This window comes from Colius striatus, chromosome Z (assembly GCF_028858725.1).
Source record: "Colius striatus isolate bColStr4 chromosome Z, bColStr4.1.hap1, whole genome shotgun sequence".
In the NCBI taxonomy this organism is placed as follows: domain Eukaryota; kingdom Metazoa; phylum Chordata; class Aves; order Coliiformes; family Coliidae; genus Colius; species Colius striatus.
In genome coordinates this window covers 63,705,811-63,965,543 of record NC_084790.1, presented here as the reverse complement: position 1 = coordinate 63,965,543, position 259,733 = coordinate 63,705,811, and the positions used below count along the sequence as shown (strand labels likewise).

General features: G+C 39.5%; 3 protein-coding genes across 4 annotated transcripts; 2 read left to right on the top strand and 1 right to left on the bottom strand.

The window, feature by feature from the left end:
* Window positions 1–26,730: 26,730 nt before the first annotated feature.
* On the top strand, window positions 26,731–167,827 carry PRUNE2 (prune homolog 2 with BCH domain). Of its 2 annotated transcripts, none has more exons than XM_062017851.1 (19): window positions 26,731–26,811; window positions 59,411–59,515; window positions 59,980–60,182; window positions 61,469–61,632; window positions 69,946–70,098; window positions 72,190–72,284; window positions 107,039–107,197; window positions 108,193–114,700; window positions 115,167–115,983; window positions 139,778–139,857; window positions 140,771–140,971; window positions 146,159–146,335; window positions 153,248–153,350; window positions 156,950–157,081; window positions 157,226–157,312; window positions 161,171–161,269; window positions 163,179–163,214; window positions 165,280–165,327; window positions 167,508–167,827. In XM_062017851.1, the coding sequence occupies exons 1-19, from the start codon at window positions 26,776–26,778 to the stop codon at window positions 167,527–167,529; spliced, it is 9,225 nt and encodes a 3,074-aa protein (XP_061873835.1). In that variant the 5' UTR covers window positions 26,731–26,775; the 3' UTR covers window positions 167,530–167,827. The 2 variants fall into 2 exon arrangements, with proteins under 2 accessions (XP_061873835.1, XP_061873836.1); XM_062017852.1 differs by lacking the exons at window positions 26,731–26,811; window positions 59,411–59,515 and adding an exon at window positions 163,733–163,771 and having other exon boundaries at window positions 60,037–60,182; window positions 115,167–115,749; window positions 115,858–115,983.
* A 39,080-nt stretch (window positions 167,828–206,907) lies between these two features.
* Window positions 206,908–217,424, bottom strand: GCNT1 (glucosaminyl (N-acetyl) transferase 1). Its single transcript, XM_062018582.1, has 2 exons — window positions 217,347–217,424; window positions 206,908–208,701 (listed from the first exon to the last, which is right to left on the bottom strand). The coding sequence occupies exon 2, from the start codon at window positions 208,558–208,560 to the stop codon at window positions 207,283–207,285; it is 1,278 nt and encodes a 425-aa protein (XP_061874566.1). The 5' UTR covers window positions 208,561–208,701; window positions 217,347–217,424; the 3' UTR covers window positions 206,908–207,282.
* Window positions 217,425–240,950: 23,526 nt separating this feature from the next.
* RFK (riboflavin kinase) lies at window positions 240,951–248,289 on the top strand. The gene is made up of 4 exons (XM_062019138.1): window positions 240,951–241,194; window positions 242,722–242,873; window positions 244,178–244,280; window positions 244,891–248,289. The coding sequence occupies exons 1-4, from the start codon at window positions 241,113–241,115 to the stop codon at window positions 245,019–245,021; spliced, it is 468 nt and encodes a 155-aa protein (XP_061875122.1). The 5' UTR covers window positions 240,951–241,112; the 3' UTR covers window positions 245,022–248,289.
* Window positions 248,290–259,733: the final 11,444 nt, after the last annotated feature.

Genomic DNA, 259,733 nt, shown 5'->3' with positions numbered 1-259,733 from the left:
ACGTGTGGCATCATTATTGCAGAAGACTGAAAAATTCTATATTTATCTTTTTTTTTTTTTGCTTTGGTTACTGTTTGTAGGTGACATTTCCTCAGATATATGTACCTAAGTTTATCTCGTGTCTCTTCATTTTTATTTTTGCACAAATAATTCATGAGGAATACGGGATCAAAAGGAAAGAAATCTTGGCCTGCCTTAAGTCAAGTTATTTCTTGGTTGTGTGTCTTACTTTTATTAATAAGGACAAAAGAAAAGCTGAGAAATAAGAAACTAGAAAAGGCTGTCTTTTCCTTCTTATTTTAGAAAACATACTGAGATAAGAAGTAGTCTACAGGTGGTATGGTCATAGGTGAGTCTATGATGCCCTGCAGGCCTGGAAGGCTTATTTTGGTCAGTGTTTTAATCCAAAGAACATGAGTGCAGCCTCTGGGTAGGAAGTCCCACTTGTTTTTCTAGTGTACCTCCATAGGCACTGTCTGCTTGCAGGTAGTTTAAAGGCTGTTTCTGACAACGATGGAAAGAAAGTAGCAACTGAGGAAGTGATAAATATACCAAGGTTTTGAAGTGATGCTGTCATCCCCAAAGAACCCTTGATTCTGTCAGTGTACTCTATCTTATTTTATGTCTAGTGGTTCTAGACAATGAAGGTTTTTTAGCCAAAAGATACACAGTAATATGTTCCTCTGCACAGCTTAACATTAGCTTTACGTCAGTCCATCAGCTTGCCTGTATTGCATCATATAGTACTCAGCTTGGACAAAAACAATAGCTACTTAAACTCTTGACTTGAGCTCCCATGTGTTTTACATCCAAACACGGGAGATAATACAAATTACAGCCAAAAAGACATAGTGGGTTCATTGCCAAACCAAAGCAGACCCTTCCCCAAAGGGCATTTCTGTGTGCTCTCTGCATTGTAGATTAAATGAACTGAACAACAGATCTCCCTGTTAAGAAAGCTGTTTCAGTCTTGTACAAATTTCATGGTCAAGAAGCTTTTCCCTTTTTGCTTACAGTAATTCCACTATTGTTAATTATACTCTGTATGTAATATTAAATAATTATTTAAATTTTTTACTTCACGGCTTTCAAATATTTGAAGATGTTTTTCAGGTCCCATCTTCAGGCCAGGATAGCTAAATGTACAAGCATGCTATATCTTTTTATGTCACATTATTCTGCTGATTAGTTTTACTGCCAGTCTTCCCCCGCCCCCCCCCCTTTTTTTTTTTGTGTAACTGTAATTCTACTAATAAGTAATCAAATGAACAGTGTTACATATCTAAATGGTTTCAGAAAAAAGAATTTATATCTTTTTAGTAAGAACAGGCTGCCCAGGGAGGTTGTGGAGGCTTCTTCCTCGGAGGTCTTCACCCCACCTGGACATGTTCCTATGTGGCCTGAGCATAGGAATTCCTATGCGTTCCTAAGCAGGCAAACCTGATTCTGCAGGGGGGTTGGACTAGATGATCTCTAAAGGTCCCTTCCAACTCTACCATTCTATGATTCTATGACTCTTCCACCTTTATGGATGATATTAATTTCTACTTTATTACCCTAACTCACTCTTACTGCCTTTGACATTTGTCTGAGAACAGGTTTAGGAGAGACTAGCTTGTCATTACTGTTGATGCAGCTTTTGAAGAAATACAGCAATGAATTTGTACTGGAGGCTCACTTAAAAAGAAACTTTAAATAAAAATAATTTTTCAAACCCTCACACCCTTAAAATATTTTATAAATATATATAAAAATGTTTTTACCAATTAAAGAAAAAAAATTCCTTTCAATGATCTGGTATTTTGTAGGAAGATAGAAGAATCTTGCCTCTTTAAAGTGCCCGCTTATTTTGAGTCATAGTCCTTTCCAGGACAGCTGAGGAAACAGAAGTTGGATAGTAGTCATTGTTCCTTTAGGTTCAGTCCTGGTAGTTGAATAATGTTTATGGTGCAATCTTGTTTGAAATTTCAGTGCTGCATCAACGCAGAGTGCTAAATCCTTGATTCTTAGTGTCGGAAAGTACTACATACATACAAATATGAACATATAGGTATGTATACATGCACATGTGTGTACATTCATATGTAATTAATAGTGCTTGTATATATTCTCAGAAAGCAAAAGGTGTTTGACGCTGTATTACATTTAGTAGAGGCTGTATTTCATTTGGGATAGTATATTTATGAGATTTTTACTTATTGCTGAAAACTGAATGTAACTTTTTTTCATAGAAAGGTGAAAATGCAAGAAATTGTTATGTTTGTAGAATCTTGGGAGTGTTTCTTGTTTTGAAAATTTGCAAACCATGGCACATATATTATTATCATCACTATGAAGAATATCTCAAAAATCTATCCAGCCACATTATGTGTGTGTAACAGGAAAAGCCAAAGAACAGAACAAAAAAGCTTTGCCCACTCTTACTGTAATAATTCTTACTGTGGTGGTTGTTGCTATGCAGGCTCAGAGAAGTGTTTACTGGGATTGTCAGGTCAGCTCATGGCCAGAATATCAAAACAATTGCAAAAAGTGTCTGTGATCTGTGACTATCCATGAATAGCCCTGGTGGCTGATGGCATGAACATACCATTACTGGTTGAAAATTAAGAATAATGTGGAATTACTCTGAAATAAACATTGATGTTTTTATATATGCACTATAACAACCTTGGTCAGGCACATTGTGAAGACCTTGTGTAGTTACCAATTCCTTCCTTCTCAAAAGAAATTAATTTCTAACCAGAGAGGATGGGGAATTCCTGAGATGACTCTTAAATATGTTGTCCTTTTCTGACATTCTCCATGTGTTTCTCATAAAACTGTAAGCTTTCCTGTTTCTAAACAAAATAGAATAAACTTCTGTGTACCAAATTATGCATATCTGCCATTCTTATTTTGAAAATGAAAGTTTCTGTTTTATTTTTGAATTGCTGAAACTTGTAACTTCTTTTCTGAGAAATTCTGGGCTTATTGGTAAAGATCTGAAAGTTTTTGGAGAACGTTGGCTCATGCTGTATCAGGGAGAGTGAAATTCTCTTGTAGATATTTTCTTTCGCAGTTTCTCTCAACTAATATAGACCCTTGTGATTTAATAGTCTGTGTTTTAACCTGACTTTCTGTATGTTTCTCTAGATGGAAAATTAGTACTTTCCCTCTGGACCATATGTTTCTGCAGACTGCAAGTATGGCTTTGGGAAAGGAGGAAAATTCAAATTAATATCTGTCAGAAAAAAAGAGTTCGTTAAAGGGAAGAAATGTGTTTGCTTTTCCATACTGAGGCCAGGTGAGGCAAAACGTTAGTGTCAGAAATATTTGCTTGAGGGACAATCACTTTTTTTCCCAGTGTTTGAGTTTACACCATGCTTAGGAGCTCCTTGCAAGACAGGACAATGCTAAGTACTGCCAAAGACAAATCAGAAAAGATCATGTCTTCCTGAGGTTCATAATTTTTTATACCTTTTAATCAGACCTTGAGTTGATATTTTAAGATGCCATACAACCAAATAAGCTGTTATTAGAGAAACAAAAATTACCCTGCTGTGACTATCCTCAGACTTTCTGTCTACTTACGTGATCAGCTAAATAATGAAGAGAAAAAAAGTCAGGAAAAAATATGAGTATTTGATACTGGAGGTACTAATTGCTGACTGTTAAAAACTTCAGAAATTTCTCTTTTACTTTAAGAAAATACTGAGTTTCTTTAGGAACAAATGTGATATAAAACAGAATCAGACCTGAGGTAAGCTTTCTAGAGCAGCATTCATGAGTCCCTTTCTTCTCTGTTAGTGTAAAATAAATCAGTACACGTCTCTGCTGGGTTTTTTGACAACACTTTGGAGAACTTCTGTGTGGTAGCATGTTGCAAAAACTGCATGCTGTAAATGTTATTTTTGTTAGGTGTAAGAATTTCAGGTGGTTGTTTTTCAAAGCAAAACTGTTGTAGACAAACTACCTATGTATGCTTCTGAAGGAGACTGCATGGAGTAATGAGGGCTGTGAGCGTGTTTAATTTGATAAAAGGCAGCAGAGATATACAATTCAAAGGAAATGCATGCCAAAAATGAAAGTAACAACATCAGCCATTTAAAAATCAATGTTCTCAAGGAAACATTCAGCTTGATTTTATAGTATTTTTTTTAGAGTGAGGCATTTGTGGTCATGCTACGCAGATGTATCACAAAAAATGAACGTTACAGCAGACAGAAATTATTCTTTCAAAGAAAATTTGGTTTTATTTATGCAGTTTATATCTTCTAGTTGGAGAGATAATGCACAAGAAAGGTTGTTATTATTTTAAAAAGCTATTAATTTATTTATTTTTCAAAGACCTCAGTCCGTATGTAACCTGTCCTGAGCCGCCGTTCCTTTTGCTATGGTGCAGCTCTGTAGGTAAGCAGTAGAGGGCATTCTGTCTTTAGGAGACAGCACTAGTTCCTTTAAAAGACTAGTGTTGTTATTTAGCAGGTTGCTGTTCCTGTGACCTTTTTGTCCTTAAATATAGCTCATTCACATGTAGGTACTGGAGAAAGGATAAAGAGATAAATTCTTACCTCAAATGTGCGTTTTTCTGCTTAACATTGAGTAAATAGTTACTAAAATTGTATATATATTGTTAATTACTTCAATAGGATTTTGATAAATGACAGATTATATATTTGTTATTCAAATCTGTTCTGCAGTATCTTTCATAAACTCAGTTATCTCAAAACCTGAGTTATTTCAGTTGGCTGTGATCCGTCAATAATCCTAACAGAAGCTTTTTCAATTGTACTTAACAGCAAACTGCTCATGTTGACAGCAACACCCGAGTAGGTATTGTGAGAGCATGTTCAGTTACAGTTGTTTGGGACTGTATTAAAATTCCAACCACTATATTTGTTTTTTATAGGTTTTGACATTGTCTTAACTCATCCCTGTTCAAAATCAAGTTTAGTGTGGTGTCTTCCTCTCTCACCTGAAAAATGCTGTCTCATCTGGAGGAAATGAGTACTGGGGGCTAGACCCCTCCCTTGTAAAACTGGCAACTTCCTTCCTCCATTGAGTTGTCTAGGGACCATCCAGTGTTGGAGAGCGGTGGTGGGGATGCATCCCCAGAAAGCTAATTGTCAGTGGTATGAATTACTTTTATTGTGCTCTTGAGTGCTGCTCTCTCCTTAAAAAAAGACTGCATGCTGGGTACTTTGACAGTTTGTTTTTAAATGTTCCTCTGTTGCAGGGAAATTGAGATTTTTTTTTTTCCTTCTTTTTAAATGGAGGTGAAACCAGGGTTACTAAGTGGCTTCTGAGTGGGGATATTAGCCATAGGCAGATCTGGTATAGATTCAACATAGGCATAGGCAGGTCCATTATCTTCCTGATTTCTTTTCACATGTCTGCCTCAGCGAGCCCAATGCCTTCTGTGCAGCTGGGTTGTGCAGAATTACAGGTGAGGTGTAAAGTAATACAAACAACAAAACTTTTCTGCATATGTGCACTTTGTTAACATCAGAAAAACAAAAAAGACCTGATACCAGAGATGAAAATATTTGCATTTTAATTTTTAGGCTGTGCATTGCAGTTTGGTTTTTTTTTTGCTATGTTGCACCTGAACATACGAAAATAAAAGTTCTTCTCACAACATTGGCCTGCAGATTCACATCTGCTCTTTTACAATCTTTAGCTGGTGTTGCTCAGTATCAACAGTGCATAACGTATTACCAAAAAACACCACGGGAGAACTTAAAATTGAGACATGTAGGAAGAAGCTTGAAGAGGCAAACATCAGAATGTGATCTGATAAACCACTGCTCTGCTTCTGATTTAATTCTGTGTCTTGTAAGTTATTGTTTTGTACTAATTTTGCTTCAGAAACAAATGATCTGTTTTAGTTTTGTATAGTACTCCTTTTAGCCACTTCTTAGAATATAGTTTTTTTCTCTATTTGGGGAGTTTTTCCAGCTTGGTAAAAGTTTTACTGTGATATTTGTTTGCTTAAAACAAAAAAAAAAAGTGTGTAATTTGTACAAAACAGCAATCAATTATGAAAGAGAGACAAACTTTTGTTCCCTGGAAAAGAGAGAGTTTGGCAGGTAGCAGCTCTTCATTTGGCTGATACTTCTTGGTATTAGAATATTTTGAAATATTTAGTTAACATAATATCTGCAAATAAATCTCAAGTCACTGAACTACCGATTCACATAACATTTCCTAGGTACTTTGATTTTAAACAACATCTGCTTGCATGACCTTGAAACACTGAATCTGACTTTGCAAAATAACACATTATTTCTGAGGATGACTGTGAGCAGGAGACACAAGAATGTGGGCACACTCAGACTCTAATTATGTGTAAAAGAATAAAATAATTCTGATAAGTAAATATCACAGCTTGAGGCTGGAACCTTTATTGCCTGTTGCTTAGCTGGAATATCTGCCCAATGTTTTCTCTTTGATATGAATGGGTTTACAAAGGGAGTATCATGGAAGGGTCATCTTAGCGTTACAAATAATATGACCAAAAGTTATTCACATCTGAAATCTGGCATTTATGGAGAGGGTTTACAGATTTGGGATGAAAAAAAGTATTTCTGTGGAAATTTAACCTGAAAAAAAGCCCTAATCCAGGTTTATGTTTCGTTTTGTTTTTAACGGGACAGGTAAATTATGCTTAGAATTAGTTCAGTGAAAAGTCCAATAAGCACTTGTGCAAAGAAAGGTGATGGGACTGCTGAGCAAGGAGCATTGATGACACAAGAGAAATCAGTATTTCTTTGCAAAGCAGAGTTATGTGGTCGGTCAACTGACTAATCCTCCGCTATATGGATTGGCAGGCTCCATCCTGTGGCTTCTGTCCCATGTAATAGAATAACAGAATCACTTCAGCTGGAAAACATCTTTAGGATCATTGAGTCTAGCCTCTGTCCCAGCCCTATCAACCACTAGACCATTTCCCTAAGTGCAACATCCGACCATCTCTTAAATACGTCCAGGGACAGTGACTTCACCATCTCCCTGGGCAGCCTGTTTCAATGCCTGACAGACATTTCAGTAAAGAAATTCTTCCTAATATCCATCCTGAACCTCTCTTGGTGCAACTTGAGGCCATTTCCTCTTGCTCTATTGCTTGTTACAGACCAAATGAGAAAGTTTGAAAAGCCGAAGGGGCATGGAAATGTCTTTAGACCAGCTGCTGGATTAGGTGAGATACACGTGTGTTAGATTAAGGGATGCAATGTTTCTGGGAAGTTCTGATGCTTCATTGTTCAGCTCTGGCACTTCTGTATTTGAATAAAAACAGTCTGTAGGCAGTTTTCCCAGTGTAAGTAGTTTTTGCTTTAAAGTAGGAATATTGAATTATCGACCATGCTTTTGATTGCTTCACTAGTGAGCTTGGCAGTTTATAGACACAAAGTGCTGGGTAGAACGTGTTTAGCAGATTAATTAGGAAATGGGAAATTCTCTGAATAAAATACTCTGAAGTGTAACAACATTCCTTTCCCCCCAGCAGTGCAGGGGATCGGGGTTGTGGTCAGTTCATTACAGATGGACTTTGCTGCTGCTGCTTCTCAGGGGGAGGCCTCATCACACTTCCCACTGCTACACTGTGGGGTCTCTCCCCACAAGAGACAGTCCTTCACAAACTCCTCCAATGTGAGTCCTTCCCATGGGACTGCAGTTCCTCACAAACTGCTCCAGCATGGGGCCTCCCACGGGGGCAGCTCCTCACACCCTGCCTCAGCATGGGTCACCCACCCGGACAACAGTCCTTCAGGTACTGACTGCAGCAGCCTGAGTCCCTCACAGGATCACAAGTCCTGCTAGTAAACCTGGTCCAGCACGTGCTCTTCTCTCCTAGATTCCCAGGTCCTGCCACGAACTTGCTCCAGGGTGAGCTTCCCACAGAGTCTCAGCCTCCTTCAGGCATCCACCTGCTCCAGTGTGGGGTCCTCCATGAGCTTTGAGTGGATATCTGCTTCCTCATGGCCTCCATTGAGTGCAGTGGCAGGGCCTGCCTCACTATGGGCTGCATCACAATCCACAGGGGAATCTCTTCCAGTGCCTGGGCAACTCTTACACTGCCTTCCTCACTGACCCTGGTGTCTGCAGAGATGTTGTTCACACATTCTCACTCTCTTCTGCTGCTGCTGCAGTTTAGCATCTGCGCAGCAACTTCTTCCCCTGTTCAAATATGTTAATCACAGAGGCATTACCTCCATCACTAATTGTCCAGGCCTTGGTCAGTGGTGGGTACATCTCAGAGCGAGCTGACACTGGCCTTGTTAGATACAGTGGAAGATTCTAGCATTTCTTTTTAAAAGAAGCCAACCCTGACGCCCCTCACTATAAAAAACTGGCCACACAAACTACTACAGTAGGACAGTGATAAATACAATTTAAATCTTAAAACACCTTCCCTGAGCTGAATTTTACTCCCAGCTTCTCTGCCCCCTCTCCTCCAGTGGTGCAGATGGATGAGGAATAGGGGATGCAGTCAGCTCATTATGCATTGTCTCTGCTACTCCTTCCTCCTCACTCTCATCCTATGCTCCAACATGGGTCCTTCACATGGGCTGCAGCTCTTCACAAGCCTCTACAGCATGGGTCCCTCACATGCAGTGCAGTCTTTCAGGAACAGATTTCTACAGCATGGGTCACTCAGGCCACAGCTCCTGGCAGAAATCCTGCTCCCATGTGGGCTTTTTATAGGATCACAGCCTCTTCTGGTCATCCTCTTGCTCCAGCGTTGGGTCCTCCCTGTGCTGTGTGTGGATCTCTGCTTCCTCATGGCCTCCAAGGCCACAGGGGCACGGCCTGCCCCACTATGAGCTGTACCACGGGATGGAGGGGAACCTCTGCTCAGGCGCCTGCAGCACCTCCTCTCCCACCTTCACTGACTTCAGTGTTTGCAGAGTTGTTTCTCTCAGATATTGTCACTCATGTCTCCAGCTACAATATGCAGTTGTTTGGTCTTTTTTCTCCCTTCAGAAATATATTATCACAGAGATGCTATCACCATCTTGCAGCTGCCTGGCATTGACTCTGTTGGACTTGCGGGAAGTTTCTGGCATCTTCTCACAGAAGTCATCCCTGTAGCCCTCCTCGCTACCACAACCTTGCTACACAAACCCAATACAATTACATGACATCAGAAGTCCTGAGAATAAACCCATTGCATTGAATTGCATTACAATAACATAATACATCAAGGTCTACTGTCTTGAGACTCAAAAGGTAGCATAATCTTAAACGTTTAAAAATGTATACTAATGCTGAAGTAATGATGCTATTTACCCTGTATGTTAACCCACAATAAAATACCTGACATTATCCTGAAAAGCATTGCATTCTCTATTATATTAGATTTTTTTTTTCAGGAAAAAAAGGCACTGCCAAATATTAGAGTTGTGTTTAAATATTAAACATCAGAGTGCCCATCAATTTTTAATATGCCAATTAACAAAGAATATCTCTGTTTGTAAGGCTAGCACAAAGAGTTCAACAGTGAGAATGTCAATTGCAATGAAAAGATAGCATTATAAAGCAAAACTGCAGCTACCAGAAGCCATGTTATTAAACCCAAATAATACTCTGAAGAAAGAAAAGACCTGGGGTTTTAAAAAACATCCGAATTTTTATAAATGCTTGAATGATATAATCTTTAAATATTTCAAGATTTGTTAAAAGGAGACTAGTGCTCAAATCTGTAAGTGACATGATTTACCTGTAACATTGAGGAGTTGAGCGTTTCAGAAAAGCAGAACACAAAGTTGTATAGCTGCAGCTTTTCACAAATAGGAGGGTATTTTCATCGGGAAATATTTCTTCAAGATGTTATTGCGAACTCCTGTTGCCAATACTCTGAGGCAAATTTGTATGAGAGTTTTTTTATTTCAAGGCTATTTCCAAAATACAGACCCTTCTCCACTTGACAGAGTAACAGGAGGTTCTGCCTCTGCAAAGCCATGAATGTAAATGGGAGCTCATTTATAAGTGGTATTTTTTTCTCATTTGACAATGTTAACATGGAAATGCATTGCCTGTAGCTATCTTTGAGGCTCAAATGAGCATTTGTGAAAGATTTAGACATTTAATAAGGAGAACATGAAGTTTATGAGGTGAGAAAAAATTTGAAACAGCCTTATTTCTTGGCAAAGGCCACCTGGTTGAGTTGCATGGCAATGTGGGCATGTGGCGTCATTCCAGGAATGTGTGGTTTCAGAGTTGAAGTACTATAGCAAGTGAAGGCTAACATAAAGGTCTTAACTTGTAAGAATAAGTCTCTCTTTCTCATATACCTGTAACTCATAAAACACATTGAGAAAATAGGGAATTTCCGATTTTGGAGTTTTTTTGAGGTGTTGTTAATTTGCTTTTTTCAAAAAACAAGTTGCAAAATTTGAGGGCTAGGAATACATTTCATGTGTGTAATGACTATTTTCATCATCAGTGCAGGTTTTCACAGCTTCTAGTGAAGCACTTGGTGCTTTTCATCGTCTAAGATGAAATGTGAGACTTAATACAACCTGAGTTTCCCCATTTCTTGCATTGATTGTTTTCTACTGCAGAGGAAAGAAAAATATATTCACAGAATCTTAAGGGTTGGAAGGGACTTCGAAAGATCATCTAGTCCAACCTGCCTGCCAGTTCCAGTTCAAGAACAACCATTACAGTCACTATTATTTTGCTTACTGGGAGTATAAGACTACATTTTTTCCTAGTGCCAAAACATGGTTGCTATGGATTATAACCATTTTTGTTCCCAGCACCTTTTGAACTTCTAAAAATCTGCTGGATTAAGCTTCATCTATTCTTAACTTCGAACAAGGGGGGCAGGGAATGGGGGTTTCAGTCAGTTTATTCTCAACGGTTTCTGCTGTTTGTCTCTCCTCAGGGCAGGTGGGCTCCACACCAGTCCTCCCTGCTCCTCCATGGGGTACTTCACACACGGCAGCCTTGCATGGGCTGCTCTGATGTGCGTTCATCCCAAAGGCTGCAGCTCCTCTCTGCCTCTCGTGTGGAGCTGCTCTGTGGCCCACAGGCTCTCCAGCACGGCCTGCGCCATGGCCGCTTCTCACACAGTCTCTCGCCCGTCTGGGTGCACTCACCCAGAGCTGCTGGTGGCTCTCAGTCCTGCCATTGCCCAGCATGGGTTGCAGGGGTACAGCTGCATTCTCGCCACAGGTTGCAGAGGGGTCTCTGGTCTAGTGCTCCTCCTTCCTTTCTCCTTCTCTGACTGTACAGTCCACGTGGTCGCCTCCATCTTGTACCACTCCTACACCTCCTACCAGCACTTCAATTCCCATCCCTAAATAGTGATCACAGAGGCACCAGATTGGCCCAGCCAGGCCAGAGTTGGTTCTGAACCCAAGAGCCAGGGAAAAGTCCAAGAACTCTTTACCGGGACTTCACTGCAGCCCCCTCCCCCTGTTACCACACAAAAGCTGCTCCTTGCTAAATCATGACAAAAACAGACAGGAATTACTAGCACAGGCTTCTGTTATAAAAATTTGCAGGACCTAAATAGGTGATATTCTTTCCTCTTTTTTTCATGCTGTGCTTATGAGCAGAGTGAGCTTTTCATTTGTTACTTCCTTTTAGTTCTTGCTACTGAAATACAAATAGAACTGAGCTCATGGAAAGAAAGATTGTAGAACAGACAATGTGGTTTAAAGAGTCTGGGCATATAATTTCCTATTGGGTTGATGATTATGGCTGTGTGATGGGTTGATTCTGGCTGCTCAGGTGTCCACCAAGCTGCTCTACCACTCCCCTCTTCAACTGGACAGAAGGAGAAAAAATACAATGAAAGTACTGTGTGTTGAGAGATAAGGATTGCTAACCAGTTACTGTCATGGGCAAAACAGACTCAAGTCAGGGAAACTTCATGGCTGCAAGGGCAGTGACTCACCATGGGCTGCACCATGGGCTGAAGGGGAACCTCTCCTCCAGCACCTGCAGCACCTCTTGCCTTCCTTCTTTACCGACCTAGGTGTCTGCAGAGATGTTGCTCTCACTTACTCTCTTCTGCAATTCTGCATCAGATTTTTCTCTTCTTAAATACATTATCCAAGAGGTGCTGCCACTGGCACCAATTGGCTTGGCCTTGGCCAGTGGATGAGTCAGTCTCGGAGCCGGCTGGCATTGGCTCTGTTGGACATGGGAGAAGCTTCAGGCATCTTCTCACAGAAGTCACCCTTGTAGCTCTCTCACTACCAAAACCTTGACACACAAACCCAAGACAAGATGGAAGGCATTCTGGCAGAAATCAGTGATACAGTTCCTGTTAGCAACCCATTGTAAACCACAGCTGAATCTTCAACATAACTACTAGTACAATTACTGAGACACACAACTGGAACACAAAGAAGGCATTCTGTAATCAAACAAATACTCTTATTGTAGTTTTCTGTGTGTCTTTAAGTGTATATGAGCTGATTATGGTTTTCTCAGGTTCTTTCATTTAAATTTACCTAAATATCTTAGGATTTAATTTTATTTAGTTTTCTTGTTATTCATGAAATAGGCTTCCTATCAGGGTTTATTTGCAACAGCTGCTGGGAATCAAACTGAGGAACTGATTGTGTTCTAGCACAGGTTACTAAATAAAACTTTCATCAGAGAAGTCCAAGCTAATTCACTCCAAAAGTTGGAATAATTAATACAGGGAACTGCCTTTTCTTTCTTTTTTTCTTTTTTTTTTGTCCCTCCATCACAATCTCAGTCATTCTTTTAGGCCTTGGAGCGGAATTTTATGTTTGTTAAAATTAACAATGCTCTTCAGGATAACATCACTTTTGTTAATTAATCCACTGGTGGCCACAGCAGAATCCCATGAAACAATCTTTATGTCTCAAATATCTGTGATGTGTGCCAGCAGAGTGGGAAGCTGTAGAGAAGCAGTATGTCCTTCAGCTGAGGAGACAATGATTCCTTCAGTCTATTGCTTGTAATTCATCCACTGAAAAATTATTTCACTGTTATCATTTGGCAAATGTAGGACACAAATATGCTTCTCACTTATTTTACGTGGTCTTGTGTTACATAGGACATTGCTATTTCTACAGCTTTTGGAAATCTTGAGACCAAAACATGGGTATTGTATGAATCATTCTGAAATATCAACATGGTTGTTTTTCTTGTATTTGAAAGGAAGGAAAATCACAGTCAAATTACATGCCTGACTTAGAAAAGTATAATATGGTTTGTATATGGTAGAAATTATAATTATCACTGTTACTGTTGTTATTATTTTATTATGTCAAAACCAAAAGGAAAATACCTTAGCTGGGTGTTCTGATAAAATTTCCCATAATGGATGAAACTTTTTAAATAAATGAGGTAGGTTTACTTCATTAAACAGACAACTGGAAATTAAGGCATTTTAAAAAAACAGCTTACAAGGATATGCTTCACTTAACACACATCGTCATTGGATTTACTCAGAAAAGTGTTCATGTATTTGTATGGTTGTGACATCTGAGCCATGCAAAGGGCTTGAGATAGTATTGGTACTTAGGTGTTACAGACAATGGAAAGACAGGAGATACACTTCTCTCAGAGTGCAGTTCAAGGAAGGGAAAAAAGGATGACATTTTTTATTGCTGGACTACTGTTATCTATGATACCAAAAAGAGAGGCAAGTTACTATATGTTAAGATTGGTTATTGATTATTAAATCCAAAGTATTTCTGCATAGCTACAATTTACAGAAACGACATCTGTCCTATTTAACTCAAAATTTTTGTTATTAAAAAAGTGGATTAGGATATGGAATAAGATGTTAGCTTTGGAGTTCTAAACACACTTAAAAGCCCTAGGCAGTTTATGTTTAATTAGCTCTCCAAGGTAGAAAACAATTCTATATGGACAGATCCCTTAATATATTATCCTTCATCCCTACCTTGGACTTAATCATCTGAAGGAGAGCTAGAGGAGAAGAAAAAGTACAGTCTATCTAGAAAAGTGGATAGGTCAGTTTCCCACCAAGCAAATAATTCCTGGGTGTCTTGAGAACTTGCTATAAAAATCAACAATGTATTCTTTGTACTATATTATGTCCTATTTGAAGCAATCACTGCTAATTCAGTAATTGCTCTTGAGAAAAACAATTGTTGAGATTGTTGAAAAGTTGAACAACTTCAAAGGAATTCTGCCCTTCATAAAATGATTAATTTGACTAATAGTTTACTATTAGTCAGGTTACAGTTGATTGTCTTCCTATAAGAAGTTTCTGGTCTGAATGCAATCAGAAGGCATGAAAGTGGGTCTACAGATGTTTAGCTTCCTGAATGCTGTCTTCCAAGAATTACATGCCTGTGATTCTGCTCACAGAAGCTTTGGGTTATAAAACAAAATACTATTTTTCTGCTTGTAACAACATAGTTCAAGTATCTCTGTTCCTTAATGATTCCATACGTCCTGGACAGACACAAGCTCTTTAAGAAGTAAAGCAAATATACCAATGTACAACTAGATAAGCTCTGTACTGCCAAAAGAGAAAATTCCAAAGGATAGCATAGGACTTCAAGACCTATAATTGCAATAAATATAAAGGAGGCAATTTTTAGTTTTACTTTAATAGTGTCACACAAATCTAAGACCGTGAACATGAGCTGATAGAATAGTGCTAACAAAGGAAATCAGTGTGAGTAACTGTAAATTTTGGGCAGTATGAGAAAGGTACAACTAATCTCCAATACCAAGTTTTAGTTTAATTCCAAACACAAGAATTGTGGCTGTCATGAAGAACTATTATACTCAGTTGAAATAATGTCAGTTGAAAATGAGTGTTTGTTTTTTCCTGTATTCTTTTCCTCATTGCAGCACTTGTTGATTGGACAATTTTTAAAGTTGAAGAGGAAATTAAGGTAAGTAAGAAGGTGGAAATCTTGACCTCACTGATTTCGGTGGAGAATCTTCTTGTTGACCTTAGCTGATGTAGTCTTTCATCTTTTATTAAAAAAGTCACCATTAAGGAAGCACTGCCATTCAGGTTTAGTGAGTTAATTTACCTTCAAGTGATACGATGAAATTCTCCCCTGTTCAAGGGAGAAAAGAAGCATAACATAAAACTTCATTTACCCTTTTTAGATATTTATAGAATATCTATGCAGAAGAGAATTGACTGCCATATTCAGGGAGTCTTGATAAAAGGATATGTTTATTCTCCTTATGCTTCTTATTCTAAAGGTTAATTAGTTCTGATATCCTCATTTGTTGATTGGTCTATTCCTCCCATACATTTCACTCTCAGTGGTTATTTATTCTATATCAGTGCAATTTGCTGACAAGATTCTTTTTAGGCTTAGTCTTGGTTTCACTAGTTAACTGTATGTATTACTGGGTTTTAATGTGCTTTACTTGCATTTTACAGTTTTCTCCAGGCTGTAAATCTTCCTCACAAAAGAGAAATCCTTCATTTTGAAATATCATTTTTTCTTGTGGGTGATTTAGAAGTGATAAAGATTTGTTTGTTTGTTTAAAATGTTTTGGTTTTGTTTTTTAATACTGATACATTGCTTTGAAGGCAGAAGCTTGAAGAGAGTGTTTTGGGGTTTTTTTCACCTATCACAGTTCTCAGTCACTTCTCTGCTTCTGCAATTCTTATCCTTAATACAACTTCATTCATCTAATACCACAGCAATTGCCTTGCAGTGTGAAGTTTCATGTTTATTCTTTTTTCCTTTAAGATTAGGAATGTCCTTAGTTGTAAGAAAAAGTCATTTCCAGAGCTGCACAGGGCAGTTTCTACAACAGCTGCCTGCACTGTATTTGTACTGTGTGTAAGTAGGAGAGCATGAATAAATATTGTAATTAGGAACATAATAGCATATTTTGATTGCTTTAATAAATAACACCAACATGAATCTTTTCTTAGTGATGACACTAATGATCATTAATGGCCAAGCCTGTTCTCTTTACAGTATGAATTCTTAGCTGAAAAGCCTAAGCCTTGAATTCAAAACATGCTGTTACTGGAAGAGAAAATAAATGCAAACCCTTGACATTAATCTCATTTGTTTATGATAATACTCAAAAATATAAACCAGAAATAACAGAAAAAAAATCAAATCAGGATAGCAGGTCAACCCCCAACCATTGCATGCTACTGATAAGAACACTTGCAGGCCTTAACAACACTTTTTTCAGAATGCTGTCTATTTTGGATAGCTTTCCTTTGGAAATCTTAACCAACTTGAAAGTTGAGTGGAGGGGAACCTCATGAGGTTCAACATGGACAAGTGCAGAGTCTTGCACCTGGGGAGGAACAACTCCATGCACCAGTACAGGCTGGGGATTGACCTGCTGGAGAGCAACTCTGCAGAGAGAGGCCTGGGAGGCCTGGGAGTCTTGATTGATAACTAACTAACCATGAGCCAGCAATGTGCCCTCGTGGCCAAGAAGGCCAACGGCATCCTGGGATGCATCAAGAAGAGTATGGCCAGCAGATTGAGGGAGGTTCTCCTTCCCCTCTACTCTGCCCTGGTGAGGCCTCACCTGGAGTCCTGTGTCCAGTTCTGGGCTTCTCAGCTCAAGAGGGACAGAGAACTCCTGGAGAGAGTCCAGTGCAGGGCCACCAAGGTGATCAGGGGACTGGAACATCTTCCTTATGAGGTAAGGCTGCTGGAACTGGGGCTGTTTAGTCTGGAGGAGACTGTGGGGGGACCTCATTAATATTTACAAATATCTAAAGGGTGAAAGTCAGAAGGTTGGGGCATCCTCTTTTCTCTGCTGTATCCAATGACAGGATAACTGGTAATGGAAAGAAGCTGGAATACAAAAAGCTCCACTTAAACATAAGGAAAAATTGTTGTACTGTGAGGGTGAAGGAGCCTTGGCACAGGCTGCCCAGGGAGGTGGTGAAGGCTCCTTCTCTGTAGGTTTTCAAAACTTGCCTGGATGCCTTCCTGTGTGACCTGATCTTGGTGGACCTGCTTTAGCAGGGGCTTGGACTACAAGATCTCTAAAGGTCCCTTCAACCCCCTAACATTCTGTGATTCTGTGATTCTGTGAAATGATTCCTTGCATTTCTGTCACTGTTTTCCAGCAATAATTTTAAAGCATTGATCAGTTTCAATCAGGTTTGAAAGAATTTTCCACATACTTAACTTGGGTAATTAAAGGCCAAAGATTAATTTCTCTTTTTTACATGCCAGATTATCCATCAAGAAAGTCACACAAACATTATTGCAACCATCAAAAGTCTCCAGACTTTCAATTTAGGCACCAGAAAGTCCTCCAAATGAATTAGAAGACACTTTGTTGATCTGCTCCTCTGTGCTCCTCATGGAATGATTTTTTTTTTGTCCATATACATCCCCTTGGCTATAAAAAGACTTTTTAATGACATAAATGTCAGTAAATACACAGCATTTTTATACAATGTTTATTTTTATTTTGTTTTATACACAGCATATATAGCATTTGACAAATGAAATCTTGTTACCAAAGATTCTCTTTGGATAATATATTAGAGATACTTCATGAAAACATGTGAAAAACTGTGTTTTCTGGCTTGTCTTCAACAATGAAATCACCCAGCTGTGGAGTACCGGACTCATACTTGAAGTGTCTTGTAGGAACAGGGATGCACAATGCACTGGTGGCATTATGCAACAATGACTGTGCTTTGTTTCATGAGAAGTATCCATAATGCATAATGCTCCATAGAGCTTCTGAAAGCTTTCCTGTGTATTTGCCAGAACACATTGCTATCTCTGGTACCTCATGTTAAAGGGAAAATCACAGGCCCTCATGAAGAAACATAACCATTTCCAGGTTTATTACCTTCTGTCAACCTATCAGTCCACCATTGATAGGGCTATAGTAAATCTGGATAGTGATCTCAATTTCTATCATGTAAAACACCTTCTGCCAGCTCATAGGAAGGCAGTACATTTGCAATTGTATGTTGTATGACTTACTCTCAGTTATAATTTTAAATATTTTCTAGAATACATGAATAAAACTTTTCCCTAAGAAAGGATAAGAAGGTGACAGGGCATATTTGAGACTATTTCTCTCTGTAAACAACCAAAACTCTTCAGAAGTTTTCTGAATTCCACAGTGACTTGAAATCTATTCAGGAATTCTGTTCTTCAATAATTGAGGAGACTATTTTCAACATCTACACTGAGTTACAGTCATACAGAAGATAACCCATTTAGAACATGAATCTGTGGATTCAAGAGTCTCCTTTGGTATTATCTGTGAAAAATGGCAGTCATGCTTTTTTAATGATCTGCATATATTCCATATGTGCTTTAATTTACTAATCCTTTTTTTCAACTAACAACCACATATATTGTAAGCAAAACATGTTGTAGTTAGGTGTTGCCAAAGTCTTCTGTTTACTCCCAGTTTATTTGATGATATTGAAGCTCCCTGCAGTTTTTAGCAGGGAGCTAAAATCTTACCAGTGACATGTTGAAGTTTAGTACAAATTTTAAGGTTAATTAAACTTAGTATGTATATCTTTATTTGCCTGCCACACAGTGGTTATTCCCTTAAACTCTTCCAAACTGTCAATGTTATAATTTTACCCAATATAGTCAGACAGAAACAGTTGAGTTACTGTTTCATTTTGTCTGTAAAAGTAGAAATGTGCTGCAGTGTTTTAGGAAGGAGTTAGTAGCTACAGTCTTCTGCTGCAGAGAGAAGCAAATGATAAATTTTACCTTCTACTATGATTAATAAAATTTCCACCTTGAAATGAGCTATTTTAACACCACTGTACACTGTTATAGCCTGTTGATGTAAACAGGCCAGACATTAGCTAATCTGTTGAGAACATTCGCTTTGCCAACATGGAAGGTTTTAGCTACTTTTCAAAGCATCAAATTGAATATTTCAGTCTTTTCTTTCCAATAGCTGAAAAACCGTACTCAGTTTCACTTTCCTGGCTTTGTTTGGGTTATACCTTTTCATTGTGTACCTAAAGTAAAAGAGTTGTCTAAATACCAGTGGTTGCTTATTTTGGTATTTATTCTGAAGCTATACACAGAGTACATAACACAGCAAAGCTGAGGCTAACTGTTTCAGAATAATTGACTGTAAAATATAGTTGTATCAGACAATTTTTGTGGTATACAGAGACAGCAAGTTTTGTTCAAAGGAAGGACTGTGTGTTGCAAATTCTACCTTTTTTTGGTTTTTTTTCTGGCAGGACCTTCTTTTATCCAAAGCAAGATTACCTATGCATGAACTTTCCCCACTTGCATCTTCAGATCACTGTAGCTTTTGTAATTCTACTGTTGTATTCATATGCATCACTAAAAGAACCATGTTTCCTTTTTAAGTAAAATGGATGTCAGAATAGGTGTTTTCCCCCATAAATTTTAACTATGAAATGTTGTTTATTGAACTTTATTAATCATATAAAACACTTTTACTGATATTTGGGATCTTCACAGCAAATGTTCCTCTACTTCCAGATAAAGAAACTCTTCGTCTTCCTCACACGGTTACACAAGCTTTAATTTTAGCCTTGATGTAGAGCTTTATAATAACATGTGCTAATAAACCTTATACTAACTTATCGCAATAGTATAAAGCTTATTTTTCAGACAGGACAAAATTCACACACAAGCTGTAAAAGGTCACGCTTATCTCCTCACACAGTACCTCCGGGGTCCTCCAACTTCCTTGAGGGCAGAAACCGGTTCTGCGACGGGCCAAGCGATATCTGAAGATCAGGGGTGAGAAAGCCTCAGGACTTATCAGCCTTCATCTCCCAAGGCCCCAAAGGCCATCACCGGCCATCACCGGGAGACACCACGCAAATGAAAGGAAGAAAAGACCTAATTTACATGCGAAATCGGGGACAGGTTGTGTCTTTGTCTAGGCGATAATGTCATCATATGATTTTGTAACTTTGTAACAAATATAAGTCAAGCAAGTTGCCGAGTCGGGTGCGCACGTTTGTGGTGGAGCGATCCCCCGTGCGCCCTGCGCCGAATAAACATACCTTCTTTATAACTCTTTGAGTTATAGAGTCTGATTCCGCAAGTCAGCCTCAGCATAAGTACTAAACATTCAATATTGTCCCCAAGGCAAGAGGTCCTACAAACTTGTTGAGTACATATGAATTCCAAAGTGAAATGTAAGAATTATACTGGCTTTATAGTATTCATTTTAGGAAAGTAATTGTAGTTAGCTATGATACTTGTTTGTGGAATGAGAAGACTTGGCTACAGATTATTATATGATACTCTACTAATTAAGTAGTTTAAAACTTAAAAATTACTTTTAGCTGACCTGTGATGGCATACTTGCATACTTTTGCCAGCTTGAGAAATAAGAAGTACTTGTATTACTCTTTGGATTTCAATAAGTAACCAATATAATATTCAGTGTAATACACTTAAAAATTAGGTTTATAGTCACAGGGCCAATATTCTTCTAACATTATATTCTCTGATTTGAAATTTGGAGAACATTATTTCCTTTTTGTATGTATTCAGGCTAACGCTTGTAAGAATGTTCTCTTGTGTACTTTTGCTAAACAACTTAAAACTGAAAAATAATAAAGTTACTATATGCAATTGATTAATAGTAATCTGTGAAGTGATAGAAGTTTTATGTTCTGTTTAATTTTCTTACACCTAACTTGGAAATACCTTGTGCTCACTGCAGGATAAAACCTTATTGTCAAAGGCATAAGACTAGATATTGTTGAGAAAGGAGATCTGTCTTCAAGGACTTTGATCCATGTGCATGACAAGCAAATAGTGTGAATGATTTAAGTCAAATGGTTTAAGCCCTTTTCCCCTATTTTGACTGCAATTACTGTCTCTTGTAAACATACTTTCTGTCAGTGCAATGGGAAATTTCCTTAAATTAACTTAGAAGTGAGGGCTAGATGGATAGGAATTTTCATAACAGCTTTAATTTGCAAAGCTAACCACATCTAGCAGAATTACTTTGACTTTAAACTAGTTTAGAACTAGTAGCCTGTATTCAGGTTGTGCAAATGAAGTAGGATGATCATTTGAACAGTTAGGGCTGCATTCATATGGGGCACTTAATATGCCAAATTTTAAATGATGTAAGCAAGAGGCAACAACCCGTCAGTACCGAGTTGCAATTGAAATGTGATAAACAACCTGGGAGATTGCTTTCAATGGACTTGGTGCTAATGGTAGATGAATCTGGACTTTTTGTGGAGTTTGGAAGGAGGCTAAACCTGCAGTTCTATTGTCTGTGACTCTCAGCCTGTATTTTCTCAAAAAGCAAGCCATTCAACCAGCCATTGTTTGGGATACCTCCAAGTACTTTTGGTATTGATTCACTGGTGCTTTTTGGCTTTGAATTAGTAGCCAGCCTTGGCTCAAAACTGTGCACTCTTGTATCTTACTCAGTTTCACACAGAGGAACAGAACTGACAATTATTTTAACACAAGAGTTATGTGCTATTCCCAGCTAAAATGAGATTAATGCATTCAGTCTTTGAAAACCTCAACAGATATTTGTGTCGATCTTTAGGAGTCATCTCCTAGCCAGGCATGGTTTCTCCTTTCTCTTCCTGCATCCCTCAGGAAAAGCAACAGCAATTTCATTTTTACCATATCTAATATTTCATAGGAGCAATAGGGATTGTTACAAAGCTTTCACCTTGAAATTTGTGGTTGGGAATAAAGTAATCAAATAAACAACAGTGTTTCTCTCTTACAGAACATATTTCTTATTAGTACTTGGTTTACATTGGGTAAACTGGCAGTCCAAAAGGGACACTGAGTTCATGCACTTCATTTTCATGCCCAGTTTCTCTAAAGAAAGATGGGACACATTCACAGTGTTGAGGTTTTACACATTGTTGACAGATAGCCTTCATGTTTGGAGAAGAGTCATCTATATTGAAATTGTTTCTTTCTGTCTGTCTTCATAGGCTGTCCAGTGTAACTGAAACATTAAAACATGTGAAGATAAGTGACATGGAAAGGATTGCTTCCCAATGGGAAGTGAACATGCCCAATACAGAACACTATATGGAGACTCCGAAAATAAAAAGGCTAGAGTGACAGTGCCATTGCCTGTCAATTTACTGCTGCTATATGCAGTTCTGGTCTTTCTTGTTTCTGGAGAATGTGGTTGTCTGGAGAATTGTTAATTCAGTAGTTTGTGAAATCCGCCTTTTCCTTTCAAATTCTTTAATGACATCCTCACACAATACCTAACAGTGGCATATTGGACTGTTGTTTGTTTGTTTGTTTGTTTTCATTTATTAAATGATTATGTAACATTTTTATCCCACGGGGCAGAAACTATTTGTGCCTACTGTGGTAGTACAGCAACTCTTTTAGTGGGAACTTCAGCCTTATTTATCATGAAAACTATTGCTAACATACTATTGAAGAAGTGCTAGATAGAAGTGCTTTGATAGAAGTGCTAAATCTCTGGATAGTTGTACCATGACAGTTCTTAAAATTTCTTGCTAAATTGTGAAGATGAGCTACAGAGTTTTGATCTGAGTTTTTCTGAGACGTGGGTCATTCCTGATTTTGCTTCTCCAACATATGGGACAAAACTACCTTCTTTATCATATGAGACAAACCCAATCTCAGCTGTATGCCTGTAGAATGAACAAAATGGATATGAACCATGGGAACTACAGAGGATCACAAAACAGTACATCATTTGGTGTTGCATAGCCTGTATGGGGATATAGGGTTTTAGAAAGATACTTTGAATATGATGCAAATGACCGTTCTCTGGATGGTTACAGTGAAGATAAGAGTTTTAGAAGACCTTGTAGTTTAAGGCATTCTCTTTCCTCAAAATCACTAGAGCTACATCTTTTTAAAGACACAATAAAAAAAGGATACAGCAGAGTTAGTATGTATTTCTGCATATTTGAATAATGGCTGAAACAAACAAAAAAGAAACTTCTCTGTCATGTGAATAGAAAAACATGCACTTCCTAATCATGCTCTCTCGGAATAATGACAGTGAGTGGACTTTCCATTTTCAAAGCCACAGAAAAATCCAAAGCAGAACTCATAGTTCACATGCTAAATCTCTTAAACGTAACAAGAGGTACTGCAAATGTGCTTATTAACGGGCAAACCTTCATCAAGGGGAGAACATGGCTTAGGAAGAGCTTCTGGATGATTGTGATTGGCTTTGTTAGTTACTTCAGAAAGATGAATTAAAAAAATAATATAGATCCCGATTCATCTCTAATTTAAACTTCAGTAAAGCAGGAGTGGTTTTGCGGCTGCCAAGCGAGTTAGAAAAAAAGAGAATCAAGCTGAAGAACTTCTACAAAGTATTAATCAGATACAGAGACTAATTCTTCCTGAGAGTAATTTATTATACGATATCTAATTCAATAATTAGGGAGGCAAACTAGTGGTTTAAAAAACAGTTTTAAAGATACATTTTAAAAATAATTTCAGGGAGCTCAGGCACACTCTGTTTTGTTTTCAATACAGTTGTACTGAGGCCATCTCTGGATTGCCGGCATGAGAGTCACAAAGAATCCACATAATTCTTTGAAGCTCAGTGGAAGTCTACTCAGATGTTACAGTGCGAAAGTAAATTTACTGAATCTGTCCATAGCCACATGCAGAGACCTATTAGTCAAAGCCACTTTATTTGCAATACATGGGAGTAAGTGTGCTTATTGGCATAAGGTGTTAAGAACACAACTTTGCTGTCTGTTTAGCAAATTCAGCTTTGTATTCTCCAAGTATTTGCTGTTCAGTCTGTGTCTTGACATAATTTCTTTTGAATATGTATGTAGCAAAAGCAACCTCTTTAAGAGCAGTTCTGCAGAGAGAGACCTGGGAGTCCTGATTGATAATAAACTAACCATGAGCCAGCAATGAGCCCAATGGTTGAGAAGGCCAATGGCATCCTGGGATGCATCAAGAAGAGTGTGGCCAGCAGGTCAAGGGAGGTTCTTCTCCCCCTCTACTCTGCCCTGGTGAGGCCTCATCTAGAGTACTGTGTCCAGTTCTGGGCTCCTCAGCTCAAGAGGGACAGGGAAGTGCTGGAGAGAGTCCAGCTCAGGGCCACCAAGATGAGCAGGGTACTGGAACATCTTTCATATGAGGAAAGGCTGCGGGAACTGGGGCTGTTTAGTCTGGAGAAGAGGAGACTGAGGGGAGATCTTATTAACATTTACAAATATCTAAATGGTGGATGTCAGAAGGTTGGGACATCCCTTTTTTCTATAGTAGCTAGCAACAGGACAAGGGGTAATGGGATGAAGCTGAAACACAAAAAGTTCCACTTAAATATAAGGAAAAACTGTTTTACTGTTCAGGTGACAGAGCAGTGGCACAGGCTGCCCAGGGAGGGTGTGGAGTCACCTTTCTTGGAGGTCTTCAAGACCCGCCTGGACATGTTCCTATGTGACCTGATCTAGGTGAACCTGCTTCTGCAGGGGAGTTGGACTAGATGATCTTTAAAGGTCCCTTCCAACCCCTACCATTCTTTGATTCTACGATTCTAAGCATCGGTTTCCTAAACTTCAGTTTAGCTGTTGTAGCAACCTGGACTCTGTTTTTTTACCTTGCTTTGCAGGCTTTGTTAAAGGGAAGTATATACTTTACTCCTTTTTTTTGCAGGATCATATTGATTTCTTACTTGGCCAAACATTTTCAGTAGACCTCAACTCTGTATCTCAAATTGCACAGCAATTACTGTATTGAAATACTTCAGTTTCCATTTTTAAGTTACTAGTATGAGAATATGTTGTGCAAAACTTGTGAGCTTTCAAGAAGCCTGCTTTTCCATAGAAAAATGGAAAAATTCAGATTCAGATAAAATTCTGAAACATGCTAATGAATTTCAGAAGAAATGTTCCAGTAAATGTAGCAGGATTTTAATTTTTTTTTTAGAACACTGTCATTTACAATACTTTGCTTCATGTCATTTGCGTGGTTCTTCAGTCCAATCAAATATTTTAACGAAGATTTACCTTTCAGTTTTAAATGGTCCTGAGGCAGATCAGTGTTTCTGTTTCTGTTTGCCAGAACACTTTGGAACAGGAACAAATGACTAGGTTGAGCAGATTGATCATGGCAGGCAACTCAGTAATAGGATCTGCAAAACATCATGAAAGAATTAACAAATCAAATTAGAGCAATTTACACTCATAAGAAAAAGTTTGTTAATAAGGAAGCAAGAGCTTTTAGCTTTTTTCAGTAAATATTCAATGAGCTGTAAAATAATGCAAAAGAGAAAAAAATCACAGGTCCCATAGCACTGAATTTATAACTCCTCAGTGAGGCATGATTTGACTGGAATAATAAACCTGTACTATTCAGGTTAGTTATAGTGGGCAAAGGAAACACACTGGTGAATGCTAGTGGTGTGAGAGCACTGGAGAAGCTATGAATCCTGTGGTTTGTTTCCTGTCTACTCTGCACTCACTGCACGACCTTCCGTTGAGTCCTTGAGTCTTGGGAAGGGGCCTCAGTGCTTCAACATTTTACTCCAGTTCTCTATGAAGCAGAAGCTCCTCTGTGAGTGCAAGGTCCTGCACCTGGACCAAAACAACCTCACACAATTCTACAGGCCTGGGGGAAGAGGGTCTGGAAAGCAGTCTGGCACAAAAGGACCTGAGGGTCTTTATTGACAGCCACCTGAACATGAGCCAGCAGTGTGCCCAGGTATGCTAGTAAGGCCAATGGCATCCTGGCTTGTATCAGAAACAGCGTGGCCAGTAGGGCCAAGGAAGTGATTGTCCCCCTGTACTTGGCACTGGTGAGGCCTTACCTCGAATGCTGTGTTCAGTTCTCGGTCCCTCCTCACTACAAGAAGGACACTGAGGTGCCAGATTGTATCCAGAGACAGGCAATGAAACCAGTGAAGGGTCTGGAGAACAAATATATTAGGGAGCTGCTGAGGGAGCTGGGGTTGTTGCCTGGAAGATAAGACTCTGAAGGGAAACACGATCATTCTCTACAACTATGTGACATGAGGTGGTAGTGAGGTGGTGGTCAATCACTTCTGCAAAGTAAGGAGTGATAGGACAAGAGGAAATGGTGCTCCAGTTGCATCAGGGGAGGTTTACATTGCAGATTACAAAGAACATTTTCAGTGAGTGGGTTAAGACACTGGCACAGGTTACCCAGGGAGGTACTGGATTCACCATCCCTGGAGATACTTGAAAGATCCACAGGTGAGGTGCTGAAGGATATGGTTTAGTGGTGAGCTTGGCAGAGTGAGGTTAGTAGTTGGGTTCAATGATCTTAAAGGTCTTTCCAAACAAAACAATCCCACGATTCTAGGAGATGCAAGCTGTGACTGTGGATTCAAGGGGATTCTAGGTCTGAAGCAGAGGGCAAGGTTTCTGGAGCCTAGATTATGTCTGCTTGGGTGCCCTCTGACCCACTGTGTTAAGGGATGGTTGTAGCCTCCGACCCAATGCCCTTGAGCCTTCCATGGTTGAGTTTTGCTGCCTGTGAAATGGAACACTGAGGACCCGCACCTGCCTCCAACCAATTCGCACCTGTTGCTCTGAGACCCCGCGAAGGGTCTCACACTGCCCTCGCTCCCGCCACGCACGACGTAAACGGAACGGCCTTCAAGTGTCTGGAGGAGGAGGAGGGACGGGCGCGCAGCCCCCGCCGTGTGTCTAAAGGGCCCTCGCCTCCGCGGCCCGCGGCGGGGCGCGGCCCTGTGGCACGGCCTGACGTCACTGCCCGCGGCGGGCGGGCGGAGCGGCGCGGGGCGGGGCGCGGGGCCGTGCTCCGCAGCGGACAGCGCGGGGACAGTGCGGGGACGGCTACGCGCCCGGCGGGACGCGTGGACGCCTCTCCCGCGGCGGTCTGTCCGTCCGGCGCCATGGAGGAGTTCCTGCAGCGCGTCCAGTCCAAGCTGGTGAGTCACGGCGGGCTGCCGCCGGGGGCAGCGGGCGCGAAACTTCGTCCGACTTGCTGGTTATTGCGGGAATCGGCCTCTTCCTGCGCAGCCCCAGGTGCAGCCCCTGCGGATGGTCCCGAAAACTTCTCCGAGCGTTTCAGCAGCGCTCTGGTCCCCGGGGTTGGGGGGAGGATGGAGCTTGTGACCTTTGCGTCGCCTGGGGGATGTTTTGGGGGTGCATTTTCCTCTCACACCGTTACTGCTGAATAACGCTCTACTTTGCGAGTAGACGAACCTGTCTGTGACAGACAAACTGGGGATGGCAGCATGCCGTTTTGGGATTCTTTGCACATTTGTAGAGACTTTCAGATGCATCAAGTTGCCTAGTTCAACGGGTGAATAAATGTACCAGAAGTTGCTCGAAAAACTCTGATCTAAACGTCACAAGGAGTAGGTGATAAGTTTGGATGAGCACGCCTTAAAACAACCAAGGAATATGCAAGGGTGATCAAGGACCAGCCCCACAATTCCGTCACGTCAGCTGTAGGTAGTTAATATTGTGTGAGGAATCAAATGATTCTGCTGGTGGGGTTGTGCTTGAAGATGCAGTGCATTAATTTTGTTTACAGTGACCAATAATCTGGCCTCAAACAGTGAGCGCTTTTTCCCCCCGTACGTGCAGTGCAAAAGCAGGATGTTTCTAAGCCTGAGATGGTCTTAGGCCGGCTAGTTTCCAATTGTGAGGGTTGACTTTCTATGCAAAACTTGGTTTTATAGTTGTTACCTTTCATGGGCAGCCCACATTCCTGCTAGCCACCTCAACTCTAAGACACATGTTCAATTATACAGTTAATTGTGGGTTAGTAAAAAAAAAAATCCTGTGTCTACTAGTTTTGCCCTGGATTTTTGGGCACTTGGGACCTGTATGCTTGCAGGATTCCCTTGCTACCCTCTGGACAGCTGCTGTAGATAGCTATACTTAATTGCTAAGAATTGGAAGCATAGGATCTTCTCAGTTTCATAGACCTGTTATGAATTTTTAGCCAGTGACCAGTAATAAATCTAAGGTCCTCTTTCTCTGATGGCCACCATTCTCTCTATGTAATGATTTGTAAAAGATGGCTTGTTATACCATCATTTGTTGTCATCTATATTTTGGACATCAGAGAATTAAGGCACTTTTTTAGAGGACTGGAAAGAGAGAAGACTAAATACATCGCTTGGGGAGCTCCCTAAATATTTAATTCTGTTGGCAGATGTTAAGGATAAAGATGAGATGTGTCATCTTGGTCACATGCCAGCCAGATTCTTTTGCTTTGTATGTTTGGGAGTTTGCAAAGTGTTTCCCTTACATTTTCATGTAAACATTCTAAACTTTGGTGGCCCTGTTGAAAGGTGCTGCATAGCGCAGTTACAGACACTTAAAATATTTTAACATCAGCGTTTAATATATTGCAACATTTGAACTGGAGATTTGGTTCCCTGCTGAAGTGTATTAAAGGTGGTCTGTCTTAATAGACATGAATTATCTTATGATGGAGGTCCCCTCTGCACCATTAGTAAATGGCAAGCAGTAAGAACAACTTGATTTTGCTACTAAAACCAAATACTGCATTAATCTTTCTGAACAGCAGTTGATAATCAGAAAGGAATTATCTGGAAAACTATGATCTGAAGAGGCCCATGAATAATAGATAACATTGTTTCTTTGATTTAGATGAGACATAGGGCACACCAATGAACACTAGCCCCTTTTATTCCTTCAATGTGAGTTTCAAAAGAAATGCAGACTTATCTTTGTACCTGCTGGACTGTGGTAGGAAAAAATGATTGTTTTGGAGTTGATCTCCTCTACAGGAGGGGTACTGGGGGCAGGTATCTTTCTGGCTGTGATATTCCATTGCATAGTCGTGTCATCTCAGCACGGCTGGGAAATGAACATTTGAGCACAAGCATGTTCAGTTCAGAACAAATTTATAAATCTTACAGATTCAGCTTTGATTTGCCAGTTTATTTTCTGCTACCGTAGCCTGAAAAAGGTAATCTAGAGTAATTGTAGATTTGCATTCTGCAGCACAGAGGCCGATGATGTATTTTACTCTGTGCTGGGTCAAACCTTTTGTGAGGGAGCTTTATCTGCTAATACACGGCAGCAGTAGACAGAGTTGAGGGCAAACAAGGGACTATGTTTGGTTTGCCACCATGGAAGGTAAAGCTGCCCAGGGAAACAGGTGAATGGCTCAGAACTTGTAGTGTGTTGCTGTGCCACTGCAGATGTATCCGTGAAAGATACTAAGGACCTACTGTTGCATCTCAGAGGCCCTATGATCTAGTATTTCATACCATAGGTAATATTGATATGTTAAACTGATTACAGTGCGCTGACTGCATAAGTACTATTCAGCATGAGAAACTGAAAATTTTCTTTACTCACAAACAATAGCACAAGAAGAACAACTATTCCAGACTGCAAGAGAACCTATAACCGCAAGTGCTTCATCATTCGAGTCTGGAAGTATACTACACAAAGGACTTGAGCGTTTTTTGTTTTCCAAGATACTTATATTCCGTACCTTCATTGATTGAGAGCAAAATTCCAAACATATCTATTAATAGAAAAGTCTCCATCAGACTATTTTTCTTTTAAGAGCAATATGTTTTGCTTTTGTGACTTGACATAGAATTTTTAGTAATGTTCAGTACCAGTTTTTAAAATTCTTATGTATAATCTATGTAAAACCAAGGAGGAGCAATGTTAGAAGGCAAAAGGTGACAATATAAGAGATGTTGTACTGACATTTTTGGGCATTTATGGTTCAGTATTGTAGATTTTTCTCCAATTTCTCCTAAGTCTAGTAATAATGAAAGACTAGGTGAGACCAAATGTCCTTCTAAACCAGTGTTCTGTCTTAGCTAAGGGAGGATTGTAAGCAGGAGAATATACAGGTGTGCTGATCAGGTATTTAAAACTTAGATCAAAATGTTTATATGAACTACCGTGTTAGCCACAGCAAGATCTGTCTTCCATTCATTTGGCTATGTTTTAGGTTTGGTTTGAGGTTTTTTTTTTTTTTAATCAATTTGTGCTTTGGTTTCCATAAAATCCCAGAAGCAGTGAGTTGTACAGTTTTACGATGTGTGGGTGGGGCAGTATCATTGTTTGTTTTGCTTTAAACCATCTGCCCAATGTTCCATGGTTCTTATGCCTCAAATGAGTATTTTTGTCCACTTTCTGCATGGAGTTTAGTTAGGTATTGCCTTGTACCCTTTCTCTTCTTCCAAATATTTCCAAGCTAAAGTTTTCTTTTGCCTCTTCTTACACACACTGTTTTATCAGCTCATTCTTGTGGCATCTCTCAGAAGATTTTATAGTTTTATTAACTTCTAAAATGTTATGAAGTCCAGAATTGCCAACCGTTTTTAAGATGTAAGTGCATAAATATTTCAGGGGCTTTTTTTTCAATTTTCTTAAGAGTTCATGGTGTTCTACTTATTTATTCTATTCTTTCATGTTCTGTTTTACTGTCAGAAAGCATATTTTCAGATGCTTTTGGAGTATCATTTAAGGAGATCACCTGATTGGTTTTCTCTGCATAGTAATACCCATTTTAAAGCCTGTCTGACTGTGTCTGGTACTGAAATGTAGCTAAAAAATGATAGTGGACTGTTTCCCTACTCAGAACTCCTTTGCACTCTTTTTCAATTTACTATTTTGTTACCCAGTCCCTCACTGCAATGAGTCTTTTCTAGAGCTCATGTAGCCAGTTTCAGATTTGACTCTCATGAATAATCTGGTGTTGTCTTCAGCTTTTGTCAGTTCCTTATTTGCCTGCCTGTCCTACTGGAATTAATATTATTTATTATTGATGGATATGAAGAACAGCACATATCCCAGCACATATCCTTGTGGAGAAACTATTTGTTCTTGTCCTTTTTTTCCTTGACTTTTAGTTCTTTATTATGCTATAAGAGGATTACACTCCCTTTTTTCTTTGGTGATTTAATTTTTTCACTATCCTCTAGGATAGTGAAACTTTTCAACAGTATTTTTGGAGACTCAAATCTAGCTTGTCCTTTTCTACATGCTTATTGAATTTCAAAGACGTTTAAAAGATTCTGTATAAAAGTGTAATACTTAACGAAACCTTGCTGTCTCTTCTTAAGTCTATTGTGTTACTGATACTTTTGGTGGCAATTCAATCTATCTCCTTCTGGGTTAGGCTCAGGCACAGGTAATTCTCAAGTGAGAGAAGAGTGACTGATCAGTCAATAGACAATTTTAAATAATTTAATTTTAAAAATAAATTAAAAAAATTAAGGCTTCAGTGATGCAACTTCAAAATGATTATTAAAATATTAAAGACAGTTAAATAGAGAAACAAAAATTCAGAAGTTATTTCTTTAGCAATTCTCTCATGTGGAATAATGCCCAGTGTAAAGTAGTTAAGTTTGGTGTTTTTCAAGTAACTTCATGTACTTCAGATGATTTGTAGTGAAACTGCATGACTGTAAGATGTTAAATCAAGGGAAACTGTCAAGAAAGAAGATGTAAGACTTAAAAAAAAAATTAAAAACTTGACAATTCTGCCTGAGAGATGCTGAGACAATTGCTGCCAGCCAGTACATTTTCCCTGGCCTTAGGTTTGTGCTTAATGGAGAGCCTAATGCTTCATATACTGGCTTTAGTCAGAAGACAGAGTGAGCCCTGGAAAGAGTTTCATGCACAGATGATACTGAGATATCCTTGTACTGCAGCAAACTGCTTCAAACTAGCAATTGAGGGATGGTTCTCCCTCTGCAGACAATAGCAGATTAGCTAGGGAAGGAATCTTTCTAAATGCTGTGTCATCTTCAGCAATTGACAGCATTTGAAAAAAAACCGACTAAAACCCACTACAACTTGGAGTTCTTTTAATCCCTTGCAGGTGTAAGAAAGGAGACTATATAATGCTTAACCAGTGTTACACCTGTGTGCTGGGAAAATGGGAAGTTATGTCCTTGACAGTTGTGCCCAGAGAAAAATTGGACTGTGTGACTGGACATTTTCTACAGCAAAGGCCAGGCGCATGACCAGGAAAATGCCCTTGAGAGCAGTGAAAAAGACTTCCAAGACATTACTTTGATAGATAGAAAAAATGAATGTTGTGCTTGTTTCTGAGGGAAAGAAGTTCAAAGAACAGTTAGTGATGACGGCATGACAAACAGATTTATGTGACTGCAGTTTAAAAGCAAGCTGAGTCACTTAAATGTTTAATTGTATTGTTTTTTGTTTGCCTATCTGGAGTTTTGTTATCAATGATAGACAGTGGTTACTTTGAAAACAGTATTTGATTTAGCTGTAATAAAGGGATGGCTTTATGGGAACTGAAGGACATTATAGAACTGAAGGAGAGGTTGTTTTCCCAGAAATTGCTGAACTTATCCAAGCAGAGAGGTAAAAAAGCTTTCAAACATTAAGATAAGGAATCAAGCCTGACCCTCTCAAGCGTCTTCTTTGCATTAATCCAGCAGCACACAGGGGATTTGACTCCTTTTAGCAGGGCACTTAGAGTATGTACAGAATTAAGAGTATGAGTAATGATATTGACTTCAGTCAGAAAACTCACATGAATATGTTGTACATAAATATGAAAATGTTGCAGAATCTCAGTTACAGGTGATTAACCTTTTGTTCCTTAAATCAGTCAGAACAAAACATGTACTCTGCACCAGGAACTTCAGACTCAGGGTTCATTAGTAATGTAGAAAAAAGAGTAAGCATTGCCCTAACATAGTTCTGAGCTAAATGTTTAAACAAAGAATAGTTGTGAGCCATGCTGAGCAGACACAGTAATATTAAAAGGCCTCCAGAGATGGGTGCAATGATTGGAAAAATATTTTGGGAAATTCTGTTGATAAGTAATAAAAAATATGTGCTCAATATGAGAAGAAAAACCTGAGAGCATGAAAATAGAAAGGTGGAGACAGGAGTGTCACTGTAATGAGAGTAAAACATGCTTGTAGAGCAATATAAGTGTTAAAAAATAAAATTTTGGGATACAGTCTTCATATCCCAGGCAGTAATAGACCTTTGTACATTTTTACACATACATCTGCATATTTATTAGATATCCTGTAGCCTTAGTCTGTATATTTTTTGTCATCAATATAGAATTTCAAGTGGAGAATTTCCTTCTGATTTGGGTACAATATAACCAAAAATATTTCTTAACTGGAGGAAGAATTCAGGAAATCATAACAAAATGATTTTAAAAATTTACTTCCAAGGAAATAAAAATGAACAGAACATAAAAACTTGATTAAATTACTGCTGAGCTGAGACGTGGGAGCAGTCTGGATCTATGGGGTAGTTAAAGCAATGCAAGGAAGGAATAATTCATCCTTGTACACAGATAGAAATAAGAAATTGTGAAACAGTCAACAGAGGCTTAATAACAAGAAACTTTCCTGAAAATGAGGTCTTTTAGCTAGGAGGCCAGTCTCCCAGAGAAGGGACAGGAAGCCCCTCCGTAAAAGCAAAAGCAAACCAAAATAAAGCTTGAATTGGGTGAATATACATAAAACAACATGAAGTTGTAAGGGAATGATATTGTGTGATATAATAGCCTACTGTTCTAAAGCCATAGAGATTACAAACACGTAGTAGAAGCTCAGACTTAAAAAGAGCTCTTCCCCCGTGGATTTTATTGCTTCTGTAGGACAGAAATAAATTTTTAAATGACAACTTACATACCTTGTCTTTCATCAGTCTTTGGTGCAGTGATATTTGCTTCTTTTTTCAAAAAAGAAAAAAAGAAGTGGAAATGGAAGAATAAAACATATCAGGGTGAATTTTCTATTGGAGGAGGTGAAGTTTGTTAGATTTGTGATGACTGAGCCATTTTTTATCCTGAGTAACTTTTTGGATATTGAATCATTGCATTGATAACTTACATAATTTTTTCATTGTTCTACATGGAAGTAAATTCCAAAGTCATTTGGGTGCAGTATACCTAAATATATTAGGGTATTGTGCTGCCCATACAATTATTTAAGTGTAGTACTGTGATATTGACCAGGATCCTGTTGTGCTAGATGCTATGCAAATACTTTGTAAAGAACCTGTTAAATCCCTATCCTAAAGAGCTTGTTAAGTGAATTGTAAAACATAGAAGAAGATAGGAAGCAGATGAATCCTAAGTCATAGTATGGTGGTAATAGGTAGGTCTGGTAATGTTTATGTATCCTAGCTTATTTGTTAGCATTTTGGCAAGAGGTAGCTTTGAGTCAGAAAAAAGAAGATGAGGAGGTTTGGAAGCATGTCTTTAAGCACAGAAACAACGTTGGAGGCAATGAGAAGGTCTGATGACTCTTCTCATTCCTCTTCTATTGACCACATAAGTTAACATTTCATTATTGAATAGGAGATGATAGGTGAAGCAGAGAGACTTTTGAAAAGATTTCAAAAAGTAGTTTAGGGATTTTATTTAATATGTTGGAGCAAGGAGAGCCACAGACTAGGGTAATGTTTTCCACATTCTGGAAGTTGCTAAGTTACCTCTGTTGAGTAATGTTTATTTGATTAAACCACTGGGTAATGATAACCAGAGTGTTAAATCTGGGGATAGATGGGGGATGCTGATGAAATAAAAACCCTGTGGGATTTTGTGATAGGCAGTATGTGTATGTCTAAACTGAACATAATGCCAAGATTATTGGCTGGACTGATGGGTAGAATAGTTTTAATCTCTGTTAATCCCTATATATCTGATATATAAGTTCCTGTGAGAGCGAAGGGCAGTAAAAAAAGAGAGTAAAAGCTCAGCTTTAGTGTGCTGAGTTGGAGTGTTTGGTGAGACGATATCACTGAGGTGGGGAGAAAGTATGGGATTTTAGTGTGAAAGGGGCAGGACTCTAGCAGCATTGAAGTCCCATTTACCAGCCTTGAGTTCTGAGGAACATCAGGCACAGAGTTCAAATGATGTGATAACATTAATTTACATTATTTTTCTCTAAAGGAGAGACCCTGGTGCCAGCCACAGTCAGGCCCTCAAAAACTGGAATGATATCAATTTTTCTTATGAGATACAAATAGATTTCAGCACAGGAAGGACAGAGGATGAATGGTGAAAAAGTTAGGAACATTTTAGAAAATGATGACATCTGGATGATGTCAGATAGTTCCCTTTCAATGTTTACTGTGTCATTTGACAGTGAATAATGTGTAATAGAATTGAATAATGTGTAATAGACCTAATAGATGTAATGCACTGGCCCAGTTCCATCTTGCACAGTCATACCCTACTTTTGTACATTTCCCTCTAGCCTCAATTTATTACTCTTAAGCCTCCTTACGTCGGCTTCTGTCTAGAGCACACTGAGATTTTGCAGTATATCTGGCATGATTTACCTAGTTTGAACTAATTAGGAATTTTTGATTTTGCTGTATTTTGATAGCAGTAATTGCGTTTAGGTCTTTTTGTAATTGACACAGTTTGATTCTGGTTTAGGTTTTGTGTGGAAGTGTCTCTGTACATAGCGCTCAACACTAGTTTCCTAAGATTAGCCACTGAACCAGCCTCTGGTTAAGTGATGGACTGTCATACTGTAGTGACCTTTTCTCTAATGGTTAATGTTACTGACCACATTGTGATATAGAACACAAGAATTGTTATGCTTAGTAAGTACTTTCTTACTCTTGTACAGTAGTGCTTAAAAAATCCTGAGCAAAGATGCCTTGGTAGGGAAGAAGAAAACTCTGAATTGTTTCTTCAGATACAATGATACTTTTGTAACTCATGGAAATAAGGGGAGACATAAAGTTGCTGGTGTGCTGACAGAGAAAGGCATACTCTGCTTGGTGAACCTGATATGCTATTCTGTAGTCAGTGGCACTTGAGGAGAGAAAGAAACATTTTTTCTGAATTTGATGTTTTGATTTCCTTTTTTTGTTTTGCTTTGCTTTGCTTTGGGTTGAGGATTTTTTGGTGTTTTGGTTTTGGTTTGGTTGTTTTTTTTGAATGAGAAACAGAATTGAACCGTTTCGAATATATTTGATTCTTTGTGAAGCACTGATAAATGGTAAAATTTTAAGCTCTAGGGACAGTCCTAAATATAGACAATTGACAAGTGATCAGTTGACTGATTCAGCAGCCTTTCTTTTACTTAACAAAGGTTTTAACAGTCAAAGTCATTTGCAGGCATGACTGTATTACAGCTGAATCAGATGGAGTGCAGTGATAGGTGAACTTGCTGGAAAAGTATACTATTATTTTTTGACAATATACATACGCAGTTCAGAGAAGTTTTGTGCATATTTATCTGGCTTTCTTATAGATAAATTTGTTTGAAACTGTATCTTAAGCATGAACATTACCCAGAAGACCAAGTGGCTTTATGTGATGTAACTCTGTATTGCATGTTTAAAAGGTTTAGGTTCACATGAAATCTTGGAAAGGTTAGCCTGCCAGCTATTCCAGCATGGTTTTTTTATACATGCTTAAAATGGGTAGCCTTATCAAGTTAAAAGAACAGATGTGATTTTAAAACTTGTATTTTTTGTCTCTCTGGTTTTGTGTTTATTTCTGTGTTTTTGGAGTTTTTGGTCTTTTAATTCAGCAAGCATAAAAATCACAATTACTCGTTAAGCTGGGATAACTTTAGTGCAGAAAGCAAACAAATTTCCCCCTTTTATCCAAAGATGGGCATAGCTGTCCTTTGCCATGACTTATTTGAGATAGTAGCTGTGGTAATTTTTTCACTAGCAAAAATACTGTACCTGAAGTTTACCTGAATTACAGATTTTATTTTTTTCTTGTTCAAAATGAATTATTCAATTTGTGAGGGGTTTTGTGGTAGTTTAGCTCTGCCCATCAAGTCATTCCATTACTCTCCCTTCCTAAACCGAACAGAAATATAATGAGTGGTTTGTGAGTTGAGATAAGGATGGGGATAAGGACTCAGCAATTAGCGTCACGGGCAAAACAGGTTCAACTTGTGGAGAAAAATTTTGATTTATCAGTGAACCATCAAAGCAGAGCAGGGAAATAAGAAATAAAAACTGCATGTTAAAGCATCTCCCCCCACCCCTCCCTCTTCCCAGGACTCTCCTTCCTTCCCCCTCAGCAGCACAAGGGATGGGGTCAGTTCATTACGGATGGACTTTGTTGCTGCTTCTTCTCAGGATGAGGCCTCATCACACTTTCCACTGCTACACCGTGGAGTCTCTCCCCACGGGAGACAGTCCCTCACGAGCTTCTCCAGTGTGGGTCCTTCCCATGGGCTACAGTTCTTCACCTACTGCTCCAGCATGGGGCCTCCCACAGGGGCAGCTCCTTACACCCTGCCTCAGCATGGGTCACCCACCAGGAGAATAGTCCTTTGGGTACCAAGTACTCCATCCTGAGTCCCTCACAGGATCACAAGTCCTGACAGCAAACCTGCTCTGGCGTGAGTTCCTCTCTCTCTACAGGTTCCCAGGTACTGGCAGGAACTTGCTCCAGGGTGAGCTTCCCACAGAGTCACAGCCTCCTTCAGGCATCCACCCGCTCTGGCGTGGGGTCCTCCATGGGCCGTGAGTGGATCTCTGCTCCCCGGTGGCCTCCGTGGACTGCAGGCGCACAGCTGCCTCACCATGGTCTGCACCACAGGTCACAGGGGTGGCCTAAGCACCCTCCTCCACCTCCTTCTCCACTGACCATGATGTCTGCAGAGATGTTCTCATATTCTCACTCCTTGTTGCTTCTGCAGTTTAGCAACTGTGCGAAACTTCTTCCCCTTCTCAAATATGTTATTTATGGAGGTGCTACCTCAGTCACTAATTGGCCAGGCCTTGGTCAGCTGTCATACCATCTTAGAATTGACTGGCCCTAGCTCTATCAGCTACAGGGGAAGTTTGTGGCAGCAATTTGTTTAAAGAAGCCACCCCTGTAGCCCCCTACTACCAAAGCCTGGCCCAGGCAAAACCACTACAGTTTTTTAGGCTGAATCATCTCACTAAGGCATAGTCTGCAGTAGGAGATCATATACTTCCTCTCTGCCACCCCTCAGGGAAATGTGTGCATTTATGTCTTTGTGATATGATAGTATCGTGGTGGCTAGGGATAATTAAACTGTTCAGTTGCTGCAGCCAGCTTTAAAAGCATGTAGCTTGGCAATTTTTAACATAAAAGCTGTTTTCTGTATGAAAAGAGGAGTTGTGGGATGGCTTTGTTTCTTTGCTTTCTGTGTGTTCTGAGAGGCTGACTACATGTAAAACCAATTCCATGCTACTCTGTGGAATTTGTTCTCTCCCCTGAAAATTTGACATGCACTAAAGCTTCAGCATTGGCAGTCTTAGGAAGAATAAGCAAAGTCAGTGACTTCACTTATTCTTTGGAAGGGTGGAGTAACTGCACATTAAAGAATTCATTCCAGTGATGAGTGGTGTAGACTGGAGTTCTAGCCTTTCATCTCCAGAGACGTGGACTCATACCCTGTTTCAGATGACATATGAAAATGAGTTAAGTGATCTAATCTTAGCAGCTATTTGTTTACCTCTCAAAATCATTGCACAGTTTGCAACTGGCAGCTTTTGCATATTGGAAGCAGAATTTCTAGGGCAAAATCTGTGCAATAGTTGTTAGTGTGAGCCTGTCTCAGTATCAGTGTTAACCAACCCAAATCAAAACAGTCATCAATTCTGCCACCCCCCTCCTTCCTCGCCACACCATGTGATTATTGGCCCTGTTACAATCTCAGGGTCTGAAAAGATAATTTATTTACAGATTCTAAATAAAACACAGATTACTGTTGATAGAGAAGATCTGATCTAAAAGAAGTCTTTTTAGTTAGGTTTAGGTAAGTATGAAGTCTTTGAAGTCTGCTTGACCGAAAATGCTGAGATCAAGTTAACTTACTGTCTTGCAGAGAGCAAGTTAAAACATATGTCTTACTTGCTATTGAAAAAAAATCTATGCTATTTCTGTGCTATCTGTCCCCAATTAAAATAATTTGAATGTGTCTCTACCAAATTGTCTATGGAGGCAGAAGCCACTACTTTGAGAAAAGTTTCAGGCTTTCTTGACTTCTTTTTCCCCAGCCACCTTGTAGAACTCAGCAGAGATTATCTTGTTGCTGTCAAATGCCTTGCAACTTTTCTCTTAGGTTGGGAAATCAAGTTCTGCTCTGCATTACAGAGGTAAAAATATAGAGTAATGCCAGTTCTGGTAGCATTAATTTATGTTTATACTGACAAAAACATAAGATAATAGTTTCAAAGCACAAAAATGGAACACTAAATATAAAAATGCTCTCTATGGTGCAGACCAATGGGCAGGTAAACTTAACTTGATTCCTTTGCTCCTCAACTTTCTAGATTCCAAAGAGGAGAAAGGAATGAGGTCTTTCCTTACATATTGTCAGTATTTAGGCCCATCAGGGAACAGAAGACCACAGATTAGCCTCAAGTACTAAAGCCTTGAGAATTGCCAAAGGGCAGGGAGGGCTTAATTGTTGCTTATAGTCCCAAACAAAACAGACCAGGCTACTCAGCTTTAACTGCCTTGCAAAATTTAGGATATGTAAGCATTTTAGCATATGATTGTTTATAGAACCATATAATGGTAGGGTTGGAAGAGACCTTTAGAGATCATCTAGTCCAACTCCCCTGCAGAAGCAGGTTCACCTAGATCAGGTTGCATAGGAACATGTCCAGGCAGGTCTTGAAGACCTCCAAGGAAGGAGACTCCATACGCTCCCTGGGCAGTTTCCAAAGTGACTGTATAGATATTTTGGGTAGGGAACATCCATGTTAGCAAAAGACAAGAAGCCAAGATATAGGAATCTGGAAGGAAGGTATTAAACACTGAATGTGCCTGTTTGACCTGACATCCCAGCCTTACCAGTTAAGCTACCATTAAACTACTGTTAAACTACCATTTTCATCTAGTTCACTTGATTGCATATTTGCACTGTCTGCCACTCAAACACACAGTGAGAAACACAAATCCTGTCTCTTTGCAAGTGGGATAATGGACTAGGGGGCCCTTAAGCAGAATTCTCTGCCTTAAATGTCTGAGCTTGACTACAGTGAAAGTCTAAGGACTATTTCTGAAATCCCACTGAGCCAAATGAGTGTTTGTATCTGTGTTTAGTTCACGCACATGCATGTGTGTGCCCTCATATGTTGTAGTGCATCTCCCAACCGGTATAATTGGTGTCAAGCTCAGCTGATGCAAAGGCATGCAGTCAGTTGTATTTCCCTCTCATGTCTATGGATGTTTCTTCTAGAAATTGTTGAAATGTGCAAGAAAATTCCTGAGGTGACAAGGATGGTGATCTTACTGAGTAAGACTGGTCAAGTTGATGCCTTTCATAGCTATTAGGAATACTGAATACCGACTTCATAGGTCAATTTGCACCTCTAAAGAAAGGGGAATCTAGACTTTCCTTAAGCCACTATTGTGTGTTACAGCTTTTGCCTTTCTGACAAAAAACGTTTAAGAAAGAAAATATTCTTATTGCTCTCTTTTCACATTTGAAGTGACCTCAGTCACAATCTACAGCTTCCTCAAAGAAGGAAGCAGAGGAGGACATGCTGATCTCCTCATTCTGATGACCAGTAACAGGACATAAGGAACTGGAATGAAGCTGCATTAGGGGAAGTTTAGACAAGACAGTAGGAAAAGGTTCTTCACCTAGAGGGTTGTCAGTCCCTGGAACTGGCTCCCCAGGGAAGCAGTCACAGCACCGGGCCTGTCAGAGTTCAAGGAGTGTCTGGATGACTCTCTGAGTTATATGGTTTAGTATTAGTTCTGCCAGAAACAGGAAGTTGGACTTGATGATCCTTACAGGTCTTTTCCATCTTGTGGTATTCGAGGATTCTATGATTCTATAAAATATGAAAAGCTCTTAGTTCTTCCTTTGAAACTAAAAGAAATACAGTAATTAAGTTTTTTTCAAGCTTTTCTACAAACCACAAAAATTGTTCTTCCATGCAGCCATAATTTAACATGCTCTTATTTGTATTTTCAAGACTGGATATTAATAAGTTTGTCTTTAACAGATACATTCAGAGCATCAGATACATGTAAGTTCTTGAGAAAGCATTTCAAGTCAACTGACTGTCATTTTTAACAGGAGAGACAAAGCTTTGTCCACTAGAGATCCCAGCAGAAACCACAGCTGCATTAAAAAGAACAAGTGTCTAGACGTTACCAACACTGTACACAGCTATAACTGAAAGATCATTTATTTTCAGGTTAAAAGATTGGGCCCTTACAATAGGCTATTCATCTATGGCAGTTCAGAGAAGATAAGGAGATATGTGCTTTCTAGTCCAAGTGTGTCCTTTTTATGGAAGAGTAACACACGAATGTTTTTTTTTCTTTTGAGGACCTCTTAATACGTTTCTGAATGTTTAGGAAGTAACTGCTTTCTGTGATAGTTTGATAATGAGTTTGATAGATGGTAGACAGAAGAGCATGTTGTTGCACTGAGAGATGGAAGACACTGCTGTAGTAAGAAAAAATAACCAAAATAAGTGTGTTAGAACAGGTAACAGGCAGGGCAAGGGTATTTTCCTGCACTTTCTGTAACTATACAGAATACTTGCGTACTTGTAAGCCCCATTCTATTCCTGTGTATTAACACTGAGTATAATTTTAAACAGTAAAGTTAGGAATGGCTTGCTGGAAATCATGAAACTTTATGAGACAAGGTCAAGGCCAGAGTGTGAAAACCACAGAGAAAACCCAAAAGAGAGAGAGAAAAGTGGAAAGTAGATTGATAAAATGAAAGATAGTATTTATTGAATGCAGAAATTTACGATTTGGTTCCTGGTTCTGTCAAGAATCTAAATAATCTTGAGAATTTGACATAAGTCTTGAAAAATTCCTTTTCTCCCTATGCTTATATTCTCTGTCTGCAATTTATAGTTACTATTGTTAGAGAGATATTAATTTCAAGGACCCAGCTTTTCATAATTGCAAATGTTTCTGAGGGCATTTAATTAATGTAAATCAACATCCATAAAGTTTAAAATAGCTCAAACCCACTGAACTTTAGTAATTAGGTCTTTTTCCTGGCAAGCCCTTATAAAAACACCTATATACATTTGATAGTTGTATTGGAAGGCCAGAGAGCGGTGTAAATCAAGGGAACAAAATGTCTGTTGGAAATAGTGGGCTATTTCCAGTCACATAGAGATGGATTTTTCCCTCCCTCTCCTCTTTGGAGCTCCTGGCTTCTGTTGCTGAATGGTCCATGGGAAGAAAGGTTTTTCTGTTCATTTTGAAGGCAGCCATGGCGAGCCACAGTGTTACTTCTATTTTTGACATGGTGGTCTTTCATCCAGTACCCAATACAAAATCTGTCTAGTCTGTGTCTGAAAACACATCTCTTAAAACACAAAAGATGCTTAAAAAGATGCATCTTTTGAAGTGCTCCTGGAAGTAAGAATCAACAAGTCAGATTTTGTCTCTTTATCATGTGCTGTCAATTCAGAGATTAGTGGCAAATCCTTGAATTCGACTTGCTATCAGCTGGGAGAAAGAAACAGGACATCAGTGCAATATATTATTTTTAGCTAATGATAGTCCGTAAGGTAAATATACTCAGTCAGATGCGATAACTTTTTTGTCCCTGTTCTCAGACTTGCATAGCTGCCGTACCAGGAAACCAATGGAAGGATGAGAATAGGTGTAATTAGGCGTGCATTTGCAGTGCTGGTGGTGAGGAGAACAGGGACAAACTATGCAAAGGTCTGAGTATACATTCTTTGAGATGGGAATGGAAAAAGGAATCTCTCTGTGTTTGTACAAAACTTTTGTGTGGAGCATTAATTCCTAAGCAGGTATTCCTCATATTTAAAGTCTTACAGATTTATATAGAATTATTTGCTTTATATTCCATGTTATTAGGTAGGAGGATGTGCAGATACTCTGTCCTACTGAACATAGCCAGCATGTCTACATCAATATGTACTTGCACACACCAACCCCTGACATGTAAATTGTCCAAAGTTCATATCTGTGCACACTTCTGTATCTGTAATTTAAGAGTCATAGCTTTTGATATTAAAATGAAACTCTGCTCCATAGAGGTTATTCCAACCTCATCCCACCACAGACAACTAAATTTAGGTTCTTTTCTTCATAGAAACGTGTAAATCTTCAAAACAAAAAAAAGTAGGAACATATTAAAATAGAGAAAGACAATTGGGAGTGAAAAGTAATTTCTTTCAGTAGTGGGAGCTTGTCTAAATTCTAATTTGTAAAGTCTGAAGAAGGAACATGATATCTTTACTGAGATCAATAGTGAGAATTCAAGTAAGTGATGCTAGCACAGCTCAGCACTCTGTGGCAAGACCAAAGATATTTTGGAGGAAATAGGAGAAGTGTACTAATACTGTTCCAAAAAGCTGCGAAGCTTCATGCTCTTCCTGTAACGTTAATTAGGGTCTTAGTTTGAGCTGTAATTGGTATTATTGTCAAATCTGTGGTGTTTGGGGAATCAGTTGCACTTACATGAAAAAGGCACTTTTGTAACTGAGAATAATAATTTTTCATATCTGGGAGCAATACCATACTGCTATGTTTGCTTTGGACAGAATTTCTGAAATGTCCTGCCTTTTTCCTTTTTTCTGCTTCTTTGCCTTTCAGAATGTTTATGCTGAGTCTGTGCTAGATTAATTGTCAAGTATGGGCTGTCATGTTGATATCATTTAGCCACAATGGATGAAGGAAGTGCTTAGGTAGGGATGGTATCTGTGTCCTGCTATTTGTAAGGTATTCAAACTTCTAAATTGGATAGTATTGTTTTTTTTCTGAGGAGATGCATATCAGTTAAAAGATTTTGCCCTTCAAGTATTTTCTACTATGTTCTCTGAATGTTGTTTTTTATACTGAAGCATTCCTGAAGAGTTCTGTCCAAGAGGAGGAGTTAGGTATAAATTTCATTTAACTGTGTTACATTTTAAAATGGTGGTTTTAGTTTCCTGTTGTTATTAAGCACAGCTATTACTTTGTGTGACATTAATTGATTTCACAGGCTAAATGTCAATGGAGTAAAAACTTCAGTTTTTCTCACTCACGTTAATTTAAGCATGTTTAAGCATGTACACAGCCAAAATGCTTCACAGTGCACCCTTCATAACAAAACAGATATTTTTTGTCATGCTCTTGTTAAAACATGTATATATGTTACTATCTGTGTATCTTATGTGCTGTTTTAAAAGAAAATCTGAAACACAAATTAAACATTCTATTTTGATGCCAATTGTGACACTAACTACTGTATCCAGGTTCCTCAAATGAATAGAAATGATTACAGTGTATTTTTAAGTCTGGTTTTAAAGTCACTGGAATGTAGTATTCATGTGACTTCAGCAAGGGAACATGTGTCTCCTCTGATACCCGTTAACAGTCTATTTTTGTAAGCAGACCTCATTCTCAAAATTTGCCTCTCTTATATTGCTGTGCCTGTAACAGAAGACTCAAATCACAAAGCCTCTGCATGTTGTTCATTGTATAAATTTAAACATATTTCTACTCTGAGTAATCAGTTATGCAGTGCTTCAAATCACTTTCAAGTCAAGTGCTTTAAGATCTGATGTGCTTTTTTAATCGGGAATGGTGTGTATTGGTCTTTATATACATGAACATCACCAGAGATTAGTGTTCAAATATCACTACATATAAAAATGTTGCCATTCTACCTTATCTTCTTTGGCTGATTCTGATTAAAAAATATTACTCAACTGGTAAAATAAAGGAGTTATGCCATCTTTGCATTTAACATACTTTCCTATTTCCACTAATGCTGAACAGATACCCTTTCAACGGCAATACAAGGCCAGCACATGCTTCCCTTATTCCGCTTGTTCTTTCAGTGTAAAATGCTTGTATTACATGAAGATCTGTGTAATAGTCCTCTGATCTGCTGAGATTTATGCAATTAATGAGAAGAAATAATATGCTAAACATCCATGTGATGGAGAGTGTTGTGTTGCTAGTCACCGAGTTTTGTTACAAGCAAAATGCCCTATCAGTGTTCTTGGACTTCAACAGTAGAGAAGTGTAGGTCTGGCTGCTGCTGTCTTGTGCATCAGATATTTTGTCTTGCCTGAGTCTCTTTCATGTACTTACGTTTGGGATTTTTTGGTGTCCTGTAGTTATTGGTTGATTGTGTTTTTTTCTCCCACTGCTCCCAGAGATTTAAGGTCTTATCTCTGTGCAAGAAGTGACTTAGGAGGGATTGATACTCTTCAGAATTACTTTAAGCAAGTTTATAGCTCTGTGATTTGATGGAAGTAAGATATTAGCCTGAGAGGATGCAGATTGTTCTCTGATAGCTTACATTTCTCTCATTACCTTTGGACCATTTGTTCTTTACTACATCAGACACAGAAATTGGTGGATACTGCTTTTCCTGTCAGTATACTCTTCAACTGAAAACCAAGAGCTTGACTGTTGAGGAAAAGCAAGCAAGTCCCTGCAAGGGAGAGGATGAAATTATCAGCATTTTCTGTAGATTAAAATGTATCAGAGTGTGTTAAATATAAAACTAGAATACATTATTTATCTACCAATTGAAAGGTAAAGTTGAAATATTGTAAATTATTTTTTGTTGTTACCTTATTTTTTTCCTGAAATATTTGTTGTCTTTTGAATTAGCTAGGGCAGCAGAATTGCCAGGGATGATGAATTGCCCATTTTGCTGTTAACGGAGAGGATTCAGCAAAACTGTCATTGAAGAGGATGTCTTACTTAATCAGTCATTAGTGTTTCTGCATATGTGAATTTGTCAATATATATTTACTGTTTCCTCCTGCTTAAGAAATTCTGAAATAATACATAGGGTAGACCTTAATAAAAAAAGATGAGATTGAGCCAAATCTTAAACAAAAAATAATTCCTTCTAGATGTATTCCTTGTTCTCATATTCTGTTAATGCATACCAAATGTTTTAATAGAAATGGATGGCATAACATAGTTTTAAGTAAATTGTTTTATAGCTTTATAACAGAAACAGTGCTTCAAGGTACTTTGTAATTACACTTTAAATTGTTTTGTCTATTATTTTCCATATTTCTAAAGCAACAGTTCATGTGCATATGTAATGTTATTTATCATTACAGAAGCTCTCACCTCTGTTCCAGGTGAGATTTTTGGTAGCTACAGTGACAACTGGCCTATAGTTATATATGAGAAAGATGTATTTATTGCAATTTTTGATAGATCTTGGCTGTACTGAAATGTTAGTGTGATGACCAGCAGAATTAACATAATTTGTTCATTTTTTTTCTATACCAGTTGTCTCCGTGCATTAAATTTAAAAGATAGATCATGTTCATTTGTGTTCTATGTCAAGACAAAATAATGTGAAAGGGTATGTGGTTCACAGGGACAATAATAATCACCACTGTAACTATGGTTTGCAGTATCATCTTCTGTATGTCAGTTCAAGCTGTCATTGGCATTACACACGAGTAAGAGGGAATGAGTCTTACCCAAAATATGTGTCCCGTGCATTCTTACTTTTTTGGTGAATCTTTGTAGTGGGCACTGTGGTGCTCTGTGGGACCTTGACTACTGAAGTGCTGAACTCTGAAGTTCAGGAAGGAATGGGAACTGCATATTTGAGCATATTTCCTGCTGTCCCAGGAACAGGAATTATTTCACAGCTTGTCCCAGGCATAGGAGATAATCATGATTCTACCTCCTGATAACCTTTCTCTTCCTCTGGAGGATATTTTTCAAAGTGACTGTTATTTGTTCCAGTTCTTTTGCCATTTTTCTGTTGTCTTTTGCACTGGACAAATACAAGGATTAGATTCAGTGTTTTCCCTGATGCACTGCATTTTCATAAAAAGATATTTAAGAAATAAGCCCCTCCTCAAGCCTATTTTTTCCTGAAAAACCTGGTATCATTACCAATATTAAAAAGTTTCCCTGAAACCCAAAGACCCTATTTCAGTTTCCTACCCTTTTCTCATTGAATGTTAAAAGAGATGTTTTTTGGTTTTTTTTTTTCTATAAATTGCATTTATTCAAATAGGACTATTTGGGTTTTTTTGTTTTTACAGGAGTGTATTTTACCTGTTCTGGCTCAATAGAAGGAAAACTAACATCGACTAACTAACTAAAACTAATGTTTTAGATTTTTATTGTATGTTGCCTTTCAGCACACTTTAATTAAAGTGGCATTTGTTTGTCCTATGATATCACCATTCCCTAATCGATGTACTGAGCAAGCACCATGGTGACAAGATAAGTTGCTTTGTTTTGTTCCATATGTCTGTGTTCCAAATTTTCCATAGTTTTAATTGGTTCCCTGCAGAATAACATTTACAAGCATATGGTATGGAAAATGCTGACTGCATTTGTTATCATATATTTTTGTACATTGGTGGCACTAGATCACCAAGCCTTTAAATGTGATTATGAGGTTATTTAATGCAGTCAATAGTGTGCTTAAAACACAGCAAAAATCTGCAGTTAACTCAATGGTATCAAGGAAATATATTTGAATGCCTTATTAATGCTTCAAGGATAGACAGGGAAGTCTAATCCAGGAAAGATTTTGGGTAATGTTTATGCTGAAATGTGCTCTGTCACCTAAGAGCAATTTAGAAAGGTCTGTGGAGGCTGCTCGGCAACACAAGAGAAAGGTATGTAGGAATGTGGAATGCAGAAAAGGCAAAATACATGGTATGCTGAAGATTATTGACTTCTGAAGAAATGCACTGTCATTAGCTGATGAAATGGAATGCAAAATCAGCCCTTCAATCTCATGTGTCTGACTTCTGAGACATCAGCACAACATTTTTACACTGGTTTTGCTTTGCTAGGGGGCAGTCAATCTGAAAGAGAGCACGACTGACTGAAAAGATCCCACTCAGCATATAACTCAAGGTCTGAGTTCAACAATATTGACAGAAGTGTTGGGTTATGCCTGTTTGATTGTGCTGAAGTGGAGAGTGTGTCATGGTGGAGAACAGCTGAACTGAATTTCTTGCTGAGACAAATTGACCAAGGTGGTTTCAGACAGTTACAAGTGCTTGCTGGGTCATTGTATTAATGACCTCCTTAGATTTCACGAGCAAACTGGAAACTCAGACACAGCCCAAATGATCAGAGAAAGAAGATCACTCCATACATGGAGATTTCTGATGTCTTGATTCCATTCTTTTCATGTGGATTCAAGAGGTACCATATCCCTTCAGGCTCTAGCCTCAACCCAGTCTAACTTGCTGTATAAATTACTTCCAAATTTCTACTGGTTTAATATCATGTATGTAAAAAAGAGTAACAGACATTAAAGCAGCACAAGTTCTAAATTTATTAGTGACTAGACAATAGCTGAGAAGAATATGAATACTGAAAATAATACAAGAATGTGATTGTTCATTTTTTCTTGCTCATATGCAATACATATATGGCTCTGATATTGTCATTATGGTGAGACCGATTCAGGGATCTAAAACGTATAGATGTAACAAATTACTGTATGAGTAAGAAGACAGTCTCTTCTCATATTGGAGCATGTTTCTCTTCTTACAACATCCAAAATAAAAAAGTAGATTGTTTTAATAAAATTAAATTTCATTTTGGGTATTAATTTCTTAGTGCATTGTCATTTTCCTAGTGAGCACAGTGTTGCAAGGTAGCTTTTAATCCATTTTCAGATTCTGCAGCAAATCAACTCAACATCTGTCACTCACAAAGGGACTTAGGCATGTTACAGTACTAAAATTTCCTCATGGAAAAAAAAGCTGCCAATAATATGAAAGAGCTTTTGGGAAAAGTCTTTTGGGGAATGATGTTTGCAGAAGGCATAAAGGACAGAAGAGGAATACTTGTTAATTGTTTTCTGATTTTCTGTGTGGAAAAAGAAATATTGACTAAAATAATATTAAAATGAAAAAACCCCATGCTACTTCTGTTGCAATCTTACCAGAGAGTGAATAAAATACCAAAGACATTTTAGCGTGATAAAAACCTGTTGAACAAGAAAGGTAAATTGGCCTCCTGATCATCTCGTCCAGCTATGATTTTGTCTCTCAGCTGAAGATGTCTCAAATATTTTAGGACAAATTGCTGATAGGAAGATGGTGGCTATGATTTTATTGTTAGCATGGACTACTTCTTTGTCTTGAATCACTTAAAATGTAGTTTGTGATGGAGAGGATACAGAAGTTTACATGGAAGCTCTGAAAGAAAAATAAAATTTGAAAATATAGCTATGCACAATGTTTGCATTTGAGTGCAGTATAGTCACAAATATCTATAGCACATTGATAAAAACTTACATGAAACATTGCGATTGCAAGATGATACATTTTTTTTTAAAATGAAAGCATGGCATGAAACCTGCTTCTGTCTCATCCATGTAACCATACAATTTCAGTTTGATTATATGATCACTAATAGTATTTCTGCTGGGCTGTTGGCTCGCTTCAGGGCATGGTTCAACTTGGTGCATATCATCTAAGGGCTACACTGACTTAATCATGAAGCTCAACTACAAAGGCTCCTGTATAGCACAGTGTTCAAGTGCCTTCTAACTCCTAGCAAATTTATTTTCAGTTGCAAAGTTTCTTCTACAGTTTTAGAGAAAGTCAGCTTCTTAAATACACTGAGGCCAGAGGCTGTCTGTCACAGACGCAGGTAAATTGACTGCCTTGTTTGAGTTGAATTCTCTTGCCTTCACCAAAACCCAAAAATATAACATTTTAATTTCTCTAGTATGCTTTCTCTTTACTCTGTATAATGCATCCAGCCTCTGCAGTGTATGATATAGGGGATTATTGGTACCAGTCACCTCCTGCCACACCACTGAATGGATCCAGTGACAAGGGCACTCTGCTCCTCAGATAGATGTGCTCCCTACTCATTTGTTTTTAATATCTCAAGGGATATCTTCCTTCTGTAGTAAGCCAAACAGTTCCTATAGGAGATGAATATAATCAAGTCTTGTAAACTGATAGGCATCCCAGTTCACCTTTGCATGTTAAATGACAAGTGGGGAAGGAGAGGGAAGAAGAGTTGTGTAACTTGAGCTGAGCATTCAAAGGTATGCTGTGACAGGATTTAGTCACAAAAGATAACCTGGAATAGGAATATAATTTGTTTTGGGTTTCTTGCAGAGCTGAATTACTGGTAGTTACTGGCTAGGAGCGCTCATCCTGCATAGGACATATTAATTTGATCAACAAACAAGTTAATGCAGCATAAAAGGAAGAGGAGAACTTTGATTTTTACTTTAGTAACTTCTATGATATAGACTCCTATTGACAGAATGTTGAAGTATTGCTGATTCAAGCTTTAATAATCATTCTGCTGAGAACATTTTCCTTTTTCAGCTATAGGAGAGTACATCCTGTTTTGTCTTGGCAGGAGGAGCAATGTGATATCTTTATTGACTCTAAAGTGATTTAAATAAGTTTTTTAACCTTCTCCTTTTGTTGCTCTTGAATCATAAAAACTTAGGTTTCTTTAATTCCCTAAGACAAAGCATATTTAATACATTGTCTGATTTAATGGCAGTATCTCAAAAGTTGGACTGAAGGTGGAAATTTGGAGAAGCAAGAGAGTGTGAACATGGAAAGCTTATAAAACATATTTGAAAATCGGTGCCAAACCGATTGATGCAATAGACCAAATTTTAAAAGGAGGCAACAAGATACTGATTGTTTTTTAATATTGTGGTGCTTTGTCTGGTATTTAAATGGCATCTCCGCATTATTTGATTACTCCAGCTATTCTTTTTAAAATAAAAACTGCATGTAGAAGGCAATGCTAATTTTAATTTTCCTCAATGTGAATAAATGTATGTGCTAAGTTGGAGAGAAGATATCTCGTGAACAAGCAGAGCAGACATGCATGCAGTATATTCTGTAAAATTAATTAAAAGTGAAATAAGAGTAGATGTTTGCAGTTGGTAGGAATTCATTCTTGAACAACATTAACTTTATCTGTCTGCAGAATGCCAAATCAGAACCTGTTGGTACCAGAAGTATTGAACTGAATTCTCAGCAGCAATAGCTGACCGTGCCAGTTCTTGATTAGAAATGACTGGAAAAGAGAGCTCCTGCCGTGTGGAAATTCCAGGAACAATCTAAGGGCAGGGCCTCCACCTGACTGGCATGCAAGATAGTTAACCTTTCTCATTTCTGTTATTAATTTTGAAGGATTAGCGTGCTTGAATGGAGGCCTTCAAGCTGTGATTTTGGGAAACAACATTTAAAAGATCTCTCTTTGGAAAGCTCTTGACTCTTAAGTATGGCCTTTAAAGTATTAACTTTAGAAGATATCACAGTTTATGCCCCTCAGGGAACAAAAGACCGTGATTAGCCTCAAGTACCAAAGACCTGAGGATTGCCAAAGGGCAGGGAGAGCTTAATTGCTGCTTGGGGAAGAAAATAGAAAATAATTTAAAACAACATCAACTAAAACATAACCTTAAAACTCCAAAACATAACCAAACTAAAACAACACAGAGTGGTACGATAACGAAGAGTCTGACCAGCCCTTTAAGACCACCTTCTCCCCACTCCTCCCCTCTTCCCCGGCTCAGAGCCTTGATCCCAGTGTTTTTACCTCCTCCCCCCTTGAATGGCGCAGGGGGGCAGGGATTGGGGGTTTCAGTCTATTCCTGATAGCTTCTGCTGTTTGCCTCTTCTCAGGGCAGGTGGGCTCCACAACAGTCCTCCCTCCAAGTCCATGGGGTACTTCACACACACGGCAGCCTTGCATGGGCTGCTCTGATATGCGTTCATCCCAAAGGCTGCAGCTCCTTTCTGCCTCTCATGTGGGTCTGCTCACACACGTGTGCAGGCTCTCCAGCATGGCCTGCGCCATGGACAACTCCCCACACAGTCTCTCACCCATCCAGGTGCACTCACCCAGAGCTGCTGGTGGCTCTCAGTCCTGCCATGGCCCTGCATGGGTTGCAGGGGTATAGCCTGCGTTCTTGCCATGGGTTGCAGAGGGGTATCTGGTCTAGTGCTCCTTCTTACTCCTCTGACTGTAGGGTCTGTATGGTTGCCTCCATCTTGTATCACTCATACACCTCCTGCCAGCACTTCAAATTTCTGTCCCTAAATAGTGATGGCAGAGGCGCCAGATTGGCCCAGCTGGGCCAGAGGTGGGCCTGAACCCAGGAGCCGGGGGAGAGTCCGCAAACTCTTTACCGGGTCCTCACTGCAACCCGCTCCTCCTGTTACTAAGCCAAAAGCTGCTAAACCAGGACATAAGAACAATCATGCTTGTTCAACAAGGCTGTGTTTAGCCTCCTGTGTCAAGTGCAGTCACTATGAGAGAGGGGACTGTGGACCAAGTAAAATATATCAACTAGCTAAATTCTATATGAATCACAGAATGGTAGAGGTTGGAAGGATCCTCTAAAGATCATATAGTCCAATTCCCCTGCTAAAGCAGGTCTACCTAGATCACGTCACACAGGAAAGTGTCCAGGCAGGCATGCGTGATAACTAAGGTGTTAAGATCTTTTTCTAGATGTTGTTGTAGTCTTTGTCATCAGATCTTATTCAACACAAAATATCAGGTGATATTTTATGGCTATCCAACCATTTCTGGAAGCGGCATTGAATTTTTTTGGCCCACTTTTGTTTATATTTTTTGTAATGCTGTGTCTCCCATACAAAAGCAGATGGCATGGATTTAGAAAATTTCTCTGGTGGGTTGTAGGATTGATGTTTACTGTAAAAGCTTTTTTCAGATCCATAAATAAAGCAACATTGTACAATATAGATTCAACAGATAATGATTAAAATATGGCACATGTGATTCCTTAGGGAAGAGTCCATTATGTAAACATGTAGTTTACATCTCTTACAGTAGGATAATATCTGTGTTACATACTGTACCTGGTAAATGTGATTCTGCAAGGGCAAAGAAACACAGTTTTTCTTCTGTCCTCAAAAATAAAAGAAAACAAAGATTATTAGGTTAAGAAAACACCCCTTTTATTTTCCAGGCTAGTATAAAGCTTTTTAGTGAAAAGACTTATGAAATATTAAGCTAACTTGAACTTTGAATAAAATATTAAATTAACTTTGCCGTGGCTTAGAGCCATTTCTTTGTCAACAGAGAAGGATAATCAACTTAAAAGCCTTCAGGCTGACGGAAGCATAATACTATAAGACAAATACAGGATGCACTCCAAAATAGCAACTCAATAAATTTTAACTCAGGGTTGGAGGTACAATTCCAGAGGTACTGAGCAGGTACAAAATCCTCTCCCATCTAAGAAACTGAATTAGAATCTCGGTTGCAGTATTTTTTATTATCTTGTCTTTGGTCTGGGTACTTCAACTTTTATCCATGAATCTCCAGAAAAACAAAGTATGTCTCTGCAGCCATGCTTCCTTGTTAATACTTTGGGTACAAGACTGGAAAAGCTTTCAGTGTTTTTATCTGACACTATATTGTTGTGTGACTTGGCAGCTTCTTCTTTATTAATATGCTTTGTTGAGCCATATAGCTTCTTCATTCAAAGAACTGCTGTCCTTGACAATTATTGTGCCATCCCATGCAGCAAAATACAGAGATTTCATTGCAGCTGAAGGACAGAAGATCCAGTAAGATTTGAGGCAAAAAAGAAAATAGTGGCTCAAAAAGCAATACTGTGTGTGTCTGCTTGTGTGTGTGTGATGTGCATCAGTGTATGATGGAGAGGGAAAAGAACAAAATTTTTTGCCTTGAGACAGTGAGCATTTTGTAAGAGGTCATGTTTATAGTAGAAAAAGTCTTCAGTATTTTTTATCCTGCAAGACTGTTTTAGCTTCTTTATTAATAGAAGAAAAAAAGAAGAGACAATGTCATTTTCATCTGGAGTATTGTCATTTGATTAATCACTGTAATAATATGTCCTAAACTATGTTTTAGCATACTTGATTGCTGTTATATTTAGTATGTTTGCATGAATCAGCCGTTTCATGCAGGAAAGGATCAGTAAAAGGTATTTCTGACTGCAGTTACATAAAGTTACAGTTGTTGTAATAATGCTTTTATGTGATTAAAGATGACAAAACTAGGCAAATATGAGAGTTTCTTCACTGTAAAGTATCAGAGTATCAGAAGAGATCTCGTACAAGACTGCAGAAGTAGCTTAACATACAAAACTTTTTTTTGATATGATAAGTGAATACTGGTCTGTGCAGGTCTGACCTGGGTTGTGTTACCCTGACTGATGCCATCTGTGAATGACACATTATGTCTTTAACTAATTCTATCCCAGGCAGCCAGCATGAATACATTTTACAACTTACCTTCAATCTAGCTAAACAAAAAGCCATCAACACAAAGATAGATCAGAGGTCTGTTATTTAATTTGTGTGTTCCAGTGTCATCACTGATCTCTTCAATTTTTTAATTCTTAGAAATATTGAGGTTTCATGGTTGCTGTCAGGTTTAGCAGAGGGTAACTGTAGGAGTTAATAATTGTAGTCCCGTTACAGCTAAGTCTCACAGAGTTTATGGATCTAAATGTTTGTCTTCCTGATGGTGGGTTTTTCTGCTGGGGTCTTTGCTTGAAAACAGCTGCAATAGGAAGCCTCACATCCATGTGCCTACTTTTCACTTAGCTGGCTGATAGTCTAACTGTCCTAGCACTAGGCTATGCATACTTAATTGTATCTGATAATGAGGAAGCAGTCTCAGACCTCTAAGATAAGTAATAAGCTTGGATGGACCTGGAAGGGCAGACTTCAGAATTGCTTTTATGGAGAGTGTAATTTTTGAAAGGTTGTTATTACTAAATTATAGTAAGAAAGTAAAAAAACTCTTCAGGGATCTAGATGTGGGGAAAGGACGTGCTGGTGAATTCATGTATCTTGGACCTGCAAGAAGGGACGGAGAAAAGAATAAAGTAATGTTTAGCAGATGGAAGAGTAGAGATCAGGAAAGGTGAAAAAAAGATACCTTTAAAACAGCGTGTGAGGGCTGTGAGTGGACCTTGTGCTTTGATCTTTCCAAAGAATAGATAAAAAATCAAGTCATAGTAATAGTGAGTAGCTTGTGCTTTGTGTTGGCTTACGAACCACAACCAGCCATAGAAACTGAGAAGACAATTTCCCCAGCCTCAGAAGAGGTGATACCAACTTACCAGAGGAAATTCCATGTAAGTCTGTCAGAGCTGAAGATGTCACCTGTGCTACAGAATACCATTTCTTTTATTGAAAACTATAATCTGATATGGGAGTTGAGGGACAGAGTATTCTTGTTCCAAGTACACAAAAAAGGCAGCCCATCACAGGGTACACTTGTTTTGTGCAATGTTCTGTTTATTTTGTTATGGATAACTTTGGATTTAAACCCTGGAAGATGAAAACAAATGTTGTTTTGAGGATTACAGTGCTATTAAAATATGTTAATCAATATGAAAATTGCTTTGTAACAATTTATACAGTTATTCTTCTTAACATAACTTCAGATCTATCAGAACCCTCCTTGACAGCTTTCAGTTGCTTTGAAAGTTTTAGTAAGCAACATTGTGGTTATAGACTACATGACCTGGTTGGTTGGTTGTTTTTTATAAATGTGAATTTTTCTTTTCCTTTTAAACAGCTGTTAAGATAAAGAGGGGTTTCCATCTTTGGTAGTTATCCTCCCGCTTGATTTTCTACAGATTTACAACTGCAATATACCTGTGTAACAGGGCTACAGCTAGCATGTGAGTTGTAAAAACAGCTGATTTTGTGTGCAGATTTTAGTACTTGAGAGAATGATTTCTAATGACACCACAAAAAACCTCTTAGTTTTTTCTAAAGAAAACACTCATATAGCTGATGACATAAACAAGTCTGACATTTATCATTGAAACTCAGATGACTATTGGGGATCCTTACTAGCTCTAGATGGGGTTGTTTTGTGGAATAAGGAAGCAAATTGTTTTATAGGTACAAAATATGTAGACATAGAACAGCATGAAATGTCTTGAAATTTTTATGTTGTTTTCACTGGATTCCTAGGTTTGTCAGTTCATTCAGTTTCCTTATTTTTCCAGGTTGAGTCATTTGCTATGCAGTTACAATGAAGTTGAAGGAAGAGACTTCTATACACTGACTAATGCTAAAGAGGAAACACTCATTAACTTTATTTTCATTCTTTAGGGGGGCAGGTCAGAGATGTACGCTGCAGAAGAACAGTATGATAGGGAAGATGAGAAGAGGCTGTTGTCCTCTATGTCCATGACCAGCTGGTGTGCCATGGAGCTCTGCCTGGGGATGGATGAGGAGCTGGTGGAGAGTTTATGGGTCTGGATAAAAGGGAGGACAGGGACAAGTGGCTTTATAGTGTGCCATAGGCTGCCTGGCCAGGGAGGCTAATGAGTGACAGCCTTTATAGACAGACAGGATTAGCCTCACATTCACAAGCCCTGGTCCTCGTGGGAGACTTCAACCACTGCAAGGATTTTGTCTTTAAAGCTCAGGAGTGATGCACCCCAACAAAGATGCACCCCAGCAAAGGGACTCCTGGACAAACTCAAACACAAAAAGGAAGCCTGCAGATGGCAGAAGGAAGGACATTCGGGGGAGTACAGAGGAATTGCCTGAGCAGCCAGGGATCAGGTTAGGCAAGCTAAAGCCCTAGTAGAATTGAAGCTGGCCAGGGGCATCAAGGACAACAAGAAAAGCTTCTATAGGTGTGTTGGTGACAAAAGGAAGAGTAGGGAAAATGTCGGTTCTCTTTGGAAAGAAATGGGAGGTCTGGTTACTCAGGATATCACAAAATCACAGAATGGTTGTGGTTGGAAGGGGCCTTTAGAGATCATCTAGGCCAACCCCCTTGCTAAAGCAGGTCAACATAGATAGGTAACACAGGAATGTGTCCAAGTGGGTTTTGAAAACTTGCAGAGAAGGAGACTCCACACCCTCCCTGGGCAGCCTGTGCCAGGGCTCCCTCACCCTCACAGTAAAGTAGCTTTTTCTTAAGTGGACCTTTTTGTGTTCCAGCTTTAGTCCATTACCCCTAGTCCTATCTGTGGACACTACAGAAAAGTGAGCCACCTTATCCTCTTGACATACACCTTGACATACACAAGTATTAACGAGATTCTCCTCAGTCTCCTTTGAAGAAGGCTGTGGTATCGAATGGGATTTTTTTGCTTCAGTCTCCATCAGTAAGTGCTCCAGCCACACCACTCAAATCACAGAAGGCAAAAGCAGGGACCGAGAGAATGAAGAACTGCAAGTGTACAGGAAGATAAGGTTCAAGACCATCTAAGGAACCTCAAGGTGCACAAGTCCATTTGACCTGATGAGATACATCCGAGGGTCCTGAGGGAGCTTTCAGATGAAGTTGCTAAGCCACTATCCTTCATATTTAAGAATTTGTGTCTGGTGAGGTTCCCACTGATGGGAAAAGGCAAAACATAACCCTCATTTTTGAAAAAAGAAAGGAAGAAGATTGGGGAACTACAGTCTCACCTCTGTCCCCAAGCAAGGTCATGGAGCAGATCCTCCTGGAAACTATGCTAAAACACATAGAAAATTAAGAGAGGTGACTGATGACAGATGACATGGCTTCACTAAAGGCAAATTGTGCCTGGTAGATTTGATGGCCTTCTGCAACAAGGTTACAGCACTGGTGGATAAGGAAAGAGTTACTAACATCATTTACCTGGACTTGTGCAAAGCATTTGACACTGTCCAGCATGACATCCTTGTTTCTAAATTGGAGAGCCGTGGATTTGATAGATGGACCACTTGGTGGACGAGGAGTTGGCTGAATGGTTACACTCAGAGCTGTGGCCAATGACTTGATGCCCATGTGGAGACCAGTGACAAATGGTGTTCCTCCGGGATTAGTGTTGAGACCGGTGCTGTTTAACACCTTTGTCAGTGAAATGGATAGTGGGATTGAGTGCACCCTCAGTAGGTTTGCTGATGACACCAAGCTGTGTGGTTGACATGCTGGAGGGAAGGCATGGCATCCAGAAGGAACTTGACAGGCTTGAGAGCTGGGCTGATGCAAACGTTGAGAAGTTCAGCACAGCCAAGAGCAAGGTTCTGCAAATGGATTGGGGCAATCCCAAGCACAAATATAGGATGGGTGATGAGTGGATTGAAAGCAGCCCTGTAGAGAAGGACCAAGGGATGCTTTTTGATGAGAAGCTGAACATAACCCAACAATGTGTGTTTGTAGTCTAGAAAGCCAACTGTATCCTGGGCTGCATCAAAAGAAGCATGGCCAGCAGGTCAAGGGAGGTGATTTTCCCCTCTACTCTACTCTCCTAAGATCCCACATGGAGTGCTGCATTCAACTCTGGGGCCTCCAACCTAAGACAACTGTTGAGCTGTTGGAGCAGGTCCAGAGGAAGGCCTCCATGGAAGCACCTTTCTTGTGAAGACAGCCTGCAGGACTTGAGGTTGTTCAGTGTGGAGAAGAAAAATGTCTCAGGAGACTTTATATCAGCCTTCAAGTGCCTTATGGGTCCCTACAGGAAAGTAGGAGGTCTTTTTAAAAAGTAATTGAAGTGATAGAACAAGGAATAATGGCTCCAAACGAAAAAAGAGTAGATTTAAATTAGATATAAGAAAGAAATTCTTCACTGTGAGAGTGGTTGCCCAGAGAGGTTGTGGATGCCCCATATTTGAAAGAGTTCAAAGTCAAGTTGGATGGGGCTTTGAGCAACATGGTCTAGTGGAAAGTGTCCCTGCCTGTGGCAGAGATGTTGGAACTAGATAAGTGATTCTTTGAAAAAATATCATGAAAAAAGAAAGTTTATTGTCGGTGCAGACCTACAACTTATGTGAACATACCTGTTCCAGACACTCTACTATTCAGAAGGCTAGCTTCCCCAGTACGTAGGGAATGGAGAATAGTTGTCCTGGCTTTATTACCCAAAGGTACTTTGGTGGCTGTGTTCCATGTAAAGGAAAGACAACTAAATATCTTCTTGATGCCCAGATAGCAGTAAGATTAAACATAGAGAAAAAAGGTTAGTTGAAAAAAGCTATATATTTATAATTATTGAGTATAATGTAATAATTATATACTTCTGTTGAAAGATTAAAATTTTACTTGATGTCCAGAATCCTAATTAAAGGTAACAAAAAGTACATCAAGCTGTATATGACACAAAAGAAGTGCTCAGTTGGTTATATTTGATTCTGAAACAGCTGCAGTATAGACTCAGTTCTCTTTACAAGTGAGAGTAACTGAAAGCACTCAGTGCTTCACTGGCCATGTTCAGCTTCAAAAGAGTGAAGGTGAAGGCTACTTACTTTCTCTAGTACTGATTTCAGCTGAACAAAGTCTGCTGTGTGTATTTCCATGGTCTTTGGTACTACTTTTCCTTACTGGATTTGTGAGGTGTTTTCAAAGCTTTTTTTCCACATATATGTGAAACTGCTTATCTTTTACTTTGCTGTTAAAGTGACTTCTGTCAGGTTAGATCTTGTTGAGGTTCTAAATAGGGGTTTCTTATGAAATGCAGATTTCTTGGGAGCTATGAAGCCAAGGAAACATGTCTTATCCCAGAGTAAATGTGTTCCTTCAGCCAGTGGTGAAAAGTGCTACAACTGAGTACAAAGCGTGTTATTTAACTTATCTTTTGGAGTGTCTGGGTGATTGGACTTTGATTTTTCTCATCATGGTCACTGATGCAATTGTCTTCTAATGTGTTACAGAACAGGAGTAAACACCTGGAGAAAGTCCATGTTGTTCTTGGGAATAAATCCTGTGATTTGGATTCGCTCATTTCTACTCTGGCCTATGCCTACTTTCTAGACAAGGTATGGACTGAGTGGTCTTAACTAATTTTTTTCCAGGTTGATAAAGATGTCTGTTAATTAAAATATACTGTAAAAACACTGTTCTGGACAATTGTTATGATCAAAGCTGAGCATTTTAAATAAAAACAATCTGCATTTCTCTCTATACAAAACATTAATGAGTGGGTGTTAGGTAGCTTAGTCAAGAGCAGCAAAAAAAATCACCCGTGTACATCATTCTTCCTACTTTCTCGTTTGTGGTTTTCCAGTAATTCTGTAGGAGGCAAGCAAGAGACGGAAGAATGAGGAAAAAAGCAAAAAGTGTTTTCTAAAAAATTATGTAAAAAGGGAAAAAAATCAAACAGAAAATTAAGACAGTTTCTAATTGTTTACTTTGTAAAATATTTTGTAAAATATTTGCATATCCCTGACTGAACACAGGTTTTATTTTATGCAACTCCGACAAATGCACACCTACATTACAGGTCAGTCCTCCTGACATCCTTTGCTTACCCGTGTTGAACATACGGAGAAGAGATTTTAGCTACTTCACAGAGATGAGATATATTTTGGAGGAGCTGAATATCCCGGAGTCGTTCCATATCTTCCGAGATGAAATCAATTTGCACCAGCTGAATGCTGAAGGGAAATTGTCTTTGACACTTGTAAACAGCAACACGCTGATAAGGTATTGCTTTGTATGTACAAGATGGTTTATGTGGATTTGAACTGTTTTAAAAATTACGTTCTGCATTTTTTCTGTGTTAATATTGATATTGCTACAATACAGACCAAAAAAAAGGGAGTAAGTTACAGTGTGTTTTGTCTCCTGTTACATCCAATACATGTAACTAAATAGTCATATTTCCATCCCTTCTAAAGGAACTCCCTTTTTAATGGACCTTGTGTTTTCACACAGATTAGATTAGATAGCTTAGTATAATTAGTATGGAAGTTTCCTCTTACCAGTACATAGGAGATTAGATTTTTTTTTTACTGCTTCTTAGTTACCTTTCACTAAAGGCATTAAAACTGTTACATTGACTTAGAGATGACCAGCACACTTGTGTTATGTACTGTTAAGATGGCTGCTAGATTATTTCACTCCTTACGAACTGCAGCATTTTTCTCAGCATTTTTCAGAGTTGTAGAGGCTCAGAGTTACTCTGTAAAGGACCATAATCCATATACCCATCCTTAAGAGGGATATTTACAAGCCCATAGTGAATCTTCTTGCCCAGAGTGAAGGATGCTATTTACTTCTGTCTTTACAACTGATTTTAAGAGAAGTACCATCCTATTGTTCTATGGCCACATCCTACTCTGAGGGGTTTGTAGATTAGAACAGAAGTAGGAGAAATCTAAAATGAAAAATATGCATAAATGTTGTAGCTATTTTTTCTTTAACTTCAGTCAGCTGAGTATTTGAGTCACGTTTTCAAATGTAAAAATTTACTAAAAATTTATCCATAAGATTTACTTTTTGTTTATGACTGTCTCTTCCTGTGTTTCTTCCTTCTTAAGAATCATGATTAATATTTTATATTATTCAATGCAGTTTGGCTTTCTTATTGCTATTATAAGCAGAAACATAAAATGTCTAAATGTGAAAGAAGAGATTTTTTATAAGCTTTCAAAATATTCAGTGGGGAAAATCCTAAATTTCCCTATGTAAAGAGTGATATTTTCAGTACATGTAGAAGTACTTTTTCAAATTACTATTTTTTAAAGTTTTTTTGCAATGGAAATGTAAACATTTAAATCATAGTGCTTGGTTATATCTCATGCAGTAAAAGCACTCTGAACACTTGATTTAAAAAGTAGGTTTAGAACTTCATTGTGGGATTCTTTGGATTTATAGCAGACTTAGCAATAACAAGTTTTATAGTTCAGAATGTTTAAAAAAAATTGCACCGTGTTACAGGGTTATTTAAGCAGCTAGAAAGAAAAATAATGTTTAAATTTGCTTGATAGTGAGGATGAAACTTTGGAATCAGCTGTCGTCAAAGTCATCAATCCAGAGGAGCAACGTGATGGCAGCCTGGAGTTACAAACATCTTCTTCCTCTTTAGTAGTAAAAGAGATTCTTCAAGAGGCACCAGAGTTAATCACTCAGCAACTGGCTTATCTCCTCAGAGGTGAGAGATTACTCTTTATATTAAATACTGAAAGGTTTAATGGAGTGTTTCTGAATCTGCTCATGCAGAAAGAGTGTGATCCATTCTTTGGTTAACAATCCCTTTAAAGACCACAGGAAGCTTCATAAAAGAAGCAGGGAGTAAAGAGTTTGTTAAAGAGTAACATTATATTGAATATTAAAAATGTGCATTTAAAAATAGGCATGAGAGGTCTTTGCTGTATCAGTAGACAAGAATATTAAATGGAGCTGTCGACACACCAGCTGGGTAGCTGGAAAAGCTGTGCAGTTCGTCAATTCCAGGGGCACTGTGGACAACAATATGGGTTGGAATCTAATATTTACATGTTAAAGCTTCTCCCGATGGCAGTACTTTTTTATGGAATGATGTTTTGATGACATGATATTACACTTCTACTGTTTAAAAAAGCTGGAACCAAACCTTCATTGTGCTCTCTCTTTGTATCGTATGCCTGGTAGAGTAAAAAAATGAGGCTTCAACACAAAGATGTTTTCATTTCTGTCTTCGTAGTTCCTTGTTTGTACTAGTTTTGTCAGTTCATTTGCTGCAACAGAGCTCTTCAATTAGAAACAAAACTGGGGTTCAAAAAATTCATTGCTGCTTTTAGGTTATTTACTGAATTTTAGCAGTGCTTAATGAATTTTAAATGTTTTAGATTTTAATTGATGTGCAGCTGTTAAATGCCCTTTTTAGAAATTAATGTGGACGTGTTTAATGAGGATTTTGAAGACTTCCCTGTACTTAGATTTGAGATGCTACTGGAGTCTTGGCTTGTCTTTGTACGCTGTGATAACTGGTGTAATAAGCATGTTATGAGGCATTAGAAAAGGTATTTTTTTAAAAAAGATTTCCATAAAGGAAGCGTTGACAATCACACAGCATTTAGCTGGCTTTTTTTTTTTTTTTTTTGTTATCTCTCTATGGCAATAGGCTCTAGTAAACCTGCCCGGAGGTATTTTTGCAAGCTCCAAGTTTCTGTTGAGTAGCTATCCAGGAATCTAGGCAAGTGACCAAACATCATAATTGATTTTGGAGGCAGAACCACTGAAAGGCTTTTGGGGATCTCTCAGGGTACATAGTTGGTGGTGGAAAGTGTCAGGACGCGGTGGTCTGAATAATAAACATGTTCAAATACTGTACATGGTTGTAAGTGTCTGCATGTTTTGGCTCTCTAGGCTGTATCCAAATTAAAATAAAGTGCTTTTATTGAAGATAGGACTTCCAGTTTTGAGGGAGATAGTAGCTACTTGTCTTTTTTTCAAATAATAACTTCATTTTAATTATTGTATTTGGTACCATGTATTTGAGGAACTTACTGGATATAAGAGTCTTTGCATACCTTCTCTTGGCATGACATGAGAAGTGATTGGCAAAGCCTAAATAGCCAAATACAGCTCCACTTGTGACTTGGCGTTTTTTCTGCTTCTGCCAGCAATGCAGTTTGTACATATAGAAGGCTAAGAAATGCAGGGAGTCACCCCCATTGTGGGTCTCCTAAAGTAGAAAAGAGTCTTGATAAGTACCTTCCACTGCAAATTCAGAGAAATCAGTGAATCCCAATTCTGGTTTTGATAAGATGAAAAAAAAAAAAATCCTAGATAGAAATGTGTCTAGATAGCAGATCAAACTATAATCAGTTTGAAAATAGAAGATCAAATACAGCTTGCTTGAGTCTAGCTTTTGTGTTTCTCTGTATATATTGTGGCCTTTTGTCAAAGACCTTGCCCATAATGTATAACTTTTCAAATTCATGTCACTTGTGAATATAAGAAATACAAGGATCACATATCATGGTCTGGAAGGAGCGGTGACTGCTCCATTCTCTTCTGACTGCACAATTCACTACTGGTGAATGTTTGCTTATGGGCTTGCAGGATGATCCCTCTCTACTCTCTGTGGCACTCCATGGGTGCAGAGACCATGAAAAGGTGCTTTTTTTTCACCTGCTTTGTTATGTTCCTTATGTTATGTGTAAATCTGTATATTGTTAGGATGCATAAATTTCAGGGGAAGCTCAGAACAGAAGGCCAAAGTGATAAGAATTAGGATTTTGTTTTCTTAAAACAGCTGAGAGATCCCAACATCCAAGACTATGAGTTGGAAATTTATCCTTCATTTTCTGTCTTTCCAGTAGTATTTTGCTAAAAGATTTGTAAGATAATACACATATCTCATGTCAAAATAATTGTTGTGTAGTGACTGTGACAGCTTCATTTGTTACTTCTTTTTCAAACTTTTTTTTTTCTCACAGTCTGTTAACAATTTTTAAAAATTTTAATATCAAAGACAGATATTTATAACCTGCCAGATTTCAACTTGGAACAAACTTTACTTGCACTTCTGTGTTAAAAAAAAAAAAAAGAACAAGAGAAAAGACTTTTCCTGTGACACTGAGCTTTATTGATTTAGGCAGTTTAATATTTAAGGACTTTTTTTCAGCTGAATGCTTTCCTGGTATCTTTGTCTCGCCATCAGACGTGCTATAAGTTAATTCTACCCTTGGGCTTTGAATAGAGCCTGCTTGGAGAGTAATGTACAGCCATATTTGCCTTAAGTTAAAGCTTGTGCTGTCCCTGGATTTCTGCCAGAAGCAAACAATTATAGAACCTGCCAGAATCTTGGGCCTGTATTATTTTATTTCCCAAGAGATGTTTACAAGGGGACTGTTGCCAAACTCAAGATCCATTAAACTGCTGAATCATTACATTGTCTGTTGCAGCCAGCTGGCAAGGGTGTGATTCCAAGCACTGACTGTCAGGTACCTTGGGTCAGTGCACTCTCAAAAATGCCTCCTTATGTTTATTTGTATAAGGCCTTGAAGGATGACACAAGGTGCAGACTGCAACGTGTAAATAGAGACAGACTTACAGCAAGAGCATCAGCTTTTTTTTTTTTTTTTCCTTTAATGGGAATCTGCTTTTCCTAGTATGAGTTGCATAGTTGAGGACTTTTCATGCCCTGCTGCGGCAGCCTGACTTTCAGTAGAGATGATTAGTTTGTTATTCTAGCAACATAGACAAACCTTAAGAAATGCCCTTTTAAGGACTTTGGGAATTCTGCCAAATTTTTCTTTTTTTTGGTCTGTCTTGTACATCAATCAGATGATTCACATGTTCCCTAGTTGACGCATCCTTCATACATACTCCAGAAAGAAAGGAGCATTTTGAACTGCTCCATGCTCTCTACTTATTTGCTGTGAAACTTTCGTTTTTATGTATGGAAGCAGTTGGAGGCAATGCTTTGTGGTTTTCTTGTTAATTAAAATGAGGATTGCTTGCTTGGGTCTGTTTGACAGTGTTGTGGGGTTTTTTTGGGTGTAGGGAGAGTTAAAGTATACATTCCTTGAGGGACTGTTCTTTTCCCCTTTTTTTCTGTATATTGAATCTTGTATTACCTATTATATACTTTTTTTTTTCCTGTGCTTGTCAGCAGAGAGAGCAGCCTCTATTATGCTTTCAGAAACCCTGGGGGAGTTGCACCACCACTCAGTAAAATCTGCAGGAGGTATCTGAGCCCATGTATCTCTTTTACAGCAGGTACTTACAAGAGAGCATGTCTAAATGGACTACTGACCCTTGGCCAAGCAAAAGTACCTTGAATTAACTGGTTTCACAGACTAAAAGGAATCTTAACCCTCACAGACATGATGAGACAGAAAATGTGTGCCTTTCTTTCCTGATGATGAGCCATGGTATTAAAGAATGAAGGAAGAATAAGTATTAAATTTACAGCTTGCTGACACCCTATTAACTTGAGAAGGATTCTTTCCTCCCTCCATCCTGGTGCAAAAGTTAGCAGTTGCAAGCACTGCAGTACTGCTGTGACAAGGACGAAAACCAGCCTTTTAAAAACCTTTCTAAGATGTCTGCCTGTGTTGAGGCATTATTTCAGACTGACTAGATTAAGTAATAAATCCTAAAATTTGATTGTTGGAGATGTCATACCTGATGAAAATATGCAAAGGGATTGACCCTGACACAAAACAAGCAATGAAAGGTGAAGGCTTCCAGTTAGATGTTGCAGTACAGTGTATGTCTAGACACATTTGGATTTTACAGTAATGTCCGTGTCCTGCCAAAGGTGAGATCAAATTCAGGATGGCCTTACTATTGAAGAAACCACAAATTTGTCACAAATGTGAAAGCAAGAGACAAATGCACACTAATAGCTGCATAAGTGAGGAACTCAGGCTGTTTAGATAAGAGGAGATTGAGAGTGGATCTCATTAATATTTACAAATATCTAAATGGTGGATGTCAGGAGGTTGGGACATCCCTTTTTTCTGTTGTATCTAGTGCCATGACAAGGAGTAATGGAAAGAAGCTGGAACATAAAAAGTTCCATTTAAACATAAGGAAGCACTATTTCACTGTGAGGGTGAGGGAGCCCTGGCACAGGCTGCCCAGGGAGGTTGTGGAGTCTCCTTCCATGGAGGTCTTCAAGACCCACCTGGATGTGTTCCTGTGTGACTTGATCTAGGTGGACCTGCCTTAGCAGGGGGGTTGGACTAGATGATCTCTAACGGTCCCTTCCAACCCCTACCATTCTGTGATTCTGTGATTTGTCTAACAGCTCAATTGAAATCCAGGACTGACTGTATGAAAAGTGCGGTGTAGTTACTGCTTAATTCACAAACAGTCCTGTAATTAGACTGGAATTATTTGTGTTATATGGAGGTAAAATGAATCAGAAGTTGCTGGCCTGACACCAAACCTACTGCATAGTAGTTGTTTCTGTATAATTAGGCAGACAATTAAGCTTATGTCATGTTGACTTTGAGCCCAATGAGCCCGATCGGTTACACAATTCACGCCTCTCCTTTTACTGCATTTTCCATGTATGTTGGTGTTAAAATTTTCTCTTCTTGCTCTTCCCCAAATATTGCTCCCTGAAGCACACACAACTGTGGTAAAAGTTTGACACATTGGATATCTGAAGACCTGTGCAGGTAGACAGACTGCCTAACTCTAGTGCGGCTGGGAGGCTGTATAGATGCGCTACAGCCTTCCTCCAGTGAGTAATTGTATGATGAATTTGAGCATGCATTGTAGGTCTAGTACTTTCTGCTGGTGTCTCCATTTCCTTTGCGTGTGCATGAACAATTTTCCTGTCTGCTCCTGGAGGAAATAAAAAAGGGTGCTGAAAAAGCAGAAGATTGTGATTGCTAAAATAATTCATGCAACCTGGTCCCTGAGCTGCTAGTTATCCAGGTGCAGCTCTGTGCTGACTGTGAGTGTGTTGTGGGCCCTCTAACGCATTCTGGTCATCGCCCTTCCCAAAGTATCGACAAGGATATGTAGCACAGACACTGTTATCTGGTTAGAGATGGGAACAGCAAAAGGGTATCAAATAAATTATCCGGTAGACTGCTGAGTGGGAACCTTGCTTCATATAAAGGACCTGAAAAATAGTCCTTGTTAATGTATATCTTTGGTGCTTTATATGTCAGTTACTTACCTGGAGACATTTGAAATCTCCTTGCTGTGGAGCATTGTTTTCTGTACCTAAATTTATAAATGTCTGTCTGGGTCAGAATATATGATTTCCATGCAATCTGTATTTCTTTAGTATTTTTAATACCATCAAATAAGGCAGGAGCATTGTCTTAAAGTAATGATAAGACTGAAACAAAGAAGGGGATGCTGAGAATTAAAATAATATTGGCAGTTAGCATATCTGTAACAGAAACACAGAATGGAATTTCATATATCTGAATTTCCAGAAATTAGTATCTGGTGGGGAACTGCTTCTGGCTTGTTTAGCACTGTTTGTTATTTAATCTACTTAGGATTTTTACTTAGCATGGCAAAATTGGTTTGTATTGCAGGCGCTTTATGAATTTTGAAGAAATACTTTTTGTTATTTTATGTGATGACAGTGTAGGAAAAAAATTATTAAATAGTAGATGTTTTGGTCCTATTCAGTCTAGTGAGACTGTTTTTCTTTTCCTCTCTTGGCTCTGCGGTAAAGCTTAAACATTTTGACTTGCAGTAACTGTGCTATTGTACTCATTGATCTAGGATCATGAAATGCAGTCATACACTTGTTTGAAATCCTTGTGTCTGGTACAGTAATAAATAATTCCAAAGCTGAAGTATAAGATTATATTATCCTTAATTTAATTGGAGTAACTGGAGGCAAAGGCTATCTTTGAGTTTATTAATAAATGAGATCCCAGTCTTCAGGGAATGCAAGGGCGACTTTACAGCTTGAAATGTCAGGCATGTTTCACATCCAGGATAAGATATATGCATCACGTAGTTGCCTGAAAAGACATCAAACTCACCTCTATATTGCAAGAGCATACTAATTGTGGTCAAGCTGTTTATTAGATTACGTTTCCTTTAAGATGGAATACATTGTTTTATTTGGCTGTATGTGCTGTACTTTTCTCGTATGTTCATTGGCACGAAATTATGGGGAGTCAGTTGCACGAGAATGACCAATGACTTCATCCAGACCCTCTGCCACATGCAACTGCCACATGCCACAGCTCTGCCCAACCTGACCTTGAACACTTACAAGAATGAGACACTCTGAACTCTTCTGGGCAACTTGTGCCAGTGTCTCACCACTCTCATCGTAAAGAATTTCTACCTTATGTCCATTATAGCAGTTCAATGACATGTCTGGAAAGGAAGGTTAGCAATATTGATTTACTGTTTGCAAGCATACCAACATTTGGTGTAATGCTTAGGAAGAGGAACAAGCCCTGGTGTCCCACTGCTTACTTGTGACCATGCCACAGTGCTGCATTAGATGCACAGAAGTACACTGCACACCCATGCTTGTTTGCACTAGGGCCAGACAGTTTTCTAGCATAGGCCCTGACAAGCCACCTAGTTAAGGTTTTAGAAACTACCTTCATGTTAGGAGAATGTTTCTATGTGAAAAGCATTCACTTTTACCATGGGTTTTATGGAGCTGTTTCTAATAATGGGGAAGGGACTGTAAAGATGGCTCCTGTAAGAAGTTGCTCGAAACTCTCCCCAGCTCAAAGTCAGATCACCTCTGGGGCTGAGACAGTTGAGTGCCTCCATGATCATGTTTTAAGAAGAAGAAGCTGGAAGAGGAAGATTCTTTCTGTTCCTTCACAGAATCACAAAATCTTAAGGACTGGAAGATCATCTAGTCCAACTCCCCTGCCAGAGCAAGACCACCTAGCAGGTCACAGAGGAAGTCGTCCAGGTGGGTTTTGAATGTCCCCATAGAAGGAGACTCAGCAACTCATCTGGGCAGCCTTTTCCATTCAAGTCCTTGCTATTCTTCCTTCTTTTCCGGCTGGTGGTGGTGCAAGAAGTTGGGAGAGAGAGAAAAGTGACCATGTGGACCCCAAGGTCAGTGAGGGAGGTGAGGAGGTGTGCTAGAGCAGAGACCTTGCTGCGTCCTGTGGAGAGGAGTCGTGAAGCAGTGATTTGTTGGAAGTTCATAGAGGACCCCACACCAGGGGCAGTGACTGTTCCCAGAGGAGGCTGTGAATTCATGGGAGGGTGGCATTGCAGCAGAAGGTGCCCAGAATGCTGCTGGTTATGGAGGAGTCCCAGGCTGGAGGAATTTGTGAGCAGAAGCCGTATCTGTTGGGAAGAACCCACGCCAGAGAGGTTTGTTAAGGACTATGTTTCTTAGCATGGACTGTGTTCCATGGAGGGACCTTGTGTTGGAGCAGAGGAATAATGCAAGGAGTCCTCCTCTTCTGAGAAGAGAGAAGTGGCAGAGACCATCTGCGAGACACTGACCACATCCCCCATTCCCTGCCCCCCTGTGCTATTGAGGTGGGAAGAGGTAGAGATATTGGGAGCAGTGAGCTGAGCCGGGGAAAAAGGGAGAGGTGGGGGAAGATCTTAAAGTGCTGGTTGTATTTTTTCTCATCATCTTGCTCTGTGTCTTGCTTTCTGTCTGTTCTGTTTCTTGTAGGTAGCAGAATAAACTTTCCTTACTTTCCTCTCTAAGTCGAGTACTGGAGTCTGTTTTGCCTAGAACTGTAATTGGCAGCGAGCCCTCCCTGCCCTTGTCTCGATCCACAAGGTCCTTGGTTATCTGTTTTCCTCCCATTTCTCTGGGGCCTCCACCATCCGAAGGAGGGTGGGGGATGAATAGGGGGCAGTGAGCAAGAGACTGTCATAGTTTGTTGCTGGCTAGGCCGAAACCACAACAGTGGTTCAGTGAACTTGTCAGTGGAAAGAACCTCCAAGAAGGAAAGGGCCTGGATGGTAATACAGTAAATATTCTTGTTTCTGTAGTACCTGTTTTCTGTTTACAGGATGTATTGATTTTTGCCTTTCAATATTTCAGGAAGCATTCTCTTCAAGTGTATGTCTTTGGAGGCTGACAGAATTACAGAACAGCAGGAGAAAGTACTGTCAATCCTAGAAGAGAAGTTTCCAGATCTTCCCCCACGAGCAGAAATTATCTCAGTTCTCCAGGAGACACAGTTTAATCTGCAAGGTAGTGCAACTTGCTTCCATTTTTCTGACCTTTTACAAATTTTGTTGGTTAACTGTATATATCAGCTCATTGTATGCAGTGAAAACAGTTGCAGTATGCCATCTTCACATGGCATGTTTGAACCCAGAGTTTGGTATCAAGCTTTTGAAAGGACACTCTGTTGCAAAAACATTTTTCACTTGGCCATCAAGTTGTTACCAAACTGAGTACTGAATTACTGAAGTCTTTCATTGTTAAAAGTATCAGGTATGTACAGGGTCCATGCAGAATCATGTTTCTTTTTTAACCTTCTCAATCAGCCTATCTGCAGGGTCTTCTCATCTGAATTCAGACCATCAGCCTGTGATGGCTGCCCTGGGTGGTAGTTAAGGACAGAATTTGAGGTGCTGCTTCCTTTGCATGCTCCTTCAGTGAGGTTGCTAGCTAAATTAATTCAGGGCTATAAATCTTCACATAGTTCCCTGAAGTTCCTCTAGACATTGGTCAAGGAATCATAGTTCAGAAATGAATGGACGCAGCTGGATTGGAAAGAACCAGTGAAAGTGGCTTTTATGGAGCTCAATTCTGCCATTTGCCTGGGAAGATGGTATAGTAATATTTGTCATATGCTTGACCTGTGAAGTTTATCCTAATATCCAGTGCAAAACTTGAACAGCTAGGTATAACAGATTCAGTCTGCATGGCATTGTGTGTCAGTACTTTTTATATGCCACATGAGGAGGGCAATATCATACACTCTTTTTTTGTCTCATAATTGCTGTCTGCTGTGCATTACAAGGTGCATATTTAGCACTGCATATGTTCATGTGACATTTGTATTAGTAAGGTGCCATTAAGTTTCTGAGGTCCTTTCAATGCATTAGCCTCTGCTGAATATTTTGACTTACCTATTATTTCAGACAGGATTAGGACAATTCAGCAAAACCGTTCTGATTTTCATGCAGAGATAATGACTTAGTGGCCTGAATCTAGGAATTCATTATTAGAGGCACAGTGGACTGTAGCCCACCAGAAAGTCTACAGGTTACTTATAAATATTTTCAAAAGGACAGACACATAAATACAATAAATGTGTGAACATTAGCCAGTTCATCTTGACACTAGATTGAATGCAGTAGCTGGACTTTGTACAGGAAGTGTAGTGAAAGGATTCATTTCTTTGACTTAATTTTGTATTTCACTATCTTTTAAAAATCAGTCATGCAAACACATTTTGGATGTTACACTGCTAAACTTTAGAAGTCTGTGCACATTGTAGTTGCCACCCACCACTTCAGTTGCCACTGAAGTAAGTGGCTTGCAGCTTTCTTTATGTAGACATTTGTCTGTTATGCCAGTGTTTTTTGTTCATGTGGTATAAGCATGTTCCTATACATGATATATATTCATTTAGAGAATCTTTACAGCAATTTAGACAGACATCTCCCATTAGAGAAACTTATTCATATGGATTTTCAATACATTGTACTTAAACATATCAACGTGTCTGGTTGCAATACGAAGCAATTCCAATTTTACACTATTTCTGATGATTATTTGTACTCTAATTCTATGGTATATAAACATCTAATTGATTCATTCACCATTTGATGCATGAAAGGAAAACCCATTGGTGTTGGTATCATTTTCTGAGGAGGCTCAGGCAGGTTGGCTAACTTTATGCTTATGGAATGTCTTAAGTGCTTTCCTTCTGAATATTTTATAAATACTATAGTATTCCACATGTGATTTGCAATGTATTACTCATTGCAGAAGTGTTTCATATTGTTGATTTCATATTAGACCATGTGAATAGTCTATCTATAAATTTATCATCAACTGGTATTCGATTACTTAAAGAATGTAAATATTCACGCAACTGTATTGTATGAGATTAATTCTTCATCCTTTCCTTCCCCTTCCCATCCTCTTCCTTGCTTTAAAAAACCTCTAGGAACATTAAACATTGAAATATTAATTCTGGTTTTAGTTTTCTGATTGGATGTCCTAAAATACAAAAGTCTCATTAAGCTGTGTTTATCATTTACGTTGCTGCTTCTGATCATCTGCAGATGCTTTTATGTACTGAAATTCCTTTTTCTTCTCAAACAGATGTAAGTATTGAGGAGGCTATGCTGAAGGATCTGAAGGAGATTTCAGATGGAGAAATCAAAGTAGCAATTAGCACTATTTACATGTCTCTGGAGGTAAGAAGAAACATAAACAATATTGCTGGCAAACAGCCCTATGGAGATGGTTCTTTAACAAAGATTTTGAGGCAGTTGTTTTCTGAAGATCATGTACGAGCAAAATTTTCAGTGATTTTATTAACTTTGAGAAAAGCGGTAACTGTTTCCTTCCTGGTAGTCTGTACCATGGTGTGTTAAAACAATGGCATCAGCAAATTACAGTCTTTGAGTGAACTGAAGGTGTGAGCTTTCTGTCATGCTTCAGTAGGTAGTTACTGACGTGGACTTTGTCCTACCTTTCACTTACAGTTATGCATACAATTAATAAATCCACTCTACATTCTCTCAGCTTTTTAAGATGAGAGGATATTCTTTTCTGCTTTCTATAAACGTGTCTTGAAACTGTAATGGAGCATGTCCATTGCCTAAATGAAAATGTTGGTAAAAACAAAAGGACCTCAGCGGGGCAGATGTTCCTAGAATTTTCACCTTTTGGAATGAGACTGTATATCTGTCCTTATGAGTATTCCTGAAAATGACTACTTGGATTTTTTTTCTCGTTGAGTCCCAGACATTTTGTATTGCTTAGGGAAAATTCTTGTTTAGTATGTTTTGTGTCATATCTCAAGAAGATTTGTGTTTTGGATGTCAGTAGCTATTTACCTTGACTTGAAGTAGAAGTAAATGTTACTGGCTATTACGTAAAAACATTATCATAGAATCATAGAATGCCTTATCATAGAATGGTAGGAGTTGGAAGGGACCTTTGGAGAACATCTAGTCCAACCCCTTGCAGAAGCAGGTTCACCGAGATCAGGTCGCATAGGAACGTGTCCAGGCGGGTCCTGAAGATCTCCAAGGAAGGAGACTCCACAACCCCTCTGGGCAGCCTGTGCCACTGCTCCGTCACCCTCACAGTGAAATAGTTTTTTCTTATGTTTAAATGGAACTTTTTGTGTTCCAGCTTCAACCTATTACCCCTTGTTCCTGTTTCTAGTTACAATAGAAAAAAGGGATGTCCCAACCTCCTGACACCCACCCTTTAGGTATTTATAAATGTTAATAAGATCACCCCTCAATCTCCTCTTCTTCAGACTAAACAGCCCCAGTTCCCACAGCCTTTCCTCTTGAGAAAGATGTTCCATACCCCTCATCATCTTGGTGGCCCTGCGCTGAACTCTCTCCAGCACTTCCCTGTCCCTCTTGAGCTGAGGAGCCCAGAACTGGACACAGGACTCCAGATGAGGCCTCATCAAGTAAAAAACATAAATGTTTAGATTACAGAACAAGTGTGACATGGTGGTATTACATCTGACAGAATGCATACTGATATACTGATTAATAATAAAGCTAACTAGATTGAAGAAAATCTCAACAACAAAGAGACACTTCACATAGTATATATTTGCAATTTGCTGTCTCACCATTTGCCTCAAGGTTAGACCTTGAGGCAAAAAATATTCAACACAAAAAGAAGTTGCCACCTTTTGCATTTTACTTTTATCAAAACTTAATTTGGCCTTGGATGGTCCCAAAAAAAAAAATCATCTGAATAGTTCTTCATGTGTATTCTGTGAGATTTCTTACAACATATTTTTGACAAGGCATTTTACAAAAATTACGATGCTTCTGTGATTGAAGAAGTTTGTGGTGCATTCCACCTAATAATTATCCATAAATTTCTACTTGTATACTAAAATATACAGAGCAAATTGGGTAGCAAAGATTGAAAAAACTTTTTTAGCATCAAGCAATCTTTACCAGCCACTAAACCTGCACTACTTTATGAACCATAAATTTACACCTGAAAATTATACCAAGACTGGGATGAGAGGAGATGGTGAAACAGTATTGTAAGGTAAATCCCCAAAAGAAGAAATGGGATTAAAAAAAAAACAAGATTAAATTCTTCCTCTTTTTGTGTTTTTAATCTTTCTCTTTTGTTCTATCAGTTTCTGTGAATGGTACACATAGAGGTCTATAAATCAGGAGCTAGATTTAGTGTCGTGTTTTCTTTTTATTTACTTTCCTTTTAATCTTTTTTATTAGATGATGTAGAATGCAGGCCTTGCACTCTACAGATCTAAGCTCCAGCTAAGTGTGTCCAAACTCATCTTTACTACTCCACAAACTCAGCTGAATCATAACCCAAAACTTGTCTTTCTGTTGACTTCAACTCAAAAATTGAATTTGGCATAGTCCTAAAAGCTGGCAAATTTTCAAACTTTTTCCAGTGATTGTGTAACATACTTTGACAATACTTTGGTTTAAGGAGTGTCAAGATCTGGTGGTAAGCAATACATGTTTTGTAATTCTTTTCTATATACATATATATATATATATAAATACATATATAAGAATTATATAGTCATATATAGTGGCTATTGTGGAAGAAAAAGAAGATTCACTTGCATGTAAAGAGAACAAAATGATCAGTGCTTTGTTGATGTTAGGTGGTTTTTAACCCCAGTATGTTAAGTAATGTCATTACTAGCATTTTGGTATTTTTCTGGAAGTTACTGTTACCATTTTTCACATTTTGCTCTCTGATATTCTGTTGAGAATAGTTTGCTTCAGAAGGAGCAGGTTGATGAAGAACTAATGATGGTAACTAAAAAGTCATCAATTGTTAGATAATACTCATAATTACTTATAATACTGTTGTATAGAAGTACTCAGAAATGTGAGATACATGTAGAAACACTCCTGCTCTCTAGTTTCTCCTGAAGAAAGACCTGAATTACAAAACAGTGCAGTTGATCTGAATGCTTTGTTTGGATGAACTTACTGGTATCAGTCAGTGGTTTACAGTAATCCATTGACTGTTGGCTTACTAGTTGTCAACTGACTGATTTTTAAGTGTCTTGACAAAAGTGAATCTTCTAGATATTAAAAGAACAGATAGTGTTGTATTTAGTGACAAAGGCAGGGAAGGCATTCTGTGTGTATATATTTGAATCTGTATGCAGCTTTGCATCTCTTGTGGTCTGGGCTTCCTGGATTCGAGAGACATTGAATCTGTTAAATTGAAATCAGACCCGTGTCTCTAGTGACTGGCTACCAGAGCAAATGCTACTTGGATTTCAGATGCGTAGCAGCATTTTTTCCAGAAAGTGACAAAATAAAAGTGACAGCACATAGGTCATAGTTTTTTTTGTTGCCTTTGCCAGAAACTTTCCCCAAGAAAAAATAATAATTTCCCATGGGATATTGTAGCAAAATTTAGTGCATGTGTTACAGTTAATTTCTGTTACATTATGTTATACCCTGAGAGTATATTTGCTGCTTCTCTGCTCGAATTCTCTTGGAAATGGAAAAGATCTTCTCAATGTGAATTTCTGTGAAAGTTTGTTTGGGTTTTTTTTTCTGATAACGGAATACTTCCTTTGTAAACTGAACTCTATTCTGTGCTTTCTGAAGTCTAGTGCACCAGAAGAACAATCAAAGTTTCATGAGTGTTTGGTTTAGTTGAAAAGGCTCTTGGTATAGTATCATAATAACATATTTGTTGGACTAGTCCTGAATCTTTTGGTTCATTAAAATTTATTCTAACTTCTCACAGAAGCTGCAGTCACTTTGGAATATGGAAAATAAAGTTTCACGAGGGTAGTCAGTTGAAAACAAGGCAGATGGTCTATGATTGTCTGCTATTTACTATTACAGACAAAGGAATGCATGTGTTCTGAAGGGTGGCCAGCCTATTGAGGTTCTTGTTCATGTTTCTGGCCTTGGTATCTGAATACTTCATGAAGACAGCTTCCAGGTTGTAGAGGTTATCTGCTCTTTAGTGTTGTAAGGTTGTGTCCACTTTTATGGCTGTGCCAGTGCAGAGATTTAGAGAAAATGTCAGAGCCTCAATGGAGGCTACTGTCACAGGTGGTGGTGTCCCATTAAAGTGACCTGCGAGTCAGAGCAAAAGCAGGTTCACCTAGATCAGGTCGCATAGGAACATGTCCAGGCGGGTCCTGAAGACCTCCAAGGAAGGAGACTCCGCAACCCCTCTGGGCAGCCTGTGCCACTGCTCCTGCAACCTCACAGTGAAATAACTTTTTCTTATGTTTAAGTGGAACTTTTTGTGTTCCAGCTTCAACCTATTACCCCTTGTCCTGTTGCTAGCTACAATAGAAAAAAGGGATGTCCCAACCTCCTGACACCTACCCTTTAGATATTTGTAAATATTCATAAGATCTCCCCTCAGTCTCCTCTTTTCTAGACTAAACAGCCCCAATTCCCGCAGCCTTTCCTCATATGAAAGATGTTCCAGTCCCCTGATCATCTTGGTGGCCCTGCACTGGACTCTCTCCAGAAGTTCTCTGTCCCTCCTGACCTAAGGAGCCCAGAAGTGGACACAGATGAGGCCTCATCAGGGCAGAGTAGAGAGGGAGAAGAACCTCCCTTGACCTGCTGGCCACACTCTTCTTGATGCATCCCAGGATACCATTGGCCTTCTTGACCATGAAAGCACATTGCTGGCTCATGGTTAGTTTGTTATCAACCAGCACTCCCAGGTGTCTCTCTACAGAGCTGCTCTCCAGCAGGTCGACCTGCAGCCTGTACTGGTGCCTGGGGTTGTTCCTTCCCAGATGTAGGATTCTGCATTTGTCCTTGTTGAACCTCATGACTTTCCTCTCTGCCCAACTCTCAAACCAGTTGAGATCCCACTGAATGGCAGCACAGCCTTCTGGAGAATCAGCCAGTCCTCCCAGTTTGGTGTCATCAGCCAACTTGCTGAGGGTACACTCTGTCCCCTCATCCAGGTTGTTGATGAAGATGTTGAACAACACTGTCCCCAGAATCGAGTCTTGTGGAACTCCACTGGCCACAGGCCTCCAACTCGATTCTGTGCCATTCATCACCACCCTGTCCTTAGGTGGTGTCTAGTAGTCTAAATGAGTCCAGGCTGGTACCAAGAGAAAGTTCTGACTCTTGCTGCAACTGTCCTTTTTGTGGCTTTTCAGTCATAGTGGCTGTTCCAGCAACGATAACTTAGGAAGTTGAGAAATATTTGGGCACACAGTGGATCTGCTTCCTAAAGAATTAAGAGCATAATCTCAGAGACAGGGTTTCATTTACAAACAGGTTTGTGGTAATATTATGGCATGCAACTATGTTACTAATTTGGGCAATTTTGGTTTTTATGAAAAGTGATGCTTTAATACTTTTGTAAAGCGAAACATGGATCTCTGTCTCAGTTGGAGCGTGTCAAACAAGTGCAAGGTAGACTATTGCATGCAGTTAAGTGATGTTGCAACCTGTTTGAATATTTGAACTTTTGTTTTCTGTCTGTAATGATTGAACCATAGTTACATGTTTAGGAACTTTTTTCTTGCAGTATAAACATACTTTAAATGACATCAGATTGGTTCATGAATTTGTTTTTAATGCTAAAAGCAAAACAAGAAGAAAACCCCAAGTAAACATGTTAGCATTTAATCTTCCAGTAATGGAATTGGAAACAAAATTCTCAGTAACTTGCAATAGCAATGCTGTTCGGAAGTATTTTTCTGATGCCTGTTGTGAGAAGTTAGGGTATGTGAAATAAATGATGTATGGAGCTGTAGGAATGCGACTTTTGCAGACTACCTTATGTCTAAGGAACATTAAACATAGGGTTCTCGTTTAGCAAATAAATAACCATTCATTTCAATGACTGCATAGTCTGGACTTTTGTGCATATTTTTGCAAAGATGAGAAGAGGCCATTAGGGATTTAATATAAAATAAATCGCCAAGGGGTCTTCTTGTAGTCCTAGTCTTTCTGCCACATGGTGTGTCACTAATGTGCATAAATGGGCTTAAATGAATTTGTTATCTGTATTACATTTGCAGTATGTATATATTTATATATTATTTTTTAATTGTGTTTAAAAATAAAACATTAAATACATCATTTCTGAAAGCTGAAAGCATACTATTTGTAAATAAATCAACCTTAATTAAGGTCTTAAAATGTCAGTATGTGAGATCTGCATGTAGCAAAAATGTGTAACATACATAGCACACAAAGCTTGAACATACTTTGATTTGCTTTTTTGGAAGTATTAGGAGGCTTAAGTCGGCACCTTATGGAACTGACTAATGCAGACAAACATGCATTAATGTAAATACCGTACTCATGTTTAAACATCAGACTGTCAGTGTTCTGGAGGATGGTAGCTATTCTGTTGATGCCTCAGGACAGCTGAAGTACCCCAGCTGTAATGCCTATAATCTGAGGTGCAGAGAGCTGAGCCAGACCTGCTGAATCTTCTGTTGTAGTTAGTTATGTGTTTCTAAAGGTGCAAATGGAAACGAGTGGGGAGAATCTCGGACTCCCCACTTCCTAATTAACCGTGCTTCCTAATTAACTATGTGAAATCAAATGGCAGCAAAACTGGCATTGATTACAGTGATTACTGGGATGGCTTTATTGCTTTACAGTCAAGACCAGATCCCCTATGAGCTAAAGTTCCTGTACCCTGTTAGATGTTTCTGCATGAAGTCATGTAGGATGTCAGGGAGGATACTCGTTATGGTCCCTTGTGATGTGAGAAAAATACAAACTTATAAAACTGTCCAAGACAATTGTATTTATCAATCTGTCCAATTCAGCCTGTGCACGAATCATTAAATAAGGCTTTGTTCAGCTGTCAGTTTTGCAAGGTGTATTTGGTTTTCTTATTCTATGCTGCTGTCATAACTTTTAGTAAACCAGAAGCACTGGAAATTTTGTACTTGCAGTATCTCTTCAAGAATGTACAAGAAATACAGTGACACCAGGTCTGCAGTGATATCTATGTAAGATTTCTAAATAAATTGGATAGACTTAAGCTGTTATAATTTGTGTAATATCTAGTCTAAATTTGGCCCACACTATTGTTTATTATTTTTCTTTTACTGATTTTTTTCATTCTTGCTTCAAAAGTTAATAAGCAAAGTAAAAAATGCAAGAGAATTATTGAAGGAATAAGCATAGACATTAGATTAATCTACTAACATTACTGCAAAAATGTGCTTGTGTTTACAAGATCATTGTTCAAGAAGATAAACAATATTTTCTTTTGTATCATTTATGAAATGTGTTTAAATGAACTAAGTTTCTTTGTGAAATACAGATTTATAATATGCACTATCTCTCAGCTAAATAAAAAGATATAATCTACAGTATCATTATTGAACTGCATTCCTGACTTCTACAAACTGACTAATTTATCATTTGCGTACTCTTCTTGTCAGTAGCATCTCGACTCAGCTACTCATGGGGCATAGACATTGACAGCGGGAGGTGCTGTTTTGAGAAATGTTCAGCATAAAAAGAGTATTTTTCTGTGAAATGCAGTGCACTTTTAAAAAATTTCAATGTAAAAGCTAACTTGGACATTTATTATTTTAAGGTCTGGCCATAATGCATGAGAATGTAGGAACCAATAATAGTTAGGGATAACAACAATATGAATATTACAGAAAAGTTAAGAGGTTTTTTTGCAATTTAGTTTAAGTTTTTTTCTTTGCTGCTGTGTGGGAAACAACTTAATTAGAGTATTGAACTGTTGATCCAAGGTTACAGTATAAATTAGAAATTTACAAAAATCCTAAACCAACCTGCATTTAAAATTGTGCAATATTTATTTAGAATAGTGATACTGATGCAGAAAAACAACAAAATAGATCTGCTGTCTTGAAGTACTCATTTTTGTTCCATTTATTTAGCAAAGCTTGTACCTAAAATGTCTTCTGAACCAGAACGTAAGTGAATACTTAACACTTGTAAACATTGCAGTAGCCTGTATATTTAGTGTACACCATTGAATTTTATGTGCTCTGCTACATATCAGGAACCTAGTCTCAAAGCTAGCAGTTATTTTCAGATATGGAAACATTTTTTGAATTTTGAATTGGTCAGATCTAGTGCTTTGTAAGATTTTTCAGTATTTATGTTCCCTGGTTAGATGATGACATGGAAGATACTTCATCTAATTGTATAACTGGGCACATTCTCAGATTTGCTTGAAATCAAGTGCTTTGTCTGACTGGAAACTTTAAAGGTTTATTTAATTTTATACACATTTTAATGTATTTTATTTCAAATACAGGGATCCAAAATACAGAATTATTCAATCTCCTTTCCTTCTGAACATGAGATAAACACAGTACTTATACTGATATAAAACAGAAAAAGAATTATTGAGGCCACTAAGTTTATGACAAATAAAAACTATGGCAGATCATTATTTTATCTTTCCCAAATAAGAAAAATCACAGTATTTGCGCTGTAGAAATGAGAAGTTCAGATGTGTGTACAACCCTTTCACACTTTGGAGAATGTTATCATCAGTTCTGTAAGCAGGAAATAATGACTGAATATGGAGTACTTGGTTCTTTGGCTCAGGTCAAACAGGACTATGGAGTTAGTAGTAAAATCAAAGAGAGAACCTGTCAGAAGTACCTATGTTTATTGCCAGATAATTTTTCTTCATCTTTTGCATAGGCAATGAAACCAGTTGAAGAAAATCTTTCCTACCTTGGGTTCTACCTTCGCCACAAAAGACGTTAGCTGGTATCTGTTTATTGCCAGTTCTGTTTCTTTTTACAGAAGGACAAATTTCACTACTAGGTATTTTGCAACCTAACTGCATTTCAGCATTTCTTGTTGTTCTTCTTGTCGTTTTCTTAGTCACATTTTCAATGAGTATTCATGAAACATAACATTTTCTCCCTCCCCAGTCTTCTGGGAAAAAAGAAAAAAGACTTACAGAAAGAGTCCACAGGGAATCTTCTTGCAGTCCAATCTTTTTTTTTACCCCCACCGCACTGTTTCCAGAGATATAGCCAGCAGTCTGTGCCTGGATTCCACACCCAGAAATGGATCTTTTTTTTTTTTTTTACGTTTCATGGATGCCAGACATTGGTTTATACTAGTTTATTCTCTTAGTAGTTTTTACAGACTGGACAGGAAAAAGGATGGAACACATTAATTTTTTACTCAAAATGGGAACCATTGGTCAACTCTTTAATTGGTAGAATACCATGGGCTTGCAGTAGTTATGGATTGTTTTAGCTGAAAAAGGATTTGGGATTGAGTTTGAATAAATGACAATTATACAACCAAGAACTCCCATAATTGTATTTTAAAACCAAAAGTCTTCACTGAGAACTGAGTTATGAGGCTGTGGTTTTTGTCAGGTTTCATCAGTTATTGAATCATATTCTACTGAAAACTTGTTGTTTTAGTCTAAACAGTTTATTGTCTCTTCTTGATATAAATAGCATTAGAAGGGTTGTTTCTCAGTGTTTGCTATTAAACAAGACTTTCTAAATAAAGGGACTAGAGATAAATTCAGAAAGAAAACAAAAGTGATTTTCCTTTCACATCTCTCAGTTGAGTGTTTGCCATATGGGTTGCTCAGCATCTCACTCTCAGCAGGTCTAATTTATGGTAAACACACAGTGAGTGAACAGGAAAAAAAAAAGGCAATGAAAATATTAATATTCTGCCACCTCCCCATTTTTTTAAACTGAACTAAATATATTCAAGTTCAGCCCATGTAGTTGTGGCATTTAGTTGTACATGTATGTATTTGCCACTCTGTTGGGAGTTTGTGAAGACAGAAATGCTGTGCTTTTCTTGCCGTGAGACTGATTTGCTGGAGCTTGCATGGCAGTGTGTAAATGATACCTTCCCTGCTCTGATCTGGCGTGCTGCCAGTCCCCCCCAGGGCTGTGTTTGCTCCATGAAGGGCAGTTGCTGCTCTCGCTATGGCATGGGGTGCTTTAGCTTTTCAGTGGGCCTCCACAGGAGGATCACCAACTGAGTGAATGTGTTGATGCTCTGGTCCACTGCTAGGATTTGGAATAGGCAAAGAAAAAGACACAGAATTAATAATGGTATGGATTTTTCTTGAGACTCACCACCATTGAAATCCACAGCATCAATATTTTGAAAACCTCCTATCTCTCACAAATTCCTGGGACTTTCTCTTACTATTGCATATGTGCTGTCTTTGTGGGTTATCTTCTCTCTCTAAGGACTTTGCTGCCATAACAGTCCTTCAAGAACTCTTTAAAACTTGGACAACCTCACTCCTTGGCTTGCCTGTCTGGAAAGTCACTGGAGGGCAATACAAAATACTATGCATGTAACAGTAGCCCAGGTGAGCATTCTTTCATCAGTGCTTCCACTTCTGGGAATTAGTTTTTTCACAGGAGGGTCCATGGGCTACATTAGTTAAAAAAAAAAAAAAAAAAAAAAATTAGTCTGTTTTATAGTTAGGAGCAGACATATCTGAGTGAAAGAAACTCTATTGCACAAATCCATAGCTCTGAAAGCAGAAATTGCTGCCATTGCACACTAGATACTGTAATTACAATCAGGAAATAGCTGCAAAAGAAAATGTTTTTAAAAAGCTGTGATTTGAGTCCCGCCCTCTGCCTTATGGTCATTCCGTGGCCCTTAGTAACGCACACATTTTCTTTCTATCTGGATACCTTCTGTTGCAGCAAGAAACCAGTAGTCCTGTTAAGAACTGAGGATTCTGACAAATAGTTGACAATGACGTGTGGTTCAGATTTAGAAGAAAGTGCAGTAGTCCTGCATTAAACAATCATACCATTTCCTTTAGGCAACATTTTTTATAAGTCTTCAAGAAGAAATACTTCATTTACAGTACCTGCAGATATTGAGTTCAAATAAATACAGAATTCTTTCTTTGGATCCTGCTATATGTTTTTCTCAGTGTGGTCTCCACAGGTTGACAGTAGGATCCTCTGGTTGCATATTTAACTTGTGTATTAATATTTGGAATTGTGTTTGATTTCCTGATGTTCAGTCTTTTGAATAGGGATTAATTGGAATGACCAGTTCTGTTTCTCTGCTTATTATTGGGTATTTTGGACTCCTATAGTGTGCTGCATCTTGTTGATCCTCTCTGTGATCTAATCTGTAAATACTTGTAGATGAGTAAATAGAAAATATTGGTTGTTTTATCATCTCGTATGAATTCTTCCTTCATGTATATCATTAGCCTAATTGTTTACAGTGTTCCAGTCAGTTACACTTACACAGATCCTCTGAGGTAATGGAGTTGTGTTTTGTAGTATAAACCAATATTTACTCAGAAGTCAAACCTCAGCCTCACTTCCTGTGGACTTGTATTGCTGTCAGTGTAGCAGTAAAGTGAGATTTTCAAGATGCCTGGGTAGACAAAACCGTGAAAGCAGTAATTTTACTAATTCCACTTTATGCATTTAAATTTATATGAATAATAGCCAGCTGAAGGCAGGTGTCACTGGAGACTATTTTGGACTCTGAATTTTATCCTTTAACCATTTTAGAAAAACATTACTTTACAGTGTCTTCTGTCAGCTGGATGGTTGAGAGATTAAAGTAAATTAAGTGATGAGGGATCTTTTGTGTACTGTGCAGTCACTCATTGTGAAGTCACATTCTGAATACATTTCAAATGACATTGAGTTTGGCTATATTTTTGGTCCATTATTAAAGACTCAGAAAACAAGCATATTTTCAAATAGCGTTCTGCACAGTGATGTATCTGTGCTTGATGCCACGGTTCTTTACATAATATGATAATAATGTTATCTGTTAACGTAAAAACAGAGTTTGACTCCACGGAAGTAGCTGGAAATGGATAACTACAATATGCTTGAATCTCTTAGGAACATACCGTTTGACATATAAAGCTAAAAGTTCCTTATGTTTAGGAATTCTTTTAAGCGAAATGCTTGTAGTGAGTCTCAGCTGGTGTGCATGAAGAAGTATTCATCTCCCAGTAGTAAAATTGAATTTTATTTTTTTACATTTTTTATATGTCTTCAATGGATTGAAACACTTTGAAGGAAAAAAATGCATGCATTTCTGGTCCTAATCTATTTCAAAGAGGTTTTATGGTTTTGATTTCAGTCTGGTCTCATGTTTTATGTATAGGAAAATCAGAAGGTTATGCCTTGTCCAAGCTAGCAGGGAGCAGAAATGGTCCTCTGTGTCATGATTTTGCCCAGCCAGCAATGAAGCACCAAGATAATCTCTTGCTTGGTGCACCCCATCCACCCCCATCCTTGTTAGGATGGCAGAGGCCCCAGCGAAATGCAAGGAAAAAAGATAACCAAGGTTGTTGTGGATTGGTTGTTGTGGACAAGGGCAGAGAGAGGTCACTGTCAATTACAGTTTCTGGCAAAACAGACTCCAGTACTCGACTTGGAAAGTAAGGAAAATTTATTCTGCTACCTGCAAGACACAGAACAGATCAAAAAGCAAAAAGAGAGTAGGATGATAAGAAAATTAGAGCCAGCACTTCAAGATCTCCCTCCCCCATCCCTCCTTTCTTCCCAAGCTCAGCTCACTGCTCCCCATATTTCTACCTTCTCAGTCAACAGCTCAGGGGGGGCAGGGAATGGGGGATGTGGTCAGTCCTTCACAGATGATCTCTGCTGCTTCTCTTTTCTCAGAGGACTGCTCCTTGCATTCTTCCCCTGTTCCAACATAGGATCCGTCCAATGGGACAGAGCCTCTTCTGAGCATAATTTTAATGAACTTCTCTGATGTGGGTTCTTCCCCACAGTTACAGCTTCTGTGAATATGGGGTCCCTCCCTTGATACATGACCCCCTCTTGCCATAGTCACTGCCCCTGACATGGGGTCTTTAATGAAGAGAATCACTGCCCCTGATGTGGGTCTTTCACAAAATACAAACAAATCACTGCTTCATCAGTCCTCTCTGCAGGATGCAGCATCCTCCTGCTCCAGCACACCTCTTCCTCTTTTCCCTCACTGATCTTGGAGTCTACATGGTTGCTTCTCTCTCACTTCTCACTCCTTGCACCACCACCAGCTGGAAAAGAGGAAGGGACAGAATAAAGAAGGAACGGGAAGAAGCCTCTTCTTCTGGTTTCTTAAAAAGTGATCGTGCAGGTGTCTAATTGGCTCAGCCCCAGAAGTGGGTCTGGCTCAGAGCTGGGGAGAGTTTTTAGCAACTACTTACAGGAGCCATCTTTACAGCCCTTTCCCTATTACCAGAAATGGCTGTCATGTCAAACCATGATGATAAATGAGAAGGTTATGCCTTGTCCAATCTAGCAGGGAGCAGAAACATTCCTTCTCTGGGACATTTAGGAAGATGATCAGCCAGTCCATGGCAAATGGATGTTTAGTGAGTGGATACTGCAGATGATTTAAACAGGGATTGTCTGCAGCTTGGCAAGAGGGTTGTGTTAACAGCAGTGTGTGCTAAAACTTCTTTGTAGTTGCAAGTTGACAGAGAGGGATATGTGAACCTCAGGAGATATGCTGGGGGTTTCATGCCTTTAACTCCATTATTTTAAAACTTTATAAGTGTGGTTATTACATTGCAGTATTCTGTGCTGAGAATCAGGCAAAGTTTCTGTGGTAGAGCTTGGTGGTAGAAGCAAGTGAAAAGAGAAGAGCTCTCAGGGATTCGATGTCTGGTCAGAAGGGACATTCTGGGAGTCATTCCAGGAGAATGAGCTATTATGGCACAGAACATGAAGACATAAACCAGCATGAGGTGTGATATAAACCAACGTGAAGCTTCACCAATTTGTGGGTGAAGAATTAGAGATGAAGCCACTAATTTGTGGCACTGCATGCCACATAAAAGCATGCCATGCATTTATGTGTCTGTGCATATATATGTGTTTACCACATATCTATGAGGAACATGTGAGCTGTGAGATATATGAGTTCACTTACTGTCTAATGTGAAGTTTTAGCTACATGGAAAATGAATTGAGCTCACTCTGTTTTATCTTCACTTACCCATTTTATTTACTCTAATGCCATTTGGTGCTTAATTTTTTCTGTGAGGGTGCATCTAGGTTTCTGACTTGGATCCTGAGAAGTAACTTTCTAACATACCAAAGTTCAAACTTTTTCTGAGAAAGCACCTTGCCAAAGTTTCTTTTATCAAAGAAATAGAGAGAGTCCAGAGTCTCTGCTGACATAACTGTTACCAACTAGGAGTGTAATTTCTCTCTTAAGTTTGTCCACATAAAAACAGTAAAATTGACTGAGTTATGCTCAGTAATAAAATCCTTTTCCAGAATATCTTACTCTTGTGTATGATTTGGCTTAAGCTTTACTATTGACAAAGCAGACTTCAGAGCTGGAAGAAGTATTTGTGGTGAACGAAAGGGGTTTTCAGGTGCAGAGAGAATTTAACACCGTCCACTGGATATTCAAGAGGTAGGATACAGTGCAGTTTCCATTGAGGGAAGGTATAATTGTAAGTAGATGCATAGCTGTTATATACTGCAGACACAGCCAAAGACAGCATCTTGGATGGTGCCTACAGTAAAATAGATTACTATTTGGGCAAAGCAGAATGAAGATCAAAATTATATGATATGTGGAAATAACTGTGATCAAAGAAAACTAGAAACAAAAATCTTATGGAGATGTAGAGGATGCCTCATATTTGGTCTTATTTAATAGTGTTTTTTAATCATAGGCAGTAAAGATGAAGCTCTTTGCTTGGCATTTCAGTTACAATGGGTAAATGCAGATTTTAGGAGAAAAGAGCTTGGTTTTGAGTCAGATGATAGAAGCTTTACTTTCCTGAAGAAAAAATTGCAATAGTTGTGCAGTTATCTGTATAATGCTGGTTTTCTTGATAGTGTTAAAGATACCCTACTGGTAAAGCTTGTAAAAAAATAATCTCTTGACCTCATGAAAAAGTTAAGTTATTTGGAATGTTAAATGCAATTATATTGACATATGGTGATAATGTGATAAAGCAGAAGGGTTAAAGGTTGGAGGAACCATGGCTTGGCAATTAGCAATGTAAATGAAACATTCATTATCCAGCATGCTGAGAAGTTGATGAACTGTACAATAAATCTGAGCCCAAGTCACTACTGAGATAACTCATTTCAGACATAACGGTGTTTATTAGTATCCTGGACATTGTTTTGCATTTTCTGATGAAATATCTATTGCTATATAGAAATATTTTATCCATTAATTTATGTGAAATAAGTCAATAGTAAAAATTCATAAGGCGTTAAGCAATTCTCCAAATAATATAGGATAAAAAGTAGAGAAACATAAAAGATGTTGAAAATCATCCTGTCTAGAACAATGTTTGATTAGATGCATTGGTATCTCCTCAGTGCATTGGTATTGGTATTTCTCCAATGTAAATTGTCTCCAGTGACTTACATATGTTTGAAGCCATTTTTCATCTTATAAGATACAGTTCAAATCAGGATCTTGGCCCAGTAAGTAGAGAGACAGTAATTAGAGAGTAATTAGTCAGTGTTGTAATTCTATTTATACATAAAAGACAACATTTTTTGGTGAGAATACAGGATGCAGACTTGTTCCAGAGATGGTGCAGAATATGTTTACTTGGTATTTGCAAGTTCCATCAAGATTAGAATTAAGTGTTTTCAGGCATTGTTACAGTAAACTGTACTTCTGTCTCACTCAGAATAATGCTGAGTACCAAGAAAACCACAGCTAAATGTGCAAACTTGGTGATACCAGCAGTAGATTACCTCTCATGCATTAGACAGCTCTACAAACAACTTACAAAGAGTTCTGAATAAATAATTAGTGCATAGCTTGTTCAGTCACAGTAACTTAAGGAGAAGACACACAAATATGCACTAGCTTTCTTGTCAGTGAGACAAAAAAAAAAATTACATTCAGTTGATTAGTGGAAACATAGTATACATTTGGTTTGTGTTAAAAAGTGTTGAAGATTTTTCTTACATTTAAAGGCTACCAGTTTATCATGGCCACAGCAAGTGATATATTATATTTTCCACTCCAACTTTGCATCCATTGGAAATTTTGCATTGCATTTTATTTTACATAGATTTCCTACTGTGGAATAGACGAATTTCTTACTATTGAGACAAAACATTTGAATCAGTATGTATTAATGACATATAAACTTTGAGGAAGTTCCACATCTTATGTAGCTTTCATGCGACTTCTGTGAAAGTTATTCTTTTGGATCACTATGAGTCTTGACAGATCACATAATGATTTAAGAATTGAGCCAAAAAAAGTTAGGACTCTCTTAATGTCCTCATCTATGAGTATCTGCTGCACATAATTCTCACTTTTCCTACAGTGTCAGCACAGAATACAGTATTTGTTCAGTATTTCAAGGTACTGTAATGCACTGTTAAAAAAAAGAGATTGCATTCCTGTACTTATATAGTGTGGTATATTTGGATACTTTTCTGTACTACCCTGAAAGTACAAGGAAGATGTATGGAAAACTAAAGTGTTGTCTCCTTCCTTCCTCTGCATCACTTACTGTACAGAAAACTATTGAGAGTTTAAGTTTACATGGTATACATATTGATGTATATGATGAAAATTGCTTTTGAGTAGGCATTTGTATCATACTTTGTATCAGCAGTTTCTTTTTGGAATCTATCTAGCTTTATCATTTGACTTGAAAGTTCCTTGGGTCAGCATGGTACACAAGGTGGAGGATGCAGGCTGTGTCGGAGATTCTATGGGAAGTCTATAACAGCAGCAAGAATTAAATTCAGTCCTCTGAATTGTTTAGGTACCAATTTTAACTCAAAGAAGTCTTGTGACCTTCTTGGAGTAATTGAGATGTCTGAGTATTATATATCTTCCCAAAACAGGTGGCAAAACAGCTTTAATTGCCGGCACTAGTTGGTTTCTGCTGCAGTTCTGTTTAAACGTGGCTGTACTTCAAACTGTAAACTATGTTACCTCAAGAGTGGATTTAGCACATCGGCCAGAAAACACATGCAAGTGCTGTGTTCAGAACAGCTCTGTCAGAACTGAGAATGTGGCTAAGCTCTTACAAAACTGTGAGGAAAACACTGTGAAGAAAATAATAACTCTTAAGCCATATTTATAGAAAGAGTCATGCTTAAGTACCATTGGATTTCTCTGGATGTCTGCATAGCTTTTACTTCTGTGACTGTCATTGTGCATTCCTGTAACAGTGATATCAGTTAGGAGAGTTTGATATATTACACTCTAAAGTATATAACAAGTCATACTTTAACCAAACTTTTCAAAGTAAAAATTGCCACGTATAAATTAGTATGTTCTGTTGCTTAGCTTTTCTTTTAGAGTCTTTCACTGCAAAATCTCTAATCTAAATAGACTTGCTGACTCACAGGTTATCTGTACTATCTGGATAAACAGATAGTCTTCTGACTGAGTGCTTTCTGATTGACTATGCTGAATCAACTTGAACTGAAATGCATAATGCATATATGTCTGTTTACATACTTAGAAATATTTTTATTGACAATGTATATATGCTCATGGACACTGCTGAAATATGAAATATTCAGTATATATATAGGTTATGTAAAGTACATATAATATATTCAGTACATATTCAGTACAAAATACATTAGATCTGTTTAAACAAGTTTTTGTAAACAAAAGTTTAGACCTCAAAGTCTGAGTGTTGCCTTTACAAATTTTTATAAGATTGCTTTAACTACTGTGCTTTCAGTTTCTCACTGTTGTTTAAAAAGCTATTAGTGTTTTAAAGGAAAGCTTGGTGATGAAGATTGGTCATCTTTCATCTCCCATTGAAGCCTTCTTTTAGATTTCTTTTTTTTTTTTTTTTTTGCCATATATTAGCTGAGCTTGTCACTTCCTTTCAGACAAAGGTGGAAAATCCACTAGTCATTGTGGTGTCATGACAATCCAAGACAAGCCAGAAGACTCTATAGTCTTTCATAACTTTCTAATGGAGAGACCACCTATGAAGATACCTCAGAATATGTCTAACTTATTCCAAAGCCCTTTAACAAACCTTCTGGAAAGACCGTATGTGAGATGAAAGAAAAAGAAGGCACTGTAAAATTTTTTGCATGCTAATGTGAAGGTACCTAGACATGCACACTGTGCACTTTTCAGAGAAGTTAAAGTAATGGCATCCAACAAAAATAATACTGTGACATATGGCACAGTAGCTCAAATCCAAGCAGTTCCTCAGAGTTCCAAACTAACTTTCTGCTATGTATTTGTGAATTTCTCAGCTGAAACCAAAGTTATTCAAGGGACCTGTTGATAGGCATGAGGTTCTCATGTAAGAATGGAGGGTCCACCTGTAAACAGTAAAAATATCAGTCTTGACTAAGTACTTTCTTCATATGTTGTTCTAGATAGACCACTCAAAAGTATCACTGATTGTTCTCAGAAACTCCCCCATCGACAAAATGGGCTCTTTCCAATATGATGCTAGTGACTTACTAGTAATCAGTACGAGTCAAGCTTGAGCTCATTTTGTCTATTTTTTTTGTTCCAGCTGCTTTATAAATATCCATTGGGGATTCCATCAGTGGATTTCTTTTAAACCTAACTCTTCTATAGCTGGTTAGAGATAGAAAATACTTGTGTTTTACTTGATCACATTTAGAGTGTTTCCAATTGCTTTCCTCTTAACAACTGCAAGGCCAGAATTCTGACCATAATTCTTTTGCTAAATTGAGAGGGAGACAAAAGACCATGTGTCTTGGGAGAAACGATATTTTTGTTAACTTTTCAGTACTGACAACTGCTGCTAATAACTCTGATTTGCAGAATGGATATGAAAAAACAGAGAACACCAAGTAATAACGGTGAGTGATAGTATGCAATTTAAAGGACCAGGAAGAGAAGGTGGTGGCTTTCCATGTAAATCTCTGTGAGTGTCAAGGAACTTCATGAAAAAAAATGAAAGTTTCTTCTTTTATTAAGTTTCCTCATTACTTGAGACAGCTAAATGCTTATCAAATCAAGGAGATTTGCAAGTACAGAGGTAGAGGGTCAATCTACAGAGCCTATCTGTAGTATAAGCTAATTAGCCAGGAGAACATTTATAGCATGTGTGAAAGGTGTCCTTTTGTAAGGCGGCTGCCTTAATGCTATTCACAAACATGTAACATCTTGTTTGTTATTGTCCTGCTTACTGCATATCAATTCTTCTATTCCTGTAGAGTGGAAATGACAGTCTTGGCTGGGGATTTTAGTGGTAGCTTTCTTCTGTGGGAAATTGCAGCCATCTACTGTCCAAAGAAAGCACAGTTTGAAGTGTGTGATTTTTCTGTCTGGTATCTTCAAAAATTCTTCAGGGTTTGTTCCCAGTAGGATGTTTGCTAACAACATGGGGGCAAAATTACTTAGATCTAGATGTTTCTTGGAAAATATTATCCATTAGTATGTATATTAAAAGGCATTCATCCAGACTTCAGCATTAACTGCTGTTTCAAAATTTATATTACATGAGCAGCTGGAGAATCAAGAACAAAACTGGACAAAGAGCCATCTGCAAGAGTGCAACATCTAGAAAAAAAAAGATAAAATTAGCAGATTTTTCTGCTCAGCTCATAGTTAGGTACCATTCCTAGTAATCTTCTCAATACTTTAAAAAAAAGAATTAATTTGGTAAAGTACAGTTCAATTTTTAGCATGATTCGATGGAAAGAGCTTGCCACAGTCCTATTTCTTCCTGATTTTGGATCTAATAAATATATTTTTTAAATTGATAATTTATTCAGAACAGCCAAAAATCCTGGAAGAAGTCACAGGAGGGTTTTTTTTTTTTGTCTCTGTGGATCTTCCAGTTTAGATAAAACTTTGGAAGCCCGGCTGAATCTTTTTCCTCTAATGCTCCTCCACGATTTCTGCAGACCACATCATCCCATTGTCTGCTAGCCAGTTGCCTCAGTTACGCCCTTAAAACACTTCGCACTATGTTTCAAAGTCTTAAATAGGTGTAACTGCATGGAACTAAACAAGTAATTGTTTGTCAGTTTTAGACATAAAACAGGCAATAATCCAGACAGCTGTTTCTGGGTTGCATTGAGCCATTCAAGAATTGGAAGATAGTATAAGGATATAAAACACTTACTTTATATTAAAGTCAGAAGAAACATGCTAACTAGTTCAGTTTATAAGGTTTGCCATCATTTTCCTTGCTGTGGTGGTTACTTGTGTCTCATACACGTGTTACAAACACACCCAGTGTGGGTAAGACAGCATTTATGTGTAGGTTGAACCAAATGATTATAAATAAATTGAGGGATGTCTCCTGGGATTGGACATAAAGGTCTTGTAAACTGAAAATTTTATAAACAAACAGCTGTTGGGAAAATACCATTATGCTGTAATAGCTGCTATTAAAATCCATTAACAATCTTGATGGCCTGTTTGAATTTGATGCATCATTTGCTCTGACAGCGTTTCTTTCTGAAGAGTTTCGTGAAGTATATGTAGATTATGAAAATCGTAACAGACTAGGAGATTAACGCTGATTACACATATCACTTCGGTGTGCCAGTCAGGCTTTGAAGAATGCTGCGTATCCTCCACTTCTAACGTTTGTCAGCCGACAAACACGAGCGCGTTAACCTGAACAGCTGCAAGCTGAAAGCTTTGTCCATCGCTGCGGGAGAAGTACGTGGCTCTAGAGTTGAAGTATTTCCAGGTTCAAAAAGAGGTTTCAGGCAACAGAATAAATCTCCAGTGTTTTCTACGAGGTTGTGCGCCTCCCTAATTGCTGCGGAACTGTCAGTCTTCCCCCCCCGCGCCCCCGCTCGCAGATCCGGGTGCCACCGCGGCGGACGCCAGCTGCCGTAGTGGTCGGCACGGCCTGCAGACCACGGTGCCGCCGAAATCAGTCAGACATCTAATGAGATTTTGAAAAATCTGCATGCCAAGAACTACTCGAAACAGTTCAAGTGTCAGTGTCGTACGACGGCCGGCCCCCGCTCCCCGGCAGCGGGTGTGTGGGCCCGGAGCGGGCGGCGGCGCGCTCGGCCTGTGCGCGGACGCGGCAAGGGCGCCATCTGCCGCACGGACGCTTGGCCGAGTGGCCGCTCTTAACACTTCTGGCAGCAGGGCTTCTTGAAGGCTCCTTTTTTTACACGTAACGCTCGGATGTTCCCTTTCTTCCTGTACCTTGTGTTTTCCAGTGTTTCATTCAATGAACTCAATATAACTCACGTGTCAATTTTATGGATACTCACTTTTAGTCTCTCCTTCTGCCTGTTCTCAGTTTCTTTGCCACATTCTCTTTCTCCTGTGAGTTAACTGGACGTAGCTTTTTGCCAATAGAAGTAGCAAAGAATGCCGCATTTTCTATTCTTGTCACTTCTGCTTTCCTTCCTGGTGGGAGCGCATTACCGGAGGTAAACCACACATTGTATACAGGCATGTTGTTCTCCTGAAGTGTACAGAAGAGCCGTGCTTAATTCCTTTCATAAGAGAGAGGACTGGAAGGGTTTCTACTTTAGTGTAAAGAGAACTAAGTCAGTACCTTTATGTCCTCCTAGCTCTGGACCATTCTGTCTTTTTTTTTTTTTTTTTTTTTCAGATTTGGGATTTAAAATCTTTCTTTTGTGAAGGATTATGCTACTAGTGTCTTCATCAAAAGAGCTGTAGGTCTGTGATACCACTGTTTATTCTGGTGTCCTAACGGAGTTGCTAAAAGTAGAGTAATAGATTAGTTACACCATTTAACGTGCAAGTTGTTTAAAGAGCCTTTGTTACTTATCAGCTACTACATGGTTGTGATACTATATTATGCGTTCCATAATATGCCTCTCTGAAGCACTCAGCCAGAGATGGCTTTGCAAAGCATGAAGCAGTGAAGGGGGTCATTCCACATGGAGTTTTTTCATGGTTTGAAAGAAGATTGGGTGCTATTTGGAGCTACTTTTCTCAGCTACATGTTAACACTTTTAATAATGTTTTCAGAAAATAAATGACACCCTCAGATACTTATATATGTGCTGTCAACTTACTAAATATTTGGTTTTTATTTTGTTGTTTGTTGTCACAGAATCATAGAATGGTAGGGGTTGGAAGGGACCTTTAGAGATCATCTAGTCTAACCCTCCTGCAGAAGCAGGTTCACCTAGATCAGGTCGCATAGGAACGCATCCAGGTGGGTCTTGAAGACCTCCAAGGAAGGAGACTCAGCACCCTCCCTGGGCAGCCTGTGCCACTGCTCCGTCACCCTCACAGTAAAATAGTTTTTTATTCAGTTTATGTAGAAATACATGTATTTATTTTATTAACAGTCTTATTATACAGTTTACTTGAGAGATGAAGCTTGGCTTAAGATTTAAATGCTTGCAAGAAGGCTGTAGTGTCACAAGGAGAGTCAGTTGTACTAGGTACGATCAATACTGCACATGGTGGAATTACCAACAATTGGTGAGTTCTAAAATTGCCCTAGACTGCAGTGGTAGTAATGACCTAATGTGGTCAGCACCATCAAAAGTTCTTGGAAACTAATTTGCCTGGCTGCTGAACATAATGGAAAAGAAATATTTTGAATGCCACTCACTCTTGCTGTAATGTTAAAAGTTAGAGCACTTTTTTGTTTACCAATCTCAATCATAACTTCTTTTAAACATTGAGGGTTCCATATAAGTATCAAGTAAAATTAGAACTATATTAAATGTATTCCAGCTGCCTTGGGCCCCGAGGGACCATGGGTATTAAACTAGATTTACATGCTGGTGCCATCTCTTGAGTGGAATACATGGTGCTGTCTTGCTTTGCAACTCATTTTTCACTTGTAGTTATCTAGCAAAAAAGCTAAGCACAACTTTCTCAATAAAGCATGTGTGCTGGAGAACGTGATCCTGCCAGCTGTAATCCAAAATCTACAGCTTGTATTTTGTTCTCAGAAGCTTGAACCATCTCAATGATGCTGTCCCAGCTATTGTAAATGTAAAATGGAGGCAAAAGATGGCACACCAGAGTGTTTGTCCTCTGACAGGAATCTGCAAAGAACTTTGGTTTATCCTGTTTTCCATTGTGTTGGTAATGACTCCTTTTATCTCTTCTGAAGGAACTGACTGTTTAACAAATGAGTTGCTACAGGCATTTTGCTTGCATAACTGTAAGTGCTTATTAGAGGAATCCTTAGGAAAACTTAAGTGGCCTACAAGAAACTGAATTGCTGTTCTTACTTGTAAAAGGGCTGGGATTTTTTTTTGGTGGCAAGATTTGGTGCACAGTGTTTGATCGTCTCTGTCCAATTCCTGGTTCCTGTTCAGAAGCAGCCAGTGTAGTTACTGTTTTGACTCCAGTTGTATTCCAGATGAGAGATACTCCGTATTGACTAGGCAGCATGGGCAGCCAAAGTGCCAGTGATTTAGCATACAGTGCAAAACTTTTGATTGTTTCTTTTGATTCTGAATTGATCCATTCATTCAGGCTTCAAAAATGAACACCTAAAATTAATAATTATTGTTTGTGTTTTTTAATATGCAGAGACCCCCATTAGAGCAGGGCATTTCAAAGACAGGTATGAATGCTGCTGAAAGCAAAACATTCATTGTGAATGAGAGTGCAAAAGTATAGTAAAGACTGAGGTACAATCAAAGACCATTTTGCCTCAACAAGAATCTGTATTTGCAAAGAGGTAGGTGGGTAAATTATGACAAGCTAAAATTAGGTTCTTAAAGTGTCATTAGTGGTTCTTGCTGAAAATTCAATTGCTATAGGAAGGAAATTAGTAGAAATGGAAACAATATCCTTAAATTAGCAAAGTAAATGTGACATTAAAAAAAAGTAAGAAATTCAAAAGCCATCAACCTGGAATTTAAAACTGCCATTTATCCTTTAAACAACTTAAATAGATTTAGGGGATTATAAATTGCTAAAAATTTTGGTAACTGAACTAGAAAAGGAAATGTGAGTGCATCTCCATGGCTGCAGTGCTGTGTGAGGCTCACTTAGACAGATAGTGTCCCCAGGAGATTTTGTTGGGTTTTTTTGTGTGGTGATTTCTTTGTTGTTTTTTTTTTTTTAATTGCCAATAAGCTAATCATTTCATATTAAATACCATTACCTTTTAGAAGGAATTAATGCTGAGAGATAATATCATCTCACAAAATATTTTCAAAGTTTCTTCTCTTGACTGCTTTATCTGCAAGTTTTTGAGTTCCATCTAAAAGGTTTTTTGTGATTTTTCTAGTCTGTATTAAGAATGTTGATCAAGACTGGTATTGGTTATTAAGTAAATTGACTGACTTGAGAGTTGGGCAGAGAGGAACTTCGTGAGGTTCAACAAGGGCAAGTGCAGAGTCCTACATCTGGGAAGGAACAACCCCAGGCACCAGGACAGGCTGGGGATTGACCTGCTGGAGAGCAGCTCTGCAGAGAGATACCTGGGAGTCCTGATTGATAATAAACTAACAATGAGCCAGCAAAGGCCAACGGCATCCTGGGATGCATCAAGAAGAGTGTGGCCAGCAGGTCAAAGGAGATTCTTCTCCCCCTCTACTCTGCCCTGGTGAGGCCTCATCTGGAGTTGTGTGTCCAGTTCTGGGCTCCTCAGCTCAAGAGGGACAGGGAACATCTGGAGAGAGTCCAGCACAGGGCCACCAATATGATCAAGGAACTGGAACATCTTTCATACAAGGAAAGGCTGCAGGAACTGGGGCTGTCTAGAGAAGAGGAGATTGAGGAGGAATCTTATGAATATTTACAAATATCTAAATAATGGATGTCAGGAGGTTGGGGCATCCATTTTTTTTATAGTATCTAGCAACAGGACAAGGGGTAAAGATATGGATCTGGAACACAAAAAGTTCTATTTAAACATAAGAAATTACTATTTTACTGTGAGGGTGAGGGAACAGTGGAACAGGCTGCACAGAGGGGTTGTGGGGTGTCCTTCCTTGGCGGTTTTCAAGACCCTCCTGGACATGTTCCTATGTGACCTGATCTAGGTGGACCTGCTTCTGCAGGGGAGTTGGACTAGATGATCTCTAAAAGTCCCTTCCAACCCTACCATTCTGTGATTCTATGAATTATTCAGAGTCTTATACTGGAGAAGAAACCTCTGGTTTCCTTCTACTTCCTGTGCACAAATGTGTTTTCCCCCTCAGCATAGTGGTGTTAAGAAACAAGGATGCTGGCAGTGATACAGTGCAATGGAACTTTGCTAGTCCATAGCCCAGCAACATCAGGTAGAGATGTCGACCGACTGTTCTCTTGGCTACAGTAGGAAATCTGTCAGAATTTTTCTCCCCTTTACCAAAGAGAGGACAGATTTGTCTTCTGCTATATCAAAAAAAACCCTCCAAAAAGCAAAACCAAAAAGCCTTCAGAACTAACACAGCTATGTTATTTCTATATATGCTCTTGTCTGGAGACTGATGATTTATTAGCTGGAGTGAAAGTAATTTTCAGAGGTTAGGAGGAAGTTATTTCCTTTTGTATGCATGGAGGATATGTATGATTTGTGTTATATAGAAGACACAAATATGCATGTAATTTTTCAGACTGTCTGTGATGGTATGCATTTACAAAGTTCCTACCTTCTTGCTATTGAAAATACTTTCAGTGGTACATCTAATCTTGCTGTCTCCAAACAAAAAATGTGAAGTATTCCTGAAAGTAGGAGAGAAAGCACTGTTTCATCTCTCTGTAGCACATTTTGTCTGACAAAACTACATGTTTATGGAAAAATATCAATACTGTATTGTTGACATTGTTACGGTAAAACAAGTCTCTCATTTCTTACTTAAGCTAAAAGCATTACAAGTGCACATAAGAATAGCTCACCATCTTGCCTTAACATTTAGTTTTCTTCCTTGTTTATATCTTCAGGAAGAATTAACATTTTGATACAACATTTGTTCATGGATTTGCAGTGGTTAAATCAACAGTTAATGAGGTTCGTCATATAATTTGAGCTTGTAGTTTGTTTATGCTAGACCAACTTTATCCATACTCCAAACAAATTATCTTTTATAATCACCAGCCTGAAGATAAATCTCTAAATGTTTTTCTGATGATAGTGCTGTGGTTGGCAGGTGTTAGAAGTGCCTCCCAGGGACAAAGATTGAAGATGGGCTTGTTCTCACAAATCCTTCAGGCGAGGTTGTTTAGCTTTGTATCCTGTCATCTGCAGAGGAGCCTTGTATGGTGCCCTGCTAATGGAATCTAATAGGCAAAGGTCATATATCTTTATGAAGAAAAATGCAAAGCTGGTGAGTGATAAATGTGCTCCATGGGGTTCAATGGACGATGCTTAGTGATAAAAGCCATGTTTAAACATTGTTTCAAATGGCTTGGCATAGCTCTGTTTTTTTATGCCTTAACTACTTTTTATAACAATTCTCATTACTAGTGATGGAATCAGATCAATACAAAAATATTTGAATATGTGTGCAAAGTTGTCTGTGTAATTAAAGAAATAGGTGGAGACTTGAAGTGGGTAATTATTTTTCAGTGGTGATAGCACAATGAGTAAGAAGGCTCACATAAAAGTACATAGCAGTAATGTATTTAAATTTGAAAGTTCCATTGACTAGCAGTAGAAGCATATTATCTAGTGTGATGATGTGAAGATTTAAGTAGGTTACAGCATCAGTTATGATTAAAAAATGCCTGTGTCAAATGTCAAAATATTAAAGAAAAGTAAACAAAACATGCCAGCATAAAATTGCATACAGAACTTCTAAAGAATGCAGGACAGTGTCTTTAAGTAATTGCTAATCTGAAGTTAGAAGGAATTAAATAAACCAGATATTGTTGAATCGCTGCTGTTTTTTGAGAAGTTACCAGTTCATTTGCTATAGTTATACTGCTGAGCTAAGAGACAGTTCAATAAATCAACTCAGGCTTGATGGATTCTACAAACCATTGAAATGAGTGTGTGGAAGAGGAAAGAAATCTCTTAGTATTCCGTCTTTGACAAAAGGGTATGCAAAGAGCCTGAATGGATGAATGGTTGATTAATTTTGGCAGAAATTTTCTTGACAGCCAGAAATGTGTTTTTTCATTACCATGTTTGCATGGGAATTACTTTGTAAGGTATGAATTATTACATATAAACTTACACCTGAGACTTAACTGGCTAAAATAGACAGTTTATGGTCACTATCTATAGGATTGTGATGTTCCTTATGTTTTAATTCATCAGTCTTCCAAGTCAGCCCTTTGCTTGTTTCCCCTTGCTAATCAGTCAACAGTGAAATCAAATATTGTATGTGATTAAATGAACCTTGTAACTGAAGTGGTAGGTTCTACTTTTTTCTATATTTTGTAATTGATTTACAAGCTGTGGAGAAATCAGATGGAAGTTCTTTACCTAGGATCAGAAAGCTGAGTAATATAAAGGAGAATGAAAAGAGTGTATCATATACTATGTCCATGTGACCTATTGACTAGTAAGACACAAAAATAGTAGGTTTTTTTTCTCCTCTAAGTTTCTGAGGTAAATAATGCATTAGATTGTATATATTATCCTGTACTTCAGTTTGGAGATTTTCCTTTTCATCTTTTAGACATTTTGTGCATATTTTTTACAGGTGATACTTGCTTATAAATGTGTTGTGGAAGCAGATCTTTGAGTTCTTTTACTTTTAGGCTTTGGATACTCATACCAAGGAGACTTTCCATGCAATTTGCTCCAGAAAATATGTACATAGGTTTTTTAGCCTTTAAAACGACCTGGAGGGATTGCATTTTACATTTCAACATAGTGCAAAAATGTTTCCCTGTACAGTTCCGTACTTAGAGCAAATCATGCTATTAGGATAGCAAGTTTTCTAGTTTGTCTCTTCGATTGTTTTACAGAGGTGGAGTTTTAAAAACACACTTGGAAAAGGAGGTAGCATTTAAACCTTTATGCTTGACAGTTACATCTATATGTTTTGCTATATTCTGTGTTTTTAACAACAGCAAACTACTTGTCCTTCAACTGTAAAAAATGCTGAAAAATGACAGCTTTATCTTTACATTCACGATTTTCTTATTACAGGAAACATCCAAAAACAATGTGACAAATTACAGGTGTTTTGAATTTCTTCCCTTGAAGGTATAAATAAGTAAGCACTTTCACCTTCATGTCCTTAGACTAGATCACGTAGATCCTTTCTTTCAGTCCCATGCCACTGCAAAACATTTTTTTCTTCTGATTTTGTGGTCACAGCCATCTAATATTGTCATGTTATTCCAGTGCAGACCACAACAGTTTGCACACCATTGCCTGCATTTATGTCTCCAGGCTACATGCTTAATTTTATCTCATGCAGTAATGGCAACGCCTTAAGAGGATTTCAGTCCTCCAGTGCTTTCTTTGAGTGTGTATGCAGAGACCCCACCAACACCAGGGAGCATTTTTGATTGTTATATTTCAGGCAGGTAGCTACACACCTCAGTGGTCAGAGGAGGCTGCTTTGCTTATGGATAAGAATTTGTGTTGCTTCACGTGGGTGGCAGTGATGGCTGCTGAAGGCAGGTATTCCAGCTGGATGGAGAATGTTCTAAGCCAAATGGGCCATTATGATGTTGTTACATTATGTAGATATCTTAAGATACATGGAGATACTGTATCGTAGCTGCTAAATAGAAATCTGTCTCGACTAGCTCTGAAAATGCAGAATAATGGAACTGAAGTTTGGCTGTTTACCTGAGCATCTTTTTTACAGTTATTATTTTTATGAATGAATTGAGACTTTCCAGTCTTTCCTCAAAATTGTATACTGTGCTAAATAGATTTAAAGTGTGGACATCTTCGTAAGGTCTGGTTAAAAGAACAGATTAAAGCGGAGAAGGCTGAATTTGAATACCCCGTACTTGTAGGAAGTGGCAATAAAACTTGTTTAGCTGTAATCTCAATTAATGGAGAGTGGATTGTTGTTAAGACACAATGTCTTAAAATGCACCAGTGTTCTAGAAAAGGCACTGTTTCCAGTGTGTATCTGGCTAAACACATTTTCATTGAGACAGCATGGTGTTTTATGTTGTTATAGATTAGTAATTCCTTCCTCTTTACTTTTTTCTTTTTAGTTATTCTATATTTAATGAAAATAATAGACTGCAAAAACACAACTGTCACCTATAGTAAATGATAAACAAGCATTCATCACTTCATTCTATATGCACTGTTCCATGGTGGTATAGAATTTCCTGCTTAAATTTGTAGGTAAGTTAAGCTCAGGATGCTGCCTGAGTTAAGGTCTGGCTGGGATCTCTGTAGAGCTGGGTAGCACAAGCTCTCAGATGCCCATTCTCTTGCTCTTGGGTTTAGGCCCTAATGCTTGTTTCTCCTTGGAAACTTTAAACAGCAACACAAAAACCGCAGAATTAGCTGCTATTCTTTTCAGAAGTCTGGTAAATACTGGTAGAGCAGAGCTGCTATTGGTAGATTGAAATGCACAACAGAAAAATTAAATCTTTCCTTACACAAAAGATGGTGAATTTTGAATGGAGTGTTTTCACTAGTGGTGTTGATAGAAAAAAGAAATAAAATAGTGAATATACTTTTCCATGTTTCTGGAGTTTTACAAACATTATACTATTTATATTGGTTTTTCCATTTTTAGTGACCTTACCTGAAAACTTTTACAAAAAATTGAACCTTTTCTGCCTTTTTTCCCTTTTTTTTTTTTTTTAAGGAGGGGGTTCTAGTAATTAGCTGGATTTACAACAAATGGCACACAGACTGTTAGCTCTGCATGTGTGCTATAACATTGGTGTTTACCCTATTATATTGCAATTTAAGTATGTCATAAAGTTTTATCAGTGATCACATAGAAATAAACTGGAATGCAGAAGTACTGACCATGAAATAGTAAGAGAATACAGGGTGAAGCAGTATGTATTAACTTCTGTATTGTCATAATTGATTTGGTTGTGAAAATTGTAATGGAATACAGTGATATTCCTCATTTATATTTTGTGATGGTAGGGTATTTTTAGCAAATGAGTTGTCAGCAGAAAGGCTTCATTAGACCCATCAGGGTATCTGCCCATGAATAACAAATCCCAAACTGTACTGACAGTTTCCTTGAGCCAAAATGATGGAGCACTTCTGACAAAAGCCATATTGTGCTCTCTATGTGAGGAGTATGAAGAACAAAAGAGACAGTTTGTTCTTAATTTGGTCAGGTTAATATTGACACAGTTAGCTTAGAAGAATCAGAAGTGTGTGTAATGTACATTTACAGTGATCACTTGAGTAATTTGCTGTTGTCTTCATGAATCAGAAAGTGTTGCTAGAGATAAACCATTCTATGATTCTATAAAGTTACAAATTGTTTTTGGGTATTTCTTGGAAATTTTGCTTATTTTAAAAGCTCACCCATGTTTGTAGTCATGTTAACTATTCAATTTAAAAAAGAGATTCCTATTAAAAAACTGAGTTTCAGAGAAAGAAGTTTCACGACTGTATACAGCCTATGTAAAATGGTATTTCTCAATAGAAATCCATAATAACTGAAAAAATAATTTTCAAAAATCCTTCAGGAGTCTGTTAATATCTTAAACTTCCTCATTCTATTTACCTGGATGATAAAAAAATACTTGTCATTTCAGAATGTTCACCATATTGTTATGTTGTAGCATTGTTTAAACTATTTCCATGTATTAGACAAAGCAAATACACAATTTTATTACAAAGCTAAGACACTAAATTTCTGCAGTATTTGCAAAATATATTTACTACTCTATTGTGTTTATTTCAAATGTCGTACACTTCAGGGATACATGCAGTCAATTCTTCTTTTTGGTTATAGGTTACTTAGAGGGTATTATGACAACTAATAGTGTTTACATATGCTGCCTACCTGCTGTACACTGTGCAAATACTAATTAATATTTAAGCCAGCACATGCTAATAAAGTAAGGGAGAGGAGTAGAAAAGTGAATAGCTGACTGACCTTTGTCATGGTGTACCTGTATGTCAATGTATTTCCTGCTATACTAATTCATCAACAGCATGTTTTACAGTGCTTGTAATTAATTTGGGATGTAGTAGCTTAACTATTGAAATGATGAACATTTTTTCATTTCTGAAGGAAATGCTTTCTTTTCTGTTAGTATTTACAATATATGCAACATTCTTGTTGCTTACTTAGGTTAGGAAGTTTGTGGAAAAGTCCATATGTCTGGCATATCATTCAGTGTATCTTTGGTAGTTTATACGAGTTCCTTGTTTGCAACTGTATTTATCTGAATGTTTGAATGCTTGTGAAGGGAAAATCTAGATCGTGTTATTGGTACTAGTTTGAAAGAGTAAATTTTATGAACATTTGCAGGGAGAGATGGAATTAAAGTAAGTTTTAGAAAAAATGATCACTTAAGTTAGTAATATTTATTAATGTGATGAAACTACCTTTGCTTATTTAAAAATCAATAATTAATTTTACATTTTGATTAATAGTCCAATCAACAAAAAAAAATGATGAGTAGAGTCATGATGCTGTAAAACATGATGATGTAAAATCTAATATTTCTTTTTATTCAGTAGCTTAGTCAACAGCATTTTCCAGTGAATTTACTCTTTGACTTATTATTTTAACAGTGCCTATTTGCCTTGAGTTTAATTTCTGGACGCACTTTGTGAAAGAATACCGTGTGAAAAACATTTATTGTTCATTATGAAAGTAACTGTTTATGGGAAAACTGGATAGTACCATCGGATTTTTTTTTTTTAATATTAGTTGTTGCTTAGTACTAGTAGGTGAGAAGCTTGTGTCTTGTATCTGATATCACGGAATGAATAAGGTCTTGGGTTTTATACCTTTGATGAATAATAACCTTTTTTTGTCAGAAAAAAATCTTGTTGATAGGCTCTGGGGTAAAGTAATAAATGGGATGTGATCAGGATCATTTTGCTTAACTTGGACTGTGTTCTGACCATGCCTTAATGACTTCCTCAGTATTATTGTTGATCAGATATACCATAATACATCTTTTGCCCTCTTGTACCTGTAAATCCTCAAAGAACTTGTGTGTTTTTTTTTAAAGGTATATTCTTTCATTGTGATGTGTGCTGCTGGCACACATGCTGCTCTGAGATGTCTCCCTTCAGCTGATAGTGTTTGCATCAGGTGATGGCGGTCCAGTATGATCCCAGTAAAAAAAGAATGCAGATTCTGTGAAGTAACTTTTAAAACAGTTTATTAGAAGTAACATTATAAGGAGAAAACCCTATAGACAGTCCTTCCTCCCGTTAGGTGATGGGAACCCTGAGGGGTGGAGCATTGAATCAGCATGCAATCCAATCCATGCAAAACGTACTGGAGACAGCCTATTCATAGCAGAGATTTCCATCTTTTGGTCATTCTAGCTATTACAGGATTTTCTTACAGGGCAGCAACTCCATTCCTTATTGATGCTGTAACACAGAAAGGATGCTTGCATGAGAAGTTACTCTTTTTTTACTCTACTTTACAGATAAATGCAAGTACACACAGTAGTACACAGCTGATTTTCTTCTGCAGCTTGTACCCAGTAGGGGAGGACGTGTGGCTGGCTCAGAGTTAATCTTTGTGCTTCTATCAGTCATCAACATGCTGAGAATCTCAAGAATAAAAAAATACACAACCCAAATAACATTGGGTTTGGCAGCATGGTAGAAATAGGGAGAACCTCAACTAGCTGCATTAGATAATTACAGAGGTAGTACATGTCCACTGTGGTTTATGTTAATATGTCCCAGTGTGAAGATCTCCATTCCAATTGATCCATCAGGGAAACATACTTGTCAGCTTCTCTGCTTACAGCAGCGGGCTACTGCATCATCTGCTGCTGCATTACTTCCTCAGTATTGCTCTTGATCATATGACATAAGTTAGCAAAAAAAAAAGCACAAGGCAAATTCAGATTTTAGCACCTTCATAACCATTTACATCTTTAATTCCTGCTCTGACTGGTAGAACTCACCATTCATTTTTTTGGCATTTGATGCCACATCCTTACTGTGGCAACCGTTCTCAGCAACAAAGAGCTGCTAGCTGATCTTTTTATCTTGTTCTATTCTATTCATAGTCTTAGTCTGTGATGCTGTAGTAGTCCTTGGCCTTAAACTCTAGAAAAATATCTCCAGTCATTCTACATGCACATACTGGCTCTCCAGCTGGTTATGGTTGCGACAGAGGACTTTTTGCTACACATGTAGGCAGGTTAACAGGTTTCTACCTCAAAATTCTGCAGAAAGCAAGATTTTTGGCACCCCACAATGTACCACTTTGTGAGTGCCAAATGCAGACTGGGATGGTGGCAGATATTATTGTAGTCAATGTCAGTTCCATGAGGCTTCCAGATCCGTCACATGATTTTATCTGAAAAATCTGATTTCCTTCCATTTGCCAGCTGACAAAACAGTATAGAAGATAAAGCATCATGAGGCTTGCATGCTCGACATTTATTAGAAAGATGATTTGTTTACCTTATGAGCAGCCATAAAACACCTTGCATATTAGATTCTTGATTCGTCCATATCCTTCCCTGTGACCTCCTGGTCTACTTGAATTGTCTGTAAGTGAGTAACTGAGATAAGGAGTTATTAAGAGTTTTCAGATAGTTTTGAATCTGCTCTAGTTCAAATTTTTTATTCAGATAGATTTTAATTATCCTAACTGCAATTAGGAATGGGGTAACTGAAATAAATTTACCATGCTTAAGCATGTTTTAGTTCTCCTTCTAATATACTAAATACTTCAGAAAATTCTTCAGAAAAATGTTACTGGTTTGGACATTCAAGCCTTATTCACCATACTTCATCACCATAACCCCTATTCAGATTTCATTTCTGTAAAATGACAGCTGGCTTGTGTGTGTGCATTAATCTCACAGTAAACTTCATTTTTGGTGCCATGCAAATGTCAAAGTGGAACTTCATCTCTAATCTTGGAAAAAGAATCTGCTTCTAAAGCATTTGACAAACAGATTTTTTGTTTTGTTTTGTTTTAGGTTTAATTTACAGGGAGGGAGACACATTTTGTGGACACATTTGAGTAGATTAATAAATAATATTTGTATATATGTAACCAAAACAGTAATTTATTAGGTAGGAGACAGATGCAGGGGAATAACATGCCAGTCTGCATATACAGTTGTGTTTGTGATGAACTGCTGTTTATTCAAGGCCAGTGTAGCTTAGCAGCATCAGAACTGCTAGCTAGAAGATAACAAAAAATTATCTCAAGTACAAATAGCAGAATCATAAAGGAGAAAACAAAATTTATTAGGCTTTGTTCACTAGCAGTTATCAGAACTGATGACTCAAGGCAGACATTTCTACTTTGTGTGTTGTGTCCGGAGGTGCAAAACAGGGATGTATGGTTTATGTTGCAAAATCTGGATAATTCATTATTGGGCTTGTCTAATAGGAATAGGAATAACAAAAGCAGCGTTTCCCTCCTCTGACTTTGGTAGGTGTGTTTGTGAAAACAAGTGAGTTTTTGACTGAAAAACTAGTTTGCCTTGCTCTGTCAATATTTTGGGAGGTTATTGTTTTGAAGATTTGCACAGCATTCAAAGATGAGGAGTAAAGGAATCTAAAAGAGTAATCCATGGTAAAATTGTATATAATCATGTAACGTGAATGGATACATGTAAAGGGTAGCACGTACAGTTTGAGTGCCTGATTTTGTACTTCCAATACTATTATTTTAATATTGATCTGAAAAAATTAATACCTTTTTTTTCCCCTAACAAACGGGGGTTTTAATCGAGAAATAGCAGTAGCTCAATACTTCTAAGCAACCTTGCAAAAGCAAGTTGCAAAAACAAGTAAGAACTCTGTTCCAGCAGTAGTTTCAAGGAGACGAAACCTACTTTTAGTACTTTAACATTCTACATAAATAAAAGTCTGTTATACTGTGAGCCAGGTTCTTGTTTTTTTTCAAGCACATAGTTGTTTTGACAAATGGAATGGAATTTTGTTTATCCAGCACTGAGGCTTATGAACAGTTCTGGCTATTTTCACCACAGATTTGCATGGAAAAATCAAAGAAAATATGCTGACCTTTTTTTTTTTTTTTTTTTTTTTAATCACATTTCAGGACTGTGTGTTACACAGGAGTCTTGTTGGAGATCTGAAAGCATTCATCGATAAATATGGATGTGATGCACTTGTAATTTTGGCCAACTGTTTGCCAGATGAGAAGCAAACAAAACGACAAATAGCAGTATACTCAGAAAACTTAGAGCTTGGCAATCAGGTAAGTACCTGGAAATAGAACCAAATAATGTCTTTCCTGAATAATTTTTTTTTTTAAAGGAGTGTATACAAAAATGTTGAATAATTCAGTGGGGTCAAAAAGTAGCAACAGTTGACCGGCAACTCGGTAGCTATTTGAAATGGCTACATTATTTATATTATGCAAAATGAAGGACTATGATATTTCTGATTGTTTGAGACCAGCTTAATATAAGATGTGTATAATTACAAGAAATACAGAAATAGACAAGATTTTTCAATTTCTTTTTTTTTTACTTTTTTACTTTCACTTTTTACAAGTTTTGGCTTGGTTTTGTATTGTGATCAGCACAAATGAGTCTTTAGCAGTGAGGGATGAGCAATCACATTGTAAATAGTAATGACCAGATCTCATCTACGTGTATGTTAGCACTAAAGCATTTAAGGTCTGAAATGAAGGCAAGTTATTACTAAAATATTCATTTATCCAAAGCCAGGTGCTATCTGGTTTTTTTCTATATTTATCTGCAAGTGGAAGAAATTATCTCAGTAGCAAATATTTGAACCTTTTTATCAGTCTTAAAAATGTCTGGTTTTAGGGACAGGTGGCTAAATGACTCTGTTGCTTTCAAGATCAAGATAAGTGTATTCATTTTATAATATAACTATCTCATTCCAGAAGTACTTTTATCATGTACTGTTACATATTTTCCTCAGATTTTTTAAGGCAACAACAAAACATTTATTTGAATTTTCTTTTATGAATTAAAGGTAAAGTAGAAAGTCAAGTGGTATAATCTTGAGTAAATATTCTGACCAATTATATAATACATATTTTGCATTGGTCTTTTATTTTAATACTTAACCTCTGTGTCTATGATAATACTGTTAGAGTGGAACATCCAAGGAATAGATTAATAGGAAGAGATATGTATGGCTCTGTTACACAGTGAAGTAGTTATTATGTGCCCCTATGCCCCTGATTACAATGTCTTGAAATGTCCTATTTTTCTGCAGATCTGCTGTGAATTAGAAGAATGTCAGACTCCTTGTTTGGAGCTGGATCCTCTAGAATGTGGATGCGATCAAATTCTGATTTATCGTCAAGAAAATTCTTTGGTCACCTGTGATAAAATTTTTCTTCTGGTTAAGGAAGTTATAAATAGAAGACAGCCAGAAATGGTATCAAACAGTAGAACTTCTTCTACTGAAGCTGTTGCTGGAAGTGCTCCACTTTCACAAGGATCTTCTGGTATTGTGGAGTTATATGGTTCTGATGTAGAACCACAGCCCAGTTCTGCCAATTTTATAGAAAATCCTCAGGATCTAAATGGATCCATGCAGGCCCAAGTTGATGTTAATGTAGATCTTGTGAGTCCAGACAGTGGATTGGCTACCATTAGAAGCAGCCGGTCTTCCAAGGAGAGTTCTGTTTTCCTTAGTGATGATAGCCCTGTTGCAGAAGGTGCTGCTTCCCATCACAGTCTTCTGCCTGGCTTTGACTCCTATAGCCCTATTCCTGAAGGAGCAATAGCTGAAGAACAAAACCATCAGTCTAGAGATAATAGTGATAACTTTGATCTTTTCAATTTTGATCTAGCACCCATGGTAACAGCTCCGTCTGAATCATCTTCTCGTTCTGTTGATTGTTCACCAGCAGATGACTATTTCCTTAATAGTGACTCATCAGAAGGACAACAACTGACTCTGCAGAAAGAACTTGATGAGGCAAACCTGCTAGAAAATGATACAGCAAATTATTCAACTGACTTACTTATGGCAACAAATGAGGAAGACAATTTAGCTGAATTTGATGAAAGTTCCGGAGACCTGTGTGAGAAAACATCAAGTTTGATCAATTTAGTTGAAGGTGATTCTTCTTCACCAGAAATGTTGAAATCTGCTGATTCAAAAATTCCACCAACTCCTATGAACAGTCTAGTAGAAACTTCACCATTAGATAATGGGGAGCCTTTATTTTTCTCGCAAGATGTCATTAAAAAAATTAATGAAATAGATGGCACAAATTATTCTCAGTCTCGTGTTAGGTATGGGAGCTGGTGGGATGGCTTTGACCTAGAGTCCAGACATGCTGATACATGGAGTTCAAGTGAGCAGGAATCTGTATTTCAGAGCCCCGTCTTATGGAAAGACTGTAAAGAAAGTCCTTTGCTACGAGAACATGTTGATAGAAGAGCCTCAGATTCTGTTTTCCTCCAAAAACAGCCAAAGCAAATGGAATACATAAGAGCAGGTCTGTGGGATAGTAATTTTAAACAAGATAATTGGAACCATAAGAATCAAGAGAAAAACAGTGAGCATTTGCCACATTTTCAGACTGCTTCTTTAGAGGAGACAAAACAAGAACCGGAGAGCTTTATTGACCCATGGAAGGTCAGTCAGCTGACACCTGTGAAGTCAGATGACGTGTGGCATAGCATTGAAGGGAACAGTAGTCCACTAGCTGGAGACTGCTATGAAGTCTGGACTAAGTTTGATGCAGAACGTGTTGCTAGATCCTCAGAAAATGTATGGAACATGCCCAAACTGGATAGAGAAAAAAAATCAGTGAATGGGCCTGAGGAATGGGCCATGTCAAAAAGTAGCTTATCAGATTCTTCAGAAATTGTAGCCGACAATGAGACTGAAAATCCACCTATCCAGGTATCTCCAGAAGACTGGGATAAAGAAAGATCTTGTTCAGTAGAGGAACATATAAAATATGAAAATACAAATTCTTTTTTCAACAATATGCAAAATAATTCCAAGCTGAAAACAGAGGAAAAAAATGTGTTTGGTCATGCTAAATATAGACTAAAGCATTTTGAAAATCTAGAGACCGGGAAAACGTACGATAAAAATATCAAGAAAGAAGTAACAGAAGTAGTCGTGCCATGGGAGGATACCTTCTTGTCTAAACCCTCAGACCTTAGTTCATCAAACATAGGTGAAGATATGGCTGTTTCTCCACCAGACACCAATTATTCAACATCTGATTCATATCTATCACCTACATATGTAGAAGATGAAAGAGAAAATAAGGACAAAGATTTTGATGAAGAAACAGTTATTGGCAAATCATTAAACCCAGATTTGACTGAGCCAAAATTATTTGAGAAAGCAGATAAGAAACCATCATCTCCTAGAAATATGCCTTTTTCAAGTGCCAGAAATGAAGACATCTGGAACACTCCCCTAAATAATGTCACCCAGTTACAAGAAAGAAATTCTGAAGTTAGTGCTCTTTCTGCCTCTGCTAAACCCGTCCTTAATTCAGAACCAGCAAGTGATCAGTCTTTTTCAACAGACATACATGCAAATGAAAATGTTTCTTCTGTATCTGAAAACAGAAGAATAACACCGGTATGCAGTCAAACAGTGAATGACTTATCACCACCACAAAATGAAATAAATTCTAGTGAGGCTGCAGCTGAAAATGTAGGAGCAGCAAGCAGTGTTAGTGTAAAAGACACAGATGCCTCTATGCTGACTTCAGACCCTGGGAATGGTTTGGATATGAAAATACATGACTTGGGGAGTAAGATACTTAGTAAGAAGGAAGCACAAAACACTGCCAATGTTGATGAAAAGCTGAGTAGCCAGGATTCAATGCAGCAGGCAAACTCAGGGAGTTTGATGAGTGAGCAAGGTTCTGAGGAAGGCTGGGACAATGCCATTGAAATATCTTGGGAGGGAAAAGAGGAATATGAGAGGACATATGATACAAGTGGACATCAGATAATTAGTGACATTTGTAATAAACCAATGCAAGAAGACAGTGAATCCTCATCTAATGTAGATTTTGAAGAGAACAGACCAATAACTGAGTTTCCGAGCTCCCCAGTAAAAAAGGCAAATAGTATTAGTTTGGAAGCATTACTCATAGAGAATGAGTCTTTTTCCAATCAAATTAATCCAGTTAGTCAGGAAGAGAGCAGAGACTTGTCACAGAATCATGTAGAATCTTCAAGTGCTTCTGAGGAAGGCAGAAATTATTACTCCTTTGATGACTCTAGACAACAAAATTACAGTGAAGCATCACAGCTGCTTTCTGAGAAAGCTGAAGAGGAGACTGCAGTGATAGAAGATGCAACAAGTCCAGAGATAGAAAATATCTCTGCAAGTTCTGGTAAAAGTAGTGATAATCCAGAAAATAATTCTTCTAAAATGCCCAGAAGTTCAGGCATCTGGAATGACTCTGGAAAGAGTAGTTGTCTTCTAGCCACATCAATTCCTTTGACGAATGAACAGCAAGAAATGATGGGAGAAATAAAAGAGGGCTTACATGAAGTGGTTCCAAGTCATTCAGACATTTGTAATTCTGAGTTAGTATCTTGCAAAAATAGCTCAGAACTAAACAGGACTCCTGAAAAGTCTCTCATGGATGAGTTTAAAAGTCCATCTTCTGGGTTTGGCAGTATTCCTAACATTACAGATATGTCTGTGGTGAAAAATTCACTTTCATGTGAAATAGATCCAGGGAGAAATAAAAACTCTGAAAATATAGAACCTGCCAATAATCTTTGTAGAGAGCCATGTGTAATGCTTAATGACAGTTTTCACCAAACTTCTTGGAATTCACGGCAGTGTGAAGATCTGCAGTCTCCTGGAGCAAGTCCTGAGGCAAGTGAAGCCCTTGAAATGGCGAACACCACAAGCAGCCTTTCAAAGGATATACAGATCAGGAGTTATTTAGAAGAAGATAATGTGTGGAGTGATTCAATAAATGATTATGCACACTCAAGTGGAACAAGTCCTGATTTAAGTGACACATCTGTGAATGTGTGGGGAGACCTTCCAGTTGACAGTCACCACAAGAGACATATGGAGGACATTAAAAATAATAAAAATCTTGAAGATGCTTGTGAAAGGAATGAATTTGGGAGTGAATATGAAGAAGGATTTGAAGCAAGTGCTGAACATAACAAAGTTCCTAAAAGCTTAGATTTTTGGAATGCCCATGTAGATGATGATACTATGTCATCTTTATCAAGTCCTGATGTAATTGAGGATTCAGAGAATTCAGAAGCATGTCCAGAAATGTCCCATGAAGATTCCACGTATGAAAACAAACAGCACAAAGCGTCTGAAATAGGAGACGATTATGCTCGATCTAATGCAACAAGTCCTGAAGCAAATGAAGACGATTCAGATGCAAAACAAAAGATTGGAGAGGAGATTCATGTAAGCATCTTCAATGAAAATCTTGAAACAATTAAAGCTAGGAAAGTATTGCAGGAAGACTTGAACATAATGGAACATAACGAGACTTCTGAATGTTTAGGTCAATGGGAAACACTTCAGAAGAAAACTCAGGTGAGCATTTCCAGTGAAGAATCAGGTGGTGGAGAAGATTCATATTTGTGTCAAATGAATAAAAATACTACTCCGACTTTGGCTTTAGATGATAAAAAAGAGTCTCCTTCAAAAGCTGTAGATACGTGGAATATGTTGTTGGGAAGTAATTTAAGAACTAATCCAAAATTCACAGTAGGAACATTCAGTTTTCCAGATGATGGTTCAGAATGGTGGAATTCACAACCTTGGGAAGAAAAGCAATTGGAAGATCAGTATTCTGTTTCAAGTCATTCAGCAACAAACCAATCTAATAGTAAGGAGGACTTCTGGGGATCACCTTCGCAAGAAGAACCATCAGAAATACATTTCATTCATGCAAGTGATTATGGAAATCAGCCTTCTTCCCTGTGCAGTGATGAAAAAGAAAATGAAAGGCTCCTACATCCTGTGAGTATTCCCGATAGTCAGATAAATCAAGTACAGTTCAAACAACTTGATCCTTTCATGCTAGACAAAGAAGAAATGAGCTTGAAAGAGCAGTTCTTTCCCAAGGAAGAAGAAAATCAACTGACTCCACAGAATCCTTCAGATGAGGAACGAGATATGACAAATACACCAGTTAAAGACATCAGTGAACTGGATCTACCAAAAGTCATTGAGGGAAATGCAAGTCTCATTCCTCAAGAACAACAGTGTGACCCCTGTGACAAATTAGAAGTGCACAACTGCCTGCCAGGTGCTTTCACTGTAGAAGACTTGTCTTTTGAAATGACAGAGAAGTCAAGTCCAGGATGGAGTATATTAGTTCCCCAAACTGAACTTATCCCAGATATTATACAAGATAACACAGAAGAACGTAATCAGCTATTTTCAGTGAAACCTGACCTGTGGACTAATGCTGAGCAGATTGTCACTTTGAAGTCAGATGGCAAAAATCCTGATATATTAAGTCACTGTGACCAAGAGAATAGTTCAGAGGCATCAAGTAGTCCTGATGTGTGCCAGGAGTATGAAGCTAAGTATGCTTCTATCATGTCTTCTCAGATTGGAGTGGCACCTGAAGACAGTCAGCTTGTTCATACATGGTCAAATATAAGAAAAGAGGCATATTTTGATTCACAGTGTCAATCAGTAATGCAGAAAGCAGAGACACAGTCTCAAAGGGGTAGCCTCCGGGACTATGAACAGGGAAAGGTCAATGAATCCTATCAGCTAATCTCTTCTAATACTCAAGAGTCTCCTGAACTTGCAATTTTAGAAGAATATGGTCTAGAACATAAACTTGCCACTGACCCAATTGAGTTGAATGAAATTACCAATGAAGTTTTAGAAGTGGTAACCTTAGATCTGAAAGGCACACTCTGTGAAAGTCTCACTTCTGTGAGCCATCAGGGAGCACGAACTGAAACAGCTCAAACAGTGACCTCTGAAATGCAATTAATTCCCGTAGATTTGACTCTTCGTGATATGGCAGGACAAAGCTTAAAAGAAATAAGTGCCTTGACTGAAGTTGGAAAATATTCTAAAATTGACCATACATCAGTAACTCTTCACAAGCTAGACATGTCAGAAGAACTTAGGGATGAATCTGAGACAGCAGTGGAACATAACATCAAGAACACATTGGTGACTAATGTCCCAGCAAGGACATATGGTGCAATAAACATAATGACAGCAGTATCCAGTGAAGCAGTAGTAGGGAAAACAAAAGATAAACAGATACTCTCTGTGAAATCCGTTTTGCGTGGTGGTGATGAGGGCCCTGAATCTGATGCAGGTAATCAACTGGTTGCTGACGTTGGAAAAGAATCTGATGATGTAATTAAAAACCCGGTTCCTGTGTTTAAGGAAATGCCCAGTGACCACTCACCAGTGTTATATACTCCACCGTCCTATACATCTTTTGATGCTGAAACTTCTGGAAGCAGAGACTGTGCAAAAGATGAGCTCATGTTACAGCAGTCATTTTGTGACAGTATTTCTCTGGAAAAACCTTTGCCACTGCCAGTGCCTTTGGAAGGTGCAGAAAACATCCTGATGACCAAAAGAAGCAGCATTAAAGATGAGATGTCTGAAACATCTACAGAGTGCTTTTGGGAAAATCACACATCAATACCTTCACTCTCCCAGTCTGAAGCAACTCCAATAGTTTCAGAGACCGGAAAATCTGAAGCAGAAGCAACTCATCTCGACTCACCAGTAGGTGGAGATAGAAGATCACCTGATGGTAAGAAAACTTGCCTTCCAGGGCACGTTCACAGGGCAAAAGGAGAAGGGAGTGTCAGCAGGATTATTACTGTTGAATGATGAGGCTTTTGAAGTGAATTGCTGAGTGAATTTTGAAGTTCATGTGTCTACCTGACGTAGAAGACACAGTACTTGAGGAAGACCTTCTATCACCCTTCTAGACAGATACAAAGCTTTTAAATTTTGAAGTAGAAACATTATTTCTGTTGTTTGCACAAGGCCCAGCTTATGTGACACAGAATCATTTGTTCCTTAGGAATTATTGCGATGTTAATGTATAATCTTTAACGGTAATGATGATGATGATGATGTTATAAAATTCAAGTATACATTAACAGAACAGGGTAAACTGAGACAAGCTTTGTCTCACAGTACTGACTTAAATCATGGTGACTGAAGTAGCACTTGAAAAACTAAATGGAGTTTCTATTTGCTTGTTTTTTTAGAAACTGGCATTGACTCCCTACTTAATAGACAGAATAAGCCAAGAAATTCCTCTGAGAGCTGTGGACTGAAAAGTACAGAGAGTAAAGAAGATGTGAAGATGCAGGTTCATGGAGATCCAGATTCAGTCCTTGTTACAGAGGAAGAAAATATACCTTTGACAAAGGACAAGCTTGAAAGAAACAAAAGTGATTTTGCATTTCAAGAAGATACTGTAGCTGAACAAACAGAATCTCAGGAAGGCTTTTCACCGGGCTCCTTGGATACCTTTCAGCCAATCTCCATTACAAATGAGAGGGAAGGGCACTTTGTTTGTGGGACTGAATGGGACTCTGTTCACTTAGAAGAGAAAAGTTCTTCTATTGTGCCTCAAAAACTGGATGATGAAAGAAGACCACAGGAAAAATGTAGGCAAGATGAGGGTTGGATTATATTGGGCGAAAATGAAGTCAGTGATATATCAACTGAAGAAATTTCTGTGGAATCAGAGATGCCAAAATCAGGGTCTGGACATTCTTGTGAAGAACCAGCAACTGATGTGTCACAGAAATTGATTCTTGACACTCAAGCAGAATTTCAGGGAGAAACTCCGCTTCAGAAATCTTTTGAACATGCAGGTGGTTCTCCTTCAAACAGCTTGATTTCCAAGGATGAGCGTTCAGGCATTGCAGGAACACGCGTGTTGCCTGTGGTTGGTGATGACGATGCATTGGAAGAAAATTCTCAACGGAGAGTTGTAAATAGTGCTGCAACAGAACAAGAAATGGAGGGAGAAACACTGCTTCTCAACAGTGAAAGAAAACTGAGTCAAAAAGCAGGGTAAGAAAAAAACAACCTGTTTCCTTTCAAGAGTTTTCTCTTGGGTTTCTGTTGTCAATGTCATTGAAGTATATGACATTGTGAATAGATGTCAGCACTTTCAAGTCTGAAGTACTAATTATACTTACATTTTTGAAGTATCATTGTATTCCTTCTTTTCTAAAATATTGGTTCTTGGTTGCTTGATGTGAGACAAAGTGGGATCATTTTGTAATGCAGGAAGCTTGTAAGGCCACTTCTTCATAGGAATAAGTCCATCTTCCTTCTGTGAAGTTCCATAGACCTTATAACCTACTTTAAAATCTGAAACAGGTGTGGCCAGGGAATACACGCCAAAGCCAGATACTGATGGTGTTGCCAGTCCAGGTACAAGAGCGCCACTGAGCTTGTGGAGGCATGGAAGTACTATTTCTGCCTAATGCAAAACTACTCAGAGATTGAAGGTAGTAGATGCCCAGAATCAGAGAAGGGAAAGAAACGGATCATGGAAAATTATGGTCTTTGTGGTAGCTTCCAAGCTGTAGTCGGGTCAGATCAGCATTTCTCTCTCTTCAAGCTGGACTGATACCTAAGGCAGTTTGAATATATTTGCACCTGCCTTTGGGAGGAAATGTAGCCTCTGCGCTGACAGCATTACTACTGCCTGCTGTCTCTCTGCTGTGCCACTAGGTGGAGGGAGAGATGACCCTCTTGACTTTACTGTGGCTTTTTGGAGAGAGTGCTTCTGTTGTTGACTCTTTTTACAACCAGGAAGCTGTAACTGCAACAGTGGACTTCTAGGACAACCCCAGAGATGCAAATGTGGAAGTCTGACTCTATTTCTCCTGGGCATCTGCAACTGACATGCAGCCATTTTTCAAAGAGGAACCTGGCACTGTGTTTGTTCAGTGACATTCTTGTGAGCAGTAAAAGAAACGTCCTAGTATAAATAAACCTAGGGAGTGTAACTGGTTTGTACTTGTCACACCTTTTGAACTGCACTTAGCCAAAAGGGCACATGTGTTATGAAATGTGTGGAAACATACTGTTCATGTGAAATGCAAGACTGCTGTCTTCCTTTTTTTCAAGTACTTTTTGGTTCAGTGTAGAATACACATTGTATTCACAACTTCTATTATCAGGTTTTATTTGGCTTGGAATTGATTTTAGACTTTGCTTTTTGATATTTTCACTAACAATTTTGCAGTTTTAGCAGTAAGCTAAAATGGCTTAAAGGTAACATTCTGTGTACGATACTATAAACCTGGCAATACTATGTACAAATAATCTTTGACGTAAGAGCACAGCTTTTTGCTAGTTGCCTCCTCACCCCAAACAATTAACATTTTATTAAGATTTCAGAAACAAGTAATTCAACAGCTGTGATTTATCTTCTCTCAGATGTTAAAGTACTTCCCCTCTGAACATTTTCACACTTTTTTCAGAGAGTTTGTCATTACTGCAAGATCAGACCATGTTACAGCTGAGCTATTTTTAATACATGGTGAGTGCTGGCTGCATCCTAAACAACTTACCCCAGTCTCAGAAACTCTGAAATATAGTGATATTACTTGCAGGCTTAAACTTATGTACTTTATGTATAGAACTTTAAGTAAGTTTTCTCAATGCACAAGACTTTTAGTAGTATACAGAGCATACTTTGCCCTCACTTGCTGCCCCTGGCTTAAAATTGCTTTATTCTAACTAAACAGACAGCACTGAGTAGAATATGAGGTGAGAGGGGCTCCATTTTGGTGAAAGCTTTTCTTGGTGCAGGTTAAGATTTACTGTCTTAAGAAAAGAGGCAACTCTTCAGAAGGGTTGGCAGATGATAAACTCTCCATCTGAAGTAAACCAAATGTTGTCTGTTTGATCTTGAAGATATTAAAAGCAGAGGTGGCCGGTACAACGTTTCTCTTGCACCTAGTCCTCCAAACTTGTAACTTCCATTCCAGAATCACGGAAGCTTAAGGGTTGGAAGAGACCTCGAAAGGTCATCTAGTCCAGCCCCCCTGTCAGAGCAGGACCACCTAGAGTAGGTCACACAGGAACTCGTCCAGGTGGGTTTTGAATGTCTCCAGAGAAAGAGACTCCACAGCCCATCTGGGCAGCCTGTTCCAGTGCTCTGTCATCCTCATAGTGAAGAAATTTTTACTTATATTTCTTTGGAACTTCTAACCTGTTGCCCCTTGTCCTATAAGTGGACGTTATTGAGAAAATCCTGACTCCATCCTCCTGACACCCACCCTTTATGTATTTATTAATGAGATCACCCCTCAGTCTCCTTTTCTCCAAGCTGAAGAGCCCCAACTCCCTCAGCCTTTCATCATAAAGGAGATGCTCCACTCCCTTCATCATCTTTGTGGCCCTGCACTGGACTCTCTCCATCAGCTCCCTGTCCTTGAACTGAGGGGCCCAGAACTGGACACAGTATTGTAGATGTGGTCTCCTGAGGGCAGTAGAGGGGAAAGAGAACTTCTCTCTGCCTACTGCCTACAGCCCTTCTAATACACCCCAGGATGCTGTTGGCCTTCTTAGCCACGAGGGCACATTGCTGGCTCATGTTCATTCTGCTGTCGACCAAGACCCCCAGGTCCCTTTCCCCTACACTACTCTCTAACAGTTCATTCACCAACCTATACTGGTGCATGGGGTTATTCTTAACCAGATGCAAGACTCTGCACTTGCCCTTGTTGAATTTCATTAGATTTCTCCTCACCCAACCCTCCAGCCTGTCCAGGTCTCGTTGGATGGCAGCACAGCCTTCTGGTGTGTCAGTCACTCCCCCCAGTTTAGTATCCTCAGCAACTTGCTGACAGTGCCCTCTGTTCTCTTATCAAGGTCATTAATGAATATACTGAACAGTACTGGTCCCAGCACTAACCCCTGAAGGACTCCACTAGTTACAAGCCCCCAACTAGACCCTGCCCCATTGACACTTTCTCAGTTTTGCTGCCAGGATGCTGTGGGAGACAGTGTCAAATGCTTTCCTGAAATCAAGGTAAACCACATCCATGGCACTACCAGCATCTATCCACCCGATTACATCTTCATAAAAGGCTGTCAGATTGGTCAAACATGACTTTCCTTTGGTAAAGCCATGTTGACTGCTCCTAATGACCCTCTTGTCCTTTAAATGCCTGGAGACAGCCCCCAGGAGAAGTTGTTCCATCACCTTTCCAAGGATGGAGATGAGGCTGACCGGTCTGTAGTTTCCTGGGTCCTTCTTCTTGCCCTTTTTGAAGACTGGAGTAACATTTGCTTTCCTCCAGTCCTCAGGCACATCTCCTGGCCTCCATGACTTACTGGAGATGATGGAGAGTGGTCTAGCAATGACTTCTGCCAGCTCCCTCAGCACCTACAAGTGCATTCCATCAGCGCCCATAGATTTATGTACATCCAGATTGCTCAACTGATCCTTAACCCAGACCTCATCAGCCAAACAAAACTCCTCCTTTAACTCAACTTCCTCTGGAGTGTGGAACTCTTAAAGACAGTCTCCGGCAGTATAGACAGAGGCAGAGAAGACATTCAGTAACTCTGCCTTCTCTGTAGCCTCTATCACCAGGGCACCTGCCTCATTCAACTGTAGGCCTGCATTGCCTCTAGTGTTAATGTCAATTCCATTGAACCTTTTGCATGAACAGCTGAAGAAACAACAACTCATACAGCAGATGTGTCTAATTACAAATGTTTTCTAATGCACTTCATTGACAGTTTTAAAAACACAAGTTCCTTCTTAAAATATGTCTCATTGTGCAGCTTTTAAGTCTGAAATTAACTGCTGGTTTTGGCCAGTAAAGTTTAAAGCACTGTGATACAGCAGAACTACCAGCCTGTGGGAGGTTAGCAGGGAAATACTGGTGTCATCACATAAGAAATTAAGGCTTTTCTTGTGTTGTTATTGCAATAGAAATTCTGGATGACTTGCGGGTGCTAATCATTGGGCTCTGAGTCAGACAAAGATGCATGTCTTTGGAGTATGCTTTGGTAGAACTGGAACAGTTGAAGTAACTGATACTCAGTTCATAGATGTTTCCTTTTGATGCATTCTTATACTTCTGAAAGGTCATAATTTTGACTCAGGAGGGTTTATTGGCTTCTTCACTAAATGTGACTCTTGCCTTGACTGAAAGGCCTTATTTTGTAGTTTATGCTTAGTTAAGACTGCTTGGTGTTGGAAAATCAAAGATTCTCAATCAGAAGGTCTGGCTGGATACCTGGGTCCTTAGCATGGATTATGTCCTCTGCTTGTTCTTTTGTTTTGTCAAATACTTTTGTGTTAGGAAGTTTTCATTCTGAGCATGTAACACCTGCCTCTCTGACAGTGGTTTTAGAAGTGGCTCCTGAATCCAGGACTTTCTCTAGTGCAGCCTTTGCTTCCCACAAGGAAGCTTTCCTTATTGCCTGCTGGTGGTTGTTTCATATACCCCTTGACAGCAAATGGAAATTAGGTTTCTTATTTTTAGGTATACACATAGAACCACAGAATCATAGAATGGTAGGGGTTGGAAGGGACCTTTAGAGATCATCTAGTCCAACCCCTCTGCAGAAGCAGGTCTATCTAGATCAGGTCACATAGGAACATATCCAGGAGGGTCTTGGAGACCGCCAAGGAAGGAGACTCCGAACTCTCCCTGGGCAGCCTGTGCCAGGGCTCCCTCACCTGAACAGTAGAATAGTTTTTGTTATATTGAAATGGAACTTTTTGTGATCCAGCTTCATGACATTACCCCTTGTCCTGTTGCTAGCTAGATACTATCAAAAAAAGGGATGCCCCAACCTCCTGACACCTACCCTTTAGATATTTGTAAATATTCGTAAGATCCCCCCTCACTCTCCTCTTCTCCAGACTAAACAACCAGAGTTCCTGCAGCCTTTCTCGTATGAAAGATGTTCCAGTCCCCTGATTATCTTGGTGGCCCTGCACTGGACTCTCTCCAGAAGTTCTCTGTCCCTCTTGAGCTAAGGAGCCCAGAACTGGACACAGATGAGGCCTGACCAAGGCAGAGTAGAAGGAAAGAAGAACCTCCTTTGACCTGCTGGCCACACGGTTCTTGATGCATCCCAGGATGCCATTGGCCTTCTTGGCCATGAGGGCACATTGCTGGCTCATGGTTAGTTTACTATCAACCAGGACTCCCAGGTCTCTCTCTGTGCAGAGCTGCTCTCCAACAAGTCGACCCCCAGCCTGTACTGGTGCATGGGATTGTTCCTTCCCAGATGTAGGACTCTGCACTTGTCCTTGTTGAACCTCATGAGGTTCCTCTGAATGGCAGCACAGCCTTCTGGAGAATCAGCCAGTCGTCCCAGCTTGGTGTCATCAGCCAACTTGCTGAGGGTACACTCTGTCCCCTCATCCAGGTCATTGACGAAGATTTTGAACAAGACTGGCCCCAGAACTGATCTCTGTGGAACTCCACTGGCCACAGGCCTCCAACTCAATTCTGTGCCATTGATCATCACCCTTTGGGCTCTGTCATTCAGCCAGCTCTCGATCCACCTCACCATCCATTCATCCAATCCACGCTGTCTCAGCTTTCTGATGAGGATGTTATGCGAGACAGTGTCAAAAGCCTTGCTGAAGTCAAACTAGATAACATCCACTGCTCTCCCCTCATCTAGCCAGCCAGTTATGCTCTCATAGAAGGCTCTCAGGTTGGTCAAACAGGATTTCCCCTTGGAGAATCGATGTTGACTCCCCCTGGTAACTATCTTTTCCTTCATATATTTAGTGACGACATTCAGGATGCGTTGTTCCATCACCTTTCCAGGGATGGAGGTGAGGCTGACCGGCCTGTAGTTTCCTGGGTCGTTCCTCCTGCCCTTTTTGAAGTCTGGCGTCACATTGACCTTTCTCCAGTCCTCAGGCACCTTGCCTGTCCTCCATGATTGTTCAAGAATGATGGAGAAAGGCTTAGAAATCACATCAGCCATCTCCCTCAGCACTCTAGGATGCATCCCTCCAGGACCCATTGACTTATGAGTGTTAAGCTTGAACAACAAGTCTTCAATGTCTTCCTCCCAGGGCAAGTCCTCTGCTGTCCAGGCCATCCTACTCTCCTTGTTGGACTGGGCTTCCTGAGGGCCATCCTTGGCTGTAAAGACTGAAGCAAAGATGACATTCAGTAGTTTGGCCTCCTCTGCATCCTCAGTTAACAGGGCACCCTCTGTGTTTAGCAGTAGGCCCACATTACTCCTTGTCTTCCTCCTGCTGCTGATGTGCTTGAAAAATGCCTTATTACTGTCCTTAACTTCCCTGGCTAGATTTAATTCTAGAAGGGCTCCAGCCTTCCTAGTTGCACACCTGCATGCCCTGGCAATGTTCCTATCCTCTTCCCAAGAAGCCAACCCCTGTTTCCACCTCTCATAGGTGGCTGCTTTCTGCCTGAGTTGTCCCAGCAGATCCTTGCTCATCCATGGAGGCCTCCTACCTCCTTTTCCTCCTTTCTTGTGCATTGGGACACACTGATCCTGGGCTTGGAGGAAGTGGTGCTTGAAGACTGACCAGCTCTCTTGGGCACTTCTACTTATAGAATCATATCCCATTAGATCCCTCCAAGCAGCAATTTGAAGAGGCCAAAGTTGGCTCACCTGAAATCCAGGGTCATGGTCCTGCTTTGTGTCCTGCCTTTTCCACACACGATCTTGAACTCTACCATCTCATGGTCACTGCAGCCGAGGTTGCCTCCAACTGTCACATCTCCAACCAGACCCTCCTTATTTGTCAGTACCAGGTCCAGCAGCACACCCCTCCTCTTTGGTTCCTCAATCACCTGCGACAGGAAGTTGTCATCAACAATCTGTAGGAACCTAGTGCAAGTATGTACTTCACCTTCATATATTTATATATGGAACAGTAACAATATCTCTGGAGAATAAGGAAACTCATCATCTGCACTCAAGCAGATGACGTGAACATCCCAAGCAACAGGCAATTAAATTGGTTGTTCAAAACCCCTTTCTGAATCTACAATTTATTCACGTGCCCCTGTTCAGAAAAAAAATGTTCATGGTTGTATATTGTGCTGCAGTAAGTTCCTTTAGTAGTAGAATAAGGATCTGCAAAGGATGCAGTTTACATTATTTTCTGCTCCCATCCAGAAAGTGTGTGTCACTGTCTAAGAAAATTGTTTGCAATGTAGAAGAGGAAATTAAAGTTTTGAAACAGCGGCACAAACAGAAATGAGAATGAAAAAATGGATTAAAATCTTGAATGTCTGCTAGTCGTTGTCCCGTTCATCCCAAAATCAAGCGTAACAACTCTCAAGGCTGTTCATGTGGATTTTAAGAAAGTTTGTGACTGGTGGGTCGTGTCCAGTTTTTCTTCTGCAAGAAAAAGCAGCAAAAGGGAGAACAATGTGAGGCTGCTTGCTAACATTAAAACACTGAAGAAAAGATATAAACCTGTTTGTAACATACAAACACCAGAAATAGTAAACTCTACAGGATTCTTTGGCCTCTTAAAAATATTACGAAAAGATTTGATAGCACATTATTAATGTCAGGCTTTCCAGGAAGAAAATAGCTTTTTTAATGGCTTTTCACATGTGAACAGCCAAGAGCAACTGCATTTAAGAAGCAAGAATTCATTGAGCACTGTGTGAACATTGAGTAGGTAGGATAACCTGCTTTGCTGCTGCTGCTGTAGCTGATGGTGTGGTGATAGGAGCCGTCTGCTCTCACAGAGCTGTATGAAGCTTAGCAGTGCCATAGTGGTCAGGACACAGAGAGAACACTGCAGATGACTTTTACCTACTAGCATCCTCTTCAGGATTTGTTAGTGATTGTATATCACTGGATCATTCTTGCTCTAACCTTTCTGTAGGAAAGGATTATCCTTTTCCTTAGTAAGGAGAGTTAGAAAGAGCTGAGAGAAATACTACAAAATTATATATTAACTCGATGAACAAGAAGTAGCGAGAGAAGTAGAGATAAGGACACTGATGTTTGGAAAGTTTGGAGGACGGGTTGGAAAACTTGTGGCAGCAGAAGATAATTTACTTTGAACTATCGCCAAGATTTATTTATCCATTAGGATAAACTTCCACAAAATAAAGCCTAATTTCTTTTTCTGATAATGTATTTTCAAAGAAGCAGGCAACTTTTTTTGTGTGCTTGTGACTTTTTGGAAAAGGTTGTTCTTCTACTGCTTCTGTTCAAAATACCTCTCTGTGATCATTGCTGTGTTGCTGGCCATTAAAATTGCAGGGTACTGTAAGCAATCCAATGATTTTTTCATAGAGAAGCCTGTTTTCATCACATTGCTGTGGCTGACAGTGAATAAAGATAAATAGAACGAAAGAAAAATCTGTGACTATTTCAAAATTAATAAGAGATCTGAGACTACTCTGCTATTTCTGTGATTTAGCTAAATGCACGTCATTTATCTCAAAGCCATGAATGATTCAAGTGAAATATCAATATCCAGTACTAAACTGAAATACTGACAGAATGAAACCAGGGAAAAAGATCTTTTTTATTCCAGTGGACCAAGCCTTTCACACAATATTTTCTCAAAATACCTGTTCTAATACCCCTAAGCTAGGTTGTGGCAATGAATTAGGGAGCTCAAGTTTGCTTCTTGCTTTAATGAGCAAACTAGACTGCTATATATAGTATGCCTAAAGGACTGAAAATCTGTTTTAAGAGGCCACATTCTGCAAAGTAACCTTTACTTCCCTTTGAATGCCTCTTTCCTCTTTACCTTGCATGCCCGTGGGGCTGTCATCTTTCACTCCTGTCAAGATTGTTTATTAATTGGCCAGATTTGCTGGAAAGCAATTCCAGGCACTCTGGGGACCAGACTTGCAACTTCAGTGGTACTTACAGCTCCTGCTGAACTACAAGACCATGGACTTGAAATGTGAATTTAACTCAGGTCTCCCACTTGGCAGCACAAAGCATGACAATTGACTAAACACAAGGAGCATGCTTTATAGGTTAAAGACAAAGTGTAAGGAGAAGAGCAACAACTGAGAGCATAGCTTGTAGGAATGTCCATGTAAATTAAAGCTAATGCCATGTAACAAAAGTAAAAAGTCAAATTGAAACTAAACAAAATGTTTAGATTGGCATGAACAAGAGCTCTTTAAGATTGCTGGCTCAGAACTTAAGATTTCAATGTACGTCTGAGTTTAGGATGAGATACTATAGAATCAATGTATTTTCCATTATCATCTATCACACCATTACCATACATGTTATGTTAGCAGATATTATGTATCAGAAGCTGTATAATATATATATTATATATACGTGTGCGTGTGTATATATATATAAAAACAACATCCTTTGTGAGGATGTTGTTCCTGTGAAAATAGAAGAGTTCCTGGAACAGATTCAGTATGGGGAACTTTCTAAAACATAGCTGTAAAATCATTAGAACTTTTTTTTTTTTAAAGAAATAATCTACTTTAGTTAATGTCAGTGAATTTCACCACTAGATTTTTTTATTGATGGAAGTAATAACATATGCTGTTAATGCATGGGCTTTGATGACACTGTTTCTTTCCCTCTACTTGATTTGGCCTATAGAGTCTTTTTTGTTGTCACTTTTGGGGTGATACAGTATTTTCTGTCACCATCTGGAGGTTGAAAATTAATTAAAACTAAGAATTCAGTTTTCCATTGCAGACCCAGCTGTTAACCATAGCAGCAACCAATATACTGATGATCCCACTTTTGTAAAAACAAGCATTAATATTTATGCACCAAATACTGAGTACTCTATAAAAACCTTTAAACAAGAAGAGAACAACATTCCAGTGACTGAAAAAAAATGTGGAAGAAAAAAACCTCTAAACTTGCTTACTGTTATTCACTTGTGGCCATGAAATTTTACTTAAATTGTGAAATTGGGATGATAGAGCAACTTCCTTAAAGCAGGAGGACCTGGACTATGCTAGTATGGTTTAATGGTCACATTAAAACTCCCCCTCTATTCAAAACCTCCATGATTTTATTAGTTAATTCACCACATAATTTATTCCAGTCAATATGATCAATAAGATGAGATTTCAGCCTAAAGCATTATTGAGCTTTGAAACTTAACCTGGTTGATGCAGAACTGACTTTGACAGTGAGTCCCAGAGAGCTTAGAGGGCTCCAGTAGAGCATCCTAAAGTCTCAAAGATGTTCTGTGTGATTCTGAGCACGAAGAATCAAGATCATAGCTTCTGCCACGTTATTAATTTAATAGCTTCATCATAATCATACTACTAATAACTAATATTGCACATAAATACTTTATAGCTCTATCTCTTGGATGCAGCTTCTGGATGTCTGGACCTTTGAATTCAAATTAATTAAAAATTGCCCAGATGAAAAAGCACTAAAAAAAAAAATTTAAAAATATTGGACATTTTATGCTGACAGAAGCATTGCAGATCCCACATCTGCAGCTCTGTCCTATTTAGAAATGTGCTTTTGTGTTGGTGATGGTTTTAATTTCTTTTTAAATGATGGATATTGGTCTGTTGTTTTTTTTAAAATAGCAGCTGGGGACTGATCTCTCAGCAGACGTGCAGCAGATGGTGAAAACTTTCCCTATAGGGTTACTAATACCATGAAGAACAAGGTGGGAGCCTCTGAAATTTTATTGATGCTGTGCTGTAGGTATGTGTGCAGCTGTATGGACAATGAAAGTGAGGTTAGGCTTTTGTTTGGCTTTGACCATGGCCTAGCATTTTTATGTGGAAGCATCTCCAATTCTCAGGTAACTAGTCTTCAAGGAGGGGTAGTGTAGTGTGAAGGAAGAAACTAGATGAAGGTTAGGCTGCCCTAGGGCCTGTTGCCTCGCTTTTTGATCTCCACAGGATTACACGGGAACTCGGCTGAAAGCTCTTTTGCCTAACTTGCGGAAACAGACTCTATAACTCAAAAATTATGAAGAAGGTATGTTTATTCGTTGCTGGGTCTGTGGGGGGATCGCTCCACCACAAACGCGCACCCGACTCAGCAACTTGCTTGACTTATATTTGTTACAAAGTTACAAAATCATATGATGACATTATCCACCTAGACAAAGACACAACCTGTTCCCGATTTCGCGTGTAAATTAGGTCTTTTCTTCCTTTAATTTGCATGATGTTTCCCGATGATAGTCGTGATGGTCTTTGGGGCCTTGGGAGATGAAGGCTGATGAGTCCTGAGGCTTTCTCACCCCTGATCTTTGCGCAACTTCAGATACCACTTGGCCTCTCGCAGAACCGGTTTCTGCCTTCAAGGAAGTTGGAGGACCCCGAGGTATTGTGTAAGGGGATAAGCACGACCTTTTAACAGCTTGTGTGTGAATTTTGTTCCATCTTATAAATAAGCTTCATACTATTGCGATAAGTTAGTATAAGATTTATTAGTACATGTTAGTCTAAAGCTCTACATCATGCCTTTAGCAAGAAAACTGGAGTTTTTAGGGACCCTATCCCTTAGAGGCTTTTATAAAAGGAGACTGTGTGGCTGCACTGCCTAAGTAGAAATGTCCTTCCTTCATGCACACCCATAAGATACACAGTCAAGAGTATAGGCCATGAGCCATGCTTTTTGGTGCTTGTACAGTTTGTGTTTCCAGGATTCACCCTGACTCCTGAACTGGTATTTGGTTTTTGGTGTTTTTTCTTTTTAAATTTGCATCTGCATTCCCATAGCTGAATTGCAAACTGAACGAATTATGTAAAGCATGCTTGAATATGCATATGCTTTATAATATTGCAGACAGAAATGTGGGCTGAGATGGGTTGAATCCGTAAGAAACGTTGTCATGCAGTCTCTCATCACAAGCTTTCCTCAGGCTCTGAAATGAAACAGTGGGGAGCTTTTCACTGCTGCCAGCTGACTCGCCATATCAAAGTTTGGTGTTGCTGCGACAAAGCTTCACGGGGAACATTAAAAAAAGCCCCAAATTACGGCTGAAGCACAGCTCTGTATTCATTTAAAGCACTCCTTTAATCAGAGCCTGGTAGCTGCTGGTTCACGCAGCCGGCTATGTGAAGGCAGGTGATCGCCCTTATTTAGCAGTACCACTGGCCACGTGACAAGAAAATGGTGGAGGATCTGTATTCCTAGTAAACTGCTGCAGAAAGAGGGATGCTGAAGCGCAGCAGTAAAGCATCTTTATTATTTCACCAGTAGAAAGGCCTCTTCAAGTCTTTAGAAGGTAAGCATCTCTTTACTCTGAGAGGCTGATATGCAGAAGGTTTTCCGATTAAAGGGTCTATTGTTGCAATTGCTTTAGATAGAAAGGCGGATGCAAAGCACCCAGGACCTCATTACTGAAAACTAGGCAGCTGTATTTTAATTCTGTTGCAGTTCTTTAAGAGAGAAGCTTGCATCAATTCAATGGGATTTCTTTTGTCTGAGCACAGGCACAGTATTTGTAATTAGGAAACAAAACTTCGCTGCACAGTCACCTAGCACATGAGATTATTTTCAGCTTGTTTGCCTAGCTCTGAACATACAGAGGAAAAAAAGGAACAAATGTCAGGCATTGTCAGCAGATAACTTGCTTTTGAGACTGGTTAATTACTGGCATAGTGATTGTTTGTGGCTATCACATTGTAGACTACTTGACGGTGGTATTGTTGGCAGGTTTTTTGGAATTAACTGAAGAATAGTATTGTTTAATTTTCTGCAATGTCCTCTTAAAATCTTTCAGTGGAAAGAATATATAGTCTTTGAAGGTTAACGACCAAGAATGCAGCAATAATCTCAGTGGTGAGAGGACTGAAAAATACTGCTAAAGTTGGTTTGTACAGATAGTATTATTGTTGTTTAAATTTAATTATAGGATATTCATTCATCGCTATTTAGTTGTTTGCTTGCTTTTCTGTCTGTGATGAAGAAATAAAATATTCTTCAGTTGGAAGTATGGTAAGCAAACAAATGACAGTGATGTACAAGATGCATTGAAAATACATAAATATTAGCTACTTAGAGCAACCCTGAAAGGATGTGTATGCAGGCCTGGTAGATGTTTTTAGCCAGAATTGGGGGCAGGCAGAGATGTCGCTTCTGGACTTACCGTTATTAATACTCTTGGAAGGCAGAGCTGTGTTGGGAAAGGAAGGGATGCACACAGCTCCACAGGCGCTGTCAGGAGGCATTAAGGCAACTGTGGGAGTCAGGTTAGGGGCTGACACACAAACTTCCCCTGCCAAAACAACTTTTTTCCAAGGCTGCAGTGTTCCTCACTCTACTCTCCGTCATGCTCCCCACTGCTATCTCTTGTGGGGCAGAGGAATGTAAAGTTGTAAAATAGCCTTTTACTCCTCCTGTCTTTGATAAGTCTGGCTGTTATTTAGCCTTGTATAAATCTGGACAATATTCTAGAAAATTTGTGTAGTTAGAGACAAGTCTAGCTTTAGCTACCAGGCAGGCAGTCCATTGTGGTTTTGTGGCATCTCTGTAGTATTCAGTAGTCCATCAGACAACTCTTCAGAATTTGCTGCCGGTGTTTTCTGCTAAGCAGATTGATCTTGTTCTTGTAAGACCTAGTTGGGTTTCATCTGTATCCTGAAATATGAAAGTCTGATCTGCTGCTGTCTACTTTTCAAAGCTGAGAGCAATGTTATTTAACAGCTTGTAATGTATCTGTAAAAAAGGCAGAGAAAAAGAAAATTGATCTTTAAGCCACAATCTTTGTTCAGGCAAAAGATGCAGTATTCCAACTTACCAAGTAATAATGCATAGGTGAGAATGTGGTTTTGTCAGCACCTGTGGAAATTAATAAAGCTGTTTTAATCACTGTAGTGTCCACAGGACTAGAGACTTCTCCTATCAGACTCTGTACAAATATCCAGAAAACTGTGGTGCTACTACAACAACAAATGAGACCAAAGCAGAGAGGAGGACCATAGTGACAGTTCAGTTGCATGACATGTTTTTTCTTCTTTTTCTACTTGTTTTTTCTTCGGACATTGAAGGAAATGGCTGAGCTGTTACGGGATTAGATGAATTAAGTTATTCAGATACTTCTAGTTAGTTCTTGGCGTATCCTGTAGATTACAGTCTTCTCTATAGCCATTGCAGCTTTGAAAAGTAGACAGCAGCTCTGAACTTGCATAGTTTGTTTCCAGACCTTGTGATCTTCCAATGTTGGTGGAAGAATATTCATCACATAGGCCCTCCAATTTTGTGTTGTTAATTCTGGTTAATTCTCTTATTAATTTCCTAATGGCTCAGTAAAGATTAAGCAGCATTGAGCTAAGCATGTTACAGAGGAAAGCCCCTGCTCTGACAGAAAGACCATATGGGTAGCGGTAAGTGTATAGAATGCCAAAGCAGAGCAATAGATTTCAAGTGACATGTTATTTCTACCTTGGAATTTACTACTCTCTACTTGCTTTTGCACACAAAATATTGAATTAAGAGAACGTTCTTAAAATGGTAATGTTAGGAAATGACTAGTACCTTCCACGATCCACTGTAAGAGGCACAGTTGGAGACAATGCTGTTTCGTGGGTACAGTCAGATAAAACTGCCATAAAGAATTGTCTCCTGTTCGTGTCTGTTCCATGAAGTTGTTATGTGGTGCAGGGCAGCTCACTGGGAGTCAGCAGCTGCTTGAATTGCACGTATACTTCTCTGACCCTTGTCTGATTTGTTCTTCCTCTAGATACCAAAGTGAAGCCACTACATGAGTCTTTTTCAGTGGCAGCTAGTAATGAGGATCAGTTGTAGTGTACAGAAGATGTTCTAAACTGGTACATATTTTGGAAAAATACAAAACCAAACCAAAATTCAAAGTCTATTAGGCATTGCGTATCAGGAACTCCCAATTAATGGACACTCTAAAAGTGAACTTACCTGTTTTCTCTTCTGTAACAGTGAATAATTCCTTATCTTTAACTCACAAAGCTGTTGTCCAAGGTATGTTAAATAATGTTTGGAAAAGCCCCACATTCAGGTGATTAGCTACTCTGAAAATCCTCAGAGAGGAGTGATTGTCCTGTCTCTAGAGCAGTGTTTCAGTGATACATGGTTAATAATGCTTGAGGATGCAGAAAGAACAAGATAAGGTATTAAATAGTTGTTCACTGGGTTGCACTGTCTTTCCAGTAACATCCTATGACCTACTGGTGACAAACCTCTAGGAAAAGACTTTTGGAGACTGTGTTCTGCTGCAGGCAGCATCAGCATAGCTTGCATTCCTAAGACTCCATTTTAACAAGGTGTCTGGGTTTGGGACTTAAATCCAGTTTCCCACATTATGTATTAAGATGTCTTTTTATTTCACATGAGTGAAAGTCAAAGATAATTCAAAAAGCCTGAGGGCCCGAATTTCTTCTATAAACTTTCCTCATTCATGGACATATGCATAAGGTTGCTGAAATAGGGTAGTGAATTCCATTGTCACTCATCTACTTAGATTTGTCTCCCCACGGCTCCCTGCATCCCTCTCTGGCTTCGCTGTGCTGTGTCACAGAGGGAGCTGGCAAGGAGTCAGGACAGCCAGCCTACGGCAGCAGGGAAAGCAGTGGCATGTGCTTAAGAATAGCAGCTTTTATTTTTTAACTGTGTTAAGCTGGTAAGAGCAGACAAGAGAGCCTACTACTATGAGTAGCTCCCTGGAAAAAAAAAATGGAGGCATACATTATAGATTTAAGAAGAAAAACACAGGAAATGATTGCTAGATAAACAGATACTAGACATTAAAGTTGACTGGAGACTAGGAAACAATTTCATAAGGAATGGTTAAAATAGATATTCGGTGGCTTGAAGTGATAATTAACATGTTTTCAGTTAACATACTGAAATGCAAACAATTTAAATCTCCTGGCTAGAATCTGGATTTTTCCTACAGAAGGAGTATTACCTCTTACAGACATGCCTACTTTTTCATCCAATTTTTATGCTAAATATGGAGTACAAAATCAGCACATGGAAGATACCAAGTAACAGTATAAGAAACTTTAAATCTGATGAGTGAAGTGTGAAAAACTAGGAAACTATGGCTTTTACTAATTTTTAGAAAAAGTTTATTCTGTGGCTGTCAAGAAAGTGAGTTACGTTTTACATGTAAAATGGGAATATCAGCATATGTTTATCTCCTGTGAAGCAGTATGGCAATGAATAGTTGGCATTGGCACATATGTTTGATTAATAAAGTTTTTTGCTTAGACAAAGCACCACAGATTATTTATTTGTGTTTTCTGATTTGCATTCAGAAAGGGGAATAAAAGTCTCATGCTATGCATAAATTCCAGTTCTTAGTTTACACATTTTTCCTGAACTAATTTGTGATTAAGAGCTCCCAAATAAACAGCAATGCAAACACAATTTAGTGTACTAACATATGGTTGCTAAATGCAACTCTTAGGAGGTTATAAAATGAATCCATTTTTACAAGTCATCTGTATACAGTATGATTATTTTACACACCTCTGAGCTGAAGTAGTGATTGTTTTCTAGTCTCAGATATCTTGGAGTGGACTTCTTCCGATATGCACATTTTCTTGGTATGGGGATGTAGTTGAAGCATAGTCTGTGACTGATACTGACTGAATCCTGCAGTGTGTGTCGCTTTGATTTGTTTCATCATTAATTCTGCTGAATGTAAAAAAGTCACACTGTAGTTCTCTTTTATCTCTGAATAGGCAGCTGTAGAATTTTTGCATTTATTTTCTCAAAGTTTATAGCAAAACACTAATTTTAGGAAATAATTTGGTTTTGAGGTTATATTTAGTGGGTGCATATGCTAATCACAGAATTATGGAATGGTAGGGGTTGGAAGGGACCTTTAGAGATAATCTAGTTCAAGCCCCCTGCCAAAGCAGGTCCACCTAGATCAGATCACACAGGAACACGTCCAGACAGGTTTGTAAAATCTCCAGAGAAGGAGACTCCACACCCTCCCTGGGCAGCCTGTGGCAGGGCTCAATGGATTTCTTCTCATAGTGCACAATAAAGTTGGAGTTTTTGGGACTAATGTTCCTGGCTTCCTTCTCTGTTTCTGCATATTTTCATCAAAGTTTATTCAGACTAAAGCCCAATTTATCAGGTTTTCTTTTTCAAATTTATGCACTAATACATTTCCTGTAGCACCTTCTCTTGGCCATAGACACAGTTGATAATTGAAATATATCCAACAATTTTCTCATTTGGCTTGTAACACATTTCTACCCATGTTACATGGATGATAAGCATCAAAAACTAAACACAGACACTTGAAATTCGGTTCCGTTGTTACTCCATTAGCATTAAAGGTCTCTGAAATGACATATCTCAGTTTCAACAGAGTTATGGAGTTGCATCTATAACCAGAAGAAACATCCTCAGCACAAAGGACGAAATGACTTTATTCTGACTTTTCTGAGCATTCCGAGAAAGGATAGTGATTTCAGAAGGTAGATACCTACTGTTATTTTAAAAGATACCGTTGTAGTAACGGTCTACAAACTTCTCCAGCTTTTTCTGAGCAGAAATGAAATAGCAATTACAAGCCACAGGCTTGGAGTGCTTTTATGTAACCTGTGAAAAAAAAGGGAAAGATGTTCTGTTTGGATAAAAATGCAAACCAGGAAAACAATTTCTGTTCTAAAAATGGAATAAGGTGTCAACTGTTATCATTATCATCATAACAGAATGTGTTTTGCTATTCTTTTATTTGAGGTGGGGTGAATATTGGAGTAGCTACTGAGATGGATGATAGCAAAACACCACTTTTAAGTCATCTATCTGGTGAGATATTTTTGTTTTAAGTTTATGTAAACTTCTGCAGCACAGAATTGTAAACAGAAGAGAAATATACCAATTAATAGAACACTTTGTGTCAACTCTTCCTTGATGTAAATTCCAATTTGTCGAGTGCTTGAAGATTTGCTTTATAAGGCTCTTTACTGTTCTGGGTATGGAAGAATAGCATTCACATTTTGTCCAAAAGAGGGTAGTCATCCTCCAGGTGCTGCAATCGCAGTGTTGTGAGAAACATCAGTAGGTTGCCTCTGGCAACAGGAAGGCCAAAAGTTATACTGTATACTCTGGCATAACACTTAGCCCTGCCTAATCACAAGGACACTTTCAGATGGAGTCCCACTGAGAGTCAGAGGACAGGCTTTACTGGATAAACACCAAGGGCTTTTTCATACCATCCAAGGGAAATACTGTACTGTCGTGTCTAGTTCCTCAAGTTCCCATTTCTCCTTTCCTGGTCTCCGCTGCTGAGGAGGAATGTTAAGTTCCCTTACCTTATTTTTGTACCTAGTTTCACAGTTCATGTGTTCTTCCTCAAAACAGATCCATTTTTCACTACAGCCCAATGGGACGATGAGATGTAAGCAGGACTTTTATTGCATCCTAGACCAAGGTGTACCTGTGAAATATGTGGAATCTGAGACTATGAAAAAAGCCAATGTCTAGTTTCTGAGTAATCTTTTCATTGTACTTCATCAGCCCTCCTACTATTCAGTTCCCAAAACAAGCATGTCTTTATATGCTCTGGAGTGATTTCATCTGTGTCATTCCTTTTACTAAACATGCTTTGTAACTTCATAAAAACCTTCAATATCTTGTGAAAATTTAAGCATAAAAGTATTTCTGTGTATAGCGGGAACATCATGGAAGAGACATGACTTATTCATCTAGGAAAAGTGTTTGGACTCTAAAGCCTGGAAAATTTATGCAATTTAAAGTCCGTCTGGTGAGCAAGTTGTGCTGGGTTGGAGTGGAGGGATTTGCCTTAGAAGGGGGATAGTCACTACTGGATTGATGCTGCTCCTTTTTGCAGGTTGTAGGTGTTTGTTCTGAGCAAGCCATTGAAGAGATTATTTGTTTTAGACTAAAGAAATTAACTTATTGATATGTAATAGCTGCAGAGCAGTTTGGGAAACTGGTGATATATCACATGTGACACCGGGTGAGGCAGCACAGCCCATAGGGATTATGACATATTGCTGTGAATATTCAGAGCTGCTCTTTCCAAAATAGCAGAATGCTGCTGTACCTGGAAAAGTCAGGAAGGATAACTTGTATTCTGAGAAATACTGATTTGAGAGGGCACTAAGAATTATTCAAAGATTATTAATTTATTAAGCTGTAAGAGTGTCTGGACCAAGAAAGAGAAAAGGAAAGGGTTTCAGCCTCCAGCCTCTCTCCTCCTTTAATAAGAATTTTATATCTGACTCTGATCCACCTTTGAGAAACAGGACTTTTTTAGCCACTCCTGAACAACCTGAATTATCAAAGCAAATATGCAGTAACTTGATTCCCAGTGCAGCTGATCCTTGAATGACCGGTCTGTGTATCACATAAAAGAAGTCATTTATGACACAAAAAGCTTATTTGACTTTGACCTCTGTTCTAAGTGAAAGATCCTTTTTTTAATCAATCCAGTAAATCATACCTGATTAGAATGAAGCTTTCTAAAGTAATTTAATTTACTTCTTCAGTAAGGAGTATTCATTGAAAGGGGTGGCGGGGGGAAAGTGTTTTCCTTTGGCCACATCGTTGCACTTGTAAGGAAGGCAAGGAATTTTATAAGCCAGAATTTTTAAAGTGTTGTGTTATCAAAAATCACAACCAAGAAAACTCTCCAAACCAAGTGACAGTTTAGAAAGATTTATTACAGGACTGGATGCAAGAGGGATCTCTCCTCCTAAGGTGCACACCAAGGGACAAAACCACTCTCATTGTATACATGAAGAGAACAAATCTTCATATAAACCTAGTACATATTATAGTATATTGGAAAACTACCTCTGTGCAAGAGTACTGAATTTGGGGAAAGGTCCTTCATAGACGTTTTTAGGGAGGCTTTAGCTCCGTTTGCCCGTATATGGTCACAATTCTCAACTTGGAAAGTTCTGCTGCTGTAACTCAGTTGGCAGAACCAAGATGCCCAGCAGTGACTGGCACTGAAATTGCCCTTTAGCTCACAGACTCGCTTATCTTGTTTGTGAAAAGTTTACACCAAGGGGTCTTTCCTTCCATTCCTTGTATTTTAACTCTGCAAAAGGAATCTGTTCCTCATAAAGACTTGCTTATCTGTCAAACGGGATCTATTCTTCTGTTCTGTGTATCTTTGGTATCATGTAAAGTAGACTGTGAGATGGAAGAGGAGGTAGTTGCTTAACTTAAGTTTCTGCAGTCCATCTTACATTACTAGGATACCTGCTGACAACAGTTGAGAGCGTGTGGACAACCAGAAATTACTGTGCAAGACATGGAAATGCTTGGCATAGCATGCTCTCAAAATCCATCAGAAAATGGGGAGTAATATCTGTAGAAAACACATTTCATTCATATATTGTTCGTTCTCACACCGATGAGGAGTCTGGAGCCACATCTTGAGGTACAATGTCACAGAAGCCATGCTCTGTAACCAGCTTCCTAAACTCAACGAGATTTGAAAGATGCCTGTATTGCCTATTAATTTACGACTGAACAAATATTAAGTATGTACTTTTAAAAATATTAACTTTCACTGAACATTAAGGATATATGTCTGGCAAGGAATATTTTTCTGTTTGGGTTAAGCACAAAGAATCTGTAACAATACAACTAACTCTAAGGTCAGAATCTCTTTTCTATGAGTAGCCTGTTGACTATTTATTTGACCATAAATGAGAACCTGATGCATTTTTTAAAAAAAGGAAACCTAATCTCAGCCAAAAAAATTTCTGAAAGGTGATACTATCTTTGCTATGATTGAAAATACAGTGGATAACCTTGTGTCAGCAATACCTTTGGTAACTGGTCTCGAACTGATTTTTGACTGCTTGCCTTGTCCCAGATCTTTCAGGACTGTTGATTCTTGCTTCCCAAATCTAACTTCCCAAAATGAATTATATGGATTATTGACAATAAAAATGCTGTTCCATGAAAATAAAGTTATTGTCAGACAAATTTTCATACTGTTTACTTGTGGAAGGTGGTTTTTTAGTATATTTCCTGTAACAGTAGATGTATTTCAGCAGAAATTAAAACAAAAGCATATGAAACACATTTATATTTCAATTCCCAGAAATCTACCATTCTTGTAAACACTGTAATATGAAATTCTGGTTTAAGTCAGCTGTATGTAGAGGTCCCACTGAAAGCAGAAAAGCATTTGAAATTTATGTAATGAAAGTGTTAAGAGATTGTAGAGAAAGCAGTGATGCCAGCTCCAAATACCTACACATATTCTTTTTTTAACAGTTGCCACAGGGAGAAAAGCAATCTTGTGGTAATCCTAGAAATGACATGACTTAGGATAATTCTGTCCCAGGCATTGCAAAATGTCTAGACAACTCCCAGAGCTCTGAATTAATTACTTGTGGGAAATGTTGGGATTTTTTTTTTTAGATGAGAATTGTTGTGGTCTCTATTTCTGTAACAACAGAATATATAAAACTCAGGCATGTTATTATCATACAGAGAAGATGATCATTCTTTTCAAAGTTTTTTATAGACATAGTGTGGAGAATACTGACTCTTCTTAATATAGAAAGCCTGAAAATTTCCTGGCCTTGTCTAGCTTACTTTTCACATAACTTGAAAGAGAAGCAGTTCCTCTCAAATGATTTCTTGCAGTAATTTATGAAGCTTCTTCAGCAAGAAATTGTCATGTAGTGTGATGAGGCTGTAAGAGATTTTTTTAATGAGTGGTTTATATGTTTGTATTAAAATGCTGTTATGTCCAGCCAAACTACACATCCTTGAGTATCCATTAGTTGTTAGGTGACTGCTGCTGAGCTGCTTTAATCTGAGAACTTTTCGTAGCTTTGTGTTTGGAAAGGTTAATAAAACCCCAAATAAAATCTTAATCTGAATTTAAAATGGATTAGAATTATTCATCCTCCCCACCCACTGTTTGCACTAATATAGTTCTTTACCTTACCTGGCTGTTACTTACAGTACTTTATTAGAATTCAGCTTTGTCCTTGCTGATTTTGGATGAATAAATTGAACTTCATGACACATATTTTACTATGAATTGAACAGATACCAAAGAAAGCCAAAGATTCTGATGACTTATTCATATTTTCTAAATGAATTGTTATGGTATTCTGTGTTTCAGTTTTCTGTACAGCCTCTGCACAGAGATGATGCTACAGAGCAGAAGAGATGAAAATGGTACATTACAGACAATTTGTGCCATCCATTTTATTCAGGAGCAGGATATTTTCATCAAATTTCTTTACGGTTCTGTTGTATATCCAAACAGAAAGAATGTTTCAGGCCTTATTTGGCAGTAATGAAACATATTGCAGAATATGATGTATTTTGTAGAACACATTAAGCAGTTAATCTGTGTATTTCTGAAAGATGTCTTGTACAGTATGTGGGGATAAACCTAGTAGAATTACCAAGAGACTAAAATTATTGGGAGATGAGGCCTGATCATAAATTCAACAGGACAGACATGCTTGACCCTAGCTTTATGTTGTCTGTATTCTCTGTGCCATCACAGGAAAAGTGAGAGTTCCCTAATTTACCCATCTGTATTAGGAATGTGATGATACGGGGCTTGAGGTAAAGATATTTAGTAACTTTTAAGCACAGTGAAGCCTTTGACTCACTTATAGGGAGTCCTACCTGTAGACATTTGTGTATAAGAAATTAAAAAGGAATCATCGAAACTATACTCATACTCTGATGCAATGATTAGTTGGAAGAATCTTACCTGCAAAACAGAAATAATGAGGATAGTCCTCATGGGGAAAGCATGGGTAGCGAGAAGCTGCAGGAGCAACATGCCAAGCCTGTTTGGAGCCATTCACCCAAATCATTCAGAACAGACCTAGCTGATGCTGTGGCACAGGGAAAGGTACCTTGCTTGATCTTATTACAGCTCTGTTAATCGAAGGGTAAAAACTATCTGGTTTTCAACTTTTGTGGGAAAAAAATATTTAAAAAAAAATACTTTGGAACAGGAATGTTGAAAATAAATGCTATAATGATTTTGATAATTTATTTTTGAATTGTACACTTTACTGCAGATAGATTGGAAGCTGTCAGAATTGTCCCAAAAAAGTAAAATGTTTTTTCCTATCTGCTGCTGAATGTTCCTCACAGCAAGCATTTCATAGAATACTTGAGTAGAATATAGACATGAAAACAGTTCAAGTAAATTTGCTTTGAGCATTCAAACAGCATGATTGCTATTTTCACAACCTAATGCCTTTTACTTGTCTAATGTAGGTATATTAAATGTGATTTCTTAGTACCTTCCTGAAAGTGGAGTCTAGGTAGGATGTTTTGCAATATTTTAGTCTTTGAAAATCTGCAATGTAATTTCAGTTCTCACTTTTGTGCTGTCTATAGCCTTTCAATGCAGGACATCAGCTGTTTCAGTATGACCAAATGGTTGATTTGGATCAAAACAGTTGTAAAGTACAAAATTATATCAAAAGAATGAGAAAACTCACTCACAATCTCATTTTTGCTGTACAAATCTCATTTTTACTGTATGTACAGCAATGAAAATACCAAAACGCAACTCTTACCTGAGTTTGCAGTTTGCAAACAGTAGCAGAAGCTCCCTGCTATGATATGTCTGGTTTGCTGGATGACAAAAGTCCAACTTCATTTGTATAAAATGAGAAATGTTGTTTGCCAGCCTCTTATTATTGAATGCTGTGTTTTGCTTGAAGTAAAAGGGGCTGTATGTGATCTGAAGTCTCCAAAGACGATACAAAAGTATGCATATATAAGGGGTAAGAATGGCACAGTAGAATGACAACAACTGTGTTCATTTCTCACATCAATTTGCAATCACACTTATGAACTGGCTATGTTAAGTTATGTTTCAATGCTCTATGAGGTCACATGAGCTATTTGATAGCAAGGTCAACTTGTGCATATCTTTTAAGATTTTGCTTTGTATTTTACCTCTCAGGTTGGTACAAGAGGATGTGGGAATGGATATCCCCTTTGCTGAGGGTGTACTAAGCCCCAGTTCTACAGAGATGAGACCTGGTGAGAGAAGCTCATGCTCACTTTCTTAATTATATCTTATTCCTTTGGCATATAATTATGCAGTGAAAAGGATGTTTCAGTGTTAAAAAGAAAAAGTGTTAAGTTCACTTTATTTAGTAAATTTTTGTCTTCACTTGAGAACTGATAATTGTGGTGTGGTTTTCTCTTGTGCATTGCTGTCATCAGTCATGTAGTCCTTGTGAAGCCTAAGTAGTCTCTGTTGTTTATTTTATGTTTGTGTGCTGTCTGAGTGAGCTCAGTGTTACAGTACCTCAGACTAAACAGCTTGCAATGTGCCACACAATACAGAGACAAGGGGCAAAGCCATATCTAGCTTTTGTGTTGCCGAAGGCTACTTTTATTTAAGACTAATTAAGACACTCAGAGGTATTTTTGCTTCTTCTGTTGTATGGAATAAGATACTGTATAGTTAAAATTGAAGATATAGCTGGATGAGGCCTTCTGTGAACAGCTATGAAAGTTTACAACGGATTATTTTTTCCAGAATACAGCAATACTTTGATTTAGAATTCAAATGTTTTGTGCATTGCTCTTTACATTCTTAAACTGTGCAGAGAGGCTGGACTAGATGATCTTGCAAGATCACTTCCAACCCTTAAGATTCTGTGATTCTGTGAGTCAGAGTATGTACCACACTTGATTTTCCTGTGATCATAGCAAAAAAGTGAATCTGGATTTTCACAATTTAAGATCTCCCAGTTACATCTGCCATCCTGTAGATGTTTTACTTCATTAATCATTAATGTTGATATTTTTTATTTTATGTTAGGTGGTCTTAAATGGCTTAGTTTTGCTAAAATTGATCTGTCCCAGTGTGTTTGGAGGTGATTATTAAGTATCTGGGAGATGAATTGTAAGCAGAGGAGACATTGTTCTTTTCCTCTTTTTTCAGAACCTCCCAATTCTCTTGATCTTAATGGTTCGCATCCCAGAAGGATAAAGCTCACTGCTCCAAATATCAATCTTTCTTTGGACCAGAGTGAAGGGTCTGTACTTTCTGATGATAATTTGGATACACCAGATGAAATTGACATCAATGTAGATGACCTTGACACTCCTGATGAAGCAGACTCTCTTGAATATGCTGGACAAGGTAATGTCCTGGATTGTAAATGTAGAGTTCATGTCTGCTTCTTTCTTTATGAGTTGCATGATCGGTCGCATGTCTGTCAGCATACGAACACGGTTAAAACATTTGAGAGTTATTGCCATGTGTCCAGGTATTTTTACTGTCTACTGGTTTTGAGCCTTTCTTCCAGTGTGTAAAGTAATAAATTTCTAGTTCTGCAGAGTGCAGAAAGACATAGCACAACTGATCAAATGAAATAAGAAGAGCTACGTAGGGAGAATCAAATTTCAAGTCATGTCTTTGTCCACTACCATAACACTTGTCTGGAAAGATTTGTTCAAGGAGAATGTGGCTGCTTTCTGTTGTAGAGAGTGCCATAGCTAACTGTACCTTCATGCAGCTCTGGCCAGCTCTGGATTGCAGTTACATCGGTAGTACTTAGGGATATAGCCTTGTGCAAAATGTGTTGACTGACACTAGCTGCACCAAACAGCTTGCAGTGTATAAATGAAGCAGACACAGCATGGTGTCAGACACAGCGTGCTTCAGTGTTGTGAGTGAAGTCTTTTTTTACTGAAAATAGTATTTTTAAATTCCTGTCTATGGTTGGAAAGCAGGTATGTGGAAGGTATGTGCATGGCATGATAAAGCTAGCTCAAGTGATGGAACAGCAGAATTCCTCATTCCACTGATTTAAACACGCTTTCTCAGCAGGTGTGGTTGTACAGTATAGATACACCCTGAGGTGTGCAATGGATTCTTCACTCTTCCTTCATATATAAGTAATTTTCTCTTATATGGTATAGAAATGTTTTACAGTCTTACTCAATTACTCCCTTGAATTAAATAGGATGTTAGCACTCATTCCTTCTCAATACCTTAAGAAACACTCACTTTAAGAACTGTATTCTCTAGTGTAGGTACATGAAGATCCTAAGCTCTTTGAGAGGAAAATGAGTGTGACCATTTTACAATCTACAACAGACAGAAAATTTTTAAATGAGTCAATGTAATCTGAATTTTTGCCTTGCATTTAAATTCTCTATTGCTAATGAGGTCACTATAATTTTAAAACTGTATGCTCTTTTGAGCATACAAGAACAGTTGCATCAATTTAAGTGATATTGCCAAAGAGGCATTACTGTGTACTCAATCATGCATGAGCATCTCTAATGTCATTTCTCATTAGAAGGCTGATTTCCTCATGGGTAGATGCAGTGCATAGTGATGAGTTGCTTGATGGATAGAGTATTTTATAGCAAAGCTTAAAACAGACACACACACGCACATGTGCTCACACCAAAGCAGCCTGTATTTGCAATTTTAGGCTGTTGAGACTACTATGTGAGGGCAAAATTGTCTGTCTGCAGTGCAACAGATTTTGCCTTTAAGCCCTCCAGTAAATAAATTCAACTCCAGTGATTTTGGTGGAAGTTGTATTTATAGCAAGCATTTCTCGACAGCTTTTTTTTGCTGTCTTCTATATGTGCTGATTTGTTCACCTGTTGAAGTTGGACCACTTTCCCCAAAATCCTAAGTGAGGAAGAACTCACGGTACTTGTTTTTTTAATGACGTTTTTATAGCTGTGTAGTTTGATTTTATACACAATCAGCAAAATGTCCTGTACCTAGGTGTGCCAGGAAAAGAGAGCATAAAAGGAGGAAATTCACATTGTATCAAAATAAGCAGACAATAAAAAAAGTGAGCTATATATTTAATGAATATTGTAACTGTGAGGATAGTCATAAGAACTAGTGCAGAATGATTTATTAGCCTGGTAAACAGCCTTTGGTATCTTTGTGCTTCTGTCACTCTCTACTGTTAACTAGTATGCACTGTGCTGTTACCGGCACATTCAGTCTCCCACAGATCAGTGTTTCTAGACTACTGTGTCAAACCCAGGGAAGTAAATGCTGAGAAGACAAGCTGTTGAGACTGTAGGAAATGGTGGGTTTTTAGCTTGTCAAGCTCAGACTGTTGAAGGTCTGTTTGAACTACAAAAGGCAACTGAGAAAAGCGAGACTATTGTCACAACTCAGGGGTTCACCTCATCATTGGAAAGCTGCAGGCTCTGTAATGCAAGAAATGCTGAAACCTATTTGTTTAAAAGAATGATGAAGAAGAATCATCATAACTACAATTCGCAAGAAAATAGATGAGAGCAGACATATTGAAGTACTTGTCTTAGACTAGCACCTGCCTTGTTTAGGGGTTGGTCAATATCAGTTTCACAAGCTTTTTTTTTGTTGCTAATACCTTACATTTAAACATTCTCTTTCAGAACCTGATCTTGGTTCTGAAATGTTCTTTTTATGATTATTATGTTAGATGACATTAAAATTACACTTCTGAAAACTCTACAGGCATATAGGTGAAGGCCTCCCTTAAATCAGCATTATTTGCAAAGTAAAAGAGTGTTTATTAACTGCAGATGTTTCTTTCCTTTCTGAATTTCACACTGGTGCATCTTTCTCTGCCAAGTCTACACTCCAGGCAGTGAAGCATAGCCACTCTATCAGGAAGAGGCAATATTGTACTATCAAAAAATGATTAGCCAGTCCCAGCGTCACAATTTTTATCAGGATCTCTTTTCATCATTTGCAGTTTCACTAAGAATAAATTTTTTAAAATCAGATCCCAAACGTTTCAATGTTAGTCTGCCAGTTACCTAGCCCAGCTTCTTTTCACTAAAACCAATTCTGACAGCTACAGTTGTCTCCCTCAGCAATTCTTTTCCTAGCCTCTGAGGAACTAACTGACTAAGTTTTCCTAGGCAGTTCTGATAATCTCATCTATCTATTCTGACAGTATCCGAGCTGCATAATACCCTCCCATGCAGACCCTGTATCCTTAGAGGAATGGACCACCCTGTGACGGCCTGCCAAAGTTTGCATAGCTTAAATTCATGCATGCGGTTTTCATATTGTTTTTCATGGTATCTTTATAAAATTAATATCATACAAAGCCACGTTAAGATATCTAGGTTTGGAGGGAGTGGAGTTACCCTTTTTATATGTTCCTAGTGCTGCAGAATATGTGATATTTCAAAACTGAATGCTAAGTCTGTTATTAAGCATCATGAGCATTACATCCTGAGAGGACATATTTCAGTTCCACAATATATAATATACTGAACAGCAATGATTAAACCAGTTTGAAATAAAATACTTGAATAGACTGCAAAAGGTGGCTTTTTTCTTTTTCCCAACCTTTGATTTGGTCAAACTCCCTTTATTTGCAATTCCTAAGGAAACAAGACTTATGTGGTCACATTGTATATGCACACATGTGTGTTTCTTGATCTTCTATCCCTGTTTTGACCATTAATGCAATTTAGTTGAAGATTTTTTAAACTTATTGGCTAGTGAGGTAAGGGTGAAATATTACTGCTTTCCTGCAAGACTCCAGCAGGTAAGATTAGGTTAAAACCAAAAATTGACTATAAACTCAGCTTTTAGTACACATGGGAGAATCTACCTCAGAGAAGGAGACCTTCTGCAAGTATTATGGTGTAAGAATACTTTGTAATAGAGACAGAAAATACAAGACAGGTGGCAGTAGAAATTGAGATTTTGTCAGTGCCACTGTAACAACAAATGTGTGCTCAATCTAGTATTGTATTTTTTTTAAAAAAATTCTAAATTTGGTTGTGTGTTTGAGGAGCTTGATATTCCTAACAAGTGTATTGGAATCATTGATAGGATTTAATACATAAATCAGTTTACAAATTAATAATCAGTACATGTATGTGGATAGATTCATAGTTTCTATGTATGTAGATAATATGTAGTACATACACAGTATGCTGTCTTATTCTTGATTTCATAAAGATAATTGATTTTATTCTTTTGGAGAACTGGTATGTTTTAAGGATCATATACTTCCATTTCTACTTGAACTACTTGAGTAGTTCAAGAAGTGGCATTAATCAAAGAGGAATCCAAAGACATATCAATATATAGAAAGGTTTGAGAATTTCTGTAAAACATTTTGTTGATTATTTCTTCTTATAAATTAAAATCACTTCTTTCAGTGTACTCTTAACTCTCATAGGTCTCTTTGGTATTTTCAGATACAGTATCTGATGAACTTTTTATGTACACACACATATGTCACTGTGTCTCCCTATCTGTTTGTTTACTGTTACCTTCCCTATTGATTTACATGGTCAAATTCTGCTCTTATTTGTTACTGCAGAGCCAGAGTAATTCTTGTTTACTTCAAACACGTGTGATGCATAAAATGTACAGAATCTTTTGTTTTAACAATAACTGAAGAAGGAATGAAATAATTGCAACTATGCAAAGAATTACCCTTTGTGTCACTTCTCTGTAACCATCCAGTTTGAAAATCTGGAATGCAATTAGATTTATTGTTAAGAGCCATCTCATCAGTGTGCAATGGAAATGTAGCTTTTCTCAAACTAAGAGTACTCAGCAGAGAGAACGTGCTATGAGACTTCATAGTCTCTAGTTGGCCCTGCAGTTCATTTGTTGTGGTGACTGTGGATTGCATGTACCTGACTGCTCTGTGCTTCACATCTGGGAAGAAACTGGTACTTAAGCTCAACCAAAAGGCCTTGGGAGAGGAGTGAATTAGTCAGCATTATCTTATGACCAAAGCAGAGAAAGATGAGCCTCCTTCACCTTTTCTGCTGTCAGATGTGAAGAGTTTGGAGGCAAACTGGGAAAAAGTTGAGAAGCTGTTATCTCCGCTGTAATTCCTCTCTAGCGCGGAAGCATCTCTGTATTCACTTTTAGTTCCTTAATTTATTTTTTAGTAGAGTTCTTATACCTTCAACACAAAGACTATTTTTATCATCTACAGTGCAGTATCTCTTGCAAGCATCTGGTTAGTTTTACTAACAGAATGAAAAAATGCAAAAATCCCTTGGCAGTATGCTACATAGTAATAATTGCTGTTGTTCTTTTTATGTTCATAGTGATTAAAAGGTTTTTAAAGTGGAAACAATTATTTGCTGACTTTTAGATGACCAAATTCTGTGCAGAGTGTATACATATATATACACTGATGTATACAAATATATATACACACTGGTATTTATCTATATCTATATATCTATACACATCAGTGCAGATTATTCAGGATGGTGCTATAGAAATCCAGTTGGGTTCAGTCATTCATTTAAAATGTATGTAAGATTTAGAGGTTTTATAGGAATATGTATTATATACAATTTTATTTTTCAGAAGAGCAGAGTGCTACTAAGGATGCTTCTCAGGAGGAGTCTGAATCAATTCCAGAGTACACAGCCGAAGAAGAGCGAGAGGACAACAGATTGTGGAGAACTGTGGTTATTGGAGAGCAAGAACAAAGAATTGATATGAAAGTCATTGAACCTTACAAAAAGGTCATTTCACATGGAGGTAGGAGAACCTTGAACACATTTTTTACACTTATGTAAAGAATTAATCCTTTATTGAACGTGACACATTTCTATTTTAGTTCAGTTATCATACTGGCAAGGAGAGATTGAGTTAATTTTTCAATCATGGCTGAAATCAACCTGGCTTCCAATTCAATGTGGCAATGACTAACGAGTATTTTAAGTACAAAGGAATTTCAGGAGCAGCAAATAAACTGACATACACGTGTCAGTAGCAATCTGACAACTATAGGTTAAAATTGTTTAGGAGTAAGGAAAAAACCTTCATCCTACAGAAAAATGTTTTGAAAACTTTGTTCTGTGTATTTTGGCAAAAACTTTTGAATAAGGAAATATAGTGCTGTGTGATTTACCAAATGATGTATGAGGGTGCACAGATCTAAACAAGTAGTATTACAAAACTAAAAAACATATACAGTTTTCCCTGGGGCTTCCATTCGTCTGGCTAGGCTGCTTATGTTATTTTTTTCTTTCATTTCTAGTTATCAGCAGATTGCATTTTATCAGTCACTGTTTCATGTGTTTTTCATAGAATTTGTTTATCAAATAGGATATCAATAAAAACATTAAAAGTACAAAAATGACCACATATTCTTGCCTTGTTGTCTGCTTCATTCATCTACTCCTTAACCTCCTTGAGAATTTGTAGTACCTTTCTGTATTAATTTATTCAAAGAGGTAAATATTACTATAGGTATTGTAGGAAGAAAGATGAAACAAAACCTTTTAAGTGCTTTTTTTCCTTAGTATCTCAGATTTAGACTATTTTTGGCTTCTGTATGTTTGGGGGACACTTTTTGATGGCTGATAAATGTGGTATTAGGCATTGAGTTGTTTTATTCCTTGAAAAACTGAGGCAGATGACTTGGCATGTCAGAGGCAAGACTTGGGAGTTTATATGAGGATGCTTCTGTCACAGTGTTGCTTATTTAAAGGTAAACTGTTGTTTCCAGTATATTTTCAGTGTTAAGTCTGGTAAAAGTGACATAAATAAATTGTGGTTAACTATATTATCTGAGGATGTGGTCTTCAAGTTTGCGCATTTACATTAAAAGCAGCTAAATGCTAGCCTACAGATATTCAGAGTGGCCAGTGTGCAGAAGGTTTAGACAGAAGTAATAAAGACATTTAAATCTCTGAGCCTTTTCCCACTATAACAACACCATCAAAGATTTAGGAGTGTGATGACACCTCAGGTACAGTTTAGCATACAGATGCAGATGTTGTAATTTAGGAAACAAAATATTTTGAGGTGTTGCTGATGGTGTTTTATTTATATGGATTTTGTATGCTGTAAACTAGTGTAGGTACATTTGTGGTGAAAACTGTCATGTACAGTTCTTACTAGATGCTGATACATTTCTTGTCATATTTTCTTATCATTATGTCTTACATATTCTTACTAGATACATTTATACCAGCTTTTATGAACAATAAATGTCAGTCTATTTTAGTGCTCTTAATTGAACATTGCATGGCTGTTGAACAAGGACTGGTTCCAGTGGCAGACATAGTTATCAATGGGACTCTAGGTCATTCAGCCACACTCCCAATGTGAAATAATCAGGATTTAAATTTTAAGTATTTGACATCTTTTATTGGATCATTCAAACCTAAGATAAAGAGTAATTACATTCCCTTTACTTTTGAACAGGTACTGGTGAGTAAAAAAGAAACATAAAAGAAACATAAAAGAAATGTTGTAATATGTAACAGTAAGTTTGATCCCACCACTGTCTAAATTGGGAATTTTGCCTGAAATCTAGCCATATCAAATTGAATTAAGGACTGGATTAACTTTTGTGTTTGTGAAGTGGGAGGCTGAAAATGTGGGAACAAAGTCATTTTGGTACACAGGTCATGGGAAAACTTTGGACAATTTGACGGTTTCTACATTATTTCTGTGTGATATCAGAGTGCTGAGAGAGCTGGCTGATGCAATTGCTAAGCCTCTCTCTATCATTTTTGAACAATCATGGAGGACAGGTGAAGTGTCTGAGGACTGGAGAAAGACCAATGTCATGCCAGTCTACAAAAAGGGCAAGAAAAATGACCCAGGAAACTACAGGCTGGTCAGCCTCACCTCCATTCCTGGAAAAGTGATGGAACAACGCATCCTGAATGTCATCACTAAATATATGAAGGAAAAGATGGTTATCAGGGGGAGTCAACATCGATTCACCAAGGAGAAACCCTGTTTGACCAACCTGAGAGCCTTCTATGAGTGCATAACCAGATGGCTAGATGAGGGGAGAGCAGCGGATGTCATCTACCTTGACTTCAGCAAGGCTTTTGACACTGTCTCCCATAACATCCTCATCAGAAAGCTCAGGCAGTGTGGCTTGGATGAGTGGATGGAGAGATGGATCAAGAGCTGGCTGAATGACAGAGCCCAGAGGGTGGTGATCAATGGCACAGAATCGAATTGGAGGCCTGTGGCCAGTGGAGTTCCACAGGGATGGGTTCTGGGGCTAGTCTTGTTCAACGTCTTCATCAGCAACCTGGATGAGGGGACAGGGTGTACCCTCAGCAAGTTGGCTGATGACACCAAACTGGGAGGACTGGCCAATTCCCCAGAAGGCTGTGCTGCCATTCAGCGGGATCTCAGTCGGCTTGAGAGCTGGGCAGAGAGGAACCTCATGAACTTCAACAAGGACAAGTGCAGAGTCCTGCATCTGGAGAGGAACAACCCCATGCACCAGTACAGGCTGGGGATTGAAGAGCAGTTCTGCAGAGAGAGACCTGGGAATCCTGATTGATAATAAACTAACGATGAGCCAGCAAAGTGCCCTCATGGACATGAAGGCCAATGGCATCCTAGGATGCATCAAGAAGAGTGTAGCCAGCAGGTCAAGGGAGGTTCTTCTCCCTCTCTACTCTGCCCTGGTGAGGCCTCATCTGGAGTCCTGTGTCCAGTTCTGGGCTCCTCAGCTCAAGAGGGACAGGGAAGTGCTGGAGAGAGTCCAGCACAGGGCCACCAAGATGATGAGGGGTATGGAACATCTTTCTCATGAGGAAAGGCTGTGGGAACTGGGGCTGTTTAGTCTGGAGAAGAGGAGACTGAGGGGAGATCTTATTAACATTTATAAATATCTAAAGGGTGGGTGTCAGGAGGTTGGGACATCCCTTTTTTCTATAGTAGATAGTAATAGGACAAGGGGTAATGGGATGAAGCTGGAACACAAAAAGTTCCACTTAAACATAAGAAAAAACTATTTCACTGTGAGGGTGAGTGAGCAGTGGCACAGGCTGCCCAGAGGGGTTGTGGAGTCTCCTTCCTTGGAGGTCTTCAAGACCTGTCTGGACATGTTCCTATGTGACCTGATCTAGGTGACCCTGCTTCTGCAGGGGGGATTGGACTAGATGATCTCTAAAGGTCCCTTCCAGCCTCTACCATTCTATGATTCTATATTCCCTTTGGCAATACTTTAGTAACTTTGGAGTGCTTTAAAGGCCAACAATCTTTCTAACCTTGAGATTAAAACCATATTCTTGCTAAAACTAGTTAATTAGAAATCAAGTCAAGCATCTCTGGATGATTCAATGATCTACTGAACATTTCTCCCTGCTGTTCTGGTTTAGCAAGGAGCAGCTTTTGGCTTAGTAACAGGGGGAGTGGGTTGCAGTGAAGACCCGGTAAAGAGTTTGCGGACTCTCCCCCGGCTCCTGGGTTCACACCCACCTCCGGCCCGGCTGGGCCAATCTGGCGCCTCTGCCATCACTGTTTAGGGGACGGGAATTCGGAATGCGAGGCAGGAGGTGTAAGAGTGATACAAGATGGAGGCGACCACGTGGACCCTTCAGCCAGAGAAGGAGGAAGGAAGGAGAAGCAATAGACCAGAGACTCCTCTGCAAGCCGTGGCGAGAATGCAAGCTGTGCCCCTGCAACCTATGGAGATCCGTGGCAGGACTGAGAGCCACCAGCAGCTCCATGTGAGTGAGCCCGGACGGGCGAGGGACTGTGTGGGGAGACGGCCATGGCCCAGGCTGTGCTGGAGAGCCTGCACGCCGCAGAGCAGCCCCACACGAGAAGCAGAGAGGAGCTGCAGCCTTTGGAATGGGTGCACGTCAGAGCAGCCCGTGCAGGGCTGCCGTGTGTGTGAGTCACCCCACGGACTCGCAGGGAGGACTGGTGTGGAGTTCACCCGTCCTGAGGAGGGACAAACGCAGAAGCTATCGGGAACAGACTAACTGAAACCCCCACTGCCTGCCCCCCGAACCGTTCAGGGGGGGACAGGGTAAAAACCCCGGGATCAGGGCTCTGAGCCCGGGAAGAGGGGAGGGGTGGCAAGAAGGTGTTCTTAAAAAGGCTGGTTGGACTCTTCATTGATGTATTACTCTGTGTTGTTTCATTTTGGTTATGTTTTGGGTTTTTGGGGGTATGTTTTAGTTGTTGTATTAAATTGTTTGTCTGTTTTCTTCCCCAAACCGAGTGGCCTGGTCTGTTTTGTCCTGAACCTTAAGCGGCAATTAAGCTCTCCCTGCCCTTGAGCAATTCTCAGCCTCTTGGTACTCGTGGTCTTTTGTTCCCTGATGGGCCTAAACCATGACACCTGCCAAATGGCAGATAGCACCAAATGCCAAATGTAGGTGGCAGACAAAGAGTAGGAAGGGGGAGAGTAGGCTTGGCAGTCTAGTGGAGAAACTTTAGAAACCTGTCTAAAGAGACACAAAGGCACAGATTGAGAATTTGGGCAAATGGCATTTACTAGCTTCCAGTGATGACTTAAACAATACTTCTCCCTTGAGTGAATGTTCTGTGTCTAAAAACATGTATAATATTAGATTTATCTGTTGTTTTTTGCTCAGTGTGCTGTGAGGTGGCATCGCACAAAGTCTTTTTGCTTTACATAAACTGCAAAGTGTGCTGTGTAATTTAGTGAATACACCTGCCACAATATGCTGTCATGGACAAAATCCTGCGCCAGGTGAACAGATTGCTTTATGGCATCCTGATATAAATCGTCCTGAAAATATTTTAAGGATTTTTAAATTTATAGGAGGAAGGACAGAAATCTCCTTCCTATTTTTAAAGGGGAGATGGAAATAAATACTGCTTTATTCCTCTGTGGTTTAGCTGAGGGATGAGTTAGGATGGGATAGTTAAAGGTATGTCAGTCTGATAAGAAGATGGAAACGTAACAGAGAGTAGTATTAAATTATGAGCTTGGGAGGATAAATTCTTTTCTCTTTGTTTCTTTTGAGAAGACTAGTATATTCTTTCATGTCAAACTCTTAAAAAGTGAAGGTGCTGAAAAGAGGACTGGAGTTTCTTCTCCTCTGTGTACATCCTTGCTGGAGAATGCTATGCTATTCTTCATATTTTACCTGGAGATCTTTACTTGTAGACCAAAGTCAATCCCCTGTATCAGTATAGATATGCTGTTCATGTTTACTGGATCCTAACCTGCATGTCACATGGTTTAAAGTGATTGTATCCACATTGCCCTTTGGCTTGAACTCAAACCCTAATCCTGAGCTCCTCTGCCTGTTCTGATGGAGAGCAACACTTCACTGTGCAATTGGAGAAGACGGTTGGACATGTGCTGGGCTGCTGTCTCACAGTGGCTTCTGCAGCTCTAGAAGCCCAGCTGTAGATTATCTGGCCTTTAGCCTCTGAGAGACAGAAAAGAAGCTACTTCACAGTGCTAGGAAGAACAGATCCCAAGATCATAGAAGGAGGGAGTTAAGGCTAAGGCTAGAAAGCTTCCTGCAGTGTCCAAATGATTTTTCGATGGATGAGCTAACTAGCATTCACAACTCTAATGTTGGTGTACCATCAATGATATGTGTTATCATCTTATGCATTATATGTAGTCAAATCTACTAAATCAAATTCAGAAAGAAAAAAAAATCCAACACAATCTTTCAGCATGTTGCTTTGCCAAGCCTCAGTCTGAAACAGTATGACTGGAAGCAGAATACTTACTTCTGACGTACACTTCTGATGTGCCTATCTCCCAGAGAGATTCAGGGTTTCTTTCACAAACGTTATCATCTCTCCCTTGTGCTTAATTTCTCCTAGCCTCTTTTGAAAGATTGTCAAGTCATTCTCTTAAGTATATCCAGCTTCTATCTCTGTATGTCATTAGGGCTATCTACCTACAACCATTGCTACTCCATCTTTATAAATTGCCTCCTGAATTTGGGAATATCTTGTATTTATTACTAGTAGAAATCTGTAGCAGCTGCCGAGGGCTGTAGAGAACATATACCAGCATTAAATGATCATGAAAAAAAGACAGAAATTTTCTTCTGGGCAATAAGCAGCTGGCCTGGACCCCAGAATGGTAGTGCTGCAGCTTAGATGGTTTCCAGCTTCCATCAGGCACTGGTGCAGCCCAGAGAAGGCCAGTATTGGACAACATGAGTGTCCAAGGTAAGAAAATATTTCATACAAAACTTGCATCAAAGGATTTAACTGATTCCCAGGAGCTTTTAAGGTATAGTAAGACACTGTCATAATTGTAATATCCTGAGGCCCTTGGAGCTGCACAAGTCAACTGAGATGAGATTGTGAGACTTTGTGAAACATCATTCAAAAGATGCAGGGTAACAAACAGGATATTTTTTTTAGCCCTGTAATGCTCAGTTTAAAGTGTATGTTCAGTACATACACAGAGATGCAATGAGTCAGGAGTTCAAGAAAGATTTTATTACTTACAAGGTTTTTTTGATGGTCTACATAAAAAGTGTACTAAGAGTTGTGCTGGGTATGTTTATCAGGAATTCATACAACTGACCAACCTTCTTCCTTGTCACTTAACGATAGTTCACACTTTTGATCTTTTTCAGCAGTAGACATAGTAGATTTATTTCAACATTTTTAGATATCTTTTTAAGTTAAGAGCCTTTGACAGAGATAAAAATGCCCTTTTGTTTTTTTCCACAGGGTACTATGGTGATGGTCTGAATGCTATTATTGTGTTTGCAGCTTGCTTCTTGCCAGACAGCAGTCGAACTGATTACAACTATGTCATGGAAAATCTTTTCCTGTGAGTGATATGTGAGCACTGTGACAGACTCTTTTGAGTTAGTACTCAGAATTATGTAGTGAAAGATAACCTGTCTTTAATTAAGAGGTAGTTTTGGTGATTTTGATCTGACTGACAAGGAAAACAGCAGTTTTAGCTAAATTACTCAGTGAAGTATTATTTTGGTATTCTTTACCTACTCACCCTCTCAAATTAAGATGTATTTGTCAGGACCAAATCTGACTGTAGTATCTCCTTAGATATGAAGGAATGCAGTGTCTTCAGCTTCTTGGGCCTACAATCAATACACTGTTTGACTTAGTAATTTTCAGCTTTTACTAAGAACATTCAGCAGGGATTTAGGCCACCAGACTGGTTCTCACAGTTCATTGTTTATGATATATTATCCTGATGGTTAACCTGATATTTTGAATATATGCTCTGGCTGTGTTTAGGAGTGACAATGATGATAAAGATTGACACTGTCATTGGCAAATAATGACACCAACTGCTTGTAATGCATTTTAAAAACACGAGGTAAATGACAGATGCTGACACAAACAGCTCTGGGAGATGCTGACACAAACAGCTCTGGGTATTATTCCCAATTCCAGCTGCTTCTGATTCAGTTACAAGTGGCAGACACCAGTTGGGCAGGACACAAATTTGGCCACACAACCCCAAATTTATCACAGGAAAATTCCTCCTATTGGCAAATTGTGAAGGCAGCAACTGCCCTGAAGTGCCTCCAGCTACTTACACTTGCAACTGTTAAAAAATCAATTGTTCCAGTGTTTTCTATGCTAAAACCCAGTACATTATTTCTAAAGCCAGCAGTGGCCTGACTTTTGCCATTTGTAGCTTACAAGGCACGAAGAGCACTGACCCAGTCTCCTTATAACTCCAGTCCTTAAAAATCTATGTGGTAATTGTCAGTGCCTTCGTCTCATCATTGTGTGTAGATGTAAAGAACAAGATTGAGTACTTTAGTTTAAGGTCAGACCAACTGCTAGAATTTATCTGGTAGAGCCTCTAAGATTCCCATCATCTACATTAACTGATTTATACATTGCCCAGTGATTTTGAGGGCAGGAATTACTACAGTGGTTTTAACGTGATAACTAGGGACCAAAGTTAAGAGTAACTGACATTAGGTAGTTGTTCTTTGACTTCATGCAAGACCTTTTTTCATAGATAGAGCTGTCATTTTCTGTAGATAGAGCTGTCATTTTTCTGAGGTGGTAAGTATAAGAGAAACTTCAGTTTGTCTGTGAACTCTTGACTTATTTTAAGGCTGATAGACTGTTGACTGTTAAGACAACATAAAAAAGGGAAGTCAGAGCACCTCTTTCTTTCAGTTGTACACCTGTTAGTTGCATTGAAATAGATAGTTTGTGACAGTTTACAACATATCTAATGTCTGATATTTTAAATATTTGTGAATTCTTTACTAAGTAATTATATAGGAGTCTGGAGAAACCTGCAAATCTTTTCTCATTTTTTTTAATACAGCATGTTTCTGATACTTGTTCACTTGCAGTATATAAACCAATTCTAGTTTCTGATTAACAACTGTCCTCACTTGTTCATGAATTTTGCAGTTACTTTCAGGATTCCCTGCACATTTCCAATTACCTGTTCCTACTTGTTACCTTGACTGATCCTTTAAAATTCTCTTTGAAGAGCAGAGTTTGAGCCAGAACTCTTTAAACAGCATCTTCTACAGTAGTTCTGTGTGGCTTTGCATCATCTAGAAGAAAATTCTGCTGTTTCATTTGTGGCTGCCTGCTACAGTCTAGAGATGAATTTTTAAAAAAAACAGAGTCACAACTAGAAAAACTACACTTTGACAATAAAAACTATTACTTTTGGTTTCAGAGTGAACGACTTGTTCTAGTCAATGAGAAAATTCTGTGCATCTTTTTCAAAAGAATAAAGATGATATAATAATAGTTATTATTATTACCACCAACTGTAACTGATAGTAAGAAGCTATCAGCTAGGTACAGTTTGCAAGATTGCTCAGCATCCCTAAAATGGCAAATGATCTAATTCAACCCACAGTGAATAAGAGCTGTTAAACCAAAGTACATAAGTGACATCTGACTAAAAAAACTAGCAGAGATCCCTTTTTGTCGTAATACTTCTCTTATTCCTGAAGAAAAGTATGCATGATTGTTCATATTAGAGCTGTTTATTCATAATTTCCAAAGTTCTCTTTCCACCTTAGGTAAGCATAGACATTTCTCAGACTGTCTTCTATTAAATTAAGTACTTATCCACACTTTTCTGGATGTTTCAGTGTCTAAATGCATTTAAAGCACCAGATGTTGAGCCCTATGGGAAGGGCTAGTGTCATAACATGTCAAGTATTCAGTAGGTTCACTTAAATTCCGCTTTTTGCTTCAGAATGTCCATACAATCCCTCACATTTATATTTCACTGTTAGACATGAGCCTTTACAAGTGTCAAGCTAAAGCAGGGAATGCACAACTGCAGTGTGAGAAAGAAAGTAGTAAAAAGCTTTAGATGAGATTCATCCAATGCGTGCTCATTTAATAGCTGCTTACATTATGAACTGTTAAAATATTGCTCTTTGTGACGAAAACTGGATTTCCCAATATTCTTTTAAAGAATCTGCGTCTTAATTTAAGTGGCAGATTAAACTGTGAGTTATTCCCATACACCCATACGTCTGTGAAAGGGAGCATTATGCGCAGGGACCAAGCTGCCTTTTGTAGTGAGCACACACAGGCATTCAGGTTTTTAAGGTGTGACTCCTGACCTTTCACTCTAGTTTTTACACAGAGATGCCTTGGGGCTGGAGACTAGAGAGAACAATTTAAACATTGCTGTGATAACTCCCAAGTGAGGTAGAGGCTACTGAGCAGAGCATTTGCATATGTAATACCAGGCAAGAATTTAAAGCTAAGTTATTTTGCTGAGTACCGTGCTTTTCTAGATAGAGTGAGTTTGGCCCCAAGATCACTGTTCTGTCTGAATTCCTATTGCTGAGCTGAGGAATTTAATGAGTGGAGGGTTTTGCTCACAAAATTAAGTGATCCCATGGAGTGCTCTGTCTCATCAAGAAGACAGGTTGGACAAGTTTTACTGGTCTTGAGATTCAAAGTGTTATCAGTAACAGACTTAATAGAAGAAGTCTTAGGACCACAAGAATTACAGACATTCTCACGGCTCTTACCATTTTTGTGTTGAACAAACATGTCCATTAATAGTGAAGTTTCGCAGCAGTTAATTTCAGAAGTTTCTGGAACTTCACATGGTCTTGCCATGTTCTCCCTTGCAAAAATCTTGTGAATCTATGCCGTTTTAGGAAAAAACATAGTCACTTGTGAGATCTGAAAACTCACTATGAAAATATCTTTGTAAGGAAACCACCTATTTAGGAAGATGCAGATAAGGTTGTGGTTTTCTAGTTATATATTTACAGGTAACATGGTGACCAGTGCTAAATATTTGCTTTTCTTTAAAAGAAAAGAACATACTGTCTTGTCATACATTGCCTAGCCTACCTTGATTTATTCCTAGTAAACTTACTTAGTTTGGGCTTAAGTGCTTAATGTGAAGTATGTGCTCACTTGCTTCTGTACTTTTATCAGCTATGTAATCAGCACCTTAGAGCTGATGGTAGCCGAAGATTATATGATTGTCTACTTGAATGGTGCAACACCAAGAAGGAGGATGCCTGGACTGGGTTGGATGAAGAAGTGTTACCAGATGATTGATAGACGGTGAGTGTATATTCCCTTCTGATCCACACGCATTATTTTAAACACTGCCCATTTCTGTTGCTTACCTGTATGACTGTGTTATAGTCTTTCTGTATGATTTGTTTGTTGTTGTTTTTTTTAAGAATCCATTTCTTTTTTACTTAGATTACGGAAGAATTTGAAATTGTTTATAATTGTTCATCCGTCATGGTTTATCAGGACAATTCTGGCTGTGACACGTCCTTTTATAAGGTATGTAGTGAGTACCAGTGACTTTTTTGGTCTCTAGGAACACAAAAGCACCCTAAATCATCAAACATGGTTCTTAATCTTTCACTGAAGTATACTCATTTACAATTTATGTCAGGCTTTTGGCAGCTGAAGTCAACTATCCTCAAGAGATTGGAAAAAACCCTGTGATTTGTGTATCTAGTTGCAGACTTCACAGGTGCGATATTGTAAAGCCATATAAATGTATGCAGAAATGTTAATTCATTCCTTATAGTTGTCTTTGTTCCAAACCCAGAGATAAGACAGGTATAAAAGGAGTAAATAATCATCTCATTACAATTCTGTCTACAAGACAATATTAAATTACAGTCCTGGGTTAAAAAAAAAAAAATTGCTGCTCATGCAAGAAGACTGGCAGCACCTTGAGCAGTTTGAGTGCACAGGAGTTACAGCTCCCAGAAAGGTCTAATGCAACCAAAACCAATGCTTTGATTCATGAAGAGGCAAAGGAACCTTACGGACAGTGAAGACTTCTCAGGTTGTTGCCGAAGATGGGCAAGTATGCAGCTGAAATCCAGAGATTTGTGAGACCAAACTGACAGCTGTGAGAAAGAGTTTCTTTAGGCTGGAGAAGCATTGTCTACAGAAGCCACACAGCAAATAACATGTATCATGAGAGCCCTCAGAGAGGTCTGCTCCCAAGCTGCAGATGAGGACACTAGAGGTGTCTGTTGCAGGGTGCTCTGTCCTGACAGGGTGACACTGGGATGGAGAAACACATGAGTTCTCCCATCACTGCCAAAGTGCGGCAGGTAGAGCTTCTGTCCAGTGTGGGGTCTGAAGTGCTGAGTAGGAAGTGACAGCTAAAAATACCAGAGTAACAGGGTTACAATACCTGGGATGACCAACAGTAGCAACGGGGGTTCACTGAGTCGCACTTCGTGTTTGAGGTATTTCTGTTGGTATCCTCTTTCCTCCCAGAGAAAAAGTAGACCGTAAAGTTGAAAAAGGACAAATATGTCACGTCTGTTTTAATTCCTTAGTCATTTATTCAGAATGACTGTATTTAGCAGCAGGGACTAGAGGTTTTGCATTGCCAAAAAGAAGGAAAGCTTTCTTCCTTCTTCCTAGTTTGACAAAGCCAATTAACAGTGGGAGACTAAACATAATAGCAACGAGTTAAAACTCTCCATTTCAGACAGGTAGATTGAGTCTCTGTGCTACAAGAGAGTGAAGTGCAAATGGGAGCTGAGAAGGACAGATGGCCAATGTGACCTTTGTGAAAGATAACATAAGATATTTGAATCCTCACCGAGGACGGAAGAGCCCTATGTGAAAGCTGAGTAAGAAAAATCTAGAAGGCATGAAAAGAGAAAGTCATTTCAGTAACAAGCAATGTAAGGAAACAGAGACTTGACTAGATTGAAGGCTGATGGCTGTAGCTTAAATCAATAGCCCTAAGCTGATGATCAAACCACTGACATGCATAGTATGAATTTTAGGGTAAGACATAAATTAGTCCAAAGGCAAGCAGAGATTTCAGTGAGATAGCTATGAGCAAAACAACTTTAATTCTGTTTCAGTGGAGATGTAGATCTATAAACAGTAGGAATCAACAGACTGAAAGACACCAATGGCAAAGGACAGTCAAGTCACCAAGGATGAGCTATGGTCAGTTCTATACTAAAAATTGTTGAACTCATTCAGTGGAGTCTTGGACCCATGACTGACAAACACTAAACACTTGTCTGAATACAGGGGATGAAAGAACTAGTGGTGGAAAAGATAAACCCTAGATACTCGTTATGGACCAGATATTTACACTAGAGATCATCTTAGCTGTGTTAAGTAAGAAGATAGATTTCTAATAAAACAAGTGTCAGTGAAAGATGTTCAGCATTTGGTGGGAATATTTAAATAACAGAAAATTTATCATTATTGGCAACATGCCTCCCCTAAAGTCTGAAAGAAACAAGGACTTCTTACTTTGGTCATGTATTTGAGATGCCGACACACAGACTCACACATGAAGCAATTACTCAGAAGTCAAACACTGTGCTGGAATTAGTGGACCCAGGAGAATCCTCAAAGGGAAAAGTTAACCTCTGAAAGATTTTTAGTCCCACTCCTAGGTCTTAGAATCTTCTGATTGGTTTGCAGCCTGCCAAGGTACTTGAGTTGGTGGTTCATATGATGTGGACTATGATTAAGATTTTAGATGAAATGTAAGAATTATCTGTGTGTTATAACAGCTTTGGACAATTGTGAGTGATTTCATGCATCTTCTGCTCCAATGTATATGCCTAGTGATGCTGATTTGGCTGAGAGACAAATGAAAATGGATGAGCTTAAACACAGGGATGGGTTCTGGGGCCAGTCTTGTTCAACGTCTTCATCAACAACCTGGATGAGGGGACAGAGTGTACCCTCAGCAAGTTGGCTGATGACACCAAACTGGGAGGACTGGCTGATTCCCCAGAAGGCTGTGCTGCCATTCAGTGGGATCTCGACCAGCTTGAGAGTTGGGCAGAGAGGAATCTCATGAGCTTCAACAAGGACAAGTGCAGAGCCCTGCATCTGGAGAGGAACAACCCCATGCATCAGTACAGGCTGGGGGTCGACCTGCTGGAGAGCAGCTCTGCAGAGAGAGATCTGGGAGTCCTGATTGATAATAAACTAACCATGAACCAGCAATGTGCCCTCATGGCCAAGAAGGCCAATGGCATTCTGGGATGCATCAAGAAGAGTGTGGCCAGCAGGTCAAGGAGAGTTCTTCTCCCCATCTACTCTGCCCTGGTGAGGCCTCATCTCGAGTCCTGTGTCCAGTTCTGGGCCCCTCAGCTCAAGAGGGGCAGAGAACCTCTGGAGAGTCCAGCACAGGGCCACCAACATGATCAGAGGACTGGAACATCTTTTGTACGAGGAAATGCTGCGGGAACTCTGGCTGTTTAGTCTGGAGAAGAGGAGACTGAGGGGAGATCTTATGAATATTTACAAATACAAGTATCTAGATGGTGGGTGTCAGGAGGTTGGGGCATCCCTTTTTGCAATGGTATCTAGCAACAGGACAAGGAGTAATGCAATGAAGCTGGAACACAAAAAGTTTCATTGGAGCTTAAGAAAAAACTATTTCACCATGAGGGTGATGGAGCAGTGGCACAGGCTGCCCAAGGGGAGTGTGGCATCTCCTACCTTGGAGGTCTCCAAGACCCACCTGGACATGTTCCTATGTGATCTGATCTAGGTGAACCTGCTTCTGCAGGGGCGTTGGACTGGATGATCTCTAAAAGCCCCTTCCGACCCCTACCATTCTATGATTCTTTGATTTTCATGTATTCCTGTTTCAGTTGTCTCAGTTTACCATATTAGGAAGATATGTATGGTAAGGGGAGGTAAGGCAGTGACTTCTGCTCAGAGATATTTCAGAGACTTCATTTTTATCTGGTCATACCCCCAGTAAATAGGAAGAATATGTTTTGGTTTTCATCTAAATACAACCAGAGTTAAACTTGGAAAATATCTTTATGTAAAACGTCTTTTTCATAAGCTCTACATACAACGTAAGGAGTTAGACACATGGATGGCCTTTTTTAAGTGTACTTTTTGAACAGTTTTGCCTTTATCCAAGTGATGATTTCCAATTTACAATGTTGACCTAAATACTGTGATTTAACCTCTTCAAGGAACAGCAAAAAGTATAGACTTGATTTCACCCTCGCTACAGCTCAGATGTGCTCATGATCAGCTGAACTCTGCAACTGAAATATGAATAACAAAGTGCTTAATTATTTGATACATTAAGTACATGCCTTCTTTTTTTAAAAATATATAAAAGATTTGAGGGGCAAGGTCAATTAACATACTGTTTATGTGTTTCAGCTCTAAGTTCAGCAGTAAGATACAGTATGTCAACACGCTGGCGGAGCTTCGTGAGATGATTCCGATGGAATATGTGCACATACCAGACAGTATTGTCAAGTAAGTGATGTGTGGTAGGCGTGTACTTGTTATAATGGAAAGTATTGTCACAAACTAATAGTGGTGCTTCAGAGTCTGTAAGAAAAACAAGAAGCCTCTTCCTGATATTGTTACAGTTGTCAAAATCAGAACCATATGTAATGGAAACAAAAACCACAGTATGTGTATACTCCTAGGGGAACCAATGTTTATTGGAAGAGAAAGGTTTTGTGCTGAACTAAGTGATATTGCTAGATAAATAAAGAAAAACTCTCAGGCTATTAGTCCTTTCATCAACCCTATGACTGAGTAATCCAAACTGGGACAGACAGCTCACTCACTAGTTGCAGCCCAGAAGGAAAATCGGAAAAAAGTTTAACCCTTCCCTGGGTATCACCTATGCAATATTTTTCCATAACTTTATACAAGTAAAAGTTATTTTAAGTTTTAGTCATACAGAGCTTTGAACTGAAATAGTAATTAATAGAAAACTACTGAAAGTCCATGGGTTCACAGTGACACAGTTCTTGCTGAGACTTAGTACTCACTGACTGAGACAATGTCTCAGTTCTTACTTCGTATGTGGAAAGATTTTCTAAAGGAAAGATATCTGTTAAAAAATCATAGGAAGATGATTTGAATTGCTCATCTCAGCTGGCTTTTTTTCAGACCTGAAATCAACAAACTGAAATGGTTGACCAAAAATGAAAACCCTGGAAATCAAGCATGGTTTTCATCTGGGTCGTTATTAAAAATAAGACATGCTGTTCAGGAATGCTTTTTTTAAATTATGCATCTTAACAAAGGTCCTAGGTTTTGAACAGATGTACTGTCTGTTTTGGGAGTATGATTCACTTATGATTTAGCAGTGACTAGGTATGAAGAACACTTCTTTTGGAGCTGTCATAGATCTCTTCAACCAGTTTTCACACCTGTCTCACAGTAGTTGTGAAAGCAGCATAGTTTTCTTCATTGAGCTGGTGGTTGCTCTGATAGTTGTGGTGTAATTCGAAGGAGAAAGTGAGAAGCTCAGTTCTTGCAGTGGCACTTGTAAAAGCAGTAAATTGCAGTCATGAAATCAGAAATCATAGGGACTTTCACTCACATTTATTTGCTGCTGTAACTTCTTTAGAGGTGGAATGAGGTTGTTGGTCACCTGATAAAGAGATGTCCAGAGTGTTTTAATGTTCCTAAAGATTCTTCATCCTTTCTCCATCTCTTTCTCCTTTCCTCCCTTCCTCTTTTGATTCCTATAAACATTTTAATTTCTTACAGTTCCCTTTGATAGGGACTGATACCTCACTGTGTTTCTCTCTGCTTCCTTACTGTGTTTTACTGTTTATACTGTCTGTAGCTATACTCAGATGTGTTACACATATCTTTGATTCCCTTAAGACTGAAAAGTGTTTGGAAAGTTTATTCACCTCTCAGTCCAAAGGAGCACTAGTACTAAAGGAATTTTAGGATTTACAGCTTAAGAAATGTTAGGGGACTGCCTGCTTCATGTCGTCAGCTGCCAGACATGGTCATGATTGTGCTGAAGATGTAGAGGTGACAAGAGGGCTCATCCGTGGCAAACATTTGTTGTGCTACAAAGACTTAGGGGGTTTGTTCATTCAAGGCATTGTGAGTGGTTATTCCCGTGCCACAGGGAGAAGGCTATTCAGCAGATAGCTTCCCTTCTCCTGCAGATTGAGAGAGATGCCTGTAGCAAAACAAAATAAAATTCAGCTTTTGGCTTCACAGTTTCTCCACTGGCAAAAACAGAAGTACCAGCTATGGTGATAAGGATTCTCACATATATAAAGTACATAGTATTTGGGTTGTGTGGTTGTTAGGTACTTTTTACTAAAGCAGGGTACAATGTGCTTGTTCTGTCATATGAACTTGTACATCTTTTCTCTTCCTTCACCCACTCTTGTCTTGTAAGGTTTGATGAAGAGAAGTGTATTAAGAGAAGAACAAGGTAAAACTTGCTTTCTAGCCCATGCTGCTGCTCATAATGGAGTGAATCTGTGTGACAGCCTTTCACCTGCAGGCGACCTCAACAGCTGAATGCGAGAGGACTTGCAATGATGTGGAATCTTACTTTTCCCTTCAAGCTGTTGAGATCAGCCTCCTTGCAAATAAAACTTACTGAACTGTAAACATCCTTGACTTGGCCCAGGCTGCAGCTAGTTTAATACTATCTGATAGAGCAACTGAATGCTTTCAGCTCTGTCTACTGGGCATGCCGTAGATTGCTGCTTTTACATTTCTGCCTCCAAATGAGCTAAATAAGGAGTCACAGATTAAAGGTGGTTCGAGCACAGGGATGAATGGTATCATACTCAGCTGAAGAGTTTTAGGGTCAGTGTCTAATACTGGGTGCCTATTTTAGAAGCATGTACTATATTTGTTTTTTTGTTCTGCTGTTGCTCTGCTTCTCTCTTATGCTCTGCTTGCTTCTTTGTTTCTTTATATCAATAATTTTTATTCATGCAGACTGGATGAAGAGCTGAGGGAAACTTCACAAACAGCTAAGTAAGATAGCTTTCAGCTGGATGCTGGCATTATGTTTACTTGTTTCACAGAAATGGATTGAATGCAGTATTACATTATATGTTTGATACAGTAATCAACTTGTAGTTTCAATTACTATGCAAGTTGCCATATTTGTGAATTGACTTCCCTTCTCCCTGTAAGCAGTCTGGTTTTTTACCATTTCTCAGTAAGGAATAATCATATCTTTACACTATAAAAAAACATTTTTGCTGTTTATTGATGATTGTTTCTATAGTCTGGATGGGGACTGAAATAATTTTTTTTCACTCTATTGAAATGATTCATTACATATTTTCTACCCTTCACCTGTTTTGTCAGGTGACTCCTAAAGTTTCTGGGGGTAGTTATTTTTCAAACTACTTTTTACATTTTACTTGGTTAGGGATAGCTCTTGAACCTCATTTTAAGTTAAGTTAGGTAGGTATCCTTTCCTGTCTCTCCAGTGTTGGTTGGATAGGACAGTGGATTAATGTTTGACAATATTTTATTGTCTATAGTCATTTAAAAACCTACCATCAGCCTGATGATCAGATACCTTAAACTTGTAACTGTGCTTTGAGTTTAACATACAGAGGCAACATGATGTATAGAAAGCCTTAACTGGAAGGACACGATCCTTGACTCACTGAGCAGAGCTCAGAAGGTGTCCAGTGCATTTTTTTCATGTGTGTAAACATAGTTCTGGAGAAGGGAGCTGTGTTGGTCAATTCTAGTATGACATTTTCACTACAGTTTTTGTAACCAAAGATTTTGAGGTTTTGAAGTTTCTTTTCAGTTTCTTTCCTTTAGCTTACATACCTCCGGATTTTGATTTTTCTACTTCTTCTTTGTTGTATTTTTTCTGAAGTTTCTTCTTTTGTGGTACACATTTCTCTACAGTTCTTCTGAGACTAGCTTTTAAAACAACCACAGGGGAATACCCAGAACACTGACCACTGCTTTTTATTCTAGCAGTTAGATTGACTCAGAAGCAATAAACTCACATAAGTAGTTACCTGATACCATCTGACTATTTTGCTAAACAAAACAAAAACGCCAGCACAAGCTTGAAATGCAACTTCTATTCCTTCTATTGAAACATTTTCAAATGCATTGTAGTGTATGATAATGAATGCTCTGTGGAAGAAAGCTGCTTTCTTTTTACTCCTTTCATTTAAAAGAGTGCAGGCTGCAACCATAGCAGGGAAAGGGGAACTAAATATTCATATGAGGCATTTGGTAATTGTTGTTGTTGGATGTATGAAGTCACTGTAGTGCATTTCCCTTCCACAACTTAAAGAATGAACTTAAACATTTTTTACTTAAATTAATTTGTGTTGCAAACACAAAGATCAGTACATTCCCATCAATTACATTTGTGTGTTTGTGCTGTCAAAGATGCTCACTACAGTTAGTTATTACATCCTCCAAATTTTGTCATATTTAAAAAGAGGAAGAAAGAAACACAGAAGAAATGTTTATTACTACTTTTTTTCCCTTGTACCCAGAACCAGCTGCCTCTCAAACGATCCAGAAATTACTTCAGTGGAGCAGGAGTAAGAATTTATGCCTACTACTGTCATTCCATTTTAACATTATGTTACAACCACGCTGCCAGAAACTGAGGCCGGGTAGACTCCATAAAGGGTTTTTTTAAACATAAATGCTTTTGTCATTATTTTCAGGAGCTCAGTTCAACATATGCAAGTAGAAAAAGCACTGAAGTTGGTATTTGTTGTGTTTGCACTGCAGATGAGCTTAAGGTGTCTTCAACCATTTTCAAGCAGACAAAATTCTTAACTTGAGGATGTTCAGGTTAAGTTACGTGAAAAACAAATAGAAAAAGGGCAACATGATCAGAGTGAAGATGGCCCTGTGTATTATCATCAATTAAAAGTAAAGTGTTAAATGTGCCGTTTTCATTCAGAGATTAAAATGTCTTAATATTTTACTTTGATTTCTGGGTTGCGTTCTTGATATCTTCTTTCACTTTGCTTTTTGTGCATCTCAGCTTCTTTCCCTAATTGAAACTCCAGTATCTTTATCTCTCTTCCTTTCAAAGCTTAACTGGTTCTCTTGGAAAGGGGAATGTGTCCTTTGGAATGCTGTTCTTCCATCTCTATAAAACTATCCACTATAAAAGCTAAGCATGTGAAAGGAAAATCCTGCACTGCTCTTAGTGTGCATCCGTGAGGGTGCTTGTAGCTGCAGTGTATCACACAAGCACTAACAGTTGATTGCTAGAGTAGCGTGTCAGGAGGACCAATCATTTTGGCAGTGTGTGTAATCCTGACCAGTTGATACAGGGAAGGAGTGATTTGGCATTTTGTTGTCTCTATCCATCTGACTGGTATGTAGGAATACATTGATGTCTCATATTGCAGTATTGTTCAGCAGATAGCATATAATAAAACAGACCCCTCAGTAAATATTCTGTCAATACCATAAGTATTAATAAGCAGACAAATAATTAGAAGCACGTGTAGCAAACAGATTCATAAATAAATGGAGCTTTTATTTTCAATTTTTAAAAACAAAATTGTACTAAACTGTCACAGTATTATACCTGACACAAAAGTTAGAACCTAAGCTAAATTCCTGACTCCTAGAGCAACCGGAATAAAACCTCTGAGTGTCTTTTTTCTGTCAAACACTACTTATTCTGTAATGCATCAATATGAGAACTGTTTTTTGACAGTGTGAGGGCAGAAAATAAATAGCATGTTACAGACCATTTATTTCTTTATTATTTTGCTTTTTTGTGGCTTGAAATTTTTTTCTGTTTTACTCAAAAGAGAACCTGGGCAGCAAAAAGCAATATGAGGAAAGAAATTGTATTTAGTTTACATAAATACGGTTGAAGCCATAGTAATGGTAATTTCTGCAGTTTACTTTCTCTTCATTAATACAAATCTGTCTTCAGAAATAGCAACAATTTTCCCATGGTCCTATCACTCATTTTTGGTGTCACTTCTTCAAGAAACAAGATTTCCCATGTAAATACCTCCACACTCATAACAGGTTTACACAGGCTTTTCTTCTAAATGCTGTCTGCTGGTACCCTGGAGTCTGCCCAGCTCTTAGTTTGCTTCTGTTATCTTTTTCATATTTCTTACAAAGGCTTTTGTCTGTTGTCATGCTCTTTTTGTTCTCTGTTGTTCCAACTTGTTGCACTTCCTCATAACTTCTAATTCATAGAGTAAGAAATCTATGTATTCAGTAACAGTTCATAAATATTGAGAGTTGTTTAAATAGTTATGTATTCTGTGAGGAAAAAGATGTTTTGATGCATTTTTTATGTTTATGATGACAACTCCTTATTCTAAACAATATTTCTGAAGTAATTGATAACATGTGCTTTGCATTAAATAGCAAAAGCATAGTCTTAGAAACATTTTTAAGGCCATGTGTCTTTGCCATGCCATAGTGTCAGTCCACTAAAGGATTTTTTCCACATGTAGTGCCTATTTCTGATTCGAATTGCCAGGAATGTAAGTATTAATTTCAGTAAAACAGTAACAGATCTTATTAAGCTGTGTATTTTCCATGTATACTAGATAGGAGGTGTGTAAATTGAGACCAATGCATTTAAGGGAACAAGAGATGAGGACACTCAACAGTTTGCAGTATTGGGGACAGGATTGAGGACATGACTAGCCATGTGTTTGATAGCACAGCACTGATTTGTTTGTTGTTGTTGTTCCTTTGTGTTTGTTTTTTTGTCTTGGATGTATAGTATTGACATGACCCTGAAATAAAAACCATCACTGCCAGGCATTTGAAGAAGAGGATTTGCTTGGATTTTCATCACCCAGACACCCACAACCATGGTGTACAATATGCGATTTGGATCAGTTTTGTTCAGTTTATGATTTCTCTGTGTCATTCAGCAATTCAAGAAGACCAAAAGGGACAATCCTGTTGCCATGGAAACAGCAGAATATTGGGCTTAGTTATTTGTGTTGTTTTCTGAAGTAGAGTTTTCATTAGGAAAGCTGTAATTGGTTTCTCTCTGTGTGTGCAATTTCTGTTTAAAAGGATAGCATTTTACCAACAGTATGCCTCATGAACAAGTCCATGAGGATGTACATTTTTGTTTCACTTTTGTCTTCAGCATATTAATGTTTATGTATAGCTGAACAGAATAGTTGTTGTTACAGTAAATGTTAGCTTGATTGTGCCACAGAGCAGCAGCAACTTAAAAATTAAAATAATTAAAAATTATTCTAGAAATGATGCAAGACTTTCTTTAATGTGTATGTTTCTTGCTGTCTGAAGTCTTTATATGTTAGTTTAACCCTGATAACGTTTTTATTCAGTTACAGAAAAGACTGATAATGAAAAAAATAATAATTGGTCATCAAACAGACTTCCCAGATTACAAATGAGTAACTGAAAGTAATTTTATGTACTAATTTCGTTTAGGATCTTTATTTTTGGAGTAGTTTTTATAGAAGCAGCTAATCCTGTGCATTATTGACATAAATTCTAAAAGCCTTGGAGCATGAATTAGTTGTTGTTTTTTCCTAAATCTGTTTTTCCAGAACTTTTTTTTAATAAGTCTTCAAATGGCTTCCTAACTCCAATTGTAAAGGCTATTAATGCTGTCAATATGAAACAAATACTTAGTATTTCCTGCTACCAGCTGAAGATCAAATGTATAAATCTACAGTTGGGAGTCACACTCATGTGCTCAGAGTGTATCTAATATTTAAAAAAAGAAAAATATTAAAATGCAGTCTGTGTCATAGAACACAGAAGAAAAAAACGTGAAAAGGGGAAAAAAAATCCCAAGCATTTCTAGTTTGTTGCTGTCCTGTGCACTGTCACAAAAGGCACTGCAGTAAGTACTTGTATTCACTGGTAAGTAACTGCAGTCTCTCAGACCATTGTTTTGCAAGAGAGTGCAAATTAATTGTGGAGGGGATTCTGCTTGACTACTTTAGAAAGACAAGAGACACACGTTTTCAGTTTCCAAACCTGCTGTCTCATCTGCCTTTTAGGATCTCATAACAGAAATGTTACTCACTCTGCAAAATTACTACTATCTTCACCAGGTTCCCCTATGCCCTAGAATTACATCTGTGGATTCTCTACTTTGTCTGTAAATAGGTCCTTAGATGTAACAATTCAAGTTAATCAGCACCTTCTTTCTATGTGTGCATTAACTCTAGTCCTGCTTCCAGTCCAGAATTATTAATGCAAGAGAAGACAAGCAAAAGCTTTCTTGGGGAATAAAGTTTAAGCAAAAGGCAGGACAGAAAGAGCCTTGGTTTTTCAGTGCAGTCTGAATCAAGAGTGAAGATTCTATTTTGTCCTTCATTTAAAAGACTAATATTTTTGTTTCGTGGTTTGCACGCTTCCATCTCTGTCAATTTGTAGCTTGTATTTGCAAGACAAGTCTGCAGGCATGGAAGCAAGCATCCATCATTGTGTGCACACTTGTTCAGCTATGTAATGAAATGTAATGACGATTCACAAAATTGTCAGAAAGGCAAGAACTTGCCAAATGCTTTCTTATCTGCCAGCATCAAAACTGAAATATCTGGACCTCTGCAGTCCTTGCTCTGTACTGACAGGTGGTGCACTATATCTCTGTCATACTAGCTAGCCTGCTGTATTACATCTCTCTGTCAGTCACTGTTAATTTTTGCAGAGGAAGGGCCTAATCCTGCTGACCGTTGTCGTTGCTCTGTAACGTTGCCCTAAATTAGGATCTGATAGTTTCCACTTTTTCTCAGATATTTAAATCTTGGCTTGTGTTTGCCTTATGAAAGTGCTGTCACTTAGTATTGGGGATAATGTTTTATGTACAGGTTAATATTTGTATTAACTCCAGATGCTAATTAAGTTTCACTTAGATCTAAAGTTTTAAAAGCATTTAGTAGCATGAAATCACATCTTCTGTAGACTTGTAGTTTAAGCCATCTAGAGTGAGACAGATGACTTCTGTTACCCTATAGGTGAGAAAAGTGTTTGTTAGAAGTTCACCACAAAGCAGAGGTTCACCACAAATCTTTAGGTACTATTTGAGACATAAGTAGGGTATATGTGGTGGATGTCAGCTCAAAGATGAGTTTAATTCTGAAGGCTTTGTGCAAAATTACTGAACAGCAAAATGATAGGTGAATTAGTATGATTAATAGTGTTGGCCTGAGATATAAGGAATTTGTTTAAGCCAAATGTCACATTAAAACAAAATGGGGCATCAGTATGATGGTGCAAAAATGATTGCAAGATTCAAGGTGTGGTTATCTTTGCTTATTAATATATTTTGAAAAGTTTTTTAATGTTATGATACAGCAATTCTATATTATACTAACAATAATGTGTCAATACTAATAAATCAGTAGTTTGTTGAAAGAGGAATATAGTACATATAATTGCTCAGATATAATCTTTTATATACAAATTTTTTCTACTGTGTATCAGTGCTCAGATCATATATAAATTAATAGTTGCTTTTTTTTTCTTAAAAGACCTATGCTGACTTAAGTTATAGATTAAGCAATACAAAGATATCTAATATCATTGTATGCATACATATACATGTAAATTAGAAATAAAGAACTGCAATCCACCACTGGAAGTATTTCTTTTCAGCTCCAAGGCTGTTTTCTGTATTCCCTGGGTAGATGGAAATCCTTGACTGTTTCAAATCACACTTCTTCGCATAGTTATAAATATTTTTTTTTCCTTTTCATTCCCGACTTGTCTTCCAGAAATTGAAACCAAGTAAGTTCTGTGTCTCCACCTCCATGTATTCAAATCCTTTGCTTTGCTGGTACTGGCAATATTGTTCCTGAATGAATGCAGAAGGTCTTCAAATTGTTCTCTAATATTTGTCTATGCTGTTATCTAAAAATCAAATGCATAGATGGTCTCACTCCATCTTGATATGGTAAGCAGAAAAGAGAAGTTTCAGGGCAGAAACAGATTGACTGTGAAACCACCCTGATGAGCAACCTTCTTGACCTCAGTGGAAGAAGGAGTCAGAGATGTTGGATGTTCAGTACCTACCTGGTACCATGTGGCTGCTCCTATCCCACTCTACATCTCTGTCGAATGGATCGATTTATACTGCTGCTACTTTTAAGTAAACCTATTGGATGACTAACCCGGAGCATTGTCCAGTGAGGCACCAAAACATAAGCTAAAGGGAGATAACCTGTGGCTTGTTAATTGCCACCCACCTGCCAGCAACCCTCTGAATGCTTCATAGACCTCTTCAGTGAAAAGCCAAAGAAGTTAGGTTAAACTAACCATTTGTGCTTGTTGAAAACAGTCATATTGACTTTTGATAGGTTTGAGGATTTGTCAGATCTTAGGGGCTTAATTTGAGCCTCAGAAGCAGACTTATGCCATGTCATACAAAAGAAGCGCTGATAGATTCCAGAAATCTTACATTGTGTTTTTATTCTCTTTTGCCAGATCCTTCAAGTATAATTTAATTACAGTTGAAATGTTCTCCTGGGACTTGATCTCTGATGTGCAGTAATTTGGTATCATTTATATTCTAAATCTCAGGGGCTCGAATAGTTGTGTTTGCATCCAGCTATACTGCTGTAGCTGAAGGGGCTGTGGGTCACCCTAATACCATTGGTCATTGTAATGAGAGCTAAGACATTACCTCTGTGTGCTTCACCACCTGGCAATTTATGTCTTCCAGTAAACTGACCAATGTTTTCAGAGTTCTGATTAAAATGGCTTTTGTAGCTGGGAATGCTGTTGCAACAGGCACAGGTATTTATATAAGGAGAAGCTGAAAATACAGGTAAGTTGTAGTACAGAAGCCTTATTTTCAAAAAATAAAACCCCTGTTTTCTTTTAAAAGAAAATTTTCCTTTTAAAAGAAAAGTCTATTAACTGGTGACATCTTCCTGTTCTCTAATAGTCTCTAAGTAGACAATGTTGTGAATATTTAGAACATTAACATTTTTCTTAAGGAAAAAAAAGTGTAAAAAAATGTACGTTTTGCTTATTTGTTGTGTAGAGTAGGAAAAAAAGAGATTTTCTCATAGATTTCTCGTGGCAAGTTGCCTCTGAAATGTTTTCAGCACAGTTCAATGGCACAAAATAAAGTATATCAGCTGAAAGGGAAATCTATTGCCATGCAGTAAGTTAACATTATCACTCATTTCCCAGCTGTGTTAATTTTCTACCTCCCTGCTTCTCCAAGGTTTATACTCCTGTTGGCTCAGTCTTTAGATCTAAAGCAGAAATTGATGACCTGGAATGTTTTCTGTATGGGAGAACTAGTTTGGCAAGCTGAATGCAAGATATTATGAAAAGAGACCATATTCATTTACAAAATTTTAAAGTTGATCCTCACCCTGCTCACAATCCTCCCTGATGGCTTCATTCACTCACACAATGACACCCATATACTCAAAAGCCACCAGGACATGTGTTCCCAGGGTGGCCTGACTGTCAGCAGTTGTTGGCACTGCAAAGGAGAAGAGCTGCTGGCTACCAAGTCCTCGCCATATTTCTTGCCTCTTGTATTGCAGGCAGCAAAGTAGTTTTTGGGTGTGGGGCTTTTGAGTCTTTCCTGTAGTTTAGGAGTCAGTAGCTATGAGTGAGTGGTCATTTTAGAATCATGTTTCCTTCAGTATGATGAATCTGAGACCACTTTTTTTCCTTTGTTTGAAGCATTATGTGAGTTCTCTTGGTGAGCTGGCACATGCATCACCCTGTATGTATGCTTTTTGGATTGCCACTCTGCTAGTGTTAGGTGCCAAGGTCTTCCACTAACAACCTCTTATGATCCTGAATAAAATCCAGATTCTTCAGTTTTACTGCTGGGATCAGTGTCCTGGGATGTGTGTCCTGGAAACATACTCTTTGATTTTGGTTCCTGCCATTTTAACCTTTCTGCTGTGTTTTCCTCTGGGTTCACACACATGCATATTTCCTTTCACGTGGAATTCATACTGATCTCATTTTTTCTGTTCTACAGTGCTGCAAGACAAAGAGCCACAGTTATGCTGTAGTTGGTGTGCTAGGAACGCACTGTTGGGACTCAACACTGTGTGTTAGAATAGCTACAGAAAAAACTAAAGCAAATCTGACTTTCTTAAAGTATTAAAGATTCCTCAAGTATTAATTATAAATACAGAGTTGGGGAGTATTCCCATGCTGTTATTGAGTCCCATGGTAGTTTGAAACTTACTGGTTTAAATTAAAATCTCATTTTTAAAATTCAATTGAAAAGTTAGAATGGTTTGATTTGAAAGGGATCTTTAAAGATCATCTAGGCCAACCCCCTCTAGTCCTCTTGGGTGATCAGACATTTAAAATGTGAAATATAAATGCGTCCAAGGAATGCCAACAAAAGACTTCTTTTTTTTGTGAAATACATGTGTGGTAGATGGAGATTTTAAGATTTTGGGGTGTCTTCAGCACTCTGAAGCCTTTGGGCTGGTAAAATTGAGACCTCTAAGATTGTTAGTGTTGAAGGCTTGTGGCAGTGCAAGCAGTGTATTTTATTAAGGATACAAAATCTGCAGACACAGATTTTCACCTTTGTGGTGTAATCTTTTGTCATTTTTGAGTGTTAAAAGTGCACCTTAATTTCCTACTAGTGCCATCCATGAGAATAAAAGACAGATCTCAGATTATGTTAGCTGAGTGACCATTTCAAGTTACTTCTAGAGATGAGAGGAGTGTCACTGGCACAGATGGGGCTTACAGTGCAAGCATCAGGAAATTCCACGTTCCATGCATTCACTCTTTCCTCCAGCCATGCAAACCCCCTAGCACCCTGCCACCACAGCAGAACACAGCTACCCTGCAGGCAGATGGTGTCAATTAACTAAATGTTTACAAAGCTTTAGAACAAGGGTCTAAGTTCATGAGTGAGCTCATAAATCCATCAGATGTATGTGGAGTTTACCGAGGGCTTTAGACCACTGCGTTGTTACTGTAAGTATTTAATCTTTTCCTAATCCTTTCTTTGATGCAGGCTTGCTCTTCAGAGCATCTTCCCTCCTGCCTGCCCCGTCTTATTTTCTGTGCATGAGACTTGTTGGAGCTTGTTCTAGTTTCTAAACAACAGCTACTGGTCTGCCACTCAGATGGTTGATCTTCTTTCCTGTTATGTTTGTGTTTCATTTTCACATCTTGCCATGTGGCAAATACAACCGTCTCTTAATTTTAGCCAAGGCCATTGTGCAAGTGAAAAAATAAGAAACAAAACCCTGACAAAAAGCCCGTGAAAAAAATCCTTTCCAGGTGTGCAATGAGAAAGAAAACCCACAACATTGCAGTTGTTGCTTATAGCATAATTTAATTTTTTTATAAAAAATTGTTTCTTCATGGAAGGCAATACACACTGAAGAGGAAATTATTGCCTACTTTACTTGTAGATGCTGTTAATGTACCTGTCTGTGCTCAGTGGGAAGGTGAAAGAACGTCACTGAGAAGTTAAAATGTTCGCTGTGGAAGAGACACTCATTTAAGAAGAAATGGTCACTTACTGCTTACGTGGAGTGACTTCTCTCTGTAGTCCTTCTAGTGACTCTCCAGAGTTTGTCCATTGGGGTTGGCTCAGCTGAGGCCTGCCAAATTCAAGAAACTGAAACAAAATGCAGCCTGAGCCTGCCACCACTTTTTTCTTCCTATTTGCTTTCCCCAGCTTGAGATAACCCTATTAAATACAGCTTTGTGGAAAGAAGGCAGAACACCTCACAAGGCTTATACTGCATAATAGTACATTTAAATGTACAGACTGCTATAGATTTTTTTCTGGATATTTGCTGTCTCTTCCTGTAGTGATAATTATTGTTAAAGAAAACCACAGATGACTGATTCTACAAGTACACTTAAAATCTGCTTGATTTCCTCCATTATGGAAAATCTAGTGTCTTCTAGACAAAACAGGAATGACATGGCAAAATTGCAATTTTTTTTTTTTTTAAGACTTGAATACTATTATCAGATTTAATCTCTTTTTGAAGAAAGAAGACCAGTCATTTCATAAATTGTATTAGAAAAAAATAATTTCATGTGCTGAAGCATGCATACATTAGCATTGCTAGCAATGCGTTTTGTTGGCTTCAGTGCACTAAGATTTTGGTGTAAATCCAGAGTTGGGTTAGACATGAGAATGTACCGTACCATATTGTCACTATAGTTCACATCGTATTTGGATTGTAAAATTAGAAGGAATTACATTTAAAGCCACTATTTCTGTGTTGTGATCAAGTCATTTGAGTCCTGTGCAGCACTATTTCTGAATGAAAATGCCTTGAGGCCACAGATGAAGACCTATGTCCATGCTGTAACATTAGCTAGCAAGCTATGAGCAGCTTCAGAAGTAAATAATGACTTCAGAGAACTGAGTTTTCTTTTGGTTTTGAGATGACCAACTGTGACCTCAGCAGTGGGATGCTGCAGGAAAAGAAAAAGTGCAATGTCTCTCATACAATATCTAGTCTGTCAGAAAACTGATTTGAGCTGTAGGATTGATTGTCAAGCCACACTGTTCAAAGGAGTTAAATTCAGGTAAAGGAGTAAAAAGCATAAGCTCTCTTCCCAACATGATCTGTTTATCCAAGTCACAACTTACTACAAAAATAGGAGCAGTTAAAATACAAATTTTGACAGAAATGTCAAAACCTCATCTTCTTGCCTCTACTATGTACGATAATAGCCAGCAAGAAAAGCAGCCTCCAGCAATAGCAGAAACGTAATCCACAGAGATCTTACTACACCACTCCCTGAGGCCTGATATGTAAAACAGACTCCTCCTGTGAAAATGACTCAGAAAATGAAGTGCTGGCTTTATGTGATAGACCCATGTTAAGCCATCAAGACTGTGAAACTTTGTCTTCATCCCTTTGAAGTATAAATTGCATTAAACAGTCAACCTAAAGAACTCATAATACTAATGTGAGATTTGGACTTTATAAAAGAGCAAAATAAGGAAAAGGAACACAGCTAAGATTATCTGTCTGGGAAAGGGAGAACAGGGGAAGGGAGGAAAAGAAGGACAGGTCAGAGAAATGACCAGGGGAAAGTAGTGTTACAGACATCTTTTTGCTTTGGGCTCCAGCCTTGTTCCAAATTCTGATTTTCCTTGGGGAGAGCTTCTGAAACACAGCAGGCCCTGTTTGTTTGGAGCCATGACTCAAAAGAAGCACAAGTCAGCTCTGTTCCAAATGTTCTTTTTCCTTATTTAAAGAAATGATGGAATCCCTGGAGACAAGTACCTTAATCTGGTTTTCACTCATGTAGAGTAAAACCCTCTCAGCCCTGCGTAGACAGCACAGAAGAGAATGGTGGAAAAAATAGGAAACATGAATTTAGGAAAAAAAAAAACCAAAAACCACTTTGCCAGTGACTTGCACAGTATAAGCATGAGTCAGAAGACTTCATAGGTGTGAATACGGAAACAAAGTATATATAGAAAGCAAAGAGTAAGATGCAGTAGAAGGGCATATGGAAAAGAGTGTTTCATAGAGGAAAATAGCTGCAGGAAAGAAATTACAGAATAGGAGATGAGCAAAGAGAATAAACAGAGACCAGAAATGCAGAGTAAAAAAACTTCATAAATGCAAATTGCCTCAGGAGAAAATTCCTGTTCTTAGTGGCAATTCTCAGTGGAGAAGCTGCCATCTCCTTGAAGTGTCTCAATGGTGTACCATGGTGTATTCAGCAGAGAAAGATCTCAAGTTGTCCAATCAGCCACTTCCCACCTGATCACCACTGGAAGAGGAATAAAAATCAGGGTGAGGAGAGCAAATGCATTTAACACTGTGCAAGTTTTGGGATCAAACACCAAAATTAGTGAGACCTAGCTGATCCACTAAAACTGGTCTGATATTCTTTCACTAAAACAGTTGTTTTTTGAGGTTTTTATGGAATTCCATCACTGATGTGACCATACTTCTTCAACACACAGCATTCCTAGAACCCACTTCACTAGCAAAGTAACACTATTCAAGTGGTCATTGTGCTTCCCAGAGGAAAAATGTGTAGGTCCTGGCTGCTGCTCTTTTCCCTGAAAATGTTCTTTAGAAAAAAATCAAATAATATTTTCTTCAGTTTTCAGCAGTTGTGGATTTCGAATCTCTCTTCTGTCTGCCTGGAAGTATCCATAACAAGTATCTCATTCATAGCGGTTGGATAACTTTCTGCTTTTTTTACTCATCTCTCAGATATTGTGGCTAAACCTGGCTGGGTGTAGTGTAATGGTTACTTGGGAAGACAGGCACCATAACTGTGTAACACATCCCCCTTTATTGCCCTTCTCCCTTTGCTGAATTTGGGTCAGCTGTCTGGGCTGTGTCTCTCAGCCCACTTTCTTGCTGGGAGCAGGCTTGACACAAGCTACTATGAGGAAAACTGACTCCATCCCGACCAGTATTAGTACACGAGAAGACAAACTTAGACTGCCCTTAATAAGCGTAATATTGGGCTACCAAACCTCCCTTCAGTCATCCTTAGATGAGAGTGTTCTGCTTTATATGGAGCAGCAATAGCTAGACACTGGTCTAGATGCTATTGGTGTTGGTAGACACCTCAGTACCTGCTGCAGAGTGCTTTCTCAATTGCTGGAACTGCGAAGTCCATAAAAATGGATAACACTACAAATGGATACGCACCCACAGAGGCAGTGTCATCAGTAATTCAGTTAATTCTTTTTCCAAGTCTTTTCTAACAAGCTCTGGAAAGAAAAAAAGCACTCAATGTTTTTTTCTCAAAATCCAAATCAGACAGGGACAAAGCAGGGTAAAGTGCTCTCAGAATCACTGTCTTGAGGCTGTCTACACACCTTTCTGATTTTCCTTTGTGATTTCAGCTGCTGCACTTCCTATGAAGCTGGTACTGCAATCCCTTCTTGAGAGCAGAAATTGTGAGCACAGGAAAAAGAGCAGGATGGGACCAAGAGTAGGCCTTTTTTTTGTGAATGCTGAACTGAATCCGGAAGAGACTATTTATCAATTGCTTACTTTTCATTTTTGTCTCTGTTTTGTTTGTCCTGATAATCATAGAATCATAGAATGGTAGGGATTGGAAGTGACCTTTAGAGATCATCTAGTCCAACCCTCCTGCAGAAGCAAGGTCACCTAGATCAGGTCGCATAGGAACATGTCCAGGCGGGTCTTGAAGACCCCCAAGGAAGGGGACTCCACAACTCCTCTCTTTTTGTTTATTTTTACTGCCTTGTGTTAGCTGTGGTCAATTCGATGTTACCATTCAGTTGCACCTCTTCCCTTGATAAGCTTCTTAACTTTACCCCAACTTCAAAAATATAGGCAACTAATGCAAGGCATAGACTTTTGTTAATTGCCTTCTCTAGAAGAAAGAATGTGGGCAAAGGGAATCTCAGGGAGAGCACAGGAAGGTTCCTTAGGACTTTTATTCATCTGAAGCACCTGGACTATCTTACTGTGAAACAGAGTGTGGTGATGACAACTGAAAGAGGGGGGCAGATGTGATGTGATGCATCAGGCATATATATGTGCACATATATATATATATATATATATACACACACACACACACGTACATATAGATGCATAAATACTTGAGCAAAGCCAGAGTTGAAAAATGTTTTACTTCATTCAAGCTTTTATGTTACATTCCAGCTTTAAGGAAACACCTGTAGCTGTTGCTCTGCTGCCTGATGTTCTGCTGGATGTTACGTTAGCTATTCCAGGAATGCAAGACCTAAAAGATCAACTGGTCTAAACTGCTTTCCTGTACAACAAACGAATTCTTTTGTAGTGTGCAGATTGCATCAGTGAGTTGAAAGGCTCAGCCTTTGGTGTTACAGTGTCAAATCATATAATGAGGAAATGGGCATCATCAACCTTTTGATTTCTTAATATGATTCAGATTTTCCTGAGTGCATTCCAGTACGTCTTTTCTTGAGGGAAAAAAAAAAGTTATCTGCATAAAATTCTGACTCCTAACCCATACTTGGGTTTGCCTTCTATGCAAAATTAGTTCAAGCATTAAGCTTTTATGTTATTCCAAAGTGATTTCTGTCCATACACACAATCTGCTCCTTAGTTGTGGTAATACCAGTTTCTACAAGTGGCAGACGAGTGGGCTGGTTAAACCTTAGGTCAGCACAACTTGCCACCTGCCAACAGGACAGGATAATTAGCCTCAGGATAGGATAACTGCTGTGACATGGATTCTCCAGTATCTCGTCACAAGTCTTTTTGCTCCTGTCCAAAAACGGAAGACATCTTCTTCCAGAAAGCCATGGTAAAGGATCAAGCATCCACCTCTTGTGTACAGAAGGGCTTGTAATTTGGGGAAGTCCAGGCACCCCTGACAGTAAAGTGGATTGCACACACAAACTTGCTCTGTGGCTACTGTCACTTGACCTGAGCTACCTTAGTTGAGGTCCTCCAGAAGAACATACCTTTGACCATCCTTATGTCCAACAGGTTGAAACTAGAAATTTCTTTAGGTACACTGCAAAAATTAAGATTCTGTGGCTTTCATTCAAACTTTGTTTCTGCTGCTACTTACTCTCAGAGTTTTTCTTCCCCATGCACCTCCCCTTTTCCTTCTAACTGTGAATTGTAGACAGATTTGCTAAGTGAATGGAAAAAAAAGTCTCAAGAGGGGCTGCCTTGTTTAGTTTATTTGCACTTCCATTCATTCAGATCTTATGTGTATGAGCTGCCCAGCTGGTCACAGCACCTTCTTTCCCACAGGAGGTACAGCATGAAGGACACATAGCCTCTGCAAGTGCTCACAGCTGCCCCTATTTTCTGAGGATTCATATCATGGATGCTATAAGAAACCTACCTCATATACTGGCAATTGATTCAACCTACTTGATTTTCCATGTCACTAATCTGTGTGGCATACATGGGTTGAACAGATGTGTGACAGCACCTCAGAGTTATTGACAAGGGGAATCAAGAGAATATCCCTTCGAATTTTCCTCAGCTTCTTCAGTGCTTCCATGTGCGTATGCACTCCTGGACCCTACTGGGTGCAGAAGGTGAGCTGCAGCAACATCATGCTGTTATGATTCTTCTCCCTTCAGAATTTTATTAAACCTTGTATCTTAGGTAAGCTAACTCAGTCTCAGCCTGTCTCTCCAAAATCAGATATGTTGTTGGTGAAGGTTCCAAAGTATGTGTGAGGGATGTTGTCTGCATACATGAGGATTAAGAATTTGTAAATAGGTAAAGTGTAATGACTGCTCTGCTACCTCATACGTTCTTTCACTTTCATTGTACACTACTGACAGAGAAAAAAATCCCACAAACTTGTTTAAGGTTGGGATTTTTTTTCCTCCTTGAGACCTCATAATTAAACCAAGTTTTGGTATTATTCCTCTTTGTACAGAACAACTGAAGCCTAACTGATGGGAAGATGTGATGTCTCAGTCTTGGAGTCAGCCCACTGGTGTGGTGTCTCTCTGTGGGTTCTGGTTGGCAAGGTTTATGACCAAAGGAAGTAACTCTTTGTCTAGTAACTTTTAACTGCTCAGATATAGACAAGTAGAGATGTGCAAGTGCATCAGAGGGAAAATATGGACTTTTGGAAAATCTGCTTTGCTAGGACTTTGGTTTTGTAAATTTCAGAGTCTGTTGAGTGCCTGGACATTTTATCTCCCTTGAAGAAATGCAAATACAGAAGTAAACACAAGTAGCCCGGACAACACCTGATATAGAGATAAAAACAGAGGAGCACAAACAAGTCTAATTGCTTGATAAAGAAGTGGAAAACTAAAAATATTTTTAATTAATTTTGAAAAGAAAACCCTAGATTATTTAAATGTCCTCACTGAGTTCAATATTCAATATTAATAACTTTGATCTTCTGTGTCCCATGCCTTTTAAATTTTTATTAAGCTCATTAACTGCACATTAGTATGAACATGCAGAACGTACAGGTGCCTCTGCTTGGGAAATACAAGCATTTGAATATCATGTAGCTGTTGTCATCAGCAGACAGATTCATCTGAAGGCTATTTCTCTGTCAGCTGTTCCAATCTCTCTTGAGAGTTAGAAACTGGGTGTGTGTGGGGAACCCAGAATATAAATGAGTCATCCCAGTTGCAAAGCTGAGATTTTCCTGAGTATATTAACCAGAAAAATTAAAACTTGACTGTGTCTATTCTTTATGTAGAGCTGGATCAGTTTAAAAGTAAATACATGTATTAAAGATTTTTTTTTTATTTTTAAGAAGAATTGTCCTGCAAGATCTTGCAGTGGCTCAGAGACCCAGAAGCCTCTCTTACTCTACTCAGAACTTAGAGGCAACAAGCACCTTTCTCTCACCACTGCTTTGTGTAAACCGGGTTTGGGCTATTCCTGCTACTCAGGATAGACCGTGGAGAGGCTGTTGCTCAGAGTAACTATTTTATCTCAGCACCTTTTTTACTGGCTGCCAGATCCACTCCCACCTCTTGACTGTATGCTGCCTGGCTACTGTGTCCCATTGCACACCCTTCCCTGAGCTCTCCTCTAGGCTTGTGCATTACCCTTCTCCTGTGTTTTGCCTTTCTGCAAAGTATATGTAAGAGGTTGTAACTATTTGTAAAAAAACAGTGCGGGGCAGATACGCTTACACACCTACATTCTCTAGCTATTCTATTAACAATGGAATAGTCCACTGTAACTACAGTGAAATCTAGGAAAGACTATTTTATTGTAATGCTCCTTTAGGAGATAACTGCTACCAGACAGAAACTAGTTCTGGGCTGGTCTGGATTGATACCTGATTAGTCTGCTACCTGATGAAAGTGTTATTGCAATACTCAGTTATGCACCTTTTTTACACACCTTCATTTGAAACATTATCAAGTATCCATTGACTCGTGTATTTAGCTTAGGAAATAGTTTTAATAAAACTAACCAAGCTCCTCTCAGCTTGCAGTTTTGCTGAACTATGTTTCTGTCTGGGACAAGCAGGTCATTATAAAATGGGGGAAACAGAGCAAGTAACAAATCTGTGGTAGCTACTGGCAACACTGTTGAATACAGACTATTTATTTGACTCAATTTCTACAGCTATATCCCCTAGAAAAAGTCTGGTTGCAAATTTTTCAGCCTTTCTCCAGTGAGACCTTTTTTTAGCTTCAGACCTCTCGCATCTTGATACTGGTGACATAATTTTCCAATTATTCTGTGCATCTGGGGAGATGAAGATCTGGAGAAACGGGCTCCAAACACATTGACAGTACTCAGCGTGTGACGACCTCAGTGTTTGGGGTATATATTCTTAAAGATCTTCATGTAGTGAGTGAGTCTGTAGCTATTCTGAGTGAAAGGTGTATTTAATGTAGTGCTATAACAAATGAAATAGCACAGCTTAAGCAAAGACCTTACAAGAACTTACAAGACCATACAAACTAGAAAGCTTGTCCCCTTGCTTGTATCTCAGACTTTCAGGAGGATGGACTTATCCTCTTCTTTAAGGTGTCATTCTAACAGTGTGGAACATAAAGTTGGGTAGAAAATAAGCAATGGAATGATGCATTACAAAAAAGCTTATCCTTTTCCTTAGCAATGTGCTTATTCATATGCTTTACCAACTTTTTAAGCAGCAACACTGGCTGTACCTGCCTTTGGTGCTCCCCAGCACAACACTGTGTTCCAGTCCTGGACACATACTCACCCTCATTGTTTACACCTAGGAGCTAAGGTGGGTAAAGTAATACAACTCTTTGCTTAGCACCAGATTAAATGTAGTGTGGATAAACAAACATACTGTTATTTCAACTTGCTTTCTAACGTGAATGCAGATTTTGTTGTCAAGAAGGAACTGATTAACTGGAACAGTGTATTCAGACTCCCTTAGCTAAAAAGTGAATCATGTTTCTTTTTTTTTTTCCTTCTAGAACCACTGCAATCCCCTAACAATTTACTCATTATTTCTATTACTTATCCTTCATTTCAAAGGTGGAGATCTATTACTGTTGTTATTAGCAGAATTAACGTATCGCAGTCTTTTTGCTACTAGGTGGGGAAGTACTGGTAGGTAGGGAATACCCTAGTAAGTAGTAAAAGTTAATATGCGGATACTCATCTTGAAAAAAAACTTTCCAGAATGAGCCAGTGCAAACATGTGTGGCTAAAACCAACCAGCTAACCTCTCCTGTTTCCTAAAGTGTGAATACTTACAGTGCTGAGCAGAAACTGTCTACATGAATGCTAATGTGAAGCTTTCCTTCACATAATATAATACTTATGGTTCTGTGTCTTTCTCTTTTTTTCTGGCTTTGACCAAATAATGAATGAAATTTCATTTATGAACTCTCTGGACCTGACTTTAATTTAGATAGGGCTGAAATGGTCAGATAACACCTATTGGAAGTTCCCAAATAGCAGTGAATACAAGTGAAAATTTAAATGTATCTGTATACATTTCAGAAAGTTGTATCTGTGCTTTTGTGCTTTGGTGTAAACAGGAGGTAACAGGAGGTAACATCGGTAGTGTCAAAACAGAATTGCACAATCCAGCTTGGGGCTTCTTTGCAGACAGAGAAGATTTCTTTTCTAAGCACTAACCAGGGTAAAAAAGGGCCACACAGATTTTCTGAGGGAAGGTGCTGGTGTGTTGACAAAATATAAATATCCTCACATTATGATGCACTATAAACTTGCTTTTAAAAATCAGCAGTATTTAAAAAGTTGTATGTGTTGGTTGGAGGCTGTGACAGGAGAGTGAGTACACTGAGTGCTGCTCATTGGCATAAAGACAACCTCAGATCATAGAATCACAGAATCATAGAATGACTTACTTATCTCTGAACCTGCTTCCAAACCTCCTTGGTATTCATATATTTCCACACATGTGGGCCAGTTCTCAGAGACTTAGTGTCTGCTGTTCTGTTCATCAAATGTGGAAAGTATTTCTTCTAATTAGAAGATGTAATTACTTTTTAATTCTTTCTTCATTGTCTTCACACCAAGTCAATATACAACACTGACCACAAACTAGCTAAAGCTGTTGCTTCAGTATAGGAGTAGTTACTACTACAGAGAGTTTAGTTCTGCTGAGAGTGCCTAATATTAATTTGGCTGCATGTCAGTTTCAGCCCCTGCAGTCTCAAGTTGAGAATAAAAGCCTCATTCACTCAAATGGTCTTATTTATTAGCCTGTTAAAAGTTTCCACAAGTACGTGCTCAGGACTTTTCAACAGAACCATTATTTTTCTCCAGTTTTACTCTTGTTCACATTAATTTAGAGAGGAGGAAAGTCTGTGTCATTGTAGTCAGTCCTAGGTCACTGTTTTGCTCTGAATCCTCTTTCCCAGATAAAGTGAACATAAGTGACCTTAGGACCAAATTGTAGTCAAGTAGGGACACCCTTTAGATTCAGTGTTCTCCCTTCTAATGGTTATAGAGGTGAGCTGCTCTGTTCCCTGAATTCAGACAAGAAACAGTAATGATAACTCCCCACTCAATCAAATAAGCGTTTTCTGAGAATTATCCACTCTTAATTCAAGTGGCTTGCTGTGAAGTGTGTGTTGCTTCCAAGACGAGGTCATTTTTCATCCTGAGGGGATGGGACATGGAAAACTTTTATTCCAGCAGAGACAGAGAAGAAAAGAAAGTTGGTGCAATGATATTTCCTCTGACCAATCAAGACTTCCTTATCAGTTTGGCTAACCTGTTTCCTTGAAGGGTTCAGCCTGTGGCAAAACTTGGCAATGCTACGCCCAGAACAATATAGCATGACACTGTGCTGGAAATAAGTACAGACAAATGCCTCTGATGAAATGCCAAAATTATTAAATGGGCTACAGTTGCTACATATATTTGACTAATCCCTTACAGGGGAAACAGTCCATAGTAAAACTGTGTTTTTCTTCTGGGGAGTTGTGGTTCATTGAGAATAGGCCTGACAAAATAATGAGCATACTAGGGCTTAGACCTAAGAGTAAAATAAGATACCCAGGAAAGCGTCTGCAGAGACACTGATTCAGTTTTTAAGAAATCTAGGAAACAATGTTTAAATTCTAGATATAGAAAACTCCAGGCAGTCCATGGTGTCTGCAGATAACCCAAAGAACTGGAACAGTTCACAAAATGTCTCCAGCCTTGAAAAGCACAATGCTTGCCTCTTGTTTACTATGATTTTGACAAAAATAGTTGCCATTTGCTATGAACTGGTGTATTTGAAACTAGTATTGTAATATGTTCTGTTGCAATTAATTTTAAAGCCCGTTTTTTATTTGCTGGATGGTACCTGCAAATTTTTTTATTATAAACTGACTCAGAACAGCATTTGATTTCACACTGAGGTTCAGTTTTGTTCTTCTCTGGGCATCCCTGCTGCTGCTTGGATCCTCAGCTCTGCTGGTATCTGTGATTTTCCTGCTGTTTCTGGCATCACCGGTGCCACTGCTCCTGCTACCCTTCCAGCATGCCTGACATTGCTGCTAAGGACGAGGACAGAGGAGATGTGGGAATGGTAGCAGCACCAGCAGCCATGGCAGCAGGATAAGCTTCAGAGCAGACAGGTTTGTGGCCTGGCCCTGCAGCTTTCTGGATAGCTGGAGATGGTTAGATAACCAAGGGTTCTTTAATGTTTGTGTGTCTGTCTGCAGAATTGACGTTTTACAGTCCTACTGTTGGGTGACCATTAGGGGTGGGGGTAGGATTCTTGTGCTTTTGTATACAAAAAAGAGCCAGCTTGTAATCAGGACAATAAAGTAACTCAGAGTGATCTGAAATTCAACACCCACCTTTAGTCAAAGTACCCTGTTGTTGTTCTGCAGTCAGCACGTTTACCAGCATTCAGAAACACTGACTGATGTGCCTAACTAAGACGGGAAATGAATCTAGCAGTGGGATAGAGTTTATCTTTAAAGCACATTCATTGCCTGTAAAAACAGATAACTAAGTAATTTTAGACTGAAAAATAATTATGCTTAAAAGACAGGAAGCTCCATAATAAATCAATCTGATTTCCTAAATAAAACGTTGAAGAATATATACCTTAGCATTTCCCCACTGGGGAAGCTAAATGTAATCTTAGTTAATAAACATAAAAAGCTACTATATTTCTTTCAAAGCCAGGGAAGTTAAACACAACTACCCTTCCAGTACTGGTAGAACATCTGTGGAACTGGAATTTCCTGGTGGCTCTTGAATCAAACTGTAACTTTCCAAACAGGTTTTGCTTCTTTTTCAAAACTTTATCTGGCATAACAATTACTGTAAAGTTTTAAAGATTTTTTTTTTTAATGTAAATGAATTCCTGGCTTTCTTTTCTGACCTCACCTCTCCAATGAACCTTAAACATGCTTTATGTTGTGCGGACTAAACTAGCCAAGAAAAACAATTGTATTGTGGCTTTCATTAATGAGGTCAAATGCAGGAATTTGTTCAGACAGGTCCTTTTCTGCGCATGTGTAAATCAGTAGTGTAGTTATACAAGCTTGCCACAGAGGTAGTTTCCATTTAAAATTAAACCACCAATAAATATTTTTTTAAAAAACACAAAAAACAAAACCAAACCAGAAAAATTAGCACGAAGTTGATTTCAAGAGAGACAGATCGGGATAAATCTTGTAAAATGCTAAATAAAAGTCAAATACCTCAGGGAAAACTGATAGAGACAGGAAGTAAGCCACTTTTTGTGATACTAAGGTTTTTTTTGATCACTGCTTTGTCTCATCAAGATCCTTTTATACTGCAAAGAAGTTTTCCTGATCTACGGATGATGAAATTCCAGATGCAAAGACATGGAAAAATTAAGAACAAAGCAAGCAGAATTTGTCCTCGATTCTGTCTAGTTAACAAACCTCTGTACCTTCATTGTGCTTGATTTTTGTTTATTCTTAAATTAATTAGTTCTTTAGTGTTTTTTACCATCATGCTCAGACCTATTTTTAATTTTTTAAAAATGTATCAGTAATTCTATCTATGGACAGAGCAAACCCTGAAGAATAGGCTCCCGCTGGAGCCTATTGATCTCATTCCCTGTAGGACACATTTGCAGCTATCTGTCTTTACCTAGGATTCATAAACAAGGTTGAGTTTACCTAGTATACCTGCACAGGAGATGAAGTGAATCCTGACTGTTCAGTCTGCTCCTGTGAGTGCAAGATTCAGTGTTGAGCCTAGAAGGTCTTTGAAAAATCATCAGTCATCATAACAAATTACAAGTGCGTATTATACATGACACAAATTATAGGCACCAAACTTCCCAAAGGTACTGCAACTGCTGACATTACTTCTCATCATTTATTACCAGATGGAGAGAGAAAAGGAGCTGGAAGTAAGTAAATGTAAAACTCCATGAAAAATGGAATAAAGCCGTTTACTGTTCTCTGAGGCTACCAGTCTGTTCTTGTGGGAAGATGCAAAGCTGAGGAGTGGCTGAAGCAAGTGGAATTAAAATTAGCCCTAGAGTAGCATCTGGGAGACCAGGCTGGTATTAAGGTCATCTTCTGCACCACACTATGTCCGAACACTCTGACTTTTGGAGCCAAAAAGGCATCTCAGGTGGCCTCAATGGTCTTAATGAGATGGTGAGTGAGATCAGTTTGTTCCAGACAGCTAGTTCCTGCTTTCAGGACAAGGCTAATAAACAGAGGACTGAAGACTGTGAGAGGAAGACATGTTTGAGTGAAGCAGATGGCACTTGTTGATTTTAAGTAAACTAGGGAAAAGGGACTTGATGTGCTGGTTTGTTCAGGGTTGTATTTCTTGAGAGGATAGTGAGTTTAACCTTGAATTGGATCCACTAAGATATGTGCATGTTTGAAGCTGGATTCAGGCATTTGTCGTGGAATGAGCCTCAAAGTGCAATCCATTTCTTTCCATGACCTGGTTGCAAAAATAAAACTGGCTACTTGGTTGCTACCTAAAACTCTCTGAGCCTGAGCTGGTCAGTACCTATCTGTTGCTTGAGTCCAGCCAGGATCCAGAACCAAAAATTGCTAGGGATGGAGCTAGAGGAGATTTTCTTTCACATTGATGCAGATGAACCCTCTTAGTATGCAAGCTTCAATGTCTACTCTGTGATCAGAATATTCACCTGGAAGTGTCCTTCTTAGACTTGGAGCATTCAACTTTGCATGGCCTCTTCCCTACAAAGCATCCTTTTTAGAACTGGGTAGCTCTTCTGTCAGTCTTGTATGTGAAATTGGGTGTTGCACGAGAAATAAAAACCAGTGCAGTGGGCATGGGGGAAAGGTTTTCTCTTCTTTCTGGAATTTTATTCTTTCTAAGCTTTCTTAAAATTAGTGTCACAATCTCTTACATTTGAAAAATTATGTATTGTACAGTGCAATGGAACCAAAGCAATATCACAAAGCAATTGTGCCTTTTAAAAAATATTTGTTTTATACGGATATGCATCTTAACTAAACACAAACATACATTGCTGTATTTTTCTTCCATTTCTCTGTCATGTCTCAAATTGCCCACATCCACAAGTAATGCTACTTAGTCCTGGGAGCATTTGGACAAAGATAAAATGAAGGAATTTAAGAAAACAGTGGTAAAAGAATAGCAAGATAAGGGCAGGTGGTTACTCTTAGCTAAAAGGCTTCTGTTTAGAGATTGTCTGGTACTGTTAAGGTACACACCTTTTTTGGCTCTCTTGAAGTCAGTCAGTCAGTTAACACCTTTTCTAAAGAAATCTTCTGTGTGTTTAACGGTTCCTTAATTGTGGTGACAATACATGCGATTCTAGCTTTCTGATAATGATACTGTTAAAGATGAGCAGCCTAGCTGATTTTGATAATTTTGTTACTTTTACATTTTGATATGGAAAATAAAATACGTGTTTGATAGTTTATCTTGCCAGCAGATAAACTTAACCAATCCCTACTGTCATTTTTTTCCATTTCTGGTGAATAAAAATTATTTTAATACTTGTGCTAATTCTCAAGATGTCAAGGATTCTCTGATTTTTAAATCTGAAAAGGTATGTGTCATTTTTAGAGTGGAGACCAGGGAAGTCAATCCTAACTGTCACATTGAAGGTAGCTGAGTGCTGAGGCAGAAAAAATGTGGTGTCTTGTTCAGCCAGTGCCCTCCTGCATCAGTCTTGCAAGTTGTCCGCTGTTCACTCTACCCTCTGGGTCTCTATGAGGCCGAGGCCAGTGCTGTTTCTCCAGTGCTCACCAGCCCTGAGTGGCCACCACCAATGTTGTGTGTAGTCCCGGAAAACCATCATGCTGGAAAGCAGCTCCCCACATGCAAGACTATCTGAGACTAAATCTTTTGATCTCCATTTAATGTGTTCGAAACATCTGGAACATTTGTAGTAGCTGTACTATTCATAACAAAAACATTTGGCTTGCAGCATCTTGTAAATCACTACAGTAAGTACAGTGTGTGCTCCCAAAGGAAGAAATGCACTCTTAACTGTCCAGTAGTAAGAAACTTACACACTCTATTTTACTGTTAGGCCCAAAGAACAGCCTTCATAGACAGATGAAAATGTGTTATGTAGTGAGTACTACTTCGCTTCTATGATTGAGGCAAGGTCATGAATGTATTACGAGGAAATACTAGGATATGGCTGCATATAGGGGCAAGAGATGTGCCTCATTGTTTAAAATGATTGATGTCTAATGTGTAACTTCCTTTCTTTGAACTTTCAGACTTTTTTTTGTTTGGTAGAAATCAATGTGAATGATCTTATTTCAGAATAATATTTGTGGTGTTACTTTTTAAGTGAAGAATTAGATGAAAAAAGGAGTAAAGGTATTATAACACTGAATTAATTTTCCACGAGAGCAGATTTTCCCAAATAGTTGTTCTATTTTAGGTAACGTAGAAATTAAGTTTTCCAGGAAGGAAAAGCCCTTTGAGTGTCTGAGAAAGGGTTCTATTTCCATTTACTGTTAGATTTTCAAGCACTGCCTGTTGTCATTTATACTGAATTCATATGTACTGCCTTGTAGGTGTCAGGAGATTATGTCAGTTGTTCTTGGGAGATTTTAGCTTTATTATATTTTAGTTTGTCATGGTTTAGCAAGGAGCAGCTTTTGCTTGGTAACAGGGGGAGCGGGTTGCAGTGAAGACCCAGTAAAGAGTTTTTGAACTCTCCCCTGACTCCTGGGTTCACACCCACCTCCAGCCTGGCTGGGCCAATCTGGTACCTCTGCCATCACTATTTAGAGATGGGAATTTGAAGTGCTGGCAGGAGGTGTAAGAGTGATACAAGATGGAGGCGACCACATGGACCCCCAGTCAGAGGAGGAAGGAAGGAGGAGCACCAGACCAGAGACCCCTCTGCAAGCTGTGGTGAGAATGCAGCTGTACCTCTGCAACCCATGGAGGGCAATGGCAGGACTGAGAGCCAACAGCAGCTCCAGAGGAGTGCACCCAGATGGGCGACAGACTGTGTGAGGAGGCAGCCATGGCACAGGCTGTGCTGGAGAGCCTGCGGGCCACAGAGCAGACCCATATGAGAGGTGGAGAGGAGCTGCAGCCTTTGGGATGAATGCACGTGGGAGCAGCCCGTGCAGGGCCGCCGTGGGTGTGAGGTACCCCACGGACTCGCAGGGAGGACTGGTGTGGAGCCCACCTGCCTTGAGGAGAGACAAATGTCAGAAGGCATCAGGAATAGACTGATTGAACCACCCATTCCCTGCCCCCATGAGCCATTCAGCAGGGGAGGAGATAAAAACATCTGGATCATGGAGTGGGGAGAAGGTGGTCTTACAGGGCTGGTCATAGAATCATAGAATGGTAGGGGTTGGAGGGGACCTTTAGAGATCATCTAGTCCAACTCCCCTGCAGAAGCAGGGTCACCTAGATCAGGTCACATAGGAACATGTCCAGGTGGGTCTTGAAGACCTCCAAGGAAGGAGACTCCACAACCCCTCTGGGCAGCCTGTGCCACTGCTCCCTCACCCTCACAGTGAAATAGTTTTTTCTTATGTTTAAGTGGAACTTTTTGTGTTCCAGCTTCATCCCATTACCCCTTGTCCTGTTGCTAGCTACAATAGAAAAAAGGGATGTCCCAACCTCCTGACACCCACCCTTTAGATATTTATAAATGTTACTAAGATCACCCCTCAATCTCCTCTTCTCCAGACTAAACAGCCCCAGTTCCTGCAGCCTTTCCTCATATGAAAGATGTTCCAGTACCCTGCTCATCTTGGTTGCCCTGAGCTGGACTCTCTCCAGCACTTCCCTGTCCCTCTTGAGCTGAGGAGCCCAGAACTGGACACAGGACTCCAGGTGAGGCATCACCAGGGCAGAGTAGAGAGGGAGAAGAACCTGCTGGCCACGCTCTTCCTGATGCATCCCAGGATGCCGTTGGCCTTCTTGGCCACGAGGGCACATTGCTGGCTCATATTTAGTTTATTATCAATCAGGACTCCCAGGTCTCTCTCTCCAGAACCGCTCTTCAACCCCTAGCCTGTCCTGGTGCATGGGGTTGTTGCTTCCCGGGTGCAGGACTCTGCACTTGTCCTTGTACAGCCTCATGAGGTTCCTCTCTGCCCAACTCTCAAGCCGACTGAGATCCCGCTGAATGGCAGCACAGCCTTCTGGGGAATCAGACAGTTCTCCCAGTTTGGTGTCTTCAGCCAGCTTGCTGAGGATACACTCTGTCCCCTCATCCAGGTTGTTGTTGAAGATGTTGAACAAGACTGGCCCCAGAACCCATCCCTGTGGAACTCCACTGGCCACAGGCCTCCAACTCGATTCTGTGCCACTGATCACCACCCTCTGGGCTCTGTCATTCAGCCAGCTCTCGATCCACCTCACTGTCCACTCATCCAAGCCACACTGCCTGAGCTTTCTGATGAGGATGTTATGGGAGACAGTGTCAAAAGCCTTACTGAAGTCAAGGTAGATGACATCTGCTGCTCTCCCCTCATCTAGGCAGCCATTTATGCTCTCATAGAAGGATATCAGGTTAGGTTGGACTCTTCATTGTTATACTACTCTGTGTTATTTTATTTTGGTTATGTTTTGGGGTTTTATGGTTATGTTTTAGTTGGTACTGCATTAAATTATTTTCTGTTTTCTTCTCCAAGCCGAGTAGCCTGGTCTGTTTTGTCCTGGACCTTAAGAGGCAATTAAGCCCTCCCTGCCCTTTGGCAATCCTCAGGTCTTTGGTACTTGAAGCTAATCGTGGTCTTTTGTTCCCTGATGGGCCTAAACCATGACATAGTTTTATTACTAGGTGATGGATTTAGCTCCTTAGAATGGTATTCAATTAGGCTTCTGCTTTTGCCTGGGCAGGTGCTTGTCCTTTGTCATCCCTGACCCTGTAAAGTATCACAATACTGTGTATTAGAGCTAACTGAATAAGAAGAGAAAAACATAGATAACCTCACATCCCTTTCAGTGCTGAGAGCCCCAGGCATCAAACAAGATTCCGATCCATGCACAAGATGCTTTGCAGACCCTGTTCGTGGCAAAGTTGTGTGCCCGAGTCAACCCAGGCAGTCATTCAAGCTGTCAGAGAATTTCCTAGAAAGAAAGCAACTCTATTGATCATCTCTACTGCCAAAAAGGAAAGATGTTCTCCAGAGAACTTCTTGTTGCACTGTTAAAGAAAAGGTTTCGTCACCAGTGCCGAGTAGGAGCTGCCCACAGCCTTCTGTGGCACCATGTGTAGGCCACAGCAGTGGGGGGCATGTGGCGTGGCAGCGAATGGCACGGCACCACACACCTGCAGCACCTGACCAGGTTAGCTTGCTGTGGGTCACCAGCTCCTAAATGTACAGTGGTCTCCCAGTCAAGATTACTACAGCTTCTATTGCCAGAAAATTGTAGTCTCAGTATAACGAAACATATTCTTTGCTTCACTTGCCTTCCAGTGTATTGCCCTGTGATTTTTGTGGTACAAGTGCTTTGGAGAAGGTGGTCTGCGCATTTGTTTGCACAGTAAACAGTAGGAGGTTGGAAAAGATACAATGAAATCAATAACCCTATGATATTTTGCTGCCTTTCATTTCCTCTGGGCAAGTTTGATGCTAATAAAAGCCATACTGTGGCCAATATTGGTTTTATTTCTTTTTTTCCCTCTCAGTATGTGCCCACTAAGTATGTGTCAGAACTGCAGAAAAAGTTAATGGATCCATGCCATTTTCTTTTCTGTAATACTGCATACCCAAGATTTACATGGGTTTCCCTAGCCACTTCACATATAACACTGAATGCTCTGTCCCTCCTTACCATCTCCCTGCTATGTGAAAAAAAGGAGTGCTTGTACCAAGCACCTCATGGCTGGTTCTGCTTTTCACACATCATTTTTAAGACTATTTTTGTCTCTAAGTTAATGCAGACAATTTCAAGTTGCCTAGAAGTTGTTGTGCTTTCCACATGTATGCTGATGTTCTCTGCCTAACAAAAGATGTACTGTGTGAACCCTCTTATAATGCACTGTATAGCACTAAAATTGCATCAAATCTGCCCAGCAGTTGGACTCCTTATGACAGGAAAAACGTGATCTAATGGAGGCTCAGCATTTCTGAAGGTGGGATTTGCATGTTGAACTGCACTACTGGAACTGATTCGGTGAGAAAAAATGGCCTCTTGAAATATACTTAGATATTATTTCACAGTGTTTTATCCAACAGCTTAATCTTTTTCTGCAGATTGCCATTTAACACTCAGTCTGACATTTTTTTCTACCTGCAATTTTAAAAATAAAGGCAGAGAATCTTCTTTCTGATAATGGAAGAGATGTTTAAAAGGCAGGGTAGTGAGTTTGGAGGGTTTTTTTTCTCCACATGAGGTTCATTTGAGTAAGTATTTTGAGGTTAATAAGCTTTTCTTTCTGAAATGATGGAGACTCCAGGCTACTGTTACTTTTATTGCTTTGTTGTGTTTTCCTGACTTCCGCCTGGCATTTTTTAAGGTGGCAGTTTTTTGGAGTTACAGATAGCATGCAATATCTGCACAGAAGTTTGCAAACACCAGTGAATATGTATGTTTGCTGAACTGCACTTAGTGCAGCATTTAAAATGTTTTTGCAGAGGGATATTGGAAGTACCTGTCTGATTCCCTGTCCGGGTTTAAGTGTCAGTCTCCATAGAGAGCATGAACAACTGGCAACAGTTACCAGCTGCAGCAATAGTATGGAGAAGGGTTTGTCTTTAACCCACTTGTCTCTATAGAGCTGGTGACTTCTTTAGAGAAGAGATCATATTCCTGTGTAGACAGACATGTGTTTCCTATTTTTTTACAAAACAGAGGGTATGCTGTTCTTAGACAGAGGAGAAAGGGACGGAAGGAAAGCTTTCCGAGAACACCTACAGCGGTGTGTCGCTGCACAGACTTAACTAAGTGCTGAACTATGCAGCATGGCTAGGGCAGGTGGAATGAGACACGTAGAGTCACATGTTTAGGTAAAACATGAAAGATCAAAGATAAGAATATGATATAAAGCAGATGCCTGTAACTTCAAGTGCAGTGAAGAAGGGACATAATTTTGAACATAACTGTTCCCACGTTAGGTACTTCCAGTTCTTTTTGAAAGTTGGCCAAGGCTAGCAGCTTAAAACACTACTTGTATCATAGTCATTTACTGTGGTTTAGGCAATACCAAATATGGGGAAGAAAATATGAGCCAGTGCTGTTAACGCAAAGAACCCCATTTCATGGTAACTTTCTGATGCTCATATTTTTCCTTCCATTACCTCTGCCAACAAATGACACAGAGCACTCAGCAGAAAGTGAAATCATTTTGGTGGAATTATTTTTGTTTCTTTTTTTCCCAGCAATTAAAGAGAGTAGCACTTAACAAACTTTAACCAAATACTGCGTTCTGCCAAAAATCACGTATGCTACTATAGCCCAAATACCTATATATAAAGAATAATACTTCTGTTTGTATATTCTGATGTATCAACTCTAAGCCAAGATTTTTAGACCACATATTAGGCATCAAGATCGCATCAAAGGCCTATATAATGTGGTTTCTCAGTCTAAACTATTCTAAGTACCTGCTCCTGTCCAAAGACATGCCAAACTATACAAACACACGTGTCTAGAGCCTTTTACAGTAGTTTTTAAAAGTACCATGTGAATCCAAACATACGGACCTCCCTAGGCAAGAGTGAGCACATATGAAAATAATCACACAAAACAGATTTTCTTTCCTACAGTTCATCGTTATAGCTGCATGTACAACAATCTTTAAATGCCCAAAAAGCCAGTGGCTTCTTGGAGCAGCATATAGGAGATCAACCTGATTGTTGTGAATTGTCTTTGTGTCCAAAGAGGGACTTGCACAAGCACAGACAGATTTTTGTACCAACTGTACTCCAAGAAAAAGCTGGGAGCCATCTCCTACCATCCCACTATTATATCACACAGATTCTTTAGTTTGTGGCTTCATTTGACAATGTGAGCAGAGAGAAATGGCAGTCACAACAATACTGGAAAGTGCTAAGTGTCTGTATTATTTCCCTTTTTTTTTTCTTTTTTAAATCTTGATTCTTTTAAATCTCTATCCTTCATCTATGCTAATGAATCCTCTGAAGTATAACTGCCAGTGATAGGAAGATACTTTTACATTACCTGTAGTAATCAGCTTGCCCAACTCAGAGAGTAATTCTGTCATTAATGTAAGAAAATATTTGACCAAATATAATCCTCGACAAATGTGGCTGCATTCTTGTGAAAATGATACTAGGTTAAAAAAATAACTGAAAGAGTGAAAAAAGGGAAAAACGTGTTGGGGCTTTGTGGGGACTTGTTTTTTCAAGGGTGACAAAGTAGATGTGTAGAGCTTGGGGAACGGAGTTACGGCAAGCCTCAAGTGCTACATATTATCTAAAACAATTGGTTCATAAGAAATAGGTTGTCTGATTGGAAATATTTTTTCAATTATGATTCCTTTGCAGTGGTTTTGTAACTATATAACTGGTAGAGGAATATAGAAAAGCAGTAATTCCAGTCCAACTCCCTGACCAATGCAGGCTCAGCTGTGCAGTCAGACACGGTTTCTCAGGGCTTTCTGTGGCGAGGACTTGAAATCCCTCAAGGACAGAGATGGCACAGCCTCTCCAGGTGGCCTGTCCCAGTACTTAGTTTTCCTGACATGGAAATTCTCATCCCTACTTTCTCTATCTGTAAACTCTCCTGTTTCAACTTATGGCCACAACTGGCAAAAAGCCTGGCCCCTGGTAACCTCCTTGTAGATAATGCAGGCACTTCAAAGCCATCTTTCTCTAGTCCAGCTCTTGCTGCCTTTCCTCACAATGTCTACTTCCTCTCCCTTCAACCACAAATCCAGTTATTTTATCACAAGTAAACATCCAGCAAGTCAGGCATCCTTTAGTCTTGGTTAATCCCTTCCAACTATTTGCAGTCCCCATTTTCTCCCTTATATGTGCCCAAGTGTTCTTGCTCCACCCATGATTTTTCCACAAACTGAACTGGCCTGGACTAAACTGAATGCAGATCAACCAGCCTATAGTTCCCCAAATTGCTCCATTTGCCCTTCTCTGAAGATGAGTGCAATGTGTAATTTGCTTTTTGTCATTTTTCGTTTGCACATTTGGAGACTTCTTCCAGTCCCCTTGTTGAGTCAGAACTGAAGGAGAGCCTTTCAAGGATGTTGCATAGCTTCCTCAGCGCCCTTAGGTGCAGTCCAGCTGGTCTCAGGCACATGGGTAGGGTGAGGGCTCACTTGAAAGTCACCAAATACTTCAGCTGCTGTCATTAAGTCACCACCCTCCATCCAGCAGCTGGTCCAAATACGCTGTTTAACCTCTACTGACTGAAAGCAACTAGCACTGAACCACAAACTGTATCTCAGGCAGAGCTATGTGAGATGTTTTGATAAGTTGATTGTCATCCTGCTCCACCGTGACTGTCACTTTCCCATGTTTTGTGCTCTTAACGTACTTCTGATTTTTTTAAAAACTGTTCCAGTCTGTGTCGTTCATCTTCAGATGATGAAAGGTAGCCTTGTGGAGGATTTCCCCTCTCATTTAAAGGGATTTCACGGGTGACTATTTTTAATGCTAGAAAGATGCTTAGTTGGTGGAAATTTCTCATCATTTCACGCAAGTTAATAGAAGTACATGGATTACACAGTTGAGATGCTAGTCTGGCAGATTTAATATTTTCTGAGTGTTCTACACACTACTGGTAAAAAATCAACCTTCAAAGGTCAAGAAAGGTCAAAGCCTGCTATGTTTACTGCAGATTTTGAGACATTCACAGGTAAAAGAAATAGGATTTCAGAAATACACAAAACCCTAGTGGTATATAGTTCAATACAATTTTAGTTACCCCTGAAATGTATTGAACTTCTGTGGGCTTTGAGGTTGGTTGGACTACTTCCCCTTGAAGACGGATCAAAGACATTTGGGAATGACTCTTCTTTCCCTGGGTATTTATTTTAAGAATTTGGGTGAGAACTGAACTTGATAGTTGTAGCTGAAGGTTTCATAGAATCATAGAATGGTAGGGGTTTGAAGGGACTTTTAGATGTCATCTAGTTCAACCCCCCTGCAGAAGCAGGTCCACCTAGATCAGGTCGCACAGGAATATGTCCAGGCAGATTTCAAAAACCTCCAGAGGAGGAGACTCCACACCCTCCCTGGACAGCCTGTGCCACTGCTCCCTCACCCTCACAGTAAAATAGTTTTTCCTTATATTTAAGTGGAACTTTTTGTGTTCCAGCTTCTTTCCATTATCCCTTGTTCTAAAACTTTTTAATTTTCTATAATGTAGAGCTTTTAGTATTTCTCTGCAAAATAAATGGCAACCATGTAAAAGCAATTATTCTTAAGAGGGTTTGAGATTCTGAATTTATTAAAAAATTAGGGTAAGAAATAGCTACCAAATTGAGAAACAAAGTCATCCCTTACAAACAGGATCTGATTCATTGCTTGGGTCCCACTTTCTCTTCACTAGTTGTTCCCTTTTCACAGAGGCATTTGAAGTCTAGAACTATATTGAAATGTGGAAGAAATTATTCTGGTCATCCTTCCCCAAAACAAACAAACAAACAAACAAGTGACTATGCCTTTCTGTTACACAACAGTGCAGAAGTGACTGTATGCAATTTAAAACATTTTTTGTCTGCTTATAGAAACTAAGAAATATGTTTCAAGTGACATGTTAAAATAGTGAAAATTTTTTTATAACTTGTGAAATTTAACCTACATTGATGACTCAAATTTCGGTTTTATCCTGGCTGCCAGACAATTACTCTTATGCTTAAGTAAATTAAGCAAAGTTATAAGCATGATATTTGTAGTGGTTCTTATTTTTAATTGTCATTCAGAAAGGAAAAAGGTGTATTTGCAAATGTTATTGATTAGGAAGTACATAGAAAGATTTCAGATGCTGAGATAAACTTATTTTCATGGTATATCTTTAGAAATATTTTCAGAGTCATAGTAGACTGCAGAATAAAGATGGACAAAGGATTCTCCTGCCTATAAACATAGTTAAAGGGGTCTTGCACTATATTTTCAGCCTAGATATTGCTGTGATCTAGGCGATGGGAAGTGCGGAGAGGCAGGGTGAACACAGCCTTCAGGACCAAAGCAGTTAAGCTCTTTTGCTAGGAGTAGGATTTGTAACCCCATCTGGAAACAGTTTTACTGAAACTTTACTTCTTCTTGCACCCTGGCCACCTGAAGTAGTGCTTGGCAAGGTCTGTCAGTGTTTCTTTCAGATGTGCCATCGCTTCCCAGCAGCTCATGACAGGAGGAGAAAGGAGACAGGAGACTGTTAACAAAGAAGGCAAATGTGGGAAAAATCTTACTTGCTAAGGAAAGAGAAAGTCCATGAGACTGAAGACTGAGCAACAGTCCTTTTCCCTTGTGCTCTCAGTTGCACTGGGTAAGCAGGCAGAAACAGTTAAAAAGCAGCAAAGGCAAAATGCTTTGACTAGTTCCTGTGAAAACAAAGATGAAATTTCCCTCTGGCCTTTCTGATATCGGTAGTTCAAGACTGATAGCTCTCCAAAGGTCAGTTGCCCTAAGGAGCAGGCATGTGAGCGTGGGCATTGTCTCAGTTATCAATCACCCTGCTTGCTGAGTTTACTGGCACAACAACAATTCAAATTGAATTCGGGCAAGAAAAGGAGAGAAGAGTATGTGTGGTGCTTGTGTTTTACATTGTAGCAGAAGTTGTTAAATATGTACCATGAGTTATGTAGTCTGGATGTTCATTTTTTTCTGAACTCAAAGTTTCATCGCTGATTGTTAAGGATTTATGTAGCTCACACACCACATCTTCTCAGTGCCAGGGTGCTACATGTACAGCAGAAGAAAGAATAAATGCTTTTGGCTTCACTACCCCCCAAAGTAGGTTCATCTGCGTTTGCTCCAGTGTAAAAGCAAACCCATCTGTAGCAACAGGGATTGTTCATTGGGATGCAAAGCTTGCACATGTGTGATATGTCATTTTTAAACAGCATCTCCTTGCTCTGCATGCCCAGCACAGGCATGCCACAGGTAGTTAAAGCAGCACTGCATGATCCAAACATGCAGGAGGCCACTTGGCCTGGCCAGCAAGAGTCGGTGTGTTGTCAACAATGGGTTTGCTGTTTTTTGCAGAAGGAGTGATCTGCCTTAAACTCCCAAAGGTATAAAAGGTGGCTGGGATTATCTTGAAGGTAGGGGTGACAGCATTTCAGTTCCTGTTTGTGGAGGAGGTATTACAATGTGACCCTAATAATCTAGTGATTCAAAGATGTAATTAACGTTTAACTGCTTGGTGAAAGCAATGTGTTTAATTAACATCAATCTGCTATTAAATGGTATTACAAACATTACCTACTAACAGGTATGTTCCAGAATGTTTTCCATACTAAACTCATTTCATTTTCCTCTTTCCAGTTCTAATAATGGAATTCACACACTTGGTACCAAAACATAATACTCACTCATGAGCCACAACTTTCACTTTCCCTATCACACAGAGGTTGCTAAAATGTACTTTGAAGCTGTACGACCGTTACTGCTCCCCATACCCACATGTAGCAAAGGCAAGTTGGTTGAAAGGAAGAGAGACAAAGCGTTTTGATGTAGACAAACTAATTTCATTACAGTTAGTGGAGGCTTCAGTAACTAAACATTTTCTGCTAAAGGATTTCTGAAGTACTGCTTATTTAAATGAGACAATGAAGGCAGGGTCAAAGCCCTGAAAAACAAACAAAAAGTGACGATAGATAAGATGAATGTGATCTCATGGTATAGAATAAAATATCATTACTTGTAGGTGACTAGGTCTCCCCATAGGCCTAGGTTCCCAGATCCAGAGGATATTATTTTAAAAATGTATAGTTAGATCAGTATCTGTCAGAAAAAGTTCCAGCTTGAGTGTATGCAATGTGGATTTTAACAGGTGACAGCTGCCCAGGCCTATCCTGGTAAGTTTTCCTTAGCCAATCTTTTTTTTGTATATAATCTTTTTTTTTTTTTTCTGCACAACTTAGGGTTTTTTTGGGGGAAAACAATAATTTTTTAAATATGTTGGTTGGACTGCAAGGATTTGGTTGTGTTCTTAACTTTTTCTCAAGATTTACTATGGCTACAGAAGACAGGCAAGCTAAAACAAATACTTATAGATCCTAAAGAGACCACCATGTGTAAAACTCCAACAGGAAAGCTCAGTTGCAAAGCCATAGAATTTAAATGAGGGCACTAAGCAAAATATTTCCCTGTCTGAAGGTATTGTAACAAAAGGCAAGGCAAATAAGGGAGACCATAATGCAAATGCAAAGGATCTGTGTGAGATTAGTGGATGACACAGAAAAGGGGGAAAAAACAGAACACGAAGAAACAAAATTCCCAAGCTGCTATTTATATGCAAAGAGTAAAATACTAACCCTTTTCAGATAAAAAAACAGTATAGTTATTTTATCTGGCATGAGTTTTGGTGGTGAGGGGCCTACGGGAGTGGCATCTTTAAACAAAGATCTACCAGAAGCTTTTTCTGTAGCTGATAGGGCTAATGCCAGACAATTCTAAGATGGACCCACCACTGACCCAGGCCTGGCCAATTAGTGATGAAGGTAATGCCTCTGCAAACAATGTATTTAGGAAGGGGAAGAAATCGCTGCGCAGTCACTGAATTGCAGCTGCAACAGGGAGGTAGAATGTGAAAACATCTCCACAGACACCAAAGTCAGTGGAGGAGGGGGAGGAGGGTGCTTAGGTCCTGACACATCTGTGACCTGTGGTCAGGACCATGGTGAGGCAGCTGTGCCCCTGCAGTCCAGGAAGGCCATGAGGGAGCAAAGACCCACTCACAGCCCACGGAGGACCCACGGCCTGAGCAGGTGGGTGCCTGAAAGAGGCTGTGACTCTGTGGGAAGCCCATGTTGGAGCAAGTTCCTGGCAAGACCTGGGAGTCTGTGGTGTGAGAGGAGGTCACATCAGAGCAGGTTTGCTGTTGGGGCTTGTGATCCTGTGAGGGACTCAGGCTGGAGCAGTCGGTACCCGAAGGACTGTTCTCCCAGTGGGTGACGCATTTTGGGACAGGGTGTTAGGAGCTGCAGCACGTGGGAAGTACTCACATTGGAGAAGTCCATGAAGGACTGTCTCTTCTGGGGAGAGACCCCACAGTGTAGCAGTGGGAAGTGTGATGAGGCCTCCCCCTGAGAAGAAGCAGCGGCAAAGCCCACCTGTAATGAACTGACCGCAACTCCCATCCCCTGCACTGCTGATGCTGGGAAAGAAGAGGAGTCTCCGGAAGAGAAAGGAGTGGGAGGAGGTGTTTTCAATTTCAGTTTTATTTCTCATTTTGCCTGGTTTTTTTCATTGTTCACTAATAAATCAAACTACTTCTGTCCAAGTTGAGTCTATTTTGCCTGTGACACTAATTGCAGAGTGATGTCCCTGTCCTCATTTCAACTCACAAACCCCTCATTATATTTCTCTCTCCCCTGACCAGTTTAGGACAGGGAGTGATAGAACGACTTGGTGGGCATCTGGTACCCAGACAGGGCCAAATCACTACAGATAAACTCAGCATACATACAAGGAAAATAACTTGATGAATCAAGTTAGTGTATATTCTTGAAAACCAAGTAAGAGTATCTGGAAATGTTGACCAGCTCAATTTGGAATACAAAACATTACCTAAAATATTTGGCCTTTTTTTTATCTGCTGAAAATCTATTGGAAAGAAGAAAATTTGAGAACTATGGAAAGTGGTCTACTAGACTATTGAGATGTTAAGCTGAGGATGAGCAGTATTGCTAACTGGCATTATGAAGCCATACTACATAATACGATTTCCCATGCTTTAATTGACTGAAGAGGTGCTCACTATATTTGCTCTTTTATGTATTCTGTGACTAAAACATTCACTACCAAAATTTTAAATAGTAAAAGAAGCTGTAAATTTAAAATGTGAAATATTGCAACAGAACTACATTGGCATGTTCATTGCTTTTAATGGCTGCAACAGTCCTTCGGAGTAGATTATGTCCTCTCTATCAGCAGAGTACAAGTATGTTGGAGCAGGTGACCTCTTGTTTCATTTTTATTTTCATTAATATTCAGTCATATTATAGGCCAGGTCAGATTTTAATTGTCAGGTCACTTGCAAGTGCACCAAATCATAGTTATTTGATTGATAATCTTAATTATAACTACGGTGTTCATTTTGAAGGTTTCCTGTTTTTTTTTTTTCTTGAACTAGATAGGAAGCCAAAGTTGCTAGGATCAAATCGGCCTTTGAGCCTAAAAGCTTTCGCATGGAGACTGTTGTTGATACAAGATACTTGTTTACCACAGTTTCTATCAGCAAACCAAGCAAATTGCTGTTGTTTTTGTTATCAGTACTGCTACTCCTCCTCAAGATGCCTATGTGTTAGTAGGGACTGAACAAGAGCAGGGGATTTTGAATAGCATGCATGTTACTTCAGCAATGGTTTCACTGACTACTCATTCCTTCCCAGTACTGCTGAGCTGAGATCAGAAATTGGATCACCTTTAAAACATAGGTGGAAAAAAAAAGTCCTTGGTTAGACAGAATGCAAAGCAGTTTCCTTCCTACCCAAAGGATAAGATCACAGTGTAACAGCTGGTGTAAGCTGAGTGTATGCAGCAGCAACTTTGAAAAAGCAGGCACTCCGAGTGCCCTGGGCAGCACCATAGCTGAACCCACCATCATGGCTGCTATTTTAACTGCTCTGTCCTCTGTCCAGCTTCCAAGTTCAGTCCTGGTGCAGGTTTGTGTATTGACTTATTCCCAGAGCAGGAATTTGAAGGCGATCAGAGTAAACCATCAGTTTTCTCGTATTGGAGCACCATTGTATCCAGAATTAGTGGTTGAAAGTTTGATGTAATAATTGAGTTTTAAATTTGTAGCTGTTTCTAAAAAGAGCTCAGCATCTTCAGCACAGCATCAGGATTAGCTTGTTGCTGCAGTATCTGTGAAGCATTCTTCTTTCATATTCACTTACAATAGTACTAGACTTTTACTCTCGTAAACATCTAGTAGAAAACTGAAATAAGTTAGGAGAAAAACCCTGTTGATGTCAGAAGCAAATACATTGATTTTACTTGAGTTTCGTTGGTGTCACAGAGCTGCTCGCTCCTTGGATGATGATTATTTTGGCTAAGCTTCTAGGCAGATTCGGTGAAATACTAAGTCAGATTGCTTACTCTACCCATTGTAACTGACCTTGGTGTCTACTGCTTAGGTGCAATACCTTTAATTAATCTATTAATTTCCTTTGGCACATGTAATACTTGTTAAACGTCAAGTTCTTTTCATGAAATTGCCTTTCTAGACTATTTAAGATCCACTAGATTGGCGCATCTCTTCTACAAGTAATTTTTGGGGAGGTGGTTTCACTTTCCCCAGAAAAAAAAAAAATCCTCCTTATCATATGGACAGTGTGCACCAAACACCAGTGTTCTCCTATCTTTCTTCTCTACAGAACATACAGTGAGCGCACATGGGGTATCTCTTGACTCTATCCCAACAGTAACACTTGGAGCATCTAGCCAAGTACCATCTTCACCATCTACCTACAGTAGCAGTTATCATTAACAACAAATACAGGCAGGCATTTATTGTGCCGTACAAAGAGTTAAGTACAAAGCAGGGTGCAATAGGTAGGTAGGTAAGGGGGGTTGATGCTCCAGCTGTCTAGCAGATTGAAACCAATTGAGTCAACAGTCCATTCTGTGCAGAGATTTTAATTACCGCTTCTTGAGCGTATTTGAACTAGCAGTTCTGGTCTCATATAAGCTATTCATGTAGCTTCTCTTTAGATGGAAAATCTTAAAAACAACTTATTTTCTACTAAAAATATAATGTGACTTCCTGGAATTTCCCCATTCTATATGCAGTGAAGTTAGACCTTGTTGTAGCTTGTGCAAAGGTGGCAGAGCACAACTGTCTGAAAAAGCATTCTTGTAGAAAAGCCAAAGGGTGTGGAAGACAGGGTACTTCCCTCCACTGCCATAGCTCAGGCTTTAATTACCTGTTTATGCATCATGTGAGAGTCTCTGAAGACTCTTTTAACAGCTTTCAGATGCTTTTGAAGGTTGAAGCTGGCAAGAAAAGGCCCCATCTGAGATTAAATGTTTGCATGATCAAAAGTAAGCCGTTCATTATGTTAATGTCTAAGTATTGAGGCACACCTTAGGAGGCATTCCATGGACTTTTGTAAGAAACACGTGCTGCCACCAGAGCAACAGTTTCATAGAAACATAGAATTGTAGGGGTTGTTTGAGAAACAAACAAACAAAAATTAGTCTATTTTGCCATTTGCTAGTGCCTGTAATGAATTTCACTGTCATCTCAGGAGACACCAAGCAGTAGCTATACATGAGAAACCTGAATTGACAGGGAAAGAAATAATATCATCTCTCACAGCGCCCTGTTCTCTCATCACCATGCTTCTGTGACACACTGCAGCACCTAAAATAAACAGTGATCTAACCTGATACAAAACTGATACGGATTTCCCTCTTTCCCTTCCACCAAAATAAGCAAATAAATATAAATCAGCGGCACCAGCTAAACCTAAAAAAACCACAAGACATACAATTGTATGAACATATGGAAGAAAGGTAGGACTTGGCTCAGCTGCAGCTTCAGTTTTCTATGGCAAACTACAATAAAAACATTTTAGGCCCTCATCATTAGGATGTTTTGGTGGTGCTTTTAGAAGGGTTTTAATTCTAGGTAGAGAAGATATCATTTAGACACATAACTTTATTTTTCTGAAAATTCAATGTTATAAGAATCTGGAATGAAAGTTGAGCTTAACAGGAAGCAGAAACCAGCAGTTCCATCAGTGACATTTAGACACTACTAGTTCTTTTAACTTTTTTGAGAAACTTGAGTAATTTTCAATCCAAAAGCAAGTCTCCTATTACAGCAAGAAGTGCAAAATTAAAAATCTAACTCTCATCAGGCACAAAAGTGAAGTTTCCCTGAGAAGATGTATTTACAAACTAGTGTATAAATTTTATATCACATTATCGAGGGGTTTAGGAGTACAAAAGCAAGATTTGGCTACAAAAATTCAGACACGAGTCTTTAATACTCCATGCTGAAGATGAAATTTTCAGAAGGAAAAATTCCACATTATAGTACTACTGAAATCAAATGTAAGTTAAATTATAACATCTGGTTTTGGTATATTCCCTTTTGTGTAGTTTCCAGATGAATCCCAATGCTATTTTCCTGAGATCTTTCAGTACTAAATACGAAGTCTATGCAGTCCAGCTGCTTTTTTTCCCCTTCTTTCCTGTGCCCTCTCCACCTCTCTCTCTCTGTCTTTTCCTTCCAGCTAGCATTATGTTCATGGGGAAAAAAATGAGGAATAACCATGAACAAAAGTAATTTCCAAGCCTTAAAACAAATATTTTAGCCCAAAGAAGTCCACTAATTAGACCTTTTAGATAATAAATACTCCCAGGTAGCTGGCCTTCCAAAAACTGCTGTCTTTCACTGAATCATAGAATGGTAGGGTTGGAAGGGACATTTAGAAACCATCTAGTCCAACGCCCCTGCAGAAACAGGTTTGCCTACATCAGGTTGCATAGGAACATGTCCAGGTGGGTCTTGAAGACCTCCAGAGGAGGGGGCTCCACACCCTGCCTGGGCAGCCTGTGCCACTGCTCCATCACCCTCACGGTGAAATACTTTTTCCTTACGTTTAAATGAAACTTTTTGTGTTCCAGCGTCATCACATTACCCCTTGTGTATTACCCCTAGATATCATAGAAAAATCTCCTGATATCCACCATTTAGATGTTTGTATGTATTAATAAGATCCCCCCTCAGTCTTCTCTTGTCCAGACTAAACAGCCCCAGTTCCTGCAGCCTTTCGTCATATGAAAGATGTTCCAGTACCCTGATCATCTTGGTGGCCCTGCACTGGACTCTCTCCAGCACTTCCCTGTCCCTCTTGAGCTGAGGAGCCCAGAACTGGACACAGGTCTCCAGATGAGGCCTCACCAGGGCAGAGAAGAGGTAGAGAAGAACCTCCCTTGACCTGCTGGCCACGCTCTTCTTGATGCATCCCAGGATGCCATTGGCCTTCTTGGCCACAAGGGCACATTATTGACTCATATTTAGATCAGCACTCCCAGATCTCTCTCTGCAAAGCTGCTCTCCAGCAGGTCAATCCCCAGCCTGTACTGGTGCATGGGGTTGTTCCTTCCCAGATGTAGGACTCTGCACTTGTCCTTGTTGAACCTCATGAGGTTCCTCTCTGCCCAACTCTCAAGCCGGTTGAGATCCCGCTGAATGGCAGCACAGCCTCCTGGGTAATCAGCCAGCCCTCCCAGTTTGGTATCATCAGCCAACTTGCTGAGGGTACACTCTGTCCCCTCATCCAGGTTGTTGATGAAGATGTTGAACAAGACTGGCCCCAGAACCCATCCCTGTGGAACTCCACTGGCCACAGGCCTCCAACTCGACTCTGTGCCATTGATCACCACCCTCTGGGCTCTGTCATTCAGCCAGCTCTTGATCCACCTCTCCATCCACTCATCCAAGCCACACTGCCTGAGCTTTCTGAAGAGGATGCTGTGGGAGACAGTGTCAAAAGCCTTGCGGAAGTCAAGGTAGATGATATCCGCTGCTCTCCCTTCATCTAGCCAGACAGTTATGTCCTACAGAAGGCTATCAGGTTAGTCAAACAGGATTTCCTCTTGGTGAATCCACGTTGACTCCCCCGATAACGATCTTTTCCTTCATGTGTTCAGTGATAACATTCAGGATGAGTTGTTCCATCACCTTCCCATGGATGGAGGTGAGTCTGACCAGCCTGTAGTTTCCTGGGTTGTCTTTCCTGCCCTTTCTGAAGACTGGAGTCACATTGACCTTTCTCCAGTCCTCAGGCACCTCACCTGTCCTCCATGATTGTTCTAAAATGATGGAGAGAGGCTTAGCAATCACATCAGCCATAAATATGAGTATGATTTATTACTCAAAGTTTCAAGCTTTAGTGTGCAATGCAAGTAATCCCCATTTTCAATTGACAAAAGCTTTCTCTTCCACCTGACAAGGCAGGGAGGGCATCACACCTGACGTAGTGACAAATGTTATACCCATTATCAGCATCACCACCATCAGTGCTACAGGTTACAGTACGTAGCTGTAAACTATTTGTACCTACATTTCATAACAGGAGTGTACAGCATTTCAGTTCTTCTGCAGATACAAAGCTTTGTGTCGCAAATACTGTTCCAAACACTTAACTGCAAAAGGGTCAACATCAGTGTCAAACTTATTAGCAAAGAAGTGGTGGTTTCGTAGCATCCAGTTCAGGTCACCTACCCCAAAAACACAGACAGAGCGAATGTGAACTCCACTACACGGTGGGTAGGGTGCACCTTTGGACACATCACCTTCAAAGTACTGCCACTTGACAAACCTGGCCAGTGCATTCATGTCAGAAACGTCGTACTTGTCGCTAGAAGAAACTGCACCCGGGACTTCGGGGATTCTCTGAATTGTTGCCCATAAGTACTCATCTGGACTGTAAGTGTCTTTTGCCCACTCAATGAATTTAAGTATTTTGCCACTTTCTAATACGTATTCCACAAACTTTCTGCTAACTACGAAATAGGCACTACCAGAAAAAATTGGAGTACTGAGAGGTGGTAGTTGCTTGTCTACACCTGTGTTCTTTATTTTACCATCAATAATCTCATGGTGTTTTTTCCATCTCACTTCTTTATAAACAGGCATTTTCTCTGTTTCCAAGCTGTTTTCACCTTTAAGGGCTTTTAATTTCTCTACTATTTCTTGGTTGGTCTTTATGGGAAAGTCCAGACCACAGAGGTTTATTAGGTATTTCCAGTTTGAACTTCTTCTGTAGAGATCTTTCATGCAGTTAATATCTGCCTGCACCCTGCTCCATGAAGCATAAACAACACTCTCTAACTGGCTGGAAATAAAGACATTCTCAAAACATGAGACTATTCCCTTCACAGCAGCAAAAAAAGATTCTGGAGACTTTTTGTCAACATGAATGCAGTAAAAATTTTGAGGGGCATAGATTGATCTTAAAAGTCTATCAAACATATCTATTTTGTGATAAACCACTATCGAGTAAGCAATTGGAAATTCTGCTTCTTCAGTGCTGAGAGGTTCCATAATGTATTTCCTAGTTTTGGTGAAGGTGGCACAGTCTTCTGTCATGTTGATATAATCACTTGTTGTTAGCCTGGGGCGTTTCTTAAATGACATTGACAAGGTCTCAAGCTTTACCTTTTGAATTTCTTCTATATTCCCCTCTATAATCTTGGTGCAGTTAATATTTCCGATGGGATCTTCTTTTGTCAGCTCGAGATGCTTTCGATTTAAGAAGTCTTGTTTCTGGTTTACTTTCAGAACTGATATTATTACTAAAATGAGAGTTAGACCCAAGAAAAGCGTGTAGTGCAATTTATGGCACCTTAATTTCCTCTTCAGCATTTCAAACAACAGGTACTTTTTCAGGGCTAAAAAAATCAGCCCCCACTCTACTCATATCACCATTAGCAACTTCAGAAAAAAACTCCAGTTTGTGTTTCTCTGGAATTTGGTGAGTTTTTCAGGGAGATGGAATGAAAAATCCTGAAATAAAATGAAATATGACTGTTATTCAGAGACTAAAACATTTCTTTAAAGAATCACTGGTTAATAATGACACTGTTATTTATTCACAGTAGAAAGGGGAATAGCTCAACAACAACAAAAATCTGTTGAAAATTATAAATTCATGAATAAGATTGGGAAGAGGCAGATAGTTTTTCTGAGACACCATTTCCATAGTACTAACACTACAAATGAAAATTCATTGAGCTGATTCAGCTGCACCTGAAAAAATTAAAGCCAGTAAGTGAGATACATTACTGAGAAGCGAGTATTCAATGCTAATTTACACTTCAAAAGTCTGACAAGAACGTTTTACACTTACTTCAGTGGTGACACAGTTTTCATTATAACTAGAACTTACCACTCACTTCCTGAATGCTAGTCATACTTTATTTTCTCACTGAGAAAGCCATCCCTGAAGACTTTCAAGATTATTATGTGAGATACAGTCACTTCAACATCCTTTAGATAAACTTAGAGATACCATCAGGAAAGAGCTGATGAGAAGAGGAGAAGTAAATCAGTTTAGCATAGCTCCTCAACTTTTAGGGTTGTGAATTGATGAAGTACCTTTTTAAGGTAACAGGGCAATATTTCTGACCCACCTCTAAAGCTGATTTGTGTTAAGTCATTGGAAATGCACAAGTTTAAGAGCACAACAATGTTGTGCCCCCATTATTGAAATACACTTGCTTTTATGATTCAGCAGTTACTTTTATGTGGAAATATACTGCAGGTCTGAGTTGCAATAAGATTTCTATTACGTCAATCTTATTTTCATCTTTGTTTTATAGGCACTACATCATTTTTGTTTGTTAGTTTCCCCTTACACACTTTTTTTCTGTTTCGGTACTCTGCGAAGGAATGACTACACAGCCATGCAGCTGTTGAGAAAACTGCAGTCCAGAACTGGATTACAGAACTGAGTGTCTTTTTCTCAAGTACTGGCTCATGCAGGTTACCTGATCAAGTACAGGATATCTGCTACTTGCCAATCTCAAAACAGGATCATGTAAGAAAGTGAGGCCTGGCATCACAGAGTTTTTTTGGTACTAATGCTGCTACTGGGATGCACTATACATTGGTCTACCACTGTGCCCACCACGTTCCAAACTGTCTGGGAGAATTGATCCATGTGTAGTAGGTGAGAGGTGCAGATCACTGCACGAATGTCTAGCACAGCTATAATGATCAGCAATATTTTAAGGACGAAGCTTGTGGTACTGGTTACCCTTAAATTACTGCTTTCTGCTTAATAACTTAGAAATGAAGACTTCTCAAGAACTTCAATATGTACTTCAAATATGCTTATATTTGTAAAGCTTTAACTGACAGAAGCTGGAGTCCTTCTTTCTTTAGGATAAGAGTTAGCATTACTATTTTATACTGTTCTCAGTTTTCATAGGACCACTATCATTGTGAAGTAACACACCCTTAAGGAGGATTGCCACCTCCTCCTTCTTTACAATGCAGGGAGATAGACCCTTAATCAAAAGCTACCATTCTGGTCTTCACCTTATACAATTTCCAAGGAAGTCCTTCCTGCCCCTGTTTTAGAATAAAACTCAGTTGAAAGCAGGATAAAGAATCTCTTTCGGAAAGGCCTTATATACCCAGCTGGGTGCCATTCATCTATTGTTTTGAGCTCAGAAAATCAGATCCTGCATTTCCATTACACCAAAATGAGAGATCTGCAAACATTTCTGTGTTAACATGGCTCTTATCTTTAGGTGGAGGATTTTCCCCACGGTCAAATTTCTCTCACTGACATGCTGCTTACTCTGAACAGTTTCAACAGTAAGTTAATGTTTGCTTATGCTTGCAGTTCCTTTTCTATAAAAGTCCTAAAACTTGATCATATCCCATTCTTTGCAGAAGCTGATCTTTAAGACATAAGGAAGGGTTTGGTACTATTCATCTAATAATATACCTGCTTTTTGGTTTATAAAGTTTTATGTGCCTAGAATACTCACTAACTTAGCACTAGACTGCATTTAGTAAAGCTTTTCACATCTGTTCTCAAACTATGCATGGCTTCAGTGTGCATGCTAGAGAACGGGGTGTCAGAGGTAGCACTTTGCACTGTGGGAGACCAGGACTGAGGTTTGTGTAGCCACAGTTAAAAGGTGTTATGCTGCAGCCCTGGTCTGGCTCTCAACTGAAGTTCAGTTGCAGAAGTTATGTACTTGACCCACTTCCTTCTTTTACTGCCTCCTCCTCAAGTCAGAGCCTGCCTTTCTGATGATGTAGACATTTAAAGCGGAAACTTAGAGCAGTTGCTGGTATTCAGAGGAGTTGGTACAAAGGCTAAGTTAGATACCACTTCCCTCCTTGCTGCCAAAATTACCCTTCACTGCTGTATACCAACTTTGCAATATGACAATACAAAAACAAGACAGTTTCAACTTGATTTCTGTTGAAAACTAGAGTTCTCCATTTAAATAGATGTTATGGAAAGAAGAATTACTATATATAGTTTAAATCCCCATTTCTGGCATCTCTTCTGGCAAATAACTTGGATCATCTCCCTCTTAGTTTATTTATCTGTGAAACAAGTATTCACTACCTGTCAGTTTGGGAGATGTCTTGGTAAAAGTCAGGTTCTGATTTAACTTTTGTATTACAGTAAAACAGTTGATTTTGTTAACAATGTCTTTACCTGGTTACTACATAAGTTTATGTTAACACTACGTGCCAAATTATTCATCTGACCCATGGTACTCACTGAAATAAGTACAACAGCCTGCATGGGTACTTGTGCCAAAGGTGTTGAAGTGGAATAACCTTCATTCAAGAAGGGCTGTGGTCACAGACAGGATGGAACAGCACCCTCCAAGGCCAGCTCAGCATGTGATTTTACATATCTAAGTTCAGCTTCACCCATCCTTAAAAACAAACAGAAAATCCCAGGAGAAACCTAACTCTTTAGAGAAAAAAAAAAAAAAAATCAAACAAAACACTTCTGCAAGATTAGACCACAGCTCAGAGGGAGACCAAAGTTCATGTGGAAGTTTTTTTTATAGACAGGCTGGCCTGGAGCTGCATTACACAATGGCAGTGCTTTTAGCAGGGACACTTACAGCCATTCCATGGGGATAGTCCTAAGACAGAGGATGTCTGTGAGGGCACAGAGCCAGCAGAGCACTGCTACACCAGCCCTGACAAAAGGTGGCCCAGCAACAGGATACTGCCTTTGGCTGCCAGCACAGTAAATCTTCTCAGAGGCAGTCTCATACTGCAAGTGGGCTTACATCACGACATGCTGCTGGTGGAAAGTGCAGCCCTGCTCCCATCTCAGCTGGCTGCACATCAGGCCAGGAATAGTAGGCCAATAGATTCAACCAACAGTGCTCTGGAAACCTTTGCTCATCATGCCGTGGTCCAACACACCTGGGCTCTGGGCTTTAGGCCTCAATGCCTGACTGAGGCATGACAGAGTGAGAAAACATGTCTTTTCCCAAATAACATTAAGAGCAATGGCAGCCTCCAGTCAGTGTTACACTTGGGTAGAACTACTCTCTGGGCCTAATCGTTTTGCCCAAGTTACAGTGTAAGGACTGGGTAAACTGCATTCCCGGTTCCCAGGCACTGCTCATCTGAAACACATTACCCTCCCCTGTCCTGTCTGAACTAGCTTATACAGCAAGGTGAAAATGTAAAATGTTGCTCTTTTTTATTATTATTTAACCAATTAACGTACCTTTTTATGCCAAGTATATATTTTCCTCAGAAAAAGCAGTTAGGGCTTGCTTTGAAATGGTACACATTGCCATCTCATGGTAAGATGAAAATCATTAGGGATGAGTGGCACAGAAACAAAAAACCATCAGGTGTCTTTTGATTTTGGTACTTCAGTCTTTTCACATATCAATCAAAAAACTGTTGAGACAAAAGGTCAAAAATCAATTCAGAATCCAAAAGGAAGCCATGTAGCCTCCAAAACACACCATGGGCCAGTATCAGCCATCAGAAGTTCAGAAGAGGGTAATCAGAGGATAAGAAAGTGCTTCAGTGTACTTCAGCAGCCAGTAAACTCTGTGAAAGACTGACCAGAAGGCAGAAAAGATATTACAGTTAGGTAGCATCATGAAGGCTGTCAGGAGATCGAAACCAGTTACAAGAGCAGGGATGATCTGACAGGTCTTTTGCAGGCTTAGCTGCAATGTTCTGGTGTCATAACTCTTTCAGCCTTGTGGGCTGCTGAACTAATATGCAACTCTGCTCCTTCTCTTCATTTTTCCTCCTATTCTGCTTCCTCTAACAATTACTAGAGAAAGTAGGTGGTGACATTTGCTCTCTTGTGGTTGCTTTGGTGACTGGACATACAGCTACTGTTGAGAGGACTCAGAAGCACGAACATTACACAGGCCTCTATTATATATCACCAGACACATTGGTTTTTAATCAAAGCTTTACAACAGGTATTTGAAAACTTCCTGGCAGCTGCACTAATATCCTACATCTGTTTATAACAACCTGAGGTTTTCATTTTTACAGAAATGTATTGAAGAAAAACCAAGTGGAAAATGCAGTGCTGAGTACACCCACCTCTGAAGTGGTAGCTGGTATGTGCTAGGAGACAAGTAATAATTTTGATGGGTAGGGAATAAGAGTTATTTTTCCATTTTCTTGCCTCAGAGAAGAGAAAAATCTAAGGGAACTTTAGCTAGCCCTGAGAATCTTAAGTGAGAGAGTGTTGACCAGATCCTTGCTGTTCTCTTTCCCCATTCACGACTTCCACCTGAGAAACAAAATTCCCCCTCAACACTTCAGAAGGTGGCTCTCCACTAAGGGTGGATTTGTTGGAAAATCCTTGAGTTTTACCAGGCACATACATGATGCTCCAAAGTGTACATATCCTGCAAGCAGTTAATATAACATGATTTGATTCAGGTTCAGTTATGCAGAACAGCTGTTCTGATGAGGAACTTATTTTTAAAGCCATAAGCACCTTGTATAAACACAAACATCCATAAGCATAAAGACAGATGAGACTGCATCATCTGCAGAGATCCAACAGACACAAAGCAGAATCACATTTACTCATCTTTTCCATGGTATCAAGCAGCATGATCTTGAAAGTAAATACACACGTAACTAAATGAAAGTACGCATGTTTGTTCCGTTAATAGCTTTCAGTCCTACTGAAACAAAAATTGTTCATCAGCAGTGCATTTGATTTACCATTAGACTTTATAGGACTAAGATCTTAATTCTGAAAGTCAGGTAGAGTCAGCAAGAGGGTTCCATGTGGGTGCAGCAGTCTGCTCATTGACAACATTCTGCAAAAGCAGGGCTTTTCCTTCAGAGCTGCTTTAAAAAAAAAGACACTTCATTTTCATAAAAAAAGTAAAGAGATACATTTCTAGTCCCTTGTTAGCTTACAAGGCAGTGTTAAACAAAACTCCACAAACAACTAATACGGCTACACCTACCACTATGTGGAGATTAAATTATGACAGTAGCTAAAAGTAGATAGCTGCTTTGCAGGGGGCGGGGCAAAAAATAATAAAAAGAAAAAAAAAAGAGTATGAAAATAAATTCAAGCCTCTGAGTTATTTGGAGATCTTATGTTCAAATGTCAGGAATATGACACAATAAAACCCTTCTCTTTTAAAAAATGAGTAAAACCCACATAAGCATACACTCACTGTGGAAAATACCACTGAAAAAAAAAAGGTACATTTTGGTAGCCTTTCTAGAGCTCTCTTGTAGAACTATATCAAGTAAATCTTCCTCAGAACAGTTTAAAACCCAGTTTGGATTTGTGTTCATGTCTGTCCTTAGAGGTCCCACAGGCAGTGGGACGATACTAAATTTTAACTCAGGAAAGTAAAGCCATTACAGCAAAGTTATTCAGTGAACAGTTTCTACTTCAAGAAGTCTTTGACTCTTAGTACTGATTAAAAGATTTGTTTTGCCTTAAGGTACATAACACTGAAAGTATACTCACAAATCCCAAGACAAAAAACCTCAAAAATCTTTAATGTTGCTCAGTTTAACATCCAGCACAACTGCCCGGTGTTCATCAAGATAATTTGTACATATTGGCTACTCCAAAGTAAAATGCTTCTCTATTTTTTTAACATAATTCTAAAGTAGGAACTATAATTTCACTCAGAATGGAGCTGTCCCTGCCCTCCTTGCACCCACCTACAGGATTTTGCTAATTGCTGCCTTGTAACAATGTTGTATTTAAGAATGTGACACACCGGCAAACTCCCTCCCTTACAGGAAAGGTACTATCTCTTAAACCACTACTGAACCTCAAGGAGGAAGGAAGAGGCTGTCAAAATTTTGGGTACTTGTATTCCCTTTCAAGCACAACATTATTCTGAGGAGACTTTATTTTTGTGCTGTGAAGAAATCAATGTTTTAAAGCCATGACTACAGTTCCAGTTCATCAGTGAGCTAAAGAACAAATAGTACCAGTGGCAATAATCTCTCAAAAGAAGACATGCTTCTTGTGGTGATATGACTAACAAGGATCATGCTTAGGTGCACAGGTTTAAGTCTATTGTACAATTCAATAAAAAAATACTTTTAGTCTACACCTGAAGATGTACAATTTGCTTTCTTTGTTTTTTCACCATTCACTTCAGATGAGATGTGCTTAATCTGACCTGCAAGACAACTGCACATAAAAATAGTTAAATTATACATTTTTTTTATTGTCTAAGGAGCAGATACTACCCACAAAGTAGGTTTATTTGCAAAACATGCAAAAAGACAGACACACTGCCCATATTATGGTTCATAGTGCTGTCTTTATGTATCATCAGCAAGGGGCAACTTTCAGTGTCATCACTTTATAATGGGTGAGAACTGACACCTCTTATTCCTGTCTTCATAGGATTTTTCAGTAGGAAAATAGCCTAATCCTTCTACCTCTCAAAAAGATACACAAAACGAGGCTTTAAAATATAATAAAAAAACAGTATGATCACGATATAAGAAACCCACAAAATAGGGACATCTTGGTAACACAGTTGCCAAACAAAGTTTTTATCAAGATTTACAATGATCTTCTTGTCCAGTGTGTGCAAACAGTTGTCTGAGTCAACCTACCATAGCTTTCTGAGAAGGGGTGTGGTTTGACTTTGTTTTATTAAGCTTCTCTACTAGTGCCATGATTATCCCACATATATTAACACTTCCCAGTGCAAGAAGTGTTTCCCCTGAAGCTATGAAGTAATATAGCACATTACTTCAGTTGTACTAGTGAGGTGTGCAAATTCCTGTGTACCTCTCTTTTTTCACCTTTTCTAAAACAGAATTCTAGGTTGATAAAGCTTAAGTGTTTTCAAGTTTCAAGACCTTTTGAACAAGACTAGAAGTGAGTTCTCCACCGTGGTAACAAATGTGGAGAGTAGGATTTTGCTTAGTAAATCAGCATATTTGTGTTCATGTCTGTTCATGTGTGCATGTCTACACAGCAACATGTTCATGTCTGCACAGCAACTGCACAGCAACTGTAATTCTTTAGTTTGTATGTTCTCCAGTGGACAGACTTGGCAAGGGCATTCATAAGGCAAATTTAGGCTTTTCTGGCCTCAGGAAACAAGTATTACCTCAAAAAACTCAGATTCATAGGAAAGAGTGGATGCTGATGACTGATGTTTACTATAGGCAGAGTAGAGAATCCCTGAGAAAATAAAAGTAGTATTTACTTTCGTATACACCTACTTTCAAGGGCAATATACCATTGTAACTGGGCCCTTACTTGAGCTACAAATACTGCGTTACTTTTCACACGAGTTTTCAAGTTGAAGTCGATAGACTTAAATGCTAAAGGTGTTCCCTCTTCCCTTACTACCATTTCTGGCTGTTATTCTTGCCAGGTGTGAGGTCACCCACCTCATAGTCCATTAAAAAAAGAAATTTAAAATTGCAGACGCTAATTCCCGCCCGCTGCCACTCCTCCGCTTTCCCACAAAGAAATCTACTTTCCTGAGTAACGCTGAAAGGAGGCAAAGTAGCAGAGCATAACTGAGCCTCCTGTCAGGCTTTCGAGTCCTCCCACCCAATTTGGGTAACAGAAAAGGTATTTACAACCTTCTAGACGAGGTTTCTTCAGGGTTTTCCTAGCTCTATAAAGTTTAACGGGAAGGGGGGGGGGGGGGGGGGGAGGGAAGGGAAGAAAGCAAACTGGATCCCAGGATTGCAACACCTCTGGAGCATCCGATGTCTCTTTAAAACCTGTGCTCCCCAACGGCTTTCACAACAACCCAACACCCACGAGGCCAACAGCCAGCCATGGATATACTGCTGCGGGAACAGGGAAACGGAGGAAGGGAAGACAGACAGACAAAAAGGGAGGGGAGGAAGAGGGAGAAAGGGGAAAAGGGGAGGGGAGAGGAAAAACAGGGGAGAAAACCTGCAAAAGTAACGAGGCGTGAGGGAGGGGAAAGGGGTGAAAGAAAAGAAAGGGGGAAGAGATGAAAGGGAAGGGAAGAGAAGAAAGAGGGGGAAAGAGAGAAACGAGAAGGCGAGAGAGATAATAAACAGAGAAAGAAAGCAAAGTAAGAGGGGAGAGGAAGATAGGAAAGAGAGGAAGAAAGTTAATAGGAACAGAAAGAAGAGGAGGCAGCTGGCAGCACAGCCGCTGCGAGTCCCCTACCCACCAGCGTAGTAGTTGCCCGGTGATCCCGCGGCTGTTGCGGCGGCGCTGCCCGCTCGGCTGGGCTTCGCAGGGTCCAGGGGAGCCCGCCGGGGAGCGCAATGCCGCAGCCCAGCCCCCGCCCGCCCAGGGGCCGCACCGCTCTCGCCCCGCCCCGGCCCGGCCGCAGCACCCACCTGCGGAGACGCGGCCGGTGTCGCACAGACACCAGTGTCGCCGCCGGTTTGCAGGAGGTCGGGCAGGGCACCGACCCCGTGATGCTGCCCTGCCCCCGTCTGCGCCTCCCGGGTCCCGGCACCGGCACCCGTCTTGCCCGGCACCACCCACCCGCCGACCGCGCCCCACCCCCGCCTCTCCCCACTCCTGCCCGCCCCGTCCTCACTGCGACCATGCCGAGCTTTACACAGCCCCGTTTGCAACTTCGCTTCGTTAGCCTTTTTGTCTTTTTACGTTCTCTTCAGGCTTCCCCTAGTAGTGCCGTAACGTGGAAACAAATCTACGGAGGACACAGCAGAGGCAACTCCTCTGCTGCTCGTGGCAACAAAGGTCTTTCTCACTGTTCCCCAGGTCACCGCAGGAGAGGGCCCAGCCTCTCAGAAGCAGGCGACATTCGCAGGACATAGGCCAAACCGGCCGCGAACGCAGCGCGGGTGGCAAGCGGGTCCGCGGGGATGGTGACCGCGGAGACACCGAAGGGGCTTGGGGCGGTGCCGGGAGGGAGTCCCGCAGCCCACGCCCGGCGGCTGGCCTTCTGCCGGCAGATGCCTCATAAATGGGGCTGCGAGTGGAGAAATGCAGAGGCAGATGAAGTGTTCCAGGTGGAGCGGGAAGGGAGCAGACCTGGCTGGGGTGTTGTGTATGCAGCTTGCAGTGGTGAAAAGAAAAGCATGTCTAGACAGAGTCTGAGGAAGACTTTGTGATGTTGTTTGCTCTGTCCCATCAAATATCTGCTTGATGATAAACACACTCATCATGATCTGGAGAGCTGTGAAATATGCGGGTGAGGCTTAGAGGCAGGCAGCTTCTTAATATGTTATCAAAACACTTTTTTAGAAAGAAAACAGAAAATTACATTCCAACTTCCAAGAAATTGTCTTCTTCATTAATAACAAACAAAAAAACCCCACCACCCAAATGCTGCAACCTGCAGCAACCTGAACGGTGCTAGCAGCATTTCCCGAGAGTCCCTGCACATGAGCATCACCTGGAGTGTGTTGTGATTTGGCAGTGAGGCATGCCTCACCTGTCCTTTCCTCTTCTCAGTAGTAAGCTTCCACTGGGAGTTCATGCATCTGCACTATAAGCAGATCAAGAGGCTGAAAACTACCAAGAAAACAAGAAGCTTTGGTCTCATGGTTGTCATTAGGAGAAGGAGGAATTTTCTCCACATATTGCCACTTAGATCAGCACGAGAGTTGAAGCATATTACTTACTGCAGTAACAGCAAGTACCCTCTAACAATTACTTCTTGCAAAACAAAACAAAACAAAAACCAATAAAAAGAACAAAACCAAACCCAACCAAAAAAAAAACCCCAAACCAAACCCCAAGCCACTCACTTTAAGGTCATCAGTGAAAGCAGTTGTTTCAGGTAGACAAATGGAGTTCAGAAGTCTGTTAATCTCTAACTTTTGCACTGGTAAAAAGTGGAGTTCTTTGAAGACTGATATGATTAGAAAGGCTGTGATCCTTGGCTGACCATGCTAGCAAAGGGTCACAATTTGTTTATTGCAGCTTTGAAGTTTCAAGGACTGTTTCAGTTATGGCCCTTTTCAGGGGTAGTTTTTGTCAATGGATCCTGAAATAAGATGTATGAAGTGGCTTTGCCCCTCATTTTCAATCTTCTAACCTTAAGACTGGAAGACAAAGATAATAAGGTCCACAAGCTACCCTTCCTTCTGTGCAACAGACCAATGAGACATGACTGTACGTTCCTTATACGAGGAAAGGCTGCAGGAACTGGGGCTGTTTAGTCTGGAGAAGAGGAGATTGAGGGGAGATCTTATTAATATTTATAAGTATCTAAAGGGTGGGTGTCAGGAGGTTGAGACATCCGTTTTTTCTGTAGTAGCTAGCAACAGGACAAGGGGTAATGGGATGAAGCTGGAACACAAAAAGTTCCGCTTAAACATAAGAAAAAACTATTTCACTGTGAGGGTGACGGAGCAGTGGCACAGGCTGCCCAGAGGGGTTGTGGAGTCTCCTTCCTTGGAGGTCTTCAAGACCTGCCTGGACATGTTCCTATGCGACTTGATCTGGGTGACCCTGGTTCTGCAGGGAGGTTGGACTAGATGATCTTTAAAAGTCCCTTCCAACCCCTACCATTCTATGATTCTATGATAAAAAAGATATGTCATTTACCATTTTAAAAGTATTGATAGAAGAATTAAATAAAATACTGGAGAAAGCGAAACTTAGAGACAAAACATAGACAAAAATGAACAAAAAAAATAACAAGTCGCCAATGCAGGAAGTGTAAAATACATAATTGATTTTATTGTAAATCCTGTTTTTCATGAAATCTGTTTTTATGTGAATGATTTCTAGCTGGCATAAGAACAACAACCCATGGAGAACAAGGCATATATACAATACAATCAAGAAAGTTTCAAGAACAGTTTGCTATGTATGGCTAAACTTATGTAGTTATGGTGCAGGAGAATAAAACATATTTCCACCAGGAAGACATCTGTCTCCTAGGTATGCTTGCTCCAAATTGATATTAGTATCTCATTTGTCATTTGACAGCTGCCTCCAGGCTTTTAGGCTTTTTCTTGCAAAATCTAAAGAATATATAGAACATTTTTAAATAACTCAGTTTTTTAAAGCTCTGCTAAAAGTCTGAGCTGCAAAGATTTTTTTTAAACCTAATGCTTACTGCTTTTTCTCACATCTTCTCAATTTTGGCAGTTTTAAGGAAGGAAAAGCTTCCCTTTTCTGAAAAGTCAGTCAGTGGTCTAGCATTTTGTAATGCGTCTCATCTAACCTTTTCAAAAGACCATTTGCCTTCAGTTTTTGCCTCTAATAAGTGTAACCATAATATCTGTTTCTTGTGATAGTTCAAACCTAACTTAGGGAAATGCTAGATCCTAATATCTAAACTCAAGTTGTCAGAGGATCCTAACCTCAATTTTGTATCTTGCTAGGGCTTGAAGGTTTCTTAATATGGAAACTGTGCCTTTACTATATTAGTCTTATCTAGGGAAACAATTGGTACAATCCAGAAATTGTATTATCTTCTCTATAAGTATCCTCAGTAATATTTCCTTTGTTGTAAAGCATATGAGACTTAACTCTTGCCTAGATTTCCAGCACTGGTTGCTCTGTGCCTGCATAAGGAAATTTAAGTCATCTTCAATTTGCAGATGAACTCTTGAAAGCTGAGCTTCAGCATAAGTCAGAGGGTAGGTGCCAAAAGTGCAAACACTGTGTAAGGGGGAAAAAAACTGTATTAAGAAGATGATTACAGCTACTAAAACAATTTTAACACAAAACATTGTCTGACAGAAGGAAGGTACTCCACTGACTTTAAGAAAATGTATCTGAAGCACACTGTAGCAATACTTCACTTTGGAACAAAGTGTCTTCTGATGGTAGAGATGAACGTGGCTCGGTGGTCATGTTTCTTCCTCAGAATATGCAAAATACTTATTAGAAATAATCTTTCTGTTTACTCAAAATAATTGTACTTTCTGAGAGCCAATTTTTTTTTTTCAGGTAAGTGTAAAGTAAGTTTAATATGAATAAACTGGGTCGGTACTGCTTGACCAAGGCAAACAAACTTCTTCCAAGATACTTGCTGGGAGTTAGTACTAATTAAAGAATCAAAAATAGAGTGGGGTGTATTGCAGCCTTGAGTTGCCAAAATTAACTGTAAAACATATACTGGGTAAATCGGGAGGCTCTCATTGTACCACTGCGGTGGGTTGATCTTGGCTTGCTGCCAAATGCTTGCCCAGCTACTCAGTCTACCTCCTCAGTAGGGCAGAGAAAATAAGATGGAAAAGCTTGTGGGCTGAATGAAAAACATGGAGATTGGTTACCAATTACCTTAATGGTCAAAACCACTTGGGAAGGATCGACAAATAAAAATAAAGGAGAACGGTGGGAGACAAAGACAAAACTAAATCCACCTTCCTTATAGCCCCTCTGGCTTCTTACCAGGCTCAACTTGACTCTTTTGTTTCCAACTCTTCTACTTCTTCCTTCCTTTAGCAAGGGCATGAGATGCAGCCAGTCCATAACTTCTCCCCTCTACCACTTCTTCCCCCTCATGCTGTTCCTCTGCTCAAGCATGAGTCCTTTCATGAGATACAGTCCTTCACAAACTCCATCATAAATTCTTCCCATGGCATTCAGTCCTTCAGGAATAGATTGCTCCAGTGTGGGTTCTCTCTGGGCTGCAGCCCCTGCTGAAGTCCTGCTCTTGCATGGGCACTCCATCAGCTTCCCTCAGGGCATGTCCACTTGCTATGGTGTGGCGTCCTCCCTGGGCTGCAGGTGAGTCTCTGCTCCCCTGTGGCCTCCATGGCTGCAGGGGAAGGGCCTCACTATGGACTGCACCACAGGCTGCAGAGGAATCTCTGCTCTAGCTCCTGTAGCATCTCCTCCCCTTCTTTCATACTGACCTATTGTGTCTGCAGAGTTGTTACTCTCATGTACTCTCACTCCTCTCTTTTGACTACAGCTATTATTGCCACACAGTACTTTCCCTCATTCTTAAATATGTTGTCTTAGGCTAGCTACCACTCTCAGTGATGGGCTGAGCCTTGGCCAGTGATGGGTCCAACTTGCAGCCAGCAGACACTGGCTCTATCAGATGTGGGAGAAGCTTCTAGCATATTCTCACATAATAAGCCACTCCTGTAGCTCAGCTCCTTTCAAAACCTTGCCATGCAAACCCAATACAAGCTGTGAGGAACAATTCCACAATAAACTGTTCTAAAGCCTCTTTGTTCAGATTTTGCTAGATAAACATATATTTTCTTTCCATTATAAATGGTTAAACTCACATGATTCTATATCACATGAGCAGCATCTTTGATTAGTTATAATATTTTACAATGACAGGTTTTTGCCATGAGCTGTTACATAAACTGGAGGTCTGGTGCTAAGGTTCTTATCTGCATTTTGCTGATCACAGAATCACAGAATGTTAAGGGTTGGAGGGGACCTCGAAAGATCATCTAATCCAACCCCCCTGCCAGAGCAGGGCCACCTAGAGTAGGTCACACAGGAACATGTCCTGGCAGATTTTGAATGTCTCCAGAGAAGGAGACTCAGCAACCCATCTGGGCAGCCTGTTCCAGTGCTCCATCATCCTCACAGTGAAGAAGCTCTTCCTTATATTTCTTTGGAATTTCTTATGTTCCAGCTTATACCCATTGCCCCTTGTCCTATCATTGGACATTATTGAGAACAGCCTGATTCCATCCTCCTGACATCTGTCCTTTACATGTTTGTAAACAGTAATGAGGTCACCCCTCAGTCTCCTCCAAGCTGAAGAGCTCCAGCTCCCTCAGCCTTTCATCATAAGGGAGATGCTCCACTCCCTTTGTCATTCCTGGTGGCCCTGTGCTGAACTCTCTTCAGTAGCTCCCTGTCCTTCAACTGAGGGGCTCAGAATTGGACACAATATTCCAGATGCAGTCTCCTGAGGGCAGAGTAGAGGGGGAGGAGAACCTCTCTTGACCTACTGCCCACAGCCCTTCTAATACACCCCAGCATGCCATTGGCTTTATTGGCCATGAGAGCACATTGCTGGCTCATGCTCATCCTGCTGTCTCTTTCCCCTACACTACTCTCAAAGAGTTCATTCCCCAAACTGTACTGGTACATGGGGTTATTCTTAACCAGATGCAAGACTCTGCACTTGCCCTTGTTGAATTTCATTAGATTTCTCCTCACCCAACCCTCCAGCCTGTCCAGGTCTCATTGGATGGCAGCACAACCTTCTGATGTGTCAGCCGCTCCCCCCAGTTTAGTATCCTTATCAAACTTGCTGACAGTGCCCTCTGTTCCCTCATCAGGGTCATTAACGAATATGTAGAACAGTACTGGTCTCAGCACTAATCCCTGAGGGATTCCACTAGATACAGGCCTCCAACTACTCTGCCCCATTGATCACAATTCTATGCTTTCTCCCCTTCAACCAGTTAACAATCCACCTCACTACCTGATCATCCAGACCACACTTTCTTAGTTTTGCAGACTTCACAGCTGTCAGTGTATATAGCTAATATAATTTCTTGTTATATTGTCTGGTGTGCTACTTGTAGACAGAAGAAAAAAAAAAAATCAGTATCAACATTTTTTTCCAGCATGCTGAAACAATGCAAGCTCAGGACTATGAACCTGAAGTTCTTTTAGATGTTATTTACATACTTAGCATTAGCCTCTTGTCTTTACTTTGTTCTTTTATCCTTAAGCTCTCAACATCTGTTTATAATTTCCCAGTGTTACTTTATTTGTGACCTTTTGTCTAATTTATGTAAAATAAGCAATAATTTTTTAATTTCTGAAATTTATTTCAGTTGTACTTTCACTTCGCGTTCTCTGTTACTGTGAGTTCCTGTTTAAAGCAAGGTTGCTCTCTAGGTGGGATAAGCAGAAGTTTTTTCTAGAGTTAAGCTATTTTTTTACCAAACTCTGCTCTTCTGGAAACAGAGTATCCTGCTCCATTCCTCTGGGCAGTCAATCTCTCTACGCAACACCTTCATAAAAGCATGGAACCATAGAATGGTTTGGGTTGGAAGGGACCTTAAAGATCATCTCATTCCAACTCTCCTGCCATGGGCAAGGACATCTTCCACTAAACTAGGTTGCTCAAAGCCTCATCCAACCTGGCCTTGAACAATGTCAGCCACAGCTTCTCTGGGAAACCTGTCCCAGTGTCTCAGCTCTCAGCATTCTCAAGGTAAAGAACATCTTACATCTTATTAAAATCTCTCTTCTTTCAGTTTAAAGCCACTAGTCCTATCATTATGTGCCCTTGTAAAAAGTCCTTCAGCTATCTTGTAGGCTTTCTGTCCTGGTTTAGGCCCATCAAGGGACAAAAGACAGTACCAGACTTACACTCAAGTACCAAAGACTTGAGAATTGCCAAAGGGCTTATGGTACCAGGTAAAAATAGACCAGGCTAGTCAATTTGGGAAAGGAAACAGAAATAGTTTAATCCACCACCAACTAAAACATAACCATAAAAAGCGAAAACATAACAAACAGAAAACAACTCAGAGTGGTATGATGAAGAGCACAACCAGCCCTTTAAAACCACCTTCTCCCCACTCCTCCCCTCTTCCTGGGCTCAGATCCCTGATCCCAGCGTCTTTACCTCCTCTCCCATGAACAGCTCAAGGGGACAGGGAATGAGGGTTTCTGTCAGTCTATTCCTGATGGCTTCTGACATTTGTCTCTCCTCGGGGCTAGTGGGCTCTGCACCAGTCCTCCCTGAACCTCCACGGGGTCCCTCACACACCCAGCAGCCCTGCACTGGCCGATCTGATGTGCGTTTATCCCAAAGGCTGCAGCTCCTCTCTGCCTCTCGTGTGGGTCTGCTCTGAGGCCTACAGGGTCTCCAGCACGGCCTGCGCCACGGCCGCCTCCTCCCACAGGCTCCTGCCTGTCTGAGGGCACTCATACACAGCTGCTGGTGACTCTCAGTCCTGCCATTGCCCTCCATGGGTTTCAGGGACACAGCTGTGTTCTTGCCAGGGGTTGCAGAGGGGTCTCTGGTCTGGTGCTCCTCCTTCCTTCCTCCTTTGACTGTGGGGCCCACATGGTCACCTCCGTCTTGTATAAGTCTTACACCTTCTCCCAAGCATTTAAAATTCTCATCTTTAAATAGTGATGGCAGAGGTGCCAGATTGGCCGAGCCAGGCTGAACCCAAGAGCTGGGGGAAAGTCCAAGAACTCTTTACTGGGTCTGCACTGTAGCCCCATCCCCTTGTTACCAAGATAGAGCAGGCCCTCACTAAACCATGACACCTTCTTTAAGTGCTGGAAGGCTACTGTAAGGCTTATAAAAGTACACTATATGTGATCCCTGAGAAACCGCAGAAGTATGAGACCTGAACGGGTGATTTTTCCAGTTCTCCCAAAAAGTTCTTCTCTATTATGTCAACTGTGAATAAAATTTATAGACTACCCTTTTCCATTACTCGACTATATGCTCTGTTCCCTCGGCAAATCTGTGTATTTCCAGATGCTGAGAATTGTTAGAGGATGAGTAGCCTTGCTTAGCACTTGAATCTGTGTACTTGAAGTACTTGAAGTCTTAGGCTGAAAGAGCTGTCTGACAGTAAACTTTTTGATAAAACTAAGGTTGCAACCACAAAACAAGCTGAAACTAGTAGATGCACTGAGAATGCAGAAGATAGAGGCAAAGAAAACAATTCTGAAAGAATACAGTAACTTCAGAATGCTAGATCAGTGATCAAGAAACCCAGTAAGTCATCAAGAAACCACTGACCAGAACTAAGTGATTAGACTTGGGGAGTTGGTAATGTGTGGCACATTCCAGGAAAACTATTTGTAAGGATCTGATTAGAGTGCATGTTCTGGAATAGCACACCCTCGTGGAGGTACCAACCTGTTCTGCACATCACACAAATAAACCACCTATTTACTTAGTGAGCTGGCTACTCATCTTATTTGAACAGGAACCTAGGGTAGAGCCCTGTTGAGGTGGCATCCACATAACTCCTAACTGACTACATAGCAGCTGCATAATTCCTGCAACATATAATTACAAGTCCTATATATTTAGCACACACAAGTCTATAACAAGGATTGTCTCCTAGTGCATGGTCTGATTATTGCCTAATTGTGACTTTAAGCTTAGACATTACATAATCATAGAAACTGCACATTCCTGTAAGTAAGAATGGTTTTACTCATGTTACTGATACAACTACCTGTTGACAGTTCTGAGAGTTGGTACTGAGGTACTGTAGAGTAAGAGTAAACTTTCATTTTTACTAGGAATTTCATCTTTGTTCACAGGCTTTTCAGATATCTTAAGTTCTTGGAAACGTAGGAATTTCATCAGAAGTATAGATACTGCTGAAATGTATATTTTATTGCACCCTTTACACAGTCTGTCACTGTGACCTTTCCAAAGTTATCCTATTGATTTTGCAGACTTAAGTTTCCAATCTGTCTTGTTTATTTATGTCCTCAAGAGTTAGTGGTTTGGTCATGTAGTCCATTGTTGTTCTGCTGTGGAGGGTAAATGTATGGTCCTAATTACAAACTAGTCAACTTACATTCTGCAATTCACCATTCCTTTTTTTTTTTTTTTTTTTTTTTTAATCTATATCTAAATCTGGTTCTATGTAAACATTTTGTTCAGGTTTGAACGTCTCATATCTGTCATAGATGCTGGAGAAGAGTTTCCCTAAGACTTTAAGACTGCCTATAAAATTGAAGTCTGTTGTAAAAACTTTGTAGGTTTCCTCTTCATACCTGATATCTTTTAACAGTTTGGTACTTTCTAGGTTAGGAATACTTAGTACTTCCCTTAATACAGTCTGATAACAGCATAGTTTCACTTAGGAATCAATTATTAAAATAATTGATTTAAAAAACCCTTTCTCCTCATATTTGTTTCCAGCGCTTCATTGAGCCTTTCCAAGGGGAAAAAAAATCCCCTTGAGGAGGTGCTTGTTCTTGGTAACAGGGGGAGGGAGGGGGCTGCAGTACTGCCCCTGTAAACTGTTCTCAGATCTTCCCCCAGCTTTGAGTTTGGACCTGTCTTTAGCCCAGCCAGACCCATCTGGTGCCTCTGCCATCTCTATTTATGAAGGGAAATTTGTAGCGCGTATAAGGAGGTGGAAGGTTAGGGCAAGATAGAGGTGACCACATGGACCCTGCCGTCAAAGAAGAAGAAAAAGAGGAGCAGCTCCAGACCAGAGACCCCAACCCTGCAGTCCATGGGGAGAGTGCAGCTGTTACCCTGTGACTCATGGAGGACAATGGCAGGACTAATGATTGAAGCTCTGAGAAAACCCTGTACCAGAGGGTTGGAGGCTCTGTGTCAGAGGAGGCAAATGCTTTGGACTCCAACCTGGAGGAGTCAGAGAGGAATTGTGGCCCTTGTGACAAAAACACGTCAGAGCAGCCTGCCCAATATGTGAGAGACCCTGCACTGGAGCAGGGAGGACCAGTGAGGATCCCTTCTTCTTGGAAGTGAGACAAGTAGAAGGAGCCACTGGGAAAGGACTGACTGAAGCCACCCATTCCCTGCCCTCCTGTGTCTCTCAGACTGAGATCAGGTGCCTGAGCCTGGGAAGAGGGGGGTTGGGGGGAAGGGAATTTTAAATGGACTGGTTGCACTTTTCATCATTCACCCTTCAAGTTTGGTTCTGATTGGATATTTCTGTTTGTTGTGTTTCTGTTGATGGCAGATTAAATTAAGTTTCCTTTTCTTCCCTAAGTTGAGTAGTCTTGTCTGTTCTGACTGGACCATAAGTGGCAATTGAGCTCTCTCTGTCCTTAGGGCTCCAAAGGTACTTATGGCTGATGCTAGTCCTTTGTTCTTAGATGGCCTAAATCATAACAGATCATCAAGTAATCTAACACTACCAAGCCCACCACTAAACCATGTCTCTCAACACCTCATCATCTAAATGGCTTTTAAATATCTCCAAGGATGGGAACTCCACCTCCTGCCTGGGCAGCCTGTTCCACTGTGTAACAACCCTCTCTAGTGAAAAATTTCGTCCTATTATACAACCTCCCTTGGCACAATTTGAGACCATTTCCTCTTATCCTATGACTAATTACAGATGAGACCCACCTCCCACCTCACTGCAACCTAATTTTAGGTAGTTGTAGAGTGCTCACGTATCCCCTCAATCTCCTTTTCTCCAGATTGAACCAGTTGTTCCTCAACTGTTCATCATGAGACTTGGTCTCCAGATACTTCACCGGCTCCGTTGCCCATGTCTGGACACACTCCAGCACCTCAATGTCTTTGTAATGAACTCAGAACTGGACCCAGTATTCAAGGCCTCACCAGTGCTCCATACAGGGGCATAATCTCTTCCCTGTTGCTGCTGGCCACACTAGTTCTGGTACAGGCCAGGATGCCACTGGCCTTCTTGGCCACGTGGGCACATTGCTGGCTCATGTTCAGCTGGCTGTCAATCAACAACCAATGATGAGATGTTATGGGTAAGAAAGCTGTGAGAAAGAAACGATTTAATATATTTCTCTCAGTACTGTGGTAAGCTCTGAAGAGACGCTTTGTTCTCTTAAAAGGTTTTCAAGTCTTCAAAACAAGTAGACTTCTGAAAAATACTATACCTTTTTCCTTTTGAGAAGTTCAGAGGAATCATATGCTGTTGGTAACCTCTTGAAACAACTCTATATAAGGAAGAGCTTTGTAAAATAAATAAATGCACGAGGAAACAAGCAAGTCTGGTTTCCAAATAACATTCAGGAGTGTGAACTATAATATAAAAAGATTCTGTAATGAAAAATATTATAAAGAAATATTCTGATGTGGTTTTGTGTCCCAGGTTGTTGGCACACGCATAAAATCTATCTCTGCACTTCTGCTACGAAGTAGCATTGTTGCCTCTCTGAAGAAAATAATTTTTCCTTCAAGATCCATGTATGAAGATTTGAACTGCATCATCAGAAAGGCTCCATTGTCTTCTACAGAGGCTTCCTCACTAAATATCTTCCTTAAGTCTGTATATTTTATATTCTATTTACTCTTCATATTTTTTGACCTGTCAGTTGTCTGCTCTCTGTACTTTAGAATGGTGTTCAACAAAAGGATTGAAACCAGCACCAGAAATCAGTGGACTTAGTTTTAACTTACCAACAAAACGTCCAGTAATCTGAGGCAGTACTTTCTTTCTCATGTTGCCTTATTCTGGTTTTCACTGGGACAGTTATTTTTCTCCCTAGCAGCTAATGTAGTGCTGTGGTTTGGATTTAGTACAAGAATAATGTCAAGAACACGCTGATGGTTTTACTTGTTGCTAAGTGGTATTTATACCAAGTCACAGATTTTTCAGCTTCTCATGCCCTGCCAGCAACAAGACTGGAGAGGCATAAGAAACTGGGGGAGACACAGCCAGGACATCTGACCAGAAATGACCAAAGGGGTATCTCATGCCATACGATGTCATGCTCAGTATATAAACTGGAGAGAGCTTGCCAGGAGGGCATCAGTCAGTGGGTGGTGAGCAACTGCACTGTGAATCACTTCTCTTTCTTGGATTTTATTTCACTTTCTTGTTATCTCTCTTTTAATTGTTATTGGGCATTTTACTTTGGTGGTTTGGGGTTTTGGTTTTTTTTTTTTTAGGAGGTGTGGCATGAGGTTTTGAAAATTTCTATTATTAAACTGCTCTTACTCAACCCATGAGTTTTACTTGATTTTGGTTCTCCTTCCCAGCTCCTCTCCATCCCCACAAAGGGCAAAGGGAGGAGTGTCTGTGTGGTGCTTAGTTGCTGGCTGAGGTTAAACCATGACATGTCTAAAATACAGAACATGAAGTAAGGGTGCTGCTAAAAATTGCTATTCAAGCAGATACCAACAAGCTGTAGCAGTATAAACTGATAAAGCAAAGAAAATCATTCATAGTCTAAAACATAATCATTCCCTTAAAACTCAGAGTGAAGTTCAGTGTTGGCATTTTTGTTTCTTTGGTACATTGCTGAAACTTTCTCTATGAAGAAGTTCAACAGATCGATAGACTATTCTGGGAAACTATCCTGCTGTTCTTACAGAAATAAAGAGCCAACTACATACCCTTCATCCTGTTTCTCCTTTCTTCTACCTATGCATGGCAACATCCCTGTTCAAAGCAAGGTAAAACAAAAAAATTGAAATCCTCATTCCTACCACTTCAAAATATTGCACTGCACATTCTGTTTGTAAAGAGGCATAAAATGAAGTGGTAGGTGTTAACCATGCCAGTTAACGCTGAGCATACTGGGGCTCTACTAACGAAGCAAGAACATATTAGAGAACCTTTCATGTTTCAGACACAATTCTTCAGAAGTTTGTTCAGGACAAAAGGTAATTGAATGAAACCCACAATGTATATAATGCCAAACAATGCACAGGAAATCATTAACTTTTGAATTTCTGAATAAAAATCATTTGATATTACACTAGTTTAGATTTTAATATAATCCACATTCCTTGCAAACATATACATGGACAACTAGCCCACACAGATAACTAACAGGGTTGCATTACATTGTGAAAAAGCATAGAGGGAGGATTTCCTGAAGTTTCTTTTTAATTAAACCATTATAAGTAAAATGATTTTTAAAATTTACTGAATCTTGGAACCAAGTTATCTAAAATAATAATTTCCTTGACGTTTAAGCAATCTATTAGATCAAAGTGTTAGGAGTATTTGTTGACTAGGTTTTGTGTTTTGGTAATTTAATGTATTCTAATATTTACTGAGAAATTGTGATAAATCCTTCAAGTGTTCTTGGGCAAGTGAGGTCGCTGTGAATGTGCTCACAATCTGACATGTTTTATGAATATATTGAAAACTACACAAAGAAAAGCTATCTATAGTGATGTTGCCTAGTCCAGGTTTTGGTACTAGGAGGTAGCAGAGGGGGAGGTGTGTGTGAGGGGGGACGCTACAGGGGTGGCATCTTTAAACAAGGAGCTGCCAGAAGCTTCCCCTGCAGCTGACAGGGATAATGCCAGTCAATTCTAAGATGGACTCACAGCTGAACAAGACTTGGCCAATTAGTGATGGAGGTAACGCCTCTGTGAATAATATATTTGAGAATGGGAAGAAGTTGTTGCTGCGCAGATGCTAAACTGCAGCAGCAACAGGGAGGCAGAATGTGAAAACATCTCCGCAGACACCAAGGTCAGTGGAGAAGGAGGGGGAGGAGGTGCTTAGACCCTGAAAGAGAGATTTCCCTGTGACCTGTGGTGCAGCCCATGGTGAGGCAGCTGTGCCCCGGCCATGGAGGCCATGAGGGAGCAGAGATCCACTCACAGCCCATGGAGAGCATGAAAACAAAAGCGTAGTTCAAAATACATGTTTGTACACATTCTCTTTCATGGCTTGATTTCTCCTTGAAAGAATAAAGTGTTGGTTTGGTCAAGTTTTTTATAGTCTCTAACATCAGACAAAACACTTCAAATGCTTTTGTCTGCCATCTTCTTACTTACCTCTAGAGGTAACAGTCATTAATGTGACTGTTGAAGCCACTTGTTTGGTGTGAGACAGTGTCATTCAAAAGCAAACACACTATTTCCTCTCTTCTGTCAAAGAAGGAAGATTGTTCAAACTGCTCCAGAACATGGTGTCCTTTTTCACTCACAAAGTCAATCTTTTCCAACACCTCAAAATACCTGTTCCTGTTAGTATTTTCTGGTTGCCAAGTACAAGGCTGCCAAAATTCATGATGGCACATACTAATCTTTATTTTTCACTTGATGGAGGAAAACATAAATCTCTATTAAACCTATACATTTCTACATTAATGATGGCTATGAAAAAAAATAAGTTTGTGGGTTTAATGAGATCTGTAAGGTGATTGGGCTGTATAGAATCTTCTGCTCAACCTGCTTTGTAGAATAAATTTTTGGTTCACACTGCTATTTGCCAGGAATGGGCAAAATGAGCAATCCAACTGCAGGAGACAGCCATACGAAATGTAGAAAAACTGGTTAAAATGTCTCCACATGATTCTAAGACTGAGTTAGACGGACTATTCTGAACATCTGCAGCTCATGATATCCTTTAGAAAGTAAGTAGTAGAGGAGATAAGCTAAAATTGAAAATTTTTTTAGGAGGGTGAGGAGTGGGATTGGGAGTGGGGTTGGAGTGGGCAAGAAATAAGTGGTATTTAGTTATAACTCACGATGAGCAAAACTTTTTTTACTTTTTTTTTTTTTTAATGGATGCAAGTTAACTAGAACTGAGGAAGAAGCACACGGTGCTCTCACAGTGTAACTAGTTTAGTAACATACCAGCTGCACCATTCAGACCATGCAAGCCTTGCTGCTCTTACAGTAACATAAAATGTCTCAGCAGCAGCTCGGAGAGCAGTTCTGTCAGACCTCACATGTGACATGTGAGTTATCTTCCCATATTACCATAAGCAGTCAGTTTCCACCATCCACCAAGGAACTCACTGAAGATCAGCAGGACTCATTTGAGGAAAAAGGCAGAGTGTCATGCAGGAAGGAGCCTTGTGAGAAAATTGGTGATGTGTGTTGGTTAAATGGATGGAATGACATCCCAGTTACACAAAGCTGTTTAATACAAATTTAAAAGTGAGGATACAACCTGCTAGACACCATGTTTGATACGAAGGACATATCCTTGTCATTTGCAGCCCTGTGTTTGGTATCTCCAACATCACCAGATCCAACTCTTTGACATATATACCATGGCCACTTTTGCAATGGTTTTAACGCAATAGGTTGCATGCTGCTGAGTAAAAAGGCAAAGAAACTGGGGAGAAAGGAAAAAGAAAATATGGTGAAAGGGTTTGGACATCATAGAATCATAGAATGTTAGGGGTTGGAAGGGACCTTTAGAGATCATCTAGTCCAACCCCTCTGCAGAAGCAGGGTCACCTAGATCAGGTCACACAGGAACATGTCCAGGCAGGTCTTGAAGATCTCCAAGGAAGGAGACTCCACAACCCCTCTGGGCAGCCTTTGCCACTGCTCCAGCACCCTCACAGTGAAATAATTTTTTCTTATGTTTAAGTGGAACTTTTTGTGTTCCAGCTTCATCTCATTACCCCTTGTCCTGTTGCTAGCTACAATAGAAACAGGATGTCCCAACCTCCTGACACCCACCATTTAGAAGTTGGAAGGCTCTACATGAGAAAGTAAATTTGATTTAACAATTAAATCCTAAGTATTGAAGTAGGGCTGCTATCTTCTTCAAAACCTTGCTTACTGATCTGAGTGATGACTATTTATTAAACAATGTACACCCTAAATGCATGATAGCAACCCTGACCCTAGGACCAGCCTTTCATCCTTTTGTATTTTATGTCTTTTTCCAATTAGATAGCAGATACCAGAATTGTGCTTGGTTTGAAATTAGGATAAGATTTAGGAAGAACTAAGAAAAAAAAAAAAAAAACAGACCTTTTTGTTTAGGGCTCTAAATGTTGCCTTTAGTAAGAGTTCCTCCTGTTTATGAGTGAGGACCTAGATTTGGAGGAAATGCAGCTTGATTTTACCCTTAATTATTTAAAACCATACATGATTAATAGAAAAGAGTTTTATGCTTTGTCTAGTTTGTTGGAGTGTTTGTGGAATCAGTATTGCTGTTGCTGTGCTGTGTAATCACTGGAAAGAAATAGTTTTGAGGGAATTGCTTGAAGTAGCGTCACAATTTTTACTTCCGTTTTTTACTTCAGGGTTTTATTCTCCTCCCCTAACCCCCAAACAAAGGAAATCAGAAACTGGTCTTGTATTACTTCTGTGATTCTTCTTTGTATATTTATTTTGTGTTCACAGCTTTGGTTTGACTGCAGATGGGTAGGGCTGCTGCCAGGTTCAGTCATAAGGTCAAGTGACTGCAGTTTGCCCAGTGTGAGGCAACTTCCACGACACTGTTGCAGGTTAACACTGTTCACAGCACAGATGAGTGTGGCACAGGCTGCTTACAGGAGTACTGGAATTGTGTGCTCTGCAGTTGGAATGTAGCCTCAAACCCAAGAGTAGAAATTATGGCTGAAATTTTTCATCATTGTTGTGCAAGAATCTCCTGTGTTAAGAAAACAAGAGGTTGCAGTCAAATAGCAGGATGGAGAAGGGTCCCTTTGCAGCAGCAGGCACAAGTGATGATTAAGGCTATTTCTTCAATAGGCAACAGAAAGACTGCTAAATGAGAGTCTGATTGCCTTCAGTAGACCAGTTATGCAGGCATGCCCTGCGCATGCCTGGGAACAAGCATCACATATTGGTGATGGCAAGATTATTGTTAACTCCAGGTTCCTTCTAATAGTAAGAAATTTTTACTAGAATCTTTCTTGTTTGCTCAGCTGTTGCTTCTTGTGTGAACAAGGCTGTAATAGCAGAGCTTAGCAAAGGAGAGAAGAAAAATATCTTAAAAATTTATAATTAGCATGCAGGGAAAAATATTACATCCATTTCCTTCATCACTTCCTCACTGCAATGTCATCACTAGAACAATTATTTTCATTTTCTGCTCTTTCTGATGCACAGGTGAAAAAAAAAGTTTTCTCCCTTGTAGCCTAAAAATTAACAAAGCCTCTTCAGTTTTCCATAAAGAGAACAGAGATGAGGGCCTAGGAAGGGTACTTGTGGATACAATAAAACAAATCTACCGCTGGGAGAACAGGTCTGTTGCGGTTTTGAGAGGCTACTGTTCTTCCCAGCACCTCTAAATAAAACTGCCATGGTCATTGGTTCTATTTTTTATTCTTTATGCTATTGTGAAACCAGTTCTTACAGTAAAGATAGACAGTTTTGACAAAATAGCTTACTTTCTTTTGCAAAGTGTTCCCCAACTTCTAAAGTTTCATAAGCATCAAATACCTGTTCCTTCTGTCTCAATACTCATTCACATTTAAATTTATGCCCATCTACAATCTCTGAGAGATTTTTAGAGCCTTTTTCCATAAGCCTTTAGCAGCTTTGCCTTCTATTCTTCCTCATGATAAGTGTGTATTAGAGCCAAGTAGGATTTAACTTCTAGGTCTCAAAATATTTTGGTATCTTTTTTTTTTTTTTGCTTTCCAACTCATAGGAAACAGAAATTACTGAGATTCACAAAACCCGAAATGAAGTTATTTCTGGTGTTTGCTACACTTAATGAGATGGAAAATAAATCTATTGCCCATCTCATTGTTTGTGGCTTTCTTACTATAGATCACCTAACTAGCTCTTGAAACCTAGTGTTCCTGCCATTTCTTCAGGAACACTGACCAGCAATAGCTTGACCAGCAATAGCTTGAGCCTCCAAGTTGACTGCAAAGCATTGCACAACTTATGACAATAAACATCTCCTGACCTACTTCACTGATATCCCCAGTCTTGTTCTTCCACATTTCATTGTGGGATTCCTAGTAGCAATCTGTGTTGACTGTTGAGAAATACATGCACTTCAGAACACACACTCTCAAACATATGAGAATCTTCAAAGCTGGAAGCTGCCTGAGATGCCTTGCCCTGTACTTCTTTTCCTGTGCTACAAAAGAACAGGATTCTCCAGAAGATTGTGCCAAACCTTTAATCAAGTGGTTATGTAGCAGATTAGAAATCTAAATCAAAGGTTTTATATGATTTGTAATATGTGATAAACTGCTCACAAACATTTTCATCTGAGTCAGCTGTGGCTGGAAAAAAAAAAAAGTGATATGCATCTGTGACTTTCAAATGGCCATCACTAACACTTAACATTCAGCCTAATCTGGACTAGTTAGATCATCTGAGACACCTATTAAACTTTTTGTGGAGAAAGGACAAATAGAGAGGGCTATAAAATGCATTTAAATACTCTTTGTAAAACAAAGCTTGGGTTCTTCAACAGTTTTAAAGTTTAGAGAATTTTAAGTGTTAACTATGCAGTATGTCTCTGTGGCACAATAAAATGCATGCAAGGACCAGGGAAAGCAGTTGAGCTACTTGAAAGCAGTGCTATGCACTTTTCAGGAAACCAGTGGAGGCTTCAGTGTGGAGAAAAGGCACTAGAAAGAAAAACAGTGATTCAAAACCTGAGAGAATTTTTGAACACATGTATATAGGCTTCCAAAAAACATCAAGCTCTACACTTTTATGTCACATTTCTGCAATATCCGAATTGCACCAGTAAATAATCAAACAAGCTTTGTCTCTTATGCATCATTTACTAACACATCGACCTACAGTTATTTCTTCTAGAAGCCAGTGGTCCTTTCAAATAAAACTTCAGATTGCTAAAAAAATCTCTAAAAAATTAAAAACACTGTGGTTTGCTATTCCAGGTTAAAGCACAGAAGAAATATTTTGCAAAGCATGTGTGTTTATTAGACATTCTTGCAAGAGTGTTTTGAATATATCTTTGCACTGTGACTTCATCACCTGGTTTCAGCCACTAAAAGTAAGCTGTGCCAGAATGTCCTTGGATTGAACTCCTGAATCAAAGAGAGTTTTGTCATACTGGGATTGAAATGCTACCTGTTTTACTCCATGGCACTCTTTTCTTTGAGTCACCCTCTGAACATTTTACTGAGTCTAGTGGGACAATTTCCAGTTTTGTTAGGACAGTTCTAATGTATCCCAGCATCCATTAGTTTGTTTGTTTTTTTCCATTTTATATGAACTAAACAGGATGTTCCTGCTCTCACCTTAAGCCATGCGTGGGAATGCATCCTTCTGCAGCACGGCAGCAGGAGACAGGAAGTCTAGCATAGGGTTGTGATGTGACACAAATCATAGGTTTTACTACAAAACGAGACGAACAGTGTATGTTTTGCATTGAATTAATTGTTGGTTATTAAGAGAGGTTCACAAAGCAAATCAGGTAACCTGACACAGATTACATAATACATGCTCAGTTTTCTTTATTCTGGTTTCTATACTTGTGTATACACACCAGAAAAATACTTCAACAGTTTTCTCTAACAATAGCTGCAGATAAATAAGTAGAGAAAGCTGTTTTCTTCTTAGCTGCCTGAAATAGCCCCTGAGTTTTCTCACTGCAGCTATGAACTATCAAAGTGTCCTTCTCTCAGCTCACAATGCTAGCAGACATGTGCATTGCTAAAATTTTATTGCATTTTTTGAACAAATGCATCTCCTATCTCTACTAAATTTTTGTACAGGTAACTAAACCCTACTTGTTTAAAATCCACTTCTCCGATATGAAATAGGTACAAATAATAACAAAAGAAAAACATATCCTGTATCAACGGCAGTTTAAGCTTTAGCTGGATCACAAGAAGCCATTACGATGACTGATAAAAATCATTAACATTGCAACTATCTGATGGAATGCGACAGAAGTCTCAATCCGTCAGACTTCTCGGAGTTTCTCAAGACTTCTGTGAAATTACCTAACCGTGTAGTTCTCAAAGATTTGCCAAAACCTACAGGTGCTGAAAAAGAGGACACTGCATGCCATCTTGTGGGCATCATGAGAATATCAGCACTTAATGCGACAAGCTGGGTTCATGGGAAAAAAAAAAAAAGAAAAAAAAAGAAAAACGCAAGAACGCAAATATGTGTCTCCTTAAATGCGAATTATAACCTGATACACATTTCATTCTATCAAGAAGAAACATAGTCTGGAAAATAGAATTTGTTTTGGTTAATTTGGGCTGAAATTAACAATTTTAGAGGGGCCACATTGTCAAAAGTCTGTCATTCATTAAATAACAATGTACAACTTCACCTTTCGGACTTAAGATACAAGACACTTCCATTACAAAGTATCATTGAAAACACTTACTGTAACAATACTCTCAGTAGGCCTGGAAGCAGCTGAACAGAATATATGTGGTGTTAGCATGTTTGGTGCATCTTCTCTTCCATTTTTCCTTCTTACATGCACACTAGCACCATTCTGTTACTCAGCTACACATATAATGATTCTCAAAGTCAGTGAAAGCTACTCAAGCAGACATAATGAATTTAAACATTAGCATGAAGAGGATGGTGGGGAATTGAGATAAGAGAAAAAAAAATAGAAGAAAGAGGAGGGTAAGTCTAAGGCAAAATCACTTCTAAAAGTAATTTCAGCCTTCTTATGGAAATCAATTTGCATCTTCAGCTTTGACAAACTGGTGGCTCTCAGTGTTTTATAGTATGACATATAAGGTAATTTCTTGGGACGGTTCTCATTTTTAAAGGTTTCTTGGAATGCAATTATATACAAGTACAAGTCATAGGTCTTTCAATGCTCTTAACCATTTAAAAAAAAAAAACACAGCAAACAGAACTAGAGTTAAGTCCCAAAATGTTTTTTGGAGCTTGTACCAAACTGGTAAAATTAGCAAATATGCTCTAGAAGGAAAAGGAGGAAAGGCTGGGAATTAATTTCAAGGACTCTGATGGTATTTCTAAATATAGATATGTGTTTATACACAAATATGCTTATGTGTAGCACAGTACTGCTGAATGGGACTCCAGAACTCAAACGGCATATATACCGCTGTATCATGGTTTGACATGACAGCCTTTTCTGGTAAGGGGGAAGGGGCTGTAAAGATGGCTCTTGTAAGAAGTTGCTTGCAACTCTCCCCAGCTCAGAGCCAGACCCACTTCTGGGGCTGAGCCAATTAGACGCCTCCATGATCACTTTTAAGAAGAAGCTGGAAGAGGAGGCTTCTTCCTCCATTTTTTTTCCTTCTTCTGTCCCTTCTTCTTCTGGCTGCTGGTGGTGCAAGGAGCAGGAACAGTGAGAGAAACAACCATGCAGGCTCCAAGGTCTGTGATGAAAGAGAGGAGGAGGTGTGCTGGAGCAGACACTCCCCTGCATTCTACGGAAAGGACTGGTGAAGGTGAGATTTATTTTCATTTCTTTAAAGACCCCACATCAGCGGTAGAGACTCATTTTGCTAATGACCCTGTATGAGGGGAACAGACTCATGTTGCTAAAGCTGGCCCCAGACCAGGGGCAGCGATTCACTTCCTTAAAGGCCCCAAGCCAGGGACAGTGACTATGGCCAGAAGAGGCCATGTCCCGTGGGAGTGATCCAATCACTTCACTACAGACCCTGAGCCAGGGGCAATGATTTTCTTCTTTAAAACTATGGCTGGAAGAGGCCGTGTCCTGAAGGAGGGACCCTTTATCACTATGGTTGGAGCAGGCCGTGTCCCAAGGAAGGGACTCAATATCCACAGCTGTAACTGTGGGGAGGAACCCACGACAAAGCAGCTCATTAAACTTATGCCCAGAAGAGGCCTTGTCCCGAGAGAGGGACCCTGTAACTGCAGAAACTGCAACGGTGGTGAAGAATCCACGCCAGAGATATTCACCAAGGACTGCATCCTGTGTGAGGGAAGCTGTATCGGCAGTAGCCACAGCTGCTGGAAACAACCCACACCAGAGGAGTTCATTAAGGACTGTGTCCCAGGGGAGGAACCCCGTGTTGGAGCAGTGAAAGAATGCCAGGAGTCGTCCCCATCTGAGAAGATCTGAGCCCATCTGTGAGAGAATGACCACATTCCCCACTCCCTGCCCCCCTGAGCCGTTGAGGGGGGAAGGAGGTAGAGATATCGGGAGCAGTGAGCTGGGCCCAGGAAGAAAGGAAGGATGGGGGAGGGAGATCTTAAAGTGTTGATTGTAATTTTCTCATCATCCTACTCCCTTTTTGCTTTTATTCCATTCTGTTTCTTGTAGAATAAACTTTCCTACTTTCCTCTCTAAGTCGAATACTGGAGTCTGTTTTACCTGGAACAGTAATTGTCAGCGAGCCCTCCCTGCCCTTGTCTTAATCCACAACAACCTTGCTTATCTTTTTACTCCCATTTCACTGGGGCCTCCACCATCCTAACGAAGGTGAGGGTGAATGGGGGCACCAACCGAGGGACTGTCATGGTGCTGCTGTGCTAGCTGAGCCAAACCAGGACATGCTGCTACAGACTGTCTTCACTGTACTTGAGGCAGATTATGGACATTTTTCACACTTAACGCTACTATTTTGAACTAATGCAAGCTTAATTTATTGATCTGGATCGGGGCCACAGAAAAGTGTTAATCACCTGAAGACAATTACAGAGGTTCATCAGCACAGCTGCAACATGAAGTACAACAGAAAACAAGAAGTGAAGGAATGAAGTGCTGAGTTACCCGTTATTTTAAGTATGTAGAGTCAATACAGGATAAGCATTTCTGTCAGTGCTTGGGGGTTTTGGGGTCTGTTTTGTTTTGCCCAAAGGATATCCTTGCATTACCTCGGTAATGACAGAAAAGGATATGAGTGCATGATGGAAAACCAGAGGGGAGTAAACATGCCAGGCTTTTTTTTCAAAGTAAGCAACTAGAGTTTGTTGCTATCACACAGCAAACAGATCTGTTCTCAGACATGTCTGCTGTGCTCTGAAGTATTTGACCTTTTTTGAAAGACAAAGGCAAAACTAGAGCTAACAAGGAAGAAACGGTCATCGTCTCTACGCACGGGCACAAGATGCAGCTCCTCAGACAAGAGGGCTCCGTCATCCCGAGTAGCTGTTGCTGTTTAGTAGCTTTCACTGCACAGAAAGCTCCTGGACTGGCCAGATCCAGCTGCTCTCCGAAAGCCGAGTCCAACCACGCGAGTCGGCAGGAATAAAGAACACTCCCGTGACCTCGACAGCCGGCTACAGCTCGGCCCGAGCACCGCTGCCTACCAGCCAAGGCATCCCGCGGATGAGCTCCGCGAACAACCGACCCCCTCCACACCACGCAGGCTCAGCTTCCCAGGGCGGCCTGTGATACGCGGCAGGAGGTTCCAGCGGCGAGCTCCTTTCCCACCCAGCAAGCGGACGGACGGGTTGGCGCTGCCCGCAACGCGCTCCAAGCAGCAGACGGAGCAAGACTCAAGGCACGCGCCACCGCCCGGGCCCGCGCCGCGCAGCTGCAGCCGACCCGGCGCCCCCGCGGAGGCGCATGCGCAGGCGCTGCCCGCCTTGGGGGGGCGGGGGGGAAGTGGCGGCGTGGGCGAGTCTATTCCGGAGAGGAGGCAACTGCCCGTCGGAGGCTCGTGCGAATCGAAAGCCCGGTTCCTCCCCTCTCTTTGGTATCACCTAGGGCAAGGTGCAGAGCGTCGGGTCGGTTTGGAGGAGCGTTGCGCTGGAGCTGCGGGTGCCTGTGCCATGAGGCACCTGCCGTACTGCCACCGGGGGGAGGTGGTGAAGGGCTTCGGCAGAGGCTCCAAGGAGCTCGGCATCCCCACGGGTGAGCGGGCCGCGCGGGGGAGCGCACCGGACCGCACTGCACTGCGGCGGGGCGAGGGTGCCGCCTCCTGTGAAGGCCAGCGGCCAGGGTTGGCTGCGCCACCCGCGCGGGGCCGGTGCGACCCGCCGCAGACGCTTGTCTCAGGACGGCGGGGTGGCCGGCGTGCCCCGCTGCTGGGCCCCGGCCCGGGCGCTCTGACGGCTGTCACGCCGGCCGCGGAGCGGGGCCGGGCAATCGCGCAGCCGGCGTGACGCGCCCTTTCCCCGGCTCGGATCGGCTTGTGCCCTGTTCTCTTGAACGGGCTTGGTTTGTAGATTTTTTTAAATTTTTTTTTCCCACATTGCTTAGAGTTGTGTGCCCGCCTTTGTGCTATTTCTTCCTCCCACCCCGTTCTGTTCAGCGCTTTCTTTTGGTATTATTTTTTTGTTCGTTTAATCATCTGTCGATCGTCACGCTGATGGCGTACAGGATGTAGATAAGCGATCACATGGACAGTGTGGCCGCTTGGAAAATATCCGTTCCCACCAACCTCAGGCGAGAACAAGAAAGGGAGTAGATACCGGGAATGGCTGTAAAGAAGGAAGTTCGGGAGGAATAATGGAGAGGTTAATAAACAGAGCAGAGTGGGACTTGAACACTGTCGTCTAAATAAGGATAGGTTTGCAATTCAAGTTGAATTTTGGCCTCTCTTAGACACGAAGGCTGCACAGCTTCTAGCAGGCAAGGAAGCTCCATCAGATTGATCTTGAGGTGCCGGCTTTTTGACAGATTCTGTTAATAATAATTTTGTATGTGTAAATTGGGTGTGTGGGAACAAGGCGGGAAAGTTGCTACAGCTCGTGAAATTCATTATTGATGAAAATTCAGTAAACACAAATTCTTTCAAATCGATGCTTCCTGATGAAGAGTGCTACTCACATGGGAAGTACAACTGTGAGAGTAATTTTTGGAAAGGGCTAGATTCGGTCAGAAGGGAATTTTTTTTGCTGTAGGTAGGTAGTTTTCAAAGAAAAACCCAGAAATCCACAGAAGCCTCTGGAAGCGAACCTGTAAGTTGATGTATGGTTAAATCGTCATTCTTTTTGTGTGTTCTATCTTATAGGCAATTCTTTTTCTAACATGTAATTAGTTGTGAGATGCTGTTTTATAGCGCAGAAGAAACCTGATTTTTTTTTTTTTCCTCATCTTTCACCATATTAAAGCTGTGATAGTTATCCTAAGAGTGAATGCATTCTGTCTGGATATATTACATGATTATTATAAATTATTACTGCAGAAAATATGTGTATTATCTATAAGATACAGTATGCATAAGAGATGTGATATTACTACAGGGACTGAGTTGTATGATGCTGTTTTGTCTTGTGTAGTTTGCCCTATGGCATGTCACATCATTCTCATCATCGTTAGAGTTATATTTGTGAATAATATGTAGGTAGAGTTTGGCTGTTAAGTGTTTGCAGATTCTGTTATGTCCTTGACTTACACAAAGTCACTCACATTTTGCACTTTCTAAAATTTCTGCAGCTAACTTTTCTGAGGAAGTAGTCGAATGCTTTCCATCTGATATCTCTACTGGTATATACTATGGATGGGCCTGTGTTGGAAATGGAGACGTGCATAAAATGGTTTTGAGCATAGGGTGGAATCCTTTCTATAAGAATGTTAAGAAATCAGTGGTAAGAATCTTGCTTTGTGTGGGATTTTCATTGTAATAAATAAGCCAGATGTTGAATTTGAATAAACAGAATTTGATCCAGAAATGAGGTCTAGAAATTTTCTTTACTCTTAGAAACATGTTTAGTATCTCTATCATATGTTTGTATTCTGAAAATACAGTAGTGAGAAATTATGCATCTGTAGGTGAATAAAGTTTCCTCTCTACTCCATCATTCCATTTTTTTTTTGAAGTATCTAATTCACACATGTTAATGAAGTGTTTAATTTACAGTATTTCTGCAGTGGTGGTTGCTTTTAGTTTTAATAGCTAATTGCAGATAAACTTGATAGATACATTGAATTTGCTGGTTATGACAGCTCTAGCATGAGCTGGAATATTCTGAGCTATTGTTTACTGCAATCTGTCTGCATTTCAAATAACAGATATTGGAACGTTTAAAAATTTTAATGAATTTGATTCTTCTCTTAAATGATGGACTTGATATATAAGGTGCTGTGGCCTGATGTAGAGAATGAATATTTAAAATGTTGTAATAGTTGGATGGAGGAATCAAATTAAAAACCTGAGCTGTGGCAGCTGTGTTTTTCTTGCTGTCAGGTACTGGTGCTTTTCCCGACTCTTGCAGCACTCTCTTTAAAACACTTTGATTTAAACGTCTCTGTTTCTAAGGTTCTAAGTGTCTGGCGACTCTGTAATGGGCTTGTCTTATACAAATGTATACTTTAAAACAGTTTTTGCAGGTAACTTTGCCGAGCAAGTAGTCCAAAACTTTCTATCTGATATCTGTGCTGGTATATGCTCCGGCTAGGCCTATGCTAGAGAGAGGGATGTGCATAAAATGGTTTTGAGCCTAAGATGAAGCCTTTGCTCTGGCTTGAATTTTATCATTCAATTCCTGTGTGAGCTGACTGTAAAAGCCAGCTATTTCAATCAAAATCTTGATAGTTGTTTGGGTGCATCAGCTTAACAATGAAACATTAAGCTTTACTGCCTTGAAAATCTAACCTCTGAGAACTGGTGAAGTAATGGCTCTCTTTTATTTGTTTGGTTTTTGTTTTTTTTTTTTTTCCTGGCTATCAGAATATTCTTAAATCTGAATTTTTTCTAAAATTCCATGCAAAGTACAATTCTCTCTTCTTAACATAAGCAGAATCCCTAGCCTTTTCATCTTGTGTAATGCATGCTAAACTAAAGGTCTGTTTTATTGTTATGTGTTGGGTAGAATTTGAATTAGGCATTAGGGATACAGAGCAAATAGACTCAAAGTTCATCGTAAATTCCAACTTATTTCTTTTCCTTTAGGAAACGCACATTATCCACAGCTTCAAAGAAGACTTTTATGGAGAGATTCTTAGTATAGTCATAACTGGATACATTCGACCAGAAAAAAACTTTGATTCCTTAGGTCAGTATCACAGTCCCCCTCAAACTAGTCTCTTATGTATCTTATTCACGCAAGCACTGTGTCTTCACTGTCTGTCTTTCCATGTTGAGGTGTTTCATCTGTTTACCTTTGAAATGTCAGTAAAATGTTTTTGTAAGTGATAAACAAAAGTTGCTTTAATTAAAACCCAAACAAAACAGAAACATAGCCCGACATCTTCCAGTGCATCACACAAAAAATTGCATCATCATCCCTTTTCCAAGGAGTAATTTTAAAATCAAGAGCTGGTCATAAAAGCATCAGTGAAGGCTGCTAATTTCTTTTTAAAATGAGTCTCTGTTAGAATTTAAACGGTTCACAAAACTCTGTCGGTCTTTTGCTAAAATATGATTTTGGAACAAGGAGAGGGTAGTGCTTATATTGGTGAAAAGTGCAACTCTGGCATGTTTGGGGGGGAAAAAAAAAGACATTTTGAACACGAAGAATTTGGCCTTTCAAACCTTGTGGGAATAATTTTATTCTACTTCTGTGATTCTTGTCTGATATTCTGTGGTACATCTTACTTTCAGTTGCTATTGTGTGTTTGGAATTCAAACCGACTTTTAAATGTCCCTATTCTTATCTTTTTCAGAGGCGCTCATTTCAGCAATTCATGAAGACATTGAAGAAGCAAAGAGACAGCTTGATTTACCAGAACATCGTAAATTCAAAGAACATAGCTTCTTTCATCTGCCAGAAGGCAAAATAGTGAAAAACCACTGATCAAACCTTTGCTGGTTTATTAATTTCTTTGTTTGCTTTTTATCCCCTGTCATGGAGCTTTTATATTGACACAGCCTTTATAGGTAATTTGTTGTCATGTGTATGTTTAGGTAACTGAGGCTGGAACTACCATACAAGGTTATTTCCATTTCCTTGTGTTAATTCATCATTAACCCGCTCATGCAGAAGGAGTAGAAGGCTGTTTTACATCCTTGCAGATAAGTTGCATATCCTAGAGTTACCAGTCACTCGGAGATCTGAGCACATGTGGAACATGACCAAAGTTAGTTGTGAACTCTTCTGGCACTGAGGTATGGTTAGTACACTTAGTGAAGAAGATCTAGTTTTAATATACAGAATGCTGTTCCAACCTCTTCTCCCAATTTTGTCATTCTTACATCCAGATTTTAGCTAGAAGATTAGAAAATTTGCTATTGATTAGGAAATTTCCTGTGGTGCAGGAAGCCAATGATGAGATAACAATAGCAAGATTAATCCTTTATGGCTCTTATTTTTTATATGCTATACAGCTGTTGTGGGTGAAATTATTTAAGTTTACTTGAAATGGAGGAAATCAGTATTGCTCACTGTTGCTGGAATCTAAGATACACTTCTTCATAGTTAACTGTACACAGGACAACTGTACATAGGACCTGCATGTTTACTTCTGAGGAAGTACTGCAGTGAAATTCAGGAAGTGAATGACAGCATGAAAGTTGATAAGCTTTAAAAGTTCGGGCACAAAAAATGCAGAAGCAATTCCTGTTGCAGAAAGGCAAAAGAGGTAACAAAAAGCAATTTTGGATTTCATGTGCTGCTGACATTTGCTGTAGGAGAGATGAACTTTGGCGTTATTCACTGCACTGACAATAAACTATCTGACTTCATAGAATCATAGAATGGTAGGGATTGGAAGGGACCTGTAGAGATAATGTAGTCCAACTCCTCTGCAGAAGCAGGGTCACCTAGATCAGGTCGCATAGGAACATGTCCAGGCGGGTCTTGAAGAAAAATCTTCAAGACTGACCTTTTTGTAAGGCACAGGAAAATAACACCTCTTTGCAGCAGGTGCAGGTTTTGGCTGACCAAGCAGTCTAATACACAAGCAAAAACCTTTGAGAGATTAGTGGAATAATATATTACCATGACAGTGGATATTCGTTATTTACTACAAGTAATTGCAGCTGGCCCTGCTCTAGAAAGTAGGGCTAGGGAATATTGTCAGAATTGATAATAACTCGGAAGGTACATACTTAAGGTATGTAATGTGTGATTCCAAATCTCTTTTTTTTTTTTTTTTTTTTTTTTTTTTTTTTTGCACTGACAAATTTTTCAATCTACCGCTTATTTGAACTAGGTAAGCTGCAGTGACTTTTGTCACGTTCATAGTCAGACAACGTTGGCTTGTGGTGTGACTGGAACATTTTCTGAAATTCAGAGTGGTTCTGTGGGTATGTCTCATCAGCAGTTCTGTGTCTCAGCTACCATATGCAGTTTGGAATGCACTGTTTCTCTAGTGCAATTCTATGAGTATACTCCTTATCCTATCCTGTTTGAGTCCTACTTTTCACTCTTCAGGTTTAAGACAGTTTTAGCAAGGTAGCTGTTTGGGTCTTTGTGCCAAGTGCTGTCAGGATGTTAGTTCCACTTCATATGGTTTTAACTTTGAACCAATATCATAGGATATTATTAGGAAAAAGGTCTTGAGCAAATCAAGGACTTGGGTTTGCTCTGTAGGAATTCAGGAGAGACTTGAATTCATTTCAATGAATTGTTCACCAGCAGATACAGAGGGAGTTCAGGAAGAGGGATGGGGATGTGTTATCAGCAGTTAGATATACTTTCTGTTAAGGGAGAATAAAATAGTTTAGTAGACTTTTACTATATAAGCTGGAAACTGTATTTTTTAGAAGTCTGTAAAAGAATTGTCTTTCAAGAGTGACAGCTGGGGCTTTTTATGTTTGAAAACGTAGGAATGGAGACTTTTCTTTTGTTCTTTGAAAAGATTTGACACATTGAAATTGCAGTAATGTAAAAATCCTATATTTTGAAGACTAAGCAAAAGTCACACTAGTCGACTGAATGTATTTAAAGAAGAAATTGTTGTTCATCATGGTACTATAGCTAAACACTCATAGCCTTTAAAGTTGGGGGTTTTTTGTCAGTAATTTCATGCCTGTATTGTGAAAATGATGGTGCCTTAAGCTGATTGTCTCAAGAATACTTTTCTGTGTCTGCTAATAAATGCTGCTATCGAAAATTCATTTCACTGTTTGGTTGTGGAACCACTGTGCTGTTGAAAGAGAACAAGGGCAAAGAGAAAACTTGAAGAAATGTTAGTTTGCTCTCAAATCATAGCTGCAGTGTGATGTGTGGAGTTCTGGTTGACAGCAAACTAAACATGAGCCATCGATGTGCCTTTGTGGCCAAGAAGGCCAACAGCATCTTGGGATGCATCAAGAAGAGTGTAGCCAGGAGGTCAAGAGAGGTTCTCCTTCCCCTCTACTCTGCCCTAGTGAGGCCTCATCTGGAGTCCTGTGTCCAGTTCTGGGCTCCCCAGCTCAAGAGGGACAGAGAACTTCTAGAGAGAGTCCAGCACAGAGGGACAGGGCTGCCAAGATGATCAGGGGACTGGAACATCTTCCTTATGAGGAAAGGCTACAGGAGCTGGGGCTGTTTAGTCTAGAGAAGAAGAGACTGAGGGGGGATCTCACTGATATTATTTTAAAATACCTAAATATCTAGCAATTTTTCTTTTGTATATGGTGATGGGAGAAGGGGTAATAGAAAGAAGCTGGAACACAAAAAATTCCACTTAACCATAAACAGCTATTTCACTGTAGCAGTGATGGAGCTCTGGCACAGGCTGCCCAGGGAGAGTATGAAGTCTCCTTCTTCTGGAGGTTTTCAGAACCCGCCTGGACTTGTTCTGTGCAACCTGGTCTAGGTGGACATGCTTTAGCAAGGGGAGTTGGACTGGATGATCTCTAATAGTCCTTTCCAACACCTACCATTTTATGATTCTGTGTGGGTACACTGAACTGTTCATTTTGTCCTCAAGTTAGAGAAAATATTATTGTATTAATTAGGCTGAATGTACCTGTCCATGTCATTTAAGAGAAAATATTATATATCAACTGTTTAAGCTCAAAACATAATTCCTAGCACAATGCAAACTTTATGAAGGGTTATATTTTTGTATCATGTACAAGTAACTATGTCAGTTGATGTTGCTGCACTGTACCATTAATAAAGGAACTGTAATTGACAGAGTTATCTTTCTTGTACCAGGTTCCTTTTGCCATGCCTAGGGAAGCAGGTTGTCTCAGTGTTAACTCAAAGCTTTGTGAGGATGTTTGCCCAACAATCCAGGCTGACAGAAAACAGTAGTGGAATGTTGTTCAGCCTTCCTGCTGTGTCTGAAAACTGGCCTCACTCCTGAGACTTCTGTGCAAGAGTCAGAACTTAAGGGAGCTCAATCTTAGAAGTCACAGTCTGCAACCTGTGAGTGAAGTTATCTATACACTTACTTTCAAAACTTTGTAAAACGGATTCTTTCTTTTAGGATTTGGATGGCAGAAGTTGCATTCTTGTGTTTTGTTTCAACTAGTACACTTTTGTGTAGATTAGGACAAAGATTTATCATCTGCTGCTGCTGAAGGAGAGTTAAATCTGTGTCTTAAAACATATTATTGTGGCTCTAGCCTATTTTGGGATTACTCTTATCCCTTTACTCTTGGTAACTGTTTGTATGTAGAGATTTATACAACCTCTGCCAAGCATTGCAAAATGTAGTTCACGTGAATGTAGAACACACTGTGGTGGTAAGCATCGCTTTTGTTTTGTCACATGCAGTGGACTTTTCAGTGTAGGTTGTTACCTGCTAGAAATCATGTTTTTCACAACAGGGTGCCCAGACTAGAGTTACAGATTTGAGATAAATCCTCACCATCTATGTTTTTCAGGGTTTCAACACTTGGTACGAGTATTTCCAAGCATCTAGGTTTCCTACAAGTTTTCTTTCTAGCATTTAAAATGAAATTTAAAAATATCAGAGTACGTTCACATGTCTTTTGTAAAGAATATGCTTTACGTAGAGTTATAACCCTTTTTTTTCTTACACATACTTGTGTTTTCTGAAGGAAAAAGAAAGGTCTAAAAAAAACCCAAACAAACCCAAAACCAACAAAACCCACCACACCAAAAAAACCAAACCCCTAATAAGCACCAGGCTGTACTTGCTGTTGTGATGGGAGAACACATTATCTGCTCTTCCAGAAGATTTGTGTAGCTTTGTGGCCTCTTGGTTTTCAAATGGACTGGAGCTCTCAAAATGTTACTATCAACTCCAGTTGTCACCTAATTAAGTGCATAACTGAAAGTAATAATCTCGAGCTATAATGGTTGGGAAGTTCTTTGGCTTCTCCTTTGTGGCTTAGTATCTCTTACATGCATCTGTTTCGTTAAGCAGGTCTTCACAGCTGTACACAAAAGAACAAAAATAGAAGTATTTAAAGATAAGTCATCTTGAACTCAGTCAGGAGCATTCTGTATTGTTCATATTTTGTTCATAAGAGTTTGGTGTACAAATCACAGGAGAAAAAAGCCTACAAGTAGGTGCTTCTTGTCCTGATGTCTCCTGGACTTTTTATTCACCTACAGAATGACCTGAGTTTCACATTATACCCAATGAACTGTTACTCCATATGCAAGCTGTGTACTCAAAACCTCCCTTCCCTAGAAAAGCAAATAAAGCAATATTGCAAGAGAAAAAAAAAAGACACCTAACTTCCCTTCAAAAACATACTGAGCACCGCAGTCAAAGCAGAAAACTGTTTGTCATCACAAAATCAACAGCAAGGAGTCAACAGCAGGAGGTCAAAAATTAAGACCAGACTGAGCCTGGTCTTTATGTAAACATAAAATGCCATTCAGCAGGATCTCGACCAGCCTGAGAGTTGGGCAGAGAGGAACCTCGTGAGGTTCAACAAGGACAAGTGTAGAGTCCTGTACCTGGGAAGGAACAATCCCATGCACCAGTACAGGCTGGGGGTCGAACTGCTGAAGAGCAGCACTGCAGAGAGAGACCTGGGAGTCCTGATTGATAATAATCTAAGCATGAGCCAGCAGTGTGCCCTCATGGCTGAGAAAGCACAGTGGGCCAAGGGAGGTTCTTCTCCCTCTCTCCTCTGCCCTGGTGAGGCCTCCTCTGGAGTCCTGTGTCCAGTTCTGGGCTCCTCAGCTCAAGAGGGACAGAGAACGTCTGGAGAGAGTCCAGTGCAGGGCCACCAAGATGATCAGGGGAATGGAACATCTTTCATATGAGGAAAGGCTGCGGTAACTGGGGCTGTTTAGTCTGGAGGAGGCTGAGGGGAGATCTTATTTACAAATATCTAAAGGGTAGGTGTCAGGAGGTTGGGACATCCATTTTTTCTATAGTAGCTAGCAACAGGACAAGGGGTAATGTGATGAAGCTGGAACACAAAAAGTTCCACTTAAAAAACTATTTCACTGTTCAGGTGGCGGAGCAGTGGAACAGGGCCATGTTCTTATGTGACCAGATCTAGGTGAACCTGCTTCTGCAGAGGGGTTGGAGTAGATGATCTTTAAAGGTCCCTTCCAACCCTACCATTCTATGATTCTATGATTCTAAGAAAAACAACATGTAAATAAGCTCTTTAGCATTATATCACCATAAGAGTCACTAGCACTGTGAAAGCCACAGAACTATTCTGGGCTGCTCTAACTAGAAGTCCTGTCTGAACCAGATTCAGCACTCAAGAAAATACATGCCTGTACATGGATACATATTGTAACTACTTTCAAACATAGCACATAGAATTTCATGCATTTTTTTGTCTTTTGCTTTGAAGACTGGATCACTGACAGTGCCAACAGTGAAGACAAAGCAAATGGATGGGCTTCCAATGAAACATTTTTCCTAGGTTCCTGTCAATTACACACAGAAATTGTATGAAAGTATATATATGATGATGTTGTTGCTGTAGATATGTGTGTAGCTGCCAGCACAAGACCAGATTAGGGCTAGCCCAAAGTAACATCCCTGAAATACTTTGAGTAGCACCAAGTCTCTGTGATAAGCTGTTTTTCTCTCTACTTCTGTTTCTGCTAGCAAGGGCAAGATATCACTTTCCAGAATCCTTTAAATTCAGTTTTCAACCAAGTTGATTAATTGCTTTTTAGAATTAATTTAGAATTGCTGCTCTCCCCACTGACACCTCTGCTTTCCACTGGTATCTTATTGCATATTATATGAGAAAGCATGTGTGTGTGTGGAACATCTTGAACTTAAACTTCGGTATCCCTTTCATCCACTGACAGTGAGTGTAAAAGGAGGAGGAAAATCATACACTACCAATATACTTCCAAGGTGATCTCAGTCTTTAGTGGAGATGACACAGTTGGAGAGCCATCTTTCAAACCAAGATTCTTGGAAAAAAGAATGAGTATTTTTGAAGACATAAAAAGTCAAAACACACACAAAATTGTGCTGAAACATGACTGAATTAAAGATACGTTATTATGGACTTAGAGCAAAAAACCCCTAACTTGATTGAGGAAATATCACAGCATCCACAGTGTATATTTCTCCTTCTAAGTCCTCATCATGTGAATTATCTCAGGAGTCAACACAGTCTTCTGCAGGCAAGAGTTGTAAGTAAGGAATATTAAGAGTATAAAAATATGCCAATGTTAAGCCAAGACCAAAGGAAGTTAATAATCCATCAATGCAATAATCTGGTTAATAGCAAGGTGGAGATAGAGTGCAGCAATATGGCAAAACAGAGTTCTCTGAAATCACAGGTTTCATACCTTGAAGAATTTACCACATTTCAGTCCTTTTAATTTTGTTAAAATTTAGAACAACTAGTGAGTTTAAGACCTCTCTGAAAATGAGAAGTAATATACATACTCTGAAAGGGCTTGGATTTTCTAATTTAGATTTTAACTGCAGGAAGAAATAAGTATTAACAGAAATTAAATAGCTCTTGCAAGAATCTTGTACTCCTGATACTCATAGTAATATTTACCATAACACTTGTAAAGATTCTACTGCTTTTCCTGATCTCAGCATAAGTGGACTGACAGACCAACAGGCTCTTACTGGAAAGTTTTTGCACTAAACTCCATTTCTTGGAATTACACAGACCTGAAATCCCCCTACTAAATTTCCAGCTTAAATATATGTCCTGGGAAAGTAATAAAGCAAATTTAATACTGCTTAAGCACATGGTATTCCACTGTTGTGGTTTGTTTTTTTGGGTTTTTTTAATGGCAACGGTGAACATATACATGTCAAAGAGCACAAGAAAACTAGAACAGAGGAACTGCCACCCTATTCTTAAAGGGGAAAAAACCCCTCCACTGAATATAAATCACAAAGGATAACTCTCAGCTAGTACGAAGTCCAATAAAATAAGATAATAAAAAAAGATTCATTTTTGTCTGCGGTACTATATGAGGGGCACAAGAAAAGTAACATAGATGATCACTCAAAGACCAAAGTCTACCCTGCATGCTAGCAGAAATTTCCCTGGGGACTCAAAAGAGGTCAAAGGAGGCTATTCTAGCATTATTGCATGACTTCACAACCTGTAGAATACTGAAACACTCTTTCAGAATTCAGACACCCTGATACTTACTGCAAGGAGAGTGAAAGTGTAACGTTTCTCCCCTTGAACTCCATTATTAGTTTCTGAAAGAGTAGTACTTTTTCTGCATTACATGACACCTTAAAAAGTCTTCTGAAGTGAGAAAGCCAACACCATTCTCTTAAAATTTGCCTGAGTAAAATAAAGACACAGCTTTGGAAATACTTATGGACTGGATTCCAAGCACATGATCAACTGACTGCACCACTTATCTCTAAGGAAAGAAAATAAGAAGCATTCCTAAACCATTTTTTTCTCACTCCTACACCAAAGAAACAGATTAACTTCAAGTCTAAATTAGTGGGCCATCCACACTCCAAACTTCTCTGAAAGCCTATTGACTGACATTTGTTGAGACACTCTGGACTAAGCAAGTAAGGCATGTATATTTAAACAGATGCTTCTCTCTAGATTTTTAAGAGATAATTAAAACCATTAGAGTGCACTGAAGATTCATTTGGGAATTACAAAAAGTAAAGAAATGCATATTCCTGAGATAAACGGTAGGGCTACATACTGCGTACCAGGAAAAAAAATCACAAACAAAGAAACCCCCAAACAAACAAAAACCCTGAACAATTACCCACTAAACATGAACTGGATGACAGATGGATACTGGATGCAAGCAAATTACATAGAAGTGATGATGTTCGTGACTATTTCTTATTTTAGATGATTGCAGAGGTGAACTATTAGCTATATTCTCATGTAGGTGTTACTTAACCATTCCAGTGTTGGAACTGTAGTACTGAAATTCCGATGGACCCACATTTTCTTAGATGTATGTTCTTACATTCAACTGAAACACGAAAGTTTTAATGCCAAAAAATTCTTTCCAGCTGAACATAAAAAGACTTGATGAAAGCATTTTATGGTGAGCAGCACAAGCTTCCTCATCTGAGATGCATTTACTTCTTTGTTCCAGCAAGGATATTCTACCTCCTTTCCTTTCCTTTCCTTTCCTTTCCTTTCCTTTCCTTTCCTTTCCTTTCCTTTCCTTTCCTTTCCTTTCCTTTCCTTTCCTTTCCTTTCCTTTCCTTTCCTTTCCTTTCCTTTCCTTTCCTTTCCTTTCCTTTCCTTTCCTTTCCTTTCCTTTCCTTTCCTTTCCTTTCCTTTCCTTTCCTTTCCTTTCCTTCCCTTCCCTTCCCTTCCCTTCCCTTCCCTTCCCTTCCCTTCCCTTCCCTTCCCTTCCCTTCCCTTCCCTTCCCTCCCCTCCCCTCCCCTCCCCTCCCCTCCCCTCCCCTCCCCTCCCCTCCCCTCCCCTCCCCTCCCCTCCCCATCTATCATGATGAAATAGTCACACATGTAGCTCTTAATGAGGGTATTTACCATGTGCACATAGTTGTTTCAGTGTCTATTCAGCATACTCAGTACTCAGCGTCTGGAATACAGAGTTCTGTGGATATAGCCGGAGCACGGCAATGAACAGCTCTGCAAGTCTGGAACAAGTACCCGAGCTACATGATCCTGGCTGAAACATGGCCTTTTAGCGCACCGAGGCCAGGGACTCTGCTCCCTGTGAACACAAGAGGGTGCTGGTTGCTTTGTGGAGATTTTTGCTTTGGCAATAACACTGTCCCAGTTTTGAAATGGGAGTCTAGAAGGAAATCTGCTGCCCTGATTAACTATGAGCTGAGAATTGAGGAGATCTGATGGAGCTAAGCAGGTTGGATGAAATCTCTGAAGGACCTAATCAAGTAAGCTTCCCTAATAGTGTTGAAGTTGCAGATGGGCATCATGGCTTTTCTGTTTGGAACCCTCTGCCGACTTTCTTTATCTGGCTTAAAGAGAGTAGTATTAAAAAAGGATGCAGTATCATTGTGACATTGTAACATCATTGTGTTACGGAACTGGACGTTTGGATAAAGTTGGAACAGATTCCACCTGGGTGACATTTCTGCAAAGCCATTGCAGCTCCAAAATAATGGTAGGGATCCTTCATGCCCCCAGAATTGTGAATGACAATTTCTATTCCATTTTGGCCTGTTTTGTTACTGAATTATGAGATTATGATCAGGCACAGCTGATGAATCTACTTATGAATTCTTGCATCCTGTTCTGTAAACACAGCAGAAGAAGGAAATTATGGAGAAGGCCTCATGTATGTGCTTTGTTGGGGATATTTTGGCAACCAATATAGAAATGGCCCTACCCAGTGGCTGTATCATGTATATGATGCCTGTAAAACAGCATATCTGCAAAGACAAGCAGCTGGCTGCCCTGATTAGCAAATTCCTTTGGTAGTGACTTCAATCAGCCTGCCCAAAGATGTACTGCTGAAACCAAAATCGGTTGAGATATAGAGCATGGAAAGAATAGTAGGAATCTGAAAATGGACATGAGATGCACAGAGACTTGTGTTTTTCATGCTATTTTTTTATGAATGGTAAGAATTTATTAATAACTCTTTTGATGATAAAACAGAGATAACAAAAGAAACATTTAGTTGATGGTTCATGGAAACTGTAGCTATCCCTTCTAAAGAAGAGACACGAATTTGCATTTATGGTCAACTCTTATATTTATTGTGGTTAACAAAAGATTAATTTTGACATGGAGGAGCTGAGGAAGGATTATGAAACCAAAGAGATTTCATAAGAAACTATCAGGGAAATCAGGATGGATCCAGTAGCCCAAGAGAAGTGAGGCTGCAGCAGCTCCATGTCCATATGACCAACTACTAGTGAGGCTGGGCCTATAATCCCAGCAGACATGTGCACACAGAACATGTGTACACAACACATATATGCATATTTACACATGGACCACCACACAGATTACACAGACACACACATAGAAAACTCATAGAGAATCTGTCCTGGTTTAGCAAGGAGCAGCTTTTGGCTTAGTAACGGGGAGCGGGTTGCAGTGAAGACCCGGTAAAGAGTTTGCGGACTCTCCCCCGGCTCCTGGGTTCACACCCACCTCCGGCCCGGCTGGGCCAATCTGGCGCCTCTGCCATCACTGTTTAGGGGACGGGAATTTGAAATGCGAGTCAGGAGGTGTAAGAGTGATACAAGATGGAGGCGACCACGTGGACCCTTCAGCCAGAGAAGGAGGAAGGAAGGAGAAGCAATAGACCAGAGACTCCTCTGCAAGCCGTGGCGAGAATGCAGCTGTGCCCCTGCAACCTATGGAGATCCATGGCAGGACCGAGAGTTACCAGCAGCTCTATGTGAGTGAGCCCGGACGGGCGAGGGACTGTGTGGGGAGACGGCCATGGCCCAGGCCGTGCTGGAGAGCCTGTGTGCCGCAGAGCAGCCCCACACGAGAGGCAGAGAGGAGCTGCAGCCTTTGGAATGAGTGCGCGTCGGAGCAGCCCGTGCAGGGCTGCCGTGTGTGTGAGTTACCCCACGGACTCGCAGGGAGGACTGGTGTGGAGTTCACCCGTCCTGAGGAGGGACAAACGGCAGAAGCTATCGGGAACAGACTAACTGAAACCCCCACTGCCTGCCCCCCCCGAACCGTTCAGGGGGGAACAGGGTAAAAACCCCGGGATCAGGGCTCTGAGCCCGGGAAGAGGGGAGGTGTGGCAAGGAGGTGTTAAGCTCTCCCTGCCCTGTGGCAATTCTCAGCCTCTTTGGTACTTGAGGCTAATTGTGGTCTTTTGTTCCCTGATGGGCCTAAACCAGGACAAAATCATAGAATCACAGAATGGTAGGGGTTTAAAGGGACGCCTAGAGATCAACCCCTTGCCTAAAGCAAGTTCACCTTGATGAGGTAATGTAGGAATGTGTCCAGGTCTGTTTGAGAAACTCCTGAAAGGGAGATTCCACACCCTTCCTGGGCAGCCTGTTCCAGTACTCTGTCACCCTCACAATAAAATAGTTTTTCCTTGTGTTTAAATGGAACTTTTTGTATTCCAGCTTTTGTCCATTACCCCTTCTCCTGTTACTGAACACTACAGAAGAAAGCATTATCCCATTCTCTTGACATGCACCTTTTAGATACTTGTGTTAATGAGATCCTTCCTTCATCTTCTCTAGGCTGAACAGTTCCAGTTCCCGCAGCCTTTCCTCATGAAAGAGAGTTGCTCCAGTCCCCTCATCATCTTGATGGCCCTGTATTATACTGCCTCCAGAAGTTCCCTATCACTCTTCAGTTTGGAGGCCCACAACTGGACACAGGTCAGATGAGGCCTCACCAGGTCAGAGTACAGTGGGAGTAGAACCTCCCTTGACCTGCTGGCTACACTCTTCTTGATGTATCCCTGAATGCCACTAGCCTTCTTGGCCATGAGGGCATATTGTTGACTCATGTTTAATTTGCTGTCAACTAGAACTTCCAAGTCCCTCTCTGTAGAATTGGTTTACAGCAGGTCAACCCCCAGCCTGTACTGGTGCATGGGATTGTTCCTTCCCAGATGCAGGACTCTGCACTTCTTGTTGAACCTCATGAGGTTCCTCTCTGCCCAACTCTCAAGCCGGTCGAGATCCCGCTGAATGGCAGCACAGCCTGCTGGGGAATCAGCCAGTCCTCCCAGTTTGGTGTCATAAGTGAACTTGCTGAGTGTACTCTCTGTCTCCCCATTCAAATTGTTGATGAAGATGTTGAATAAGACTGGCCCCAGAACCCATGCCTGTGGAACTCCACTGGCCACAGGCCTCCAATTCGATTCTGTGCCATTGATCACCACCCTCTGGGCTCTGTCATTCAGCCAGCTCTTGATCCACCTCACTGTCCACTCATGCAAGCCACACTGCCTGAGCTTTCTGATGAGGATATTATGGGATGAGTCGTTCCATCACCTTTCCAGGGATGGAGGTGAGGCTGACCAGCCTGTAGTTTCCTGGTTCCTCTTTCTCACCTTTTTTGAAGCCTGGGGTGACGTTTGCCTTTCTCCAGTCCTCAGGCACCTCACTTATGATCCGTATCATTCAAAAATGGTGGGGAACAGCTTAGCAGTAATATCAGCCAGCTCCATCAGCACTAGTGAGTACATCTCATCAGGACCCATGGATTTATGGGTGTCCAGCTTGCCTAAAAGGTCTCTAATCCCATCCTTATCCACCAAGGGAATGTCTACTTTCCAGTCACTCTCACTGTCCTTCAGGGACTGCGCTTCTCGTGAGCTTTCCTTGATTGTAAAGACTGAAGCAAAGGCGGCATTCAGTAGATTCACCTTCTCTGTATGCTCTGTCACCAGGACATGCCTCTCATTCAGATGGATGAACAAGTCATCAATTAAGTGCCAGTGGCCTCATCCTGCTCCTCAGACCAAGAACAGTAATATCTAATTTGTAATAGGGACAGTGGCAACTTCTCTTGTTCCACAGAAGGAATGTCCTCAAAAACCTTGATACAAAGTATCCCAGCTTGGCCAAGGGTGACATACTTACATAAGGTGAAGGCCAGGATGGCCTGTAAAGGCAGCCATGCAGGCTGTGTCAGCACCTCCACACCCAGAGCCAGCGTGTCCCCAGTTCCCCAAACTCTGCCATAGGAATAAAGCAAGGATGTGGGTACTCATGACAGGTGTGTGGCTAATACTATGTCCCCGAGGGAAGAATATGTCACTCAACTCTGACAGTCTTCAGAGTCTCAGAAGTGGTCCCAGACTACTTGTATTGAGAGAAATTATCAGAGCACCCACGACCTACTTTGTCTTCAGGAAAGTTCTTTTGAGTGACATCACTATTGAGCTTTGTCAATTGTTTAGGGTCATAATTTACTTTCTAAGTTTTAATATACAAGTTTGTGCTTCCAGATGACTGCTTTGGAGTTTATAGGTTACATTGCTTTGAGAGAGACTCTTTCCACCTCCTAGCAAAGAGATTTTACTTTGTTCATCTTTTGACCTGTCTACCAAGTAACCAATGTAAACCTGATTTACCCCGACTTTCCCTGTCCTTTCTTCAGTTTCTCCTGATTTTACTGCGTTTTAAATCTGACCGAATTGCTATACAGCCAATTTGATTTTCCTCTACACATTCAGTAACTCTAGTATAAGGTTATCATATCCCTAATTTAAAAGCTTTTTCCCTAATTCTTTCCATATACCACATACTCCATACTTTTACCTCACAACAATGGTTCCAGTAACACAGATCTTATTGCTTACTAGTTGTATTTCGTCTCATGACCCATGCTAAACAGTCTTACTGGTGAGCTATGGTGGTTTGCCAGACAGATCCTCCTGACCACACCAACATAATGTCATGGTTCTTTATAATCCTCCCATCAAGCATACACATCACAAACCAATTCTGCTGTGGTAAAACAGGTATTCATTATGTATCTGATTATTAAATAAATGATAACAGTGATAATTATATTTACCATATGAAATGCTATTAGTTATACTAATAGTGCTCACTCTACTAACAATACTAGTAAACTTAACAATCTTACACTATCTCATGTTATCTTACAGCCTTAAGTTGCTCACCATGGTCCAAGTATTCTCTGTCTATGCTCAACACAATATGGAGTTGAGTATAAACAAATATGGAGGTCCTCCCACAGGGAAGCCTGCACATGCATCATCAACTATGTGGTCTATGAGTTCTACGAATGCTTACTAATGTGTTTGATTGTGGTTACTTCTGAAAAAGAAATGAGATCTTAAAGTTGGTGCATTGAGTAAACAAAGAAGGAAGAACTGTGAGGCACATTCCAGTTTTGTAAAGGTCAATATTATCTCCATGTGTATAAAATGGACAAACTCCTGCTCAGATTCAGTGTTTAGAGAAAAAAAAAAAGAGATGGCATTAGAAATACTACTTCCCTCTGTTAGAGCAAAGCATCAATGTTTCCAAAATCCTAATCCACGAAAAACCAGACTGAAGAATAACATTAAAGAGCCAAGTTACATCATGAGCCAACAGAAATCTGTAGAGTGATAAAGCGTCAAAGAACAAATCAGTATCTTAAATTACTTCAATATCAAAGTAGAAATGTAAAAAGGATTCTGTTTTCACCAACTAGAAATCCCAGTGGTTCACTTAGAATAGCTACTTGAGCAGTTTGTTTCCTATAACTCTATTTTTTCTTAGGTGTATATATTTTCAAGCATAAGTATGAAGTTTCCCACTGACTG

Coding starts and splice junctions, on each gene's coding strand:
- GCNT1 (XM_062018582.1), bottom strand. CDS start 208,560: ATGCTGAAGAGGAAATTAAGGTGCCATAAATTGCACTACACGCTTTTC.
- RFK (XM_062019138.1), top strand. CDS start 241,113: ATGAGGCACCTGCCGTACTGCCACCGGGGGGAGGTGGTGAAGGGCTTC. Junction 241,195..242,721: donor GGAGCTCGGCATCCCCACGG/GTGAGCGGGCCG, acceptor AAATTTCTGCAG/CTAACTTTTCTGAGGAAGTA. Junction 242,874..244,177: donor AGAATGTTAAGAAATCAGTG/GTAAGAATCTTG, acceptor CTTTTCCTTTAG/GAAACGCACATTATCCACAG.
- PRUNE2 (XM_062017851.1), top strand. CDS start 26,776: ATGGAGGAGTTCCTGCAGCGCGTCCAGTCCAAGCTG. Junction 26,812..59,410: donor AGCGCGTCCAGTCCAAGCTG/GTGAGTCACGGC, acceptor AATGTGTTACAG/AACAGGAGTAAACACCTGGA. Junction 60,183..61,468: donor AACAGCAACACGCTGATAAG/GTATTGCTTTGT, acceptor TTTGCTTGATAG/TGAGGATGAAACTTTGGAAT.